The sequence below is a fragment of the Lagenorhynchus albirostris genome, chromosome 3 (genome assembly GCF_949774975.1).
Source record: "Lagenorhynchus albirostris chromosome 3, mLagAlb1.1, whole genome shotgun sequence".
Classification (NCBI taxonomy): domain Eukaryota; kingdom Metazoa; phylum Chordata; class Mammalia; order Artiodactyla; family Delphinidae; genus Lagenorhynchus; species Lagenorhynchus albirostris.
The window spans coordinates 125573835-125814270 of record NC_083097.1 but is presented as its reverse complement, the minus strand read 5'-3'; the positions used below and the strand labels follow the sequence as shown (position 1 = coordinate 125814270).

The following is a 240436-nucleotide window of genomic DNA, read 5'->3' as shown; positions in this document are numbered from 1 at the left end:
AGTTGCAGAAATAGCACCTCTAAATAGCACTCAGGTAGTCAAGAAATCTGAGCTGTATGAACCTGGGTAGGCCCCTTCCCTAGGCCTCAGTTTCTGTATCTTTAAAATGAGCCAGATAATAATTCCTTGAATTTATACAATGCATTGCTATTTGCAAAGCTCTTTTACCATCTGTTACTTCAATATAGTCTCACAATAGACAGACCAGACACTGTTATTATTTTTACAAAGGCTCAGAAAGTTTAAGTAAACTAGACTATATCTCTTTTATTTCAAACATTCTATGAGTCTGTATAAATAACCTCTACAAAAAATCAGTAGCACGATCCTATCTTCTCTTGGCTTCGGCCTTGTATTATCATTTTTCTAATACAATTTTTAAAAATCTGAACCCATCTTTTAGGGGGAATCCATTATCTTTGGTTCCTGATAGGCACTCCATTTTGTCTTCTCAGTTTTCCTTACTTGTGGCAAAACAAGCCTAGAGGAGGAACAGACACAGCCCTGGTAGTTGTGGTCTGGCCCTCATTCTACAGATATAGCAAACAAGGGGAACAAGAAACGTCGGCAGTTCTCCCCAGAGGAGAAAATGAAAGTTTTAGAAGCTGTGGACTCAGGCAAGAGGAAAGGCGATGTGGCAAAAGAATTCAGAATCACTCCTTCTACTTTGTCTACATTCTTAAAGGATCGTGCCAAATTTGAAGAAAAGGTGCGGGAGGCATCTGTGGGACCTTAGAGGAAAAGGATGAGGAATGCTCTTTATGACGACATTGATAAGATGTTTTTGCTTGGTTTCAAGAAATCCATGCCAAAAACATTCTCGTGACTGGTTCTGTCATTCGGAAAAAAGCACTAAACTTGGCCAACATGCTTGGCTATGACAATTTTCAAGCAAGTGTGGGCTGGCTGAACAGATTTCATGATCGCCATGGAATTGCTTTGAAAGCAGTCTGTAGAGAGCATAGTGACAGATTAATGAATGGTCTAGGAATAGATAAGGTTAATGAGTGGCATGCAGAGGAAATTATAAAACTAATTGCTGACTACAGCCCAGATGATATCTTTAGTGCTGATGAGACAGGAATGTTTTTCCAGTTGCTTTCCCAGCACACACTTGCTGCTAAAGGGGACCATTGTAGAGGGGGCAAGAAAGCAAGGCAGTGGTTGACAGCACTCTTTTGTTGCAATGCTTCAGGGACTGAAAAAATGAGACCATTGATTGTTGGTAGGTCAGCCAACCCACGTTGCCTCAAGAATGTCCATTCCCTCCCTTGTGACTACCGAGCCAACCAGCAGGCGTGGATGACACAGGATCTGTTTAATGAGTGGCTGATCACCTCGGTGCTTTGTGACCGCCTGGAGGGGTAGGATAGGGAGGGTGGGAGGGAGGGAGACGCAAGAGGGAAGAGATATGGGAACATATGTATATGTATAACTGATTCACTTTGTTATAAAGCAGAAACTAACACACCATTGTAAAGCAATTATACTCCAATAAAGATGTTAAAAAAAAAAAAGAGTGGCTGATGCAAGTGGACGCCAGAATGAAGCAGGCAGAACGCCGGATCCTCCTGCTGATTGACAACTGCTCCGCTCACAACGTGCTTCCACGCTTGGAAAGGATTCAGGTGGGGTGTCTGCCCTCAAAGTGTACTGCCGTCTTGCAGCCACTGAATCTTGGCATAATTCATACCACAAAAGTGCTGTATAGGAGCCACCTGCTAAAACAGATCCTCCTCAAGCTCAACAGCAGTGAAGATCAAGAAAAAGTGGACATCAAGCAGGCCATTGACATGATTGCTGTGGCATGGTGGTCAGTCAAGCAGTCCACAGTGGTGAAATGCTGGCAGAAGGCAGGCATCATCCCTGTGGAATTGACAGATTCTGAAGTAGATGCAGCAGCCAGTGAACCAGATATTGCCATTGAAAAGTTGTGGCACTCAGTGACGATTGCCACCTGTGTCCCAAATGAAGTAAATTTCTGGGACTTTGTCACTGCAGATGATGGTCTCATTATGTCTCAGGAGCTGCTGGACACAGGTCATCCAGGACATGGTGGCCGGTGAAAGTACTGATGAAGCTGGAAGTGAAGATGAGGGGGAGGCACCTCTACCACAGCAGCCAAAAGTCACCACCACAGGGCTTCCCTGGTGGCGCAGTGGTTGAGAGTCTGCCTGCCGAGGCAGGGGACACGGGTTCGTGCCCCGGTCCGCAAAGATCCCACATGCCGCAGAGCGGCTGGGCCCGTGAGCCATGGCCGCTGAGCCTGTGCATCTGGAGCCTGTGCTCCGCAACGGGATAGTGAGAGGCCCGCGTACGGCAAAAAAACAAAAACAAAAAGTCACCATCACAGAGGCCAGCTCAAGTGCACAGAAACTTAGACGGTTCCTTCCCACTTGTGTAGGTGTTCCTGATGCCATTTTTGGACAGCTAAATGGCATAGATGAATATTTAATGAGAAGAGTGACACAAACTCTTGTTGATTCCAAAATTACACAGTTCCTCTAAACAAAATAATGTAGAAATTAACTGCCTCTTTTAATTTAGAAGATGTAGTTTACAAGAATAAATATTTATTTAGCTAGGATATTGAACTTAAATTTTAAGCAATATTATTGTGACAACATTCCAGTTTTCTGAAATAATCAGGAAACTTTCTTGAATGGAATTTGGGGCCAAAGACTTTTCATTTCTAACAAGTTCCTAGGTGATGCCAATGCTGATGTGGTCCAAGGTCCATGCTTAAGAACCACTGGTCCATCTGGATTCTAGCACTTCTCTCTTTAGCTGGCCATCTGAATACTCCCAATCACTGACTGTCAAAAAAAAAGGAAAAAAAAGTATCAGCTGTTCTTACTCCAGAACTGTTAACTCCTTCCTGCTGATTTGGTAACTCCAGAACCTTCTTAGCTATTCTCTTGAATGCCCCACCAAGTACTCAGTAGGGGTGCCTCTGTCTGTGCCAAAAGACTTAACAAGAGCCATCTAGCCTATCAAAGCATCTTTTAATACTTCAGGATTATTATTAGTACGATGCTGGGGTACAGGGAAATAAAGTGCCTGAAAGAGGAGACATATACAATCTGGAAGATGTGGTAAATATCAGAGAATGCTGTTAATCACAATCATGGGAGAGAACATACATCCCAGTGCACCTCTCAAATCCAGACAAGGTGAGAGGAACATTTGTGAGAGAGATGACATGTGTGAGAGTGTTTGGATTATTTGGATAATCCACAGTGGTCCTCTCCACACCTGTGGATAATCCAGCCTCATGTCGTTAATGTTAGGGCACACTATGTTTCCCTTCACTAAAATCACTTCATAAATCACCCTTATTCCTTTGTGTTTGTTCTTCAGAGAAGTCTGCTACGGCAGAGTTGATTTAAGTTATTTAAAGCTGTATAAATTTATCATCAAATTTATCTTAAAGTTTTTCTCCTATAAAAAAGGCATGCTTGGACTTCCCTAGTGGCTCAGTGGTTAAGAATCCGCCTGCCAAAGCAGAGGACACAGGTTCGAGCCCTGGTCCAGGAAAATCCCACATGCCATGGAGCAACTAAGCCCGTGAGCCACAACTACTGAGTCCATGTGCCACAACTACTGAAGCCCGTGTGCCTAGAGCCTGTGCTCCGCAACAAGAGAAGCCACTGTAATGAGAAGCCCACGCACCACAACAAAGAGTAGCCCCGGCTCACCATAACTAGAGAATGCCCCCATGGGCAGCAACGAAGACCCAACGCAGCCAAAAATAAAAATAAATAAAATTAATTATTTTTTTTAAAAAAGGCATTCTTAATATCCTTTAAAACCCTAGTATCTATTTTCTAATGAGTCAGATAAGTGTCAGTTTCATTTTTAGAAGGTACACACAAGACCTGTTAGCGTTGTAGTGTAGTTCCCTGCCCCAGGTTAATTTTGTGGCTATTTCAGAAACCCATAGCAATTCAGTTATTCTTCTTTCTGTAGTTACTTAATTGAAACATGTATAAAACAGATTAATCACAGAAAGTACTGCTTCCACGCTGAACAAAACAAAAAACACCAAAAAACAGCAGATGTTTGAAGAGATGTGTATTTAAAGCTTATTTGGGGTATTTTTCCTTTTAACGAACTAGTATAACTTGAATTAAAAGTACTATACGTATTTTAAATTATTAACACATAGGAAAGGAAAACAGTGTCTTCTGGCTAAGTCACATGGTTCTGATAATGTAACTGCTCTCATCATCTGTGTCAGGATTACTGACAAAATTTCTAATTTCTTCCCTCATCTTTCTCCTGAAGTCCATTTTGCGCATAATCTTAGATCTCTTTCCTCTGACCAAGTGTCTGTGGTGGCTCTCAAATGCCTACAGAAATAAAAGACTATTCATCTGAGTTTTAGCCCCCTCTGGAGTTGACTGCTTGGTTGCTCAGTACAATTTAGTGTGTGTGCGGCCCCACCATGGGCCATTGTCTTCACTCCATACCCATGTCTGCTAGTGTGCCTTTGCCTGAATGCCTCACCCTGTTCTCTACCAAGCTGGACCTTACACATTCTTCAAGAACTAATTGGAGTCCTCTTTCTTCCAGCCTTTCTTGAAGACTCCAGCACCTGCTCTACCCTTCTCTCCCTCAACTCCTCAGCACTTCTGTCTCTAAACTATTCAGTTAAGCACTTAAATGTTTTGCCAATGTTCTGTGGCTCTTTAGACTGTAAGCTCCACGAGAGCAGGGACCGCTCAGCCTTTGTAACCTTAAAGGTGCCTAGCACTGTGCTGGGAACATCATAGGCACGTCAGTAAACATTTGTGTATAAATTGACACACAAGTCATGTCAAAGCCACCTTATTTTTAAAGTTGCATGAAGCATTAATTCTACTAGAAAATGACTTGGAGATAAGGTAGGGCTGTCCTCTATTTAAAAGGATTTGCAGAATTTTTCCATGAATATCATTGCTCAAATATTATTCCAGTCCAGGGTATAATCTATTCTTTGATAGTGAAGAATTCTCATCTATGGAGTTAAACCTGTTTCCTTCCACAGAAAGTCACTGCAGGATTCTCCATTTCTACAAGGCTTTAGTGTGAAAGGCTTTGTCTAAGTGCTTTGCATATAGTAATATTCAGTAAGTATGTACTCAAACTTGGTTTTTTTTTTAAAAAAAGAAATCTCACATTCTTGACTCATTTAACATATCATATGAATTATATCCAAGTAGATGGAAATCACATCCAAAAGAGAGCAAAGTCTGCAAAGTCTGGTTTATATCAGGTGAAAGTTTGCTTCTCTTGGACATAAGGGGTTTTTTGACACTTTGTTTTTTAAACTAAAAAAGGTTGATATTATCCTTTCTTGGTCTGCTGTCTTTATCAGGCCCTCTGTGGCTTCTCCCTGACTCTCTGTTCCCTCCAATCCCACTTGAGGATATAGTTTTGTCCCATTTGACCAATCTACTCTGTAAGCCAACCTTCTGGGACTAAGGACCTACCTCAATTGTGCTGTCATGAGGATAAAAAGGTATACCTGGCACAGACTAAGTGTTCTACAAATGCTGTCTGTTGTCATTACTATCCATCCTATTTGGAACCTTACCATCTAGAGGCAGGGACCTGCCTTACCACTAAAATATCTTGGGGTTCATTGTTCCAGAACCACACAGCCTGTTCCTAAGGGCTCTTTCATTAAAAAGGAAGGAAGCTAAGCCTTATTGATTGCCTATTTATGTCAAGCACTATTTCACTTATCATTTAATCTTTCCAGCAAATCATAATACCAAAGGATAGACAGGTCTCCAAATTTGCAGACCTATTAACTGTTCTGCTACTGGGGCCATAGTTGTCTTTGAAGTGGGATGTGGTAGAGCATATTCCTGCCACCAGAGGGCAGAGGTGAGCTACATAAGGGAGACAATTCAGCCAACTGAAGAAACTAGGAGCAGCCACTTGTAATTTCTCTTAGTAGAGACTGAGAAAGTAGTCGAGAAAAGAGAGAAGAGACATAGGATGTGGGACTTGTTCAAACAACTGACTTAGAAATAACTGTACCTCAAACTACCCAATTCACCCCATTATACACACCTATCCCTTCACCTGCTGATAACCACAGGCCATGTAATTGACCCTGGGCAGATAATTGATGTGCCCTACAAATGAGCCAGTGTTAGAGAAATAGCCACCCATCAAACATATCCATGCCTTCAGTAATCACTGAAATGTTGGACCTTATAAAATACCCACTGGTGGCCAGAGAGGCTCTAAGGATGAATTAAGTTCATGACCCTACCCTCAAGCAGTCCAGTAAGCAGAGGAGATAGATGAGAGGGAAAAAATAATAATAGAGTGGTAAATGCCGTTTTAGAGAATAGTCAGAGAATTTACAGGAGTAGAGACAGAGCCCAAAGGAGCCCCTGCATGAGAGAAGAGGAATTCAATAGGAAATGTTGCCAAGAGCAAGGGACACTTAATATGAAGTATCTGGAAGGAGGAGTAGGGAGTTAGGTATATGGGGTGGGGAAGCAATTCCTGGCAGAAGGAACAGCATATATAAAGGTCTGGGGTATTACAAAATGGCCCATTTGGGAACAGTTAAGGTCAGAGGTAGGTATGTCAAGCAAAGGATGTGTGGTAGGACAAGTGACTGGAGATGTAAGCAAGATCATAGTTTTTAAGGTCTTGTGGGCTAAAGCATTCATTTTGAACTTACCCTGAAAACATTGGAGAACCACTTACAAGTAGCAAACGTCAAATTATTTTTTAGAAATTGATTGATAACTAGTGTGGAGGCTGAGCTGTAGAGATACAGGTAAACTAGTTAGGCTATGGCATCATCCTGAACAGAAATGATACACACTGAGGGCACGAAAGAGATGTTGGATTTGAAAGACTCTTGCCAGGTAGATGGATTTGGTGTGTGAGTTGAAGAGGAATACTCTAGAATTTCCCAGGATTCTGGCTTGAGTAGCTAGCTCATGCCATTATCAAGATAGATAAAACAGGAGGAGTTTGGGTGTATGTTGCTTATGAAATGCCCCTGGGCATCCAGGTTGAACTGTCCAGTAACAGCTATGGAGATTTATATATAGACAGATAATGCTGGTTGGTGTTCTAGAAATGTCAGGCTGGAAATCATGTTTGGCTGCCGTTAGCATGCATATAATAAGGTAGTTGAAGCCATAAGTGCGGATGTAGTCATCTGGGGAGAGCTTACAATGCAAGGTGTTTATGATATGGGGTCCATGAACCAGCCTTTTTAATAATCACGTGTATGTATATACATGCACATGTGAATATTTCTCCAAGAAAAGCCATACTTTCATCAGTCACAACTGGATCTGAAAATTAAAACCTTAAGCAGTAGTGCTATATGAGAGACAAGGCCAAGGACATAAGCATTGAAAGGACAGATGGGATAGCACAATCCTCCAAGTTGGTTGGAGGAGATGCTAGAGAATGAGTGTGTGAGGCGCTTCAGGGGCTCTGGATCCCAGATGCTGCATGCAGACAGAGTGGGTGCACCCTCCTTCACTCTGTGGGTAAGGATGAGCTTAGAGGCAGAATGCTCAGGGTTACAGAAATACTGCAAAAGGAAGACTGAAAACTGTCCTTAAGCCTATACTCACACTCCCACTTCTACAGAGTTGAGAAGCAGAAGAAGGAGGACATTCGAGAGAGGCTCTCCGCAGGTATGGGGCGGTGGGGGGGGGGCGGGCGGGGGTGGTGCTGATTAGTCCTTACAAAGCCGTGTGCTCCAGTTAGGAGCTGCACGCCCACTTCTCTCACTTAGCTGGTATAAGATGTTAGCCTCAATGTACTGATGGGGAAAATGTGGCTCAAAATTCAGTGTTAGGACAGTAGTAAAACATAAGCCAGATTTGGGTTTTCTGATTTCAACACAGTATGGAATAGGAGTCATGCAACATAAGAACTCGAAGGGTCTTCGAGCAATCTAGTTCTCTTCCCTCTTTCACCGATGGAAAAATTAAGTCCCCAAAGGGTGAACTGACTCACTCAGGACCCCAGAGCAGAAAGGAAAGAACTGGGTTTCTTTATGCTTTAAGACTTTCTGTAAGGACAGATACTTTTGTCTGATGGGGAAAATGAATGACTGAATCACCCTCCAAATGTAAAGAGATAGTATTGTAAAGCTCACTGGTGACCTGAATGTGTTCCTTAGTTAGAAACCCTGCCCCCTTACACTTGAATAATTTATACACAGTAGTATTTTATTAGCATAACAATTTATTAGCAGACAAATGAAATGACACCTCTAGATCACAACACATATAGGATCTTATATAATAAACAATCACAAATAGATCCCAGATGAAAAGGATCTGCTATTAACCAATTCCCCCTCTCCTGCAGTAGACTGTAATCCATCAATAACTCATCCTCATCCCATAGAGGGTTAAGCAAGATTTATGTGGAATAGCATCAAGGCACTTGCTTTAATTTAAAAAGATATACATGGTATGAAACATATTCCCCAAAGTCATTAGCCTTGAATAAATTGTAAAAAAAAAAAAGGCAGTATACTTTTTTAGTGAATAAACAAGACTGAGATTTTAAGTTCATTCACCTCTCACCCTGATATTGTCTTGATTTGTATACAAAATTGCAGAGGAGACCAAAAATGGTAGCGTTTTATACAGACTGGTTTGTTCACACTAATTTTTGAGAAATCATGGCAGCATCAGAACTCAAAAAGTAACTTCCCAACTGATTTGAATTGAAAAGGCAAGAGCAGTTTCATTCCAAGTAACTTATTTTAGGGATGGGGAATGGGGTGTGGGAAAAGAACTTCCCTAAAATAAGTTTCTTAAAACTGCAGCTAAAAATCCTTTCTGGCTAAGGCTGCTTGTCTGTTTGCCAAGTGAAAACCTTCAGTTAGAAATTCTGTCATTGGTATTTTTAAGAAGATTATAATTATTTGGCCAATTTCGGAGCCATAATTCAAATCCAAGAAAGGTTATACAATGTTCCAGCATAGATTTACAAACATGGTAGCTCCCATAAAAGCATTTAGTGTCCTTCATCATTCCAGTTTTCATAATTCAATATCTCCTTCCTATTTTATATCACTAGGAGAAAAATAAAGTACATGCCAAAAACTCCACTATTTGGTATAACTGTATTTAACATGTTTACTTTAAAATTTCAGGTGCAAAACCCTTTTTTAAAAAATAGTCCTTGTCAGGATAAAAATAACCTTATAAAAATAAATTTCTCCCACTCCTACATCTAAATTCTCCATTTCTAAAGTTACTAACATTCAAAAAAAAAAAACCCTAAAATTGTATACTTACAGTATTTTACTTTAGTAATAGGCTATGATAACAAACTAGCTGGTATATTATTTTGGCCTATTGCATTATAATTTTCATTCTTGTTATTAGCACTCAAATGAATGATTCCACTCATGATTATCTAAAATCCTTACACCAAAAAAAAAAAAAAAAAAAAAAAAGCCAAATTAGTTCAGAGCCTAAAAGCCTTCTAGATCCAATTTCTTCCTTTTTGCAGTTCTTAAAGCCCAATTTCAAATAAGGCATCACTAGAACAGATAAAACAGTAGAAGAAAAAAAGAGAAACATTAAAGAACAGAAAAATTAAGCAAAGTCTAAATCCTATCGGTAGGATTCTTACCTTGTCACTGTACAATCATTCCTTGAACAGACCAGGGGCGTCCTTGTTCGCCTCAACTGCCTGCCTCCTGCTCAGACCTCAGTCCAAGCTCAGCTTAGCCCCTCCATAAAGCACCTCCAAGTGTCGCCATGTGTTACTAAAAGAGTTAGCATAGAGCCCACCTACTGGATTTAGTACTGTAGTCCCAGCCCCTGGCCCAGGGCCCTAGACTCCTGCATAGGTCCTCAGGAAGTATTGGAGGTATTGTCTACATTGATGTTATGGCTCATCTATAGCAACACATAGAGGAAAACAATTCATCAAGAACATTAATAAGGATCACAAAGCTTGAATTTATCATAATAACTTCTAGGCTCAATTTAAGTTCCCAAGAAATTCACTGTAACACTTTTCTTACTTTTATATTAAGATCCGGGCTAACACCCAGACTGTGTGATCTTAAATGACAAATTACTAAGAGAATACCCACACAGAGAATTACTGTTCTTGTTAAAATGTGGTCATTAGCATTAGAATAGCCTAATGAACTCATCTGACACCCTGACACAGTTCAAAGATCACCATTTACCATGCTGTAAATTTACCAACAAATTTTGGCTTCAGTCTACTAACATTTAAGAGCTAAGTCAGACTATCCAAATTGTGTTTTCCTTTGATCCTTCTTTAAAAAAAAAAAAAGAAAGTCAACTAGGCATCTGTCCATTTTACTACCATCAGAGGCTACAGTCACTCAGTCTAGTGCTCTGGAGTAGGTCAACCCGGGCTTTGGCCCCAACCTTGGCTACCAGCTCTTTCAGCTTTGGTGAATCTGTGCCCTCCCCTTCTGGAAGCAGAATCCAGTTCTGAGCTTGCTTTCAAACTAAGGTGAGGCTCTTAATCCTGGTCTTCCTACTGTTGTGCATGGCTAACCAGGGATTGGATCCTAGTCAACTGAGTCCCTCTCTTTTATCCCTTGTTTGGTCAGAGATAGTCTTTTCAATGGTCTATTCCCTTCATCTGTCTCTTGAATGTTACCCTTAGTCTCTCGGTGCACTGGCCCACTCCACCCCTCTGGTTGTTTTAACCATCAAGAGTGTACACATATTTCAATTAAACGACCAATTTAAGATATTCAGAATTTTGTACATTTATCAATAAGCAATGCAAATATGCTTCATTTAGACTCTAAAGTTTAGAGTAAGCATGATATCTTCGTATCATTAAAGTGTGTAAAATATCACCTAATGAATTAAAGTCCAAACCCTTGAGTAAGAAAGCAAACGAAAAATGTTAGTTTCATTGGTGAATTAGATTTTGGTTTCAGGTTTGATTCCTTTAAATACCAGCAATCAAAAAATCTGAACATGTAAGTATAGGCAGACTTCAAACTAGGCAGAGAAGGTAAGATTTAAATTCTAGTGATACCTTAAATATTTTTACAAATGGCTTTCAAAAGCAGAATCTCTTGTTTGTTTGGGTAGGTGGGAGAAGAACAAACCAGAACACAATTCAAGAATCTGCTAACTGCATAAAGTTCCAGAATTGCTTATATCCACGTTATGGACAGAAATGGCACATAAAAGACAAACCCTGTTACTCTGTTCTTTTAAGAGATTTTCCAAATTCTATGGTTTTTTTTTTTTTTTTTTTTTTTGCTGTGTTAGGGTTTGCTAAATTGTAGAGTCGTCTTGAACATGTACTCATTACTCTGTCACATGGCACTGGATATCTACAATGATCTGGATTCAAACCTGGCTTGCGGAGATACAAGAGGGGTTAGAAACAAATGACAACCAAGACACTCTGATTTTACTATTACTATTCATAAGACTGGAGAGAAACAGCAAATACTGGCTACAAACAATAAGCAAAAGACACAAATACAAACAGCAGTTAACATTTCTGAAATTCTAGACTTAAGTTCTAAAAGGATGTTAAAACTCAGAACACTATTACATTTAATCATGCTGTCAGTCACCTCAAAGACAGAAATCTAGCTCCTAAGAAATTGCTTTGTTTTAATAACAGAAAGGCATTTTTCATGTAAACTGATGGGCAGAGCTCTACCAAAAGAAAAGCAACACTTGCAGTTTATGGAGCCAACAAGAAAGATGGTTCAAAGTCTTCCACTCCAATAGATGCCCTACACATAGGCTTTGCTTCTTATAAATATTTAAACTGTTTAGAATGTAGGAGTAGGTTAAAAATGGTTTTTCACTTTTGCAATTTTTATCTTGTTTGTTTAAAATGGTGTGCTAAATGTTTCAATTTCACATCAACTAGTCCTAACTTTGGAAAACCTGTGTTTTTTTTTCCTCGCCCTTAAAAGTACAGATACAGAACTATAAGCTTTCAATGTCAGACATACTTGCTTTTCAAAAGGAAGTATTTCTGGGCCAAAACCTGTGACCAGCTATCATAAATAATACACCCACAGAACTTAGGTTGTATAAATGTGATGCTTCTAAATTCTCTTACATAATAGTTTGAGGTGGCCTAAAGAGTTAAATGCTGTCACTGTCATCAATATTTATTGTACATCAATAGGGTACATGGCAGTAAGCATTAGCTTTGTTTCACTAAAACATCTACAATTATTGATGTTCTTTTGGAAGCACTCATCACTTCTATGAATTCTTTTCCATTGGTTATAATAAATTTTTCTTGCAGAGTAAAGATGAACAGCAGCTTCTCAAATATGAGAAAGACTGTCAATTCCCAGCTGACCCTTGCTAAAATACAATGGGAAAGAAAAAAAAAATTCACTGCTAAATAAACAGTCTTAAGGGAAGCTGTCAATCATTCCTTTTTGTAATTTGTCCTGAACAGTTTGCCTCAAGCTCATTTAAAAGGCTGCATAAAATTGCTGAGTCAGCATTTTGCCTTTTATCTGGCAAACTTGTCACTCACTGGTAATCAGACATAGCAGTTTAGGACAGATTCCATGGGAAACACACTAAATGACTGAAAGTTAAAACAGAGCTTAATGGTAGAGAAATACTCAGAAACAGGGACAGATAGGGATCACAGAAGAGACAGAGGATTCTCATTATGTTGGCTGATTATGAAGAGCTCTTTTCTTACCTACTTACCCTAAACAAAAAGGCTGACTAAAAACATCAAATGTATCACCAAGAGCGTTCTGTATAATATGGGGCTGGCTGGTAGGATTTCACAAACCTACTCAGCCATCAGACTCCTGATAAGACTGTGCCCGAGAGGAATGGTGCTTTCTTATTAAAAGCCAGAGATCCGACTGCCATCTGGGGGGCAAAGACAGGGAATAGAGAATTACAAGTGAGAACAAGCTTGTCTAGGTACTACCGTTACCCCAGAAGCCTCTTGACCTGCTGTTAGGAGAGCACACACAACATTCTCTCCCTACTTCCTTTCTACTCCCTCTCCAAAGAGCCATGCCAAACAGGCTCCGGCACTTCTCATGTAAATGCCAACTTTACCCCTTTACCTCCTGGAGAAGGAACAGTCCAGATGCAAATCTCCTAAAACAAGATGGTAATTAAGTTTTGGGGCTACTTTACAGTTCAATTCAATAGATATTCATTTAATTCCAAGAATATCTCATATTTGCAAGAAAGCTTAAAAGCACAGTATTTTCTTCTTTTTGATTCTGCCTAACTAAAAGCTCTGCTGCATCCGTGTATCTACAAAGGCCATCACTTTCAAAGGAAGAATTCTGTCGAGCCAAAAGGTTAAAATTTCTAGTGTGCAACAACTTCCAGTTCCACAGTATAAAATGTTAAAAAACTTGAAATTTTAACCTCTGGGGCTAGACAGTGTTCTTCCTTCTATTTACTTTCTCAATCAATTACTGGAAAAACTCAGACCATTGGGAACATATATATCTTTCTGATTTTGAGAGTCTTCTGCAAAAGTCATTGCTTCATATACACTATAAAACAGAAGGTTTTCTTCTTCCTTTTTGCAGTACTCTCCCCGGGCCAGGGAATCCCTCACAGAGGGATTGCACTGAGCCAGCAGAACCTGGATGCCAATGGCTTCATAATCTCTGCGAACTTCTTTCAGTGTATGGATCCCTGCTGTATCTAAAAATTGTATTGCACTACAGTCAACCACTATGGTATGGAACTCTAAGGGATCATGGGAAAGTTGCACTGAAACTTCATCCCGGATTCCACTGAGAGGTGCTGTTTCCTTTTTGATCTTTCTCTTTACTGCCTTCTTCTGAGCTGCCTTTACTAAGACTGGGTTGAGAGTTTTTTTGTATAAGGAAGATTTAAAATATTCTTTGTTTATGTAGTAGAGAGGGGCTACAAAGCGGAAAATCTTGATGCCTGGCTTAGCCCGAAGGTTCTTGTAGGCAGACATGGATTCAAAGATTTCAGACTCTTCCACCACACCAAGCAATGAAGTCTTTGGCTTCTGAGTGCGGAGGATGACACAAAACAGAGAAAAACAAACCCCAACGAGCAGGCCTATTTCAGTACTTATCAGTGCAGAGGACAGCATAGTAACAAACCAGATAACTGTATCCATTCTGCTAATCCTCCACATCTCCGGCAGATCCTTAAATTTACGTAGGGCTCCCCGGAGATTCACAATAGTGATCACACCGAGGACACTTTTCTGAAGGGAATAGAATAAAGGAGCTATTACCAAGAGGACCAACAAAAGAACCAGAGCTGTCACCACACCAGAAAGCTGACTTTGACAGCCTGTGGATTCTTTAACCAATGTCTTTGCAAGAGCTGCACTAGTAGCAAAGCAGTGGAAGAAGGAAGGAATGATATTGCAAAAGCCGATGGCATACATTTCCTGATTAGCTTTGACTGTGTAGCCATGTTTCTTGGCAAACATCTCAGAAAGTGATACAGTAATAGCGAACCCAATGATAGAAATAGCTATTGCGTCTACAGCCACATTAGGAATTAAGTTCCAGTCCGGTGCTTTGGGTGGCAAAAACCCAGTGGGAATATGTCCAGCAATACTGGTATTGTATTTCTCATTTAGTTTTCCAAAATGAGAGGCTAATGTGGCTGCCACAACAACAAAGAGTTCAGTAGGAATAGGTGCCTTAAGTTTGGACTTGAGGCGCTCATTGAGTTCTTTGGTTGGCAAAAGAACCAAAAGGCACAAAAGGCTGGTGATGAGATCACAGATATTGGTCTTATGGATGTTTCTGAAGATATGTATCCAAGTAGTGATGAGTGATCCCACGCCACTACTCCGAGGAAGGCTGAGTCCAAGGAGATACTTGGCCTGAGATGTAAGAACTGTGAAGGAGGCACCAGTGACAAATCCACTCAGCAAGGCATCTGAGAGGTAGACTGAAACAAAGCCCACTTGAAAGAAGCCCATCACTACCTGGAAGGAAGGATATACAAGTGTTAAATATAAATGGAAAAGAGCTTCTAAATCCTGTATTCCCCTGGTATTTCTTTGTGTGGAGACATACCATCAGAGCACCACAGAATGTCAGAGCTAGAAAAAAAACACAATCATTTATCAATCCTCTCGTTTTACAAAGAGAGGTCTCATTTTACTGACACTCAGAGGGCTAAGCAACTTGCCCTTACTGACTAGCCCAGACAAGAGCTTAGGATTCCTACCTTCTTGCACAATGTTTCTTAAACTTGAATAAGGTTCAGATCTCTTTGAAAAAGAAAAACATTTCTCAAGGATCCATGAGAAATCATAAAAACACAAGTTGGAAAAATTCTAATTTAAAAAACATGTATTTTTCTTTAAATTACATATCATTACCGTAAAAGTAAAGTTTTAACTGATAAAACAAAAAACTAGATTCACATCAAAATAGAATCACACTTTAAAAATTATTATAGAATTCTTTAATCTAACTTCAAACTAAGAGACTATTTTCATCCAATGCATATGTGCTTATGCCATACTGCCTCCCATGTTAATTCTATATCCTCAAAGACATAACATTTTCTTTCTTTCTTTTTTCTCTTCCCAATAATTCCTCAGAATTCTATTGCACCATTCCTCATTCTTGGTGAGGCATACTAACAAAAAAGCACAAATGAACTCTGAGGAGCACAACTCTTCTGCACACCAGCCCCTTCTCCCTCTCCTTCTATCCAAGCACCTAGTAAAGTGAGCTACTCTTCCCCCTCCTACATTGGTTCCACATGTCTGTAACAGAGAAGAGGTTTAATGTTGGCACTGACTCCTGAATGCCAAAAGGCAGAGGCATGATGAAAATGGCAGATTAGTGGATTCTATGGGAGACCCAAAAGAATTTCATTTCTAATCCTTCTCCTGGCTGATAGCATGAAATAGTGGTCCCCAACTTCTTCCCTTCCCAGCAGTCCAGGAAAACTACTATCTTTAGTGACAGTCACTCATTAGAGCAGCAATTCTAGAACAAGGGGGGAAGTCATCTGTAGTTTGAAAAACTCTTGCACTCTTCCTCTCCCAACCCCCATTCTGTTGCCCTCTTCCCTGTTAGTGCTGACTCCGCCAATAACCAACCACAAATAACTTCAAGCAAATCTGATAGTTCTCGACATACAAAATTAAGAAGTTGTACTAGGTGGCCTGAGGTCCCTTTCTGGTCTGAATTTTTACCATCAAATAACTGAATTCTGGCTGACTGAAATTCATTGGTTAAGAGGCTGCCTAGGGTTGAGAAAATAGAAGCAGCCTTCTCTTACCTGTGGAGTCAAACCAGGGTTTAAATTTTGGCTCTACCTCTTCCATATCCTGAGCATTCAATAAAAGACAGCTTTAATTATTATGATTGCTAAGTTCCCTTACAGATCTGAGATTTCATGCATAGTGATTTCTTTTGCCAGAAACAACCACTTATTCCACTGTTTCTTACCTGATAAACCCCAGCCATAAAGGTTACAGTGCTGCCAACTATAATTGCATAGCAACTTTTGTCACATATCTTGCCTGATGGCTGGCTTAATAATGTGCTCTCATTTGAAACCACTCCTAAAGAAGAAGTAACATGGGCAGTGTCGTAGCCAGCTTTGTATAGCTCTCGGTCAACTACTTCACCAATCATAAGGCACAGTACTCCAAAAATGCCCACAGAAATGTGACGGGAGGTACCCAGTAGGAAATAAATGAAGCTGGCAAAAAAAGATGTGTACAGACCATAGACAGGTTCTTGGCCAGCCAGGAGAGAATAAGCAATGGATTGGGGCACCAATAAGATGCCCACAATCAAGCCAGACATCACATCTCCTAAAATGTTTTTCTTCAGATTATATTTTGGGAGCCACTGCAAAACAGGAAGGAAGCCGAAAATGATATTTCTGGCTTTGGTTGAACTGCACTGGCAACTCTTCTCTAGTTTTTTGATGACAAATTGCTTGAAGTTAGTATCCGGTTTCTCTTGAGGCTCCAAATGGATCCTAACATGAGGTCTGCATTGATCATTGGTCTCAAATTGCTGGAAGTCATTATGTGATTCCTCTTCATGCTCCAGATGGATACTAGATGGAGGACTGTATTGGTCATCTTGCTCTTTATTTTTCAAAGACATTTCTGGAGATAGATGTTTCAGCCTCCTACCCCAGAGAAAATACGAGGGTTAACTGATTAAGTAATTCTCAGTACTCACACATTTTAACAGTCCTACTTGTCATTCATGAGAGTTAAGAGGAGTTCACTTGGGGGTAGTATCTTATATTCACTTTCCTTAGTTGAGCCTCATTTGTCTTGATCCAGGAAAAAAGAATCAGACCAAGTTAAAGCAAATAAGTCACTGAGTACAGGACTTCCCAAAAGTATAAACTATCAAGGATTCTTCTCCATCTCTGCCTGGCTCCCCCTGAAATTTTTTTCTCGAGAAACAGTACTGGGGTAGCCTGTCTCCTCCTTTCTATATGCTACTAACAGTCTTATTTTCAGATTTTTCACGCCCATGAATACTGCAAAAGAGGATCTGGTCTCAAACCTTGACACCTACCTTACCTGCAAAAGTCCCTGAAACAAGGAAGATGGTGTTTTTGTTTTTGTTTTTTCAGGGGGTGGGTCCTTTTTAAGATAACCTACTAGTTGTTGAAAATAAATAGAAAGAAAATGTGAGTGACAGAGTAAAGATATGTTTTGAGAAAGAAAAAAAAAAACTAGCACAGAGTGCATTTGTGTCTTTGAACAACATGCTCTGGTTTGGTAGGAAAGAAAAGAGAGAAGCTGATAAGAGACTGCTGAAGGAAAGAAACATCAACAGCATGCAGTAGGCTGATGCGGCAAGCGTCTGATCTCTGAAAGGTTTTGTTCTATTCTACTTTGTTCTAGAATAGAGTCATATCTGCCCCAAGGGCAGGATCTATATTCATGCAAAGAAAGATTCGCTTTACTATCCTAAGTATACACTCTAAAACATAAGCTGAATAGAGGAATAATGTTGCCCAACACTTCAACTAGGAGGAGATCCAGGTGATACTGCATCTCCGGGTCCTAAACTATAAAACTACTGCCATAAGACCTACCACTAAGAACTACAGGAAAACAAAGAAGGTAAAAATAAGCAAAAAGAGAGGAGGGACAACAAAAAATAAGTCTTGTCATAAGAGTAAAAGAGAAGGAAAAAGAAACAGACCTTCAGAGGAACAGAGTGTAAACTGCCAAACACTTCACAAATCAGTGGCTTTGCGTTGGCTGTTTGCTTAGCTTAGAATGGCCATCCAACTCTCTATCAAGACCCCAATCATTTTTAAAATCCAGTTAAAATGCTCTCTCTTCTTCAAAGCACTGACCCCAGCCCAAATGAATCTGTGTCCCATAGCACTTCACGCCTCCGTTACAGTACTAATCATACTTTTGTATTAGTTAAGGAAGAGTCTCTCCAGGTCCTGGAGGAAAGGACATCTTGTTCATCATTGTAATCATCAACAATGTACGGTAACTCTGAGAGAGCAGGCTTACAAAATATTTGAATGAAGGAAATAATAAATGAATAAACAAATTTATGACTGTGGCCAATGAGAGATAAAATATATTAGACAAAGGACTCGGGTAGTTTCCTGCCTCAGAACTGACAGAAAGATAGGCCCTTGTGAGGTTCTATAAGCCTAATGTTGCCAAGATGCCATAATCCAGGACCCATGACCCATTCAAGAACACAATATTTGTAAAAGTAACCCACATTAATTTTGTTTAGGATAAAAGGGCTATAGCTGGTCATCCCACTGAACAAGAGTAAAACAGTAGTTACACTGATGGTCTTGTTAAATAGATAAGGAAGAAAAGAACAGATTTAGATGACCACTTACCCTGGGAAAGTCAATCAGATTGGTGAATACACACAGCAGCTCTTCATTCCTCAGTGCAACTGGTCTATAACTCTCTTCTCACTTCCTACTTTCAGGCCAAGCTAGTCTGAGTGCATTCCTTATGTCCTTCTATTTTGGAATAGTTCTTAGTGAGTTCTGGGCCAAAACGCTTTTCCAAACCTAAAAGAGGCATAAGAAAAAACTAACAAAATTCAAATCTCGCCCTATATGGCAGCTAGCTGGAAAGTAAAAAGATAAAAATTAGTACTAGAAAGTGCAACAGGATGATGGAAACTGTAAGAAAGAACTGAAATGTAATACTAAAAGTGAAAAACGTGGTAACAGAGATAAAGAATGCCTCTAACAGGACCATCAAACCTGACAGAGCCAAAGAGAGAATCAATGAAATTGAAGATAGGTCGATAGACATTACCCAAACTAAAACAGAAAAACAGAATTAAAAAAAAAAAAAAGAAAAACAATAATTTAAGAGAAAATCCAAGAGCTGTGGGATGTATTAAACAAACTAACTTATGCATAATTAGAATCCCAAAAAGAGAAGACAGAGAATGGGTGGAAGGAATATTTGAAGACATAATAGCCAAGAATTTTGCAAAATTAATGACAGATACCAAACTATAGATCCAAGAATCTCTGAGAATACCAAGAAGGACAAATACAAAACCAAACCAAACAACACAGCACCACACACCTACACATATCATATTCAAACTGCTGAAAACAAAAGACAAAGATAAAATTCTAAAGACAGCCAAAGGAAAAAAAAGAAAAAACACACTACATACACAGGAACAAAGATATGAATTACAGCAGACTTCTTATTGGAAACCATACAAGCCAGAAGATGGAGTGATACCTTTATCACAGAAATATAACTGTCAACCCAGAATTCCATCCCCAGAGAAAATATTTTTTGAAGGATGAAGAAGAAATAAAAACTTTCTCAGACCAACACTTAGAGAATTTATTGCCAGCAGACCAGCACTACTACACACACACACACATACACATACACACACACACACACACCAGACAAAAACTCAGGTCTACACAGTACACAACAAATAAAGTCTAAGAAATGGAACAAATGAAAACAATATTTATTTTTAACTAAAAAAATCTTTAATTGCTCTAAAAAAAATAACTGTCTAACGCAAAAATAGAAATGCATTTTTACAGCACATGCAAAATAAAATGCACAAAACAAGAGCACAAAGAATGGTAGGGGAAATTAAGAATTGTAAGGTCTTATACTATATATGAAGTAATATAATACTATTTGAAGGTAGGCTCTGATTAAAGATGTACATTGTAAACTCAAGGGTAACCAATAAATTTTTTAAGATATAAAAAATAAGCTAATTGTGGAGACAAAATAGAATCATAAAAAATCCTCAATTAACCCAAAAGAAGAATGAGACCCAAAACAGATAGAACACATTGAAAACAGCTAGCAAGATGGTAGAATTTAATCCAAACATATAAAAAAAAACACATTAAATGTGAATAGTCGGGGCTTCCCTGCTGGTGCAGTGGTTGGGAATTCGCCTGCCAATGCAGGGGACACGGGTTTGATCCCTGGGCCGGGAAGATCCCACATGCCAGGGAGCAACTAAGCCCGTGCGCCGCAACTACCGAGCCTGCGCTCTAGAGCCCGCGAGCCACAACTACTGAAGCCCGCGTGCTGCAACTACTGAAACCTACGTGCCTAGAGCCCGTGCTCCGCAACAAGAGAAGCCACCGCAATGAGACGCCTGTGCACTGCAACAAAGAGTAGCCCCTGCTCACCGCAACTAGAGAAAGCCCGTGCACAGCAACAAAAACCCAACGCAGCCAAAAATAAAATATTTTAAAAATGTGAATAGTCTAAACAGGCCAATTAAACAGATTGCCAGATAAGATTTAAAAAATAAGACCCAACTATATGCTGTCTATAAGAAACCCACATTAAATATAAAGATATAGATAGACCATAATAAAGTGAAGTGTCTTGACCAATTTAGTAATTCATTTAGCTTGTGTAAGTGACTGAGCCAGATAATAAAATCCAGATTTTAAGACTCCAAGAATAGCTCTTTTTTTGAGCATGTTACTATTCCTATCACCTACCTAATTAGCTTTCTCTAACTTCAGGTACTTCTAAACACTTTGAAATTCAGTTATCCTACACATCCCAGTTTCACCTACCTGCTACCCAAAATGACCTGGCACTGACATCTACAAACTTGTGCCCAACTCTCCTTTCTCTATACTCATGGCCATAGTCCTTTTCCATCTCCAGCTCTCAAAAAATTAGATATTCACTCACAAACAGTCCTAGAAGTGGAAATGATTTAGCCATCAGTCTGAATCCAAAAACCATCTATAGTCTTTTACTGATCCTAGTCACTCCCTAAAATTCTCCTCAAAACTACTTTTTTCCCTTTTTTCAAGGCTACTTTAAAACCCCAAACAATATAAAACTACATTAAAAATTATCTTAAACTAAATTGTAGGTATGACCTCCATATAAATTAAGCTCCTTGAGAGCAAGCTCCATTCTGTTTCATCTTTGTATCCCCTGAAGTGTCCAAGTACATGCTTTCGAAAATAGAAATGAAATTATTTGCTAACCAAATAACTGAAATACAGAAAAAGTAGGATGCAAAGCAATATTTATTTTCAGGTGGAAATATCTACTCTGGAACAAATTTTTCAAGTATCCCTTTTTGCACAAAAATCCTCTCATTCCCCCAAGCCTGTTACTGCTTTCAATTACAGTACTCACCAACTGCTTCATGAAAAATGAAGTTACAGTGTTTATCCTTGAAATACAGTCTATAGCCAGACTCCCATTTTCAGAAAGTTGGAATACATACTACATATTCCATGAAATTCAGTAAAATAGGATTCTCCTGTATCATCTAGGGTAGTTTCTCCCTTTATCAACATTGGTAATTGAGAGTGAAGAAGAGAAAGGTTCAAGAAGAAAACACTTGAACCTTCCACATTACGTTGCAGGAACTGGAGGAAAAAATCAACAAAACATTTGAAAAATACATTTACATATTCATATATTAAAGTATAATGGCAGTTCAGGCAACACAAAAAGGAAAAACATTTCTGTACTTCCTTCTTTAATTAGGCACATGCAGTGTGACTACTTAGAAAGCTGTCTTATCCTGGTGACTAAACAGCAGCACTGGCACTGTTTCCCGTGTGAATTACTGAGAGTCTAAGAGAACTGAACTAAAAGTGAGGGATATCCCTTCTATGTAAGCCTGACAGCGGTCAGCCAACTTCTTTTGGAAATTTTGCAGATATAAGAGAAACAATGTCTACTTTTGGTAAGTAATTACAGCATATAATTTTAACCAATAGTGCATATGAAACAGTTTTGCAATTTGTGAAACTGAAATGCCTTTTTGGAAGGCAACAGTGTTCAGAGATTGGTAAAGTCTGCCTCTGAAACATAACGATTCCATATTCATGCTCTGCTCTGTGTATGTATGCCACAACCCACTGCTAAATAAAACTGAAGCTGCCAACTACTAGGATCAGAGCATCTAAGCAGGGAAGAAATCTGCAAGAGACAGAGCAGTTTAGAAAGCCTTCCAGGGAACAACATATCTCACCTGGGATCTGAAGTCTGGGTCGGAGATGAAAGAATGAGGGAAGGACTTGGAAAACGGATGAGGGAAAAGAAAACACAACTAGCTGTAAAGCAATTATACCCCAATAAAGATGTTAAAAAAAAAAAACACAACTAGCAATAGTTCTGGGGTTGGAGGGAAAGAATGAGAAATAGTATGATATGTTTAGAGCACCAGATGCATATGGGAGATCAATGAGAGAGAAAGTGGCAAAGGTACCTAGGGGAGATTCTGGAAGGCTTTTATGCCAGGTTAAGAAAGGCAGACTTTCACCTGCAGACAGTGCATAGGCGCTGAAGGTTTTCGAGAAAATCACTTACTGTATCACTCATTTGACAATAATTATCATATTACATCTTCTGGTCTGTTATGCTATTCAATTCTTTTTCAAGCAAGCAAGTAATATTTTCCTTTTTTGCCCTTTATGAATAAAAATTAGTTTAAGATTTTTTTTTATTTTTATAAATTTATTTATTTTTATTTATTTATTTTTGGCTGCATTGGGTCTTCGTTGCTGCACGCGGGCTTTCTCTAGTTGCGGCGAGCGGGGGCTACACTTCATTGAGGTGCGCGGGTTTCTCTCACTGTAGTAACTTCTCTTGCTGTGGAGCACAGGCTCTAGGTGCGCAGGCTTCAGTAGTTGCGGCTCGTGGGCTCTAAAGTGCAAGCTCAGTAGTTGTGGTGCACGGGCTTAGTTGCTCTGCGGCATGTGGGATCTTCCCGGAACAGGGATCGAACCTGTATCCCCTGCATTGGCAGGTGGATTCTTAACCACTGCGCCACCAGGGAAGTCCCTAAGATTATTTTAGAAAAAAAAAAACTAAACCATAAACTGGTAAAACCAAGACAGAGTCTCCATTTACACTGTTCCATCTGATCCTCCAACTCACTGTTGTCAGACAAGTTCAGGGAAGATAACAGCATTGTAAGGCCCCGGGAAGCTAAGGATGAGCAAAGCCTTCTGTATCCATCTCCATCCCACTTACAGGTGCTTGCAACCAGCACAGCTGGAGCCCAGGCCACTGTTCCTTTGCCCTAGACTAGGAAGTTAATACTGTGAGAGGACTGCCCCCCGCCAGAAATGAAAATTCAGACCCATCTTTGTTCTGTGAAGTGCCAACAAGCCTTCCAAGGATGGATTGGTTAACTTTCTATGTGAGCTCCTAGAGACTGGGTACTGGCCTGCTTATTACTGTAAGCTAACCACGGTGCTAGACACAATGCATCAGAACCTAGACTACAAATCTAGCAGTCAATATTTCTTTTCCTTATCCCCACCCGACTCCCACATACAGTCCATCAGTAAGTCCTGTCTTCTCTACCTTGAGTAATATATCCATCCTCTCCCCACTGCCCAGAGTATCTGGAATCCAATCACTTCTCACTACCCTCCACCATCAGATCTCACATGGGCTACTCCAATAGCTTATAACATCTGAACCCTGCCCACCTCTCCACCCTCATTTCCTACTGGCCTTCTTGCTGTTCCTGGAACATGGCAAGTTGATTCCCTTCTTAGGGTCTTTGCACTTGCTCAAGTTCTCTGCCTGGAACAATCATACCCTCAGATCTCTGCAGGCCTTTTCTCAACCTTCATGCCTCAGCTTATATATCCTCTCCATACAATGGGCTTCCTTGACCATCCCAAATAAAATAATACTGCCACTCCATCATTCCCTAAACCCTCATCTAGCTTTATTTTCTTCACAGCATTTTCATAGAGACTTTTGAAAATTATATTATGTATTTAAACTTTTTAAAAACTATTATTTATAGTCTTTCTCATATCTACTGTATCCCCAGTACCAAGAACAATGCTTAGCACATAGTAGGAGATCAGTAAATTCTTACGAAAATGAATAAGAAACCCAGTTTCTACCCACAATCAGTGGGTTAAGACAGATTTATAAACAGATAAACTATAACATTCTAAGTGCCATAACAGAGGTTTGGCATACTCTGAGAGAGCAGGGAATAGGCTGTAGGCCAATGTGTGGAAGTTGCAAAGTAAGAAAAGAAAGGAAACTCAGGCAAGTGAAGGGTCCCAGGAAAACCCAAGACCCAGGAAGAAGTCACCTAGATTGCCAGATTCCTGGGGTGAAACTGCATGAGGTAAGACTGGAGTGAGGGACTTCCCTGGTGGCGCAGTAGTTAAGAATCCACCTGCCAATGCAGGGGACACGGATTCAATCCCTGGTCTGGGAAGATCCCACTTGCTGTGGAGCAGCTAAGCCTGTGCACCACAACTACTGAGCCTGCACCCTAGAGCCCGTGTGCTGCAACTACTGAGCCCACATGCGGCAACTACTGAGCCCGCATGCTGCAACTACTGAAGCCCGCGTGCCTAGAGCCTATGCTCCGCAGCAAGAGAAGCCACCGCAATGAGAAGCCCACTCACCGCAACAAAGATCAGCCCCCGCTCGTCGCAACTAAAGAGAGCCTGCATGCAGCAATGAAGACCCAACGCAGCCAAAAATAAAATTAAAAAAAAAAAAGACCGAGTGAAAGATCAGTTTCTTATGTAATCCCTTGTCAGCCTGGACTTCATCCTGTAAACTATGGCTGACAAAGGCATAAATTCCAAGACAGGGCAGGAATGGAGGTTTGACATTTCAGTGGTGCAATTAGACACAAGATGGTGCTTAAAGGAGATGGACACGTCTAACATGAATTCTGTTAGGTGGACCACACAAAAGGATAGTGCATGAGAATATGGAGGAGGAAATGGAAAGATAAGAGGCAACAAAAAGTTTGACTTATATTTCATAGGTTTGAGATTTCTATTAGATATCCAAATGAGAATGTCCAGTAGGCAATTAGAAATGGGGATGTCAAGCATAGGAGAGATGCCAAAATTGAAAAAATAAATGGGGAGGGGAAGAGTATATAGGTCATCAGCACATAAATAGAATCTCATTTTTCTCTGAATTCCCATTGTTTAGATGCTCAATAAATGTCAGATGAATGTATGCTTTATCTTCCCAACTAGATTAAAAATTATTCAAGGAGATATTTTATGCTTTTTGTGAACTCTCACAACACCCTGCATAGAACTGGGCACCCAGGAGGCACTTAATAAGTCTTCTGTTGATGCATAGAGTGGTTTCTATTTTCAAAAGTTATGTTAACAAAAAAAATTTTTTTTTCAAAAAGAATTAACTGACTTTTGAAAGATAATTAATACATTGCGCTGGGAATGTAAAATGGTACAAACACTGTAGAAAACAGTTCGGTAGTTCCTCAAACAGTTAAACGGAATTACTATATGACCCAGCAATTACACTCTTAGGTATACCCTCAAAAGAACTGAAAACAGGGATCAAACAAATACTTGTACACAAACGTTCATAATAGTATTATTCACAATAGTCAAAAGGTGGAAACAACCCAAGTATCCATCAACAGATGAATGGAAAAAAAATTATGGTCTAAGCCACACAATGAAATATTATTTAGCCATTTGAAAGAAATGAAGTTCAGGGATTTCCCTGGTGGTCCAGTGGTTAAGACTCCATGCTCCCAATGCAGGGGGCCCGGGTTCAATCCCTGGTCAAGGAACTAGATCCCACATGCCGCAACTAAAAAAGATCCCGCATGCCACAACTAAAGACCCAACGCAGCCAAATAAATAAATAAATATTTAAAAATAAATAAATAAAAGAAATGAAGTTCTGATACTCTTCATCTACAACACTGATGAGTGAAAGAAGCCAGACACAAAAGGACAAATATTATATAATTCCACTTATATTAAATATCTAGAATAGGCAAATTTATAGAGACAGAAAATAGATTAGAGGTTACCAGGGACCGGGAGGAATGGAGAGTTATTGCCTAATTGTTATAGAGTTGCTGTTTCAAGTTTTGGGAATAGATAGCAGTGACGGTTACAAAACATTGAGAATGTACTTAATGCTACTGAACTGTACCTTTAAAAGGTTAAAATGGCCAATGTTATGTTATATATATATTTTAACATACAGAAAGCCAGGAGAGAAAGCATAGTATTGCAAGGTTCTTACGCTATACATGAAATGGTATAATATCACTTGAAGGCAAACTGTGATAGTTAAAGATGCGTACTATATTGGGACTTCCCTGGTGGTGCAGTGGTTAAGAATCCGCCTGCCAATGCAGGGGACATGGGTTCGAGCCCTGGTCGGTGAAGATCCCACATGCCACGGAGCAACTAAGCCCATGCGCTACAACTACGGAGCCTGTGAGCTACAACTACTGAGCCTGCATGCCACAACTACTGAAGTCCACGTGCCTAGAGCCTGTGTTCCGCAAGAGAAGCCACCACAATGAGAAGCCCGCGCACCACAACGAAGAGTAGCCTCTGCTCGCTGCAACTAGAGAAAGCCTGCACGCAGCAATGAATACCCAACGCAGCCACAAATAAATAAATAAATAAATATTTAAAAAGATGCATACTATAAATTCTAATGCAATCCCATTAATACGAAGAGTTATGGCTAATAAACAATGGAGATAAAATGGAATTACAGAAAATACTAAATAATCCAAAAGAAGACAGAGAAGGGGACATAAACAGCTACTATATAAAATAACCTCAATCTAAGGTTTGCGGAAAACTTGAGAAGTTTTTTTTTTTTTTGGCTGCACTGGGTCTTTGTTGCTGCGCGCAGGCTTTCTCTAGTTGCAGCGAGAAGGGGCTGCTCTCTGTGTGGTGCACAGGCTTCTCATTGCGGTGGTTTCTCTTGCTGCGGAGCACAGGCTCTAGGCGCGCGGGCTTCAGTAGTTGTGGCAGGCGGGCTCAGTAGATGTGGTACACGGGCTTAACTGCTCTGCAGCATGTGGGATCTTCCCGGACCAGGGCTCGAACCTGTGTCCCCTGCATTGGCAGGCGGATTCTTAACCACTGCACCACCAGGGAAGTCCCGAGAAGTCTTAGCATTAACCTAATATTAATGTGAACAAGTCATCTACCAAAAAAATCTCTTCTCCTAAGTGGAAAATTCCAGTTAAACTAGGCTGGAATAGGTGTGGACTATATAGTTCAGAAATAATTTTCCAGTACTCACACAGCTTATAAGCAGTAGAAACATGATGAGAATCAAGACCTGTCTGATTCAAACCTACTCTCTGACTCTGGACTGCTTATTTTGAAACTTTTCAAATATTCAGAAAAGTTGAAAGAATGATACATGGAACACTTATTCACAATCCACCCATTTAACAATATACCAATTGTTAATGTTTTGCTACATCTGCACTACTTCTGCACTCTTCATACACTCAGGTTGGTTTGTTTGGGGTTTTTTTTTCCCTCAACTATTTGAAAGTTGACGACATACTTCAGCCTTAAACACTGAATTGAACCAATGTTTTTAACCACCATCCCATGATGCCTCTTCTTCAAAAGAAGCATTCTGTAACAACATGGCATCAAACCATTTGGATACACTCTTCAAAAATCTGCAATGGCTCTCCACCTCCTACTGAAATATAGTCAAATAACTTTAGTATAGTCTTCTCTCTGTGAATGAGCCTGCAACTGCCTTTCTCTTGCTTCTTTTCATGCACCAGTGTTCCAATCACCAGTCCATGAAAATACTAATAAGCATCCCTTGCCCTTTGGGACCCTTGCTCATGTCGTTCCTTCAGTTGGGGATGTCTTTCCCTTCTATCTCCATCTATCTTGGTCCTTTTTCTAATCTTTTAAGTCCCACCTCAAATGACATAGGAGAAGGGGGCTGAAACTTCTTAGGCTATGCTTCCCCAACACATGACATATAGCTATTTAGCAGTCAAGTTTACATGTGTCTCAAACGAGAGCACCACTTTAGGGCAGACACCAAGTCATCCTCGTGTCTACATAACCCAGAACCTAACACAATGCCTCCCACTTGCTATGTATGGTTACAGATCTATGTTTATTGAAATGAACAAACAGGTGAAGTTTCAAGTTAATATAATGAAGCCAAAAAAATATTCCTTGTTTTCCAGTTATCACAAATGATTAACAATGCCCATTTATTTCTGTGATGCAAAAAGAAGAACTACCACAAGGCTTATATCAGTAGTAAAAGCACTACGATATATTTTTTCTTGTATAAAGCCCATTATAAGACAAAATAATAAAATACCCAAGAGGAAAATAGCTTAATGTAAAACCATGGTAAAATAATTAAATAGTTCCTTGCATAGTAATTCACTGCTTTCAAAAAGATTTCATCTAAATAAAAAAAACAAAAAAAGAAAGAAAAAAAGAAAAAAATTTTAATAAAATTTTAAAAAAGATTTCATCTACATCTCCCACTTGCCTCCTCAGTAAATCTGAGAATCAGAGTATGAATTCCTATTCTCCAGTATGAAAAACATCAAAGTTTAGTCACTTGCTCAACTGGTAGGACCAGATTCTCAGTCCTCATCTCCCAATTTCCAAGCTCTCTTGATCTCTTCTAAAATACCACATGACCCCCAAATTTATTTCCTTGCTAAGAGCTCTTAGGAGCTAGTTCAAAGCAATAATTTTATGGCCAAGTGCTCTCCTCATTTCTGAGCCTATTATTAAATTTAATATTTAATACAGTTCATAGTTCTACCCCCAGTACCTTGAAACATGTAGAGCACCTAATAAGGGCTTAACAAATATTTGTTGAGTGAACGGACGAATAACAGTTTAAGAGCTATGTGGTAAAGGGCTTCCCTGGCGGCGCAGGGGTTAAGAATCCACCTGCCAATGCAGGGGACACAGGTTCAATCCCTGGTCCGGGAAGATCCCACATGCTGTGGAGAAACTAAGACCGTGTGCCACAACTACTGAACCTGTGCTCTAGAACCTGCAAGCCACAACTACTGAGCCCACATGCCACAACTACTGAAGCCCACGTGCCTAGAGTCCGTGCTCCACAACAAGAGAAGCCACTGCAATGAGAAGTCCAGCACCACAGCAAAGAGTAGCCCCCACTCATTGCAACTAGAGAAAAGCCCGCACACAGCAACGAAGACCCAAGGAAGGGAGGGAGGGAGGGAGGGAGAAAGGAAGGGAGAGAAAGAAAGAAAGAATCCGCCTGTCAATGCAGGAGACATGGGTTTGAGCCCTGGTCAGGAAAGATCCCACATGCCGCAGAGCAGCTAAGTCCGTGCGCCACAACTACTGAACCTGCGCTCTAGAGCCCGCGAGCCACAACTACTGAAGCCTGTGCGCCTAGAGCCCGTGCTCCACAACGAGAGAAGCCACCGCAGTGAAAAGCCGGTGCACCGCAATGAAGAGTAGCCCCTGCTCACCGCAACTAGAGAACGCCCGCGCGCAGCAACAAAGACCCAACGCAGCCAAAAAAAAAAAAAAGAATAAATAAAATAAATAAATTTTTAAAATATATATTAAAAAAATCTTAAAAAAAAAAGAGCTATGTGGTGAAGAAAAATCAGTTACTCCTCCCCCTCCACCTCCATACACCATAACCAAGTTTGTGTCAAGAAATTAGTCTGGGGCTTCCCTGGTGGCGCAGTGGTTAAGAATCTGCCTGCCAATGCAAGGGACACAGGTTCAAGCCCTGGCCTGGGAAGATCCCACATTCCGCAGAGCAACTAAGCCCGTGTGCCACAACTACTGAGCCTGTGCTCTAGAGCCCGCAAGCCACAACTACTGAGCCCACGTGCCACAACTACTGAAGCCTGCACACCTAGAGCCCGTGCTCCGCAACAAGAGAAGCCACTGCAATGAGGAGCCTGCGCACCACAACAAAGAGTAGCCCCCGCTCACCTCAACTAGAGAAAGCCTGCGCACAGCACCAAAGACCCAACACAGCCAAAAATAAATAAATAAATAAATTTATAAAAACAAACAAACCAAAAAAAAATACTAAAAAAAAGAGAAAGCAATTAGTCTAGCAATCATCTACCTGGGGGTTTATACTCATTAAAAGTAATATCAATGCATAAAATGACCCCTAGTGAATCTAATCTAGTCGCCAAATCCCTGAATAGGTCATCTCTAGATCTTCCTCCAGGAGGCAGCAAATTATAGTACAATACAATGATATCAAACATGAAGATCTGTTAAAATGCAGATTCTCAGACAAATCCAGGGATGAGATCCAAGACTGCTCCCTGGGTGATTCTGAGTCAGTGGGCTGAGGGCCTATTTGGAGAATCACTAGGTATGTTCTGGAGTCAGACAGATCTCTATTCAGATCCCAGCTAAACTGTTCAACAGCTGTATGGCACTGACTGAAAAATTTCATTTTACTCAGCATTAATTTCTCACCTGTAAAATGGGGATAACATTACTCAACTTGCAGTGTTGTTTTAAAACTAACCCAAGTAAAGTACCTAGCACAGCGCCTGGCACATAGCATTTGCTCAGTAAATGACAGCTACCAGTCTCCGTCCCTTGAGATTACTGAAGAAAAAAAAAGGGGGCTTATTTCTTGCCAACAGCTTTGGCCCACCATTTCTTCTTCTTCTTTTTTTTTTTTTTTTTGCGGTACGCGGGCCTCTCACTGTTGTGGCCTCTCCCGTTGCGGAGCACAGGCTCCGGACGCGCAGGCTCAGCGGCCATGGCTCACGGGCCCAGCCGCTCCGCGGCATGTGGGATCATCCCGGACCGGGGCACGAACCTGCGTCCCCTGCATAGGCAGGCGGACTCTCAACCACTGCGCCACCAGGGAAGCCCCCTCCATTTCTTCTTGACTCAACTTTCAAAGACAAGAACTTCTGCTTAACCCAATACTGGATATCACATTAGTTCCAGATTTCACACAAAAAGCCTCAGGGACAAGGAGGAAAAAGGTACTAGAATGAGTGCCAGAAAGGAGTTTAAGTCCTGAATGCGTCTAACTCACCGTAATCCCCAATCTGTGCAAGGAAGGGCCCAGCCTAATAGTCTATGAGTTTGGTAAAGCTGGGTACAAGTCCTAGCTCTGCAAATGATTTGCTGTGTAATTTTCGGCAACGCTCTGTCCCTCTGTGTCCTTTCAGTGTCTCCATCTATCCAGTGAAAGAATTGCAACTTAAGTCTATGAGTCTTGAAAAACTAAAGGTCCTGATTTGTACTTAACCAGGTGTGTGGTTTTAAAAACCAAGGTAATCAAGTCCTCTCTCCTGCCCAAGCCTCAGTTCCCCCATCAGTCTAAGGTGGTGGTGGCGGCTCTTATCTCCTTGGTCCTGCTGCCAGATATCTGGGTTCGAGAAGGCGCTACGAGGACTCTGGCGGAAGAGCCGCACCGTCACCGGCGGGGAGCGGGGCACCCGGCGCGAAGTGTTGGGTGGAGGGTGGGCAGCCCTCTGCCGTCGGAGTTGGGTCGGTATCACCCGGGTTGGGGGAGTGGGGCTTTGACGCTGGCCCTGCCTCCGCCCCTGCCGACAGAGAAAATAACTCCTACGCACACCCACCTCGCACGGCCCAGCTACGACCGCCCGCGGCTACCGTTGGTGCGCGCTTCCTCCCACCACACCTGGGTCAGAGGCGAGGACGACCCCAAGAGGGGCCCGCTGACCACGGGAAGGCCGGCACCGCTGTCTCCCCCGCGTCTCGAATCCCTCCCCTCTCCTCACCTCTGGAGTCTGGGCCGCCCCGTGCGACCTGGATCCAAGGCGCGTCCTCTGCCGCTGAGGGGATAGGGTGACGCGGGCAGAGGCAGCCCACTCCCGGGCCGGCCTCCCTTTAACCCCCCAGCCCCCTTGCCCGCCCATCGCCCGGCCCCTGGAGGAGGCGGGGCCCAGGGGAGCTGCGAGAAGGAACCTGCGGGGGGGTGCAGAAGGCGACTCTAACCGCGAAAGTTCAGTATGCACAGTCACGTGGCACCGCGGAAGAACGACGCGGCTGTCAGCCAATGACGCGGCCAGGACAGGCAAGGGTGCTGCCCCCTGGCCGCTTTCCTCCTTGCGATTGGCTGCCCTGTACAGAAGGAGCCACGCGTCCCTTACGGAGATTCCTCCTGACCTTTGCACTGCGATGAATCATCTTCGAAGTAGGCAGATTGCTGGTTCTCTGCCTTAACCCCGAGGGTATTGCGAGGAATCAGTATCAAGGGAAACGCGGAAATGATCTAACGAGAGCTGTAAACTGCTCTTTGTTTGCGAGGGGTATCGTCTTCATCTTCGATTCCTTAGGACCCGCGTTCCCACCCACCCTCCTTTATTGATAGATAAATGGAGGCCCTGAATGGGAAAAGGTCTGCTAGAAAGTTAGAGGGGCTCTTGCCCCAGTGTAACTTACTTTCCACCAAAGTTCCCAATAGCCAGAGGCTCTTTTTAAGATGTAAAAGAAAAAATAAATATGAAATGCAATTCCAATCCTCGTTTAAAATCCTCAGTGGCTTTCCTTGACATTTACAGATAATATCAAATTTCTCCCTATGCCCCCGAAGCCCTGAATGCTCTGGGCCCCGGCCCATTACGCCTCACGCTCCTCACGTGGCATCTCTCCCTCCCTCAGCCCTCTCCCACCCATCCTGGCCTCCTTTGCTTGCCAAGCTTGTTCTCTTTCCGGACCTGAACACTTGTTCCAGTACCTGGTTTCTACTTGTCTCTCAGGTCTCAGGCTAAACCCCCAACCGCCCTTTCCTCAGCGACTTCCTGCTAGTCACTTCCTAGCAGGTAGTCTTGATTTAATTATCTGCCACGAGCTGGGCACTATCCGATATAGAGTATATGTTAATTTGTTCACTTTTCCTCTTGTACTGCCTGCGGAGGCCCACAGATGACGATAGGGTAGATGGGAGTGGAAGAGAACCGATGAAGGAAGCAGCATGGTTAACTTCCTTTCTTCCCTTTCCCATGAACTTCTTCACAGTCGTTTAAGGAACTCCCTTTCTTAACCTGAGATGAGCCTCAGATTCTGTCACCCACCAGATTCAGAACTTCCAAAGTCACAAGCCATATCAGAATCAGAACACTAGGGTTCTAATCCTGGTGCTGTCCCTTACTTCTGGGGACAAATCACTTAATTGATGTTCTCACCTTTCCAAGGGTAATTAATGGCCCCACACTCAGAGTCCTGGAGGGGATCAAGTAAAACAATGGGTGTTAAAGTACTTTGTCAACTCCCTATAAGCTGCAAAACAAGCAGAATGACAACAGTTGACAGTTTCTGGATATTTATCTCTGGATGCACAAAACTTCACATTTATTATATTAAGCCTCACAGAAGCTTTTGAGGAGGTGCTATATTGTGAATCTCCCTTTATAGGTGAGGAAATGAGACTCAGAGATGTTAGGTGACTTGTCCAAGTTAATAAATGACAATAGCATGATTTTAACCCAGTTACATCTGCCTGCAAAGCCCACTGTTAACCTCTACACTCCCTGTGTTAGTCAAATGTAAGAATCTATCCCCATCTTTGCATGTAACAGACACCACTAAAGACTGGCTTAATTTAATAATGGCTATCATTTTCTCTCTCTTATTCCATACATTCTGATCTACTTTGCAGATGAGGAAACTGCATCTTGGAATATTGTTACTTTACAAGGCCACTCAACCGACAAGTAGTGGATTTTGAGGTGGGACAGAGACGGGTTTTCTTACTCGTAGGTGTCAGTCATTGGTGCCTCTCTCCCTCCCAATTCAGCATCCCAGGCTGCTATTTAATGTTGTGGTCCCCCCACCTTCCCACATACATATCCCCAGGGACCTCATAGAGCTAGATTTTGGTCTGCCACTCCTACCTTACCTTCATCATGCTCCAGTTCTCTGCAGCAGGAACCTAAGGTGTGAAACAGATAGCCAAATCCCTGCTAATGGAGAGCTGGCTAAATAATAATCTGCTTTTCCTCGATAACAGTACGTCAGCTGCCAGCCAGCCAGAACCCAGAGCTCTTCACCCCTCCCAACTAAGCCTGGGCATTTTCCCTCCTGTTGGTCTCAGGGTTCACAGAGGTGACTGGCAGCTGGAGGGTTACATATTGTAGCCATTACTCTGTCCCAAACTGCTTTCCAAAGAGTAACTAATGATGTGTTAACTAGGGATGTTATGGGCCAGCAAAGAAGTCATCTCAGGTTAGAGACCACTTCAGGATTCACTTCCTCAGCACTTCCTGACTACCCACTCTTCCCAGGAAGGACAGGTCACCTCCTCTGAGACCCCATTATTGAGTGGACTGTTCCAATTTGCTATTTGGGATTCATTTCCGCTGCTATAGCTAGTTTTTAACTTAACTTGATTTTTGGGACTTCCCTGGCGGTCCAGTGGTTAAGACTCCATGCTACCAAAGAAGAGGGTGCGGGTTCGATCCCTGGTCAGGGAACTAAGATCCCATAACCCACATGCCATGTAGTATGGCCGAAAAAAAAAAAAAAAACTTGATTTTTCTTAGAAATAGGTAACATGTGCAAGTAAACAAATTCAAAATATCAAAGAGTTTACAATTAAAAGTAACTCTCCCTCCCATACTATCCATTCTTACCCGAGCATCCCTTTCTGGAGGCAAACATAGCACCAGTTTCCTGTGTTGCCTTCCGGGTTAGTCTGTACCAGCAGTTCTCAACTCTGCTGCACATCAGAATCTCTTGGGGAAGTTTTAAAAGATAAATATATTTTGGTCTCATCCCCAGATATTATGACTGAATTGGTATAGAGTGGGCTCAGGCATTGATATGTTTTAAAAGCCCTCCAGAAGATTCTAAGGTAACCTACGGCTGACAAACCAGTGATCTATGCATGTACAAGACTCCCCGAATCAATCAATCTTTCTCTCTCTCTCTCTCTCTCTCTCTCTCATATATATGCTTTTTTAAAAAAATAAAATGGGCATTCAATATATCCTATTCTATACTCTTAAAAATTAATAATATGAAACCTTAAAAATTGTTCCATCTGAGTGCATAAAGAGCTTCTTTATGACTATCTACTGCTAAGTAACAAATCACTCCAAAACTTAGTGGCTTAAAACAACAATAAGCATTTTGTTATTTCTCATGTTATAATAATCATTTTGTTATTAGAAATTTCGTAAGAGCTTTAATTAATTAAAAAAAAACCAAATAGTGCTTTGAACAATTGTAGGTATTTTTTCTCTGCCCCCTCTCCCCCAATTCCTAAAGGGGGCTTGGCCCTTCATTTTTATTTATTTTTTAATCTATTTATTTATTTATTTTTGGCTGCGTTGGGTCTTCGTTGCTGTGCAAGGGTTTTCTCTAGTTGCGGTGAGCGGGGGCTACTCTTTGTTGCGGTGCACAGGATTCTCACTGCATTGGCTTCTCTTGCTGTGGAGCACGGGCTCTAGGGGCGTGGGCTTCTGTAGTTGTGGCTTGTGGGCTCTAGAGCACAGGCTTAGTAGTTGTGGCAAATGGGCTTAGTTGCTCCGCGGCATGTGGGATCTTCCCGGACCAGGGCTCGAACCCGTGTCCCCTGCATTGGCAGATGGATTCTTAACCACTGCACCACCAGGGAAGTCCTTGGCTTGGCCCTTCTTGATCACTTGCCTCTCAGGGCTGCTCTGTGGCAGGGCAGGAAGTAACTATTCTCAGACTCAAGAAGAGATCCCCTCTTCCTTTTGGCCTTTGAGGGAAATTAGACTGAATTGTCCCAGAGAGGGAAAGAAGGAGGGCCAGGAGTCAGGAGGAAAGGAGATTGTTGAACGCTTCCCCCATGAGGGCTAGGCTTTGCAAAATCTTTGAGTGGCAAGGACCTGGGCCTCTTCCTGCCCTGGAGATGTGGGAGGGTTTGCCACATGGGTGACTGTTGGTGGCTCTGGGAGCCTGGAGCCACAGCAAGAACCTTGGAACCCTGGCAATGAGCAGGACTGTTTCAGGGGCCTCACCAGCTTGGACGAGGGGCACATCTGTGGTAGTAGGATGGATCAAATAAAGGTTACAGGGCTTTTCTCCGGCTGGACTGAGTTAGACCAACAGGTCTTCACGTGACCCTGGGGCGGGGCAGTGGTCACAGTAATTATTGAGATTGGATATCCTGCCAACACTGTGGGATGGGGGCTTGGAACATATAAAATTTGATTTGGAGAAAGAAAAGAAATGTGACTCTGACACCTGGGGTGAAGAAGTACAAGTCACCCTTGCTATAATATTTAGGTACAGAAAGTGATCTGTTAGTTGACGTTTCATGGCGATCACAAGCCCTGGCATCCCAGATTTGTTCTTTCAGGATTATGAGCTAGGTGCTGTGGGAAATGGCCATTCAAAATGGAACATGACCTTTGTGCTAAAATATTGACTTCTCAATATTTCTTTACTTAAACTCTTATATCTTTTGGATAGCCAGGACATCATCTTAAAAGATTAGTAGTTTAAGTTGTTCTTTCTGGCCATGTTTTTTGTTAAGAAGATAAGAAAATAAGCAAGTGTACAAAGATTTAACAAATGTTCATTAAGAATATCAAAAAAATAAATAAATAAAAGCAGCCTAAATAACCAACAGTTAGAAATATATTAAATAAATTATGGTTACAGCCACCCAATGGAAGTCTATGAGGCCATTAAAAATCATGTGGTAATGGAATATTTAATAGCACAGAAAGATATTTACATATATTGTTGAACAAACAAAATATATATTGCGCAACCACAGTTTTGCTTTAAAAATTATATTTATATGATTGGGAAAGAAGAATATATATCAAAATGTTTCTCTGGATGGTAACTGTTATGTGCTTCTTGTTTACCTGTATTTTCTCAATTTTCTACAACACATGATATATTACTTTATAAAAAGAAAAATAATAAAAATAGGAAAATAATTATATTTGCATTACTTCTGCTTTCTACTGAATATCACTGCTTCATACTAAGCTTACATTATCATTATTAATGACTACATTTATTGAGAACTGGCCACGAACCAAGTTCTGTACCTATACTGCCTCTAAGCCTCACAACAGTTCTATAAAATAAGTATCATTATTACCCACAATTTGAGACCAGAGATTAAGAAATTAGCCCAATGTAAAAATGTGAATTACAGGAAGAGGATTCAAACTCAGTTCAGTCTGGTGCTAAAGCCCAAGGATACCCTCCTGCCTGTTGCCTTTCTCCTTATTACTGTGGTTACAAAGTATGTATTTAGGACTTAACTTTACCCGACTTTTCAGGATTCCCCAAGCTCCTAACTGTTTTTGAATCACAGATTGCTTTCAGAATCCAGACTTTAGAAAAATGACGTAAAGGTTAAAATGCACCTAAGGAGAAACTTTTACATGGCTCATCCATCACCCAGGTGAGATCGTCAAAGTAAAACAAAGAGAACTTCACAGACTAGCCATGCTCCAGAGACAGACTCAACAGGAAACCCAAGTAGCTGAATAAATCACAAAGTCAACAGGTGGCCTGACACTTAGGAACTGACATCAACTCTAGGTCAGGGTAACAACAAATGAAATATGGGAGAGAGCCAAGGTTAAGTATAAAATGAGGGTGGAGCCCAACAAAATGAGGGTGGAGGCTGTCCCACCAGTTCTAAGGGCTAGCTGGTGGGGCCAGAGAAACTCTTCCCTTCCGTGGCTTCACAGAGGACATGGGGTTTGGCAAGACAGAGGGGAAAGTCCTCTGATCGGGAAATGGAGGCTAAATCAACATATAAAGCCAGTGAAATGTACTGAAGGGGGACACTCAATGCCCAGTGACAAGCAAATGACCCAGGCTTGCAGCACTGTGTCTCAGGCCTCCTCTCCCAGTCAGTCAATGTGTCTTCCACACCTTCTTTTATTTTTTTCTTTAACATCTTTACTGGAGTATAATTGCTTTACAATGTTGTGTTAGTTTCTGCTTTAAAACAAGGTGAATCAGCTACACATATACATATATCCCCATATCCCCTCCCTCTTGCGTCTCTCTCCCACCCTCCCTAACACACCCCTCTAGGTGGTCACAAAGCACCGAGCTGATCTCCCTGTGCTATGTGGCTGCTTCCCACTAGCTATCTATTTTGCATTTGGTAGTGTATATATGTCCATGCCACTTTCTCACTTTGTCCCAGCTTACCCTTCCCTCTCCCCGTGTCCTCAAGTCCATTCTCTACATCTGCGTCTTTATTCCTGTCCTGCCCCTAGGTTCTTCAGAACCTTTTTTTTTTTTCATTCCATATATATGTGTTAGCAAATGGTATTTGTTTTTCTCTTTCTGACTTACTTCACTCTGTATGACAGACTCTAGGTCCATCCACCTCACTACAAATAACTCAATTTTGTTTCTTTTTATGGCTGAGTAATATTCCATTGTATATATGTGCCACATCTTCTTTATCCATTCATCTGTCGATGGACACTTAGGTTGATTCCATGTCCTGGCTACTGTAAATAGAGATGCAATGAACATTGTGGTACATGTCTCTTTTTGAATTATGGTTTTCTCACTGTATATGCCCAGTAGTGGAATTGCTGGGTCATACAGTAGTTGTATTTTTAGTTTTTTTTGTTTGTTTGTTTGTTTGTTTGTTTGTTTGTTTTGCGGTACGCGGGCCTCTCACCGTTGTGGCCTCTCCCATTTCAGAGCACAGGTTCCGGACGCGCAGGCTCAGCAGCCCAGCCGCTCCGCGGCATGTGGGATTCTCCCGGACCAGGGCACGAACCTGCGTCCCCTGCATTGCCTCTCTCAACCACTGCGCCACCAGGGAAGCCCTATTTTTAGTTTTTTAAGGAACCTCCATACTGTTCTCTATAGTGACTGTATTAATTTACATTCCCACCAACAGTGCAAGAGGGTTCCCTTTTCTCCACACCCTCTCCAGCATTTATTGTTTGTAGATTTTTTGATGATGGCCATTCTGACCAGTGCGAGGTGATACCTCGTTGTGGTTTTGATTGGCATTTCTCTAATGATTAGTATATAATGGAGAAAAGACAGCCTCTTCAATAATCGGTGCTGGGAAAACTGGACAGCTACATGTAAAAGAATGAAATTAGAACACTTCTTAACACCATACACAAAAATAAACTCAAAATGGATTAAAGACCTAAATGTAAGGCCAGAAACTATCAAACTCTCAGAGGAAAACATAGGCAGAACACTCTAGGACATAAATCACAGCAAGATCCTTTTTGACCCACCTCCTAGAGAAATGGAAATAAAAACAAAAATAAACAAATGGGACCTAATGAAACTTAAAAGCTTTTGCACAGCAAAGGAAACCGTAAACAAGATGAAAAGACAACCCCAGAATGAGAGAAAATATTTGCAAACAAAGGAAATGACAAAGGATTAATCTCCAAAATATACAAGCAGCTCCTGCAGCTCAATATCAAAAAAAGAAACAACCCAATCCAAAAATGGGCAGAAGACCTAAATAGACATTTCTCCAAAGAAGATATACAGATTGCCAACAAACACATGAAAGGATGCTCAACATCACACCTTCTTCTTGCTTCTATGCCCACACCCTTCCCTCCAGTGTCTCAGTCCCCATCCTAGGCCAGTTCCTCATTCCTCTGGGAAAATTGCAAATCAACTATACGCCAGTAAAGATTATTAAAAAAAAAAATTGTAACAGCTTCCTTACTGATTGACTAGATTCATCTTCCTATTTAAATGCTGATGTTTGAATCCTCTTTGCCTTGTCCTGGGCGTACCTACCTTCTATGACAGGGATTTTGCTATCTGTAAGGTAATCCAGTTAATATTAGATAGTTATGATAACTAATAATGATTGAATGACTACTATTAAATTGAACGGTATGAAACTGCTGTCCCTGTAGGAGAAAAATAGTCAAAGAGGGGCAATTTCATATGGTTCAACTTAACATGCACTGGATGCATAGCTGTGCACTATACAATATATTATCTCATTTAATCTCCACAACCGCCATGTAAAAGAATTCTAATTTTACAGCTAAGTAAAGTGAGGTCCAGGGAAACTGAATAATTTACACACCACCTCTTAAGCACTATGGGTATTGCCTTTTTTTTTTTTTTCTTTTGGCCTCGCTCTGAGGCGATCTTAGTTCCCCAACCAGGGATCAAATGCAGGGCCCTGGCAGTGATAGCGCCAAGTCCTAACCACTGGACCACCAGTGAATTCCCGGGTGTTGCCTTCTTATAATAACTTCTGTCTCAACCTGCTGGCTTGTCTGGCTCTCTGGATCCTCCCTGAACAAGCTGGCACACTCCACCCATGACAGCCTTTCAAAGCTTCCTCCCAATTGAACATACTCAGTTCTCTCACCATTGATATTAACAGGAGTGATGAACAGTTGGGGGCCTGTGGAGACCTCTTCACCCAACACTGGGATCTGTGGTGGACACTGATACACTAACCAGACCATTCCCATTCAAGCAGGTCCTGAATTTCCAAAAAGGTGCCTTACAAAACACCTTTCCACAAATACCTCTCCTTCACCCAGCTGATTCCTTGCTGTGTCCTATTTCTTTCCTTTATTCCCCCTCTTTACCTCCAAACTCAGTCTTAAAATCACCTGTGGATTGAGCAGTTCCACTCGTGGGTATATACTCAAAAGAATTGAAAACACATGTCCACACAAAAACTTGTACACAAATGCTCATAACAGCCCCAAAGTGAAAACAGCCTAAATGCCCATCAACTAATAAATGGGTAAACAAAATGTGGTATAATCTATAAAATGGAACATGATTCAGCCATAAAAAAGAATGAAGTTCTGATACATGCTGCAGTATGGATGAACCTTGAAAACATTACGCTAAGTGAACGTAGTCAGACACAAAAGATCACATCTTGTATAATTCTATTCATATGAAATGTCCAGAAGAGGCAAATCCACAGAGAGAGAAAGTAGAGTAGCGGCCACCAGGGGATGAGAAAACAGATTAGTGGTGGCACAACATAACAAACACACCAAAGCCCACTGAATTGTACACTTTAAAAAGATGAATTTCCCAGGTGGTCCACTGGTTAGGACTCCATGCTCCCGCTGCAGAGGGTATGGGTTCGTTCCCTGGTTGGGGAACTAAGAGGCCACATGCGGTGTGACGCAGCCAAAAAAAAAAAAAAAAAGATGAATGTTTATGTAATGTGAATTCTAGCTCAATTAAAAAAGTATTTTAAAATCACCTATAATTTGAGTCACCTAACTTTTCAAAGCTTTCCAGTTTTCTTATCTGTGAAATGTAGATCTTAGAGTAGAGATTATGCTAAGTAAATAGTTCCAGCTATTCTTCCAGGAGGATCTTTTGGCAAGGCTTGTGGTCAGGAACAGAGAAGTCAGCTATTCCCGGTCAGCCCAGCCTCACTCTCAGCCCATCTGGAGTCATGCAACCAGGAGTGTTAGAGATATGTTATTCAACCCTCCTGGTTTGTTCTTAGGAAAATCAACAAAGCCTTGAGAGAGGACAGGACTTTTTTCAAGGTCATAGAATGAGTCAGTGGTATTGTTGGGTCTACAATCCTGTTTTCTTTTTTCTAGTAGAACATGTTCTGTAGGTCTGGACTACAGAAAGCACTTTCTCCTACCCATACCGGTAGCCCCTGCTTCCAATGAAAGAAGCTTCAAATTTCTTCCACTGACATCTGAAATCAGGCCCATTGAACAGGCATGTTAGGAGGTGACCTGCTACAAATACCAGCTTATCTGTACCTACCCAATAATTAGGACTGAAGTTTTTTTAGCAGGTTTGACTGTCTCATTCTGGCATATTGAAAAATGAGGTAAAAGTAGATTTCCTGCAAAACAGTTGCTTATATTCCCAGCCAGAACTAAGCCTGGTGGGCATATTATGGGAAAGGACCTGGGCTGGGCTTTTTTGGAGTTTTTTTTAAAAGGGGTAAAGCTTTATCCCTATCCTCAAAGAGGTTGAGTTTGGTGAGAGTACAAATATGTAGAAATAACACAGCCTAGAATGTAGAAACTCCCATTGAAATGGAAGCAAACCAATAGTTTGGGGTTCTAAGTAAGAAAAGTCTAACTGGAACATCAAAGAAGCCATGGAAGGAATGGAATTTGGACTGGGTAGTAAGGGACAGGCTGAGGGCACAGAAAGAATGAAGGGGCAAAAGCCAGAGGGAATGAGAAACACTAGGGTGGAGCTTAGAGTATGTGTAGAGAAACTGTGCAAAACAAAGTAAGAAGGAATATTGGGGCCAAATTTTGGAGTGCTCTTAATGCCAGGATTAAGAAAGAGGGCTCAATCTTTGAGGGGTGGGGTAGCGGTAAGAACAGCTTCATGCACTCTGATACAGCCTTGGAGAGCAAAATTTGAATTATTTGTCCAAACACTAAGACAGCTGCAAGCTCTTTGGGCCTGGGATTTCACTTCTAGATGTTTTCACTAAGAAATATAAATGTTCATTACAGCATTATTTACAATACTAGAAAATTAGAAACAACATAAATATCTAACTGTGGAGCAGTGCTTTTCAACAGGAGTGATTTGACCCCCAGGGGACAATTAGAAACATCTGGAGACAGTTTTGATTGCCACGACTTGAGGGGAGGTGGTACTGGCATCTAGTGGGTAGAGGCCGGGGTGCTATACTACAATGTACAGGACAGCTTCCCACAACATAGAATTACTGAGCCCAAAATGTCACTATGGGGACTTCCCTGGTGGCGCAGTGGTGAAGAATCCACCTGCCAATGCAGGGGACACGGGTTCGAGTCCTGGTCCAGGAAGATCCCACATGCCGCAGAGCAAGTAAGCCCGTGGGCCACAACTGCTGACCCATGTGCCACAACTACTGAAGCCCACGTGCCTAGAGCCAGTGTTCCGCAACAAGAGAAGTCACCACAATGAGAAGCCCGTGCACTGCAATGAAGAGTAGCCCCCGCTCACCGCAACTAGAGAAAGCCTGCACGCAGCAACGAAGACCCAACGCAGCCAAAAATAAATAAATAAAATAAATAAATTTATTTTTAAAAATTGTCACTATGCCAAAGTTGAGAATATATATATATATATATATATATATATATATATATATTCTCCAGGAAAATATTTTAAAATATACAAAGAATACTGGTAATGGTAATATCTGGGATTATGTTTGATTTCAATTTTTTCCTTTGTGACTTCCTGTATTTTCAAAATTTTAATCAAGAATATACAGCCAGGGATCTCCAGACAATTGGCTCACGTGGTTATAGAGGTCAAGAAGTCCCATAGTCTTCTGTTGGCAAGCTGGAGAGCCAGGAAAGCTGGTAGTATAATTCAGTCTGAGTCCAAGCGCTGAAGGTTTAAGTCCTGGTCTGAATCCAAGAACCAGGAGTGCCATGTCCAAGGGCAGGAGAAGATGGATGTCCCAGCTCAAGCACAGGGCCAATTCACCCTTCCCCCACCTTTTTGTTCTATTCAGTCTCTTGGTGGGTTGGGGGATGCCCACCTACGGTGGTAAGTGTGAAATTCATTACCTTGTCTACTGACTGAAATGCTAATCTCTTCTGGAAACACCCTCAATGACAAACCCAGAAGTAATGTTTTACCAGCTATCTGGGCATCCCTTAGCCCAGTTGACACATAAAATGAACCATCACAAACATAATTTAAAAAACATTACTAAGGGGCTTCCCTGGTGGCGCAGTGGTTGAGAGTCCACCTGCCGATGCAGGGGACGTGGGTTCGTGCCCCGGTCCAGGAAGATCCCACATGCTGCGGAGCAGCTGGGCCCGTGAGCCATTGCTGCTGAGCCTGCGCGTCTGGAGCCTGTGCTCCGCAGCGGGAGAGGCCACAACAGTGAGAGGCCCGCGTACCGCAAAAAAAGAAAAAACCAACAAAAAAAACATTACTAAGCATCAAGAATTATGCCAGGCAGCCTTGCAAAGCCTCGGGAATCATCCCTGAGAGGTGCCTGCCCTCACTGGAGCTCACAGTATAGATGAGAAGACATATAATAAACAAGGAAACAAAAAACAAGCAAAATACATTTTAATAGTAATAAGGGAAATAAATGGATGACATGACAGGCAGCAATTGGGGAGGGGGTGGTTGAGATAAGACAACATCGGGTGACTAGCACGAGCTGAGATCTTGATGCTGAGGAGCTGGCGAGCTGGGGAAGTGCTTTCCAGACAGAGGGCTCACGTTAGTTATGGTGGGTGTGTTTGGAAAAGTTGCTGCCGTGGTCCGCCAGACGAAGGAGTCACCTGCGTACACAGTGCTGAATGGGCACAGTATATTTATTACACTCTACAATAAAGGAAGTAATCTACTTTCCACTGTTCATTTACACAGTTCAAAGTGCCAGCCACAGTCTACGATCCTACATTCCGCAGTGTTTACAACAGAGACATGCCAGGCTTTCACATATATATCCATGGTAACTAAAGTGTATCTCATTCAGGAAGAAAGTGCTCTTCTCTTCCTGCCCTAGTGGGTTCGGAGAGACACTCCAATGGGGATTCTGGTATTTTGAGATTCACTGGAGCTGATAACATCCATACTATTGTGTGCATTTCTGACTGACAACCCAAGAAGGTACAGATTGTAGCCAGAAAAAAGCACCTTAAAATGTCAAAAGAAAGATCGGGGGTTGAAGGAAAATAGATTAGAAAGTTAAGCCTCTATGGAAAGGAGAGAAATGAAAATGTTAACTAAAGGTTACCTCTGAGTGGCAGGATTATGGGTGACTTTAACGGACTTCTTTGTGTATTTTCTACAGTAAACATGTATTTTGTAGTAGAAGAAAAAACTATGAAAGGTGTTGTTTTTATTTTTAATTTTTTTAATTTTTTATTTTTTAAGGGGAACTTTGTTTTTTATTTATTTAGTTAGTTACTTAGTTGGCTAGTTATGGCTGTGTTGGGTCTTCACTGCTGTGCGAGCTTTCTCTAGTTGTGGCGAGCGGGGGCTACTCTTCATTGCGGTGCACGGGCTACTTACTCATTGTGGTGGCTTCTCTTGTTGCAGAGCACGGGCTCTAGGCACACGGGCTTCAGTAGCTGTGGCACGAGGGCTCAGTAGTTGTGGCTCACGGGCTTAGCTGCTCCATGGCATGTGGGATCTTCCCAGACCAGAGCTCAAACCCGTGTCCCCTGCATTGGCAGGCAGAATCTTAACCACTGCCCCACCAGGGAAGCCCGAAAGGTGTTGTTTTTATAAAGGTCCTTCAGATTCTGAAATCAGAGAATTGTTGAAATCTAAAACTGGGAGAGGCTATGATGTGGAGATTGTGAAATCAGGGCCCATAATGTACCCAAGGGAAGCAGGCTGAGTGGTGAGCATTCAGGGTGAAGCCCGGTACTGGGGAGGCCCTGGGAAGGGGCTGCAGAAGAGTGGGGCCAGAGGACAGGAGGTGGGTAGGCAGTCCCTCTCAGCTCTAGCCATTCCTGCCACGGAGGAATTGACTCTCCAAGAGAAGCCAAACGGATCTCTTAAACAGTAAATGTAGGCTTCCATGTCGAATGTTGAAGAAAAATACCATACGGGGCAGAGAAAGCATGTCTATAACACGCTGATGTCTTGTGCTGCCAGTTTGCAGCCTCTGTTTCAGTGCTTTCTTTTAGTTGAGCCCACCTCCTGCCCTGTGCAGAAACCTCTTCTGTTAGAAGACCAAGGTGAAAAGAAAGCTCTCACCTTCTCCCATCTGGGGCCCAGAAGCATATGGAACACCCTGATCCTCATAATCCTTGTTCTGAGGAAATATTAATGATTTAATCTCCCAAGCTCACTCTCTCTCCTCTGCAGCCACACCAGTGAGATTCACAGATAAGACCCAGAGAAACCTGGGTTGGAGCAGAACGCATCCTGACTCAGTTTTGTCACAAAAAAAGAGGCCAGCCTCAGCCCCCTCCACAGAAGTAGGCAGTAGAATTCCCAGCCATGGGCGAGGTGACGGCAGAGGAGGTGGAGAAGTTCCTGGACTCCAATGTCGGCTTTGCCAAAAAGTACTACAACCTCCGCTATCGGGCCAAGGTCATCTCGGACCTCCTGGGGCCCAGGGAGGCAGCCGTGGACTTCAGCAACTACCACTCGCTGAGCAGCGTGGAGGAGAGTGAAATCATCTTCGACCTCCTGCGGGACTTTCAGGAGAATTTGCAGGCCGAGAAATGCATCTTCAACGTCATGAAGAAGCTGTGTTTCCTCCTGCAGGCAGACCGCATGAGCCTGTTCATGTACAGGGCCCGAAATGGCATTGCGGAGCTGGCCACCCGGCTCTTCAATGTCCACAAGGATGCTGTCCTCGAGGAGTGCCTGGTGGTGCCCGACTCAGAGATCGTGTTCCCCCTGGACATGGGAGTGGTGGGCCACGTCGCACTCTCTAAAAAGATCGTGAACGTCCCCAACACAGAGGAGGTAACCTCTTCCCCATGAGAGGGAGGGCAGGGAGGCATTATTCCATGGGGTTCCTCCTCTTGCAGGGAGGCAAGTGGGATGGGGAGCTGCTAGCCAACAAGACTGGGCTGGTGACAACTTGGCGCTTTTCTTTCTTTTTTTTACTTGTTTACTGATAACTGTCTATTTTGAAAAAAATAATCAAATTTAGAAGAGTTCAAAAATAGTACCAAGAACTGTATATCTTTCATCCAAATTCACCAACTGTTCACAACTTACCACATTTGCTTTATGTCTCCATTTTTTCCCGACCCATTCGGGAGTCAACATATCCTTTTAATCACAGGTACTTGGCTGTGTATTTCCAGAACAAGGACATTTCTTATATATCCAAAGCACAATGATCAAATTCAGGAAATGTGACACTGATACAATACTATTATCTAATAAACAGTCCATATTCAGTTTTTGCCAATCATCTCAATGATACCCACATAGCACTGTCTCTTTAGTCTCCTCCAATCTGAAACAGTTTCTTGATCTATCTTTGTTTTCCATGATGCTTATGTTTTTGAAGGGTGCGGGCCGACTATTCTGTAGAAATGTCCCTCCATTTGGGCTTGTCTGAAGTGTCTTCATGTTTAGATTCAGGCTATGCATTTCTGGCAGGCATATCATAGAGGGGATGTTGTGTTTTTCTTCATGCTTTGCATCGAGGGACATAGGATGGCAGTCTGTCTCATCACGGAAACGTCAAATTGACCACTTGGTTAAGCACTTGGCTCTGTCTTCTAAGAGTCCAGTGTTCCGTGGGATTCTCCTGGCAGCTCTGACAAAGACTTCTTTGATCACCTAGAGCAAATCACTTAATGCAGTTCTCCCCATAGCCCTCTGCCAAGGTCAATTCCTACTCATCCTTCAGATCTCAGCTTAAAGTTCACTTCCTCAGGGAGACCCTCCCAGGTCCCTTTTCCTTCCTAAAACCATCTATCACAATAAACCGTGGAGGCCAGGGACCATGCCTGCCTTATTCTTCACTTTATCCCAGGACCCAGCAAATGTCTGGGACAAAGCAGATGCTCAGTAAACACTTGGCAAAAAGACTCACACTCAAGTAATTATGCAATAATCCCTTTAACACCTGGGCCTTTGTGGGAAATGGTTTTCTCTGAAGCACACTGGGCTGGACCATGGGGTTCATCTCTCCTTGGCCCTCCAGGGGTAAGGGTAAAGGTTCTGCACCCAGGGGGCTTCCCTGAGGACTCATCCAACTGGATTGGAGTCTGTTTTCCCTTCGATTCTCTCTAGACTTTAACTGTAGCCAACATGGGTTGTCACAGTCTTATAACTGATTATCCCTGTTTTACAGATGATGAAACTGAAATCCAGAAAAGTTAAGTAACTTTTTCTCCGAGTCACAGAGATAGAAAGTGGCAGAGCAGGGATTTGAATTCAGGCACTCTGGCTGGTGCCCTCACCCTTCACTGCTCTGCTGTTCTACACCTCCTCCTTATCTAAAACACGAGGGCGTTAAACGAAGTGCAGTTTACAACAGGTCATTTCAAATTGCATGGCAGAAAGTTAAGATGTTAAGCTTTGAGGTCAGATCTGGGTGTGTATCAAGACTCAGTCACTTTCTAAGAACATGGCCTTGGCAAATTGTTTAGCCTGTTTGGGCTCACTTCCTAATTTATAAAATGGAGGGAGATACCTAGTTTCTCTAAGTGCTGTTGTAGGATCAAATGAGGGAATTATTTCTCATCTAGCAAAGTTCTTGGCACACAGTAATGGCTTTTACTGGCAGCTCGTCCTCCTTGTTAATATTATTACTATTTTGTTGTTGCTGTTAAGGGTCTATTTACTCTAAGGGATGAATGCTCTACCAGGTCTGTGTGGGATTTGGAGAAGAATCCAGTCCTGCCCTTCTGGAGCTTTCAGTTTAGATTCTATTTGTGGGGAAAACAGAGAACAGAGGTGCTGAAAGCTTCTATGGACCCTGGTGTTGAGGGATTGAGGATTTACGAAGGTTCTCTAATTCTAAAATAGCCCTAAGAGTTTGCTGAGCCCTGCGTAAGGAACAGCCTTGCTGTTTCCTGTTCAGCCCTGAAGTTCACTTTGGACGTGATGGCTGTGCTTCCCCAGAAGATTTCTGGACATGCAGCCTCCTTGGTGGGTGCCCTCAGGCTTGGAATGAAGTCAGTCCAGGTCAGCAAGCCTGTGTCCTCCACACATGCATGTGTTCTTCCTTGAGATATCATACTTTATTTGGGCCTTTGGATAGAAACTGGGAGTTGGATGGAGAAGGGGCAGGAACATGGTGTAGACTGGGGTCTGGGTCATCCCTGAACCACCAACAAGTGATACTCTTAGCCTTTAGCTCCACCCCCACCCCCCAAAACCTGGGACATGCTTATAATCACTGAATTTTAAAAATGTGAAACCATGAACGGAGTTTCCCAGGGTTGGAATGTGGCTCCCATGCCCTAGCACATTCCTACTTTTCCTTGGGATCTCCTCAGGGAGACTTGTCGTTAAGGCTGCCAGATAAAATATAATATGCCCAGTTAAATTTGAATTTTAGATAAGCAAAGAGTACTATTTCAGTATGTGTTTTGTGCCGTCTCAAACTGCCAATAATCAATGTTGTGGTTGGACCAGGCCTTGTGGTTCTTATGATGAATGCAAGATACCCTTCAGCACTAACCATCAGGAAACTGAAAAAATAAAGGTTTATTACTTACAAGACCTGGAAATTACATAGCACACCTGGGGCCACACAGGGAGGTCTCAGGTAGAGTGGGGTCCAGCCTAGGGTTTTTTGGGGGTTTTTTTGCAGTACGCGGGCCTCTCACTGTTGTGGCCTCTCCCGTTGCGGAGCACAGGCTCCAGATGCGCAGGCTCAGCGGCCATGGCTCACGGGCCCAGCCGCTCCGCGGCATGTGGGATCTTCCCAGACCGGGGCACGAACCCGTGTCCCCTGCATCGGCAGGCGGACTCTCAACCACTGCACCACCAGGGAAGCCTAGGGTTTTTATGGCGGTCGAGGGTAGGGGCATAGGCTTCCACAGGTTCACTTTTTATTAGTTAATTTAAAACATAAGAGCAGAAATTTAAATCATGGTAAGAGAAATTAGAAAACAAAAAGTGGCCCCAAATGATCAGTTATCGAGATCAACCAAGATCTTCAAATCAAAGGAGCCTCAGTGGGAGGAGGTGGCCTGGCTCTTTATCTCGCGTGTGGCTGACAGCAGCGTGTGTTTATTTGAGATAGCCAAATAGCCATCTTTGAGGTGGATGTCTCAGCAATCAAAGCCTAAGTCATGCACTTAAATTACAAAAGTGAAAACAAACAAAAAAACTACAAAAAGTGTCAAGCTCACACTACCGTACACCCTCTGCAATATTTACGATATACTAAAAAATTACTTACCTGAAATTCAAATTGAATTAGTCATCCTGTGTTTATCCGCTAAATCTGGCAACCCTACTTGCCATTCAGTATTTGTTTGTGTATTTATTCTTTACCCTTTCTCCTTAGGAAAGCCCACAGGCCTGTTTGTTCCTGTGTGTCTTATTTACCACTGGTCCCCAGACCTAGTCCAGTGCCTGGGACAGAGTGGGTACTCATTACAGTTTATTGAGTGAATGAATAAACGATGGCCCTGTCCCAGTGGGCTGTGATATTGTGATTTATAAAAAGAAATATTTATTTGGTCTTTGTCCTGGTTCCTGGCACAGAACTGATCCTTGTAATTTCCTGAGTGATAGAACCACCTGACACCGAGCTCCTAAATCCCTTGGAATTTCCTAGGTGGTCAGTGGTCTTTTGTTCTAATGTGGGGACTCTTGGTGGGCTCCTGGATGGGGGCCGGTCATGAGAAAGATAAAGGCGTGATTAGACACTTGGAACTTTTAGCCCATCCCCTATTCTCTTAAGAGGGGAGAGGGGCTGGAAATGGAGTTAATAATCTATCATGCCTTTGTGATGAAAGTGTCATAAACATCCGTAAAAGTACAGGGTTCACAGAGCTTCTGGATTGGTGAACACATGCATGTGCTGGGAGGGTGGCGCATACCCCAACTCCAGGGGGACAGAAGCTCCTGCACACACGACCCTTCTGGATCTCACCTTATGTATCTCTTCATCGGACTGTTCACCTGTACCCTTATTATACAATAAACCTGTAAATGCAAATACTTCCCTGAGATCTACGAGCTGTTCTAGCAAGTTATCAAACCCAAGGAGGAACCTGGATTTATAGTCAGTCAGGCAGAAGTATAGATGGCAACCTGTGACTTGTATTTGGTATCTGAAGTGGGGGCAGTCTTCTGAGACTGAACCCTGTCACTGGTAGGTTCTGGTTCTCCAGGTGAACAGTGTCAGAACTGAACTGAATTGTTGGATACACAACTAGTGTCAGAGAATTGGCCAGTGTGGAAAAAAACACCTACGCATCTATTTTGAGAAGTGTTGTGAGCGTGGCAGTAGTGTGAGAGTAAAGGAGATCAATGAGCTTTTTCTAGACACGTGACAAATCCCACTTCTGAAGACTGAACCTGAAAACACTGCCATTTCCAGAGAATCTTACATCTGTTGTCTTGCGCTCCTTCCCTCACTATGACACCTGGAACCCAGCATGCCAGGCCGGAAAGAAACCTCGAGGAGGAACTGGTCCAACACTCCAATTTTACCAAAAGGAAAACTGAGGCTCAGAGAGGTTTCGGCTACTGACAGTTTACTGACTGGCTCATGAAGCCACTCAGAGAACAAGTCCCTCCCTCCTGGGGCCCCAGGACATCACCCATCTGGTGGGGGCCTCCTTCACACTATGGTTTGAATTGTGAGTGCATGTTTTACATGATGTCCCACTGTACAGTGATAACCATTGATAACTCACCTTTCTTACTGATCTTGGCATATCCAATGCCTCTCACAGAGCCAGTGCTCAGTAAATATAAGTAAATGAATGAATCAATCCAGGAGTGAATCAATCAGTGTATCAATGAATAAATTAATGAATGAATGCAGTGGCTGTGCCATTTACCAGCAGGAGAATAATTGTCTATAAAAACAGGGAAGGAGAGAACTCTGTGTGACAGGGCAGATGTGAGAGTTAATGAATTGTCTGGCTCTGGGCCAAGTACATCATTATTATCCAATAAATAGATGTCATCATGGGATGCAACAGAGCTTGGCACTGCGAATGTTTGAAAAGAGGAACTGGGGTTTCCAGGAATGAGAAGCAGTCTTGCATTACATTGGAATAAAATCTAAGCTCTTTACAGTGGCCTCCAAGGCCCTGTCAGATAAGGCCTCTGCCCATCTCTCTGACTTCCTTACCCTCCAATCTCCCTCACTACACTGGTCTTCTTCCTGTTTTTCAGATCAGCCAACTCACTGCCCTCTCCTGGCCTTTGCATTCTCTGTGTTCTCTGCTTGGAATGCATTTCACCTGCCTGGCTCCTCTGAGCCTTCAGCTCTCCGCTTACCTCTTGGAGAAGCGTCCCTACCCACCATGACTGACCAAAGCAGCTTCAATCTGCCACCACTTCCATCACTGTCTATAGCATCATCCAGTTTCTCTCCTTCAAAGCAGCTGTTTACTTGCTTTTTGTCTGCCCACCCCATTTAATGGAAGCTTCACTAGGGAACATCCACCCCTCTTGTTCACTGCCTAACCTGAGGGTCTAGAACAGTGCCTAGCATACAATAGAAGGCACTCTGTTAATGCTAACTGAATGAATGAACAACTTTGGGCTTTCCTTAGCTTGACTTCTGATTCCTGGGCTTTAAAATAAACAGTTTGAGCTAAATTGTTTCTAAGGCCCCTCCGTCTCTGATAAGCTGAGGTTCTATGACACGGTTGTTTAGAACACTGTATATGCTGAAAATATAAGGATGACGATGACTATGCAAACACCAGTCAGTTGGCAGCTGTACTATTTGTGAGAAAGTTCCAGGGCCGAGAACTCAGTGCGAGAGAAGGTACTGGTGGATTTAGTAGTATCTGCCTCAGAGGAGGGTAAGGCCCAAGTACTGTTTTCCTTGACGGAAGTGAATATTGCAAGACTGAACTGACTTCATGAAGTGAATCTGAGCATGCCCCACTCAGGCCTGTGTTTAGGGATTCATCAGTGTCCTTAGAGAGCGACGTGGAAAACCCCTGTGGCTAATGCCTCTTTAGAGATTTTGCTTAATCCGTGAACACTAATTCAAGTAGAGCACTACAGGCTTCTCTTAATTCCTTTACCCTTCACCTGGTTTGAGACAGCTTCCTTGACAATAGTGCCTGTTTACTTAACCCTGCTCCAACGGGAAGAAATTAGCAGATGCAGAGCACCACACTCTGAACTTCTACATTGTGGAAAAAATACTGCACACCCGGTTCTAGCAAAGCTCTGTGAATTGGCTCTATGAAATACATTCGCCTTCTCAGAACAGCACGAACTGTACATGTCTGGGCTGGCTTGTGTCCAAGCAATGCTGACCGTTAGGAAACCTCACAGTGCTACCAGGAAACAGAAAGGTGGATTCTTTGGGATTTAAGACAATTCGGGTTCTGTCTCTCCTTTCTGACCACCTGGACTGCAACGCCCTGTACTGGCCTCCATGTTTGCCTTCAGGGTGAGGTATGGGGGGTGTGTGCTCCTCTGTACTTCCACTGCTTTGAGCCAACACTTATGTCCTGCGTTACTAGTACTGATTTATCTGTGTGCTGGCCTGAATCTTAGTCTTCTCTGTATCCCTAGCGCTTAGCCTAAGGCCTGACACAAAGTGGGACTTCCATTAAGATTTGTGAAATGGGGGACTTCCTGGGTGGCTCAGTGGTTAAGAATCTTCCAGCCAATGCAGGGGACATGAGTTCAAGCCCTGGTCCGGGAAGATTCCACATGCCGCGGAGCAACTAAGCCCGTGTGCCACAACTACTGAGCCTGCGCTCTAGAGCCCGCGAGCCACAACTACTGAGCCCACGTGTTACAACTACTGAGCCCACGAGCCACAACTACCAAGCCACCGCAATGAGAAGCCCGCGCATCACAACAAAGAGTAGCCCCCCCTCACAACTAGAGAAAGCCCGCGTGCAGCTACGAAGACCCAATGCAGCCAAAAAAAGAAAAAAAAAAAAAAGATTTGTGAAACGGGGATATCCATTGGACTGGCTGTGTGGTGCTAGAACTCGATTGGGAAAAAAGCTGAAAGTAACAAACTATTTGGTTCAATGACCTAGACCCAGGTCTGCCCTTATCCAGCCTTCCCTGAAAGGCAGCAGAGCTGAGGGCAGGTTCTGGAATCACACACACAAACAAGTAGTAAGTAACGTTAACTTTCCTGAGTTTCAGTTTCCCCTGCTGTAAGATGGACTAATGGTCCCATCTCACAGGTTATCGGGAGGAATAAAGTGAGCTGATGTGGGCAAAGCGCCACACACAATACCTGCTGGCTACTGTGATTATTACACTCACTAAGGTTTTTCCATGCTCAAGTTTCTACTTTGGGCTAAGCTGCCATCACCTCAAGAGAGCCTTCTCGAAACCTTCCTCCACAGATAAAGTCAACCCTCCACCCCCATCCTCGGGAAACAACCCCTGCTCACATTGTCTCCACAGCCCTTAGTGGGTCGTATTTCAGACTTTCTTCTACTGGATTTCGGAGGCTTCCAGGGCAGAAATCATCTCTAATTGCCTTCCCCCGCTGAAGCGGAGTAGATGGAAATGTCTTCATGCTTTTGTCAACAAGAGAATGGGGAGCCCCCTTACCCTACCCCTACCATGGGCACCTGGGGCTCTGTGTTGTTTTACTGTCTTTGCTCTTCATCTGCCCACTCAGGCCTGTCTCTGTCTTCCTTCAGGATGAGCATTTCTGTGACTTCGTGGACACCCTCACAGAGTATCAGACCAAGAATATCTTGGCTTCTCCCATAATGAATGGGAAGGACGTGGTGGCCATAATCATGGCTGTGAATAAAGTGGACGGGCCCCACTTCACCAAGAGAGATGAAGAGGTAAGAATACTTTAGAAATTGCTGGGGTGGCCATGCTAGCACATTCTCCCAGCTCACAAATACTCTGAACCTTGCTATTCGGCCTGGCCTCGGTTTCCCCATCTGTAACACAAAGAAGTTTGTAGTCTGATGCTCTGTGAGGAAGGCAGGGCAGGATAATCATTAAGATGTTGGACTTTGGAGCCAAAAACGTAGGGAAAATTGTTCTGGTTCTGCTAATATCTGTTTGACTTGGGCATGTTGCATAAATTTCTCTGAACCTCAGTTTTCTTATTTGTAAAATGGAGATGATTTTTTAGTATCTCTTATATAGAGTATCTATAGTATCTCTTGAGGTAGTTGTGACGACCAAGTAAGATAACATACATAAGTGACTTATCACGGGGCCTGCGAACTCAATAAATAGTAGCAATATTTCATGCATACACCCCTATTAACGTAGACATTCTACATTCTGTGAGTTTTTCCCTCTTATAATGCATCATTTTATGAGTCAGCTTCCATGATCCATCTGCTCAAACTGTCTCAGATAAAGCTTTGAAAATGTTCAGACTTATTTGCTGATGGTGGAAGTGGCCACAGGAGGAATTTCTCCTTCTCATCTGTTTCCCCTCATGCTGTTTGATTTTCAGATTCTTCTCAAGTACCTCAATTTTGCAAATATAATCATGAAGGTGTTCCACCTGAGTTACTTGCACAACTGTGAGACTCGGCGCGGCCAGGTAAAGGGCTTGGCTCATTGGAATGGACTGGATGTGTCCTTTTCCTGAAGCATTGATATGCTCAACTGGAAAGGCAGTGATAATAAAAGGGCCTGGGAACCATCATACTGTCTCTGCTCAGCACCTCTGGGGTTCATGAGGTAGTAGGTGTTTGTAAAGCTGTATCCCAGGTACATGTAAAAGTATGAGATTAGATCACTCCCTAACACCATACACAAAAATAAGCTCAAAATGGATTAAAGACCTAAACGTAAGGCCAGAAACTATCAAACTCTTAGAGGAAAACATAGGCAGGACACTCTATGACATAAATCACAGCAAGATCCTTTCTGACCCACCTCCTAGAGAAATGGAATAAAAACAAAAATAAACAAATGGGACCTAATAAAACTTCAAAGCTTTTGCACAGCAAAGGAAACCATAAACAAGACCAAAAGACAACCCTCAGAATGGGAGAAAATATTTGCAAATGAAGCAACTGACAAAGGATTAATCTCCAAAATTTATAAGCAGCTCATGCAGCTCAATAACAAAAAAACAAACAAACCAATCCAAAAAAGGGCAGAAGACCTAAATAGACATTTCTCCAAAGAAGATATACAGACTGCCAACAAACACATGAAAGAATTCTCAACATCACTAATCATTAGAGAAATGCAAATCAAAACTACAATGAGGTATCACCTCACACCAGTCAGAATGGCCCTCATCAAAAAACCTACAAACAATAAATGCTGGAGAGGGTGTGGAGAAAAGGGAACTCTCTTGCACTGTTGGTGGGAATGTAAATTGATACAGCCACTGTGGAGAACAGTATGGAGGTTCCTTAAAATACTACAAATAGAACTACCATATGACCCAGCAATCCCACTACTGGGCATATACCCTGAGAAAACCATAATTCAAAAAGAGTCATGTACCAAAATGTTCATTGCAGCTCTATTTACAATAGCCTGGAGATGGAAACAACCTAAGTGTCCATCATCGGAAAAGACACAGACCTACTAGAGAATGGACTTGAGGATATGGGGAGGGGGAAGGGCAAGCTGTGACAAAGCGAGAGAGAGGCATGACATATATACACTACCAAACGTAAAGTAGATAGCTAGTGGGAAGCAGCCGCATAGCACAGGGAGATCAGCTCGGTGCTTTGTGATCACCTGGAGGGGTGGGATAGGGAGGGTGGGAGGGAGGGAGACGCAAGAGGGAAGAGATATGGGAACATATGTATATATATCACTGGTTCATTTTGTTGTAAAGCAGAAACTAACACACCATTGTAAAGCAATTATACTCCAATAAAGATGTGAAAAAAAAAAAAAAAAGCTGTATCCCAGACTGATTGCATGAACAAGCTTTCAAGTCAGGCAGCTTGGATTTGAATCCCTGCTAAGCCATTTACTAGCTCTAAGAGCGAATCACTTAACCTCTCCGAGCTTCAGTCTCCCCATTTGAAAAATGGGGAAAATTATGGGATAATGTATGTAGGGCACTTGTGCTCAGCCAATGTTTGTTATTATCATTCTTATTAACAGCCTAGGAGATAAAAGAAATGGGAAGAGTTGGACCCAGTAGAAGCTGCCCAGTTATTCACCTCTCTGAACCTCAGTTTCTCCATCTATAAAATGGGGACAATTATTGTATCTCTTGGTTATTGTGAGCTGCTGCTCTGTGCCTCAGAAACACTGACTATGTTTTTGTATTTTTTCAGATACTACTGTGGTCTGGGAGCAAAGTCTTTGAAGAACTTACGGACATTGAGAGGCAGTTCCACAAAGCCCTGTACACAGTCCGAGCCTTCCTCAACTGTGACAGATACTCCGTGGGGCTCTTGGACATGACCAAGCAGAAGGTGAGAAGACTTCAGGGGCAGACATTTCCAAGAACAGGTTAAATATATACCAGGTGGAGCCCAGACTTCTATCACAAATTCAGTGCTCAGGGAAGAGTCTGGGAGGATGTGGATGGTTGTGAAAAGGTTTTCATAGGTCTTTTACACTGAGAAGAGGACTACCAACCTTTAAAGAGGAAAAGTCATTCTAGGGCACAGGGGCGTAAAAATAACCTGTATCTTCCCTAGTCTGTTGGAAAAAAATGAGTATGTGAGAAGAAGGCGTGATGAGGTGGTGAAGGTAGGTGATAAAGAAGTTTCCATGCAGGATGAAAGTCCAGAAAGAAGAAAGTTGCCAACTTCAGGAATTCTCAGAAAATGCACTCAAAGGTGGGCAGAAACCTTTCCTATGGTGTATGGAGCCCATGGCTCATCCAGGCAATTGAAGTGGATGCTTATGCTTAGATCTGGTCCCTCAGAATGCTCTGGGGTCACGTTGGCTAAGGCGGAAGAGACTCAACTGGCCCCCAGTCATGTTCTTCAGCTAGCTTTTCCCAAACCAACTCTCCCATTGCTCTTTCTCTACCTGTCTCTGCCTCCTGGAGCTAATCATTTGCCTTGGAACAGAGTTCCAGAGTTACCTGGATATGTGATTTCCTCTCCCAAAGTCCCAAGATAGCTGTCGGTTTCATTTTGCATGCTTTATCATGCTGCGTGTGGTACACAGCCCAGTGGAGACCCTCTAAGTATTTGGTCGAATGAATAAATGAATTGCAGAATCCGGGGTTGGAAAAGACCTTAGATCTAGTCCAGAGGTTCCCAAATGTGACAGTAAATTAGAATCTTCTGAAGAACTGTTTAAAAATTGCTGGGCTAATCATCAAAAAGTCTACAAATAATAAATACTGGAGAGGGTCTCAAGAAAAGGGAACCCTCCTACACCATTGGTGGGAATGTAAATTGGTACAGCCACTATGGAGAAGAGTACAGAGGTTCCTCAGAAAACTAAAAATAAAATTACCATATGATCCAGCAATCCCACTCCTGGGCATATATCCGGACAAAACTATAATTCAAAAAGATATATGTACCCCTATGTTCATAGCAGCAGTATTCGTAATCAAGACATGAAAGCAACCTAAGTGTCCATCGACAGAAGAATGGATAAAGAAGATGTGGTACATATATACAATGGAATATTACTAAGCCATAAAAAAGAATGTAATAATGCCATTTGCAGCAACATGGATGGACCTAGAGATTATTATGCTAAGTGAAGTAAGTCAGACAAAGACAAATATCATATATCACTTATATGTGGAATCTAAAAAAAAATGACACAAATGAACTTATTTATGAAACAGAAACAGACTCACAGACTTCAAAAACAAACTTATGGGGCTTCCCTGGTGGTGCAGTGGTTGAGACTTTGCCTGCCAATGCAGGGGACACGGGTTCGAGCCCTGGTCTGGGAAGATCCCACGTGCCACAGAGCAACTGGGCCCGTGAGCCACAATTACTGAGCCTGCGCATCTGGAGCCTGTGCTCCGCAACGAGAGGCCGTGATAGTGAGAGGCCAGCGCACCGCGATGAAGAGTGGCCCCCGCTTGCCACAACTAGAGAAAGCCCTCGCACAGAAACGAAGACCCAACACAGCCATAAATAAATAAATAAATAAATTTAAAAACAACAAAAAAACAAACTTATGGTTACCAAAGGGGAAATGTGGAGAGGAGGGATAAATTAGGAGTTTGGAATTAACATATATACACTACTATATATAAAATAGATAATCAACAAGGACCTGTAGCACAGGGAAATCTACTCAATATTCTGTAATAACCTATATGGGTAAAGAATCTGAAAAAGAATGGATATATGTATATATATAATGGAATCACTTAGCCATATACCTGAAATTAATACAACATTGTAAATCAACTATACTCCAATAGAAAATAAAAATTAAATTAAAAAAAGAAATAGAAAATCTAACTAGACGTATAACAAATAAAGAGATCGAGTTAGTAATTTAAAAAAACTTCCTACAAAGAAAAGCCCACAGCCACATATTTTCACGGATGAATTCCACCAAATATTCAAAGAAAAATTAATGCCAATCCTTCACAAACTCTTACAAAAATAAAAGAGGATAGAACATTTCCCTACTCATTCTATGAGGCCAGTATTACCCTGACACCAAAGATATCACAAGAAAAAACCCTACAGACCAAAAACCCTACAGAATACAGATGCAAAAAATCTTCAACAAAGTACTAGCAAAGTAAAACCCTGGTCACGTATAAAAACCATGGTCAATTGATTTTCAACAAGGGTGGCGAGACCGTTCAAAGGGGAAAGAATAGTCCTTTTAACAAATGGTGCTGGAATAACTGGATATCCACATGCTAAAGAATGAATTTGGGGTCCTACTTCACATCATATACAAAAATTAACTCAAAATGGAGCACAAACCTTAAACTATAAAATCTCTTAGAAGAAAACACAGATGTAAAATCTTTGTGGCCTTGGATTAGGCAACAGTTTCTTCGATATGACATCAAAAGCACTAGTAACCAAAGGAAAACCAGATAAATTGGGCTCCATCAAAATCTAAAACATTTGTGCTTGAAAGGACACTAATGAAGAAAGTGAAAAGACAATCCATAGAATAGGAGAAAATATTTGCAAATCGTATGTCTGATAAAGTCTAGTATGTAGAATATAAAAAGAACTCTTAAAATTAGGAGTATGGACAGACTTAGAGAACGAACTTATGGTTACCAAGGGGGAAGGGTGGGGAGAAGGGATAGTTAGGGAGTTTGAAATAGACGTGTACACACTGCTGTCTTTAAAATGGATAACCAGGTAGGTCTCTGCCGGGGACATGGGGAAAGTGAGGGGCCTGCGGGCCTGGGTGCACCAGGCTACCGTGAGGTCCACAGCGGAGGCCACGCCCAGCCCCAGGCCCCCCCCATGGGAGGCAGCCCCTCTGCAGGCCTCGGCTGGTGGAGTCGGGGGGACGGAGTGGCATGAATGCCAATGTCTTTGCTGGGACCACGAAAGACCCCAGTGCCTTGGTGCTGAAGATGGGCATGGACGCAAGGGGCATCACCTCCATCAGGAGAGGTGCCGAGGCCAAGGCTGTTTTGCCCAAGAAGGAGAAGCTGAAGCTGAGGTGTAAGAGGTGGCTGTAGAGGGATGCAGTTTCAATCCCTGGTCTGGGAACTAATCCCACATGCAGCGGGGCAACTAAGCCTACGCGCTGCAAATACTGAGCCTGCGTGCTCGGTGCCACAACCAGAGAGAAGCCCGCACACCACAACGAAGAGCCCACGTGCCTCAAGGAAGAGCCAGCGCAGCCAAAATAAAATTTTTAAAAATAAAATAAAATAAAATGGATAACCAACAAGGACCTACTGTATAGCACAGGGAACTCTGCTCAACGTTATGTGGCAGCCTGGCTGAGTCACTCTGCTGTGCACCTGAAACCATCACAACATTGTTAACCGGCTATAATATAAAATAAAAAGTTAAAAAAAATTAGGAGTATGGGATTAACAGATACGAATTACTATACGTAAAATAGATAAGCAACAAGGATTTACTGTATAGCACAGGGAACTATACTCAATATCTTGTGATAACCTATAATGGAAAATATATATATATATAACAATCACTTTGCTGCACACCTGAAACTAACACAAAATTGTAAATCCACTATACTTCAATATTTTTTTAAGTTTGATGCTTTGCTCATGAAGGGAAAAAATAAAAAACTTCCTACAACTCAACAATAAAAAGATAACCCAATTAAAAAAAATAAAGTAAAATGAAATAAATAAACATTGCTGGGTTACACGACAGTCTGCCTTTTTTACATAATGTTCTGTGAACATAATTTTTATCAGTACATGTGGATTCTTTTTTATCAGTACATGTGGATTCTTTTAAGACAACATACATACACATAACATACACACAGAAAAGAGCGCTAATTACAGGAGAATAGTTCGATGAATTACCACAGAATGAACATCCCACTTAACTACCACCAAGATGAAGAAATAGAACATAACTGGCTCCTTTCTTACCCCTTTCCAGTAACTCCCACCCCTTCCTCCCTAAAGGTAACCACTATCTGACCTTTAAAGCCATGTGAGTTTTGCCTATCTTTGAAGTTCATATAAATGGAATCATATAAATACATACTCTTTTGCGTCTGGCTTCTTTTGATCAACCTTTGGGTTGTAAGATTCATTCTGATTGCTCCTCATAGCATTAGTTCATTAATTTTCATTCTTGTGGAATATTCCATTATATGAATAATCTGCAAAGTATTTATTTATTCTACTGTTGATGGACATTTGCATTTCCAGGTGTGGGATTTTATGAATATTGCTATTATGAACACTCTAGTACATATTTTTTGGTACACAGTTGGACCCATTTCCCATTTCAGTTAGGTATTTACCTGGGAGTAGAAATTCTGGGTAATAGCTTTTTTTTTTTTTTTTTGCGGTGCGCGGGCCTCTCACTGCTGTGGCCTCTCCCTTTGCGGAGCACAGGCTCCGGATGTGCAGGCTCAGCGGCCACGGCTCATGGGCCCAGCCGCTCCGCGGCATGTGGGATCTTCCTGGACCAGGGCATGAACCCGCGTCCCCTGCATCAGCAGGCGGACTCTCAACCACTGCGCCACCAGGGAAGCCCTTTTTTTTTTTAATATTCATTTATTCATGGCCACGTCGGGTCTTAGTTGCAGCATGCAGGATCTTTCCTTGTGGTGCACTGGCTTCTCTCTAGTTGTGGTGCATGGGTTCGGTAGTTTGTGACGCACAGGCTCTCTAGTTGAGGTGTGCGGTCTCAGTAGCTGTGGCACACGGGCTTAGTTACCCCGTGGCATGGGGGATCTCAGTTCCCTGACCAGGGATCGAACCTGCGTCCCCTGCATTGGAAGGCAGATTGTCAACCACTGGACCACCAGGGAAGTCCCTAGCTTTTTTTTTAATTGAAGTACAGTTGATGTACAATATTATATAAGTTACTGGTGTACAATATAGTGATTCACAATTGTTAAAGGTAAGAATTACCTTTAGTATTACTCTTCTGGGTAATAGTTTTGATATTGCCAATCTGATTTTCAAAATTATTGGACCATTTTACCCTCCCACCAGCAATGTAGGGGGCGTCCTCACTAATACTTGGTATTGCCATCTTACTAATTTAGCCATTTTGGTGGGTGTGTAGTGTTATCTCTTTGGGTATTAACATGTGTCACATAATGACCAGGAAGCTTTATGTTTATTGACCATTTGGATATCTTTTGTGAAGTGCCTGTTCAAGTCTTTTCCCCATGTTTTTCATTCTATTGTATGTTTTTGTCTTACTTATTTGTCAGAGTTCTTAACAAATTCTGGATATGGGTCCTCTGTTGAATGCAACATTGCAAATATCTTCTCTCATACTGTGCTCTCATTATCTTATGTTTTGATAAATGTAAGTTTTAAATTATAATGTAGCCCAATTTATCAATCTTTTCCTTTATGGTTATTGGTTTTTATGCCCTATTTAAGAAATCTTTCCTGGCCCCAAGGCGATAAAGATATTCACCTATGTTAACTTTCACATACAGCTCTACAATCTACCTGACATTTCTAAAATGTATAGCATGAAGTAGTGTCAATATTAATTTTTCCCATACAGATATCCAATTGACCAGTACTTTAAAAGACCATCCTTCTCCCATACTGTTCTACTGAAAAGACCATCTTTCTCTATCATACCTCTATCATCAATCAAGTGTCCATATATTGGGTCTGTTTCTGGACTATTTTGTTCCCTTGGTATATTTATCTATTCTTTTGCAATACCATACTGTGTTAATTATAGTACCTCTATAAAATATCTTGATATGCAGTGGTAAAAGACCTCTAAGTTTGTCATTATATACTAGAGTTTTTCATCATGTTTTATGTCTCTTACACTCCTTTCTGTATTTCCTGCCCTTTTATATTTTTGTTTTTTAGTTTGAATATTTCTTCTGATCTATCCATGAATCTTCAGTTGTGTCTAATTGGCTGTTAAAACTATCCATTGAGTTCTTAATTTCAGGTATTTTTCAATTTTAGAATTTCCATTTCATCTTTCTTGAGGTTTCCAGTGCTCTTCTAAAATTCTCTATTCTGTATTTGATTTCTTGGACATAATCAGTTATTTTAGAGTCTGGGTCTGAGAGCTATAATATCTGTAGATATATTCTATGGCTGTCTTTCTATAGTCTGTTTTATCTCTTGATTTTCAGTTAATCCTTATCTTGTACATGACTATTTATTTTTGTTTGAACATTAGAGACATGTATAAAACATTTTAGAGATGATTTGAAACTCTGGGCAATGTTATGTTCCTCCAAAGGGGATTTATGTTACTTCTGGCTAGCGGTTGAGATAAAGGCAGAGCACCTGAATCCAATCAGGGATTGAGCTGATTTGAAGCTGGTCTTCAGTTTTTGCAAGGGATGTTCTGTTTCTGATTCACTTTTACTCCTAGGGTATAAACCTTTAAGAAGGGCCAGCTGAAACCTGGGTTGATTTCAAGGGTTCCTCCTCCTTGGCAGGCCCTGAATTCCAGTTTTATCCTACTAGCCCAGTAAGTCTGTGCAGCTTCCCAGCTGCTCCACAGCATCTTTGGTATCAGCAAGGCAATCAAGAGGAAAAGCTGAATCAGACATTAGGCTCACATCTCTGGGCTTCCCTTCTCTGTGGGATCTTGGCCCATCAAGTCCTTGCTGCCTTGCTAGCTCTATGATTCCTTCAAACAAATGTTTATATACACATATGCACACATACACATATACAGTCCAGATTTCATAATAATTCTCAGTTGGAGGACTGGTCTGAAACAAACTGGCCACCATTAATAGGAGTAGAAATCCTCTTTCTTTGTTCTTTAGTCCACATAGATTTACCTCATTCTTCTAAATAGTATGGATATACCATAATTAATTTATCCTTTCCCCTATTTCTGGGCGTTTAAATCATTTCTAAATAGTCTTGCAATTAAAGACAATGCTATAATGAACAACCTTGGAGTTAAATTCCTGCACACTTGACAGAGACTATCTATAGGACAAAGCTGTGGAAGTACATTACTAAGAAAAAATTTTTATTTTGCTTTCCCAAAATTTTCCCTCTAAAGGCTAAATCATTTTATACTCACACTCGCACTGCATGAGAATTCCATTTCTCCAAACTCCTGCCAATTCTGTATATCATAAATCTTTTTATTTTTCCTACTTAAATGGGCAAAAAATGTTATTGGTTTTTTTCTAATTGTTTTTTCACTGATTACCAAGTGAGGGTAAATACATTTATATGTTTATTTGTGAGTTAACTTTTTTTCTTCTATATATTGCCCAGATCTTTCTGGGCAATATATGCCCATTTTTCCACCTTTAAAATTGAATTCTTTGTCTATTTCTTATTAAAATATAGAAGTGCTTTATCCATGATATAGACTATATCTCTGTCACGTAGGCTGCAACCATATTTTCCCTTTCTATGGATTACATTTTAACTTTGTTTATGACATCTTTCATCATACAGAAGATTTAAATTTTCTTTTATGGTTTCTGCGTTCTGAATTTTGTTTAAAAAAGACTTCCTCAACCTTAATATTATAGTCTGAAATAATCTGATGTGTTTTGATTAATATATCTTCATCTTTCACTCATCTTTTGAAATTATCAATATGTTATGGTATAAGGTAGGGATAAATTTTGTGCCCCCCTCATAATTCCCCATTTAAAGAACAGTCTACCCTTTCTCCACTGTTTTGAAATGCCACCATTTTGATATGCCGTTTTACCATATAACAGATTTCCATATGCCCATGGGTTTATTATTCTGACTTTTGCCTTTAAAATAGCTCCCTAAGTGATTCTGGTGCAGTTGGGCCATATACTGATTTTAGGGAACCTCTGGTACTAGTCCAACTGTCCATTTGATTCTTGTAAATTCTTGAATCAAGTATTTTGCCAAATATGGCTAAATCCAGCAATAAGTACTTTTATACTCCTTCAGGAAGTAGCAAATGAATTCGTACAAATGGATGGTTCTTTTTTTTAATCAAAAGAATTTCTGAGTGGTTAAATTCAAAAGAAATTTGGAGGTGCAAACTGATCACCATTTTAAGGTGTTCAGTTTGAACCTTAAAGGATCTGAACACAGCTCTGAGCTGCAGTGTTCTGCCCTCTGTTTCTTTTGAACTCCCCCTCAAAAGGGAAAGTTACATTTAAGCAAGAATATCCTGACTTAGTCATCCCCAATAGATGGAACAATCTAGCAATGAGAAGTGGGCTGGGCTGCCTATAATCACTCTAAGAACCTAGGCTTCTCCACCTCCCCCGACACCACCCCACCCCAGGTAGCTAAGCTCTCACCTGAAGTATTGACATTATGAAAAAAGTCAATAAAGGTCACTGAATTGTACACTTAAACTGGGTGGATCGTATGGTATATGAATTATATCTCAAAAAAGCTGTTTAGAAATAAAAAAGAGAGAGAGAGATTGAGACAGAGGAAGGCAAGCATAAACATGCCCCATATTCCACCCAACCCTTTGTTGATAACATCTGCTTCTCCTTGGGACAATCTTCAGAATCACTCAGTTTGACTTTGACAGTGTCAGCCCCATGTCCTTCTTCTGGTCTCCTCTAACATTTGTGTTCTCCTTTTATTACTGTTTTGGTTCTTACCCCATCTACCTTACTAAAGTTACTTGAGGGCTTAATTCTCTCCTCCATGACATAGCAGATTCCTCCAGGGCATAAACTGTGCCTTGTCCATCTCTCTCTATCTAACAGCAAACATGTTGTGGAGCTTAGGTAAGTCTCCAGTTCACATTTTCACCCAGAATTAAATTGCTTCGTGTTGTTGGTAGTCAAGAGAAGAGCCCAACTGGGCAGAAGGGTGAGGATGTGAAATCTGAATTTCATGTGGAGTCCCTTCTGCTTGCCCCCTGGATGATATTAGAACAAACCACCATGACAAACATGTTCAAACAAGAGAGAGAGGTCAAGAAGCATCCTGGCCACAATAACCCAGAGCTAATGGATCATGGTCCCTAAATACCAGCAGATAAATGAACAGAGAGGCACTGGAGGACAGAGGCCTCCTCCGCCAGGCCCAGATTTGACCCAACACAAGCTGTGCAGCTGTGTGTGTGGTAGGAAAACCAGCGGAGAAATAGCAAGGGAGCGCCTGCATGGCTTCCCAGTTTCTTCTCCTGGGGCTGTGTGACCATGCAGAGCCTTTGCCAACGCTCTTCTCTCCTCTCTCTGCCCCTGTCTTTGCTAGTTGTCTTACAGGTGTCATCCTCTCCTATTGGAGCCCAGATATGGGTCTATCCATCCATATTTGGCACCATTGTTTGTCCTTTCTTTCTTATCTGGAAAAAAATTTTTTTCCCTATTACAAAAGCCATAAATTTTATTAGGGAATAATTGCTAAATAAAGTATAATCTCATTCCAATCCCCCAGAGAAAACCAGTTGTTAAGGCTTTGTTGTGAATACTTTGACAGCATTTTCTATATAAACACTGGGGTCACATGATTTATCTATTTTTGTCACCTCACATTTTTTACTCATCAGTGTATCATGGACATCTTTTTAATCAATACCTACACAACAGTAACATCACTGTTACTAGACGTACCATAATTGATTTAATAAGTCCCCTCCTATTGGACACTTAGGTTTTTTCTGATTTTTCACTGCTATAAATGATACTGCAAGAAACATCGTTGCAGCTGTTTGCTCACATGTTTAGCATGTATTAATACTTAAGGTAAATTTCTTAGCCATAGAGTTCCCATTTTCCCTCTCATGTCCCACAGCACAGGGTGTATGAGGGTGCTCCAACCTAACTCCCACTTCTTGGTTATTGATTAGATAGATCCAGTTCTTTTTTTTTTTTTTTAATTTTTTATTTATTTTTTGGCTGTGTTAGATCTTTGTTGCTGCGTGCAGGCCTTCTCTAGTTGCAGCGAGTGGGGGCTACTCTTTGCTGCAGTGCGTTGGCTTCTCATCGCAGTGGCTTCTCTTGTTGTGGAGCACGGGCTGTAGGCGCATGGGCTTCAGTAGTTGTGGCTCGCGGGCTCTAGAGCGCAGGCTCAGTAGTTCTGGTGCAGGGGCTTAGTTGCTCCACGGCATGTGGGATCTTCCCAGACCAGGGATCGAACCCGTGTCCCCTGCATTGGCAGGCGGATTCTTAACCACTGCACCACCAGGGAAGTCCCTAGACAGATCCAGTTCTGATGATATTGATACATCTCAAAGCACAGACATGACTGACATTCTCCAACTCTAGTGAATCTTGTAGCCCTTCCAACCTTTGGTTTCACTGAGCTCTGCCCATCTTCCAGATTTCAGTGATAGATGACTCATACAGGTAGTCTTCTTTTCTTAATCTTTTTCTGATCTACTTTCAAGACACATAATTATTGTTTTTCTCATTCCTAGGAATTTTTTGACGTGTGGCCAGTCCTGATGGGTGAGGCTCCACCCTACTCTGGTCCCAGGACTCCAGATGGAAGGGTAGGTCTCTCTCTAGCCCGTCCAATATGATCAAATGTTTAATGAAATGCAAACGAGTAAGGCACTGTAGGCCCTGCTGAAGTGTCTTTACCACTTCAGTATTTATCTTCTCTGGGTTGGGTTGTCTCCCTTGAAATTATGATAACTCCTCACAATTGCTCAAGCCCTGTAATTTGCAAGGTATTTTAATATCTCACTGGAGTTTCACAATAACCCGGTGGCACTGACAAAGGAGGAATAAATATTCTCATTCCATAGATGAGGAAAGAACTCCAGAAAGATCAAGCAACCTGCTCAAGGATCCACCCAGCAGGAAAACTGTAGACAATTAAAGCTACAAATAACCTTAAAATCTAATCTAAAATGTACAAATTGATAGCCAGAAGGTCAATCCCAGCCAATAGGTAAATGTGTTTGGCTACATACGTTTTTTTAGTTTTTCTTTGCTTTCACTTTAAAACAGTTTTGAATTTGCAACTTAGCACTTAAAAATCAAGGTATTTCTGATAAACATCTAGATTCTCAGTTTCTTTTCAAAAGGTGGCAGATCAGTCAAAACTGGACCCACAGTCCTGCAGGGTAAATTTGATTGGAGCTGAGTAGCGGCCGCCTCCTTGCAACGTGTGGCCTGAACTCTCTAGTTTGCACAGTGCCCCCGACTCCCTCTTGTACACCCCTGGCCTCCTCCTCTCATTTATGTTTCTATCAGGTCTCTCTTGGCACTTCAGTTTGTGACCTCTGGTTTCCTACTATTGCTACATTTTAAAGATGAGGCACAAACACTTTAGAGAAGCTGAAATGAAATGTGTGGGGATGTAAAGATGCAGCAGGGTAAACAGACCCGGCACTCAAATGGCCTATAGAACCTGTAGAATGACAGAATGACTTTAGCTGAGGCCACATACAATAGGTAAGCAGCAGAGTCGTGTCCTGAATTGAGTTTTAGTCCAGCGTGCTTTCCACAAAACCTTCCAGCCTGTCTGAAATGGTATGTCAATTTCTGCTAGGAGGCCTGATTCCCCCCAGCCAACACTAACCCTACCCAAAATAAAGATAAAGGACAGCGTGTGTATGTGTCTGTCCGTGTGTGTGTGTGTGTGTGTGTGTGTGTGTGTGTGACAGACTTTATTTAATCTTAATTCAAAGTCTAGGGATTTAGAATTAACACCCTGGCCTGTGAGCTTCGTATACACACCAGAAAAGATTTCAACGTTGGAATCTAAACTGTCTGTTCTGCTTTACCCAAAATGACCTTTATAACCTGGCACTGTCCAGTTTCAAACTACTCTTTTGCCCACACAATTTCATGATTTCATTTGGGAAGACTGAGTCTTCAAGGCTGACATCATGTGCTGCTGTCAGAAAACTATTTGGGGACGTTTTTCCTTTTTAAGTACAGCTTTTTGTGTTGGCATAGCTGAGATGTTACTACAGAGCTTTTCATCTAATTCACATATGAGCTGGACTTGTTCCTAAAATTTAGAATTCTAGGAACTATATAGAATAGAGATCACCATAGCTTTCAGACACCACCAACTTCAATTAATTTCAGTTTCCCGGGCTGCTTTAATATTCAGCTCTCTGAGTTGAGCCCTGAGGTCAGAGGTCATCTCCAATTCCAGGACAGCCACAGAACTATCAGGCTCTAACTTATCCTTTTGCCTACTAACATCACTCTCACACTTTATCTGCCACATCCACATTAGAAATACAATCTTCATCTGGATTTTGACCAACTAACCTCCCCAAATCTTGGTTCTGAAGTTCCCCCAATGCAACTACACCTCACTTCATCTCCTCTTAAAAATAAAGCGTTCTGTGTGTTTTTTAATTATGAAAAAGGCTAAGTAGACTTCATGGAAAAAAAAAATAGCACTTCTTTTAAAACTGGTATATTTCCATGCATGATGATTTGGCTCTCGCTGTATGTGTCTCTTTCAAAGACCCTGTGTTACAGCGTCAGCTGCTTAGGTGCAAGGTGACAAAGGCATTCATTGATGGCTTGGTTTTGACTTTCCGAAGGCTGGTGAATTCCTACGTGAATATGGCCTTGAAAGCAACTTGGCTGAGCTACAGTGTGTGGAAAAAGTTCTGTTTACCTAAAGCACACTGAACTTTTTGTTGCTTTCTGTGAAAGCAAAATTGATTCTCCTGTGGGTTTGAAAGAAAAAAAGTCCATTTCTCACCTTTCTAAAAGAATCTCATGGAGACCCCTGGGTAGGGCAGTTTACCAGGCCCGGGGAGCCAGCAGCTTCCCTGGGAGAGCAGTGAACAGCCCAGGCCCAAGGACAGATGGCCCTGAAGCAAGAAGGCCATCTCCCCCTCCCAGAAGGAAACAGCTCTACCAAAGTCCCAGCAGATAACAGGGCCACTTTTGATTTCTAGAACCGCCCACAGGATATGACCTCACTGTTTTAAAATGTTCTTACCGCAATGTATTTATATTTATTGAAAAAGTAATACGTGAGCACAGAGAACAGCTCACACCATACAAAAGAGCACAGCACAGAAATCCAGCCTGCCCTGAGGCAGCCACTGTGCCACTGTGAGCGGTCTACCTTTCCCAAATGTCCATGGACATTCCTGGGTGTGTGTGTGTGTGTGTGTGTATATACATACACACACACACACACACACACACACACATTCCACCACCACCACCCTTGACAAGTGTGATGATTCTATTTTGTGCCTTACTTTTCCCACTTAAGTATATTTTGTCATCTTTCCCTATCAGCACAGATACAGCTATTCGCTCTGGAGACATGCAAAGTATCCACTATGCGCAGGAACTCAGTGTGCTTAACCATCTCCAAGTGATAGATATCAGCTATCTCCAGACTTTTTAAAGCAGTCTGGTTGAGAGCCCTAGATGGGGAAAACAATGCTGTTACCTACATTTGGGAATATATCGATAGGATTTATTAGCATATGTAGAATTACTGGGTCAAAGAATATGTGCATTTTAATCTATGAGAGACTGTCTATGCTAACTCTCCAACCATAGTCTCAGAATCATAGCTGGAAGGAGCTTTAGGGATTCCCTAATTCAGTTTTTTAAATTCCCAGATTATCTTTAGAACCCAAGGCTCCCACAGTGGCTGCCTGGGCCAGGGGTGAATGGGGGCAGAGGAGGACAGGACAGGGAGTGAGGGAAAACCAGGAGAGATGCAGGATCTCCATGTATCCAACTCTGCTTCCATTAGGGCGGCATTACTTGCCTCTGCTTTATAGGATTAGGGCCCATGCTTTGTTAGGGAAAAGGGTTCTGCTACTTGACACCAACAACAAACAAACACCACCGATTTTACAGCTGGGGAAACTGAGGCCCAGAAAGGACACATAGTGGAACCAAGACCACAGCCTGAGTCTTTGCACTTTAGCTCTATCCCTAACTCCATTTCATCGTGCTGTGGGGTTCACCTGGTCTTCCCTTGGATGCTTCCTACTGCAGGGAGCTCATACCTACCCTGGAGCAGCCGATGCCATGGGAGCCGCTCTAGAAGGGTTCAATCACTGTAGCTGCTTCCAAGGGTGGGCGTTGAGGAGCAGAGCCTCTCTCTCCCTCGTGAGCCTGAAGAAGGTCACGACTGCCCGTCAACTAGACACCCTTGACTAGGTGAGGAATTTCCCTTTGTGGAGGTTCTGAGTCAAGAGGCCTTGATGGGGCCCAGGTATCAACATTTAAATCTCTAGGGCAATATTTCTCAAAATAACCTGTAGTAGAGGAACAATTTTTTTTTAATTTCCAATTTATCTTGGACTGATACTTTTCAAGATATGATAAAAATCTACTATGCAAAAAGTAAAAATTTTAAAAGACATACAAAACTTGTCTTTTTAAAATTATCAGTTTCAACAGACCTAACCTAACTCAGTCAAATTGCTGTAAAAGTTTCTAAACACTGACTGTCAATTTCTGTTTTTATCTCATCATGGAATAGTAACAAATAGTTTGCAGCCTGGTACCAGTCCAGGGACCACACTTTGAGTAGCCCCCTTTCTAGGTGAGAGTGCTACAGAGAGGAAAACACTATTTTAAGCTGTTAACCTTAAGTGACAGTAGAAAGAGCTCTGAGCACAGGAGTCAGGGGCCAAGGTTCTGGTCCCGGCTTACTGTCTTACTATAAATGAGTCCTTTCCTCTCTCTCGGTCTCAGTTTTCCTATTTGTAAAATGATTATTACTAACCTGCCCATCACGTTCCAATAAGGTAATGGATTTTTCGCTGGAGAGCTAGGGAAAAGGAACCGCCTGCCAGTATCCAACCCTATGTTAGGAAGTCATGGAATTGAACAAGTCTAATTTAAGACAATAGGGGTTTTAATGGTGTAAGGAGGCGGGAGGGACGGAAGAGGTGGAATGTGAGTTGGGAAGCATGAGGGATGATTGGGAAGGCAAGTCTGCAAGAGCTGACGCAGCAAAAAGCAGCTGAGTGGAGGAGTGAAGGAGAAAGGGGGCTGTGACCATGGAGCTGACCCCACATGGAAGATGGCTGGGTTGATGATGATGCTAAATGGGACAGAAGCCTCCTTCCACCTCCCTCTCTCACTAGACTCCACCAGCAATCCTTCTCTCTTTTTCCTTGTATTGAACCCCCGATTCCCTTGGAATCCTATGTCTCTTCCCAGCCCCAGATCCCAGCCCCTGCCTGGCCACTGTGGGCTGGTTCCAAGGAGGAGCACACTGAACCCTGAGAGTCAGCTGAGGACAGTGAGCTCCAGGGGCACTGGGACACGCCCTTAGAAGGTCAGGCTGGTGCTTCTGGAAAACCACAGGGCACAGGGTAAAGAACAAAGCCTTTCTCAAGAACACACTCCTGCTGAAGCACTGTCTCTATCTCTTTTGCCTAGGAAATCAACTTTTACAAGGTCATTGACTACATCCTGCATGGCAAAGAAGACATCAAAGTCATCCCGTAAGTCTCTTCTCAAAACATGTAGAATTGCAGGCACATTATCAGTGTCCAGAAGATACTCAATCCAAGATTGACACTAACCAAACCCAAGAAGGCCACACACTCTGTTCGAGGCAGGGAGAGCAGTAAGGAGGCAATGTGGAAGGGTGGAAAGACCATGCAGTTTGGAAAATGAGGCTGGATTCTGACTCAGCTGCTGTGAGTTCAAGTCCCAAGTCCAGTGTCAATAAGTGGCCTGGGGACTTCCCTGGTGGTGCAGTGGTTAAGAATCCGCCTGCCAGTACAGGGGACATGGGTTTCAGCCCTGGTCTGGGAAGATCCCACATGCCACGGAGCAACTAAGCCCGTGCGCCACAACTACTGAGCCTGTGCCCTAGAGCCCACGAGTCACACAATTGAGTCCACATGCCAACAACTGCTGAAGCCTGCATGCCTAGAACCCGTGCTCCGCAGCAAGAGAAGCCACACAATGAGAAGGCTGCGCACCGCAGTGAAGAGCAGCCCCTGCTCATAGCAACAACAGAAAGCCTGAACACACCAACGAAGACCCAAAGCAGCCAAAAATAAATAAATAAATTTATTAAAAAGTAAATAAATAAGTGGCCGGTTTGGGCCTCTCTATAGAAGGAGGCCATGGTGTCCGATCGCGGCTTTTCAATGATTTTCTATGGAGGCACATCTGGGGCCTAATGCAGAGGGTGAGGCAAAGGCAGGAAGTTGGCAAAGAAAGTGACTCAGCCCCCAAGGAAAGCTTATTCTCTCTCTCTTTTTTTAAAAAATATTTTTTTATTTATTTAGGCTGCCGCAGGTCTTAGCTGTGCCACGCAGGATCTTTAGCTGCAGCATTCGAACTCTTAGTTGAGGCATGCATGCGAATCTAGTTCCCTGACCAGGGATTGAACCCGGGGCCCCTGCATGGGGAGCACATAGTCTTACCCACTGGACCACCAAAGAAGTCCCAGAAAGCTTAGTCTCTAATGTCTTCTTATATGACCTAGGAGGATAATGAAAAGGCAAGAACTCCCAGAGGGTGAGGCCTCCGACCTGCCTGCAGGTGGTGGAGGCTCAAAGGCCATTTTAAGATTTCAACAGTCAAGAACGTTTTTAGTATCAGCTTGTACTTTTTGATCAGTAGAGCACTCTCCAAAACTTAGCTGCCTTGTTACCTATGTGAATCCTCTGTGGGTACCAAGAGCCACCCCACAGTTTTGTCTGAGGCTTGGCTCTCTTTCCCAACTGAACTGCAGACTCCGTGAGGCTGTGATCAGACTCTGTGGGAGAGCCTCACCTTTGGTCTCTTTTCTGGTCCAAATGAAGGGATTTATAGCAGGTCACCTTAATCCTTAAACAGTGGTTGTGAGAGGCCACAACTGTTGCCAAACAATTTTGATAATCCTGTCACTCAGATCACTCAGTTCTCTGGTTCATCTTTTACTGGTTGGGTATAAGAGACTGCTTCAGGTTCCTGAGTTTCTGGGTTCTCTCTGTTCAGTCCTGTTTGCATGAAGACTGAGTCTTTCCTAAACTCGTCTCTTTCTTTTTCTTTTTTTTTCCTTGTCAGCTGCATACTCTGCCACCATTCTGTTTTCTAACCACTTCTCTAGAGGTGCCAGTTTATCAAACTCATTGTCTGTATGCTGAGTCATCACAGATCACAGTTCTCCCCAGTGTCTCACCACTCCTCACCAAGTATCACACCCTTCTAGCCTCTGATAACATCCACCTTGCTGCCTTCTACAGTGTGGCTGTATCCACATTGAATTTAATATAAGTTCTTAGAAGTAACTTAAAGAGATTATACTATGATGCAGCACGGAAACAAAAAGTGCCTTTGAATGGCACAAAAAGCCAGGAAAAAGGTATGAAATATGATAAAAATCTATACCTAAATGCTAAAAGAGCTCTGTTGATATTCATAGAGTAATAATTATAAGTTCAAAAAGTACTGCATTACAGATTAATTGGCAGACTATTATCTTTCTCAGTTGCATATAAGAAACGGTTCTTGGGAATTCCCTGGCCATCCAGTGGTTACGACTCCACGCTTCCACTGTAGGGGGCATTGGTTCCATCCCTGGTAGGGGAGCTAAGATCCTGCAGTCACATAGCACGGCCAAAAAAAAAAAGAAAGAAAAAAACAACCAGTTCTTGTAAGAACTGATGAGTTCTGAGATATACGTAAAGAAATACCATATATCCTATTTACAAGAGAGCTATCTAAAAGATAAGAATGCAGATAGAATGAAAGTAAAAGAATGAACAAAAGATATGCCTTGCAAATGATAATCAAAAGAAAACTGATGTAACTATGTGACTATCAGATAAAAATAGGTCTCAAGGTGCATTATTAGAGGGACTTCCCTGGTGGCGCAATGGTTAGGAATCCACCTGCTAGTACAGGGAACACAGGTTCGAACCCTGGTTGGGGAAGATCCCACATGCCGCGGAGCAATTAAGCCTGTGTGCACAAATACTGAACCTGTGCTCTAGAGCCCACGGGCCACAACTACTGAAGCCCGTGTGCCTAGAGCCCGTGCTCCACAACAAGAGAAGCCACCGCAATGAGAAGCCCACACACTGCAAGAAGAGTAACCCCTGCTCACCACAACTAGAGAAAGCCCGCACGCAGCAACGAAGACCCATAATCTATGGGTAAAAGAAGAAATCAATGGAAATTATGACATATTCTGAAAGAATGAAAATATTACATATCAAAACCAGTGTGATGCAGAAATCATGCTTAAGGTGAAAATTTACAGTCTTAAATATTCATATGAGAAAAGAATACAATATAAAGTAATAAACTCTGTACCCACTTGTATCAGTCGGGGTCCTAGCAGATAATAGGCGTCACATTCAAATTAGGGTAATTCAAGGAGGCTTTACTTATAAAGGGATGAATTATAGAGGTGTGGGTGGAATGAAGGAAACTGAAAGAGAATATGCTAGTAGTGAGGTTGTTGTAAGCATTCCTGGGCCCATAGGAAATTTCTAGAACCTGGACAGAGAAAGTGTCATGTAGAGCAGGGCATCTTGAGAGAAGTGTTGCCTTTCAGTCAAGAGACGCAGCAAACCCAGAGCAACCCTGCCAGGGGAACCCAGGGAAATAAATAGCCTGACCTAACTGTTCTACCTGCCTCTGGTTTTGGCCAGGTCTCCTCATTGGGCTAAATTCAATCAGAAGCTGGAAGGCCAGGCACCCTATTGATGGAGTCCACACAGACCGGCCTCCTGGGACACGGAGGAGCAGGTTGGAGAGCGGATCTGGAGGGTAGACAGAAGCTATCCATCACATCGTCTCAAGAAACTAACAGCAAACAAGCAAATAAATAAACCCTCTCCAAAAGAATAAAGATAAGCCCAGAAATTAATGAAATATTAACAGAATAATGAACAAATGCCAAAAGCTGGTTTCTTGGAGAGATTAACAAAATTGATGAATTTCTGGCAAGACTGAGCAAGAAAAATAGAAAATCAAATGAGCTGTATCAGGAAGGAAAAGGGGGATAACCACAAAGACACAGAAATTAACAAGATAGTAAGAGGATATTATGCCCCAAATATTTTAAAGCTAGATGAAAGAGGCAAATTCCTGCAAAAATAAAACCTACGAAATATAAATCACAAAGAAATAGAATACCACAATAGTCTTATAACAATAAAATACATTAAAACCTTCCCACAAAGACATTCCAGGCCCAGATGCCTTCAGGAGTGAGTTCTACTAAATATTTAAGGAAGAAATAATGCAATTCTCATACAAATTATCCAGGAGACTAGAAAAAGAAGTGGCTAGCATAAACTTGACACCAAAACTCAACAAAGACTGTATGAAAAAAGAAAATTCAGACCAAGCTCACTTGTGAACATAGATGCAAATATGCCAAATAAAATTTTAGCAAATAATAACTAAAAAGGATTATACATCATGACCCAATTGGGTATATTCCAGGAATGCAGGGTTAACATTAGAAAAATGAATAAATACAATCTGCCACGTTAAGAGAAACATGACATAATTATCTCCATAGAGGAGAACTTCCTTAATCTTCTAAAAGCAATTTTTCTTTTAATGTCTGAAAATACTAAGTATTGACAGAGACGTGGAGTAAAGGAAGCTCTAATATACTGCTGATGGAAGTATTAATTGGCATGATCACTTTAGAAAACAGTTTGGTCTTACCTCGTAAAGTTGAAGACATGCACATCTTATGACCCAGGATTTCTACTCCTAGAACTAGCACATGGAATTGAATGCACATATACACCAGAGTGCTGGAAGCAGCAATGCTCATATTAGCCTTGCACTGAGGGAGATGTCCATCAACAGTTGAATGCATAAATTATATGCAACCTTACCAGGGAAAACGGTTGAAGTCAATCAAACAAATGAATTACAGCAACATGAAAACGAAGTCCAATGAAATAATGCATGCACATTGATTCTACCTAAAACAGGTGAAACAGGCTACAGGAAAACAGGCCACAGAAAAGCAAGAATCATAACATTGGGACAATGGTTACGGTTGGGGTTTGGGAGAAGGTTGCGAGTGGCGGGGGATCAGGTCAGGGATTTCCAAGGTACCGACAAGGTTGTTCTTTCTTGTTTTTTTTTTTTTTAATAAATTTATTTATTTATTCTTGGCTGCACTGGGTTTTTGTTGCTGCACACGGGCTTTTCTCTAGTTGTGGCGAGCGGGGGCTACTCCTCCTTGCTGTGCGTGGGCTTCTCATTGCGGTGGCTTCTCTTGTTGCGGAGCATGGGCTCTAGGTGCGTGGGCTTCAGTAGTTGCAGCACACGGACTCAGTAGTTGTGGCACATGGGCTTAGTTGCTCCGCGGCATGTGGGATCTTCCTGGACCAGGGCTTAAATCTGTGTCCCCTGCATTGGCAGGCGGATTCTTAACCGCCGCGCCACCAGGGAAGTGCCAGGTATAATTTCATAGGAGTTCACTTTCAAACAACTGATGAAGTTTTTAATGCATTTTTCCATGTGTGTATATATTTTTTGCAATAAACAAGTAAAAATAATACCCAAAATTGTGATATTGCTGCGTGGGATAAATTAGTATGTAAAGCACCTAGCTTAGTGCTTGGTATGTGGTAGGAGCTCATCCTAGATGGGTTTCCCTCACTCTACATGATATTAAGCTAACTCTCTGTATGTAAGTACTAAATGGAGGGAAATGACGGATCTGTTTTTGCTCAGCAGCCAATAACAATCTGTTGGATGAATTTTGTCTCTTTTATTAGGGAGTCAAACTCAGTGTGAAATTAATAAAACTGATTTATCGTTTTTTTCTCAGTGTCTACATTTGGACATTAAGATGCTTAGCTAAGATTTGGGGCTTGGTCTGGTATAGTAAGTGGGTGCCTGGAGCCACCAGAGAGAAGAGGGAGGGTAAGATCCAGTTTCAAGTTTTTAGTCCAACTGTCCCTACATCAGAAGTTACCACTGGGGGATTCCCTGGTGGCTCAGTGGTTGCGAATCCGCCTGCCAGTGCAGGGGACACGGGTTCGAGCCCTGGTCTGAGAAGATCCCACATGCCGCAGAGCAGCTGGGCCCATGTGCCACAACTACTGAGCCTGCACTCTGGAGCCCGTGAGCCATAACTACTGAAGCCTGTGCGCCTAGAGCCTGTGCTCCGCAGCAGGAGAAGCCATCGCACTGAGAGACCCTTGCACCGCAGCGGGGAGTGGCCCCCCTTGCCGCAACTAGAGAAAGCCCATGCACAGCGACAAAGACCCAATGCAGCCAATTAATTAATTAATTAATTAATTAATTTAAAAAATCTATTTAAAAAAAAAGAAGTTACCACTGTCATTGGCCTTTACAGGAATCCACCTCCGGACCATTGGGCTTTAGTGAGCGGCCTTCCCACTTACGTTGCCCAAAATGGCCTGGTAAGTAATACAACTTTGAAGGGGGAGAGTTTTGAATCAGGTGGAAAGGTGAAGGGATTTCAGATCAAGAGAGTGGGAAAAACGATGGGAAGTGTGTATCTCTAAAAGCCCGGTTCTCCCATTTCTCAATTCACTCGATGGTTGGTCCAAGGGGATGTGCAGAGAATTGACATTTGAAGAAATATGAAATACACAGAGAAAGAACCCTCAGATGGAAAGGTGCACAGTCTCAGTGACAACTAAAGATACTTACGCAAATGTCAGGGATAAAGTCACAAGTGGCTGGTCCACCAGGCTCACCACAGAACAAGTCCCAGCCTCTCATCCCAGAGACTTAGTTGCCACTCCCAACACCCCCCCAACCCCGTCCCTGCCACATTTCCAGCCACACAGCAGAGCTCAAATGCTCTATCTCCCCCCATGCCCTACCCGCTTGGGGTGCAGGGTAGAGTGACAGTATCCCCTACCCTAGAGAGAAGGGTCATAGCTGCACATCACCCCAATATTTGAGCCTGCTTCTCTCTGTATGCTTCCCCAGGCACACACACTACACAGTGCTGTTCATGTATCAGGGTGTTTATTTATTGGGCATTTTCTATGTGCCAGGTGCTGTGGTTGGCTCTGGGGATACAATGATAGATGAATCAAATAGTTTCTGTTCTGAAGCTCATCATCAAATGGGAGATATCTTTATGAACAGATACTTAGACTATAATGTGATAAGGCCAGATAGAGACGTACATGGTACATTCTATGAACACAAAGTAGGAAGCATCTAAACCAGCTTTACTTGCCAGAGTGTTTTGGTCTGAGTTTTAAAATAAATAGGGGTTAGGCAGGTGGGGCAGGAAAGGGGATTGCAGGTGGAGGAAGCAACATGGGCAAACAACTAGGGCTTGGAGGTTTGAAGCGACACAGAGTGTGCAGTTCCGTGTTGCTGGAGTATTAGGTTTGAGACAGGAAGATGGCAAGAGATGAGGCTTGAGAGGGAGGGAGGGGCCAGATCACAGTAGCCTTGGACGCCAGGTCAAGAGGGTGGAAACTTAATCTACAGGCGATGGGTTTTTAAGCAAGAGGTTGGCACAATGAATTTTCATTTTAGAAAGGAAACTCTGAACGCTCCCTAGAAAATAGATCTGAAGGGACTAAGACTGGAAGCAGAGCGAAAAGTGTGTTCTTATAAACAAGAGATGAAGAACATCTCAACAAAGGCAAAGGCAGTAAAGAACACTAACTGTCTTCATTGCTAACAGCCATGGAGTGCTTATGATGAGCCAGGCAGTGAATACATTTGCTCATTCAATACTTATGACTCAGACAGAGACGAGGTGGAGAGAGGGAGATCAGGGCTCAGATCTAAGACTGAAAGGGCTTTGTGATTGGTTGTGAGCAGAGAGGGAGGGAGAGAAGGACCAAAGCCAATTTCAGGCTTCTAGATTGGACAGATAATGCTGCCACCAGGCTTGGATGTAAGATGCTGAGATCACTTTCAGACAAGGTGCAACAGAGACTTTTTTCAGAAGCAAGTGTCCAGCAAGCAGCTAAAGAGATGACTCTGATGCTGTGGAGCAAGAGGACGGATGGAGATAGAGATTTGTGTCAACAAAAGGTAGAGATCTGTACTGACTACACTACAGACCCTATGATAGTATATCTGGTCCTTGACCACTTTGCTCCTAGGAGCAAATGGTACTTGAAACCATGAGTGCGGATGAAGTCACCAGGGAGAGTGAGGGAGACTCGGGGTAGAATACTAGAGGATGCCAGCATTTAAAGATTGGGTGGAGGAAGAAGAGTGTGTGAAGGAGAATCAGAAGAAAGGTTCAGAGGTGTCTGGAGGCCCAGGAGAGGGTAGTGTCATGGAAACCAAAAAAGTAGAAAGTTTCAACAAAGAGAGAGAATAACAAATGCAGCAAAAGTGATCCAGTGAGATAAGAACCAAAAACTCCCATTGGGCTTGGCAGTTAGGAGGTCATTGATGGCCCTGATGAGAGCAGTCTTGGTGGCAAGGTGGAGGAAGAAACCAGCAGGTGGTCTGCTGAGGTGTGGATGGGTAATGAGAAGGTAGAAAATGCAAGAGAAGGAGGAGAAAACCTGATGGTCACTACAAAGACCACATTGGGCCAAGGGAGGATTTTGTTTTCAAGGTTGGGAGAGAACCAAGCATGCCCATGGACTGAAGCTAAAGAGCCCTCAGAGAGGTTAGAAATCAGGAGAGAACAATAGCAACTGATGGAATTGGCCCAAGGAGAAGCCAGAGGCGTGGTACAGTGGGTGGGTAGTCTTGAACAGGAGCAGGGACAGCTCATCCTCTCAGACAACAGAATGGTCTGATCTACTGGGATAGGCAGGGTCAAAGCAAGCTCACATGGTACCTTTTTGAGAACTAGAAAAAGGTGTACCTTCTTGATGGATGAAAAGAGAAAGGCTAGGGCCATTGTTCTGAAACTCAAGAACAGGCTGGATTTCAACTCCCAGTCACCCCCTCAGTCAGATGCCTTTGTGCAGTGCACATGCTACGCAACTGTATACAGTGGCCCCATAGGCAGGACTCTGGAGGGATCAGATAAGTGTTATCTGCATGATAGGGTAAACTGGTCCAGTTTTCAGGAGAGGAACCTTGCAATATAAATACAACCAGAGCTACAGCACCTCTTACTTCTTCATTTGCTGTGAAGTTTACAGCACAAGGAAAAACTCCTTCCTGACAAAACAAATATAATTGATTCAAAGATGTTTAGAGTGGTATTATTTACATTAATTAAAAAAACTGGACATAACCAAATACTCAACAAAAGGGGGCAAGAAAATGGGACACCTTACTATAAAACTACAGTCATCAAAACAGTATGGTACTGGCACAAAGAACAGGAGAGAAAGCCCAGAAATACGCCCATACATCATCATACATCACTGTTGTATGATCAATTAATCTACAACAAAGGAGGCAAGAATATACAATGGAGAAAAGAAAGTCTCTTCAATAAGTGGTGCTGGGAAAACTGGACAGCTACATCTAAAAGAATGAAATTAAAACATTCTCTAAAACCATATACAGAAATAAACTCTAAATGGTTTAAAGACCTAAATGTAAGATCAGACACTATCAAACTCCTAGAGGAAAACATAGGCAGAACACTCTCTGACATAAATCGCAGCAAGATCTTTTTGGATCCACCCCCTAGAGAAATGAAAACAAAAATAAACAAATGGGACCTCATTAAACTTAAAAGCTTTTGCACAGGTAAGATAACCATAAACAAAACGAGAAGACAACACACAGAATGGGAGAAAATATTTGCAAACGAAGCGACCAACAAGGGATTAATCTCCAAAATTTACAAAGAGCTCATGCAGCTCTATATCAAAAAAAAAAGACAACACAATCAAATAAATAGGCAGAAGATCTAAATAGACATCTCTCCAAAGAAGACATACAGATGGCCAAAAAGCACATGAAAAGATGTTCAATATCACTAATTATTAGAGAAATGTAAATCAAAATTACGATGAGGTATCACCTCACTCTGGTCAGAATGGCCATCATCAAAAAAAAAATGATACAAATGAACTTATAAACAAAACAGAAACAGACTCACAGACTTAGAAAACAAACTTATGGTTACCAAAGGGGAAAGGTGCGGGGGGTAGGGATAAATTAGGAGGTTGGGATTAATATAGATACACTACAATATATAAAATAGACAATCAACAAGGACCTACTGTATAGCACAGGGAACTCTACTCAATGCTCTGTAATAACCTATATGGGAAAAGAATCTGAAGAAGAATAGGTATATGGATATGTATAACAAAAAAATAAATAAAAGGTGAATGAGATATGAAAAAAGCTAACATTAAAAAGAAGAAAATGGGACACTATACAGCTATTAATAACAACAAATTGTAGCCTTAACTTTTTCAAAGCTTGGAAATGACTCAGAAGTGAAGCAAATGGTAAGAAGCCATGTTTATAAGGCAGTTTTCCTGTTTGGTAGCCTCAGTTAATAATTCAAAACCATCTTAATCATGTCTACCTGATGAAAAGAATGTGAATGCCTTGGATAAGGACGTGATATTTCTGAAAATATCATGCCCATTGCCCTCAATGGGTACTCTATCAAGTCTAATCATAACTCCATTATTCCTCTTCATGGCTTTCAGATTTGCAACATCATGAATGCACCTGCAGAGGACTTTTTTGCATTCCAGGTAAGTTATTTTTTATTTACTCTCTCAGTCATATGATATTTTTCCCCCCAAAGAGGATTCAAATACATTAGAATCCATCTACTTTATTGGGAAGCAGTCTCAACAAAGCAAAAATGTGAGTGCAAAAAAGTCATGTGCCCATGGAAGTGGGGAGAGAGCTAATTTGGTAAATCCAAGGTCCCATTTGGTTTCAAGGTTTACACCCTTTGCTTTCTGGCCTCAGGACCTTTGCTTATGCTGTTCTCTCCCTTACTACCATCTCTTGTCCAAATCCCCTTTGCCCTTCAATGATAACCCCAAATGCTATGAAACTTCTATGAAGTTTTATTCTGCTTCCCCTGGCTGAGTATCATTTCTGTCTCCTTAGGATTATCATGGAATGTTGTTTAGTATTCCATTTGATTTTGTTTGTTTGTATTTTTAAAAAATGTTTGCAGAGGGCACGCTCTGGGCCAGGCATGGGCACAATGCTACACCAGCTACAGAGGTGGACCAGACAGGCATGGTCTTTGTCTTCAGGGAGCTCATGATCATATGGGGAAAGAGGCATGTGGAGTGCTGATCAGGACAATAGCAGAGGGACAGAGGAGGGACTCTCCCAAGGGGGGCTTGACTTCATCTGGGAAGAGTCAAGGAACGTGTCCCTGAGAAATTATGTTTGGGCAGTAAAGAAAGGAGAGAGGATTGCAGGAAAGAGAGGGCTTGTTGGAAGGAACCAGAGTAGACCAATGAGACTAAGGGGAGACTGGCAGGATGAAACTCTAGAGAGGTAGACACAGGCCAGGTCACACAGGGCCTGGAAGGCCACGCCAAGGAGTTTGGCTTTCTTACTCTATTTCCCTTACATCATCTTTCATGATCCTTCCTTGTCTTTTAGATTAATTCCTCTTGGCAAAATATAGGCTTCCTTTGGTCAAAGGTCGGGGCTTACCTTTCTTAACATGTGCAGCTCTGGGTGCCCTGTCAATATTTCTTGAGTTTAGCATGCTAGGTGTATGAAAACCAAATAATGAGCAGTCAGGAAATAATTAAGAAGGAAATAAAAATGGCTCATAGCAAAATTAGTGGGTTTTTTTTTTTTTTTTTTTTTTACTCCTTAAATAACATTATGAAAGACCTTAGAGAGAATATCCTTCCAAGGTTAAAATCGTATGCCTTGTGTTGTGATGTTGACCACATCAGTGTGACAAGGCAAATTGTTGCTGAGAGTTGCTAATCTGATTATAACCACAACAGAACTTGATCTTTACCCAAGTCATCTGATTAACTGTAGTTTACTCACTTTAATAAATAAAGTCTAATCTCGTTTTTAGATTCCAGTCTTCTGTCTCCAACTCTTCCTCCACAAAGTAGCCTGAGTGATTTTTAAAAGAAAAACATAAGTTGCATCAAGTAACTTTGCTCCTTAAAAATGTTTAATACTAAAAAAAAAAAAATGTTTAATGCTTTCCCATTTCACTTTTATTCACTTCCAATAAAATCTGCTTCTTTATCATGGCCTTCAGAGAGGCTGACATAGAAAAGGTTAGGGAGAGAGCTGGGAACTTGAATTCAAGTTTCCTGACTGACAGCTCTATGCTCTTTGGACTGTATTCTACATCCCTCTGAAGTCATTCTCCTACCAGGTGCTGAGTTCAAGTGCTACTTAAATAATAATAATTATCATCTCGCCCCCTTTAAAATCTTGGAACTTTCGAGCTAGAAGACTCTCCAACTCCAGGAAGCCTTCCTTGACTTCCTTCCCTCCTCTGGCTCCCAAAGTACCTTGCAGAACTTCCCACATGCAGTGTGATTGCCTGTTTACCTTCCAGATGTGAGCAACCTGAGGACAACACCTCTGCCTTATTTTTCTTGGTTCTCCCATCTTCTAGCTCAGGTTCTTGTACATTGTAAAATACTTGACAAATCTTCAATGAATCAGTGGAAAAAAGGCTAGAAATTGTCTAGTTATCCCCATTTTATAAATGATGAAAGTGAGGCTCAGAGAGATGGGAAATGACTCACAAATGGTACCTTATGATTGACCAAGATATTTCACTTCTATTTTCTCAATTGTTCCATGAGTACATACTCTTACTACCAACCCCATCTATAAATGAGAAAATTGAGGCTCACAGAGATAAAATGACATGCCAAAAGGAACACAGAAAGGCAGGTCGGGAGGCAAAAGGTACAGGTTATATCCAGTTTACTAGTTCAAAGTCACAAGCATCACCAACATGGCCCCTTTTAAGCCAGTCCCCTGCAATTAGCTCCTGTATCTGAAAGGGAAACACTACCTCCCTGGTCTGTTTGTTTGCATCATTAGATCCCCAATACACAACTCGTTGCCTGGCACATGATGGCCCTGACATGTTGGGGATGAAAACAGTATAGCTTTCTGGCTTACGGCGCTCCCACCAGATGGGCAACCTGCTCATGGCATTTGGCGACTAAAATCACGCAAAGCCCAACAAGGTCTAACCTCTTGCCACCCCCTCAGCCAATCAGGGTCATAATGCAGCATGAAGTCCATTACAGATGCCTCTGCAGCCTGGTACCTGAAGCAAACTTACTCTGGCTCTTCTCTTGCAGAAAGAGCCTCTGGATGAGTCCGGATGGACGATTAAAAATGTCCTTTCTATGCCAATTGTGAACAAGAAGGAAGAAATTGTTGGGGTGGCCACGTTTTACAATCGCAAAGATGGGAAACCCTTTGATGAAATGGATGAGACCCTCATGGAGGTACGGTTTTTGAGGAGGCCCCTAGACGTGGTATTCAGAGTCGGCTCACCAACGAACTTGGCTCCCAGAGCCGCATGGTGGGGCCCTTGTGTGCTGCTGCCCCAGCTCAGGAGGGGTGGGAGCTCACCTTGTAGACGCTTTCCTGAATCAACATTTATTCTCTTTGCTCTCCCTTCTGCACTGCAGCAGTTGTCAGAGAAATCTATATTCCCTTTTTTAAAAATTAATAAACTTTACCTTTTAGAGAAGCTTTAGGTTCCCAGCGAAATTGAGCAGAAAGTACAGAGAGTTCACTTATATCCCATGTCCCCACATACACACAACACATTCCGTTTTTGTGAAATGATTAGACATCAGGATGGCGTTTCACGTGTGTTAGAGCTTTACTCAAAGTGCATTCCCATCCATTATTTCATCTAATCCTAACAACATCTCTTTGAGGAGGGCAGCACACAGCTAATCAAACCCATTTTGTAGCTGAGCAAATGGAGGTTTACAGAGTCTTGCCCTAAGTTACAGAGGCAGGATCAAACCTGGATGTTCTGCCTCTGATTCTTCCTTTCCTTCCTTTCAGTCTTTGACTCAATTCCTGGGCTGGTCTGTCTTAAATCCTGACACTTATGAGTCAATGAACAAACTTGAAAACAGGAAGGATATTTTCCAAGACATGGTGAAATATCATGTGAAGTGTGACAATGAAGAAATCCAGAAAATCTTGGTGAGTAGTGTTTTCTTCCTGTTTCTACTCTAGAAATGGCTGCTATGGGGACAGCTGTCCCTTGCAGGGTTACCTCAGTCTTAGAACCAGACCTTGGATTAACAGCTCTAGAAACTCCATTTTTCTCTGTGCTCAGGGCTAACATGGTACTAGAGATGGAGTCACCAACCACAGTCCCTACTCTGAGAGGAAGCTCGATCTGAGAGACCAATGGACAATGGTCAGTTGCTCAGAGCATCCCTCCATGAGGTCAGCTCACTTAGAAGACTCAATCTTTCTGAGCAAAGAAATAGTTCAGAAGGGGGTTAGATGTTTGTAGGAAGCCCTCACATAGTTTCATCACTGTATAGTATATAAGGTAATTTCACACTTATGATGCTTACAATAGCCCAGTAAGGTGGGCAGGGAAAGGATTTGGTTTTTTTGGCCGTGCCACATGGCATGTGGGATTGTAGTTCCCTGACCAGGGATCGAACCCACGCCCCCTGCATTGGAAGCTCGGAGTCTTAACCACTGGACCGCCAGGGAAGTCCCAGGGTAAGAATTTTTACTCCCATTGTAGAGATGAAGAAATTGAGCCCCAGAAGGGGGAAGTAATTTGTCCCCAAATCCCCAAAGCTCGTTAAATAGGTCTCATTTAACATTCAGGATAATGAGCAAATTATCACTGTGCTGAAAGGGCTGCCTTGGGAGATAGTGAGCACCCCATCATGAGAGGTATCTAAGCATAGGCTGAGTGATCATATATCAGGGAAGCTATAGGGGAAAATCCCACCTGGGTGGGAAATTGGATGACAGGCTTTCAAAGATATGTGAGAATCAGTGATCCACCATTCCTGGGATTTTGGTCTCAAAGAGATCAAGATTTTAGAAGTAAACAGAATTAGCCAAACGGCATTGGATATGATGCCCAGCTGAGTTCCCAAGACTTTGGTTTATACACTGCACAAGTTGAAACAACATAAACCAATGTTTTCAGAGGGCATTTCTTAAGCTGGGAAGATACAACAAATTTGATCATTTTGATCCCAATAGCTGATAAAGCCAAAGGAGAAAACAGCCAGTATGGATGAACTGACCCATGGTTTGCTTGTCTCAGTCCATAATTTTAAGCCAAATGATGGATACGGAAACCCTATGGAGGCGTAGCTTCAGTGAACCAGTTAAAAGTTAATAGACTATACTCTAGATCAAGAAATCCGAAACCAGTTATTGGGTCCAGGTTCCCCCCTCCTGTAGCACATGGGGAAACAGGCCCAGAGAGGGAAGGAACTTGTCTCAAGTCACACAGTAAGTGAGAGGAAGAGCCAGGACCATGAGCAAGGACTCCAGACCCCCAGTCAGCGATAATAACAATATCAACAACAGCATTACTTAATTTTAGCACTTACTGTGTGATTTACTCGGTGAAATACTCGGTGATTTACATGCATTATTTAATTTAGTTGCATATATGTTTTTGGAAATGACTTTGCATAAGGGAATTTCCCTGGCAGTCCAGTGGTTAGGACTCTGCGCTTCCATTGCAAGGGGCATCGGTTCGATCCCTGGTCTGGGAGCTAAGAATCCACGTTTAAAAAAAAAAAAAAAAAAGACTTTGCATCATCTAATTTTAACTTGCCAGTTAAGTACTTTTATTATCCCCATTTTACAAATGAGGAAATGGGAGATCCAAGCCAGTAACTGGCAGAGCTCGAATATGCACGAACGGCTCCATGGCTCCAAAGCCCATGACCTTGAATTTACTTGTCAATAAATGTTGAATGACAGCCTCTCTGAGTTGGTAGCTCTGTTGCAAGAACTTTGGTGGAAGAAGAAAAAAGGAAATGCAAAAGTAGAGATACATTTAGACCTTAGATGTAGTAAACTAATTCTTTTCTCTGCTATTTCGGGCCCCGGCAGAAAACCAGAGAAGTGTATGGGAAGGAGCCGTGGGAATGCGAGGAAGAAGAACTGGCTGAGATCCTGGTGAGCTGGGCAGCAGCGCTGGCCCTGACCGGTTACAAGCGCAGGGTGTGCCCCAAGCATGGGCGGGAGTGTCTCTGCCAAGCATGACCCTTGCCACCCTGCTCTGATCCTTCCGGCGGACTCGGGATAGGGACAGGGCTTGGGTGGGGGGGATAGGAGAGGGACCCAGGAACTCTTCATGTGTCCCAGTCACTTGACTCCATGTTTCACACAGCAAGAACAGCTGCCAGATGCAGAGAAATATGAAATTAATAAATTCCACTTCAGCGACCTGCCCCTGACGGAACTGGAGCTGGTGAAATGTGGAATACAGATGTACTATGAGCTCAGAGTGGTGGATAAATTTCACATTCCTCAGGAGGTAAGGTCGAAACAAACGTTTGATTTCCCTTTTTCTTTTCCCTGTTTCTTTTTTGCTTGCTTTAAAAAAAAAAAACCTCAATCTGTAAACTGCCTTAAAAAGAGTGTACCCTCAGCTTTTAGGATTTAAAGCATTAGTCACATCGCACAGATGCGTCATTTATCAGAAAACAGACACATGGTTCCTCTGAACTGTGGTGTCTCTCAAGGTGGGTATTGAGGCACTGAGTTCTGAAGACTATGGATAAATGGGACGCCAAAAGAGGTCCTACAGTCAAACAGAGTGGGAAAAGTGGGTTAAATCCATTTAAACAGGACTTTTTCCCCTGCAGAATTCCTTAGGTGTGCTGTGCATCTAGGGGGACGGGGATGGACAAAAAGGTGGGGGTGGGGGATATATCGCGTGCAGAATTTCCCAGACTTCTTTGATTAAAGCAGCTGTTCTAAATGTGTTGCCCCAAGGCACATCAGCATCACCTGAAAACGGATCAACACGGGCGCATGGGCACGCGCGCCCCCCCATCCCCCCCCACCACACACCCACACTCCTAGCTGTAAGGAATCAGAAACTGTTTTCACAAGGCCTCCCCACAGCCCGGAGCGATTCAGACGTGCACTCAAGTCTGAGAACCACTGATGTAAAGACCCCTTTGATTTTTCTCCCGTACAGTTCCTTTAAGCTTCTCCCAGGGCCTTGTTTCATAACCACGTCCACTGTCATAGTACCTAGCAGTCTGCAGAGTGCTCTCACAGCCTTATTGCCTCTATTGCTAGTTCCCACACGTGGTCCAGGGCGGGGGCTGGAGCATCTGGGGTTCAGCAGGCAGCATCCCCACCACCATCACCCCCGAGCCTTGGCGCAATGCTGCTTCCTCACTGATGTGCATGTGTTCGCAGGTTCTGGTGCGGTTCATGTATTCCCTGAGTAAGGGCTACCGCAGGATCACCTACCACAACTGGCGGCACGGCTTCAACGTGGGGCAGACCATGTTCTCCTTGCTGGTGGTACGACGGTGGCGGCATCTGGGCGGCTTGGTGGGTGGGACCGCGGGCGGCTGCGAGCTCCCGCCACACTGGGACGACTTCGTGCAGCTCCCCTAGCAGCAGCAGCATCATTCTTCTACTTACTGCTTTTTTTAAAAAAATGCAAAAAGAGTACATGCTTAGCATAACTGAATTCCAAGAAGAGAGAAGTATATAAAATAAAAAGTAAAAGAAAGCTACATTCTTCTCCCACCCCCAAGCCGGTATTTGGAGAAAACCATGACACAACTCCTTCAAGATTTTCTTCTAAGAAGCATCGAGACATATTTGTTAACACACACATACACAAAGTTTATTTTGTTCATAACCAATTAAATATTATTATTCTGTAACATGCTTTTTTCATTTGAAAATATATAAATATATCGATCATATTCTTTAAATATATTTTTATTGTGGTAAAATATACATAACCTAAAATTTACCATTTTAACCATTTCTAGGTGTACAATTCAGTGGCATTAAGTATGTTCACAATATTGTGCAACCATCACCACTCTCCAACTCTCGAAATTTTCCAACTTCCCAAATAGACACCCTGTCCCCATTAAACAACAATATTAATGCAGCTCCCCATTTCCCCTGTCCCCAGGCTCTGGCGACCACCATTCTACTTTTTCAGTCTCTATGAATTTGATTATAGGTATCTCACATGAGTAGAATCACACAGTATTTGTCCTTTTGTGTCTGACTTATTCCACTGAATGTTTTTTTTTTAATTTTTTATTTATTTTTTTATATCTTTATTGGAGCATAACTGCCCCACAATGGTGTGTTAGTTCCTGCATCACAACAAAGCGAATCAGCCATACATACACACAAGCCCGCATATCTCCACCCTCTTGCGTCTCCCTCCCTCCCACCCTCCCTATCCCACCCCTCCAGGCGGTCACAAAGCACCGAGCTGATCTCCCTGTGCTATGCGGCTGCTTCCCACTAGCTATCTATTTTACGTTTGGTAGTGTATACATGTCCATGCCACTCTCTCGCCTTGTCACAGCTCACCCTTCCCCCTCCCCATATCCTCAAGTCCGTTCTCCAGTAGGTCTGTGTCTTTATTCCTGTCTTACCCCTAGGTTCTTCATGACATTTTTTTCCTTAAATTCCATATATATGTGTTAGCATACGGTATTTGTCTTTCTCTATCTGACTTACTCCACTCTGTATGACAGACTCTAGGTCCATCCACCTTATTACAAATAGCTCAATTTTGTTTCTTTTTATGGCTGAGTAATATTCCATTGTATATATGTACCACATCTTCTTTATCCATTCATCTGATAATGGACACTTAGGTTGTTTCCATCTCCTGGCTATTGTAAATAGAGCTGCAATGAATATTTTGGTACATGACTCTTTCTGAATTATGGTTTTCTCAGGGTATATGCCCAGTAGTGGGATTGCTGGGTCATATGGTAGTTCTATTTGTAGTTTTTTAAGGGACCTCCATACTGTTCTCCATAGTGGCTGTACCAATTCACACTGCAAGAGTGTTCCCTTTTCTCCACACCCTCTCCAGCAATTACTGTTTCTAGATTTTTTGATGATGGCCATTCTGACTGGTGTGAGATGATATCTCACTGTAGTTTTGATTTGCATTTCTCTAATGATTAATGATGTCGAGCATTCTTTCATGTGTTTGTTGGCAGTCTGTATATCTTCTTTGGAGAAATGTCTATTTAGGTCTTCTGCCCATTTTTGGATTGGGTTGTTTTTTTGTTATTAAGCTGCACAAGCTGCTTATAAATTTTGGAGATTAATCCTTTGTCAGTTGCTTCATTTGCAAATATTTTCTCCCATTCTGAGGGTTGTCGTTTGGTCTTGTTTATGGTTTCCTTTGCTGTGCAAAAGCTTTGAAGTTTCATTAGGTCCCATTTCCTTATTTTTGTTTTTATTTCCATTTCTCTAGGAGGTGGGTCAAAAAGGATCTTGCTGTGATTTATGTTCTGTCTATGTTTTCCTCTAAGAGTTTGATAGTTTCTGGCCTTACATTTAGGTCTTTAATCCATTTTGAGCTTATTTTTGTGTATGGCGTTAGGGAGTGATCTAATCTCATACTTTTACATGTACCTGTCCAGTTTTCCCAGCACCACTTATTGAAGAGGCTGTCCTTTCTCCACTGTACGTTTCTGCCTCCTTTATCAAAGATAAGGTGACCATATGTGCGTGGGTTTATCTCTGGGCTTTCTGTCCTGTTCTATTGATCTATCTTTCTGTTTTTGTGCCAGTACCATACTGTCTTGATTACTGTAGCTTTGTAGTATAGTCTGAAGTCAGGGAGCCTGATTCCTCCAGCTCCATTTTTCGTTCTCAAGATTGCTTTGGCTATTTGGGGTCTTTTGTGTTTCCATACAAATTGTGAAATTTTTTGTTCTAGTTCTGTGAAAAATGCCAGTGGTAGTTTGATAGGGATTGCATTGAATCTGTAGATTGCTTTGGGTAGTAGAGTCATTTTCACAATGTTGATTCTTCCAATCGAAGAACATGGTATATCTCTCCATCTATTTTTATCATCTTTAATTTCTTTCATCAGTGTCTTATAATTTTCTGCATACAGGTCTTTTGTCTCCTTAGGTAGGTTTATTCCTAGATATTTTATTCTTTTTGTTGCAATGGTAAATGGGAGTGCTTTCTTGATTTCACTTTCAGATTTTTCATCATTAGTGTATAGGAATGCCAGAGATTTCTGTGCATTAATTTTGTATCCTGTTACTTTACCAAATTCATTGATTAGCTCTAGTAGTTTTCTGGTAGCATCTTTAGGATTCTCTATGTATAGTATCATGTCATCTGCAAACAGTGACAGCTTTACTTCTTCTTTTCTGATTTGGATTCCTTTTATTTCCTTTTCTTCTCTGATTGCTATGGCTAAAACTTCCAAAACTATGTTGAATAAGAGTGGTAAGAGTGGGCAACCTTGTCTTGTTCCTGATCTTAGTGGAAATGCTTTCAGTTTTTCACCATTGAGGATGATGTTGGCTGCGGGTTTGTCATATATGGCCTTTATTATATTGAGGAAAGTTCCCTCTATGCCTACTTTCTGCAGGGTTTTTATCATAAATGGGTGTTGAATTTTATTGAAAGCTTTCTCTGCATCTATTGAGATGATCATATGGTTTTTCTCCTTCAATTTGTTAATATGGTATATCACGTTGATTGATTTGCGTATATTGAAGAATCCTTGCATTCCTTGAATAAACCCCACTTGATCATGGTGTCTGATCCTTTTAATGTGCTGTTGGATTCTGTTTGCTAGTACTTTGTTGAGGATTTTTGCATCTATGTTCATCAGTGATATTGGCCTGTAGTTTTCTTTCTTTGTGACATCCTTGTCTGGTTTTGGTATCAAGGTGATGGTGGTCTCGTAGAATGAGTTTGGCAGTGTTCCTCCCTCTGCTATATTTTGGAAGAGTCTGAGAAGGATAGGAGTTAGCTCTTCTCTAAATGTTTGATAGAATTCGCCTGGGAAGCCTCCACTGAATGTTTTTAAGGCCTATCCAGGATCTAATTTTATGGCTTCAGAGTACTCTGCCTTGTTCAAGTAGACCATAATTTCTTTACCCAGCTCCCCTATTGTTGGACATGGGGGCTGTTTTCGATCTTTCACTATTACACACAGTGCTACTGTGTCCTTGGATGGACATACCTATGTGTATGTGTCAGTCTTTTTGTCTCAGAGGGTTTGCAGTTTCTATATTTCATTTAAAAGTGTTTTCCCATCCAGGTTATGACACACTTCTCTGCCCTTGCCCAGGCTCCTCAACCTCATTCCTTTCCCTTGTGGCCGGAATGGTCAGGGCAGAGTAAGCTCTAGGGCCAGGAGGCAGGAATTCTGGCTAGGCTGTCATTGAGGGTGAAAAACACACCCCTTAAACTTGATTTATTTCTTAGAGTCACAGAGTCAGCATCACCTCCCCAGGGCTCTTTTCACCCTTGACTCCAACAACCTGCACAAACAAGGAGTTAAGTACTTGCAAGAGGCTCAGGGAAAAATTCTTCTGGGCTGTGCTTGAATCGGTAGACCAGGCTTGGAAGGTTCGCTTTACCAGTCTGGTCATGTTCAAAAACACTCTAAATCCTAAAACTCGAGGGCTGTCAGTTTCTCAACAATCATCCAGTCTGATGCCCTCCACCTTGAGTGTGCACAATGAGATACTGAGGCCCAGAGGGAGATGCGACCAGCTAAGTAAGGTCACTCAGGAGTAAGGTGACGCACCAGCCCCATTTGCCTGGGACTGTCCCAGTTCTAGCACAGAAAGTCCCACATCCCAGAAAACCCCTGAGTCCCGGCAAACATCTGGTCACCCTGGGGCGCCATGGGTCAAGCCAAGATCAGACCTATGTTTCCAAGCTCCAGGCCCTCCCCCTCACACCTGAGTTCTCAGCCTTGCTTCCAACCCCCACAAGAAAGGAGTGAGTGCTATCTCTGACTGCTCTTCCAGACTGGAAAGCTGAAGCAATACTTCACAGACCTGGAGGCCCTGGCCATGGTCACCGCCGCCTTCTGCCATGACATTGACCACAGAGGCACCAACAATCTCTACCAAATGAAGTGAGTCAGTGCTTACTGGCCCTCCTCTCTACCTCCTGCCTCCAGGATTGATTACCTAGATCTGAATGGGTCTCAGATAGACTCGCTTGCCAAGGAAAAGTCCCGCAGTCCACAGCTTCCCACTTCTTCCTGCCCTTTGGATCTGGGTAAACTCCTGTGATAGACAGAATAATGACCCTCAAATATGTCCACACCCCAATGCCTGGAGCCTGGGAATATGTTGCCTTACATTCAAAAAAAAACTTCATGCCTGTGAGTTAAGGATGTTGAAATATAGGGATTATCTTGGGTTATCCAAGTGGGCCCCACATAGTCAGAAGGGTCCTTATAAGAGGGAGGTGGTGGGGATGTCAGAGAGGACAGAAGATGCTACACTGTTGGCTTGGAAGATGGAGGATGGGCCACAAGCCAAGGAATGTAGGGGGCCTCTAGAAGCTAGAAAAGGCAAGGAAACAGATTTTCCACTACAGCCTCCAGAAGGGAAGCAGCTCTGCAGACCCATTTTAGACTTTGAACTCCAGAGCTGTAAGATAATAAAATTTTATTGTTTTAAGCCATTCAGTTTGTGGTAATGTGTCAGAGCAACAACAGGAAACTAATATATTAAACTTCTTCACTCTTCTCCTTCCCTTCCTACCTGTTGAATTAATTCAAGCCAAGATGTTAGTAACTGAGAATGGTTCATTTATTCACCTTGGGTTTACAATGCTCCTAACACCAGTGTGGTAGGCCCTAGGCTAGGCAAAGGAGGTACCAGGGTGAGCAAACCAGACACAGTCCCTGTCCTCACAGAGTTTATAATCTAGATAGTCTCTGAAGCAGAGTCCTTGAACCATGTTCTGGGGGACCCTCGTGACCACCTTGTGGGCTGGGCAGAGCAGGGACGAGTGTGATACCCATATTATAAATGAGGAAACTGAGGCTCTTCCCAGGGCCCACAGCCTGTAAGTCATTAACAAGCCCTAGAACCTGCTTCTCTGAGTCTTCTCAGTTCTTTCCTGCTGCTGCAAGGTTAGAGATTGTGTTTACATTTTACCTCGTGGGAAGCTAAGTACTGATCTCAGTGCTTGGCGCATAAAAAGGGCTCAACAAATATTTATTGAATAAAGACATGAATAAATATATTGCTTGTGGGAATTCAGTGGCTTCCCCTAAGGATCAGGTATGGAGGATCTGGGGCTTTGTGATGTTCAAAGTACGGCCCAGTGCCAATGTCCATGGATTGGCACTGGGCCAATAAGTTTCTAAAAGTGCACGTGGCACTGTGTTTGTGTCTTTTTCTGGAGATAAGGGTCCACACTTCTAGGGAGTGCACAACCTCAAAGAGGCCCAGAGTCAATTGTGGAGAAAACTAAAGCCTGAGGGTCAGGACACCTGCTATCTAGTCCTATTTCCCACTGTCCTACTGTGTGGAAAATTCCTTCTTATTCCTGAACTTCAACCTCTCTGCCTGCAGAACTAGGAGGTGACAGGAATGGATGATGTTTTTAGCCTTCACCGCAGCCATTTCATACTGATCCTCTCTCTCTCTCTGTGTCTCTCTTTCTCTCCCATTCAGATCCCAGAACCCACTGGCCAAGCTCCATGGGTCCTCCATCTTGGAAAGACACCACTTGGAGTTTGGCAAAACATTGCTGAGAGATGAGGTAGGATGAGGACCCTCTAAACTGGCTATGGGGCCTGAGAAGGAGCGCCCATCTCACAAGAAGCCTGAGTGCGGCCAGGCATTGGCCTGGGCTGCCTCTCCCATCACCTGGGGCGGCCATCAGTAGTTGAGCAACCTTACTGCCAGCATCACTTCCTATATCTCTCCTATGGTTTTCTCTTTAGAGCTTGAATATCTTTCAAAACCTCAATCGCAGGCAGCATGAGCATGCAATCCACATGATGGACATCGCGATCATTGCTACAGACCTCGCCTTGTATTTCAAGTTGGTGTTTCTTCTTCATTTTAAGAATAACAATGATTAGGGAATTCCCTGGCAATCCAGTTGTTAAGACTGCCATGGGCCCGGGTTCCATCCCTGGTCGGGGAACTAAGATCCCACAAGCCACCCAGTGTGGCCAAAAAAAAGAATAGCAATGATTATAATGATAATGAACACCACAGTTCTAATTGATTTAGTATATGCTCTGTGCCAGGCACCATACTTTTGCTATGGACACATCAACTCTCACTACAGCTCTATGAGTTAGATATTTTTACCCCCATTATACAGATGGGGAAACTGAGATCCGGGGGAAGATTAGCTAAGATCAGATAACAAATCCATGGTAGAGTCTGAGTTAGAACCTAGGTCTTCACTCCCAGGCATTGGTTCTTTTCACCTTTTTTTTTCTTTTTTTTAATTATGTTGTTTTAATTAGCCTCTGTCTGAAACAGCCAACACTAGAAGGCCAGGGGTTGCCTTATTCTAAGATGTGCTCCTTTAACAAACTGGTGTGTTTTGTAGGAAGAGGACGATGTTCCAAAAGATCGTGGATCAGTCTAAGACATATGAGACTCAACAGGAGTGGACGCAGTACATGATGCTGGATCAGACACGGAAGGAAATCGTTATGTGAGTTGAGACAGGGCTCAAACCCTGATCCCCTTAAGCCCAGGGTCATAAGGCAAAATTCTGCACTGACAGGCCTTGCTGCCTTCAAGAGAGCCCTGGGACACTTTCCATTATGGAGGCCTCTGACATATGAAGCTAAGAAGTTATGCCAAAACAGCATTGCAGAAATTATATGTTTCATCTTTACTCTAACACAAAAATACGAGAAAGTATACTATCATTTTACTTCTTTGTATACAAAAAGTACACTATTTGAAGTATTTCTATCCTAAAATGCAGAATTTTTGTGGTAAAGTGATGTAACTTTAAAGTTTTTGATAAAACATAGAGCATTATACCAATTATGGTTTGAGTGACAGCTAAATGTCACTCAAAATCTGTAGGCTTAATTTCTTGAGTGTTCTTTTATGCATGGCAATGGCCTGCAAAACAGCTGTGCAATTCACAAATTAGTTCCATGAGTTGTGTGATATTTAGTGCATTGCTGGCACGAGGTCTAGTAATGGGATGCAACTTTAAGTTTTCTGGTGAATGTCTTCTTTTAGTTTCTCTCAGTGTGCTTCCATGATTCACTTCAATTGATGATGGGGTGAGAAGTGTACATCTGAGGCTTTTCTTGAATATGTGGCCCAAGCCAATGGCTCCCCTGGCTCCCCTGTGACAGGTCCTGGGTGTTGATGTCAAAGGAAACAAGTCCTGGCCCAGTACCCAAAGAGGTGTTGTTAGTTTATCCCCAGATGCTTCTGTGGAGATGAGGTTTAATTAAGTCACAAATGTTACAAGTCCCTGCAACAGAGAAGGGGCAGCTGCTGGGACAGGCTCAGGGAAGACTAGGCAAGTGGCCAGTCTTTCCCTCAGCTCTGAAGTTGTCCAAGCAGGCCTCCCCAAAGGTTCTCCCATCCTGGGGAGCAGGGCGATCTGCACCACTGAACAAGGAGGCACACACTGGCTACAGCTGCTCCCGGGCAGACCAGGAGCTGCCCTGCTGGACATTTCAAAATGGTGCTGCAGAAGAACTGAGTGACTGGAAAGAACACCAAGTTCTTGGACAGGGGGTCTTATTATTAGAAAAGCTATCTATTCTCCCTATTTAGGTATTCATTTAAAGTGATTCCAAGGAAAATATCGATTTTATTTTGGGGAGAATTAGGAAGCCAATCCCAAAATCCTTATGAGAAATAAGTACGCAAAACAAGCCAAAAAATTCTGAAAGAGAAAGGAAATAATAGAGACCAGCAGAACTGAAGGCAGTTCAGTCCTAGGCATGAGAAGGACAGGTCAATGAACAGACTCAAAAGACAATGCCTATGCTAAAAGTGGATTTTCTGCCAGTGAACGGGATAATTTCATAAATGGTGTTGGGACAATGAGGTGGTCTGATTGTTTTTTTCCAAGACCAGCAAGCAATTCTTCAGTTCTCAGTGAGCACTGACTGCTTGTCCTACAAATTTCACTCAATTCTCACACTATCAACCCGGAGATAGTGTCAGACCCCACTTACTAAGGGCTCAGCCCCACGAGACTGGCTTCCTTTCAGACACCAATGGCAAGTCCATGTTGCCTGTGCTTCTGATTGACTAGCTATAAATTGGATGCTCCCATGACCACCTCCTTGGGTTCAATTAGTTTGTTAGAGTGGGTCACAGAACTCAGAGAAATGTTTACTTACATTACCAGTTTATTATAAAGGTTATTATAAAGAATACAGAAGAACGGCCAAACAGGTACATAGGGTAAGGCCAGAAGGGCCCTGAAAGCAGGGGCTTCCATCCCCATGGAACTGGGGTGTATTCACCAACCCTGAACCTTATTAAATCTCATTGTTCAAGAGTTTTTATAAAACTTAATCTGCAGCTCCTCCCAACCCTTTCCAAGAGGCCAGCAGGTGGAGGTGAAAGTCCCATCCCTCTATTCACTTGGTCTTTCTGGTGACCAGCCCTACCCGAACCCACCTAGGGACCCTATCCTAAGTCGCCCTATATCACCTCATTAGCGTAAATCTAAAGGGGGGCTTCTTGGGAAGGATAAGACACTCCTATCACTCAGGAAATTTCAAGAGTTTTAGGAGCTCTGTGTGAGGAACCAGGGACAAAAACCAAATATATTTCATATTCTACCACAGAGGTAAATCCCTATTTCACTCTTATAGCAAATAAATTCTAGATGAATCAAGGATTTTAAAATAATGAGAAAACAAACTAAAAATATGGAGAGAGGAAGAAAGCACGGGACAATTAAAAAGAGTAAGCTTTTCTAAGTGTGACATAAAATTCAAGACATGTATAGATCGATACATTTGACTACATAAAAATTAGAGATTTCTGCACAACACACACAAGAACACATAGCTAAAGTCAGAATGCAAATGATACACTGGGGGGAAATATGTGCAACACTTCTGACAGAAAAAGAGCTAATTTCCTTAGTAGTGTTAATACAATTCAAGAAAAAGCCTAATCCCACAGAAAAAAGAGCAAACGGCATGAATAGATATAACCCAGAAAAGGAATTACAGTGGGATGTAAACATATGAATAGATGATGACCTTACCCATTGTGAGAGAAATGCAAAATAAAAGTACCTCGAGATATAATTGTTCATCCCTCTTACTGGCAAAGATTAAATGTTTGCTAATTAAATGTTTGCCCAACACATGGTGTTGGGCAGAGTGAGGGGCAACAGGCAATCCTATTCACTGTGGTGGGAATGTAAATAGGTGCAGATTTTGTTTTGTTTGTGTGTGTGTGTGTGTGTGTGTGTGTGTGTGTGTGTGTGTGTGTGTTTTAAAGTTTGCTTATCTTTGATCTTAGTTTCCCGACCAGGGATTGAACCCGGGCCATGGCAATGAGAGCGCTGAGTCCCAACCACTGGACCACCAGGGAACTCCCCAGTAGGGACAGTTTTACGGAGGGCAATGCCTATCAAAATTGTAACCGGCCATACTCTTTGACCCAGCCATCCCACGTCTAGGATTTACCCTCCAGATTTTCTCCCACATGTGCTTCAAGGAGTATGCACAAAGTTATTCATTGCAGCATTATTCGTAATCACAAAAAATATTGAAAAAACCTTAAATAACCATCATGGGGCACCAGGTTAAATACATTATGGTATTTTCACACAACGCAATGTCATGCAGACTTTACAAAGAAATGATATTAAGGGTTTCAAAAAATTTTGAAAAGCCAGAGGCAGGACTTCTTCAATCACTGTAAAGCCAAGGTAGTCTTGAGCGGCAGTCTTCACTGAACACACATACCCCTCCCAAAGCCTTGCAAGACAAATATAGGCTTGGATAGCCGCAAGGGAATCAGTGTTCTCTCTCTTCACATTATCTTCTGGAGAAAGCACAGTAGGTGAGGCATGGTCAGTTCCTCACTTTTCTCCCATGTTACAAAATAAAGGCAAACTCACCCTTTTTTGAAGTCTATGGTGCAAAGACCTCTGGGGCATCATACAGAGGGACAATAAATACTGGTGTCCTCAAAGCTTCTTTTAATCGTGGGATTATAAACCCAAGGGAGGGCTTCTGATAGATAAATTTGGAAGAATTTAAAGAATGGAATGACATTGTGACAAAACTCCTTCCATTCCCAGGGTTTCTAATTATTGCATCTAATCAGTCTTGCAATAAGAAGTATTCATTCATTAACTGATTTTTTTTTCTTTTTGGCCGCACCACACGACTTGCGAGATCTTATCCCCAACCTGGGATTGAACCCGTGCCCTCAGCAGTGAAAGCGCAGAGTCCTAACCACTGAACCGCCAGGGAATTCCCAATTTGTTAACTGATTTTTAAAAAATAGTCCCATCCTATCTCATCAATAGATGAATTTCCAAAAATATTTGAGTGTTTAATAATTTCTAAAAATAGGTAATATATTTTATTGTATTGGTTAAGCGTGTAATAATAATAACTCAATCCAAAAGAAAAGTTTTCAACACTTGGAGACCTATGGTCAAAGACAGCATTGTTTAGTTATATAATTTCAACTAATGGACATATTTGGTTGCAAATAAGTATGAAAGGGTAATCAATACATTTCATATATATATGTTTTTGAATGTCTGTGATATGTATACAGTTATACACATATATACATACATACATACACACACACACAAAAAAAAAACATTAGGATAAAAATCTGTGGGGGAAGTCAACTGGAAATACAAGTTTATGAAGTAAAGGAAGAATGCAAAATTCCAGAATTTTTTTTTAATTGAAGTATATAGTTGATGTACAATATTAATGTTACAGGTGTACAATATGGTGGTTCACAATTTTTAAAGGTTATACTCCATTTATAGTTATTATAAATTATTGGCTATATTCCCTGTGTTGTACAAGATATCCTACAGCTTATTTTTCACATAGTAGTTTGCACCTCTTAATTCCCTACCTTTATATCGCCTCTCCCCACTTCCCTCTTCCTACTGGTAACCACTATATCTCCAGCTTGTTCTTCATATCTGTGAGTCTGCTTCTTTTTTTATCACATTCACTAGTTCGTTGTTTTTTTTAGATTCCACATTTAAGTGACATCATACAATATTTCCCTTTCTCTGACTGATTTCACTTAGCATAATACTGTCCAAGTCCATCTATGTTGCTGCACATGGCAAAATTTCTTCATTTTATGGCTGAGTAATATTCCCTTGTATATACATACCACATCTTCTTTATCCATTCATCTGTCGACAGACACTTAGGTTGCTTCAATACCTTGGCAATTGTAAATAATGCTGCTATGAACATTGGGGTGCATGTATCTTTTCAAATTACTGTTTTTGTTTTTTTTGAATATATACCCAGTAGTGGAATTGCTGGGTCATATGGTAGTTCTATTTTTAGTTTTTGAGAAACTTTCATACTGTTTTCCACAGTGGCTGCACCAATTTACATTCCCACCAGCAGTGTACGAGAGTTCCCTTTTCTCCACACCCTCACCAACGTTTATTATTTGTGTTTCGTTTTGTTTTGTTTTTTTATGATAGCCATTCTGACAGGTGTGAGGTGAAATCTCATTGTGGTTTTGACTTGCAGTTCCCTGATGATTAGCAATGTTGAGCATCTTTCCATGTGCCTATTGGCCATCTGCATTTCCTCTTGGGAAAAATGTCTATTCAGTTCTTCTGCCCTTTTTTTTTTTTTTTTTTCCGTGGCACGCGGGCCTCTCACTGCTGTGGCCTCTCCCGCTGCGGAGCACAGGCTCCGAACGCGCAGGCTCAGCGGCCATGGCTCACGGGCCCAGCTGCTCCACGGCATGTGGGATCCTCCCAGACCTGGGCACGAACCCGTGTCCCCTGCATCGGCAGGCGGACTCTCAACCACTGCGCCACCAGGGAAGCCCATTCTGCCCATTTTTTAATCAGGATATTTTGTTTTGTTTTGTTTAGGTTGTTTATTTTTTTGATGTTGAATTGTATGAACTGTTTTACATTTTTGGATATTAACCCCTTATTGGTCATATCAATTGCAAATATTTTCTCCCATTCTATAGGTTTTCTTTTTGGTTTGTCAACGGTTTCCTTTGCTGTGAAAAAGCTTTTAAGTTTAATTAGGTCCCATTTGTTTATTTATTTATTTTTAATATACTTTTTTAAAATTTTATTTATTTATTTTTGGCTGCATTGGATCTTCGCTGCTGTGCGGGGGCCCACTCCAGCTGCGGAGAGTGGGGGCCACTCCTTGCCACAATGCCTGGGCCTCTCACTGAGGTGGCCTCTCCCGTTGCAGAGCACGGGCTCCAGAGCGCAGGCTCAGTAGCTGTGGCACATGGGCTCAGCAACTGTGGCTCACGGGCTCCAGAGCGCACACTCAGCAGCTGTGGAGCTCAGGCCCAGCTGCTCCCGGCATGTGGGATCCTCCCGGACCAGGGCTCGAACCCGCGTCCCCTCCATTGGCAGGCAGATTCCCAACCACTGCGCCACCAGGAAGCCCCATTTGTTTATTTTTTGCTTTTATTTCCTTTGCTTTAGAAGACCAATCCAAATATATATATATATATATATATATATATATATATATAGCTACAATTTATGTCAAAGAGTGTTCTGCCTATACTTTCCTCTAGAAGTTTTATGGTTTCTGATCCTACATTTCAGTCTTTAAAATTCCAGACTCTTAAAGAAAAGCTTGTCTCTTTGTTTTTAAATGGGTGATGTGCTGATGGTTGATATGAAAATGCTATGCTATTTAGATTCCTTTATACTTAAAGAATGATGTAATCATTTTAATAGCAAGATGTCAACTTAAAAATGTACAAGAAGGTAAACATTCTTCAGAATTCTTCAGCTAGGCACTCAGTGAAAAATGTTGAAGATCTATAAAGCAGGGTTCTCAATCTTAACACTATTGACATTTGGGGACAACAACTCTTTGTTATAGGGGCTATTCTGTGCATTTTAAGATTTCACTTAGTAGATGAAATCCCTGGTTTCTGCTCACTAGAAGCCAGTAGCAGCCCCTGGTTTCTGCTCACTAGATACCAGTAGCAGCCCCTCCTCCCCAGTTGTGACAAGCAAAAATATCTCCAGGCATTGCCAAATATCCCTGGGGGGCAAAAACTGCACCTGGTTGAAAACCACTGCTGTAAAGCAGTCTTGGATTTGGTCCATCGATTAGGAGATTAGACACATAATTAGAGCTGCTTCATACCTGGGTACATTGTACCTGTTACACACTTGTGCTTCAGCACCAGACAGTCTGGGTTCAAGTCTCAGCTCTCTCACTTTTTGTTGTTTGACCTTGAGTAGTTTACTTCACCTCTCCGTGCCTCAGTTTTCTCATCTGCTGAAAAGGATACTGGTAGTACCTACCTTATGGATTATGACAGGGGCTGAGCTGAGACACGTGGAATGCTGTGCAGCGTTGCTCACGGCAGGTACGGTGTTAGGCTCTTCCTGTGGTATAAATAGACATATATATTTGGCCTTTGTCCCTATTTCCCGACACTGAGCTCTAAAACCCTTGATAGCAGTAAGAGTCACAGGCTTGGCAGGAGTGTCTTTTGTTCTAATGAAGCAACTCTTGGTGGGACCCCAGAGGGCTTCAGGGTAGGGGCTGATCACCAGAAAGATGAAGGTTTGATTAGAAGCTTGGAACTTTCAGCCCCAGCCCAACCTCTGGGGAGGGGAAAGGACTGGAGACTAAATTAGTTACCAACGGCCAGTGATTTAATAAATCATGCTTCTGTAGTAAAAATGCCATTAAAAACCTCTAAACAACAGAGTTCAAAGAGCTACTAGGTCAGTGAACACATTTACATGCTGGGAGGGTGACATGTCTGAAAAGGGCATGGAAGCTCTGTAGGCACCCCCGGCCCCATACCTTCTCCTATGCACCTCTTCCACTTGGCTATTCCTGAGTTATATCCTGTATAATAAGAGTTTTCTGAAGTTTTATGAGCTGTCCTAGCAAATTTTTGAATCTGGGGCCTGTGGGAACCCCCTGACTCTGTAGTCAAGTCAGAAGTGTGGGTAACCTGGGAACCTGATACTTGCAGCTGACTTCTGAGGTGAGGGTAGCCTTGTGGGACTAAGCCCTCAAACCTGTGACGTCTGACGCTAGTGTCAGAAGTGAATTGTATTGGGACTTCCCTGGTGGTCCAGTGTCTAAGACTCCGTGCTCCCAATGCAGGGGGCCCAGGTTCGATCCCTGGTCAGAGAACTAGATCCCACATGCCGCAACTAAGAGTTCGCATGCCGCAGCTAAAAGATCCCACGTGCTGCAACTAAGACCCAGAGCAGCCAAATAAATTAAAAAAAAAAAAAAAGAAGTGAATTGTATTGAATGGAATTGAATCGAATCAGAGGACACCTAGTTGGCGACAGAATTGGTTGTTGTGAGGAAAAAACCCAACACCCCCCTCCCGTGCTCTGATTATCTTGGAGTCCTCACCTCAATCCTTGAGGCATTTTAAGCCGATTGACTTTCGTGAGTCTCCTGCATTGCTATCTCTTGGGTCACCCCACTTTAGTGTGTTTACTGTAGGACCAAGATGTTACAGTACCTCCAGAATCGGGGTGTGACTTTCACTCGTCATTAAACCCTTTACGTCTCCACCCAATTGCAGGTCTCACGCTGGATAGTCTGACCAAACCATGCACTGGAAGGTTTCTGTGCATGGATTAGAGATCCTCTAGTGGTAGAATGTGAGGCCTGACACCTGCCACGAGCTTAGATGGCGATTACATTTTGAAATGGTTGGGGGAAAAAAAAATCAAAAGAATAATATTTCCTAACAAATAAAAATGATAAGAAGTCAAATTTTAGTACCCGTAAATAAAATGGTATTCTTGTATGGAGGGCCACACTATGACTTTTGTGGGTCACAGGCACTTTTGCCTTCATGGCTTCTTCCTCCATTTAAATATGTAAATAAAAATCATATTTTATGACTGTGTTGGGATAAAGACAAATATAATCCAGGCTGAAGTCATTCATTATTCATAAATTTACTATTACTATATTCTTTTTTTAAAAGAAATTAAGATTTAAATATTTTCATGGGCCCCTAAAAGTATCCTGAACCCTAGGCACTGCCTAAGAGATAAGTGACCCTGTCTTTTTTTTTTTTACTGAGCAGCCCGTCCTCCCCTCCCCCATCCATCCTTCCATCCATTCATCGATCTAGGAATGAATATTAAGAATTTAGAAACAGCCCCTTGCCCTCTGACATGGCCCACACTCTGTCTGTGGACTGTTTCTCCCAGGGCCACTCTCACCTTTTGAGATGGACCGCATTCCATCTACGGAATGTGTACCTCTCTAAATAAATCCACTTCTTATCTATTACTTTCTTTTCCACTGAATTCTTTCTGCCACGAGACATAAAGAACCTGAGCTTCAGTAAGTCTTGACACCAGGAACTAAGGGCCCCACCCAGGCGAAGGATGGAATGATGATGTGGACCCTCCTGGCTTCAACTAAAGCTTGGTCTCTGTCTACCTTTGCCCCGATTCTATGCTGCATTCTCCTCTGCTTAAGTCTTCTCATGTACCCTGAGTTTACACATGCACCCTTAGTTTAAAACTTCCCCAGTTTTGCAGTTGGGGGAGACACTACTTTGGGAAAAGATCCCTGGTGTTCTCCTTACTTGCTGCAAGTAATAAATCCTTCCTTCTCCCCCACAGCCCCCCTCCAAAAAAAGAATTTAGAAACACTGTTTGTGCTTGAATCCAAAAGGCGACCACTGTGCTAAACACATACTTCTAATATACATCCGCAAATAATGAAACAGTGGCCAAGATTCTCAAAATCCTTAATCACTCTCCTCAAGCAGCTGTGGTCAAGCAGCAATTAAGGGCCACTTTAAACCCAATGAGCTCATCAAGGCTCCAACCTCAGCTGCTCTCTGACGTTAGGCACTCACAGTGTTCAAGAGAGTGGAGCTTTGGGGAAGGATTGGACGGAAAGTATGAAAACCACGAAGACACCGAAAACACTGCAAACCAAAACTCATAAATCCCCGACAATGTGGGGCTAATGGATTAAGAGTTGTTTCAGTGGTAATGCCTCCAGGGCGGCACTCCTACATCCTAAATCCTCAGAATCTATCTGGGGCCTGGCATGCAGTAAGCACTCAGCAAAGTGTGCTTGGTGAGTGAACAACCTCCAACCCCTCTCTCAAGCCCTGGGCCACGCAGCTCAGGCCGCACCGGTCACCTACCCAGTCACCTTTCCGGAGACTGGATGCCAGGCGCCAACTGACCTTGTCTTGACTTATCTATGGCTGCTTTCGCATCGCGATGATGAAACTGAGTAGCTGCTATCGAGCCTACATGCTCTGCAAAACCTAAAATATTTACTATCTGGCCCTTTACAGAAAAAGTTCGCCAGCTCCTGGTTTAGTGTTTTACAAATGAAAACAGTGAGGCCCAGAGAGACAAAGTGACTTACCTAGTGTCACACGGGCATTCGTGGAACATCAAGGACTGGAATCCAAGTCAACCCACCCCTCTCCCGGACACCCACAGATTTCTCAGGCTCCCGTCAAACTTTCCCCGCGGGCTACAGCCTCCAGTCCAGGTGTAATTCCAAGGAGAATCTGAATGCCTCTCAAGGGTGGCTGGGATGCTTTCAGGGGTCAGCCAAGGGTCAGGGAGAAGCACCGCTGAGCATCCCAGCTTTGGGGAAGTAACGTTTGCTTTGGGCCAGGTGAGCGGGAGCCCATCCTGGTGATTGTGATGAAGGTAGTAACGATGAAGATGAGGACCATGGGGCACTTATAAAATCATCTTATGTGACGGTCACAGTAACCCCTAGGACAGATAAATTGCATTGAACCCTGTGAAATTGCTGACTTACGACAGTTTTTGACCCACAAAATCAGAATTTCATATGATCCAACCTAATATGCTTATCTCATTTCACCAAAGAACAGAGAAAGACTCAAAGACATTAAGTCACTTGCCCTAGATATGGCAAGTAAGGACAAGAGTGAGAATCTAACTGCTCTAATTCCAAAGCCTTGTACAGAGTTTTATACTGTTCTCCCATTCAACTCCACCCCCTCCTCTCGCTGACTCTCACCTACCTTGGGGCTAAGGTTCAAATTTCTCAGCAAGTCTTCATGACTTACTCTCACTCTCTTCTGCATAATAACCCTGTTGTCCTTTACTCTCTTTCATCCTAAAATCTTCCTCTTCCTCACTTTGCATGTCTAATCTATCCCCAAACCCTGTTGAGTTTACTTCTTAAATGCCTTGTCTATCTGGACACTTCCTTTTATTGCCACGTCCATCTCTTGTCTGGATCCTGAAATGGCTTCCAAACTGGGCTCCCGGCTGGCATTCCTGTGCCCTCCGTACCGAAGCCATTATGTTCTCTGTAAAATGCAAATGTGACCCCTTCCACTCTTCAGTGGCTTTTCCCGCTGCTCTTAGCATAAAGATGTCCCCTCACCGCAGCCTGGGTTCTGTGGGTCTGCCCTGCTCATCTCTTGGGTCCCCTCTCACCCCCTCTGCCACCTGCTCCCTGAGCTCTTCCTCCCTTCCAGCTCTTTGAGTGTGCCAGGCTTCCTTCCACCAGGGCCTTTGCACTAGATGTTCTCTCTGCCTAGAATGTGTTTTCCCACTGCCTTTGTCACCAAGTTCACTGCTATACTTCCAGCAGATATCAGCTCCAGGGCCACTTCCTCAGGGAAGCCCTCCCTGACCTCCCAGACTTAGGTCAGTTTCTCTTGTTACATTATCTCCTAGAATAGGACTCCTTTCCTTCAGAGTATCCAGTTGTTTACACATTTACACATATTTGTGAGATACATGTGTGACTCCCCAACACCAGCTCTCTGAGAGCAGGGGTGCTGTGAACCAGCCCCTGCCTGACATCTGGCATGCATACACGTACAAGGATGGATAGATGAATGCTCCTACGGTCACCTGCTGGATGGCCCTCTGCCCTGTGGCTCCTGGAGAGCTCCTATGCACCCCTCAGGGCCCCGCCTCACTGTCACCTCTCCGAAGGCCCCTGCACCAGGCTAGTTGCTCTTACCTTTGGATTTTTATTTCTTTTTTTTTTTTTTTTGAGGTACGCGGGCCTCTCACCGCCGCGGCGCCTCCCGTTGCAGAGCACAGGCTCCGGACACGCAGGCCCAGCGGCCATGGCCCACGGGCCCAGCCGCTCCGAGGCATGTGGGATCCTCCCGGACAAGGGCATGAACCTGTGTCCCCTACATCGGCAGGCGGACTCTCAACCACTGCGCCACCAGGGAAGCCCATGGATTTTTATTTCTTTGCACCTTGTACTTCTACCATCCATCCCACTTAGCATATTGTGATAACAGTTTTTGTGTTTTTCTTCCCCTCTATGTTCCTTAAGTGACTATGAGCTCCCTTCAGGCCTCTCTGGATCCCTAATGCATAGCATAGCATCTTGGCCTCGGAACACCTAAGGCAGTGGTGCTGAAGTGAATGTAATGCCTTGTCTTTAGAGCACGAGGCTTTGGATTGGCTTTTCTTGTGTCCAGGTGTGTCCCCCACGTCCCCTTCCCCACCACATCCCACGAACGTACCAAATCTCTATCTCTAAAACACTTAGTTGTTTCCTTAATTGCTGGGAGTGATTTTCACATGATTTCTCCAGCCAAGGAAAGTAAACCTCCAGTGCTCTCCTGAAGCCACACCTGTGGGCTTAAAATGTAGACACTGATGGGTAGCAGGGAACCGGTGACTCCTGGATTCACAGCCAAACATTCATTTGCTTAATGTGTGTGATGGTAAACATAGCGTCTACAACACAACATGAAGCATTAGGCATGTGTTCTGAAGTTATTACGAAGTATAAAGGGGTTTCTAAGAGATGTATGCATTCCTGAAAACTTACTTACTTAAAGATTTCTATGAGTTTTTGAGGGTTTACTTAATCAAAGATAGTTAAGGGCTTCCCTGGTGGCGCAGTGGTTGAGAGTCCGCCTGCCGATACAGGGGACATGGGTTCATGCCCTGGTCTGGGATAGATCCCACATGCCGTGGAGCGGCTGGGCCCGTGAGCCATGGCCGCTGAGCCTGCGCGTCCGGAGCCTGTGCTCTGCAGCGGGAGAGGCCACAACAGTGAGAGGCCCGCGTACCGCAAAAAAAAAAAAAGGAGATAGTTAAACCTGTTAATATTTCATAACTCCTCAGGCCTCCCAGACCAGCTTATGTAACCTATGCCAGATACAGCTGGTAAATTGTAAAATCATCAAGCCACTAGTTAGGTTCAGAGCCCCAACCTTCTCCGACTATTCCCTTCCCAGCCCATGCCCATCATCTCACCAAGTCGGGTTGGCTCTACCACGTGAAGTTGACCCCATGCTCTTCCAGCCCGTGGGTATTGCTACAGGTCAGGCCCTCCTGCCATCCTGCCTGCATTGCTGCAGCGTCTTCCTTCCTTCCTTCCTTCCTTCCTTCCTTCTTCCCTCCCTTTCCTGTCTGCTCCATCCTACAGGTGCTGCCAAGCAGCTCTGATGAGGTCATGACCTGGCCTTGAACCTTCAAAAGCTCTTTCTGCTTATTGGATACACCTACACTTAATTCCAGCATGGAATTAAGGCCCATAGTACATGGCCCCGGCATTCCCATCCCAGATGCTCATGCCACTACACCCCGACTCTGAAATACATTCTCAAATTGGCCCCTTTCTCCAATTATTTTCCCATGTCCCCTCCCTTCTGTCTTATATTGTACCTGCCTATGTAATAATACCTGTCTTACCTTCCTATTATTGTGAAACTCCTTTAAGAATTTATCCTTTAGAGACTTCCCTGGTGGCACAGTGGTTAAGAATCCACCTTCCAGTGGTTAAGAATCACCTGCCAATGCAGGGGACATGGGTTCGAGCCCTGGTCCGGGAAGATCCCACATGCCACAGAGCGACTAAGCCCGTGTGCCACAAATACTGAGCCTGTGCTCTAGAGCCCGCGAGCCACAACTACTGAGGCCATGTGCCATAACTACTGAAGCCCGTGTGCCTAGAGCCTGTGCTCTGCAACAAGTGAAGCCACCACAATGAGAAGCCTGTGCACCGCAACAAAGAGTAGCCCCTGCTCACCGCAACTAGAGAAAGCCCGTGCACAGCAACAAAGACCCAACACAGCCATAAATAAATAAATAAATAATAAAATAAATTTATTAAAAAGAAAAAGAATCCACCTGCCAATGCAGGGGACAGTTTCGAGCCCTGGTCTGGGAAGATCACACATGCCACAGAGCGACTAAGCCTGTGTGCCCCATCTACTGAACCTGTGCTCTAGAGCCCACAAACCACAACTACTGAGCCTGCGTGCCACAACTACTGAAGCCCGTGTGCCTAGAGCCCATGCTCTGCTACAAGAGAAGCCATCGCAATGAGAAGCGCGCACACCACAACGAAGAGTAGCTCCTGCTTGCCACAACTAGAGAAAGCCTGCACGCAGCAACGAAGACCCCATGCAGCCAAAAAAAAAAAAAAAAAGAAATCAAAATATTAAATAAAAAAGAGTTTATCTTTTAACACTTTCTTTCTTTCCTCAATCCCTTCCTCTACTTCTTAACGTAAGGCTTCCTCACAATGACCAGGGTCGCCCTTCTCCCTGCATCATGTATTACTCAATGGGGCAAAAAGCGGTTCTTGGGAGAGGAGTAAAACATCTTAGACATTACAATGGTCTGTGGCCCTCCAAACAGATATACGGTATGTCTGTGCTATTAAAATTTCATGGTACAGCGATTATAGGAAAAATGTCTAATAAAAAAGCTCTTTGACAGTGGAGCAGGGAGGATGATGAGAAAAAGGTTGAGAAACATTGTTCTATATTAGACAGGAGAGAAGGAACTTCGAGGATGTGATGGGATTTAAATGAAATTGATGTCTATAAAATGCCTAGAACAGTGTGTGGCACATAATAGAAACCTAATATATGTTCCTGATCATCGCCAGTGTTTATTATGCACATACTATATCCAGGCACCATGCTAAGATTTTTCACACATTATCTCATTTAATCTTGTACCCACTCCATGAGGGACGTACCATTATTATTACAGATGGGAAACTGAGGCATAGAGAAGTTGGTTTAATTGCTCAATGTCAAACTCCTGGTAACTGACAGAGGCAGGATTTAAACCTCTATTTGATTTCAAAACCTGACCTTCAGATGCAATGGGGAAGTGACCCCTCTTCTCACCATGGGATGAGGTCACCTACTAGTAGGGGCAGAGGAAGGAGAGATAGATGGAATTAACCAGATATACAGCCATGACTGGCTCCGGACTGATGGATGGCGTGCTTGTGTGCAGGGCCATGATGATGACCGCCTGTGATCTCTCAGCCATCACCAAGCCTTGGGAGGTGCAGAGCAAGGTATGCACTCCTCCTGACCCGAGAGAAGGAGCATCCCAGTACTGGTGACAGCAGCTAATGTGGCTTGGATTCTCCAGCTCCTGAGGCAGCCCACCTTTGCTCCATCCTCCTCTCCCAAGACATGGCAATCACCTGAGGACCTCTCCCAGGATGACATAAAGTGGGGTGGCAGGGCAGGAGTGGGGTTTATGTCTTTGCTGAGCTGGAAACCCACGTGGGATGCGAGCAGGGGTAGGAGGATTGGGGCTGGGGCTTGACTCCATGGCGGGTGTCTGCCTGTTGCAGGTGGCGCTACTGGTTGCTGCCGAATTCTGGGAACAAGGTGACCTGGAGCGCACGGTGCTGCAACAGAATCCCATTGTGAGTAGAGAAGGGACTTCAGCCTGATACTGGGCATGTGATCTCATCCTGGTGGAGAGCAGTGACCTCGCCGTGATGGACAGATGTGCCTCCTCACCCTTGACACAGGGATGTGTGACCTTACCACAGAGATGACCTTTCCTTAATGCAGTGGTTCTCAAAGTATGGCCCCTGCAGACCACCATCAACCTCGTTACTTGGGAACATATTACAGATGCAAATCCACAGACCCACCCTGGACCTGCCTGAACAGAAACTCTGGGGGTGGGCCAGCAATGTGCTCTCTCCTAAAGTTTGAGGACCCTGCTTTAAGCTATGTGTCCTTAGCACACTCAGCTAAGTAGAGATTGACAAGTGGACGCCAAAACTTAGATTTCCCTTTCAGTTCCGACAGTCTAGGAATCCACCTCCCCTGGCTCTGTTCTAACACCACAGACCATGCAAGGGGATGACCTGGTCAAGCTGAGAACCTACCGACATTGAAAGTAAACTTGGCTGGAACTGTCAGCCGGCCCCCCACCAGACACAGGGAGACCAGTTAGAGGGTTTTTGTTTTGCAAGAATGTTTCATTGGTAGGGTGGGTCCCCTTGCTGCATCAGGCCAGGAGGAGCCCAGTGCAGTTAACTCTTTCTCCCCCCGCTGACAGCCCATGATGGACAGAAACAAGGCGGACGAACTCCCCAAGCTTCAGGTCGGCTTCATTGACTTCGTTTGCACCTTTGTCTACAAGGTAAGTCCTTTGCTTTCAAAGGCCCAACAAGGTGTCTTTGATGAGCCCGGGATTCCCAAATGACATCAGGAATAAAAAACCCTGGCAAGTGACGAGTGATACTTTACAAAGTGCTTCTCACCTCCGATGGCATTTGGTCCTCAGGACAGCCCCGTAGGAGCTTGTGTGACTGCATACCCAGGCCAGAGCCCGGAGCTTCGTATATCCTAGTTGCTCAATAAATAGTTGCGGGACAAATGACATATCGTGTTTTCAGGCAGAGAAATGGGGAGCATAGCAGATACATGCCTTCCTAACTTCCCCAGCTTGTGGGAATATGACAGGTCACAGTTACTCAATTGCCAAAAGATAATCTGGAACTTCTCTTTGAGTTTTGGCTCAAAGTTAGTCCCTCTCTTGAGAAACCCACCACGCCCCAATCCATGTTATCTGTGCCACACACCCCCCTCTCATTTGTTATTTTTATTTTGGCCATGTTACATGAGGAGACAGAGGTCAGAGAGGAGAAATCACAGGGCCAGGTTCCTGGAGTCAGCTAGAGACAGCATCAGGGCCGGGACGCCTGACCCCTAGTCTAGGGCTCTTTCTGCTGCATAAGCTGCAGCCCTTCTGCTCCCAGAGGGCGCACAAGTGCACCTCTGATAAAACGCAGACTAACTGGGGTCCTCTGAGCAACAGGGCAGCATAGTTGACGCTCTCCACGACCATCAGTAATATATGAAACAACAAAGACTGGGCTAAGTGCTTTACGTGCATTTTCACAGCAACCCTATGAGGTGCTGTCCTGATTTCATGGTGTCCTGCCCAAGGTCACACAGCTGGTGGCAGAATCTAGATCTGAACCCAGGCAGCTCTGAGCACAGCTGGCTCTGGCTGAACTCCACAGTAGACCCTGGATTTGCCATCCTTACCTTGTGCAAATCTCCACCAATCTGCATCTCCGTTTCTTCATCTAAAAATCTAGGAGTAATGAGTCTCATTTTCCCACCTCGCAGGAGTTTCTGAGGATCAAAGGAGATAAAGCACTTCATAAACTGTCACGTGCTGTGCTCAAAGGCATTATTTTTATTCTTAGAGCTAAGAGACCTTAAGAATCCTCTTCCTATCCCGATTTCACTCAGCAAATATTGACTGTCTTTGTGCCCCAGACCCTGTACTAGGCCAAGGCCACCCCAATGAATGAGCAGAGATGTCCCTGCCCTCTCCAGCTCACAGCTCCGGGGGCACATTGGCAAAGCGAGTCATTACAGTGAAATGAGCTGTAGGAAGAGAAGGTTTGGGGAGCTGCTAATAGAGGACCTGACTTACCTTGGGGATCAGAAGAGGCTTCCCCGAGGAAGTGATGTCTAAGTGGAGGCCTCAAGGGAAAAGAAGGGATAAGTTAGAGTGTTCCAGCAAAGGCAAGAGCTGGTATGAAGCCCACAGAAACTGACAGATTTGCAATGTCCGGAGGGTTCAAGTTGGTGAAGGGGGAGAGCACTGGGTCTGGAGAGCTTGAAAGCCTTGTGAAGAAGCTTGTGCTTCATCCTGAAAACCAGGGAGTGCCACAGGAGGGTTTCAAGCGGGAGAGGCATGGGACCTTGTGGCCAGAAGCCCTGCAGTGTCGTCACACACACCGCTGGGGACGGAAGCTGCAACGCGCCCGCCCGGGCAGCTCATTCCAGTGCAGACACGACCCACTGTGCTCCACCTGGAACCCGGACCCCAGGGCTCGACTCCTGCGCCAGAGGCTCTGTCTCTCTCTTCCAGGAATTCTCCCGGTTCCACGAGGAGATCACTCCCATGCTGGATGGGATCACCAACAACCGCAAGGAGTGGAAGGTGCTCGCTGACGAGTATGAAGCCAAGATGAAGATGCTGGAGGAGGAGAAGCAGAAAGGGCAGGCAGCCAACCAAGGTTTGTGGAAGGGGGAGGACGGAGAGCCCCTACGCCACACACACCGAGCTCTCATGGCGTGCCTGGCGGGGCCGCAAAGCCTCACACACGTGGACCTATTCGGGCCTCCCCACGACCTAGCTGTCCCCATTCTACGTATGAGAGCACTGAGGCCCGCAGAGGTGAAGTGTCATGGCCAAGTCACACCGTGAGCAGTAGCAGAGCCTGGTTCCCAAGACTGAGGCTCCCAGCAAGGATTCCCTGACTGCCCCCAACCAGTGTAGGACAGATTCCAATAATGAAGTGGTAGACATAGGGCCTCTGAAAGCCCTTGAGTTTGCAACTCTTGGTCCAAACCAGGTCAAAGGGAAAGCCCGCCACAGCCTCCTCTCATCTGGTGTGTTCTCTTTCTTGTCTGATTGCAGCAGCCGCCGCAGGAAATCAGCCTGGGGGAAAACCAGGCTCAGGTGGAGGCGCGCCTGCATCCAAGTCCTGCTGTGTCCAGTAGCGCAAGCGGGGATCCACGCCCAGACCGGCCCCACCCTTCACTGGAGGAGGGTACCCAAGCCAGTGGGAAACCACGCACCTGCTTGACAAGTCAGAGTTATAGGGTTTGAAGACTGAAGAAGAATTTAGTTTACATCTTCCCTAGTGGCTTTTAAGGCTCTTTTTGGCTGTGAGCACTTTTTATTGAGCTACAACCAACATTTTGCCTTTCATAGACTCAGTTAAACATTAGCACCAGACTCACCTGCTTACCTAGAATCATTTCTGTTCTTATACTTTCATTTTATAGTACACAAATTTGCAATCATCCTCAGACGTAGAGAACTGCACAATGCATCTCCACCTACCCATCACCCAGATTCTAATATCGAGTTTTGCCACATTTGCTTCGTCTGTCCTTTTATATTTTTTTCATTTTTTTCTTAGCTGAAATATTGAAAAGCAAATTCCAGACATATCGTTTACTCCTCCATTATACATCTTTAAAGACATATGGGCGTTTTCTAACATAACCACATCCTTATCACATGCAACACACGAACCCCTAATATCCAGCTGTGGCAGATGCTGTGATGGGCTGCACAGACCCTTTACTGAAGACTTGTGTTCCCAGCAGTGATGAGCGCTGTCAGCAGACAGCCCTTGGCGTCAGCCCCTTCGGGGATTACCTCATCCGCAGGGAGACAGTTGCCCAGGGGTGGTGGCCTGCACCCAGTGACTGATCCATGCCAGGTGTTAAGGCCTGGCCATCTTGGCCCAACACAGGACAACTCCGCAGCAATAGCACACACAATCCAAGACGGAAAGTCTTGGAAGATGCCACTCTTCACTGCTCTCACTGGGAGTAAGTGAGCAAAGGAAAATGTTTCAAGTTCACCCAAATACGGCACACAATTCCAGTTTTCCATATCCTCCGACCAGAAACCGTTTCATAGTCGTCAGTTGGTGAGTGTCGTTGTCTGAAACCAAAATGTCAAAATCTCTTTTAGCACATATATTTAGTGTGCTTGTGTGAAAAAGCGGATATACCAAAACGAGGGAGTCCTCGTTCACAAGGTGGTACCTATAGCTTCATAAGAGTCATACCAGCAAGAAGCCAGAATGGAACAATGTTATGTGAGGCGAGTCTGAATGGTTCATCATGATCCACAAAAAAGTGCAATGAAGAAAGGACTAGTGAGCTCGGAGAGTTTTGGAGTGAGGGGCACACCTGGACTGGGGTCTTCTCTGAGAGATGACGCTGCAGCTAGAATCCTTTTCCCAGTTAGTAGCCAGCGCGACCCTCAACGAGCACGTCGTAGGACCAATAAAGAAAGACACACCTGGGCAGGGCTGTGGGTGGTATTTTCTTTTTAATCTCCATAGTGTATTTGTTAAGTTTATTTATAAGCAGATCACTTCACTATTTACAGTACATGAGCATAGAGATTCTACAGTTTTTGTGATGTAAACAATTAACTCCACAGTGGGAGTTTGAGAAAAGAAGCCAGTTCTGAAGTATTTACAGACGTTAAAATAGAACTTTATACTCACGGAATAATAATACATACAGCAATTTGGTTAAATTATCTAGGAAACTATAGAATCTGACAATGTACAAATACAGGAAAACAGTGTCTCATTTAGAAGGTAAGACAGATAAACCACACCAGAAATAAAATGGGGACAATGCCAACCATAATAATTAAAAGCAAAGAAGTTCTCTTCCTTTGCCCTCAGGGATAATGTATTTATATAAATAAGGACACAACCCAACAAAATGGAAAAAATATATAAAAAATCCTCTACCAATTAAAAAAAATAGCAAAACTAAAAACTTGATTCTCAATCATCAGCAGTGTCCTTTAAAAAATTAAATTTTAGCTTTCTATTATAAATAACAAAGCAGATGTGTCCCTCTGTGTAGGTGAAATTCTTGCACCTTTCTCAAGAAATGCATCAATGTAGTTCCATACATACACACAAACACAGGCGTGCACACATGCATACACACACACACACACACACACACACACAACCTTGAGCTCACACACCCCAGGCTGTAGTTACCTTGTTGAGCTTCCTAATAAATAATGCCCCCTACAGTAGTACCCCTGGGGATGCCCAAACCTCACAAGGTTAGCCATTCCCTGGTTTGACCCTGTCACAGAGCCAGGGAAAGCCCTGGCTTCCTATTGCTCAGAATTCTCTAGGCTGCATGGTCACACTAAGAGAAAAGGATTTGAGTCCAATATTTGGAAATGCTGGAAGGGACCATAGGGACCACCTTGCCCAGTCGATTAAGGCTAGCTACAGACACTGTTTCTTTAGAAACCTGGGGTTGGGGAGAGGAATCTTGTGTTGGTTTCAACATTAGCAGCTGCCTCTGGAAGAAGCAGATGCTCCAAACCAATGCTAATCCCGTGGCACAAGTAGGTGAAGGGGGTGGGTGTGAATTTCCGGAGCAGACTGCCCTGGGCCAGACTTCTGGATGGCCACCTTCCCCAGAAACCATTTGGAAATCCAAGTGGTCCACTTCCCTGGTCCACTGACCACTCTGACCGCACACCCCTTGAGATTTCCAACCTCTTTCCATTGGAATCAGAACATTCCTCCAGAAACAAAGTTGGGAGTAGTTTATGACTTTTTATTCCTAACACAAAAACATTTGACAAGATTTTTAAATACAAAACCAAACAAACAAAAAAAATCTATTTGGCTATTCGGTGGACCATACCAAAGGCCATGGCCAGGCCCCCCACAGAATCCTCACACTCAACCTCTTTGCTTGTCCCAAGGGTCCAGTGGGTGGCACAGAGCAGAGGTTCACTTAACAAGGTCAGCAGCTGTGCTGCCAGTATTGCAGTTACAGTAAACCCCTCCTGGGCACCTGGGCACAGGGTCCACTCCTGTCTCTGCTGCCAACAGGATAGCTAGTGTATTACTTCTCAGTCTGCATGGCTGCTGCTGGGGCTTCTGACTGGTGTTACACTGTGCTCTAAACACACAGTTTGCTCATGACCTTGCATTTCATTCCCAAAGTTGGTGTTGGACAGCAAGGTAGCCAAAAGGATTTATTTGCCTTCCATCTGGGTAGCTGGTAGATACAGTTTTTGGCCACTAGATGGCGGCTAGACGTTGATAAGGCAAAGTGCTGAGGTGGAAGATGACCAGTCCCTTCAAAAGTCACCCACGAGCAAGGCTGGCAAAGTGAAAAAGGAGGCTTGGAGGATCCTTTGACAAAATGTACAGCAGAGAGGGGGTTCTGGCTATAAAACGTGTCTTTGAGACACTGTTGCACAGCCCAGGGAACGACCACCTACAAAACCCTATTTTCCGAACCCCCCAGTTCGGGCAGTTGGATTTCTGTGCTGCTTCTGAACGTGCAAGGCATTCTGATGAAATGGAGTACCTAAACATCTGTCCCCCGATCTTGAAGCCTCAGTCACCGCTGCTATAATGAAACAAAAAACAAAAGTTGCCCTAAACATATGCAGCGTGATCCACGCCTCCTGTTGCCCCATATGTTTTACAATCATTTGAAAGAAATGTGTGAAAAGTGCCTAAGTTAAGCTGTTTTGGAAAAACAAGTGTATTGCTAGTATTGTCTGTGAGCAATAGAGAAACAGCCAAGTGGTCACGACATTCGGACTGAAAGCTGCTCGGCGGCGAGGACAATGACGAGGCTCATGTGAGACTCGACGTCGCCACCTAGCCAAGCTGGGGTTTACTTCTCACCACCCCACCAGAAACTATGGCTTAGATCTGTCCTGGGGAGCTGGCCTCCTCACATAAGGTAACTCGGCCAGGACCATGTGGGTCTGAATCCACCGCGGGTTGGTTACCTTGCAGAGAACTCTCACCCTGAATGTGAGCTGGGCAGTCAGAGAATGGAATTGGTTTTGTGGGTTAGTGTTGGATTCCCGAGGCTCCAGGATGGGAATCTGAGTCTATCAGAGGTGAAAGGGACTTACTTTAGTGCTCATTCCATCCAATATTCCCATTTGTAAATGAGGAAACAGTGGCCCAAGACCACATAGCAAGCAAGAAACTCTGGGTTTCTCACTTTGAGATGGCTTATAGATAAACGATTTGCTCTGCAAACCCATTTCAATCAGCTGTGTTTTCTTTTTTTCTTTTTTCTTTTTTTTTTTTTACAGAAATAGGTACCGAGATTGAAAAGCACCACTCCATTTTTAGGACCTCCAACAAAGAGGCCAGCAAAGGGCTGGCCCTAGAATGGGCTCTCCGGTGGCTGATGTCTAGGAAGGCATCTCTGCTCCCTCCTCCCTCACCAGCCCCTTTCCTGATCCCCTGTTCCAATCCCTAGGAGAATGCCTCACACAGCCCAAGGAGATCCATATTCGCCAGTGCAGAAACACGGAGCCAGGCTGAGTGCTGTGGTTTTCTCAAAGTGCTTTTATTGGTTCCATGCAAAGGTAGCCTCTGCCTACTTTCCTGGACATTCTACAGCCGGCTCTCAGGGGCCCTCCACCTCACGTCTGTTTTGGGCCAAGGGCATCGCTATGCATGAGGGTTTCCCAGCTCCCAAGCTCTCCCTCCATTTACCCCGTACCCCTGGACCCGGCAGACAGCCCTGGAGCCCATCTATATGTGCAAATGTCTCAGGGACTTGGGGAACAGCTTAAACATATTGCACGTAAGCACAAACCGGTTTCCTTCTGCCCCCATGGGAAGGATCCCTCTTCTTTGGCCATTGAAACCATTAGGTTCACTTTATTTGCTACTACTGTACATTCAATTTCTTTCCTTGGTCATATCTGAGGACAACTGCTAAATCTCAAATGGTAAGAAAATACTGCGGTTTTGATGTCAGTGAGTCAGATCAACAAATCCTTTGGGGTTGATTCTGCTTCACAGCTGGGATGTCCCATCTCTCAAGCTGCAGGCTCAGCTGTCATTTCAACTGAACCTAAGGCCTGGGATAGGGTTCCAAGCCATCCCTGCAGAAGGGCTGCACTGTCATGCCTTCCCTGCCCCCTCAGTACGTATATTGCATACACCTAGAAGAAATCGCTCTCCAAACATCAACAAGCACAGGCTTTAGGCGAGAACGATTTCTGATTGCATGTCTTCCCACATCAGGACCTGGGTACCGAGTCTTTGCAGCTTAGAGCGTTCTTCCCTTCCTCTTCCCGCCCTGGAACCCCTGAAGCCCTGCCTCTCTGCTGGGCACATTTGACACGCAAAGCTGTGAGAACTCACAGCAGATGCAGACACCTGACTGGCGCTTTGGGTCTCAAAGCAGTGTTCTGGTTGGGGGGCAAGGTATGATGGGGGGAAGGGGGTCACCGCCGTAGCTGCACTCCATCCACTCATATTCTTTACCTCTTTGATGCATTTTCCTTCGGTAACCAGAGCCCCCAGGAGTGAGGATTCTGATTCAGCCCGTACCGACTGAGGAAGGAGATGGAAGAATTCCACTTAGCGTTTAGATCGGACATATTTGGAAAACACCAGCACGGCACAGAGATGGACAGTACAACCTGCCTTGCGTGGGTGGCTACCAACACAGTCTACTGTAAGCTTTTATGGCAATCACATGTAAACATGATCAAGAGCAAATACTAGGACAGAGCTACAATGAGATGGTTGCCAATGGCAGCTGCTCCCTCTGGGTTACTCCTTAATTTGGTGGGAAAGAGACCAAGGTTGACTAGTTGTCTGGAGAGACCTTGGAGTCTCCTTGGTAAATGATACAGAGCACCGAATGAGTCTTCCGGATGGAGGTTGTCTGCAGGGTTGGTCAGTTTTAGAACTTGCAGCCTTTTATGTACGGGATGGAGAGAAGAAACTTCCTGATGCCTTTGGGAGGCACCCTCTCCCATCAGCGGGACCCAGCCCCCACCTTAGGCATATCACGTCCCAGTACTACACTCAAGAGCCAATGTCTAACTACCTTCAAGTGCCTTGTATTAATCTGAAGTGAAAGGGCAGCTTCAGCTGACCCAGAAGAGGGGACACATTTGTCCTTCACTAAAAGCCTGCATTTCTTTACCCTAAGGTACCACCTTCTCATGGTAGAATCTCTAGGCTAGTGCAGTCAAGGAAGAAGTAAATAGGAGGGGCTTAGAGATCATCTAGTCTGACTCCTTCTGGCACACCAAGGCTTAGGGAGAGGAAGGGACTCTGACTTATCAAAGTCACAAAGATAGTTTTTGACAGAGCCAGGACTGAACCCAGTTCTCCAGACTCTGAATGCAGAGTTCCTTCCTACTTTTTCCACAGGATGAAATCTCAGTTTACTCCTTGGTGCAAATCAGGACTTAGGGGAGGCATTGGGTGGATTTTAATTCTATTCCATTCCGTTCTATTCCATAACCATTTATTGTGTGCCTACTGTATGCCAGGCAGTGAACAGCTATCAAAGGAATTTAGAATGTGCAGGTCCATGCTGTGGAAAGTCCCCTTTTGGTCCATCCTCCTAAACCCTGCCTTCCCCAAACATGTTCCTGCCCACTATTCCACTTGGCCCCCACCCCGAAATGGGATTGTGTCGGAGTAATATTGGGAGTCCTGTGCCAAGGAAGGGCTTTAGGGGAATTTTCTCTCATAGATCAGGGATGGGCCAGCATGAAACCCACCACCATATAGTTCTGTATAACAGAAACCATTCAAAGATTAGACCAGAAGGTTAAACAGGTTAAACTCTGATCAGTTAGTAATGGCTGCTCAGAACTGTGTTGAGGATTCTAATAGCATGACCAAGCTCAGAGAACATGAGTACTGTGGTTGATTAGTTATATCTGCTACTGGCCGAGGACATGGGAGTAGTGGCCCATGTGCCACTATGTATTTGCTAGATACCACCTTAGGAGAAGCTAAGACTATCAGACCTGGCAAGGACCTTAGAGATCAGCTTGCCTAATTCTCCCCCTCAGCCCATTACACAGAAAAGACAATTGGGGCCCAGAGAGGTGAAGTGACTTGATACACAGGAACTCAAATTCCCTGTTCCTCTAACGCCTGTCTCCTCCAACCTTCTCTGCCAGCTTGGAGTATGCTCACCTCTCAGGAGAGGTTCGTCGGCCCAGTTAACCTACTGAGGTATTTTATAATCTTAAAAACAAACAAACAGGGCTTCCCTGGTGGCGCAGTGGTTGAGGGTCCGCCTGCCGATGCAGGGGACACGGGTTCGTGCCCCGGTCCGGGAAGATCCCACATGCCGCGGAGCAGCTGGGCCCGTGAGCCGTGGCTGCTGAGCCTGCGCGTCCGGAGCCTGTGCTCCGCAACGGGAGAGGCCACAACAGTGAGAGGCCTGCGTACTGCAAAAACAAACAAACAAACAAAGCAAAACCCCATAACTACCAATTCCCAAAGAAATAGGCCCGGCATTAATAATAGATTAAATCACCTCGTTTAGTTAAATGAGTCAAGTTCAAACTTTTTTTAAGCAGCAGACCTTTTTTCTTTTAAACACAAAAATTTCCCAAGGAACCCTGATGTGTGAAAGAGACCAAGTTGGAGCCGCTCTGTCTGAAGCAGAAGCAATGCACTCTTACCCTTCCTGGCCATGCTCTCCCTCACAAACGGCCCCCAAGGCACCTGCAGAACATCCAAGCTGGACATGGCTCTGACATCACTGAAGAACACAAATTTTAAAGTAAAGCCCAATGAACGTTTTCTAAGTCGGAGAGGAGCTTGGAGATTGTCTTGTCCATCCCCATCCCTCATGTCTCCCTCCTGCTCCCCTTGCCCCATGCCACCAAAACAACTTTACAGGTGAAGAAAAGGGAAGTCAAGCTGAAGGAGGATGGGCTGGCCCAAAAAGGATGAATGACCGCTCCCAGGTTGCCTCTCTGTGTCACCCCAGGTGCATCACTGAAGCTGTGATGGCATGTCCACAGGTATAAGCAAACCACAGGACCCCTTGGATCAAGACTGGTACCAGAGCCTAAACTTGCCCCATGCTGGTGAGACAGCCATTGACTTACCCCCACAAAAGAAGCCTGGAAGCGTCTAGCTTGTTGTCCTTTTTAGCTGAACCCACCTCTACCAGTCCTTGCAACTTTGCCTCTTTATCCTAGGATAGGCCCGGGCTGGGCCGTTCCTCTGTAGTCTCACTGGTTGTGGGACCCTGGGCAAGTCATTTCGCCTCTTGGGGCACTGCCTGGAAAACGGGAATAACGCAGCTCACCCCACCTTCCTTCCAAGGTCCGCAAGGATCTGAGCACTCATGGCCAGGCACAAATTCTAAGCATGAGCTGGACACCAGATGAGGGCTCTGATTGTAAATGGACCCAAACTTGCTCAATGAGAGACAAGGCAGCGCTCAGCAGAAGAGGCCCAGAAACCTCTCTCCATTCCTCCCAGTTGTGGCTGCATGCCACACCTCCCCGGTGACCAGGCTTCCGGCCACCCAGCACCTCTGGGGCATTCTGGCAAAGGGAGCAGTGCAGCTCAGTGGCAAACACCTCACAACAGTGCATAGTTAAAAAATCAAGGAAGCAATACAATAATCCCAGGCACAGTACATCTGAGCCATAAATACATTAAGGATATACTTTTTTTTCTTCAATTAAAAATGAGTTTATAATCCTGATTCTATTCACAAGTAACGATTTCATCATCACACACTACAGACAAGAAATGGTATGGTGAACACAGCTGCACGTCTACGAGGGGACGTCGGTCGGGGAGGAAGGGGAGGCGGGTGACGGACTCAGCGTCTGGAACGCACGCAGGACAACCCGTCAGAAGCGAGGACGCTAATGTGGCAGTGGAACGTCAACACCATGGAAACTCACAGACAGAAGCAGCTTTGTTCAATGTAAACATTGATTTTTTTGTTTGTTTTAAAAGGACAGCAGTTCCAAGCCTCTCTCTCTCTCTCTCTCTCTCTCTCTCTCTCACACACTCGCTCTCTCTCCTTCTCATATACTTAATTTCTTTGAAAACGTAAACATATTGGAAGGGCCTTGTCTGAGGTATTGAGGTATTCCTCGAAGGTTAAGGCTGTTATCAGTGCAGGCTCTGCTGGGCCTCCTTCAGTAAGCTGTCAAAATCCATGGCTTCGTACTTGGTTTTCACTGACGCAGGCAGGGCCTCTTCTGAATTAGAATCTGGGTGGGGGTGGAGGAGGCAGTGAGAGGGGAAGGCGGCAAGCAGCTCAGAAAGGCTAGCGGACCAGAAAATCTGCCGCCAGGGTCAGCACCACAGAGTGGATGCGCCCGAGGCCTCAGAGAGCACCGGGCGGCGGGCAGCAGCACTGCCCTCCTGCTGGAACACCTCTGCCATGTGAGCAGTGTCTCAGGGCCTCGGTTGCCCTGGTTGTAGGATGGGGAGGCCTGAAGCAGAGTCCCCCAGAGCTCCTTTCCAGCTCCAAAAGCCTCTAATTCTGCTTCCCTTAACAGTTTCTTGCCCATTAGGAAACCAGTGAGGAGGTCACGTAAGGCAGCCAACGAAACTATGAATCCCTCAGCACATGGCCAGGGAACTGGGTCCCCACGGGGAACGTGCAGTCAGGAGCGCTGCCTGGCCGGGAGCCTCCGGGGTCTCCTGACACTCAGCCCTGCACTCCGGAGGCTGCACCAGACTCTCCCCTATAAAGAACTCTCTCCTAAATGGTACTTTGTCCTTCTTCACTGACTTGTCCCCAGATGACAATAGTTTCACTGCGGCCCATTAATGGACAAGGCTGCTGCCTGTCGGGGCCGCCGTGGATGCCCCTCAAGGGGGCAGGTCAGCTACTGGCCCCGTGAGGTCAAAGAGACGGTAGCCATGGTTCTGCCAGGTGGCTGTGAACACGAGATTGGACCTTCCAAGAGGCCACGAGAGGCTTCGTCTCTTTGGTAGCAGTCCTGGCACAGGACAAGATGCACCAGAGGCCAGCCTCCGGGCCAGGTGGCTGCCAAGTTATACTCACCAGCACAGGGGAGTCTGGGTGTGGCAGCCGGGTCCAGAGTGGGCTTTAGGTTTCAATAAAGGAGGTCACTGCCCCTGACGTTTTGGGTCTGACTGGGATGTGCAGGGCCTACATACTCACCGTAGTCAGTGTAGCGGGGCCAGCAGAAGTGCCGGAGCCCCCCGTAGCTCAGCTGGAAGGAGGGCTCGCTGCGTTTCCGCAGGGTAGCGCCGTTCCTCAGAGAGAGGGCGGCGTGCTCAGAACACCGGTAGGTGATGAAGCCGTACTTCTCGCTTCTGGGGAGAGAGGACAAGGGGAGCGCGTCACCGGGCCAGCTCGGTCGACATCGTCAGACCACCCGCCACTAGGTGAGGAGCGGAAAGCCACGATGACTCCGTAACTGTCTCGCATGGCCCCTCGATAGACACGACGACAGTCACGGGGCTGACCTCCACAATGGAGTCAAAGTAAGAGCAGGCAATCTACTGCATGTTGGCCCAGGGCTGGCCACCACCCATCGCCCCACACGCTCTTCAGACCCCCCTGTGATGGGGGGCTGTTGTCACCTCCCCCCTCTGGAGTGAGGAAACAGGCTCTGAGTTCAGAATTTGCCCAAAGACGGGTGGCAGAGCAGGGAAGTAAACTCAGGCTTCCCGCCACGAAGGCTGATCCTTTCCACACTCCCCTCTACTTCCCTCAGGATTCCCATTTTCTAGGATTTGCCACACCTATGCCCCCATCCTCCCAGGCCCGCACCCTTCAAAGGCAGCCTCAGCCAGCCCTTCCTTGGCTGCTAACTTGGCCTTCACCTTCCCTGAGATCGATGGTACTCTGTACACATCTCATCCTTCATGGGAGACGTGTCGTGCCTGCCTGCTCAGCCTCTGCTCCCTGTCCTCTGACAACAGCGCCCTGTGCTCAGCTGGGCTCAGGGCGCCAGGGTAAGTCACACAACGGTGGCCCTCCTTGGCCACAGTGATCTGTTCAAGGATGAACCCGTCAGCCAAAGCAGAACCCCAAAGACTCCATCCCACGTCTTTGCTGGAACCGTGAGGGAGACAGACTCCTGCTTCCCCGAGTAGGAGACAAACTTAGAGCTGGAGGCAGCCACTTCCTCCTGGAAGCTACCAGGAGGGAAGCCTGCCTGAGAAGGATGCCGAGGTGAGGGGGACCTAAAGTCAGTTCTACCTGACTCCTCAGTTCCACAAACAACAAGAGAACGAACCCCGACCTACCCATCTGCCAGACAGACTCCTCACGGACAGAGACCACGTGGACCCTCCTACTACTCAGCACAGGCCTAGTGACAGCAGATGCCTTGTAAACACTCAGCTGTATCCCATTTCCTGACACCTCTCTGAACCAGGCCAAAGTTGGGACCCTTCTGATTCTTTAAATGTCTGAGACTCATGCGTGCTTTTTAAATCTTAACAAATTGACCCTTCTCCTTAGAGATTAATTTGATTGCTTTGTCTTTACAGGTTATCTTCATTTGACATCCTGAAGACTGCACAGAACTTAAAACAGTTCTATTTGTGTAATGACTTTTTAAAAAAATTGTGATAAAAACACATAACATAAAATTTACCATCTTGAAGTGTTCGGTTCAGTTGTGTTAAGTTTGTGTGATGGACCTCCAGACTTTTTCATCTTGCAAAACAAACTCTGTACCCATTAAACAACAACTCCCTATACCCCCTCCTCCCAGGCCCTGGCCACCACCATTCTACCTTCTGTTTCTATGAATTTGACTACTTTAGATCCCTCACGTAAGTGGAATCACACGATATGTGTCTTTTTGTGACTGGCTTATTTCTCTTAGCATAACGTCCTCAAGGTTCATCTATGCTGTAGCATGTGACAGGACTGATGCCCATCCTTTTTTTAAGACTGACTAATATTCCATTGCATGCATATACATTTTGTTTATCCATTCATCTGTCAACGGACACTTGGGTTGTTTTCACCTCTTGGCTATTGTGAATAATGGTGCTATGAACAGGGATGTGCAAATCTCTCTTCAAGATCTTCCTTTCAATTCTTTTGATTATATACCCAGAAGAGGAATTGCTGGATAAAATGGTTACTCTATGTTTAAGTTTTTAAGGAATCTCCATACCGTTTTCCACAGGGGCTGCACCTTTTATATTCCCACCCATAGTGCGCAAGGTTCTAATTTCTCCACGTCCTCACCAACGCTTGTTATTTTCTGTAGCCACCCTAAGGGATGTGAGATGTGTAATGATTCTTATGCAGAAACTATTTTCTCACTGAAGTTTTTAAAAATTATTATTAAATTAGAATTTTAAAAACGTAATAACTTCGTTTGCAAGTATAATGGGAGATACTTTAGAATTATTTCAAAACCGACAAAGCTTTGACATCTAAGTTGTACATTTATACGCAACCTATTCTTGCAGATCCCCTGACAGATGAAACACTGCTTCCCCAGGTGAGTGAGACACCTGGGCCACGGCTGCAGAGGAACAGAGGGATGGAGCAGCGTGGGGCTTGCAGCGAAGGAAGACTGCAATGCAAGCACGCCTTCAGCCACCAGGAGCTTTTTTTTTTTTTTTTTTTTTTTGCGGTACGCGGGCCTCTGCTGCTGCGGAGCACAGTCTCCGGACGCGCAGTCTCAGCGGCCATGGCTCACGGGCCCAGCCGCTCCGCGGCATGTGGGATCTTCCCGGACCGGGGCACGAACCTGTGTCCCCTGTATCGGCAGGCGGACTCTCAACCACTGCGCCACCAGGGAAGCCCCACCAGGAGCTTTTTGCAGCCCTGTACCAGGGTCTAGGATGGAAAACCAGAAGCTGACACATGGGCTGCAGATCTGGCTCTGCCACTAGGTAGCTGTTCAGTTAACTTGTCTGAGCTCCCCAGAAAGGAGAGCAATAGAAAGAGTAAGACTGCATACGTCACAGGCAAGTTGGAACGTTAAGTAAAAGAATGCATGGAGGGCTTCCCTGGTGGCGCAGTGGTTGAGAGTCCGCCTACTGATGCAGGGGACACGGGTTCGTGCCCTGGTCTGGGAAGATCCCACATGCCCCAGAGCGGCTGGGCCCGTGAGCCACGGCCACTGAGCCTGTGTGTCCGGAGCCTGCGCGTCCGGAGCCTGTGCTCCGCAACGGGAGAGGCCACAACAGTGAGAGGCCCGCGTAACGCAAAAAAAAAAAAAAAAGAATGTATGGAAATTGGCTTGCACTTTAGCAAATTATCAGTACATGTTCCCTGCTATTACTGGGTTACATGACGGTTACCGGTCCTTCCTTCCCCTGCGCTGGCAGTAGATTTGTTCTGCAAATCTTCTCAGGCATCTTTTATGCTTCCAGACCTGAACTGGAACCTCTGTGCCCTCCACTCCCCTCCTCTGCGAGAGCCTGACTCACCTCTTGCTTCTCGTGAGCACCTGGCACTCCACAATCTCTCCAAACACCTCGAAGCGCCTCTTCAGTTCACGGGAGCTCATGTCACTGGAGAGATTTCGAACGTACACCACGCGGCCTTCACCCTGCCCGAGGGGGACACAGAGGGGACACAGCCGTCATCATTGCCTGGCTTCCTGGAGCCCCTTGGTGGCAGGCTCCCATGGAGTCCTCGTCCCCAGTCCACATCACCTGGCTAAGCGAGTGACACCAGCTGGGGCTGGAGTCAGAGAGGACAATGACGGTCGCTATCCCAGAGGACCTGCCTTGTGAGAGGAGGGGGCTGTTTAGCATCGGATGGGGAAGTGGCCCCAAAGGAAGCAGCTGTTTACTTGAAGGGAATGAGCAGAGACTGGGCGCAGATGGGAGAGGGAGCCGTCACTATGGATGTAACTGCACAGTGAGTAACTTCTGTATTTGTTTTGAGTCTGACTTTTTCTGGTAGTGGGGGAGGTCCGAGGATGGTAATGGACGAGCAAAGGGGGCCAGGTCGCTATGGGTTAGAGTGGGCTGGGAAAAAAGCAATGGGGCAGGGGCATAGGGCCTGGAGCCAGCATCATCTTTGGTTTCGCCAGGGTACTGTGTAGACACTGTGACCAAGAGGTGACCTTCAGGTGAGCTTGGTGCCAGGCCCCTAGAACTGCCCAGCAGGGGGAGGGGAGAGGGGAAGCCCAGCTGGAACCTCCCCTCCTCCTCTACCGTCTGTGATTGGAAGTTAAAGCCACAGCTATCGGAAGAGTGGCTTTGATTTGCTGGAGAAACTCCAGCTGTGCTCCTGTGGGCAAAATCACCAGGTTCTGGTTTAGATGGGCTTTCTCCGGAACAGGTTAAGGCCTGTGGTTCTCCAGCCATCCCCTTCTGCGCCACTGAGGGCAGGGAGGAAAGCAAGGGCCCGCAGTCCACAGCAGGGCGCTGCTGTACGGTCACGGGAACTGTGCACGTTCCCTAGGATGGCCTAGGTTCAGCTGCGCGTAGCAATGTCCTCTCCCAGCCTCCTCCAGCACCTTGAATTCACAAGGCTCTTTCCTGCCTCTGCCCCACTGTCCTCCAGAATCTTTGCTTCATTGGCTCCTTTCATCTCTTGGGGCCCAGCTCCTTGAAGATGCCCCTCCTAGACGACCGTATAAATACATCAGCCCCACACAGTCAAAACACGACTGTTTCAGACATTTTAGTCATGACGTGATTAACTTCATAGTGCACCTCCCAATCTGTAATTACAGTGTTTATTGATTTGTTTATGAGTCTGTTGTCTCTCTCTCCCTTCTGGCCCAACCATGGGAAGTGGGGACCTTGTCTGTCTCGTTCACTCTTGCCATCCAGCACCTAGAACAGGGCATGTCACAACTGCTGAATGGTCACACATGGTTTCCAGGAAGACGCTCCACAGGGTTTTAAGTACCTGCTTCGAGACAGCTGCATGCGTACCTCTGGGGTATGCATACCTCATGTGTTCCCTTCCCTGAAGCACCATGCTGGGGGGGAGGTGGACAATCCAGTGAGAGTCTGTCTGTCTGTTCGTGCTTCTGTCTTACTTTCCCTTCCCTCCTTTCTAAGTGATACGGAGGAGATGAGTCCAGCTCCTCGCCGCAGCTTCCTGATGAATGTTCCCTACGGGGTGCTTTGCAGTGGGTCCACCAGGCACAGCCTGGCCTGTGAACTAACTCTGGGAGAAGATTAAGGAGATGGATCAGGAGGAAGGGACAGTCTCTCTTGGTTCCTTAGCCCCGATCGCACCGTGGGACCCTGTGTACAGATGAGTAAACTGAGGCTCAGGGAAGCTGGGGAGCAACTGACGGTCACACCGAAGTGGAAGCAAGGCCAGCTCTGCTCCCCCATCACCGCCTGTCCCCCGGGCCCTGTCAAGCCTCTGACGCTGAGCCCTACGTGCTCACCAACTGCACGCCTCCCAGCCAGCCCTTGGCTGCATTTTGCACGGTGCCACCTTTGATGCCCTTTGGTGACCCCTGTGCTTTTTTAAATGAGAGAAATATAACTACCTCCTGCAGGCCACAGATGACCTCAAAGGGCTTCAGGTCTACGAAGCCCTAGCACTTCCTGATGCCCCTGCTCATCCCCATTCACTCTGGGCTCTGGGGCCCCATTTCACTTACAATGGCCTTTTCCCGCTGCTTCCTGGTGTGCCGGACACTTGGCGTTCTGTCTGAACACGACCCTCTGCTCTCACATCTGTCAGTGAACAAGCAAAGCAGAGGCACTCACTCTCGGCAGGAACCACAGGGGGACGGGAGAAGGACTTGCTCAGGAGGCAAGGGGTGCTTCCTCCGCTTCTTTCGGACTCGTTCGTGAGGGCAGAACTATGAGAAGGCCCTCCTGAGGGAGCCCGGCTTTCCCCCTCAGCGGTGACCGCCCGGGTTCGCCTGCGGGTCTGAACACGTGACCGACACATACCTTCTGCCAGCTTCTGGGACGAGATCACTGAGAACCACCACTTTGCTAATCATAACCCTTGTGACCCTTTCTATGCCAACGGGGGCGGAAAGGCCCTCTCGCTTCATTATGGTATTTGACCTGAAGGAAAAAAACCATCCTCTGAGGTCTCATGTTTCCCCACTTTCCAGATGAAAACCCTGAGGCTCAGGTTCAGTAGGAAATTCGCGCAAAGCTAGAAAGTAAGGAAGCCAGAGCTAGTGGGAGGCCTGCTGATTCCAGACCCGCTGCTCTCCCTCCAGTGGTTGGAGCCTGGCCAAGCAGCAGCCCCAGCAGCCATCACAGCCCCCGGGCCCCGGGGGTCAGGGGACCAGTCAGCCCAGATGCACAGCCCGAGAGGCTCCCGGATGCCGCACGCCTGCGCCCTCTTGACTGTCTGCACACTGCCCTCTCCTCCTGAGGGCCAGGCTGCTAGAGTGGAAGCAGCAAGGCGTGTGGGGCATGGGTGAGTCCCAACTCTGCCACACGCTGCCTGCGTCCTTGGGAATAAAGCAGAGGATGAGAGCAGGGGCTCTGGAGTCAGACAGCGTTCCAACGCTGACTTTACCACCTCCCTGCTGGTGACCTTGGGCTGGCTACTGCAGCCACCTCAGCTCCAGTTCTTCACCTGTAAACTAGGGAGAATCAATTGTATTTGCCTCCTAGGCCATTTGGGAGGATCAAATCAGAACATGCCCATAAATGCTTAGCCCAGGAACAGCTCAATACTTGCTGGCTATATTTTTCTATTGAACGTTTTTGAGCCTCAGCTTCCTCATCTATAAAATGGGGATAAGAGGCAGACGCACCCTCCAAGTGCATCTGTGAAGCTCACATAGGGTAAAAGAAAGGGATGTGACTTGCAAACTTTAAAGTACTACACAATAATAGTATCATCATCCATTTGCAATGGAATTGGCGGCCTCCCCCCATGAAGAACTGAGAGTGACTGGAAGGTGCTCTAGGGCTTGTTAAACCAGCTCAAAGTGCTTCCTGTTGACTGTTGTTTGGTAGCAGAAGCACAGGTAAAGAAATGCTGGTCTGGAGAAGACTGATGACTAGTTTTTCATGTTTACCAGCCACCAAGCTCTGCCAGGCAGCTGAGCAGGAACCAAGTTAACCAATTAACTTTCTCGAGTGGCAGAGAAAGCCAGCCCTGAACCTGGCCCAAAAGGGAGAAGAGGAAAAGGAGAATCCATGGGGGTTTCGAGAGAGGCCCCCAACTCTTTGCAGACAAGCCCATGGGTACAGGCCCTGAACAGCTCAGGAGGGGAAGGAGGCCGAGAAACTCCAGCTCCTGCCTTGGGGGATGCGCTTCAACAGGACAAGAACCGTAGCAGCTTCTGAGCAGATGCTGCAGAGGAAACTGCCTAATGAGAACACAGGTGGGCTAGCTCACAGCCACCCCTGCAGAAAGGAGAACGGAGCTGGAAGGAGGGCTCAGAGAGGTCTGACGGAAGATGGCTCTGACTGATCGTCCTGGCTTATTACGTAGAAGGGCTTTTAGAGAAATTGCTCAAAATAAGCTCATTTCGAGTGACAGATAGTTCAGGGCTTCAGCACGTTAGTGTCTGGGGAGTCCACAAATCCCCTAAAATTGAATGCTCAGTTAGACGTCTATGCTCATTCTAATGGGGAAAGGAGGCTTTACTTTTAATCAGATTTTCAGTTAAGAGCTACTGGTATAGATAAGGAAATATAATGCAGAATTTTCCTAAGAAAAGGTATCTTTCTATTACCTGAATCCTGCTTCTCAGAGCATGGCACTCTGGCAACGTCATCATTCCCTGGGAACTTGTTACAAATGCAAATTCTCCACCTCCACCCCCAGACCTTCAAAACCAGACATTCAGGAGGTGGGGCCCTGCCATCTGAGTGGTAACAAGGCCTCCTGGTGACTCTGCACTGCTCCGGACCCAAGAGCACCATCTGGTGGTCACTCAGGTGCATCTCGGGCAGAGGGTTTGGGACCTGCACCCACCCTCCTCAGGCCTCCCCCAGGAAGAGCCAGGTCCTGCTGTGAGCAGGGAGAGAAGCAATCTACCTCCACCAAAATATGCCAAACTTCTATTCTTTCTGCCCAGCCCCCCACGGAATTCTGGACCAGCTCCTTCTACAGTCCGGTTCAGTGAGCAAAGATGGTACGAGCAAACAGGCTCATGACACATCATCCCTGTGCGAAGGTAAAAGAGCTCCCACGGGGGCGGCTGACTGCCGGAAGACACTGTGCAACTCAGCAGCACGGAGAAATGGGAATAAACCTTATCACTGCTTTAAATCCCGGTATTTTTTTTTTTGAACATAGATTAGAATTATGCTGATCTTTCTTTCACATGTAAACATCACATAGGTATTACACTGTGTGGGTATATTGACCCTTGAACAACATGGATGTGAGCTCTGTGGATCCCCTTACACTGGGATTTTTTCAACAGTAAATACGACAGTACTACACTGTCGGCAGTTGTTGAATCTGCAGATACGAAAGAACCTCGGATAAGCAGCGCCGGCTATAAATTACACGGGATTTTTGACTGTAGGGAGGATTGGTGCCCCTAACCCTCGCCTTGTTCAAGGGTTAACTGTATATGTTTACACAAAAACCTAACCATTTTACAAATATAGAAACAGAAACAGATGAATGAGGGGCAAGTTCATTTGGATATCAGGCCACAATAGGCCAGAAAGTGAGTTTTCTTCCTCCTCCGAGGCCAGGAGATTTGGGCCACTCCTGACTGCCACACAGCAGGCTTTGCCTGGATACAGGACTTGCCCACAACTCCCCAAGGAGTCCACCTCCAGGGCCTCCGACCAGGACACTGACCACACAGGGAGACGCAGCCCCAGTTTCAGGGCTCCTCTCTCCCCTGACACCCTGAAACTGGGGGGTCCTCAGGGGTCCACCACCCATCCTGAGGCCACCCGTCTATCCATACCTGAAGGTCCTTCGCGTGGCTGGTGACCGGGAGCGGCAGGACGAGGAGCCAGAGCTGGAGCGGCTGCGGGAACAGAGCTGCCGGCTGGCCTTGCTTGGTGGGCTCTGGTAGGGGCAGTGGTCAGAGCGAGGGGGACTGACCCCTGAGTCCTCTTCATCATCCTCCTCCTCGTCGTCCTCCTCTAGGAGGAAGTTGCTCTCGCCACTGCTGCTGCTGCTGTCCTCAAAGACGGTGTCGTATTCGGGGCTCTTGCAGGAGGCCAGGTCTTCATCCTCCAAGGCTGTCTCCAGGAGGCCAAAGTGCTTGGTGAGGCTGGCGCGGATCTCGTGGTCTCTCAGCAGCGTACTGTCCTTGGTGGGGCCGCCGACATCACAGCTCCCGTCTTCCTCCCTGCCAGAGGCCTGTGCCTCAGCCCGCGGGGCCCCTTGCTGGGGCCAGTCCTCAAGGTGGACCCCAGATGGCTCCCAGGACCTCAGCACCTTCCTCTGCAGGGCGCCGTCTGGCTTGAGCACCTGGCAGTAGTCGTGGTCTCCAAAGGAACAGGAGAAGGGGCGCTTCTGGCCAGCCTGGGAGGCTGGCTGGGCTGCGGCATGCCGCAGGTGGGACAGGAGCTCGCTCCGCTCTGGGTGCTTCTTCGGCAGCTTGCGGGCAGCCTCTGCGGCGGCCCCGAGCTGGGGAACCTCCGGGGTGGGAGCTATGTCTTTGCCTGGGCTGTGCTTGATGTCTGGCTTGAAGGGGTCTTCCTCTGTGGGCTTGTACGGAGGCGTGGTGGGCGGAGTGAGTCCTACCCAAGCAAGAGGAAACACATGTGAGGCAGACACAGATCACTTCTCCAAGGAACACTGAAACCCTAGTTTGGGATGGCGGGGAAGTAGCATATACGGCGCCACTCCCCAGAGCCAATGGATGGCAGGCATCACTAATCGATTACCGCACTGCGGACCGAGCCTGGACGTAGCCTGGGACTCCTCACACAGTCCATCAGTAATTTTTCAGAGCTGGCGTGTGATGAAAGCCCTTTGCCATCCCTTCTGTAGTCTGGCAACGGTAGCCAAAGCCTCCAGATCATCCAAGATCTCTCTTCCTGCTCCATATCCAATCATTCCACGAGCCCTCCCACTGGTCGTTCCAAATGCCTCTTAAGTCTCCCAGGGTGCAGAGGGGGCAGGTACCATAGGTAACATCTCCCACCTGGATTTGACCACCACAGTGACCTCAGTGGTCCTGCAACTGACCTTGGACTCCATCGTCCCCCGGGCATCAGCCAGAGAGCTCTTCCTTTCTGGTGCTCCCGAAGCCCACAGGATCTAGACGAACCCCTTCGGCCTGGCATTCCTCTCAGCCTTTGGTGGTTGTGTTTGCCTGACCCCCCAGTTCTGCCACAGAGCAACACCGGGTGGCCAGTCTCCTCTGATGCACCTATAACTGCCGCTCCTCTGTGCCTCTGCTCATGTCAATTCTGTGGCCGGGGATACCCTTCCCTTTTTTTTTTTTTTTTTTTTTTGTCTCTCCAACTTCTATGCATCCTGCAAGCCTAGCTCAAATACTTGCTGCTCTGGGTACTTTGTGAATCTTCTCAGGCCACATCCTGCCCCTCCCCACTCTTCCCCTTCCTCTGTGCTCCCAGAGCTCTTGCACGGTCTTTGGAACAAGCGCATATCAAACAGTACTTGTCATGGTGTGAGTCTGTCGCCCACATAAGACTGTGGGCTCCTTCAGGGGAAGACACGTGTCTCTTTTCATGTCAGATCATGTGCCAACTGTTGGCAGCTAAACAGCTGAACCTGAGCCCTGACTCTCCTTATAACGCCCTCAATGTGTAGCTCAAGACCCGGCGTAGCCTGTGCAGCGGTGGCAAGGAAGGCTTGATGGGGTACTCCCTAACTGCCCGAGGGGCTGCGTCCCCAAGGGCACCCCACCAGCTGAGCCCCCGGCTCACCTGCTGTGCCACAGAGCTCCACTGTCAAGGTCTGCTCGAAGCTCTTCTTGCCAAAAGGAGGGTCGCCAGTGGGGCTGGGGAGCACAGGAAGGAGAGAAGTCAGTCAGCAGCAGGCTCCACCTCCCCGAGCATGGCAGGAAGGCAAGGGGACATTGTGCCAGACCCTGGTTCTGCTGCCCACGAAAGCGATGCCTGGGGAGAATTTTCAGGGGAACTCTCTCCTGGTTGTTGGAGGAAATCAAAGCTGTACAGCTCTTTCAAGGAGACATGGGAGAGACTTGAGGGAGGTGGAGACAGGACAAGCATTGTCAGCCTCCTTATTTTATGATGGAACACCTGAGGCCCAGAGAGGAGAAGACACTTGCCCAAAGCCACACAGCACTGTCAACTTTTCCCCATGAAATTCTCCATCTTTCCCCTGGGCCTGCTTCTAAAAACAAACTCCCTTTCAAGGGAGCCCAGATCCTAAGAGTCCCATATGGCAATGAGGGCAGGGGTGTGGGGACAAGGACCAGGCTCAGGGGCCGATGAACCACCCTACACCCAACCAGATAAGGTCTCCTGGAGTCATAAACCAACAATTTCTAAAAATCTACCTTTGCGACAAGGCCAGCATGAGGCACCTGGGAGAGTCTGAAAAGAAGACAAAAAAGAAAAAAATAAAGATTTTTCCCAACATGGCATGGCTAGCAGATGTTTCCCTCTGAACTTCATCGGTACCAAGCACAGCTTCTTTCAGGCGTGTGACCCAAAAGCCTCTGCCACTTTTAGGGACTGGCAGGAACAACTCAAATCCACCTTCATTCCCCCAGACTCAGCAACATTAACAGCTGGCAGATCTACTGATTCTGCAGAGTTGATGGGAACCAGGGCGACCCCTTCTGGCCAATCAGTGTAGCACAATGGTGAAGCGTTCCAGCTTCCAAGGCTAGTAGTGGCTGTGGGCTCTGCCCCAGAGAGATGCAGGACTAACTCGCTGAACCGACCATTAGCTATCTCTGTGCCTTTGTTTCTGTGTCTTAAAATGGGAATTATAACAGCACCCACCACACGGGCTTCCTATGAGGATCAATGGGGATAATCCGCGTCAAGTCTTAGACCAAGCCTGGCATAGCGAGTGCATAACAGATAACTGCTGTATTATTATCCCCACTATTGTTACCATTTAAAATGCCACTTCACTGTGGAGCTGAATTTATAGACTCACACCCTCCATCACATTGCTACCCAGGGAGTCTTCTTTAGAGCATTTATCACAATTTGTCATCACTTTTCCTTTCTTGCCCACTTTTTGACTGCCTGTCTCCCCCACTGAAACCCAAGCCCCAAGAAGGCAGGCATCTTGCTGCTCGTTCATTAAGGACACCTGGCCCATGCATGATGAGAAACTCAGAGATGGGTAGGAGGTTCCTGAAGATCTGCCCAACGAGCCTACTGCACAGGAAGGGAAGCTGAGAGACAGAGAGGGAGAGGGATTTGCCCAACCCAGGGCTCCTGGCTCCCGGGCAGTAGGGTCTGCCACACCCTGGCCCTGCCCCCTCTCTCGGACCACCAACTCCGACTACCTCCAGAAGAGAGCTGCGGACAACTGGGGTCCTCGTCGGTGTCCCCACACCCGCTCTCACAGGGGCTCTCCAGAGCTGGGATCTGGGGTCCCCGTCGGGGCTGCTGGTCTTGGCCACTGTCCTCGTCCGCGGGGCTGCCCAGCTCCCCCTCCACGTGGTAGGCCTCAGGGGCCAGGCGCAGCGAGGGCAGAGCCCCTTGGGGCTCCGCGGGGACCATGGGCTCATCGGTGAACGTCAGCCAGGGGCCCAGCTCCGGGTTCAGTCTCCTGGAGCGCCGCACGGGGCACACAGAGCTCTCCTGCTTCCTCCCCAGCTTGGTCCCTGGCAGGCCCCGGCCCGGCCTTTTCCGGCCCCACTCCTCTTCCTCTTTTTCTTCTTCTTCCTCCTCCTCTTCCTCATCTTCCTCCTCAGGCTGCAGCCTGGCCAACCGGCTGATGTGCCCTTTCACCCCCAGCCGCAGCGGGCGCAGGCTGGGTCTGGGCCCCGAGCTCTGGGGTGAAGCCGCGACCCGCACCTCCTCCACGGGGGAGGGGTGGCCCGCAGAGGCCTGGCTGTCTTTGGGCCTGGGCCGGGCCCGGGGTGTGAGGGAGGCGTAGACAGGCGTGGCCAGGCGGTAGGGTTTGCTGACATCACAGAGGATATCCTGAGCCAGAAGTTCCCTCAGGATGGAGAACTCAGCCCAGGTGGCTTTGGAAGGGTGCTGGCACCGAGGCCGGGGTCTGACCTGCTGGGCGGGGCTGCTGCAGGGCTGGGGGTCTGGCTCTGGGGCCTGTGCGGGCAGCTTCCTCTGGGGAAGGCAGTAGGTGTGCATGTAGCGAATAAGCTGCACCATGGCCTGCATGTCCTCCTGGGACACCTGGGCGCCGGGGTCTGCCCTGCCCGGTGCTGGGGAGTCCCAGGGAGAGGCTGGAGCCGGCTGGGGACTCGGGCAGTCCTCACCCGCCTCCTCATCCTCCTTGGCAGGGACCCAGGGACTCAGGGGTGGTGGTGGCTGGAGGACCCTATCAGGGGAGCGAGCTTTAGCCCGGGGGCAGGACGGCACCGAGGTGAGGTGCTTATGCAGCTCTGTGCAACTCCGGGTCTGAGACTGCATCATGGGGGCCTTCCTGTCTTGGGCGCTGTCCATCTGGAGAGGAAAAGAGGCCAGAGTGAGGAAGGAGACCCACACTGCTTCTCCCCGCTGCCCACCCCTGCAGCCACTGGCCAGGCCCAGCATGTCTCACCTGGATCGTCAGAATTGCCAGGTTTCACCACTTCATCCCCAGCTTCCAGCACAGAGCCTGGCACTTAGCAGTGCTCAGGGGATGAGGAATGAAGGAATGGCCAGCCTTCTAACAGGTCTCCTAACTATGGATTTCGCCTTTTCTAGATTTACTGCCAAAGCCCTGCTCTGACTACCCCACTCTCCTGCGCGGAGCCTTCAGAGAGAGTGCCAGGAAGTACATTAGTGGTTGCCTGGGGCTGGGCGTGGGAACAGGGATTAACTGTAAACAGGGACACTGGGGATCTTCCTGGGATGATGGAAACGTTCTAAAACTGGATTGTGGTCGTGGCTGCACGACTCTGTAAATTTACTAAAAATCACTGAATCATACTTTTAAAACAGGTGCCTTTTATGGTATATAAGTGGCACCTCCATAAAGCTGTTAAAAAAAGAAAAAGAAAAAGAACAATTCAGTATCTTCCCAGTACCCGTGGGGTAAAGGGGAGGCCCCCTGGCCAGGGGTGCTCTGCAATGTAGCCCCACCCGACCGCTGTCTCCAGCCTTATCTGCCCCCACTGGTCCACACAGGGCCTTTGCTCCCAGTGCAAATGTCTCTTTGCTGGGGCCAGACTGGCTGTCAAGGGTGTCTCACGCCCCTGGTGTGCCCCCTAGCACTCCAGAGGGCAGGCTGGCTCAGGAAGGAGCTTAGCTGCTGCCCTGTTGACAGAATGGAACATGAGGGATGGACCTCTGTTTTGGGAGGTCAGCCAGGACAAGTAGGGAGGGGGCACAGGGACAGGGTCCACCCCCCAGGGGAGCCCAGGCAGGGGACAGACTCCTACAGAGCCACTGTCTGAGAAAGATGCCATCCTGATTCTGCCCCAAGGGGTGGGACTGTCCGCAGCAGTCCCCTGCAGCAGTGTCTGGGGACAAGAGGGGAGGGCTGGGTGCAGGCTTTGAGTAACAGGAACGCTGGGAAATTACCTCTGAAACCTCTCCTTGGAAGTCTCAGAAGATGGAGCCCAAGGAGGAAAAGGGACTTGCTTCCCTCCTGGGTGCTCAAGATAGAGCTTTCAGCTCTCCAATGGCTCCCCACAAAGAGGAATCCAAACTCCTTATGGCCTCCATGGTGCCAGTGAGGACCTTATGTTTCCTTCCGTCACTGCATTAGCATAAGCTTCCTGAGGGCAGGCCACATCCTCCTCGTCCCTGCTCTAACCCAACAACCAACACAGTGCCTGGAACACTGAGGTACAGTTGACTCTTGAACAATGTGGGGGTTGCCGGGGGTAGAACAGCCACGCAGTGGGAAATTCACATATGACTTCTAGTCAGCCCTCAGCAGCCACGGTTCCTCTGCATCTGCGGATTCAACCAACTGCGGATCCTGCAGTACTGTAGTATTTACTACTGAAAAAAAGTGCAAGTGGTCCCATACAGTTCAAACCCACGTTGTTCAAGGGTCAACTGCACACGAACAAGCCCAAGGCTCTTTCTAGAACCCCAGACTGGCCTGGGTCTCAAGCAGTGCCCAGCATATCAGCGACAAGGGTTGTGTGATGAGCAAAGAGGGAAGCTGGAAGTGGACTGAACTTGATGGCCTCTAACAAGAGCGGAAAGGTGCACACCGCCCTCCCCAGAGACCCCCAGAGGCCTGGGTGGGTCTGGGGGCATGTGCAGAATATACCTTGACCCAAGGCCGCTGACTTCTAGACCTGAGGCCTGCCTGGCGCCAGGCGGTCCCTTCCTTCTGGCTGTCAGAGGTCGAGGCTGGGTAGGACGTGGTGAGAAGGAGTTTCTGCAGCTGTGGGAGGAACAGAGAGGAGAGGAGCCGGGGCTGAGCTGCAGCCAGAGACAGGGGAAGTGCACCTCAGGGAGAAGCCTGGCCCAGAGCCAGCCCCTCAGGACCAACCACACCCTGACCCCAACATCACAGGGCCACGGTGGAACACAGGAAGGGCACTTAATGACCTAGAATATGTTCCCAATATATTAAGTACAGAAAGCAGGTTGTCTAACAATCCCAAACCCATACAGGCATCCCAATAAAATGTAAGTCCTTTTGAGAGTTCATAACCTAAGAGGAATATCTGTGATCTTGAGAAACCCAGACAGATGTTGGGTGATGTCTACTCATCTTACTGTTGAAATATGATGCACACACTTGATTGGGACATTCTGCATATACTCATAGTACACATACACCACTTTCTGTGACCTTTCATGAGGTGGGATTCAATCATACAAGAATATATATATACACATCACTTCCAACCCAGCCAGCTGTTTTCACACAAGTGGAAGCTGCTTAAGCTTGTCTGGCTTTTCTAAATTTTCTATAAAAGTTGCTGAGCTTCTGTACCCGGAGGAAAAGTGCTCAGTGTATCCCAGCCAAGAAAGCAGGGAGCTGAGGACGCCTGGGGGTTTCGCCAGGGATCCCACCACAGCCAAGCTTGAGAACAAGTCAAGAAACATGATGGGCTTTTGCTACAGCATCAAGTGTTTCCTCAAGGGACCTGACCCCCAGGAGGATTGCCAAAGGCCTGGGGACCAAAGTAAAGGCCACTCGCCACTCCCCTAGGAGCTGGATGAGCCACACCACCCTACCTCGACCCCAGACAAACACACACATCTGTGATTCTCTGGCGTGGACAGGAAAAGATTCTTAGACCAGAGGCAAGGGACCTGGTTCTGATTCAGTTCAATCCCAGCTCACTGTGAGACCTTGGGCGAGTCCTTTCCCTCTCCCCGCCTTGAGGAAGAGGAAAAGGACTGGGAGAAACCAGCCTTGGTTTCTCCAAGGTAGGGGGTATGTGTGTGGGGGGGGGTGTCTGTGTGTGTGTGTCTGTGTCTGTGTGTGTATAAAACAGGGGCAGGTAGACTAAATGATTGGGTCTTTTTTGACTCAGGGGTCCCTCTAAGAATATGAGAGAAGCTACTGACCTCAGAAAAACATATATGTAGAGGTCCACGGGTCCCCATTAGTCCAGAGGTAGACTTTCTGGACCATGTCTCCAGGTTAAGAACCGGGTGTCTGTATAAATTCTCAGGGCCTTTCTAGAACTCTGTTGGTATGCGGGGAGTCTCAATGGTGAATCTGTTTCCTGTGTGCCTAGCCCAGTGCCTGAAACAAAAGTGCCGTCTAAGGCATGAGAGGGAACAACCGGTGACCAGCAAGGGTCACTCTCTACCTCTTCCAGGGTGGTCCCGCTCCAGAGTCCCATACAGAATTCCTCTTGTTCCATGACCACCACCACCAGTTGTGCTGGGACTATCCCTCAGATTGCACTTTTTGAGACACTTCTTTGTACCAGGCACTGTTCTAAGTTCTTTATATGTATAAATCTGCTGGACTCCTCCCAACCGCCTTTGAGATAAGCACTATTACTAACCCCACCTTACAGACCAGGAAGCTGGGTCAGAGAGAGGCTAGGTGCCTAAGGGACACATAAGCATTCATTGGTGGGGCTGGGAATCAAACCCAGGAGGTCTGATTCTAGTCTGAAAGGAAGCACAACACTTATCAGCAGAAGCCACAATGTGGGACCGAACATATGCTTGTATCCGGCACACATAAGTGCTTACTAAATATTTCACACTGCTTTGGGGAACTTGCAGGCAGCGGGCAAGAGGGCAAGGGGTCCTGGACCAGGAGTCAGAGTACCTGAGCTCTGGTCCTTGCTGGCGCACCAACTTGCTGTGTGACCCTGGGAGAGGCCCTCCCCTCGCTGGGCCTCAATTTCCCCAGAGTCGCACTTTACGGTCACCAAGGGCCTGTCCGGCTCTAACTCTTCACGACCAAAGACCCCTTCCACCTCCACCAGGCTCCGATTTTCCAGCTAAGTCTCGCCAACCCCTAGGAGCTACAGTGTCAAGGTGAGGAGCCCAAGACAGATGAGCTGTTCTTCACAAGCCAGGACAGCTGGCTTTCTGGCACCCTAAGCCCGAGTCAAGGGCAACTGCCTTCAGCAACTTCTGAGGTCCGGAACCCTTTGGAATCTGAAAAAGCTGAGACCTTCTCCCTAGAAACCTGCAATGCCATGTGTACGTTTCTACATTCCACGGACACTCAGGTAGCAGTTAACTTTTGCTGGTGGAAGTACGAACCGGTCCAACCTCTTTGGAGGGCCAACTGGAAGTATTTGTCTAAACTGAAAAACCACATAGCCTACGACCAAGGAATTCCTTTTCTAGGAATGTATCCACTTACAAATGGCCAAGGCCAGTAACAGGACACAGACTGAAGCAATGGAACAATAAAGGAGCTGAAACAATGTACGTATCTGCCAACCAGGGAGTTGGTTGAAGAAGTATGGTACATCCTTATGAAGGAACACTATGCAGCCAACAAAAAGGATGGTACATCCTTATGAAGGAACACTATGCAGCCAACAAAAAGGATAAAACAGAGATACCTCTGCTCATTTGAAAGAGTTCCCAAGACACACAATTCACTTGAGAAAAGCAAGGTGCAGGGCAGTATATAATGGAGGCTTCCTTTTGTAGTTAAAAAGAAAAGTGGAAGAGGAAAGTCACACAACAGATCAGTAACCATGGTTACTTCTAAGATAGGAAAAAACAATTATGAGATGGGTAAGGAGGTTGTGCTTTTAACTATCCATACTTCCTGCTTGAATTTTTACTGTGTGTGTAAGCATAATCTTTAGGAAAATGTTTACATTTAATTTCAAGGGTTTAACACACACTTAGTGTCAATCCATGAAATCCCAAAGGGCCTACAGTGTTGCAGGCGAAGCCCAGGGAGGCCTCCCATGGCCGGTCCAGGCTGCTGCCCTGAACCTTTGCCAGTGATGCACGGAGACCCCTGCAGGGGCTGGAGCTGGTTTTCCAGCACCCACCACCTCTACCACCAGACACCACATCTCAAGCCACCACCATCATTTCAGTTGGAAACAGATTCTCACCAGCGAGAGCTCATCCACTTCAGGGGCTGAGGCTGGGGCCCTCTCCAGGGAGGGGCTTGGGGGCGCAGATGAGGGGACAGGCGAAGCAGAAGCGCAGGAGGGTGCGTCTCCGTCATCCAGGGCTGGGAAGGCGGCCAGATGCACAACATCTTCGGGGATGTCATCCAGGGTTTTGGTGAGTGCTGCCAGGAGGGCCTCATTCTCACTGTCGATTATCTGCAGTAAGCAGAGAGACAGAGAGGGGGCACGGTTAGTCAACGCCTTGGGCTCAGCGACTTTGTGTAGAAATCTGCTCTGTACACACAGCTGCACTACCATCACCCTCCCGCCAAATCCACTCAGATCCTCTCAGTTTGCTGGGACGGCAGATGCCCGAGAAATGTGCTATGGACTCCAAGAATGAAAGAAGTTTACGAGAAGGCAGCAGGTGGAAATGGAAAGGGGCCTGGCCTAGGAGCCCCAGTCTGGACTCTGCTGCTCATCAGCATGTGACCCCAGGCCCAGGGCTGTCCACGTGAGGGACGCCCGTCCCCTCCCCTAAGGACAGCCGCTTCACACCACGGCCTCCTGTGTCCAAACCCCTGGACAGGGCCCTGAGGCTGCTCTATGCCAACGGTAGCCCCAGGTCAGTCTCTCTGACCCTGGGGCCCAGGCAGGTGGTAGAAAGGCTGGAAGCTTCAAGGTTCAACCGTGACAGTAAAAGCAGAGCAATAGGGAAACAGCTACCATCCCCTGTGGGTTCCGGGGGCTTGCTGCCTCCTTCACGCATGGAGGGGCAGTCAGTGCAGCGGCTAGGAGCCTGGGCTCTGGAACTGGGACTGAATCCCAGATCTCACATTTATCAGCTGTAACCTACTTCATAAGGTTATTGTCAAGGGCTGAGTTAACATATGTAAGATGCTTAGAAAACAGTGCCTGGCACCTAACAAGCACTCATTACTACTACTACCACCACCACTACTACTACCACGACCACTACCACTACCACTATCACCACTACCACTACTACTACCACTACTACCACTACCACTACCACCACTACTACTACTACTACTACTACTACTACTACTACTACTACTACTATGATTCATACTATGATGATGATGATGATGAAGATGGGGATGGTAATGTTGGTTGTGGTGGTGGTGGTGATGACGGTGATGTTGGTGGTGGCGATGGTGGTGGTGGTGATGGTGGTGGTGGTGATGGTGGTGGTGGTGGTGATGTTGATGGTGGTGGTGATGGTAATGGTGGTTAGCGGTAGTGGTGGTGGTGATGGTGGTGGTGGTGGGAATGATGGTGATGGTGGTGATGGTGGTGATGGTGGTGGTGGTGGTGGTGATGATGGTGATGGTGGTGGGGATGATGATGGGGATGGTGGGGATGATGATGGGGATGATGGTGATGATGATGGTGGTGGTAGTGATGATGGTGATGGTGGTGGGGATGATGATGGGGATGGTGGGGGGGATGATGGTGATGTTGGTGGTGGTGGTGGTGGTGGTGGTGATGGTGGTGGTGATGATGATAATGATGGTGGCAGTGGGCAATTCCTCCCCTCCTCTTCCCCCCCCCACCCCCGCTTCTCCCAGCACATATGTACTGAATGGCTACTCTGTGCCTGGTGTTGTCTGGGCACTGGTGACACAGCATCCCAAGACTGATACAGCCCCTGTCCTCATGGAGTTTACCCTCCAGTGGAGAAAAGAATTAAACAAGGAAACAAAATCAGATCATTTCAGAGAGTGAGACAGCCTGGGAAAAAAAATAAAAGGAAGCTGTGATGGAGAATAAGAAGGTGGTGAAGATTCATAGGCTATTTACAGTGGTCAGAGAAGGCTGTTTTAAGCAGCTAATACTGAAACTTAGGCTTGAAAGATGAGAAGGAACCAGCCAGGCAAAGAGCTGAGGAAAGAAGATTCCAGGCAGAGAGAAAACCTAGGGCCAAGGCCAGGAACAAAGAATTTGGCTAACGAGAGGAATAGAGAGGCTTTGTAAATACTGCCTCAGGTAAACCCCACAATAACCTCTGCGGGGAAGTATACTATTCCCATCACCATTTTGCATTTGAGGAAACTGAGACTCATAGAGGCTGACCGATGTGTCCTGGGTACGTTGCATTCATCCACACAGCAAATCCAGGGCAGAGGCAGGGCCTACACTGAGCACAGCACACACACATGAACCAAGAAGCTTCCTTCCCCGATGTCTCAGACATAACACGAGGGTCAGCGTGCGCACTCCCAGCCCCCCGGCCCTGGGGCACAGAGATCGCACTGCTATCAGGTGAGGCACCGAGCGCCTCGTTCAGTAACCCCCGGCTGCTGGGCCTGTTCTGGCAGGAGGCAGTTCTGTCACATGATGCCTTCCCCAGCACTCTTTCCCATCCCAGGTCAGGATGTTTATCCTTTCTTCAGGAAGTTCATTCGAAATACGCCTGTCGTGACGGCCTTTTGGCTGCATGAAATCTGTTCCAGGCCCTGCAGCCGGAGCAGCAGCTGAGTAATTCGAAGGGGGGACATGGGGAGAAGAGAAAAAATGTGTTTGTGATTTTGGAACAGAGCTAAGAATAAAAGAAAAGGTCAAGAGGTTTTGGCTGAGCCTGACCTGGGCCCTGGGGATGGGAGTCCAAGGGCAGATCCAGGCCCAAGAACTCTGGTTCGGGAATGCAATCGGGCTCAAGTGGCAGCCTCTCATCCCCATCCTCAGGCCAGAATCCCAACCCTGTGTTCCCAGAGCAATCTGCCCAGCCTGATGGGGAGTTAAGATCTTGGGAGCTGGGGCTCAAGGACCACTCTTGGGGCTGACCGTGGCAGCAGCTCTGCCACTGACAGGGTGATCCTGGGCAAGTCATTTCCCTCTTCTAAGCCTTGCTGATTTCTGGTCAACGGGAAGACAGGATCCCTGGTTGGCTTCCCTCCAAAGGCTACTTGGAAGGCCAGTTTGGAGGCAGTGACACAAGGGTTCTGTGCAATGTTCCTGGGTCTAGCTCAGTGCCTGGGGCATGGGAGGCTCCAGGCAGATTTGCTGAATGGAAGAATGAGTGAACCAAACAATGAACTCTGACCACTGGGGAGAGACTGAGATTAGTGTCTCAAAAAACAGATTCTAGAGGGAAGTTATTCAGAAATGATGTCATCAGCACTGGATGGAATAAGGGTTCCCTCTTTCACAGGGAGAGAAGCGTGGCCCAGAGATATCCTGAATTATCACAACTATCAGAGCTGGAAGGGCCTTCAGGGATCACGTAGTGACCAGGGATGTCAAACATGCAGTCTGCTGCTACTGTCCCCATCCCTCCCCCCCACCCTGCCCTTCCACCTTTCTGACCACAACCCTCCAGGCAACACTGCCGATATGTCTCAGTTGGAACTCATGAGGAAGCCTATTTGCCATTCTTTTGGGGTTGGGGGGAATGAAGGTCCAGGAAAGAGACATGCCAAGGTCACACAGCAAGTCAGGAGGGGCTGGGGAGGATGGTCAAGGACTTACTAGGTGCCGGGCATGGTGCTGGAAGGAATGCCAGATGGCAGAGACCCCAAGGAGCCCCAACAGGTTGAGTAAAAACAAAATGACTGACAGAAGGTCTCCCCGCTCTCTCCTCAGCCCTCCCTGGGCTGCTCCAGCTCTGGAACAGCCAGACAGGGCTGGGGGTCCTGACCCTGTCTGGGAAGAAAGTCCACTCGTGCTCTCAGCATCGTGCCATCAGCACCCTAGGATAATACATCACAGGGAGCCGCCCCTCTCCTCTTCCGGCCCGTTAGCTCAGCTCTCCCGGCTCCAAAGTGCAAATTAATGGAGAGTTAATCAGCTGAGGAAGGGATATTAATAGACTTGCTCCACCCCCAACCTTCCTGAGCTCTCTTAGGCTGAAGGAAAAGGAACCTGCAAGAAACCTGAGGGAGAACGCTTCATTCTGGGTGCCTAGAGGAGCTTGAAGGAAGGACACAGGACAGAATTTAGGCTGTCGGGGCCAGAAGAACACTCAGAAATCATCTGCCGTTCCAGGGCTTAACTGGGGTGCAGGAGACCCCGGAAATCAGCTTCCCTTCCTTTTTTCTGGGGGTGGGTCCACAGATGTCATCAGGGTCTAACGGGACCCAGTGACTCTCTCCCTACAACAGAGTAAGAATCACTGATCTGATCCATGCTCGTTCCTCATTTCTCACCTGGGGAAACTTAGGCCCAACAGTGAGGAGCTACTAGCCCAAGGCCACGTAGCACACGGTGATAGAACCAAACACCTGCTTCCTCCAAAAATACTTACTAAGTTTAGCCCATTGTGACCCTGGCCCTAGGACTCTGGGCACACAGAAACGGAAGGCACTGTCCCTGCCCCCAAGCAGTTGTCAACTCTTGTAAGGGTAGCTGTTCTCCACTCTGTCTGTTTCCATAGTGATGGTACCACCTGACTTGTGAGAACACGGCTCTGACACAAGGCAGCATGGCTCTATGACTGCCACTGGTCAGATAAGGACGCTGTCCCAGTTAGTGGCAGAGGGGGTATTAGAACCTCTGGTCCCTGTATCCCAGCTCAAGGACTCTGGAATGGGTCGTGTCTGGTCCTTGGCAGGAAGGAAACTATTACAATCAGTTTCTTCATTCAACACATATGATTGAGTCTTTTCAATGCACAAGGGCCCCACAGAAGAACAAAACTCTGTTTGTCCTCAAGGAGCTCGAAGCCTGAAGGTCACAGGCATGCACGTACACAGGATGGGAGCTCAGAGAGGAAGTCACTGACCACCTGCCTTAGGAGGGGCTAACATGACAGCTGGGTGTCAAAGGATTTATTCATATGATAAATATTTTTTAAGCCCCAAGGAAGTGCCGGGCTCCATGCAGAGCCCTGGGGATATAACAGTGCACAACGCTGTATCAGCCCCCAAGCTCAGGGGGTTTATGATGGGGGAGGGGGGCAGGGAGGAATCAGGCACTAATCACATAATCACCGCAGAGGCGCACAGAGGCACACCGGTGTGTATGGGTGGAGCAGAGGTGGAGTGCGGGCCATGAAGGGGAGAGGGGCTGGGTGGGCAGAGTTCTGCCTCATTAACCATCTGTGAAGATTCTCCTGCCTTCCTTGCTGTGCTAAGAGCCCAAGGGCCATACCAAGGCTGACTTGTGTCTGAGACCATTTCATGCACATAGTAGGACCTTGGCAGGAGCTTACTAGTGGGTCTGGCCAGTCTCTGAGTAGGTGAGGCCTGTACAGTCTAGGTGGGGATGGTCTCCCCGCAGCATCTAAACCCCTCTCACTCATCAGCTCTCTATAACCTAAAAGCATTTCCTGGAAGTTGGCCCCCTCTGAGGGAGGAGGGAGCACAGCGTAGTTAACCCCATTGTTGTGAGAAAGAATGGACATCCTGGGAAAGAGCCAGAATTACAGCCCAGCCCTGCTGATCGTCATAGGGTTGGCAAAGAGGTTATACAACAGCGAGGGGTTTGGGGTCCTGTGTTAGAGTCTACACTCTGACCCTTCCTAACTGTATGGCCTTGGGCAAGTTACTTAACCTCTCTGAGCGTCACTTTCTTCACCTGTAAAATGGGTTACTAATAGTTTTTCTACGGACAGGTTAGAATAATCTCGGGAAAAATCCAACTCCTTAACATGGCCCGGAAGAGCCTGCATGATCTGGCCCCTCCTAGCCCACCTCCACCCCCCAACTACTTCCTGGCACCTTCCCCTTAGCTACTGCTCCAGCCCTTCGGTTCCCAACACAGCGAGCTTTCCTGCTTCCTAGCTCTGTGATCATCACTCGTCATGTGGCTCCTCCTCCTCCTTCAGCCGAAGCATCTGTCCTCGGAAAGGCCTTTCCTGACCACCCAGCCTTTAGATGCTCTTCTCATCCCAGGTTTATTCCTACTGTGCCCATGTCACAAGTGACCACTGTTGGTTTATGTATTACCTGATCTAGGGTCAGTCTTCCCTCTAGACCATAGAGTCCACTGTTGAACACAGTGTCTGACACATACAGGGAGCTCCATAAACATTTCTAGAAGGAATGATACAATCTGTCAGGAGTACTATTTGAGATGGTGCTCTTGGCACACTGACTTGGCACATGGTATGTTATTATTGTTGTTGTTGCTATTGCTATTATCATATTGCCAGACATCATCATCCTCATCATCCTGCCAGACAGACACAGGGAGCTATGGCTTCTTCCTCCAATCTTTATAGGGGAGCATATTTCAAGGAAAGAATAATGAGTCCAAATGTACCCATCACCCAGCTTCAACGTGGCCAATCATATTTCACTTATTACCCTCCATGCCGTGCACCCACACCCACAAACGCAAATGCATGTAGGGATTGCTTTATTCTGATGCAAATCCCAGACATCACATTACCCCATGTTCGAGGCCTTCTTAAAGGAAATGTGCCTCCAAAGCTGAGAAAAGAGGCAGATGCATAGATATGCGCTGCGGTTCTTGGCACTGCCTCTTTTTAAAGAACCTCTAGGCTCCAATTGAAAAATGGAGATAACTATACTCCTGTGTGTGAGTTGTTAAGAAAATTAAGCGAGTTAATATACACAAACAGGGACAGTCCTTCCCATTATGGCGTCAGCATGGTTATAAAGCTCTGGCTCAGGAGACAGGCAAACTGGGTTTAAATCTAGTTCAGCTACCGACAAGGTAAATCACCCTAGGCCCGTGACTAAACTTCTTCAAGCCTCAGTTTCCTCATCTGTAAAATGGGGGAATCATCTCACCTGCTTCACAGGGTGGGAATGAGAGTTCACTGTGACCATACAGGGAAGGGAGGCCTTGGAACCCGCTCTGGCTCACAGAGGGCCTCGGTTCTGACTGGGGGCATAGAGAGAGCAGCTCTTCCGAGCCCTCACTTCCCAGGGGCGATAACACAGCCTGGCAAGGGGGCAAGAGCTGCCCAAGATCAAGTGTAGACCCGGGACAAGAGACAGGGTCCCAAGAGCTTTGGTGGATGAGACTTCTTTGCATGAGCAAGTGTAGAAGAAGATGGCTCGGGGCAGAGCCGGGCTTTTAGGGGGAGAGAGAGGCAGCGAGGTTCCAGAGGGCATACCTGGAAGAGCTCCGGATCGTCGGGGCTGTACTGGCTGGGTTCGGTCTCGGAGTTCTCCGGGCGCCACTGCAGCTCCTCAAAGCAGGTGGCCGAGTCGAAGTCGCTGGCGTCCAGCTGGGAGAGGTCTAGCTCCGGAAAGTCAGCGCAGAGTTGCTCCTCCCCAGATCCCCCGCCCTGAGGAGACAGGAAGGAAGGAGGCGGGTCAGAGCTGAGTTTGGTTAGACCCCAGCAGGGACCCTCTTACTCAGGATGCTGCCAGTCTGAACCTGTGGCTGCCTTTGTCCGAGGCCTGATTTTGCCAAGCAACCAAGAAATGTAAAGCAGCATCCTCTTGCAACTGTCGAACCTACCATGAGCTAAGTCAGGCCCTGGCAGTACAAATCCCCCTTCCTGCTGCTCCGTCCCCACCTCCTCTGCACTCCTATACACCCCTCAAAGCCCTGCCCGCATAGCACCTCTATTCTCTTACCAGAAATATTTTGTTGAAAACTTTATTACAACCTATAAATAGAGATCTATTCCTTTATACAACTGCTTCCACCTGAAAGGGGATTTGCGGAAGGCAACAACCCCTCTATATGAATAATGAAACAACAAAAAGCAATAACAACAAGAGATGACATCATTGAATGATTGCTGTGTTTTGGAAGAACACCCACCCATGTTCCCAGGAATATTTGTAATGTCTAAAGTGTGGAAGACCGCCCATCAGTAGACAATAGGTAAGTAAAGCTATAACCACCTATATCATAAAACAGTGCTGTTGAAAAGAATGAGGCCGTTATGCATGTTCTCCATGGCATGTTAAATAAAATACTAAACTGCAGAATATCAGCAAGTAAGATATTACCCTACATGTGTAAAGAGAATGGGACAGACTCAAGCTACACATTTCTCACGATAATACATATGAGAATACTGTGCCAGTACACAGGAAAAGGTCTAGAAGGCCATAAACCCACCTGCCAGTGGTGGGTGGGGTGGGAGGGAGTCATGGAGAACCTGGTAACAGTACCGACCGAACTGATGCTTCTCAGAGGGTGGTCCCAGGATCGGCAGGGGCAGAACCACCTGGGGACCTATAAGAAATAATGCAGATTCTCAGGCCTAACCCCAGACCTGTGGACTCAGAAGGTAGTCACCTTCTCACCCTGGTCTCCCAAGTTTAACAGTTACCAACAGAAGGGCTGCCTTGCAGATGCAGAAACAGCCTGAGTGGGGAGGCTAACACAGAAACAGGACACCACAGGCACTGGGGTCTGGCAGACCTGAATCATAATCCCCATTCGCCAGCTGTGATGCCTTAGGCAAGTCCCTTCACCTCTCTGAAGCTCAACTGTCTCATCTGTAAAATGGAACAACAACTGTCTCATACAGTTAATATTAAAGGAGGCAGTGCCGTAGCCTGGCTTGGTAAGTTGCTCAATAAATGGTAGCGAGCAGTAATGACAACAAATTTTTAAAAATAATAAGAACAACAGAGTTTCATGGCAGGCAGAGGAGGGTGGAACCTCTTTAGAGAACAGAGACAGGCTTGTGTGACACTTAAGAGAAATAGGTTTTATCCAGACCTTTTCCTTAATTGTTCCCACTTACTAGGCCTCATAAATTATGAATAAGTGTATATTATTAGCTCAACTTGACACAGGAAAAAGGCTTTTATCCGAATTTGGGTCAAATGTCTTAATTGGCATTTTGCAAGAATCCTGCACACACAGGCAGCACCGGGGCTGGGTTCTCCCAAGCGGTCAGTCCCTGCTCTCAGGCCAGGCAGCACGGTGCCCAGAGAGTATGTCTCCAGGGACATCCCTGACCACGCCTGCCCTCCATCTGCCCGGTCTTTCTCCAATCCACTTGTGTTCAACATCCATGAATATTAAGTCCTGCGTCACTCCAGTGAGGATTCTCAGCCCCCTCCTGGGGCTGCGAATCTTCCCCTGCCCAGTTGGACTATGGGGGTACAGTGGTCTTGCCTGTTCTAGACAGATGATTGGTTTGTTTCTAGTTTTTGGCTGTGATGAACAAGCCTACAATACGTGTGTACAAGCCTTTGTGTGGACCTATGTTTTTATTTCTCTTGGGTGAATCTCTAGGAGTGGAATTGCTGGGTCATATGGTAAGCGTATGTGTGACTTGATTAAAAACTACAAAATTGGGCTTCCCTGGTGGCGCAGTGGTTGAGAGTCCGCCTGCCGATGCAGGGGACACAGGTTCGTGCCCCGGTCCGGGAAGATCCCACATGCCGTGGAGCGGCTGGGCCCGTGAGCCATGGCCACTGAGCCTGCGCGTCCGGAGCCTGTGCTCCGCAAGGGGAGAGGCCACAACAGTGAGAGGCCCGCGTACCACAAAAAAAAAAAAAACTACAAAATTGCTCTCCAAAGTGGTGGTGCCATTGCACACTCCCACCAGCCCTATGAGTTTCTATTGTTCCACGCCCTCAACAGTACTTGGTGTTGTTAGTATTTAAATTTGAGGCGTGCATGATAGCGGGGGCCTACAAGCATTTATTATTAAGTGCTACTGTGAGTCAGGCACTGTGATGTATAAGACTCAGTTCTTTCCTTCATTTGTTGACATCTCAGTGGGGGAAGAAAACACATAAATATTTCATTACAGATTGTGCTAGTGCCACAAAAGAAACAAACCAGGTGCACTGATGGAGGACAAGAGAAGGAGGGGAATCTACTTAGACAGGGTGACAGAAGGCTTCCTGGAGGAGCTGACGTCTGGTTTGAGACCTGAAGGAGGAGCCAGGCAGTGGAAAATGTGGAGAAGAAGCTTCCAGGTAGAGAGGACCCAGCAAAGTCAAAGATCCAGGTGGGGACCAAGCCTAGAGAATGGGGTACTGACCAAAGGCCAGTGAGGCTGCAGCTCAGCCCTGGAGTAGGGGGAGGGAGAGGATGCCTTCAGAGAGGCGGGTGGAGGCCGGATCAGGCAGGGATTGAAGGGATTTGGGTTTTGCGCCAAGTGTGATGGGGGTGGGAAGCAGGCAGATGGGTTAGGCCGGTGTAACATCCAGGAGAGGAGCAGGTGGTGGGGCTGGGAGGACAGCACTGAGGGCCTGTGGAGCAGGAGGGAAGGCCAAAAGTAGACAGACAAGGATGCTAGGCAGCTAGGGCCTCCCTGGCCAGCAAAGCCCCAGCTATAAGCTCTCTGGGGAGCTCTCTCTATATGTTCTAGAACCAGCCCGTGCTAGTAACTCAGAGCAGCCACCTCTACAGGACTTGCTTTTTGAGTCTTGGAAACAGCTTTTAAATCAGAGTTCCAGAATCCCAGACCAGCCAGGAACCAGCAGCCCTGAGAGGTTGTCCATGCAAGTCTCTGTGGACAATTCGGGAGACCGATGCGCCTTCAAGAACTAGTTATGGATACGTGTGCCCAGTGCATGCGCGTGCAAGGAATTTAGACTCAACTTCTAGCCCTTCACAGACACAGGTTGGGCTACCTACTTCACTTTGCACTATGGAAACTGAGGCCCAAGGAGGATAATGGATTTGCTCAGGGTTATCCAATGAGTGTCCTTCCCATGAAAGCCATGCCACCTCCTTTACAAAATGCCCATCAAGTGGCCATGACTACTGCACTTAATGATTACCCAGAGCAGCTAGACATACTCAAAGTGTACCCAGGGCATAAAAATAAAGAAACCTCGGGCTTCCCTGGTGGCGCAGCGGTTGAGAGTCCGCCTGCCGATGCAGGGGACACGGGTTCGTGCCCCGGTCCAGGAGGATCCCACATGCCGCGGAGCGGCTAGACCCGTGAGCCATGGCTGCCAAGCCTGCGCGTCCGGAGCCTGTGCTCCGCAACGGGAGAGGCCACAGCAGTGAGAGGCCCGCGTACCGCAAAAAAAAAAAAAGAAAAAAAAAAGAAACCTCAGCTTCAAGGCCTTGTCAATTACGGCTGAGGCCACTCTCCAGCTAAAAACCATTAAGCATTGCATTAACAGTGATTTCTCTGGCCCTCTCCATATTTAGAGAGGCTTTTGAAGCGGTGCCTCGGGTGATCCAGCTCTCTTTTGAAAGGTCTGACTTGAGGCCTTCCTGTTCTGTACTGGGCAGCCCCAGCAGGACCCACCCATGGAATGGGGAGGTAGGGGGGTCACAGCACAGGCTAAGCCACTGCTATTACTGAGCACTTTCTATATGCCAAGGGCCACACTAAGTGTCTTATATACATCCTCTCAGCAGATTCTTATAACGACGCTACAGGGCGGGGGTCACTGTCCCCATGTTACTAATCAGGAAACTCAGAGATCCAGTCACTCGTATTAGTTTGCCAGGGCTGTCGTAAAAAAACACCACAGACAGTGTGGCTTAAACAACAGAAATATTTTTCCTCCCAGTTGTGGAGGCTAGAAGTCTGAGATCAAGATGCTGGCAGGGTTGGCTCCTTCTGAGGCCTCTCTGGTTGGCTAGTGGATGGCATCTTGTCCCTGTGTCTCTTCCCGTTGCCTTCCCTCTACATGTGCCCGTCTCTGTCCAAATTTCCCCTTAGATTAGGCCCACCCTAATGACCTCATTTTAACTTGATTGCCTCTGTAAAGACCCTATCTCCAAATAAGGTCGCATTCTGAGGTACTGGGGCTTACGATGCCAAGATACCTTTGTATGGAGGACACAATTCTACCCATAGCACCCAGGGTCCCAGCAAGGTAAAGCTGAGATTCAAAGCCCAGGTCTCCTGGCTCCCTAACAAAGCCTGTGCCATTGCCCGACATCCTGCTTCTGAACGTGAGAAGGAACGTCTAAGACCATTTATTCCCATTTATGGATGGGGAGATGGAGCTTTGGGAAAAGTCTGAGAAAGACCTAAGTCACAGGGCTAGTCTGTAGCTGAGCAGGGACAGGCCTGGGGCCACATGTGCTGCATGGCGCACCAGCCCCGCATGCACAGGCCCCTGTGGTCCCCACCACCAGTCTGCTCACACCCCTGACACGCTCGGGACACCCCTCTCTGGTTGCAGAACCTTCTGTATCCATTCCTCCAGGGACACCACACTGCTGATCTGAACGGGCTGTAGCTGCCCCAAGCCAGGGAGATAAAACGCCCCGGCAGTGGATTAATGGTGCTTCATCCAGATTCTAAGTTGCTTCACCGGAAGCCTGGCTATCTTGTCGCAGATCGATTCCCTGTTTAAGCAAGAGTGCATCTTCAGGAAAAATTGGTGGCTCCGCTTTACCGACTACAATCAGCAAATCACCCAGCTTAGTGCCTGGCCCAGAGCACATTCTCAGAGTTACTGAGTGGAAGGAGCAGGAGAGGGGGAGGGGGGGCTGCACTAACAGAACTTGGGTTCTGGGCCTGCCCGCACTCACTATGCATCCTTCAGTGGGTCACCTCCTCTCTCGGGTTCTCACTGCCCCCTCTGGAAAACGGACCATCAAACACAAAGACCCTATGGACCCCTCTTGCGCAAGCATCTGCAAGTACAATTCCGTACTGCACTTATCCAGTTTCTGTGATCCACATAGGCTTGGGGTAAGTATTTAGGTAGAATAAATAAATGAATTTACAGAGGGAGAGACAAAGACGCAGAGAGAAGGTCTGTATTGAAATGGAAGGAGGCCTAGAGAAGAAGGATAAAGGGCTAGGCCTGGCTTGGCTACTAACATTAATCATTTGTGGTCAGGAACCTAACTTTTGCCGGCTTAGTTTCTATTGACAAAATGGGGATAATAAAAAAGAATCCTATCTCACGGTGTTCTTAGAAAGATAAAACATCACAGGTCAGGAGCCTGGCACGTGTCAGACACCCCGTGAATGGTGGTCACAGATACAGCATTTATAGTAGACATTCAAGTGATGTTCACAGCTATGGTCTCACTGGTGCCTTCCCAAGATGCGGGAAGTAGGCAGTGGTCAACGTCCCCACTTGACTGATGGGAAAGCAGGACATCTCAGAGGGTCAGTGCTTCATGACCCATCTGCTCAGTCCTAAACCCGCGGATGCCCTCAATCCTATGTTCCTTCAACCTCCACCAGCCCCCATTCCAGTGTTACCATCGCTCGTGGCTTCTCTTGGCGGGCGATCTTGCCCTAACAGCCAGACCACGCTGGCTCTCTCCGGGCCTGCCCTGGAGGGGGGGAGCAGGGCTCCCACCCAGGCCTCACACACTTCTTTACTGACATCTTGGATGCCCTAAGTACTGCCCTACAAAGCATCCTTCACTGACAAGAAGTTGTATTTGATGGTCTGGGGCACGTTTTCCCTTTAAATTACTGTTAGGAATGCCCAGACTGGCCTGGGCATGAGACCTGATAGGGTGGTAGGTACCTGGCACTGGGCTCACCTTTCCCGCCTCCCTAACTTGGCGGATACCAGTAACCAAACACGGCTCTACCTCCCACTGAGCCCCAAGCCTTCGCAACCCAGAGCCTTACCAGCCGCTGCTGATTCATTAGACCCAGCCTGCTCTAGACCTATGACCCTGTACCGCTACTTGCCTTCTAGGAAGAAAGTGAAGTAAGTATTCATGATGTCCCCACAAAGCCATTTCATTATACAGATGTTTTCCTTTTTCTCCTCCTACGTCTGTTATTTGGCTGGCCTCCCACCCATTCCCCTTCCTAATGGTGGCAGCCCACTGATCTCCTTGGGGAAGTCATCCCTCCCCCGAATCCAGGCGGTCCAGGTAAGCACAGTCTGGCCAATTAAAGGGTCTCATCCAGTGACCACAGCAACTGGTTCACAGGGGTGGGTCAGAGTGAACACCAGGAATGTGCTGGAGCGTGTGGACAAGGGTGCTGAGCTGGCTGAATTTAATTCTGGAGACGCTGTGAGCCATCTTTGCTCCCACCTGGGAAAAGCCTGCCCAGCACAGGGAATGCAGAGTCCAGAAGCAAAGAGAGGGCTTCCCTGGTGGCGCAGTGGTTGAGAATCCGCCTGCCGATGCAGGGGACACGGGTTCATGCCCCGGTCCGGGAAGATCCCACGTCCGTGAACCATGGCCGCTGAGCCTGCGCGTCCGGAGCCTGTGTTCCACAACGGGAGGGGCCACAACAGTGAGAGGCCCGCGTACCGCAAAAAAAAAAAGAAGCAAAGAGAGATGTATTCCCAATAAAAATAATTCAAACACTTGGATACAGCTGTGCCTGAAGCCAGTATATTCCCTGTGCTCCACAATTATGTGAGTGAATAAGGTCCCTTTCCAGATATGTGCCTGCTGGAGTTTGTCACCTATCAATGAAAAAGTTATGACTGATTCATCTCTCTTACATCCAAAAAAAAAAAAAAAAACCTAAGCTTCCCACTGTCTTCCAAATTAGTACAAAACTCCTGAAGATGCTTCCAGGAGAACAGTAGGAAGAGTAATTGATTTTTAGACCTCAAAGAAATACTACAGCATCCTCGTAAGACTCAGGAGTCACAGACACAAAATTAAGCTCCAGGAAGAATAAGTACAAAATACAGGGGCTCTGAGCTCAGCCTAAAAGAACAAAACATCCTGAGCTTAAAGATAAATCAGACCATTGAAAGGATCTCCCACCCAAACACTCAAGGCTAAGTGTCTCAGAACATCACGGAGGCCCTTTCCACGCAGCAGCATCTGGCCCCAGGCCTGCCGAGCACAAACGCAGTGATGCTCAGCGCTTTTCAGCGGGGCCTCAAGCCCCAGCTACGCAGCTACCCGCTCAGGGCTTAGCGTAAGGTGATTTGACAGAAGGTCACCAGGCCTGGCAAGAGTGGGTCCTCCAGCCCAGAGAGCAAAATGGGTCCAGTGCTCAGAACTGGACTACAAGGCCAGGCCGGGAGGACGACCAGTTACCAGTGACCTTGGGAAGGCAGCTCTTCTTGGGAGGCAAGGCAACAGGATGGAGGAAGTGGGGTTCCTGATATTTCTAAGTGCCAATCGGCCCTGGGATATCCACCTCAGGACGTGAGGGAGGACTCAACGTGGAGCCTGTCAAAGTCTTCATCATTTTGGGCAGTTTTCTGTTACTTGCCGCCAAACCTAATCCTTACCAGGCCCTCTCAGGCCTTTGGTACAACAGACACTCCCCTAAGTAACCGCCCGGGTTAACCAACACTCTTCATCCCCTCCTGTAACAACACACATTACTAAGGCCCAAGGCGCCCCGGAGTCTCAGAGACAAACCTCCAGGTCAGGCACACATCTGTCTCCAGCAGCATTGCTTGTTCAATGTCATTTGTGTTTCTTCCCAAACCCATTTGTTACTATAATTACAAAGTTTTGTTTTGTTTTGTTTTGTTTGGGGGGGGGGGCTCACGCCACCTGCAGCATCCTAGCTTCCCAACCAGAGATTGAACCCGTGCCCCCTGCAGAGTCCTAACCACTGGACCACCAGGGAATTCCAATAATTACCAACTCTAAAGAAATGGTTCATCAACAGAAAATATGAGTATAAAAGAAGAGAACGCGACGGCAACTAAGTTGAAGGCTGTGGAAGGACTCAATAAAGTTGAGCTGTTTTTTTAAAAAAAAAACATACAAAAACCCTGCTGTCAAATTATGTGTGGGTGAGCTAACAGTGAAAGATTAGGGAGGCACTGGCAAGAATCTGAAGGATTCTGCACTTAGATTGCTTGAGTCTAAATTCTTAATCCAACTGAGTGAATTCCCAATCTGGAAATAGGAGCCCTGGCAGCGTGGGTGTGGACCAGGCAGGAGAGAGCGCTTGGGATTTCAGCGTCGGCAGCACAAGCAGTCCTAGAGCAAAAGACTGGCAATAATGAATGTGCATGCCATATGGCTTCATTAAACAACAACGTTAGGTATTACATTTTATGATTTCGTACTCTCGCTGACTTTTTCCGAGGAATTCCCCTCTCCAGCCCTCCACCCACCCCACCAACCCCCAGCTGTAGTTCCTGCTCGTCATCAGATAAGGTGGCTATTGGACATGGATTGCAGCTTGCATCGTATAGGAAATAAATCCTTACAGTGGACTCCCAGAAGACAGAACTGGGGCTTTTGGCAATGGAAGAGCCTGTGGAAATACTTCTAGAGATGACTCTCTTATTTTGCAGATAAGGACACTGAGGCAGACAGTCTCCTGGGACAGGTGTTATCTTGGGCATCTCCTTTCCTCCTCCCTGTTGCCTGCAAGCAGCCCCTTATCCAACAGAGATCCCTAAGGTCTCTCAGAGCTGTGCCTGGGCCAGGTTACCTGGGGTGGAGCAGCTCCTGGCTGTCTTGGTAGGTGGTGGGCACTGAGGTCTAAGAGGGCACCATTGGCGCCCCACACCCCTGCACCCCACTGTGGCTGCACAGATCCTGGCACCTGTCAGCCAACATAGGCTGCCCCTGGCCCAGGAAGGTGGTGCTTTCGTTTATTTTAAAACAGTAAAAGGGTGAAGTATATTCTGTGACACGAGTGAGCGAGAGTGAGTGAAGGTGTTTCAGGGGCAGTGTCGTCCGCATACTGTGTTCGCCTACAATTGCTGTCAATTTTATGCACTTGAATTCAAGGGCCTCTTCAATTCACAGGACAGCGGCAGGAAAAGCGCTTTGTGAACTGCGAAGCGTGTGCAGGTATCCACCTGCTGTTAAGACTGGTTAACAGTCCCTTTCCATCTCCAGGGACCAGCCTCCCTCATGGAACTGCTGTGTGGCTTGAGTTTCCACCCTGGGGCCTCTGTGCTGGCAGCTCCCTCGGCCTGGGACGCCTCCTCTATCTTTCTTCTGCGCATGGCTGGTCCTTTCTTATCAGCCCCATCCCAGATTAAATGTCCCTCTGAGGTGAGCCTTGCTGACCACTGTATCCTAAAGTGGCTGCCCATCTCGCTCCCATCACCTGCTCTAAGTCCCTCAATTAACACGTTTCACTTTCTGATATCCCCTCCCCCCTTTGCCGGTATATTTTTTTTAATTGTGGTGAAATACACATAATATAAAATTTCCATTTTAACCATTTTTAATTAGGCAATTCAGTGGCAGTAAGTATATTCACACTGTTGTGCAACCATCACCAGCGTCCCTCCCTCTTCAGAGCTCTTCCCCCTTTTTCATTTATCTACTTGCGTATTGTCACCTCACCCAGCTATGAGTTCCATGCCAGCAGAGGCGGTGTCTGTCTTTGTTCCCCACTGTTTCCCAGCGCCTAGCACAATGCCCAACATATAGTAGCTGCTCAATAAACAAAATGAGATCCATGTGGAAGTGCCCTGTAAACTGGAAAGGGTGGTACACAAGAGCAAGAGACTGCAACATGGACATTTTCTCCGTACAGTCCCAAGACAAGGTCAAATTCCCTGGCAGCCTCAGTTATTTGACAACGATTTTGAGTTTTGTCCAACTCTGTGGGGGCAAAAGCGTCGAGAGCGCCTTTTCTTTCCTGGTTCCAGGCCCCTCTGAGAGGTCAAGAATGAAGATATACGATCACACAAACCACCTGACATTGACACTCACCATTTCAACACATCAGCTCTACCCAGAGCAACATTTTATTAGTCGCTGAAGGGCAGGCACAAAAATAGACTGCAGGGATCAAATGCCACCCTCTACAGTGGTTGAAAGGCCCTGGCATATGACGACTTGAGGCCTGGGGACCCTGGGAGGGGGGTCCTCTGTCACGGGAGTGCACAGACATTGGAAGCTAGAATCAGGGCTGGGATTAGGCTGAGGAGGGTACCAGCCTTGGGCACCAAAAAATTCAGCAATCAGGACAGATCATATTTAATGCAATATTGTGAAAACAATCAAAATTAATGCCCCCTAAAAATCCATGATGAGCAACATATCAAAATTCTAAATAAAGACAAGGTCAGTGATACTGATTTTTCCTTTTGCTTCAGGTGACTACTTGGCTCTGCACGGCACTCTTCCCTCCTTTATTTAAAGATGTGGTGTGTTCAAAATGGATACTTTGGCACTGACTATTAACTATTACAACATATATAAATGTTGCATTAAAATATGAGTTATCTTGATGACTGAGCTTGTTGGCATCTCCTTAAATTTTGTGTCTGAACCGAATGTCTCCTTTGCCTCACCCTAATCCCCACCTGGGTGGAATGAGGGTGAAAGAGTTACTGTATGTTCAGGTGACTGAAATGAGATCAGATCCTGTCCTACACCCCTTCTCCCTGGGGCCTCAGTTTCCACATCTCTACAATGGAGCACACACAACCCTAGGGTAGCTGTGGAACTGTCCCAGTCTTGTCCAGTGAGGCATTTGGGATGGGAAAGTAGGAAAACTCTAAAGTGCTGGCTGTATGTGAGGAACTGTTATTACATTTGTATCCAAGGTAGTAAATGGTCCATCACAATGGTAAGCAGCATTCAGCTTTGAGATGAGTTGCCACACACTTGCCTGATTTATAATGAAAGGAGTGAAGTTTGCTAAATGAATAGGTTTTACTTTAAGAAAAAAGATTAGAGCTGATTCACGGTTCTGTCAGCAAGTAGGATCTCCCCTCCCATTCCAATGCCTTTACTGAACGGGAAGGAAGGCAGAAGGCTACAGCTAGCCCTGGGAAAGCACCCATTTCACACAGCTGAATGGGGGGACCCCAACTCCCTAATGCTGCGGGATCATAACCTAACAGGCGCTTTCCTTTCCCCGTCACATTTTGTGGGATTCCCTCAAAATCAGAATATGCCCAAGGGGCAGGGCAAGAGGGACTGGCACGTGTCAGCCAACCACAGGTGTGAGATGCATGAAGAAATGCCTGGGAATGGATAGTGGTGACGTTTGTACAAAATCATGAATGTACTTAATGCCACTAAATTGTACACTTTAAAATGGCCAATTTTATGTTATGTATATTTTACCACAAAAAAATAAAAATAAATTTTAAAAGTCCCGGAGTCCTAAAATAAAGTGCCCGGCACACTCCTTCTGGAGGTGTTCTCCAGGGTCCTACAGTCTCCACGTTCTTTGGTTCTATTTATGTGTCTCTTGCTGTGGCTGGCAGGAGACACGGGGGCGGGGTGGGGGGGAGGCAGGAGCTGGGCCAGGGCTCAGCTGAGAAGCCCTTTTGCCTGTTAAACACTGTTATAAATAACGCAGAAAGAGGCAGAAAGAGGGTCCTGGCATGAGAGTGAAGGTCAGGCAGCCCCATGTGAGGAAATGTCACGCCCATCGGGCCAGCAAGGTACCGGCTCACATCTCCAGCCCCACGCTCCCCCGGGCTGACGGCAGCCGTGCCGGGGAGCCCGTGGAGCATCACGCCCACTCAGGAAGGGCAGCCCCAAGGTGGCCGGCTCCCGGGGGTTCGAGCAGAGAGGGGACCACGGGGTGGATGGAGGAGCAGAGGGTAGCTGAGAATCCCCCAGCCCAGTGGGCAGGGGCTAAAGTCAGCTTCCCAAGAACCCAGGCGAGGGCTCAGCCACCAGCACACCAGCCTCGGCTTGTCAGCCAGTACACACAACCCGCCGAGGGAGAGATGACTCAGCAACGCTCAACCCACAACTGCCCCCACTGGGGCCGCTGCACAGCGTGGGAGCTGGGAGGGGCCTCACGGCCCATCTGGTCCTGTGGTTCCCATGCTGGGCTCCCTGGGGAACCCCCTGCACGCTCTCCACCCCCGCAGCCCACCAGCACCCTGGGCTTTGAAGTGGGAGGGGTTATGAGGGAGTTCATTAATTAGGTTTTCCATTTTTATTAACTAAACACCATACAGTGGCAACCCATCCTACTCATATTTAACCTGAGTGAATTCAACATTATAAGCCTGGCAAAAACCAAATTTCTGTTTCTTTCTTACATGTTAGAAATACGACGACATTCTATTTTGCACAGAATTCTATATTTTCCCATACCCACACACTCTTACCTATTGTTCATACACGCTATTTCATCAGCAATTTAAGGGCTCTACGGACTTCATTTGAATCCTCAGAGGAAGAAGCCACTTCCCAAGTAAGTGGTATCCACCACTCAGAGCCCAGCAATGTGGGTATTTCCCCATTTTACAGATGAAGAAGCTGAGACGCAGGGAGGTAACGTGATGTTGCTAAGCAGAATATGAATGTTTGAGAGTCTTTATGGGCTCAGGAAGCCCAGGTAACAAGTTGCTGTGTAGACCACAGAAGAGAGAGCCGAAGCTGGGTCTCGCCCACCATCCCCAGGATGCTGGAGGCGTAGCTGAGACTAGGGGCCGTCGCTCACTCCCCTGCTTACAAGCCTTGACTTGTCACTGCCCTTGACAAAACCCCAAAGTCCTCACCGGGCCTGTGAGGCCTGGCGGGGCCTGGCGGGGCCTGGCGCGGCCTGGGCCTGCCGCCTCTCCCACCATTTCCTGGGCCCTCCCGTCCTCCCGACGCTGCAGACACAGCAGCCTTCTTCTCCTGGAACAAAACTCTCTCGGCTTGGGGTCTCCACCTGGGACACTTCCTGCCTGGTCCTAGGCCACTTATCCAGCACTGGGTCTCAGTGAGAGAGGCCTTCCCCAACACTCAACCCCCTGAACACTATGGGTTATGTCCCCATGTGTTATCCACAGCATGAACCCAGGGACTGTCTGTCTCCCCTCCAGAATACCAGCTGCAAGACAGCAGTGGTCCAGACTTGTCCTCTGTTGAATCCCAGTGCCTGGAACAGTGTCTGGCACAGAGTGGGTGCTCACTAAATCTTTGTGGGATGCGTGGAGGTGGGCCGGGGGAGTAGAGCTCCGGTTTCCCAGGTCAGTTTAGGCATCTCTGCCTCACACTGCTGTGAGGCTTGCAAGGTCTCCCTCTCACGCACCCGCCTTTCCTGGGGGGGGCGGGGGGGGCGGGGGCGGGGGCGGGGGTGTGTCCTTCTGCATCCATTTATTCCCTTAAGGAAATAAATTTCACAGTGGTCAGATGATGAGAAACCCAGACCCATGGGCTCCCAGATGAAGCTGGTGGGAAACAGATTCTCTCTGGCCCCAGCAGGCCCTCGCTGGTCATGTGGTCAGTGAGGGCCCACTCACTCACGCCCCCCATGCCTGAGGCACTGGCTCCCTCCAGCCACAGTGAACCTGCCTCATGTAGAAGTATGTTCACTGGACATGTAAAGCGAATTTGTGTCAAACAAATCATACCTTTCCAATCCCTTCTTCTTAAGTAACAGGGAGGTGGCCCACAGAGTGATATTGCCACTGGCTCCCCAACCAAAGCCAGGGCCCTAACAGTGGAATAACGGGCATCTGAGCTAGGAAATGGACACCATCTGACGATGCTTGGGTATCACCCCCGCTTGCAGAGAAACAGGCAGGAAGTGGGGAGCTCTCCAAGAGAGAACAGTGAGATCTTTCAGGGAGTGAAGGTCCCATCACCCCTGCACGTAAGTGCCACCTGAACCGACATCTCTGACCTACTAGGTTCCTTCCACCCTGCCAGGATTAGGAATCCTGGGGCTCATAAAAATCTTTTATGCCTGTAAACTAGACCTTCTCCCATTTGATCCTCACAACTGGGCAGAGGTTAAGCCATGTTTCTGATGGGGGAGCTGAGGTTCATAGAGGGGAAGTAACTTGCCTAAAGTCACTAAGCAAGTTAAAGAGAGGAACAGGACTAAATCTCCCAGACCTCTGACTCAGTTGAAGCAAAAATATCACTGATTAGGAGGCACAACCTTGAACTCTCTGCACGATTGGCAGTGGGGAACTTGGACAAGTCCCTCTACTTCTCTGAGCCTCAGTTTCCCTATATTCCCAAACTGGGCAGGCTTGGAGACCATGGTCAGTCAGCTGGGGCTTCAGGACATGCAGGGTCAGCCTGTGACATCCTGGGCATGGTGCCCCATCCATCAGCCGTCCCTAACAAGGGGGAAAGATGGTGGAGACGGAGATGATGATCACCGAGGGACACGTCGCATGGTGTGTGTCTGCAGTGGTGTCATGGGAGGACATGTGGGAGATCTGCTAGCCCCTCACTCTGCCACTCAGAGAGCGGTCCACAGACCAGCCGCATCAGCCGGGCCTGGAGCTTGTTCCATTCTGCAGAATCTCAGGCTGAATCCTCCTGAATCAGAATCTGCCCTTTAATCAGATCCCTAGGTGATTCGTAGGCACATTAAAGTTTGGGGAACAAAAAATTTTAAATCAGAAGACCAATTGTAACATGTGAGCTTTGGTTCAGCACCTAGATGCTTCAAGCCCCAGCATCTGCATCTGTAGAGTAAAGATAATAATGTGTACACTTCACGGGACTGCTGTGAGCATTACGTAAGATCACACATGCCAACAGTCCAGCCCAGTGCCCGGCAGGTAACAGCTGCCCAGATTGCTAGTTTCTTTCCTTCCTGAAAGGCCAGAAGGAGGAAGGCCTCTGCTTCCATTCCAAGTCCTGCCTGTACATCTGGGAGGCAAGGAAAAGACCCCCATGGGGCAGCAACAGATGGGGATGGGGTGGGAAAAGGGAAAGGAGGATAGCAAAGGAAATAAAGAAGCAAAATAGAGACAAGCAGCAGAGACCATCTGAATCCCCAAGAGGCAGATGAACATGTGAAACCCAGAGACACAGCCGTTTCAGCTCATGTCAGAAGCCAAAGGGCTGAGGATGGAGGAGCAAGGGCCACTGGACTGTGTCCCCACAGGTCACACACTGCCTTTCCAGCCCAGCTCTGAAACAGTTCTTGTGGCCAGGGTGGACAGAGCGCCAAGGGTCACTGGAGCAACCAGACAGAAGCTGGGGGCTCAGGCTGAGCCCTGAGAAGGGTCAAACTTGGCTGGAGGACACCAATCCAAGGGACTGTCAACCCGGAGGAGCTGGACAATGGGGGGCTGAGCTGTGTGATTTAACCTCTCTGGGCCTCAGTAAAATGGGAGATAGTAATAATAGCCTTAGGGTTCTTAACGAGGATTTAATGAGAAGAGCTTGCATTGTGTCTGGTGCAAAGTAAGTGCTCAAAAGATAACGGTCATTCCTGAGATGATTACACAGGAGACCTGAAGCAACTGCTGGAATAGAAGCAGCCCTCTGGGCTTCTCGAACTTCCTCTACACTCAATCACTGCGTTAACCCCTTCAAGCTCAGACTGACCCAGTCCACAACACCATCAACTCAAAACTTATCGGCAGCCACGGCTTCCTGCTTTCACCCCAGCCCCCTCCAGGCTGCTGGACACAGCACAGCCGTAGCCAAGTTCTCAAGATGTAGATCTGACACTACTGGACCCTGTTTAAAATCCTGCTTGCCCCCAATTCCTCCCAGATAAAGAGCAAAACCCTTCAGGAGGCCTGTAATGTTCTGCGTGATCTGGCTTCTGTCTACCTATCCAGAATCATTTCTTAGCATTTACCCACCGTCTCCCCAACTTTAAGCCCCACTGGCCTTCTCTCCACCCCTGGCACTTGCCAGGATCTCTTCCCCCATAGGACCTTTGCATGCGCTGTTCCCTCTGCCTGGAACATCATCCCACACATAGATCCTTTGTCCAGTTATCTCGTACCATACCCTTCACTCTTTACCTCCTCGAGCTTTCCTTGAGCCATGCAGACCACACAAGGAGCCTGGTTGTACCTTCTGTAGGTCCTGAGCCTTCCTTCAGAGCTTATCACAGTTGGTAATTTATTTGCATGGGCATGTATTAGTGCTCACCAATGTATCCCTGGCACCTGGCACATAGTAAGTGCTTAATAAACAAGGAGAGTAAGTGAATAACCTCATTCTCTGGCAACCATCTCACCCCCCTATCCAAGTCCCACCTTCCCTCTCACCTCATCCCCTAGGCCCTAACTCTCTATATTACACACAGGACAAACCCCAGTGCTCCCTGATCCTCAACCTCCATCCCTGACTTGCAGGACTGGTGCCAGAGATCCAAACGTTTCTAGATCTGATTTTCTTGAAAGCAGCTTTGGGCTATGGCCAGGGGAGGCGTGCGCTGCTGGCCTCGGCAGTAAACACTGATGAAGCTGTCTGGACCAGCTGAGCTGAGATCAGGAAATGCCAAGATTTAAAAGCATCCGGAACCCATTTATTTATTGTTGTTCTTGCACTTCCAGGCTATTTTAAGCTTCAGATCAATCAGATCCTCTCTCCAAATATCGCTCCAGAATCAGCCAACATGCACCTGGCCCTACCTGTCAGGGCCCCATCTGACACACGACCTCAATGACAGCAAAAACAGGCAGCTGTTCTTGTTTACTGGGTGCCCCTGTGAGTGGTAAGTGAAAGTCGCAAACAGTCTCAAAGGGAGGTAGTATTAGCTCCATTGGGAAGATGGGGAAATTGAAACTCAGAGAGGTGAAGAAAGTGGCCCAGGGCCACACAGCTAGTAAATGCCGGAACTGGGATTCGACCCCAGATCTTCCAAATCCAAAGGTCAGCCTGGGCTCCTAACTGCTCAGCAAGACTGCTTCCCTCATTCCCCTGCCAAAGCTCTTCCTACATACTGTGGGGCTTCTCATCTTGCCCCTGCCCTTTCAGCCACCTGCAAGGACCATCAGTGTTCTTAAGCTATGAGTCAGAGCCACCCGCCCCCATGTGCATTGCTATGGGAAGGTCGCCAAGCTGGGCTGTTAAAAGGGGAAGGTAACGTTACATCATCATGTTTGTATTTTTTTTGAAATGATGGATGGATGGAAAGATGGAGAGATGGTTCGTATATTCATAGATTATTGCTAGAAGGACACAAATGAAAGTATCAAGGGTTTGGGGGAGCAAAGAATAAGGAGTTGATTGGGGATAAGGGGTGTCAGAGAATATTTACTTCTATTTTATGTCCTTCTTAAGGTTTTTATTTTTCTTTAGTCATGCTTCAACCAATCCTTCAAAGGCCAATTCAGAGGCCGCCTCCCCCACGGAGCCTACCCTGATTGCCTCCACCTGTCCCTCCTCTGCATCCCTACCACATTCTGCCTGCATCTCTCAGGGCCCTTAGGCCACTGAGCCTGCGTACTCAGTGTGCACATACCCACAGGAGTCCCCAGCCAGGCAGGAGCTCCAGGGCCTGGATCAGTGTCATGAGCTTCTGGGGTCTCCCCCAACACTGAGCCTCTGCTGAGGCGGGGGAGTGGAGAGGCCTGGTGAATGAATGACTATTTTGCTTTCTATCTTGGTCCACGGCCTCCTGAAGCCAAGGAAGTTGGAAACTCTAAAATGGAGCTTGGGGGTGGGAAAGAGAAGAGGAAAGCAGAGAATCAGAGGGTAAATTCAGCTCCCGGAAACCTGCCCAGCGCGCATCCCTGGGAAATGACTCAAGCACAGCTTATGCCAGCAGACAGTCCATCTGGGCCCTGAGGTCACCAAACCTCATCAAGGTCCTGCTTATTAAATATAGAGGCACATGAAATAAAGCCACCAATCTGGAGCTGGGGCTCTGAGGAAGGGACAGAGACAGTGATGAGAGGCAGGGAATCTGTCCCCCATTCCCCACCCCTGACTGATCACCCAGGAAGCTCTGGGCTGTGGCTGAGGCTGGACCCCTAGGTCAGACTTGGCTCTTCACCTTGACAGGAGCTTTGGTGATGGTCCCACCTCACCTCCCACACAGCAAGGGGGTTCTCTGCCCTCCTCAGCACCCACCCCTGCCTGAGGACCAAGGAGAACTTGGTAACCTTTGGCCCATGATAATCACAAGCTTTGTTGAGCCTCTATTTTGCGCTATACACTTTACAACCATCTCATTGATCCTGTCCAACCAAACTGACGGGCGGATACTGTCCAGTCCGTTTTACAGATGAGGAAACTGAGTCCCAGGGATATAAGTAATGTGCCTGAGATCACACTGCCAAGTTAAGTGATACTGGAACTAGACCAAGGCTGCAGCAGGGGAAGAACCAGAACCAGAACTCCACCGGCTGGAGCGATGGGACCACAGCCACCCAGTGACGAGAGGCCTCAGTTTTCTCATTTTCTCAGGGGCTGTCAGGCTACATGGCAGCATAAGAATCACTGAGCTAAGGCCATGCTTCCCTGTCTCTGATCACATACCCACTGGGGGCGCAGCGGTGGGCTGAGAAATGCATAGGCAGGCATGGTGCCTCTTCTCAGAACTCTATTTCCCTCTTAAGACCTGGCATAATAGAAAGTTAAATCATTTCACTGGTAAGGGAAACGTTCTTCCAGTATAAAAAACAAGGGTATGCTAGGGACTAGAATGTAAAAGTTGCATTAATTTTTTCATATAAAATAAGAACGATTTTTGTGTCATGGATTCTGTTTAAACTGGTTGTAGGTTTAGCTGACAGGGCTACTTTGGAGGCAGCGACAGGATTGTTAAGAACTGACTGTGGGGAATAAAGATGCAGACGTAGAGAATGGACTTGAGGACACAGGAAGGGGAAAGGGTAAGCTGGGACGAAGTGAGAGAGTGGCATGGACATATATCCACTACCAAATGTAAAACAGATAGCTAGTGGGAAGCAGCTGCATAGCACAGGGAGATCAGCTCGGTGCTTTGTGACCACCTAGAGGGGTGGAATAGGGAGGGTGGGAGGGAGACGCAAGAGGGAGGGGATATGGGGATATATGTATATGTATAGCTGATTCACTTTGTTGTAAAGCAGAAACTAATACACCATTGTAAAGCAATTATACTCCAATAAAGATGTTAAAAAAAAAGAACTGACTGTGGGATCAAAAAGATCTGCATTAATTTGGGCTCAGCCACTCAAACAGCTGTGTGACCCTGGCCAAGATACTCGACCTCTCTGAGCCTTAGCTTGTAAAATGGGAATGATAAGATCATGCTTATAAAGCAGGAGTCCTTAACCTTTTTTGAGTCATGGGTCCCACTGGCAATCTAGTGAAGCCTATAAACTTCTCAGAATGTTTATGAATGCATAAAATAAAACAAAGGATTATTAAGGAAACCAACAATATCAAAATACATTTATACAATATTAAAAAGTAAATTTGTTACAGTAATATAACATGCTTCCTTATTACTATACTAAATAATAAGATCTAGTAGCAAGTGTAACAATCACCAGTAATTTCAGAGTAGTGATGAGTATAAATATTTTTAGATATCTGAAACGACTGTAATGTGATATGAAAATATCTGTGATTTCCACTGGTGACAACGTCACAGGTACCACTAATACTTTTACAGTTTGTCACCTACATTCACAATGGGAGGAAATGCTAAATTTCACTTGGAGGTTAGCAAAAATAAAGATGTAATTTTTTTTTTCCGTCCAAGTTCACAGACCTCTGAATTCTATCACCTGGGGTTTAAGCAGCACAGCTGTAAGGCAATCTACACAGTGTCTGGCATGCTCTGTAAATGTTCTTTAGGGTAGCTGGTTTGAGCTATGCCAGACTCTGCCCCCCAGACACAACAGGGCCCAAGGTTTCGCCTGCGTGCCATTAGGAGTCCTCCAGGGGAGGGTTTGAGCAGCCCTGCGCCCATCAGAGGCTCAGGGAGGGATGTGGGTTATGCAAAGCTGTTAGGTGAGTGAGGGAAGCTCTTAAATTTAATCCAGAAGCTTAGGGCTGGAAGAGGGTTAAGCCCCAGCTAGATGTGCACTCAGGCTGTCTCAGCTCAGAACAAGCCGTGTCCTTCTGCGCATTAGCTGCGTCCTCGACCACTCTGCAAAGGAGCCCTTTCAAATCCTGCCTCCTTGACATCTCCACTGTGTAGTTTATTGGCATCTCAACCTTATGTCCAAATGGAATTCTATTTGCACGCAAGCCAGTTTCTCTTCAGTTTTCCCAATGTCAATAAACGGCAAACCTTCACCCAGCTGCTCAGAAGAAAACTTGGGTTTCCTCTTGCCCTCACCCCCACATTCAATCCATCAGCCAGTCCTGTCCACTCCCTCTCCAAAATACAGTACTCTTCTCTCCATCTCTGCTGTCACCACACTAGCCCATACTATCACCACCTCCTACCTAGACTTTTACAGTGCTGCCTAACAGGACTCCACTTCCATACTTGCCCAGCCCACCCCAAGTTCATCCTCCACAAAGTAGCCCAAATAATCTTCAAAAACTGTACATCAGATCATGTCACTCACTCCGTACTCAAAACACTCCAAAGATTCTCCTACTGCACTTAGAATGAAATCCAAACATCCATGGCTTAGAAGGCCCTTACCTATGTTGCCAGCATCCTCTCTGGCTACTTCCTGCCTTGCTCACCATGCCCCCAGGGCATCCTGGCATTCTTTACATCAGAGCTCAAACTAGTCGCTGCCCCAGGGCCTTTGCACAAGCCATGTTTTGCATGGCTGGCTCCTTCCTGACACTTAAACCAAATGCCGTCTCTTCAGAGGCCTTCCCCGACCACTCACTATCAAGTGGCCATCCTTCCCCACCCTGGCACACTCTGCATCACATGGCTGCATCTAACTTCTTCATGACCCACATCACTGTCTGAAATAAACATCATCATTCTGTTAATGTGTTTGTCATCTGTCCAGCCCCACTTGAATGGAAGCTCCTGATTGCTGGGGACTAGTCTGTGTTCCTTCCTACTCTATGTTGGCACATAGTAGGCACTCTTCAGATTTTGCTGAGCGAGCTTATTTTGTATGCGAAAATGGGCTGGGCTCTGGACAGGCATTTGACATGCAATCCTCACAGCTGCTATTCTTTCCCTTTTACAGAAGAGGCAACTGAGGAGGCCCAGTGAGGTTCCCCAGCTGGTTGAGTACTGTCTAACCCCAAAGCCAGATTCTTTATCACTGCAACGTACTCTTTTAAAAAAATGACCCCTTCACCCACCCCCATCCTCTCCAAAAGTCATCCCCAAAGAGAAGACAAGGAAAGATGCAGAGGCACAGGGCTGAAGCGATGGCATCCCAGGCCTCATGATGCCGTGACCTCATCCCGCTCAGAGGCTGTTCCCCTGCTGGACCGCTCTGCCCACGGAAGCTAGCTGGCAGGGATGTGGCGTCCACACCTGGACTCACATTTACCTGCAGCACCCTGGAAACTCCCCATGGCTCCTTTCTCCTCAACTGCCTTTTCTGGGCCTCTAATCTCCAGATCAGGTTTCCAGAGCTGGGGAGTGTCCTCTGCTTAGGAAATTCTCCAGTCAACACTGGGGGGAAGGGGGAGACCTACCTGAGAGGCTGGAGATCTGGAAGCCAGAACCACAGAACCCCAGATAGGAAAAGACCTTGACAGCCATTCAGTCCAACCCTCCTCCTTATGCTTTAACCAAGCAATAGCTGCAAGTACCTCGTGGGATAGGTTCCCTTTTAGCTCCATTTCACAGATGAGGAAACTTGAGGCCCAGAGAGGTTTGCTAACTTCCCTTGGAGACACCCAGCTAAATAAGTCATTGAGCTGGGATGGGAACCCAGAAAATCTGACTCCCTAAGCCGGGACATTTAACCTCCGTGCTAGAATAAGAACAAAACCCTTTTTGTTTCAGAGCCCTGCCAAGGGAGGCACAGGTGCCAGAATGACAAAACAACAGAGTGAAAACAACAGAGTGAAAGTTAGAGCCAGATAGACCTGGCTCTAACTCTCCTATTTTCCAGGGGAGGAAACTGAGGTTCAGAGCGGGAAAGTCTCTGACTGCCCCTCTGATTACATCAAGCTGCCCCCTGGTGAACTACGCGTGGCCCCGACACCAGGCAGGGTGCACAGGCCGCACGCATGGGGGCGGGGGGGGGGTGCAGTGACCCCTACGAAGGACCCACTCCAGGAGCGAAGGACCCACTCCAGGAGCCCGCTCCCCTGGAGCCCGCATTCCAATCTGGTTACAGCAGGAAGGGCAGGTGCTCGGCAGACAATGCTCCATCCTCCATCCGTGGCGGGCAGGAGGCAGCTGCTGTGCGGGAGCTTGCCTTAAACAGAACTCCCTGTTTCCATTTTAGCCCTGTTGCCATGGGATGGGTCTGGCTGGGACAACAGCCTCCTTATATAGGGCAAAGCAGAAATCCTTGCCCCCCTTCTCCTAACACAAAGGCAATGGACACAAAAAAAGACAAAATAAGCAACTGCTCTTTAGAGGCAAACACATCTCTTTGCCATTTTACTGCTCAGAGAATTTTGCTTGTGTGTGTGTGTGTGTGTGTGTGTGCGCGCGCGCGCGCGCACGCACATGCACGCGTGAGCACGCATGCAAGCCACAAAACAGCAAATCGGAACAAAGTGCTCTGGCCCGGGTTTGACACTGACAGCTGCCACCATATGCTTCCAAGGAAGTCCCCTTGCCTCCCCAGGCCTCAGTTTCCCCATATGGATATGCAAGAGTCAGACTAGACAGTGTCTAACATCCTCTTGCCCTTAACATTTTAGAATTCTATGAAATCCAGATGATCTGAAAACTTTTCTATTCATTAAAGCACCGATACATGAGGGACTACACCATCAGCCAGTCTGTCTGGAAATCCTTCCCCAAGAGACTCCACTCCTCCTGGTGTTGCTCTAACACAGTCTGATTTTTTCTTTTTTCTTTTCTGTTTTTTTTGGGGGGTGGGGGGCTGCACTGTGCGGCATGCAGGATCCTAGTTCCCCGGCCAGGGATCAAACCCGTGCCCCCTGCAGTGGAAGCGAGGAGTCTTAACCACTGGACCACCAGGGAAGTGCCCAGGCTGAATCTTAACCCTTCCTTGATAGCTCAAATCATCAGGGGTTGGCCACGTTTTTCTGTAAAGGGCCAGATAGTAAATATTTTAGATTTTTGATCTATACAGTGAACTACTCAGCCCTGGAGTTGTAGTATAAAGCCACAGACGTGTGAACAAGTAGGCATGGCTGGCTTCCAATAAAACTTTATTTTCAAAAACAGGCAGTGATTGGATGTGGCGCTCAGGGCCTTAGTGTGCTGACCCCTGGGACCATCATCTTCACCATCACCCCCTCCACGTGGTCCTTTGCTCTGACACAGTGTTGCCCCTCCCCGCATGGCTCTAGTGTCTTCAGAGCTGCTGGTCTCTGCCCTTCGCAGTCATTGCCTCTTGGCAGTTGGGTGCTTGGCTGACACGTCTTCCTGCTGTGAGTCTGCTGTCTTCAAGAAGTTCCACCCCTCTCTGCTTAGGTACTACTTATAATCTGCAGTGGACTGGTCAACCAGGTCTCAAAGCTGAAGGCTCTAACTGAGACAAGAATCAGCGGGCTCTGAAGGAGACTTGTTTGGGGAACAGCAGTGCCTGGTCCCTGTGATAATGATTTTGGCTACCAAAGGCTCTGCAATAGACTCCAGACTGTGTAGGCTGCTGGACGATGTGTCTGAAGGTATGAGGAAACCGGGGTGTGATGTGTCCTCCCCACAAACATCTGTTGCATGGGTATCAAGTGAGGCAGTTCAAGGGCATTCTTTTAAACAATGGGCTACTTACACTATTATTAACAGCGCAGTGGGATTTTTGGAAGACAGAGGATGCTCGAATGAACCAACTTCCTTCCATCTTTCCCCTGGACTTGTTGATAGAACCACTTGTCCCTTCTGACAGGAAAGCATCTCCTATGAGTCAGGGGCTCCTCCTGGCAGGCAGAAACCACTCCCCTGCCCAAGAAGAGCTTCCCCACCTTCTCCACCCAGTTCTTAGGGAAGCAAAGAGGAAAGAGCAGACAACAGCAGCCGCCCCCGCAGGCTTTCTGCGGGGGTGGGGGAGTCACCCAACCAGCAACCCCAACTGCAAGGGCAGAGAGGCCCCGAGGGATGGAGGACACACCCACCACCAAACCAAGTGACCTGGGCTCTGATTGGAAGTCTGCGGTCACTGCTGGTTTATTTGCATGTCTCTGAAGGTCAAGGAGAAGACACATGAGCATCTTTATTGGGTTCCCAAGGGCAGATCCAAGATACCAATGGGTGAAAGTCAGTTTTTCCCATACAAGTAAGAATGAAGGCAGCGATTTCTTCTTTGCTGGCATTTCCACAGAGGCCAGCAGTGCAAACTGCAGAGGGGACTCAAGCACCCAAGAATGCAGATGCTTTAATTAATCAATATGACTAGGTACCACGTCTGTGCTCCATTCTGGTTCTTCTCCTTCATCAGCAGATTCTTTAAGCCTCACATCAATTCTTGAGGTAGAAATTAATGGTCCATTTTGCAGATGGAAAAGCTCAGTCACAAAGGCTGTTACAGAGAGGCAAAAGCAGTGCAGCCAGCCAGGATTCGACCCCAGCTCTCTAGCGGCAGTGTCTCCATAAAATCACATTCCTTAAATGACACTCAGACTCCGAGTCCCATCCCTACTCCATCCCCAAAGTGGGATGAATTCGTTCTGGGAGGTGGTCTTGGCCTTCTCTTTAACCCTTCCCTCTGGGGAGCTGCTGTGAAGAGTGAAGGGGTGGGGACCCCACGTCTTAGAGGTCCCAAGAAGGTAGAATTCTGCCTCCCCCTGTACCCATCCCATCCCTGAAGGATCAGAAATCTCCCTCAGGAGAACTGGAAGGACTCTCCATGCCAGACCTATTTGCTAATTCCCACTTTACAGCCTCCTGCCCTGACCCTCCCCACCCTTTACTCCAAACACCCTGAATGGTCCTACCTCAGCACCTTTGTATATGGTGCTCTATCTTCCACCACTCCACCCGCCCCCCCACTTCCCTAGTACGGTCTCTCTGTTCTCTTCAAAACCCTGCCCTCCCAAGTCTTGCTGGAGGACACCATCTGCCCAGCTCATGTCCCTCTGTGGCTTTAGCATCACTTCCCCGTGGGGAGGCTTTGAATACAAGGCCAGGGGATTATGATGTGTGTCCTGGGGTCACCTGGGGCCAGCAGGCGCTCATTCATCCCATGTTTGTTGAATGAGTGAAACTTTTATAGATGTACCCTTTTATATTTAAACAGAAAAACCACAAGGCACTGGGATAAGGTCCCTCATTATTTTAATCTGTAAAAGGCTGTAAAACGGGGGAAGGGGACTGCCAGACACCAGGCCAATGAGAGTAGCTCTCCTAGTCTCCTCTACTCTTTGGGCCTTCGGTTAAGAGCAACTGCAGAGGGGAAGAAAGTCCTACAGTGGAAAACTAAAACTCCCTTCTAGCTCTAATATTCGCTAATTACCATTCATTCTGCAGAAATTGACTTTTGCTATAAAAGACTTGCCTCTCCAGGCAATGAAATCACAGAATCTCAGCACCAGGAGATCTGCACTGGGTCGGCTCACCGGCGCCAATCCAAGCAGGCAGTCTCTGGAGCCCCTTGCACACCAACAGGGATGGGGAGCTCACGAAGAAGCAGAGGGTCATCTCTAGAAACTTTTAAGCGAGAGTTTTGCGGGGGGGTCTTGCAGGGTCTTTCACCTCCCCCAAGAGTTGAAGGTGGGGTGGCTGAGAAAGGGGAGTTAAGGAGAAACTTAATAGAATCAAAGGATATTCTAAAGTAGGACTCAGGGGCTTCCCTGGTGGCGCAGTGGTTGAGAGTCCGCCTGCCGATGCAGGGGACACGGGTTCGTGCCCCGGTCCGGGAAGATCCCACATGCCGCGGAGCGGCTAGGCCCGTGAGCCATGGCCGCTGAGCCTGCGTGTCCGGAGCCTGTGCTCTGCAATGGGAGAGGCCACAACAGTGAGAGGCCCGCGTACCGCAAAAAAAAAATAAAAAAATAAAGTAGGACTCAGTATTTCTCAAGGTGGTTCTCTGACCACCTGCTGCAGAATCTCCTGGGGAAGCTTGTAAAAATGCAAGTTTCCTGGGCCTTACCCCAGAGGCCCTGAATCTATCTCTGGGGGAGACCCAGGAATCTACATTTTAAACAAGCTTCCAAGTGATGAAGCAATCATTACTGTCTACTGTCCAGATTCCTGCCCCAGCCTAGGAATCTGTATATGTCACGCATTGCCCATGGATTGCCAGGTCCCACTGCACAGGTGGGGTCACTGAGACCAACTCCCAACAGAAGGGAATGCACTCAGAATGACTGACGGGAAAGCAAATCCTCTGTAAGCTTTGTCACTCACTTCTTTATTTCATCAGGTCCAAAAACAAGGGCACTTGTATACTTCCAGATGCCTCATCCTAGAATCAGAATCTCTTCCGGTCGTGCTCTTTTTATTATAACTTCTAAGCCTCAAAGGCCCCCAGGAAATGCAGGCTGCAGATCAGCTCACCCTGGATTTGGCTGGATGGGGGCTGCGGCAGGATGGACGGGGAGTACAGCTGCCGGCTGAGCGAATGTATCGGGAAGAGCTGGCGGAGACATGCAGGGGTGAGAAAAGAGGCACCCCCAGAGGGGTTATTGAGTCCAAAGTCTGGGGGCTGAGGGTGTGGGCGGTAGCTTTTACCTGAGAGGGGAGAATTTGCTCAGAGCTGACCAGGGCATCATAATAAATGATGCTGCAGAAAAAAAGTCCTGGTGCTCTGCCCCGTCCTGAGAGGGGCAACCCATGCCCACCATTTCAGGTCCCTTTAACCTCTACACCGCTCCCTCCACCATCACCCATACTGAGTATTTAATATATTACCAAGCACAGCTCTTACATTATCTCATTTACTCCCTACACTAATCCTACACAGTAGGTATGACTACCACCCCTATTTACAGGTGAGGAAACTGAAGGTCAGAGAGGTTAGGTAACTTGCTCAAGGTCACCCAGCTAGGAAGTGGTAGAGCCAGGAGATGAACCCAGGCAGTATGACCGGAGATCAGGGGTAGACTCTTAGCTTCCCCCTTCTTAACCCCCAAGAGGTCTTAGAAAGGTGTCACTGAGCCGTGAAGGGTTCACACATAGACCATAGCAACCTCCATGGGTCTCAATGAGAGAGTAGACATGTGAGGCATTTCCTAGCAAGGAAAGAATTAGAGGTACTGCTTTAGGGAATCCCTTTCAGGTGCGCTGCACTTTACAGTTTACAGTGAGAAGCATCATAATGCATAATCAAGGGATTCAAAGCAGTGACATTATAACTAGGCTGCCTGGGTCTGAACCCTACTCCCAGAGTTATGTGATCTTGAGCATGTGACAATGTCTGCACCTAAATATCATTTCATATAAAATGAGGATAACAATAGAAGCTACTTCACCGAGTTATTTTGAGGATTTAATGAGGATATAAGTAAAGCACTTAGAACAGTACCTGGCCATAAAAAGTGTCATTTAACTGCTTGCTGTTATAATAAGTATGATAAAATGATCTCACATTTATTACTTCATTTGATCCTCATAACAGCCCTGCTTGGTCCACAGGACTGGATCATTTGTCCCAGTCTGCAGATGAGAAAAGCAAGGGAAAAAAACAGGGAAAATGAATTCCACAAGGACACACAGCCAGCATAAGTCTCAATGTACCTCCTAGGCAAGTCCCCATTTTGCCTTTGCTTCTCTTTTGAGACCTGAAGTTGCCTCCATTTGTTCTGTTGACTCATATCTAAAGTGAGAAAGCTAAAAAAAAGAAGGACAGGAATGTCTACCACACAACAAACATGCCACCACTTTCAGTGCCTTTGCCCATGGCAGACACTGCTAATCAATCATAGGCCTCTTTCCTACTGAGCCTGAGCATAGATTTGGACTCTCCAACACAGTACTCGTGACAGTCCTTACCAACTGATCACAGATGGTAGCTGATCAAAACCTTTCATTGTGCAGATAGAACCTTCTATTCAAACTCGGATTATATCCAAACTTAATTATGATTGGGAGACAGGGGTACCCACAGCCTAGCCACATTACTACATACGTCAAGCTCCCTGCAGATCCTTCTCATAGATTATAGTGTCCCTGTGAGTAGAATGTGGTCACAACAGCATCCATCTTTCCCTACATCCAAGAAACTGCTCGACAAGGATGCCTTGCTTACAGCTGACCCTACAGCCTCACCATCATGACTGGCAATCATGTCAGCCATTGGGGGAGGCATTCGACATGAGCAGGTCTCCTCTGTGTGGTTATGGACACTAGTGAAAGGTATGGTAGGTAATTACTTACTAATCCTATTTTAAAATCCCAACCTGGAGGATGATTTGGTTTTTAATGTAAAGTGGAGCGATTCAACGGGCACAAGGGTTTTTATCCCTCCACCATCTCTCTGGAGAACAATACATTCCAATGTTGGATCTCATGGGTCAGTGACACTGAACCTACATACACACTCTTGCTCCAGAGGTGGGCCCATGACCCAGTCCTGGGCAGTCAGAGAGCCACACTCCCAGACATCATTACTGGCTCAGGGCTGAAAAGATATCCCCCAATCTAGACAATGAGAGTCAGTCCCAGGATGTCAGCTGGTGCTATTGGAAAAGAAATGCTCTCCTCTGATTGCAGTTGCTAAGCTGATCCGTGAGAGGCCTTGTGGCCATTTTTTCAATTGACCGGGAAGAACCTGTATGAGAATGGAGCCCCAGTAAAGGAAAGCTGAGTTGAGAGATGGTGCTCTTGGATCAAACTGAACCTGAACCCCACATTTCCAGTTATGGGACCCAATAAATTCCTTTTTGGGGGGTGACTTTGAGTCAGCTCTCTTTCATTTATAACCACAACAATCCTAACAGTTGAATACTCACATTCTGATGTGAGTAGAAAAGATCTCCAGCGGGCACACGACCCCTGCAGCTTCTCTCACCCATGCCACAGCTGATAAACTGGGCAGGCATAGAGGAGCGAGCCTGTGTTCTCTAACATGCATGTTGGGGTAAAATTTTAAAAGTTTGAGAATCACTGAGCTTAACTCTGTGGTTTTCTACTGATGTCTCTTTTCTACTCTAGGTACCTAATAAAATTGATAAGGCTTGAGCCAAGGGAGTTAATGGTCTGCTTCTGAGGCCTGGAAGGCAATTTTGCTTCTATTGGCAGAGGACCTCTCTTCATTCGTTTGTTCATTCATTCCTTTATTTATTTCACCGACATTTACTACTGTTTGATGGTCTCCACTCTGAATTCTCCTCCAACCCTCCTGCTACCTAAGACATTCCTCCCCTGACGGTCTCAAATTCCAGCCTCTGCAGTCTGCAGCATGCATGCCGCTGGGGTTAGACATAAGGCCACCCTGTGACAGGGTGTCCAGGAAGACTTGGCTGCTGCCACTGGGGCATCTTCCCATCAACAGTGGTTGTCAGGGGACTTCCCTGGTGGTCCAGTGGCTAAGACTCCGTGCTCCCAATGCAGGAGGCCCAGGTTCAATTCCTGGTCAGAGATGCCGCAACTAAGAGTCTGCATGCCGCAACTAAAGATCCCGCACATGGCAACGAAGATCCTGCATGCAGCAACTAAGACCTGGTGCAACCAAATAAATATTTTTTTTAAGAAAAGAATGGGTGTCGGGCTTGGTCCTTGGCTTGCCTTTGCTCTAAGCCTAGCCCAGCCCAGCCCAGTCCCTTGGGTAGCTAACCTCGTAGATGTGAGGGGACAGTCAGCAAATGATTGTATACTCTGGCCTCATTTAATGCCAACCTGAGTTGGGGCACTACAAGCCCCCGACAGTCACAACGCTAACCACAGCAGGCTCCACAGACACATCTGAACCACTTGTGTGACACCATCAGGAGACCAAAAGGTCTTTACGCTGTGTGTGAAAAGGGAGACTGGGATCTCAGGAGAGGCAGAGTAGAGGGCAAGACGAAATGCACAGCGGTCTTTCTATAAATACTTGGCACTAAAAGTTAAGGGGAGGAAAAAAGAACTTTTCTTAATGATCAAAATTTGTGAGTCATTTGAACTGCCACGTTCCATCATCAGGTTGTAAACTAAAAAGGAGGGGCCCCTGTTTATTGTGTGCTTACTAAGTGTCAGGCAGTGCACTGTCTCATTTGAGACGGCAGAAAGGAGTATCTCCACCTCCTTCACAACGAAGAAACCAAAGTTCAGAAAGATCACCTGCCCAGCAAGTGATGAAAGCCAAGATTCAAATCTGGGTCAGTATGGCTGCAAAGTCCATGCTATTAGCCTCTTTGTCTTTTTCCTGTCCTACCTTTAGAACTGGAATGGCCCTCAGATGAGGGAGTCTGGTCCAATCCCCATTGTACAGATGGGAGACTGAGGCCCCAAAGGAAGAGGCCTGCCTGGGACCTAAGGGTCTTGCTACCCTGGGTGGGGCTTCTCTCTAGGCTCCTGAACCCTGAACACCAGTATGGAGAAAACCTGTCGCCCTGAGAGTACATACACTTTCTTCTTTCCCAAACTGTCATTTCAGTGCTAACCTGAGCCATGCTTCTAGGGATATAGCAGTGATAGAAAGATGGGGTCCCCACCATCCAGTCAGATGGTGCCCCAGATCAGTGCCCAGGCAATTAGAACACAAAGAGAAGGAACTGAGAAAAGTTCAGCTGGCTGGAGTGAGGGGCAGGGGCCCCAGGAGGGATGATGGGGAAGCATCCTGAAGGACTTCTAGGCCATGATGGGGAGGTTGGCCTTTGCCCCATGATCATGGGGCTCCACTGAGAGGATTTCTGCAGGACAGTGACAAGATAGCTCTGTGTTCTGGCTGCCACGTGGAGATGCGGACAAAAATGGCAGCAGGAGGCCCAACTGGGTGGCTGTCCCATAGGCCAGCGTGACAAAGTGGCTGCTAAGTGAAAGGAAGTAAAATGAAGAGAAGCGAATGGGTTGGACTGATTGTTTGCCAGCAGGGCAAAATGGGGTAGATGGGCTGACTAGTCATGACAAATTCCCACTATAATCCTGCTGGTGGCTGTGCATCTCAGTGGAAATTACCTCATGGACTTCTGGGGTGTTGAGTGTGGCAGGAGGGAAAGAGATGTGTCCCAAGGTTGAGGAAGGCCTGAGTGGGCCATCAGTGTCTCTCTCTCTCTCTCTCTCTCTCTCTCTCTCTCTCTCTAATTCCCATGTGACACTGATACTGTGTCCTAGGAGTTGCGATGCCCATCCCAGAATCTCTGCCCTAAGCACCTTGACCTTCTTTCCACCCTGCGAGCTTGGAACCACTGGCCAGGACAGCCCCACCAGCTGCCTCCACACTAGGTCTTTCTTCCCTTCCTCTTTTCTGCCCCCCTCCCCACCTCTGTCCCAGCCAGCACTTGGCAGCCCCCCAGAGGCCTGCTGGGAATCAGGAGGGAATGTTGAGCATCTGGCCAGAGCCCAGGCCAGCTCTGTGGGTTCACATTAGGGCACCTGCTAATGTGCAGGACTCTAGGGCACGCCGTCCCGTGATTGGTTGGTGAGGCCAGGCATCAGGGCCATCCCAGCACCCAGGGCCGCATGACCCCAAATCCCAGCTATAAATAGATGAGAACCTGTCAGCCCTCCTGCCCATACCCAGCCTCCCCTCCCTCTTGGCGAAGAATGAAAGGGCGCCTTGAAAAGGTGCAGAGGCCCAAATACCCAGCTCAGCTGCTCTGGACCCAGATCTTCTGCTGATCTCAGGGAAAATACTCCATCCTCTAGAAATCCAGGGATCTGTCAAGCTCAGTCCCCACTCAGCCCACATCTTGCTTCCATCCTCAATAACAATCCTGGTGTAGTTACTGCTTCCAGCCCCCAGATTTCTGAGTCATTTGGGTCACACTTTAATATGCTGCTACCAACAAGGCATTCATTAGGAAGTCACTGCCTGGGGAGAAGGGTGCATGCGTGCACCAGTCTTTGCAGCAATGTTTATTTTTTAAAGCTTCTTTACGGCTTTGAGGATATGAGACCAACACTCGTCCCTTACCTTACACAAAAGGAATGGGCCTTACCCAAGGTCACATAGTAAACGGACAGCAGAGCAGGGACAGGACTCCCAGGCCAGAGCTCACCACAGCCCCAAGGTGATCACGAGCCTCCCTCGCAGCCCAACACCACTCGGGATTTTGCTTACGCCGTGCCAATGGCCTGGAGTGCCCTTCTTGCTTCTCTCTTCTCTCCCCTCCGTCTTGGACTCGGCCCACTACCACCTCCACCAAGAGGCTTTCCCAGACATTTAATTTAGTCCACAGCTGTCCTGGCCCCCACTCCCCACCAATGCAAACACTTCCCTTAATGCATTTACTGAGTCACTTGCTTGGCACTGACCAAGAATGGCATTAGTAATTATTTTCCTTTGTTTAGGGGTAGCTAAGAGTCTATCTCACAAGCCAGATACACGTTAGTAGCAGCTATCATCGTGTGGGTAAGGATCTGCAGGAAAGAGTACGGTGACTGATTAGTGATGTCTGCCCCGGCCATACAAAATGTCAGCACTCGCGCCAGCTTTGGCCATACCTGCTTTAGGATCTACTCTTCACTCTGCTGCCCCCAAAGACTCAATTCTTTAAGGCAGAAGCTCACTATATAGATCAGTCAGCTTGAGCTATGAGAACAGGGATTCTCCACTCCCTGCCCACCACCAAACGTCAGCACGGTGGTAAGCAGACAACGCAGAGGGGGGGAAAAAGCTGATAATTATCCCTTGCTCACGTCTGTGGCTGTACCACACAAAGGACTCCACAGCCATCACCTCAGCTAACCTGGACAACAAGGCTGAGAGGCAGACAGGTATTCTCTCTCCTTTTCACATAAGGAAACTGAGGCACACGGAGGTTAAGTGACTGTCTCTGGATCACACTGCGGGTGTCGGACCTGAACCCAGGTCGTAGAATGGCAGCCATCTAGAACCAGCAAGCCCTAAAAAGGAAAGAAATTGGGTCGTTTGTAGGACATGGATGGACCTAGAGACTGTCATACAGAGTGAAGTAAGTGAGAAAGAGCAAAACAAGTATTGTATATTAATGCATATATGTGGAATCTAGAAAAATGGTACAGATGAACCGGTTTGCAGGGTAGAAATAGAGACACAGATGTAGAGAACAAACGTATGGACACCAAGGGGGGAAAGCGGCAGGGGTGGTGGTTGATGGTGTGATGAACTGGGAGATTGGGATTGACATATATACACTAATATGTATGAAATGGATGACTAATAAGAACCTGCTGTATAAAATAAATAAATAAAATAAAATTCAAAAAAGAAAGAAAGAAAAAAAACTCAACTGCTAAATAAAATTAAAAAAAAGAAAAGAATCATCACAGCCAACCTGCCAGGTATCCATCCCACTTGCCCTCTCATACCTCCCATGATGGGAAATGCCCTACCATCCAAGGAAGGCCAGCTCATTCCATCTGGGACAGTTCTGGGCATTTGGAAAGCTCCTTCCTTGCCTGAGCTGGAACCTCTTCTTATGACCCCCATTCTCCATTGCCACCCCTCTCCATGTCAAATATTTGCGAGAGGCTCACGCCCTCCCCGAACCTTGTTTCCTCTGGTTGCACACTTTACAGCTCCTGCCATTTGGAACAACACTTGGTTTCGAGTTATCTTGCCTTTTGTTCCTCTTTCTCTGAGAGCACATCTGTTTGCCTACTTTGTTGAAAGAACCATCTCCTCCCTAGTTCTAGGAGCCAGACTTCTACTAATATAGCCAAGCATTCAGAAGTATCCATAATTTTTTGAGATTCATCATGCTTCATACTCTACACCGCCCTCCCCCACAAATATCCCTCCTCTGCCACCATTCTGCAAAACTAGAAAAAACTAGAATAATAGGGAATTCCCTGGTGGCTCAGTGGTTAAGAATCCGCCTGCCAATGCAGGGGCCACAGGTTCGATCCCTGGTCTGGGAAGATCCCACATGCTGCAGAGCAGCTAAGCCCGTGTGCCACAACTATGAGCCTGCGCTCTAGAGCCCGCGAGCCACAACTACTGAGCCCGCGTGCCACAACTACTGAGCACGCACGCCTAGAGCCTGTGCTCCACAGCAAGAGAAGCCACCACAATGAGAAGCCCACGCACCACAATGAAGAGTAGCCCCCGCTCGCCGCAACTACAGAAAGCCCACGCGCAGCAACAAAGACCCAACGCAGCCAAAAATAAATAGATAAAATAAATAAATTTATTAAAGAAACAAAGAAACAAACAAACTAGGGCTTCCCTGGTGGCCCGGTGGTTAAGAATCTGCCTGCCAATGCAGGGGACACGGGTTCAAGCCCTGGTCCAGGAAGATCCCACATGCCGCGGAGCAACTAAGCCCGTGCGCCACAACTACTGAGCCTGCGCTCTGGAGCCCATGAGCCACAACTACTGAGCCCGCGTGCCACAGCTACTGAAGCCTGTGTGCCTAGAGCCCGTGCTCCGCAACAAGAGAAGCCACCGCAATGAGAAGCCCAGGCACTGCAACGAAGAGTAGCCCCCTCTCACCGCAAATAGAGAAAGCCTGCACGCAGCAGCAAAGACCCAACGCAGCCAAAATAAATAAATAAATAAATAAATTTAAAACCAAACAAACACACAAACTAGAATAATAGACTGTCAGAGCAAGAAGGACCTCAGAGACTCCGAGGTCAGACCTCTCACCACACAGATGAGGGAGAAGGGCCCTGTCTCAGGTTCGATGGCGAGACGGTGGAGAGCCAGACCAGAACCCAGACATCCTCCTCCCACTCTTGGACTCTGCCTACCAAACACTGGGTAATGTTTGACTTGAAATCCTACACCCAATTCAAGGTCAGGCGAGCCAACCTGGGTCTCACAGAGGACTGTTGAGAGAGGTCAGGTTGGGAGTCTGCACCCGACAGGCCTAGGGCCACACTCAGCTCCCACTGCTCTCCATATGGGCTCATCCCCGTGTTAGAACCTGTGCTGGGGGCTTCGCCTCTCTGGGTGTGTGGGCTTCGCCTCTCTGGGTGTGTGGGCTGACCACGTCCTAACCCCACACGGCTCTGCACCCCACTCCTGCCCACCCCCAAACTCTGCAGCAGTAACAGGCCTGGGAGTTCATCACAGGCTCCACTCCCTCCACCCTGCCCAGGACGAAGGCCGTTTCAGCCAGTTCTCCTTTCAGCTTTGGGTGCAGGGCAATAGTCACCCACTTGCTGCCAGCCAGAGGGTGTTGGCAAATGCCAAGTGAAACGGGAGAGCTCCCACGTGGAAGGGCTGGGAGCGGGCTCCATGTACTCCTTTATCAAACATCACTGAGCACCGAGCGGCCCTGGAGCCAAGATACTGGGACACAGCACCACGGGGCTCAGTGCATGCCCTGACCTTGCCACCTCTGGGACCTGCCTCACATCTCCCTTCCCTGTTCCCACCACACCACCCTCCTCTCAGTAACCCTCCAGGCTTTCAAATGCTCTTTCTTGCCTGGAGGTCTCAAAAGTCAATCCTGGAACAAGCCTTTCCTGATGCCCATCCTCCCCACCATTATTTCCTCTTTCTGCACCCATCACTGTTCCACAGTTTGTCACCAATGTCTCCTGATTTGTTTCCTTGTTTCTGTGTTTCTAGAGAGCTCCATGGATGCAGCGGCCTGTCAGTCTTACATTGTTGTATCCTCAGTGTCCAGTATACAGTAGATGCTCAATAAAAACCTGAAGGCATGAATGTTGTGCAGTGCCCGAGGTGGTCCAGCAACACTCTGGTGGCAGAAGAGGCAGCCCCTCCCCAGGCATGGGAATGATTGTTGTTTTCCGGTTACTGATCACTTATGATGCACCAGGAACTTACATGCATCCTGCGGAATTCTTACAACCCTCAGCCCCCACCTAAAAGATGGGGAGACTCAAGTTCAGAAAGGCTTAGTGATTTCTGATGTGCACCCAAGACGCAGCAGAGACAGGATTCAAAATTCAGGACCCTTCCATGGACTGCCCTCAGATTTGGGGCCTGGCTGGGATCAGATGGTGACAGGGCCTCTCCTGGACTTCATCTAGTAGTTAAGAGAAATCCGGAAGAGCCTTCTGAGGAAGGGCCAGCCTGGACCCTTCAATCTGTGACATTCAAACACTGGGTCTTGTTGCGAGTGATTTCTTGGGCACCTGCTCCCTAAAAGACTGGTCTGCGAGTAAACTCCTTGTCAAACGCAGACAATGGGCACCAGTCACCTCCCGGTGAGAAGTTTCTAGAACCTTCTGGATAATCTCTTTCCATGGAATTCTGGAAACTTGGGCATGGTTCTGAGGTCACACTTCCCTTTTTACTAACACGGAAACTGAGTGCCAGCTCTTGCCTGAAATCCCCCAGCCATAGCCAGGCAGTTACAGATCCCGGATGCCTGGCCTGGGGTGTTGCAGGGAAACCTGGGGGCATGAAGGGCTGTGACTTGCAGGAGGAGTGAACAAGAAGGTCCCAAGGTCCCTCAGCTTCTGTGAGGTCCCAAGAAGCTGAGCCAGGGCCAAGGGTGGGAGCTGAGATGGCAGCTCATTTATCCTACGGAAGTGCTTGTGACAATCAGAGCTGCCCAAAGATGGTCACAGGCAGCCTTGTGAGATCACGAGGGCTCTGTGACCTGGTGTGTACAAACACAGGCTGCCTGGTGGGACAGCGGGGGATGCAAGCACGAGATGGTGGGCGGGGTCTTAACGAGATAGCCTTGCAGCCTTCTTGACCCAGAAAGCCTGGGAGCTCTGCTCTGGGCCTCTTCTCGCCACGTCCAGGGTCTCTCTGGCCACTGGAGGAATCAGGGAGCCTCACAGACCTCATCCCCCCCTGCCGAGTTGCAGGCTGGGGCTAAGAGATAGACTAAAGTCTTCCTGCTGGGAACGTGGGCCTCCTCCCCCTTTTTGGTTCGGGGGCTGCCCCCCTTATGCCACGCTCTATGATGTGCACAGGCATCCGCGGAGACCCAGGTGATGCTGGTCCATGCGTGTGAGCAACTGGACACTCTGTGTGTGTGTGTATTTTAAGAAGAGAGCTTTAAATCTCTATTTCCAAGTGCTCCTCTCTTGGGGAGCTACAGCTCTGGGAGGAGGATGGGGCAGTGCGGCCCTCGTGGGGAGAGAGGACCAAAGAAGGCAAGAAGTTAGGATGCAGGGAGAGGGGGCAGGCCACGGGCAGTTTCCAAGGAGACCCAGGCTGTAAAAGGAGTGAAGATGCCTCCGTGATCCATGAGAGACAAGGCAGACACTTAACTCTTCCCTCCAAGCAGGGGAGGGCAGCGTGGGAGGGTAGTGGAATTTCCCAACACATTCCTGGGCAGGGATCCCAGCAAGCCCCCTCCCACTCCTGGCTGTCAGCACAGCTCCGGCCAGGCCTTACTACTGAGCGGGGCTGGCAACGGCCCAGGAGGCGGTGGGCTTTTGGAAGGATAGCAGAGCTTGGGGGCGAGGGAAACAAGGCTCTGGAGACAAAGAACGGCCTTAGATCCTGGCTGTGCCAACCTGGGAGGTCTTGGCATGTGCTTCGGGACTTTCCTCAGAAGTTTCCGCATCTGTAAAGTGGGCAGACTATGTGTGAGAGAGAGAGATGGCTGAGAAAATTACTCTAAAGCCCTGGCACATACTTGCTTGACTAATAGTAGATGCAGCAAACCACAAAACTGCCTCGGCAATAAATACAACAGCAAAAATGCATTCAGACTGAGTTCCAGCCCTGGGCTTCCTGCTTCACTGACATGAGTTTTGTCACCTTTTCTGAGCCTTAGGACCTACACCTGCAAAATGGAAATAATAACTTCCCTCTAGCAAACTAAAAAGTGAAGTACACCGGGACATGGTTGTCCCTACCGTGCAAGAGCTGGGCGGAGGGGAGGATTAGGACTCAGCGGCAGGAACGAGGCGGGAGCGTGAGAGCGTGAGCATGTGCATGTGTGTGTGTGTACAGAGTACAAGCAGCCTGGAGAGACTCACCCTGTCCGCTGCCAAAGAGAAAAGGTTACCGGGCTATTTCCATCGTCCCCTGAGAACCACACACAGTCCTATTCAAACCTGTCTGAAGCCACAGAGCCAGCAAGTAGCCAAAGAGGGATATGAACTCAGGTCTAATTGCTGAGGCCACGGTCCCTCTGTTACTCTACAGTGCTGGCCCCTGGGTGGGTCATTCCCAGGGCCCTGGATGAATTCACTGCAGCTCAGTTGCAGCTGGTACCAACGGCCTGCCCGAGTCTCCCCAGGCCAGCATCCACCTCATTCATGATCTCAAGACCCCTCGGTCTATGGATACCAACCACGGGGGGAACCACTGCCAGGGGCATTTGGGAGTTCCAGGTTGGCACAATGATTCAACTCAGGGGCCTGGGAAGCTATACGTTCTGCATAATGAAAGCTGTCCAGCCTAAAAAGTTTTTGGTACCCCTTTAGGGAAACACACAGGCAAAATTTCCATAGCACAGATGGGGAAACTAAGGCCCGCAGAGGAAAAGGAATTTGCCCACGGTCACACAATAAACTAGCAATGGAAATGAGTCTGTAGTTCAGCTCTTCCTACTTCCAGTGCAGTGGTCTTTCATCACCTTCATCACCTACACTCTGCTGTCTTTTCTAGGATATCTGTTAGAGTTAGAACAGAGTGCAGAGAGGGTCCAAAGGAAATATCCTTGAATGAGGATGCTAATAACAATGATGGAGGAAAAGGGGTGGGGTCCTGGCTTGGCAGGGAAGAAAGGAGGTGGTGGAAAGAGGCCTGGGTAGCCAGTGCTCTCTCGATGCCAACCACTAGGGGGCAATGTTGGCCTCAGACAGCTTGGTTGTGTTGCAAGATGTTTACAGGAGTCCAGAGAGCGGAAATGTGGACAACTCTCTTAACTGATTTCTGTCTCACTTGATTTACTTCCCATATAGACCAGCCAGTGCACCTAATGCCACAATTCCCTTCAGTGCTACCTGTGGAGGGAGATACAGGGGGAAAAGGGAAATGGAAGAAGGAGGTCCAAAGGCAGATGCAGATCAGATAAGCCAGAGATCCAGAGCCCGGAGGACTTCCTAGCTTCCATCCAGGGACAGAGGAAGAGGAGTGGGTATCACTAGCTAAAGGCTTCAACGCAAGACATGCCCAGCTGCAGACTCAGCATCCCTTTCTAGACCTCTTAGAGAATGTTCATCTCAAGTACCAGCTCCAGCTGATTGGAGGACTGCCTGAAGCACTGTTCCACAAAGGATTCTGAGGCCTGTCCAGGTTCATGGGGAAAAGTGTGGCGATTGATTAGTTCTGTCCACCATGGGCGCCGAAAGGAGAGTTTCAGCTCCTGTGCCATCTCAGTCATGACCTTTCTTCCTTCCAGGAAGCCTCGCTCTATTGCATCTTCCAAGCATCCTGGGCAGTGGACAGGGTGAAAACGATTGAGCCCCTTTGAAGGGAAGGAAACTGAAAAGTCAAAGCGCCAGCAAAACGGTCCCAGTGATGCAATAAGTCAGTGATGAAAATGGGAAGGAGAACCTGGGCAGGGGGCTCCATCTCCCCTCTTATTACTGCTGTGCTTTCTGGGGACCCACAGAAGTGCATTCTCTGATGCCTCTGCCCCCACGGGACTGTAGTGAGGGCTTCTGCAGTGAAACTGAAAACGGGTGAAAGTTCAGCCACGTGAGGCTGTCCAGAGGGTGTTGGGGCATTCACGGCAGGGAGCTGCCCTGCCTCACCCCTACACACCCTTCACACACCCCTCAGCTGCCCGTAAACACACCCCACCAAGGAGGAAAGGGGAGGCCGGTCCAGGTGAGGTTGTGTAACCAGTTCCATCCATCTGTGTCTGCCTGACAGCTGCCAGCACCGGCTTTGGCTCTCCCTGCTCTGACTGGAGGAACGTGGCACTCAGCTGGGTCATGGCCTGAGTCTCAGACGAGCCCACCTAGACCCTGGAAAATGCTGAGGTGGAGCAACCACCCCCAAAGGCCATGCTGGACAATGGGAAGAACATTGGACTTGGAGTCCAGAGTCTCAGATTGAGGCCTCAGCTCTGCCACTCACCCGCTCTGGGGCCTTGGCCAAGTCCCCACCCCTACCCCCGGGTCTCAGTTTCCTCTCTGTTCGATGGGGATGCATGGCCTCCAAATGCCAGCCTGTGGACCAGAGGCATCAGAGCCACCCAAGCACAGGGCCAAATCGCAGCCCCAGACCCAAGCAAATGCCTGGGCATGGGGCCTGGAACCTACACTGTGAAGCAGTTTCCCACAGGACTCTGAGATCTCGAGACAGAACTCAACCCCTGGGCAAAAGGCCATCACCTGCCAAACCAGCAGCCTCCTCTCAATGACTCCCTTGAGCGGGTCCTAAACCATCTCAGCCATTTTCTGAGCAGGCCGACAGGGCCTAGCGACAAAGGGGAGTGCCCAGGACCAGCACAGGGCAGAGGCAGGAGGTGGGAGGCGGCTCAGACCCTGCCCGGCAGCAGGATCACACGTGGGGTAGGACGCAGCCATGCTCATCCCTGAACACCTGGCACCCCGAGAAGAGCCTGGCTCACGAAGGGTGTGGGCTGCATGCTGAATGAATGGACAAATGTCAAAGCTGGGAGTCTGAGAAATCATCCAACCCCATCTCAATGCTCAGATGTGATAACTGTGGTCAGGCGGGTCATCACAGGACCAACCCCAGAAAGATGACAGTAGCAGCAAATCTTTATGGAGTCCTTACTCGGTGCCAGGCCCACGGCTAAGTGCGCTACCCGTAAACTTTACAACCCCCAGGAGTATGTGATATATTTAGCTCCATTTTGCAGGTGAGGAAAAGGGGGGCTGGTGTACACAATTAGTAAGCTGCAGCACTATGGGGATCTTTCACCAGAGGGGGGCAGGGGGCTCCCCCAGGCTCTCTGCTTCATGGATGCTGCGAGGTGCCAACCCCAGACATCCCGCTGGGGCTAAGATGCCCGTACCATTCTGGCCTCTGCCCAAAGGGTGTTCAAGTCAGAGCTGAAAGAGGGACCCAGGACAAGCGCCTCATTCGCTCTCCTGACTGGTGCTAAAATGGCCCTGAGGCACACCCTGCAGACACCTCCTTTCTGATTGACGGGATGTTGCAGTGTGGCCCACGCAGGGCTGGATGGGATCCTGGGGACAGAACAAGCTGGGACCCGTCTGCAGTCACCCGGGCCTGGAGTCACCATCAAGCCAGACAGTTGGGTCTCTTCCTTCAGAAGTTCACGATCAGCTTCTTCCGCAAAAGGCCTGTCCACTCTCCCCTACCCGCTTCCACCTCACTCCGGTCTCCAGCTTACAGCCACCCTGCCCGGCCCACCTCAGGCCACTTCCCTGGCTGCTGGGCCTCCAGCCACCATATCTCTTAGCTTCATAACACCCTCCCAGTGTGTAATTACACACTGATGTGGATACTTGATTGGTGTCTGTCTCCCTCCCACGAAGGCAGGGACGCTGTCTTATTCGCCTGCTTGCCCAAGTGCTGGCAAATTTTGGGCCCTCAATAAATGCTTATCAAGAAAAAAGGAAATCCGGGGGGAGGCAAAATGCAAAGCTGAGAGTGAGTGGTCCCGGTGGCAAGGGGTAACAGAACCCCAAATGGGCAGAAATCAATCAGGGTTGGGGCAGATGGAAGAGAGGGAGTCAATCAGGGAAGGTTTCCTGGAAGAGGAGTTAGGCTTCAAAGCATGAGTAGGAGTTCGGCAATCATTTCAAGAGAGTGGACCCTCACGAGGCAGAGGTGGGGCTGCCCTCCGTTGGAGGATTCCGGGAGGGGGTCAGGCTGAGAGACAAACTCTGAGAGTAGATGCTGCCTCACCCCACCCTGCCCACCAGCCAGAGAAGGAGTGGAGGTGCCTTCCCTCCTGTGGGCAGCAATGGTTGAGAAAGGTCAACTGCCAGGTTCATACACACGCCAGGCCCCACAAAACACTCAGCATCCCCGCCCACAGGATACAAGCGTGTGCAGGGCTGCCTCAGTTATTTAAGCTTTGGCGAGGTGTTTCCTCTGGAGGCTGTTTTGATGAATAAAAGGCGCGGAGGTCTGCACAAGCCATCACCACAGCAATCCCTGTACCCCAACTACTATCACAGCCTGTGTGGGTCCCCCCAAACACCAAGCACTGCATCCAGGAGAAAGCACCATCCTGCAACCACTAGAGCCAGGGCCAAACCCTTAAACACCAGATACAGTCGTGTTATGTTGACACATCATACCAAACCTTAACCTCACCTTCACCCAGTCCCAAGCACTGGTGCACCCAACGCAACCACAACGCCACCACCTCCGTCACCAGCAGTTACAGAAAACACCAGGAACGCCACAGCGATACCACGCGACCCCACAGCTGAATCCACTACACCAAGCACCGTAATGATGCATCCTTAGCGCAAACCCCACGTCCCATGACAGCCGGCAGGACACAAACACCATCACACCCTAACCCATCAGCGCCACGGCACAACCATGTCCCTGCAGAACACACTCGCAGCCACACGTCACAACTGCCAGCCCAACAAGCTCACGGCAAAGGCCTTCACCGCCAGAGCTGCTAAAACACACCCAGACCCAACATCCAGCATTGCCTTTGCGCCTGCCCATCCAAGGGTCCCGGGGCAACCCCGATCCAGAGCAGATGGGGCGGGCCCGTTGGAGAGTCCTCACGGCCCGCCTGATCTGGCTCTAGACGCCACCGGCGCCTGCCCCACACTGTACAAGGTCCACCCTGCACATACACCCCGGCCATGGCTGACCAGCAGCTGCACAACAGTGGTTTCCCATCCCAGCACGCCTCTCGGCCCCTTTGGGACCTGCCTTGTCCACCCCACTCCACCCACCCCAATGCGCTCAGTCACGTTCTCCAGATACACGCTCCCATCAGTCGCCCTGCCTGAATTCTCAGAGGAGGTCCTAGGAGACCAGAAGGGTTGTAGTTTTTAAAAGCTCCCAGAGGCTCTGACACTGAATCCAACCCAAGAATCCCTGCGGGAGAGGCTGACACCAGGGCCTGGGGGAGAGAAACGTTCAACCCTCCTTGCCTTTGAGGTGATATCCAGCCCTCGAGAGGCTTGGTATGGCTGGGGAAAAGGAGGCCTGAGGTCCGCAGTGGCAGCCCCACTCACTGGAAAGGAGACCTTGGGGGAGACCTCAGTCTCCCTGTCTGCAGAATGGGGACAGCCTTCCTGTCTTTGCCCCTGGTCCCTGCTAAGCACATGCTCCTCAGTACCCCTTGCAGGGCCAAGCCTCCTGCAAAAAAGCTGGCAGGACACTGGCTATAGCCCTGGGGCCTTAGAGCCATAGTATTAGAACGTATTATTCAGCTACGGCTGCCATAATAAAATACCACTGGGTGGCTTAAACAACAGAATTAATTTTCTCACAGTTCTGGGGGCTAGAAGTCCAAGATCAAGGCACCAGTCAGGTTGGTTTCTGGTGAAACCTTTCCCTTGGGCTTACAGATGGCCGCCTTCTCATTGTGTCTTCACGTGGCCTTTTCTCTGAGTGTGGAGAGAGATCTCTGGTGTATCTTCCTCTTTTTATAAGGACACCAGTCCTATAGGATGAGGGCCCACCTTTATGACCTCAGTTAACCTTAATTACCTCCTTATAGGCCTTATCTCCAGTACAGTCCCATTGGGATTTAGGGCTTCAACATATGAATTTTCAGAGGAATGCAATTTAGTCCATAACAGGAGGACAGGCTCAGTATAGTGTCCATGGGCTTGGCAGTCTGGCAGACCTGGGTTAGAAAACTTAACCTTCTGAGCCTGTTTCCTATCTATAAATGTGGGATGATGACACCTAAATCACAGTGCTGAGGATTAAAATGAGAACGTAAAGCAGATGAAAGCTGGAGCCAGCTTGGAGAGACATCCCACTGGTAACGTGAAATTGGGCTTGGCTGGGAAATTACATCACTGGCAAACCCTAAAAATTAAGGCCCCCATCCACACCCCAGAGCCCCCTGTTACACGTTTACCAGGACACCACTGAACGTAAGACAGAGTAAGTACAGAACTTTCTACTCAGTGCTGTCAGATAGGCAGACCGAAAGAACAAGGAGAAAGGAATATCACTTGCTATTATCTTGCTATGCAAAACTAGCAGAGGGAAGGAAAACACTTCTCTTGCTATATAATTTATGTGCAGCATAATAGGTGTTTCCCGTTACTCTATGCTTTTGTTTTGATTCTTCTCCACTCCCCAAATCTGACCTCATAGATCCAAGACCACACCCTGCTAGTTCCCACCTCCATGCCTTTGCCCACCCGCCTGCCTGCAGCACCCCCATAGTGTCCCCAGTAGCCCAGCAGACCTGGGCAATCAGGGCCCCTGCGCTGGGCTTTGCATCTCAGAGAGCTTGATTCTGGCCCTCCTCCAGCAGTGCCCTCCCCACCTGGAAACAGCAGCCCCCCTCTGGACCCCCAAATGCCCTGCCTAAATGGCCCTGAGCCTGCTTACAGGGCCCATGCAGGCCTCTCCCCTGGATCCATCGTCCACAGGATGACTGCACGGCATGTGTACACTCCGAGGCCCAGGGGTTACTGAGCAGTGGCTCTCTGCAGTCCCCTGGTAGATGGAGCTTAGACGTGCTGCTGGGGGCATCCACATGTGTGTGCACGCGGGCTGGGGGGGTCTCCATTTGTACTCTTGTCCTAGCCTCAACAAACCAGCCATCCAATTTCTTTAAGCTTCTAGAACAAGAAATTTGTCAGCGTTGATGATGATGATGATGAGGATCCTTCAAAGCCCAGAGTCCTCACCTCTTCCATCAACCATAAACCATACCCAGCCCTGCCCCTGGAATAATTCTGTATCACATTTAGTCTTGTAAGTCCTTAAGACTGCTTTGGTGTCACTCAAGGCGTCTCATGCTGTTCCAATAAACCTTGGTATTTCCATAATATTCTCTGTTTTCGTTCTTAACACAACCCTTGGGGGAAAAGGAACATGCTACTATTTCCACCTAACAGATGAAGACTTAGAGCTATTTAGTTACTTGCCCAAGGTCACATAGCCAATAACTGCCCTGAGGTAAAAAGTCTTGACTTTGCATGGGTGCCCAGGTCCTCCCCTAATTGGATGATCAACTTTCCCCCGACCCACGACCCCCCGTACGCGGGCCTCTCACGGCTGTGGCCTCTCCCGTTGCAGAGCATAGGCTCCGGCCGCACAGGCCCAGCAGCCATGGCTCACGAGCCCAGCGGCTCCGTGGCATGTGGGATCTTCCCGCACCGGGGCACAAACCCATGTCCCCTGCATCGGCAGGTGGACTCTCAACCACTGTGCCACCAGGGAAGCCCAGATGATCAACTTTTTTAAGGGCAGGGATAGTGTCTTATATTTCTTTGGACCTTGAGGAGCTAACGGGCAATAGAAATATGGTTCCTAGAACGGTAACAATTGGGTCTCCCTTTTTTTTGTAACTTTACTCATAAGAAACTGAACAGAATTTGACAGCTAGAGAAGGCAACTTCAGGACTTCCGAGTTCCTCCCCAATAGGAAGCCAGACCCAGCAAGAAGGCAGGGGGTTCCTGCAACCCTGAGGAGGCTAATGTGCAGCTGAGGGGGGACAGCTGAGCTATCACAGAGCTGAGGGGGCTCTGGAGATGGAGTTATGTCCCCCAAAGATGTCCATGTCCTAATCCCCTAAACCTGTGACTAGGTTATCTTACATGGGATTTTGCAGATGTAATTAAGTTAAGGATCTTGAGATGGGGAGATTATCCTGGATTATCTGGGTGGGTTCCATGTAATTACAGGGTGTTTATGAGGGAGGCAGGAGAGTCAAAGAAGGGGACGTGAGGATAGAAGTAGAGTAGAGGTCAGAGCAATGTGACCAAAAGCCAAGGAATGTGGACAGCCTCTAGAAGTTGAAAAAGGCAAGAAAACAGATTCTGTCCTAGACTCTGCAGGAAGGAATGCAGCCCTGCCATTGATGTAAGTCCAGTGAGACCCATTTTGGACCTCTGACCTGCAGAACTGTGAAATAATAGATTTGTGTTGTTTTAAGCCACTGAATTTGTAGTAATTTGTTACAGCAGCAATAGGAAGCTAATACAACTCCTGTTCAATGTATAAGTGAAGAAACTGAAGCCCAGAGAGAAGAGAATGGCCAGCAGTCCCTCGACTATGGGGACAGGCCCAAGGAGAGGCAGCGCTCATGGTGCCCTTGATGGGCTTCTGGTCCCAGTGAGAACCACCTCTCCTGCAGCTTATCATTTAGCCATCTTGATTATCATTTGCAAGGAAGAAACATAATACGTTATATAGAATAATATAGACAAATGCTAGAAAGTTCCAGGGGAGCAGAGTTCATCTCAATGAAAGGAATACCTGAGCTGTCAGATGTAAAAAGGGAATGGGATACCCACAGTGGGAACGAATGTCCTGTCCCTGGAGGTGACAGCTCAGTGGGTACAGCATTTTCAGGGATGCTAACAGAAGCCTTCTTACTTTGGAAGGTTAGACCAAAGGATATCCACGAATTCATTACTTGAGAGGGTCCTAGATTTCTAGAATTCCTCTACATTGAGTCTCTAGATTCCCCTGCAGTTCCAAGATCTCACTCTACCCTTTAATAAAGCCTGAGACCCCATGCTTGTAAGATGTCTAAACGTCATCTCTCCACACATCCTCAAGGCTTCCTGGTGTCTCCGTGGAATCAGAGGGAAAAGCAGGGAGAAAACTTCCCCTGGGAGCCCTGAATTTCTAAACAATTATTTAAGTACCAAGGAATCTTTCTAGCCAGCCTCACTCAGACCACATCTCCTGGATCAGGGGGAAAGGCTGGAGGCACAGGAATGCATTTGTGGGCTCTTGTACGACCATCCCCTCAGGTCCCAGAGCCCACCTCTGTGAACTTTACACCCTAACCCACTGCCTTCCCTCCCAGCCAAGCCAGCGTGGGAAATGGGCTGAGATGTCTAACTTTACAGAAAAGAGGACTGTTGTTTCCTAGCGCAGGCAGACTTCCTCCCCTGGCGCGGGTGGACATCCTTGCCGGGGAACAGGGTGTTGCCAGGACAGTTTTCCACCAGCTCAGTGCAGGGACCCTGTCCTCATCTCCACGCCAGCGCCACCAGCCAAACTGACTTGGAAAGGAACATGCTGGTTTTGCTTCCTCCTCACACCGCTGCCACTCCCCACCCCAGGCTGGTTCCACACTCAGGTTCTCAAGTGCAAGCAGGCACCCTGCTTCTCTCTCAGAGCCATTCAGAGAACATCCACCTTCTCCAAAGAGGCCGCCACCTGACTCTGTGGGGGAAGGGGGGGTGGGAAGCGGGAGAACAGATAATTCCATTGTCTCACATTTGCCTTCAGCGGGATCCAGTGAAACCCTGATGGGTGCTACCATGCTCTGTAAAGGACACAGGCAGGACTTAGGGCATAAACCCAGGCCCCAGGGTGACGCACTGCTTCTTCAGGCCAGCTGCAGGCAGAAGCCAAGAGTTCAGCCTATTAAACTCTCTGGGATCCAGAGACAGGATAGCTGTTTGGCCTGGCCTTGGTTGAGAGGCAATAAGAAGGTTAATACTTCTGGGTATTTATCTGAAGGAAACAAAGGCACTAACTCAAAAAGATAATCTGCACTGCCATGTTCAGTGCAGCACTATTCATAATAGCCAAGACATGGAAACAACCTAAGTGTCCACTGACAGATGAATGGATAAAGAAGATGTGATATATATTTTATATATATATTTATAAATATATATAAATATAGATTATATATTTTTATCTATTTATATATATATAATTTTATATATATACGTATTTATATATATATATAAAATTCAGTCATAAAAGCAGGAACTCCTGCCATTTGTAGCAACATGAATGGACCTTCAGGGCAATATGCTAAGTGAAATAAGTCAGACAGAAAAAGATAAATACCATAGGATCTCATTTATACACAGAATCTAAAAAAACCAAACTCATAGATACAGAGAACTGATTGGTGGTTACCAGAGGCTGGGGGCTGTGGAATCAGTGAAGATGGCTAAAGGTAAAAACTTCAGTTATCAAATAAGTCCTAGGGATATAATTCATGGTGTGGTAACTATAGTTAATAATACTGTATTGCACATTTGAAATTTTTAAAATTTTTTTGAAAAAAAAAGGTTAAGATCGCACACAAGCTTTGGAATCAGACTGCCTGTTAAACTCCAGCTCTGCTGTGTGAGGTGAGGTGTGTGTTGTCAAGCAAGTTAGCTACTTTGGAGCCTCAGTTTCCCCTTTTGAAATATGGCACTAACAAAATTGATCTGAGGAACGGACTACAAAGGAGGTATGCAAAGTGCTAATCAACTTGCCTGGCCTATTAAGAAAGAGCTTAACAAGTGATACTTTTAAATACATAGATTTGTGAATCATTAAGGCTCTACCAAGTCTGGTATCCTGTAGTTAACCTGGTAAAGATACCTTAGCTTGTCTTTCCTGGTTACCCTGTAACCACATGACATTAGATTTTCTGGTCGATCTCCTTTCAGACCACCCCATTCAAGACAAAAATAAAATATGATGATAAATAAAAAACAAAACAAAAGCAAAAAAAAAAAGCCCTGAACCTGCAATTTGGGTGATCTGCCACAAGGTGGAAGACTTCTCGATGGCAACGTCTCTTATAAGGCCCAAGTTTGCCTGAGGATTCAGAGGTAATACCTCTGCTCACGTGACAGATTAGCAATCAATAAGTTTCTACATGTATTCATTTTTTTAAAAGCTCTTTATTAAAATAGCAGCCTTAAATAAATTGAGCAATATCTGCTAGGTACTGTCAAGTGCTTAACCTCATGTAACCCTAAAAACAATCCCACAGAAGCTAGCATTATTATCCCCGTTTTTTGGCAATAAGGAACTGAAGGCTCAAAGAGGTGCTGTGGCATGCCCAAGGCCACACAGCCTGTACCTCTTAAAGGCAAGAAGACTTCAGGTAAGAAAGATCACCTCTCTCCTCTTTCCATCCTATAGTTCTGCCCTCAGCTCCAAATGATTCCAGTCCCAAGTGCCCGAGGCAGACAGTAAAGACTTACCAACAAGACCAGCTGACTGCCCCAGGGCCTCCCAGAAGGGAAGCAGCACTAGCCAGGCTGGCCTCTAATGCCTGTCCCTCCCTAATCTAAAGGAGGTATTTCCTTCATTTAATAAACAAAGATGAAGGAGAGAGCTCTTCCTTTCCTTTCATAGGATTAGTCTGCCTTAAAAAGAAAGTTCTGAATTATCTCAGGGTACCCCCTTAATACTTCCCTACCTCTTAAACAGAGACTTCAGTTGGTTTCCTTCCAGCAAATCCTAGGGGGGGATTCCCTTTCTTGCTTTTTTTTTTTTTTTTTGCAGTACGTGGGCCTCTCACTGTTGTGGCCTCTCCCATTGCGGAGCACAGGCTCCAGACGCACAGACTCAGCGGCCATGGCTCACCGGCCTAGCTGCTCCGCGGCATGTGGGATCCTCCGGGACCGGGGCATGAACCCATGTCCCCTGCATCGGCAGGCGGGCTCTCAACCACTGCGCCATCAGGGAAGCCCCCTTTCTTGCATTTTGACCATCAATAACTCTAGTTCCATTCATTAATAAGCACCTTCCACTTGCATTTTCACATTTCTCTCTCCCCCAGCACCCCGATGAAGTTGACATTCCGGTGACAGAAGGGACAGCAAGCAATACATGCATACTGATGAATCAGACATCATCCCGATGGTCACCAGACTTGACTCTGACCAGCAGACCCACCTGGGAGGGGCACCTCCATCTTTTCCCACCACTTGTATACTGGCAGCCCCGGTCCACCACCCTGACTGAGCCTGTCTCACCCTCCAGGCCCTGAGACAGCCGAGGCCTAACTGAGCCCATCACTGGACAGGCCCTAGGCAGCTCTTCCAGCCTCCATGTGTCACAGATCAGCAAGGCATGCAGCACTGTCCCTCTTGTTTTCTGAGTCACAGAGCTAGAAGCAACCTAAACGAGAGTCCAGCCCCATGTCTTTGGGCTTCAGCTCCAAGCTCGTTCTGCTCCATCAGCCTGGAAGAGGTCAAAGCTCAGGTCCTGGAGAAAAGCCCTATGTAGCTCCAGCCCCGCTGGGTCCCTCCTTCACTGCACCATTCTTGGGAGAAAGCCTGTTCCAGGAGGGAAGTAGGGGGCACGAGTGTTTGGGGCCTATGCTCTGCCCTAAGGGGAGCCCATCGTCAGGGCTCAGCCTGGGTCAGTCATTGGTCATTAGAGTGCTATGCTTCCCATGCCAGCTGCCTGATCTTACCATATCTTTGTAACCCCTCCTACTAGTTTCTACCTAATATCTTTCTTTAAATCCACTCATTTTTCTCCTCCGATTTATCCTTATCAATAAGTTATATGTAATAGCTACATTTTCTCAAACGTGCATTGAAGTAAATACTTAGCTACTTAAATGAAATAACCTGATTTACTTGCTGTCCCAAATCGCCAAGCAGACCACCCACGAGCCCCTCTGACCTCTGAGTTCACTCATTCACACACTGACCTTATCCCAGCCACTCCGTTCCTCCCCTGGAAAATTCTGAAACAGTGGCATCTGAGCTCTTTTCAACCCAGCACCTGGTCTCCTGCCTTGGTCTGGCAATTTCACTGGCCAAGGATCATGTCATCTTTGTACTGGAGCCTGTCTTTATTTTTTTTAATGTACATTATTTTATGTACCACTAAGAAAAAACCCTGCCAATTAAACTGTAACACCAGGACTTCCCTGGTGGTCCAGTAGTTGAGAATCCGCCTGCCAATGCAGGAGACACAGGTTCGAGCCCTGGTCCAGGAAGATCCCACGTGCCACGGAGCAACTAAGCCCGTGCGCCACAACTACTGAGCCTGCGCTCTGGAGCCTGAAAGCCACAACGACTGAGCCCACGAGCCTAGAGCCCGTGCTCCACAAGAGAAGCCACCGCAATGAGAAGCCCACACACCACAACAAAGAGTAGCCCCCGCTTGCTGCAACTAGAGAAAGCCCGCGCGCAGCAACGAAGACCCAACACAGCCAAAAATAAAGCAATAATAATAAAAATAAATTATTTAAAAAAATACAGTAACACCATTCTTTCTTTTTTTTTTACAAGATCAATATACAAAAATCAATTTATTCCTACAGACTAGCAATGAACAATATGGAAATGAAATTAAGAAAAAACTCCATTTAAAATAGCATCACTCGCAAAAAAAAAAAAAAAAAATAGCATCACAAAGAACAAATTTAACCAAAGAAGTGTAAGATTTTTACACTGAAAACATTGAAAGAAATCAAGAAAATGTAAATAAATGCAAAAACATTCTGTATTCACGCCTTGTAAAACAATATTGTTGACATGGCAATATTCCTTGTTTTAGTTTTCATGTTGCTGCTATAAAAATTTACTTCAGCTTCAGTAGCTTAAAACAACACAGATACATTCTCCTATAGTCTGGAGGTCGTAAGTCCCCCAGAGAACACCAAGAACATAGGTCTTACGGGCTAAAATCAGTATGTTGGCAGAGATGGCTCCTCTGGATGGAGCCCGTCTTGAGAGCACCATGAATTCACAGGTTCCATATCTTTGACCAATTCCCACCACCCCTCTCCAGTCCCCATGTTTGATCCAGCCTCCTCGGTGGGGCTGGAGGACATCACACCCTGAGCCTCCATCCCTCTGGGTCCTCCTCGCTCATCTCCCCAACCCCACACACCCCGCCAGCCCTGCCTCCGGCTGAGCGCCCACCACTTCCACTCCTGGCTCCGAGCGCTTCTTCCCGCCCCAGGCTCCCTGCCTACCTACCAGGAATTGTGAGGTGAAGGGGCGCTTCTCTGGATCTCAGTTTCTCTGTCTGTACATGAAAGAGGAAAGACTCAAATAGAAGTTTTTATCTGGGGCCTGCGCCTGGCTTTCAGAGTCTATGAAATCATGCGCACACATTTCTGTTTTGACATTCTTAAGTAATACAAGTCCACACTATCTTCAAAGTCCCAGATGAGGGCTCTGACCCTGTTTTGGTCAGAGCCCCAGGAGGACATGGTCTCTGAAGGCCTTCGGGCTCTCACTCTCACACTCTGAATCCTCCAGGCGTACACACTCCCCCTTGTCACACCCATGGCCCACTGTGCAACGGACCTCAGTAAAGACCTAAAACACATTCTCTTTTCCATGCTTCGTGATCAACAGCCCCTGACAACAAGAAAAAAGAAAGAGAAACACACCAAGTGTTTGATGCCTTTTATTCAACTTCAGAACCAAAGAAAGTTACAACTTTTATAGGAAAAAAAGAGAAAAGTTCAAGAGTCACCCCAGGACCTGGGGCCAAGGCGAAGCCCTCACTCCACTGTGGCTCCCCCAGGAATCCAGACTGAGAATTGCAGGACCAGGGCCAAAGGCTAGAGGGAGAGAGGCTGCAAGGCCAGGGAAGGGGAGAGGGAGGGAGCAGGGGCCAGTTCATCTCTCTAAAGGGACTGGAGGGGGCTTGAGGGAGAGCCCACAGGGAGAGCCAGAGGATGGAAGTCAGAGATTCAGCTCAACACCCACATGTCCCCAACACTGTCCCCCCAACAAAACTGGGGGCCCCCGGTGACAGCGAGGGCCCTGTCCTGCATGCACAAGCAGCAGCTGGGAAATCCAAGCCCTGTCCAGGAGGGGATGGCCTCTAAAATCTCTTCTATTCTTGAGACTCTTGGAATTCTTCCTCAGACAAAAGAGAAGGCTGGGGCCTGGGAAAGCGAGAGAGCCGTCTAGAGAGGGGCCTGAGTGGGTGAGTCAGGCTGGGATCAGCAGAAAGGCATGTGAAGGCCACTGTGGGGACTTCCTGACCTAAGTCACCCCATCTGCTCTTCTGCTTGTCACTGCCCTTGCGCTTTATACCCATCACCTCACAAGTCCTCGAAGGAACCCAGGAGGGACGAGGGTCTGGCCAGAGAACACGATGGGGAGTAGACAGAGCTAAGGAGGGAACAGCAAGGCTGAGACAGAAATCCTGGCTGGGCGAGCAAACAAGAGCGCTCAGGGTGACAGGCACTGAGCTGAGCTCTTTAAACACGCATTATCTTGTTTTACCCTCACAGTCCCGTGATGAGGTGGTACTGCTGGCATCCGCGGGTCCACGGGAGAACACGTGCTCCCTCCCTCTGGACGAGGAGACCGAGGACAGTGGGGACCCACCGCCTGTCAAGTTAATAAGCCACAGAAGCAGCCCCTCCAGGGCCCACAAAACCAAAACAGCGCAGTGGAGTGTGAGAAGGGGCCTGACGCCGAGCCAGCATCAGTCACCGAACAAAACCCCCAGACGCCTCATGCTGTTTTAATAACTAGAGCAGCAGGAAATACCTGCCCCCCAGTTCAGGGCAAGAGCCTTTCTTTTATCTTTACTTCAGGGCTGGGCAGGCTCTCCCAGAACGCTCAACGGGACAGGGTGTGCACCGGGGGATCAGGTCAAATGGGATTTTGCTACACCTGAGGGCAAATTCCAGAAATGACTCTGCTCCTTCGCCTCTACCTGGGGCAGCCAGACACAGCGGGCCTCAGTGGCTTTCTTATTTGAGTGGCAGGTGCATGAGAATGTTAGTAGGGCAGTGTCTGTCATATGTGCATGGCGTTTGGGCTCCACATACATTTCTCTCCACAATGTACAAGCAATGCCAATCCCAAGTGTGTCCCAGGCTTCTACACACCTGCTACCACAGCCATGAGGGACGATGGCAATGGAGAAGCTGGTGATGATAACCACGTGACTGCTAGAGACACATTATGTCTGTTTATTCTCATTTTATTCTTGCGCCCTTTTTAAACGGGGTAGTAGGCTCAGAAAAGCCAAGCAACTTGCCCGAAGTTACACAGCTTGTTAAATGGCAGAATCCTCAGACCCGGCACTCCAGTACATATGAGTCAAAAGCCCTGCCTTTAGCTATCATTCAATGCCAAGGCCCTGCCCCTGGCTTCAGGGGCACTGCAGCAGGGGGAGCCCAACCTCAAGTCCCACCCCAGCAATTCCGCCCAGGGCCCTCTGGCATCAGCACACTGGGCTGGCTCATCAGCCTCGACCTTCCAACAGTTTGCTGGTCGATGTGGTCTGCCTGCTGACAGCTGTGTGCACAGCGCTGAGCATGGGTGTGTGCTGAACGAATGAATCAGTGGATGTCCCTGCTGCGTCCTTGGCTCTTGCCGAATCTCTTGCATTATATGTGCAAGACCCGCACCCCTTCTTTGTCTGTCCCCCACAGCTCCTTGCACATAACAGCTGTTCCACTGCACTGGGTGAAAGAATCTAACATGGAAAATGTGGTAGGAAATCTCTGGGTCCAAATCCCAGCTCTGCCACTAACACACTGCCTAACGTGGGCCACCAGCTCAGTCTCTCTGAGCTTCAATATCCAGGGCAGGTGTAAGACCCCCAGCTCGGGGAGTCCTTGGAGGCCAAACCCTTCACCAACGCCCAAGGAGCAGCCCTGCAGCTGGCCCTCGCTGCTGCTGCTGGAAGCATGCCTGGTGACGGATGTGGGTCATTCTTAACCAAATGCACTTCCTCTGGTTTGTGAGGACAAAGCGAGGGGTGACAGCCCCCTCTCTGAACCGGCCCAGGGAGCAGCCCAGCAGCCCAACTTTTTCCTTTACATGCTGCTGAAGTTCAACTCCGGTCAGCAGCCACTTAAGGCAAGTGACTTAAGTCTCAGAGTCTCCAGCTCCCGGCCACTGAATCAGGAATGGTGGTTTCCCCTCCCTTACCTCCTGCTCCGTGGTGGCAGCTATGGGTATGGCATTCTTCAAGCACTAAGCCCATCTGCTCGTTCACCCTGCACATCCACTCCAAGAGGCAGGTACAAGAGGCGAACGGGAGTCAATTACCTGCCTGAGGTCATGAGTAAAGCATAACTGGCTCTCCTCAACAAACCGCAAAATAGAATCTCTAGCTCCATCCATGAGGAGCATTACCCTGCTGGCATCAAAACAGTGAGTTGAAAAAGTGAAGGCCAGGGAAAAGACCTTCTATAAAGCTTAATAAAGATTAATGAGGCCTTAATAAAGATATATCATCCAATATAATGCTAAGTGAAAAAGTCACAAAGACAATATGATCTGATCTTTTTTTCATGGAAATATGTTTATGGGAAGAAAAAAAGAGAAGCATTCATGGTGGTCACTTCTAGACAGTGAAATTATGGGTGGTTTTTATTTCCTTTTGGAAGATGTATCTATTTCTTTAATTTTCTTCAACAAAGATTTAATTCTTTTGTAATTAAAATTTTAATACATTTTTGTCTTATACTTCAAAACAAAGCAGAAATTACTCTTATGTGAACCAGAGGAATTGTGGATGTACAAACTTAATGTTCAAATCTTTAATTAGTTATAGCTGCTTTAAACTGGAAGTAAAATGTGAAAAAGAATTCTAAATATTTATAATTATTTAAATATTTGTTGAATTAAAATAAAAAGCAAGAGATGACCCCACGGAAGAGACACAGCATACCTTGGAGCCTTGAAGGAAGGCTCAAGCACATGGACAGAACTGGTCTGTAGACGTCTTTGAATCCCAGAGGCAATGAGCTCCCAGACAGGACCCCTGCTCCCACAAGGTGGCACCTGGCCCAGCACATGATCACACGGGAGATCCCACCTGGATTCAGATCCCCGAGCCAGCTCCAGGTACTTGTCTTCTGAGGTCCATCTCACAACAGTAACTGACAGCTTCAATGACAAATACAATCCTAACCATGGTACACGCAACGCACGGGTCTACTTCGTCCTCTTGCCAGAGGACTCTATGCTTGAAGACAGTGGGGACAGTCTGTCCTGTTGCACCTGTGCCCCTAGCACCCAACAAAGAGCCTGGCATACACTATGGCTCAGTAAGCATTTGTTGAATAAATGGGTAAGTGAAAGGATGTATGATGGATGAGGTGAATGAGTGAATGGATGAATAAGTGAATTCTGACCTAGAACAAGGTAGAGGCTGGCTTTGTCCCAACGGCAGGGTTAGCCAGCCAGAATCCACTCCACAGTGGGACATGACTTGGCTGAGTGTATAACCTTACCAACGTGAGCTGTAGCCTCACAGGGCCATCACACGGTAGACCCGTCCCCAAGACCAGCTGGCCCTGGCCACAGACATTACTATGTGTGGGAGGCTGGGGGCAAGGGTTATGGTATAAAGCGGGTGGAAGGAGAAAAGTTTTCCACCCCCCAGGCTGTTGCTAGGAGAGATGAATCAAGACCAGAAAAATGCCCCAAGCTGCCCACCTGGTCTTTTTCTAGAACGCAAACTCCTGGGGCAACAAGACTCCCTCCTAGGGCAGCGGGGTCCATGGGAGTCCAAGGCCTCCACATTAATCTGTGTCACTCCAGCTCTGTGACCTGCAGATCCCTCTGGCTGGGCCTCCCTTCCTCCTCCTGCCCTAGCCCCCTAGACTAGCCTTGCTGGTTTCTCTGCACTGTGACCCTGCCCTGGGCCCAGCTATTCCAATTCTAAGAAGCCCCCACTTATTAAGCAACCCAATTAGCCTCACTGACCTCGACTCCAGCTCTCCGAGCAGCCGGGCGTTAAGTCGCAGATCCAAGTGTGGAAATTGACTTTGCGTCGAGGGTGCCTGAGGACACTGACACCATTTGATGGAGAGCCAGTGAGGAAGCCCTCATCTGTTAGGGACAGCCTGCCAGAGCTACTCTGAATTAGAGAAGGCCTCAATTCTGGAACTTACAAAGGCTCTGTGCATTTTACTCATTTCAAAGAAATACCGTAGCTTAAGTGATGGTCTAAAATATATCTATATGCTCAGCTCTCCCCGGCGGATCCCCTCAGGCGGGGCCTGCTCTGATTTATAACTATCACATCACCTGCTCTGAAAAGTTGCTCAAACACCAGTTCTCTATGCAGCCTCCCCTGGGATCCTGGCTGCACAAGTGGTGGGTGTATCTTGTGAAGAGTGACAAACCCAGCTGCTGGAGGCCTTTGCCCTTGCTGTTCCCCACTACCTAAAACAACTCCTCCCCAAAAGGTTGCTTCCTTTTTTGATTTCTCAGGCCTCCGTAGGAATATCATCTCAGAGGGGGTACCTTCCGGACCACCCTCTCTGGTGCAGCTCACGACCCCCATCACAAGACCCCATCACGAGTGGGTGTCATTTATTCTCTTCTGAGGGTTTATCCCGGGCTGAAATCATGTTTATTTTCTGCTTCCCTAGGTCAGTTCCCCACGGTCAGGACTGGGTCTAAGCTCACGGCTGCATCCCCTCATCCAGGCACAGGAAATGGACATTAAATATAGGTGGAGTGAGACGTAAACTCCCTGAGGCCGACAGAACAATGAATGATCCAGGGAGACCCAGGCCCAGGGGTCAGGAAGCCAGATCCCACGTCAGTGGGACGTCAGACAAGGCACTGGGCCTTAGGGCTGCGGCTTCAGTCAAGGAAGCTCTGATCCCCTCCACTCACAGGTCACCAGATAAGCCAACCCCCTCGTGGGGGGAGGGGGAAGGAAGGCTGACTCAAATTCTCTGATGTTATAGAAAAAGGACGTCTCACGGGAAGTGATCTACAGAGTCTATAGGAGTGGGCAAAATCCCCGAATCCCCTCAGAATGCAGGTCTTAGGGGTTCTAGGCCAAGCAGAATCCACGTCAGGACCCGACTATGGCCAGACTACGCAGCCCTTACTGTGACCAAGACAACAATAAACTAGGAGGTAAGCTTCCCAAGGCCAGGGACCCTGCTTATTTCTGCTGAATCCCAAAGCCTGCACCAGTGCCGGCACATAATAAGCACGTCAGTAAGTTGGTTTTTTTTGGTTTTTGGGGGGTTTTTTTGCGGTACGCGGGCCTCTCACTGTTGTGGCCTCTCCCGTTGCGGAGCACAGGCTCTGGACGCGCAGGCTCAGCGGCCACAGCTCACGGGTCCAGCCGCTCTGCAGCATGTGGGAATCTTCCCAGACCAGGGCACAAACCCGTGTCCCCTGCATCGGCAGGCGGACTCTCAACCACTGCGCCACCAGGGAAGCCCCAGTAAGTATTTTTTAAATAACTTATTATTCGGTGCCTCCTACACAGTAAGCATTTTATATACAAAGTCCATTGATTCTTCAAATCCACCCTACGTAGCCAGGACCCCTATTACTTCCTCAGAGACGTAAAGTAAGATGGCTAACCAGCAAGCGAGGGCAGAGCAAAGCGTTGAACCCAAAAAGATGTCAGACGCCAGACCCCAGCTCCCTGACTACCGGGCCGCCACACCTGCAAAGCCAAACAGTAATAATGACACCATCTACCAAGCCAGACAGGCAGGGCTCTACCACTGTGGTCTCAGTAATCCTTTCAACAGCCCTCTACGCTACACAGAGAAGGCAATCATGGCCCCAAAGGTTGAAGTCACCTAGTGTGGTGTCTTCTCAGCTAACGCCTGGCAGAACTGGGATTCCAACCTAGATACCTCTCAGCTCTGAACCACAGGCTCTTGGGGTTCAGCCACAGAGCATTCCCCTGAAAGGGAGAGGCTGCCGTGGGAATTAGAATAATTTACTATAAAAATCAGGATGCTCTCGAAGAAACGGCTCATAACCTGTAGCTCCTACTGTAGCAAGACAACTCAGGACCCCGTTCCCCATCAGACCAGCCTCTGGTGCAGGACTCTGGCAGGTCTACTCTCTCTGGGCCTCACTTTCCCCACCTATTTAACCCCTATTTAACCAGATGACACGGCTCTCAAGTTTTAAGAATCTAAAATCTTTTCACGCATCTGAAACTAAGTAAATATTAATGTGGTATTATGTTTGTACAGCTTTCTACAGTTTATAAAACACTTTTTACATTGATTATCTCATCTATCCAACAACCCTGCTGCTGAACTAACGTCCTCACCTTATAGAGTGGGAAAGAGTGACTTAAGCCGCTTAGTCAAGTCACACAGCAGGTAGGTGTCAGAACCAGGATGTGAATCCTCACTCTAGTCCACTGGGCTTTCTCCTTCAGCTGGGGTGCCAGAGAGGAGGGTGGAGCCCAAGAAGGTCCCAGGGTACTGTAAGGGAAAGTGGGGGGAAAACAAGCACACCCATATAGAAGAAGTATCAGCAACACAATAGGCAGTTCATTGGAAAGGAAACACAAGTGACTCTTAACCATGAGAGAAAGACTGCAAATTAAAACTTCAAAGAGACACCAGATTAACAAAGGTCAAAAAAGTTTAATACCATGGTGTTGGTGGACAAGCATTTCCTATTCACTTCTGTGGGAAGGCAAAACTGATGTAATTTCATGAAGGGGAATGTGGTAACATTCATCGAAATTTCAAATGCGTACACCCTTTAACTGGGCAATTCCACTTGGCAGTATTTATCCTACAAATCCATTCACACATGTGCAAAATGACGCTCATACAAAAATATTCACTACAGACTAGTAGCAGCACTAAATTAGGAAGAGCCTAAATGTCCAATAGAAAACTGGTTAAGAAAACTACAGTCAAGCCAAAACATGAAGCAGATCTTTCTTTATATACTGATATGAAATCATCTTTAAGATATAATATTAAGTGGAAAAAAAGCAAGTTGCAGGGCAATAATCTTAGCTGGCTACCATTTGAGCAAAAACTTGAGGCAAAAGTTAGACCATATATATGGTGGTTGCACAATTTTTCTCTGGAAGAACATTTTAGAAATTGGTAGCCGGGCTGCTGTGGGGATAGGAGCCCAAGACTTCCATGTGTAACTTTTACAATTTTTCAAGGAGGATCACGTATTACATTTTCAAAATAAATACAAAAGCAAGTCTATTGTCTCTTTCCCATCGAACAATGCTGTATGTTGAAACCAGCATGAAAATTAACTTGCTAGGTAGCTGGATCTTCCCAGGGCCTGTTCCACATGACCCCCACCAAATCTCTTCCCCTTGGGCCGGCTCCGATAGCAGCCTCAATCACAAGGTGGATCAGTTAACACTTTAAATGGGCTGACTGAGTAAAAGATTCTAAATCAGGAAGTCTGGGTTTAAATACGTTCTCTACCAGCACGGGTGTTTATCTTGCTCTGCACATATTAACAAACGTATATCTAAAAAGATGTGATGCACAGTGTGTGGAATAAAAGCCAAACCTCTGGGGTGATTAAATTCTGGGGCATAATGGTGATCAGTCATGTGAAATACTTGGAGATGATCAGATATTGTCCAAACTTGATAGGGTCTGAGTTAAAACAGTAGTGGTCACTGAAGTGGGCCCAGGCTGGTCAAGTAATAACACTGCCTTATCTCTGTTTGTGACTCTAAAACTTGCAATTAGCTTTGGAATCCATGACACGTGCTTTGTCACGGCAATGCAGGGATTGATCCCATTTTATGAAGAAGGAGAGAGGTCACATGGTGGGCAGCATTTAAACCAGGACTTCAGTTGAAGTTCTCTGTTTCGCAAGGTCACGGGCAGAAATCAGTCCATAAAGGACCAGAAAGTAGAAGTGTGCCCAAAGAGGGAAGTTTGGCTGGAGGTGGAACAGGCCAAAAAAAGCACTGCTTTTGACTGGTTGTTTCTGGGTGTGGGATTTTTTTTTTTTCCTTTTGCCTATTTATAGTCCCTTAAATTTCAATAAGTTAACACCTGATACTTTTACATTAATAACAAGAAAATACAATGTATATAAAACAGAGAATGATATATTCAGTTGAAAGGCATTTAAATACACCAAATTGCTAAGAGTGGTTGTTTCTTGAGGGTAAGAGATTACAGGATGGAGGTAACCTCACTTTCTGTGACAAGTTCGCTCCTAACGTTGGAAATGTTTTAATATTTTAAAATTTTTATTAAAAATGTTTTAAATATTAATTTAAAAACAGATACATTTGTTGAAAAACCGATGAAAATATAAAGTGAAGAAAAAATTTTAAGGCAATAAGTATTTCTCCAAAACACCTTGGGATTAACGGTGAATTATGGAGCAATTAGACAAATGTCTGAGTTACAGAGATATAAAATTTCTGTTTTAAATTCCATCATTTTTAGCTTCCTCTATTACCCAACAAAACCGCTTTTCAATTAACTTGTTCTGTAAGGCTCAGAGCAGAGCCTCCCCTGGATGCAGGCAGATGTCATCTCCCAGGCTGAAGCAGGGCCAGGCTGCCTGCGCGCACCCACCAAGCGCACATGGACCTGCCTGTCAGTCCCTCCGTCACCTAATCCACCCGGCTGCAAAATGCAAAAGAATCCGGCAGCTGGTGAGGGCTGGAGGGAGTTGGGTAGCTCTGGTGTTGAATTGCCTGTTGGCCACATGGTACGGTAAGTGTGGTCGTTTTTTTTCCACTTGCTGTGAGCTTTCTTTAAATAATTGCAGACCTCGTGGTTGAGCCAGCAGGATCTAAGCGTGAAAGGCACCAGAGACCAGGGCCCAAGAATGGCCATCCTGAGCCTCACAGAGCACCCAGAGCCAAGTGCGCAGAACCCCGGGGTACCTCAGAATTCACTGACACCTTCCCTCCCTTCTTAAAATATTTTTTAACGAAAACAGAGAGGAAAGCTAAAAGACAGTTTTACAAATAAAAGAATGATTCAAGATAGATAAAACAGTACTGTGGAAAAAAAGGAAGAAATCAATTTTAGATATAATCAGTGGAGGATTTTGAATAATTTGCTCCTTTAAAAAAATCTGGTCCAAAGTTCCTGATTTTCACCCAATCTTTCCACCCCCATGAGTGACTTATCCAAATGTTCCGTGATTCACTGGGGAGGTTGGAAATTGGGGATTCTCTTGCCTGGAGTTCCTCCTCCACCTTCTCCTCTTTCCAAACCCACACGTTTAAGGCACATGATCCCATGACAAATTTCTTCCAACTTGCAGTTCAAAGAAAAGTCAGCACCTGTCACCAGCAAAGGGGACACAACCAGGGGAGTTAAGGACCTGCCACTGGCTTTGCCCGCTGGATGGAGGGAAATCACGTTGCCCATCTGAGATGTGACCATCTCCCAGCTCCAGGCGTCTCCAGTAACCAACCTTCTCCCCCTCTATCCAGTACCTGGCAGTTCTGCCTCAAACAGAATTTACAAAACAAGACAGCCCCTGCGACAGAAAAAGGATAAATCACAGCACGGCAGAGATGGCGAAACTCAAGCCCAGAGAGGGGGTCAGACTTGTCCAGGGTTACACAGCAAAGAGGGACAGGCAGGACCTGAACCGAGGCCTTCTTCCAGACCACCAGGTACAACACTCTCACCGTGGCACTCTGATCTCCAGGGCAGCTACAAAATTCTCTAAACAAGATTTTCTCTTCCCTACCTCAAACTTAGAGGAATCGATGGAAATTACACTTTTGGGGGGGAGTTGCAGCTATTGCAAAATCACACAGTGGAAGGCTGCTGCAACTCCATAAAGACTGGGGATCATTGCTCCAAGGAGAATTGGAGATAATCTTGGGAACTCAGTCTAGACGAGGCACAGACATCAAAGGGCCCTAGACAAGGGCCCTTTCAAACACCATCCCTTCTGCACCTTGCAGACTTGGGGGCCACAAATCCCACATTCCTCTCAAGTACCTGCAACAAGGACTTTATTGGGTAAGACATTTCCATATCTCTGGGCCTCAGATTCTTTGTGTGTAAAACGGAAATGAAAATCGTCAAAATCGAGGTTGTGAAATCTGGATGTGAAATGCTATGAGAATTGCACAGTGATATGCTAAAAGGGATAATAGTTGAGATGAGACGAGTAATACTAATTATTATTATGGCAATAATTATCACTATCATCATTAAATTCACTGAAGGCTTCCTCTGTAAAGCTACTAGCCTTCTCCTTGTCCATCAAGTACCCAGTGGTTGGGCGAGGTCCCGCCTCACCATGACGGAGACTGCTGCTTCATTGGGCGAAAGGACCTCGGTCAGGGCTGCAGGTGAGAAGCTGTGCCCCAGCCTTGTGCCTCCACTCCACACCTGGGGCTGCACAGACCACTCATTCCATCCTGCCTATGAGGCTCGGGGAAAACCTAGTCACCTCCCCACCCAAGACCTCCCCACTCCTTCAGAGCAGCCTCCTGCTAGTTTCTAGGGCTGGAAATCTTGGTGCTCCTACTTGTGATTCTTCTAGACACTTAGTTCATCCTGTATGTTCTTCCCCCTCACAGGAGTCATCCAGCCAGCTCAAACCCTCCACTGATGGGGAAGGAGCTCATGTTTGCCCCCCCGCACCTCTGTCACTCACTGCTCATTCACCAGCCACAGGACGTGCTGGGCCTTATGACAGGCTGGCCTCTCCCTAAGATGCCCTTCCCCACCGAGTCAGCCAGTTCATCCCTCAATACTACTCTTTCTGCTACACGAGCTGCCTGGATACTCCCTCTGCCCCGGTCACCCTCACGGCCACCTGCGGATCTGATTTTCCCAAGATGGGAAGCAGGGCTTGCTCAAATCTGCAATCCTAGCTTCCTGCACAGAGGGAGTGATTGCTGCATGGATAGGGAAAGGAAGAGGTATCAACTGATAATCCATGATTCTGTACCTCATGAGGTCCACCAGTTTTTGTCACCCATCTGTCATCAAACCAACCAGTCACTGATGGTCACTGTTAAGAAGAATAACCACCCCCAGGCACGGCACTAAGTTCTTCAGACATTATATCATTTCAACCACTCATTGATATACTTACTATTATCCCATTTCACAGGTGAGGAAACTGAGGCCCGGGCACATTAAGTAACATGCCCTAAGCCACTCAGCTGCTAAATGACAGATTCTGGACTCAGACCCCAATTCAGAGCTCTAGTCATAACCACTATTCTAGCTGCCTTCCACTGACCCTCAAAATCCAGACCCCAGGCTGAGTCCCTCACTGGAACCAGCTGATTCTGTTCCACCTCTGCTTGTCCCAAAACTGAATCCTTGAAAATGAACTGTGCGGTCACCTGAACAAAGTATTTCTTCTCATTCTGGAGTGGATTCTACATCTCCCTCCTTCCCTCTTATGCCTTTGACCTCATCCTCTAGCCCCCTCTGCTCTCCCCAGGACTTGATCTACTAATCTGGGCCTACTTTGTCTCTAGGGAGAGAAGCTTCCGGTAAGATACCATCATTGTCCTCTAGGCTCGCCTGCTGCAGTGCCTGGCCTGAGAGCACCCCCAGAGGTGGGAGATTGCCACATTCCTGCTGGGGGCTGGTTCACAAAGTGCAAGCCAGGCAGCCACTCCCTTGGCCACCAGGACAAAGAGTAAGTGCTGGAGGCCTGGGTGCTGCTGGGCAGGTGCCCGTGGTGACACCCACAAGATAGGGAGGAGCTGCTGCCCAACCCTAGGGAGCAAGTAGTGTGAGGTCACTGGGGCACTGAGGCATGACTCCTTGGGGGCAGGGCACTGCCGGGGGGCCTCTGGGGGCCTGTGCCTGCCTTGGTCAGCAGAGGAGCTAATCCCCCAGCCCACACTCACCCTCTGAGCCTCACGTCCCTCATCTGAAGATTGGGGCTCTATCTCCTGGGGTTGTTGAGAGAGTTAAGTGAACTCAGCACAGTGGCCAGTACAGATTAAGGCCTCAACAAAAATTGAATTCATTCATTCAAGAAATATTCAGTGAATGCCAACTATGCATCAGGCTCTAGGCTAGCTTCTGGGGGTACAGTGGGAACCAGACAGGCAATGTCCAGTCCTGGTGGAGCTTCCTTTCCCATAGGGGCAATAGGCAATCAATGAGGTACAAATTAATAAATAAAGTATCTGGCGGTGCTTTGTGACCGCCTGGAGGGGTGGGATAGGGAGGGTGGGATGGAGGGAGACGCAAGAAGGAAGAGATATGGGAACATATGTATAACTGATTCACTTTGTTATGAAGCAGAAACTAACACACCATTGTAAAGCAATTATATTCCAATAAAGATGTAAAAAAAAAAAGAAAAAAGTATCTGGGATACTTAAATGCCTTCAAGAGACAAGAACATGGTACTGTGACAGAAAGTGGACAGAGCAGGGGGATCGGGGAAGGCTTCTCTGAGGAGGAATGTCTCAGCAGATCTGGAGGAGGTGAGGGGGCAGCAAGCCATGGTTATGCCTGGGAAGAGCATTCCCGGCAGAGGGAACAGCATGTGCAAAGGCCTCACTACACTAGCTGGAAGAATACTCCTATTATCACTGGAGCCAAACCCTGTCCTCTCCACAGAAGCAGCAAATATAGCTGGGAGGACAACTCACTGAGCATCAGAAGAAGTGGGTTCTAGCTCTAAACCACCAATATGGCCTGGCATGACAACCTGCACCTGTTGATCTTTAAGGGTCTGTAGCTAACCTGCATTCCCTTGGGCTCCCTCCTTTCTTCCTCTTCCAACCCACCCCCCTCTTAAAGTCATCACGATCCCACCTCCTGAGTTGCCCTAGAAGTGTGTGTGTGTGTGTGTGTGTGTGTGTGTGTGTGTGTGTGTGTGTGTGTGTGTGTGTGTGTGTCTGTCTGTCTGTCTGTCTGAGGCTTGAGGACAGACAGAGGGATGAAGACAAATATCTGAAAACTGATTCACTGCCGGATCCTGTCAAATCACCCTCTGGGGCTCCACTTCCCGCTCTGTAAAATGGGAAATCTGCTCTCCTCTTGCCTATGACACGATATTGATGTGAAGATCAAATAGAAATGCCAGATAAGGAAGCCACCCTGCTTTACACAGGCATCATATAGGGGCCTTCTATCTGCTTCTCCATCATTTGTATCCTGTGCTCTGGACTAAGGCAGGAAGGACAGAGAAGGGAGGCAAAAACAGAGTTAATTCCAGACACTCTACAAATAGTATCTGATTGTTCAGGCCCAAGACAGGGGTGCTATGACAGGGAGCTTTCTAAAAACATAGATGCTTAAGGGCTTGCTCTCAAAGATCCTCATTCAGTAAGTCTGGGATGGCTTCAGACGTATAATTATTATTTTTTTTAAAACTACACTGATGATTCTGATATGCACTCATGGCTGAGAACTACTGATTAGTTCTACCAACTCTGGCAGGTAGAAGCTATTATTATTCCCATCTGGGAGCTGGCTAACTAGAGCACAGAGCGGCTAACTCCTTGGGTCACACAGCTAATAGTCATAAAGCTAAGATCTAAACCAGACAGTCTGCTCTCATTCATCACGAGTTTACACAGTTTCTTGAAGCCACGCAGCGTTTGTCACAGGCTCTTTCTACTACTCCATGCAGCCTTGGAAACCCAAAAGATAACATCTCACCAGAGGAGACTGCACCAACTTTCAAAGAAACTTTTACGGCTCGACTAACTCCTTCTTCATCTGGCATTATCGAGAAATAATGTGTGCTCACAATAAGCAGGGTTTATATCAATAGAGAACTTTGAAACTTTTCCTGCTTTTGACAGACTTCCTATTTTACACGGTAACACCAAAATACATTTCACTTTCTTACTCCCTTGAACAGAGAACACCGATCAGAATATACCTTTCCTCAGAGATGACACGCTGTCTCTACCATGCATTAGAGCTTTGTACTTTTGTACAGTAATGTATTCAGAACAAGGGGCCTGGGCTTCCCTGGTGGCGCAGTGGTTAAGAATTCACCTGCCAATGCAGGGGACATGGGTTCGAGCCCTGGTGCGGGAAGATCCTACATGCTGTGGAGCAACTAAGCCCGTGCGCCAGAACTACTGAGCCCGCGAGCCACAACTAGAGCCCGTGTGCCACAACTACTGAAGCTCGCACACCTAGAGCCTGTGCTCTGCAACAAGAGAAGCCACCACAATGAGAAGCCCGCGCACCGCAACGAAGAGTAGCCCCCGCTCGCCACAACTAGAGAGAGCCCGCGCACGACGAAGACCCAACGCAGCCAAAAATAAAAATAAATTTATATTTAAAAAATCATTAAATTACCCATAAATAGTGGTAATTTAAAAAAAAAAAGAACAAGGGGCCTCCTCGCCCCTTCACTAAAAGGCCCCAAGTGGTTTTCAGTGCTGAGTCCACGTGTTTCTGTCTCTGGTGGAACCAAACGCTTGCACGGACACATGCTAACAAAACGGGTTTGCTGTTTCTAATGTCCTGAGGCATGGACAAGACTGCCAAGCTTGTAAGAATTGTGTGTAAAGGAAGAGTGAATTGGCCCTAGGCAGGAAGGGTAAGGAGTGATCTTCTGTGGAACAGACTGAGTCTTGAGGGGATCCTGAGCAAGGAATGATGCATATGGCTTAGAGTTAATCCTTTGGGGCTGGAGAGTACAGTCCTTGGTCCCTGAGTGATCCCTCCCCCACTTTACCTCCCTGGATTCCCTCCCCACTTGCTTCCTCCATAGTGGAGGCTAGCTTGCCCAGTCCCTCTGGAAAAAGCAGCTGGGCAATGAACATGAGGCCCAGTGTAAGGTGTTGGTTTCAATCTCCCTGGAAGGCGTAGGGACATTTGACCAAATCCCTCCCTGTAGATACGCGAGAGACTCCTGAAGCTTTGAGTTGGGCCAGAGCAACGCCCTGTAACAGACTGGATTCCTAACCTGTGGTTTAACATTCCACAAAGACCTGCCCACTGGAGGTGCGTTCTGATAGGGGTTTCTGGAGGCTCCAAAAAAATGTTTGCCTTTGATTCCTTTGTATGCAAGGCTTATCTTGGAGATGACGGCAGTGGGGCCCTTGTGGGGACCAGTACAATCACCACACACACCCCTCACCCACACATTCTAGCTCCAAGCACAGAGAAGGAGCTTCTGGGGCCAGGCAAATGACTGGTGACTTTCCTGAAAGATCAAACAGCATTTGTTCATTCATTTAGTCATTCAACAAATATGTATTGGGGGCCTACAGTGTGCCAGCCACTGTTCAGGCACTGGGGGATTTGATGCTGAACCAGCCTGACAAGACCCCTCTCCTTACGGAGCTCTGGTCCTGACTGGTTACAGAAGAGAGAACGGTAGAGAATAAACACATACACAAAGGTTATCACAGGCTGGGACCAGAGTTTTGCATTTAACAAGCTCCAGGGAAGGCCAGGGAAGGCCAGGGATGGGGGTGAACCTGGCACATGGTGGGCCCAGAATAAATAGGTATCTACTCCCCATACAAATCTTCCCCCAAAGCAAATTCTCTTCTGCCACCCCCTACCACCATCTCAGTTATAGGGATGCCATTCTGAGCCCCCTGTACTCTGTCACTTCTCTCCCACATCCACTCACTTCCTTTGAGCCCCCCGGTTGAGGGCAAGTTTAGATGCCTTCTTCCTGCTGTCCATCACCCCCATTCCAGTCCTTTCTATATGCTCAGCCAGATTAGTCACACTGCAGTGGTTAAGACCATGTGCTCTGAAGCCAGGCAGACCTAGGCTCAAATCCCAGCCTTTCCACTACTTGTCTGGGTGATTGGGGGTGAGTCACTGAACTTCTTATACCCTTAGTTTTCTGGTTTGTCATAGGACCAACCTCACCAGGTAGCTGAGACTCCTTTACCTGACAATGTACCTGAAGGTCCTAGCTTAGTACTTGGCACATAGTAAGTGGTCATTAAATGTTACCTATTTCTTATGGTTACTGTTATAAATAATACTACTAACAAAAACCTTTGCTGACTTCTCACCAGGACATTCAAAGCTCTCCCTTACAGCCAGTTTCCCTGTGTGTTTTGTTTTGGAGTGGCTGAGTGGCAGATATAAACGAATCAGGGTGACAGAATACAGAGTGAAGGCAGGACATGCAAATATATGCCATAGACTGTGTCACAGAGCAAAAAGGGGGCACTTCTCAGAGAAGGATTAGGGGAGGCAGCACTCAAGCTGGCCTTAAAGGATGCTGTTGGAGATTGAAAGGAGCAACAGATACCTCATGGTAGGGGCCCTAGTGGTTACCAGGTATAGGGAAGGAACTGCAGAACAGTGCCAGCACCTCAAACTGGGGAGTCAGCCTCAGTCTACCCAACTGTAAGATGGGGGTAACAGGGCGGACCACTTCATGGGGTTCCTCTGAGATTAAATGCTGTTGCTTGAAAGGGTTAGCAGTTGTTAACTGTTCTCATCACTGTCACGGTTGAAGGATATGGTTGAAGAGGAGGGCAGCCTAGGAACACCTAACATCAGGATCCACGTTAAAAATAATATATTGTTCTACTCTTGTGGCAATGGGTACAGTGTTGCATGATCAATACTACCGGATGAGTGAACGGACGGACGGATGGATGGATGGATGGAATGATGGATAAATGGGTAGGCATCTGAGGCCCCGAATGCCATACCAAGGAGCTTGATTCTGCAGGTCATTGAGGGTGGGCCTGCAGATGTTTTGAGCAGGGGCTGCTGGGGCCTGGGGTTACTAGCAGCATGGAGGCTGGGCCATCCTCAGTGCCCAAGAAGCAGGTCAGGGCCTTCCCCAGTGTCCTGGGTACCACAGTTCTCTGAGAGGAGCCTGAGACCAGAAATAAAGGCTCAAGCAGCCACGTTGCCAAGGCTGTTTGCCATGGCAACATCAGGGAGCCACTCGTGGGCCGGCTGCTGCAACTGCTCAGGGCTTGGTTTCTAACGTCTCCTCGCTCTCCCTCTGCTAAATGACTCTGTTCTGCCAGGCAAGCACAAGGAAAAAACACGGCGGCAGAGCTGCCGGGGAGCATCCATCTCAGCCAAGCAGGGCTCTCCCGGCTGAGTTCCCAGAGAGTGGGTCCCAGACAGCTGAGTCCCTGCTATGCAGAGCCAGCCCTGGCCAAGCAGATAGCAGCCAGGGGTCCTGTCCTGCCTCTGCTGGGTGATCTGAAGGCTTTCCCTGGTCTGCTCCCTGTCTGTTCCTTTACTTCAAGGTAAGGGCATTGAGCAAGATGGTCTCTAAGGCACTCCCAACTCCCTGAAAGCTCAAGTTTACCTTGGTGTATTTACATAATTACCATTGTCATCTTCACAGAGGCTACCAATTTATTGGGTGCTTGCTATATGTCAGGCAATGTGGCAGGCATATTTATCTTCTGCAGTTATCCTAAGAACATACTATAATTATCCCCAATTTTCCATGAGGCAACTGGGGTCAGAGAGGTTAAGACACTTGCTCAAGGTCACACAGCTAGTAAATGGTAGAATGCTGATTTAAACCCTTGGAAGTTAAGCTCCAAAGCCCAGAGTTCTTAATCACTACCTGATATTTCCTCTCCTCTCTTCAAGCAGCATCTAACTGGATTCGCTTTCCTAAAAGTCACGTTGGAACACCTGGCTAAGGCTGGATGGGATTCCTCTTCAGTCCCCCCAGAAGTACAGGGGAAAGGAAATTATAATACTAGAAACCTCAGGGCTAAGACAGGATCAAGGACCAAGAGTTCAGTGGGAAGATAAGTAGCAAGATCTGAATTATGGGCTGCCCTGGTGGCGCAGTGGTTGAGAGTCCACCTGCCGATGCTGGGGACATGGGTTCGTGTCCCGGTCCGGGAAGATCCCAAATACCGCGGAGCGGCTAGTTCCGTGAGCCACGGCCGCTGAGCCTGCACGTCCGGAGCCTGTGCTCCGCAACGGGAGAGGCCACAACAGTGAGAGGCCCGCGAACCGCAAAAAAAAAGAAAAAAGAAGATCTGAATTATATTTGCCTGTTTTTATTATTAACAATGGCTCCCATTTATTGGGCATTTCGAAACACTTTATGGGCATCATCTTTAGGAAAGTAGCCTTTCCTAAAACCCCTTAAGGTATCTGCTACTATCAGTCCTATTTCCTAGATAAAAATGCTGAGGCACAAAGAAATTTTGTGCCAAAGGCCACAGGGCTTGCCCCAAGCATAGTACCATCCTAGGATTCAAAGCCCTCTCAGCCACTGAAACAAATAATTAGAGAAAACATTTGTTTTCTTTCCTAAAAGACTGAGCAGTAATTACAGGCCTTTGGAGATAATTAATCAATGACTTTGCCAATGACTTGTAAAAGTCTCTCTGGTCTCCTTACTCTAGACCTGAGCTGCAACTCAGGCTCTTCCCTAAGGAAAGAGCAGAGCGGGGAGCCCAGGAGTCTTGCTGCCACCATGGCCTAGCTATGTAACTCCAGGACAGGCCCCTCCTCTCAGCTCTGTCAACTCCTAACCCTGCAGCCCTGTCTCCCTCAAAGGATGGTCCTCGGCATCTAATGAGAAAACCAAGGTCAACTGCAAGGGAAGTGGGTGAGGCCCCTGGGGTTTAGGAACAGCGAGAGCAGGAGGAACATGCAGCCTGCCCAGGGTGGTGGTGGACTGCACCCCAGGGTCCTACAGCCACCACAAAGGCCAGCCACCCTGGGCAGCAGTGTCTCTCCAAGGACTATCACCCTGTCCCTCTCTGAGAGCCAAGACCCACCCTCCCCTCAAGTGCTGATACTGGAAAAGAACTCGTCAGAGAGTCAGAGACCTGAGCTTCCTCCAGCAAGATGGCTTCTTCTCCTGTGCCCCAGTGTCCCTTCTTCTGAGAAAGGCAGGGGTAGGTCTGATGCACTCTAAGATCCCTCCCAAGCTGAGGAGAGGGAGCTGCTTAAGGACCAACGTTCAAATCCCAGGTTAGACACTCACTAGCTCCAAGACCCTGAATGACTTAACCCCTGTGTCTCAAGTTCATCACTTACAAAACGGGAGAAACAGAAGCCACCTCACCATTACTGGAAGAAACCCATGCAACAGTACTCAAGTCTCTTCACAGATACACACTGAAACAGCCATAGATGACATGTGTTCTGTGGGTGGATGAACAAGAGTGGCCCCTGGTCCAAAATGGCTGAATCTGAGTGTCAGGGGCATGGAGATTCCCTATTCCCTTCCCACCACTGGCTTCTGCTGTGTATGTTCGACATTTTCCATCGTAAAATGTTTAAAATACAAAGTTCTTTGCAGAGAACCTGACACCTAATCATACAGAACATTCTTCTGCTCAAAAACTCATCTGCTTCATGGGTAACCACAATGCTAGACCAGGATAAAAATTATTTTTTCTTGCCCTCCCTGAGCTGTCATCCTAGTTGTAGGGTTAAACGCATACATGCAGGCAGGGACTTCCCGGGCGGTTCAGTGGTTAAAACTCTCCGAGTTCCCACTGCAGGGGGCACGAGTTTGATCCTGGTCAGGGAACTAAGATCACGCATGCCAAGCAGCCCAAAAAACAAAAAGCACGCAGGCACCAGTAGATAGTGAGTGGCACCCTCCACCTCAGTGGAAGAGGCAGTACAGTGTGCTTCACAGGCCTTCCAGAGCGGTCAGGTGTGACCTGGGGCTTGAATTGCAGGGAAGCTATGAAGACATTAAAATGGTGGGGATGGAGGCCTGGAGAGGAGCTTTCAGGTCATTCCACAAGCGTTTTATTAGTCTGTCTCTTCTCAGGAACACATGCTCTGAAGAGGCTCATAGTCTAGCTCATTTGTTCACTCACTGAGTATTCTGAACTGTGTTCCAGGCACTTGTCTATTCATTGTGGGAAAAAATGGTCAATGAAGTGAACAAAAATGCTTGCCCTCATAGAGCTTAACAATCTGGAGTGATTTCCTAAACACTTAACAAGACCTACGTTAGAAGAGATGCATCTACTATTGGGTGCTTCTATGCCAGGCATTGTGTGGGGTGCTTTAAATCCATTTTGTCCTTTGATTCTCATTGACTCCTCAAAACAGCTTTATCAGGGAAGTACTATTTATCATTACCTTTACACATGAGGAAATGTAAGTTTGGAGAAGTCACGTGACCCACCAAAGGTCTCACGGCTAGTAAATCACAGAACCAGGACTCAAACCCAGCCAGGCTTCAGAGTGCACCCTGCCACACGTGGGATGGAGTAGTGGTACCTGGAGGTGAGAAGGCGTCACCAAAATGATGGCATGGGAGCTGAATCTTGCAGGATAAATAATGGAAATAGTGGAAATGGAGACAGAGGAGACAGAAAACAGCTGCGTGAGCCAACGTTTCCTGGAAGAAGATTCATGACATAGCCAGGGGCGGACCAGGATCCCAAAGGGAAAGCAGACAACTCAGGATGAACTCAGGGGCCTAACTCTCCAACTTCAAGAACCTGAAGGTTCTTGAAATTGGAGAGTTCTTGCACATGAAGCTAAACTTTGGCCTTTAAGTTAAAAGTACTGGGGAGCCATGGGTGATGTGTGAGCAAGGGAGTGACATCAGACATGTACTCTAGGAGGACCGATCTGCCGTCAAGGCTGAGGACAAGTAGGAGAGGAAAAAGTCTGGCGTGGCAAAGATCCGTTTGGTAGTAAATGCAGGAATCCAGTTGTCAGTGGACAAGGACCTAGACCAGAGTCGGAGAGAGGAACAGAAAGGTCAGTCCAATCCAACTGATTCCTCATCAGCTGAGTGTCCACAGGGTGTATGTGAGACATTCAACTATGTTGGAAGAGGAGCGACAGTAAACAACACTGCTCATTCTCTTCTAAATGACTGTATTTGGGTTCCCTCCACCCTTATATCACAAGAACTATGCTTCCCTTTCCTACAAAGAAAAGACTGCCTGGGAGGGAGTTAGTTCCATCCTTGCTCTTACCCTTCTAAAGTGTTTCAGAGAGAGAAAGATTCCAAGTTTTGTGAACAGCAGTTGGATGTTCATTTTATATACATTCGATTATTTAATTCCCAAACCTGAGAGTTGGGGCCTAATATCCCCATTTCATAGACTGAGGAACAGAGGCCTAGAGAAGCAGAGGGACTTATGAGTTCTGCCTTCTTTCTCTACAGTTGGCCTTCATTTGCTCAAGGTGCTATGAACAGAACAGAACTATGAACAGAAACAGAGTAGCCCCTGTCTTCATGGAACTTGGAGTCAAGAGGTCTAGGGACCTTGCCCACTGAGCCTGGCTCTTCCACTTCCTCCAAGGTAATGTAGGTAGAGCATCTTCATCAAGTCAGTGAGTTTTCTGAAACTGTAAATGCCTCATCTGTAAAATGGGAATAATAGCACCTACACTTTGTAGAATCTTTATGAGAATGAAATGTAATAATGCAAACAGAAGGCTCAGCAGAGCACACAGCACATGGCGAATGCTCCATAAATTGCATTGATGATGCACCATCGTCCTAGGAGATAGCCATTAACACTGCAGTGCTCGTATCAGGGACTCACTTCTAAGCCCAAATCCAAGCTCCCATTTGCAAGGCTGCTTCTGACTCAAACCAGTATTCCTTCTATTGTTCCAGAGACAGAAAAAAAAGGGTGACTCACCTTTTTTTGGCAATGATGAAGCTTCTGGCTGGCCTGCACCAGCTGGGGAGAGGAGGACCCTAGGGGGAAGGGGAAATATAAGCCCCCAGGGCCCAGTTGCTGGGCCATTGCCTTTCCTGGGTTTCACAGGCATCCTGATCATTAGCACCAGCCAGGAAGCCCCAGTGAAAGTGAACCCTGGGCCTCTGGTAAACAAATCCAGCAAACGAGTCCCCTTCTGGGCTCAGGTGAAAAAGTTACTCCCCAGGGTCTCACACAGGTTTAGAGTAGGTAAAGGCACCCAGCGAAGGATTCACTTCAACCTGCTCCTATAGATGGCCAGAACCCTGACTTGGAAAAGAAGTTAACCCTGGCTTCAGGGGCTGTGGAGGCAGCAATATTCCAGACTTAGCAAGTCAACATTAGTGAACCCATTTTCCCCAATTCTCCATGTGGCATGAGCCCCTTCTGGTGCTCGGATCCAGTCTTAGAACAATGAAGAGATAGAATACCAATCAAAAAATGGGCCAAGTTCACCAACACAACATTTCACAGAACAGAACCACAAATGGCCCATAATCATATGGGGAAAAGGTTCAGCATCACAAGTCATCAAAGAAATGCACATTAAAACAATAAGGTGACAAAATTTATTGATGAACAGACTGGTAAAAATGAAAAACAATTAAAATACCAAGAGTTACCGGAGTATGAGGAACCAGGCATTCCCACACAATGCTGGTGTGAAATTAGCACAATCTTTCTAGAAGGCAATCCAGAAATGTGTTTACTAAACGCCTGCATAGTTCCTTTGACAGAGTAATTTCATTTCTAGGAATTCAAATGAAGAAAAGGCATATGCAAAGATATTCATTTCAGCATGGCTTACAGGAGCAAAAAAAAAAAAAAATTATAAACTACTTAAATGACTAACAATAAAGGATTGATTAAATGCATTATGGTTCAACCCTTAATATTATATAACCATTAAGATATTAAGTAGAATACTTGTTGATGTGGAAAGACAGTGACAGCATATTGTTTGGAGGACAAAAAAAAAGCAAGCTACAACAGTGAGATTCCAAGTTACAATTAGTAAGTAAAGAATGACTCCATTTTTGTACAAAAGATACAATCCATAGGAATCAACAGGAAAAAGTCGGAAAACATATAAAAATTAAGAGTGATTAGATTTGGGTAAGATTACATATTTTCCATTTTTTTCCTTATGCATGCCAGTATTTCCCAACAATTCTATAATTAAATATTTTTAAATGATAACAGGTTAGACTTAATTATTTAAAGTTCCTGCCAACTCTGGGGTGGTGGTGGTGGGATGAATTGGGAGATTGGGATTGATATATATATACACTAATATGCATAAAATAGATAAGTAATAAGAACCTGCTGTATAAAAAGTAAATAAAATTCAAAGAATTTTTTTAAATAAATAAATGAAAATAAAGTTCCTGCCAACTCTGACATTTTGGGCACCTATGCTTGATGCCCCAAGTGACTTCGAACAACCCAGATTTAGTGTGGGCTTACTGTGTGGCCTTTGGAGCCTAAGTCATTGCCCACAGCTGCAGCCCTCTGCATTCCTCTCTTCCATACTCTGCCCGGCTGTCTCCCCAGCCAGCCTGAGTGCTTCCCTTGTCTGTAATTCCTGTGCCTAGCCAAGAGCCGAGCAAAGGAGCTCAGCATGGTGACAGGTGCCACGGGGCACAAAGAGATGAAAGGCACAACTCTAGTTCCAGAATCTTACTGGGACGGAACGCACACACAAAGCGCTTGGTTGTATAACACAGACTAAGAAAACCAGAGGCTAGAGAAAGCAGGGCAAGCCGGGTTGGGGAGGCCTGCTAGAGCTGAGGGCCATGCAGGAATGGTGGGTGAGGGCACTGCAGGCAAGGGGCACAGCCTGAACAACGGGAAGCCAACCCAAAGTCCTTTGGGAACATGCCCCAAACCTTTCCAAAAAACTTTCACAATCCTTGGTCTGCCGAATCTCTGAACTTTGCCCTGAATGGGTAAAAGTTAAGTCTCCTAAACAGGAGCCCTCCCTCTATCTAACCCTGGGTTAGCCACCAAAGACAAGTCTTTGGGATAGAGCCGATAAATTACTTTTACTCACTCTCCCCACCTCTTCCAAAGGGGGAGGGGAGGAGGGGAGGGTCTGGGGGGAGGAGAGGAAGTTGCAGGAACAACAGACATCTCACATGCAAACAGTGCTCACCGCAAGCAACCGAGGGCCTTCTCTTGCGGCGCCACCAACCCCATTTGACAGATGGAGGAAAGGAGGCTCAGAGAGTTAAAATGGCTTGCTCCAGGGTCACCCAGCCAGAGAGTGGGGAAGGCGACTCCACTCAGGCCTTCTGACTCCAAGTCCAGTGCTATTTCGAGGTAACACACAGGACCTGGAGTCAGGAGCCCTGGATGGCTCTGTCACCCACTGGCTGCGTGGTCCTGTACCAGCCGCTCAGCCCTCACAGCCTCTATCCCCAACTGTAAAATGAGGAGGCACGCGATGACCCGCCCAGGTCCTCTTCCGGCTGGCTCTATGAGCCTTCTAGGGGCGGCTGCAAAGCTCCCCCTATCAATTACATTGCCCAAGTTGGGCCGGCAAAGATCACCAGAAGAGCTTCAGCCTATCACGTGGTTAAATAAAAAAAGCAAAACGTCCCGGATTAACTTTCACTGCACTGCTTCTGCTGATACCTGATTACCCAATTTTCAAGTTTCCTTAGGTGAAATATCCCTGCTGGGTACGCACTCCGGACGGCTAAAAGGGCAAAAAATTATTGGTGAGCCAAAGAACACAGAAGATGGAGTTAAACCCAAAACGGACAAGTTCTTGCTATGGGTCTCTGAACAAGTCTCTGGCAATTTCAGGCCTCCTTCATTCGCGTCTTAGGGAAAGGTTTGGAGTCAGCCCCAGACAAGTAAGAGGGCCGAGGGCAGAACTTTCCTAGCGGCAACTCGATCCACCCCGCATCCAGTCCCCCTGGCCCCAGGCTGTCGGCTGGGGGGCCGGGGGCGCCGTGGTGGTGCCAGGGCTGGGATCGGCCTTCGGAGCAGACATGGGAGCGGGGCGAGTGACTGCGCCCGGTGACCGCCGCGGGAGCTACACTGCAGTTTCGTCAGAGGTAAAGGTACGCGCCCGGCGCGCGCGGCGTGTGCACACAAACACACACACCCGCGCGCGCAGACCGTTCATCACACTCTTCCCCCGGCCTGGAGAAGCGCGATCACACGCCACCAGCCTCTTCGGCCCCTGCCCGGAACCCACCCAAGCGGGCCCGCCACCGACCACGAGGCCCCGCGGCTCCCTGACGCATGAACGTCCGCAGCGGGCGAGGACCGGCCTTCTCCTGCGCGTGGCGGGCTTCCTCTCGGCGACACCCCGCCACGCCGCTCGGTTCCAGCAGCCAGCCAGGACTCGCCACCCAAGGTCCGCCAGAGCTGAACGTCTCGTCTGCTGCGTCCCCTCCAAGTCGCATCTCAAGGCAAGAAGTCAGCTAGCAAGCCTCTCCCCGCCCACCCGGTCCCATGACAGCTGCTGCCGCCCAAAGACAGGCAGATATAACAAGAAGCAAAGTTTCCCTCTCTCCCCTCCCACATCCCGCCCCCCCCGACTTCCCCCTCCCTTCCAGTGTTATGCAAAACAAGCCGGCAACGGCGCTCCGACTCCAGGTACCAAACCAGCCCTAGCGAGCCGCGCCCGGGAGCGCCCAGCGGCCCCTCTCGGAGCACAGGCATGCGCCCGCATCCGGGGTCTCATTCTCGGCTCCGCCGCATCCCCAGCCGCCCTGCTACCGGCAGCGGGGCGGCCGTAGAAAAAGCCCTAACTATGGGGCCAAACTTTATGATTGCAACAGGCATGGGGTGGGGAAAACTAGGGAAGGGGTGGGGGGCGCGCACGCCTTGTGCTGGCATTTTCAGTGCAGCTTATCCCAGCAGCAACCCCCCCCCGCCCCTGTCTCCAAGTCACCAGCTTCCTCGCCCCCCCTCCAACTCCCGGCACACCAGGGCACCCTCTCCTGTCACGCGCGTGTCTCCGGTGGGGCTCCCAGGCGCCGCCAGAGCCCGGGACGCCGCCTCGCCTTCCCTTCCCCCAGCATCGCCGAGCGCGCACCGGGGCCGCGCGCCGCAGGGGGACCCAGGCATCCCCAGACAGTCCTCCGCCCCCATCCTGCCGTGCTTTTCCCCCCGGGGGCTCCGCCGGTTAGCGAAACCAGGAAGGTTCTATCCCCGCCCGCATGTCCACGTGCCCCGCAGACCCCTATGGCTTCAGCGGGCAACTGGCAGGAAACTCCGCGCTGCTGGCGCTTTGGGGGAGCCTTGGCGGGGGAGGGGGGCAGCAGCAGAACGCGGGGTATTCGAGACTGGAGAATCAGGGGACTCCGGGGACCGGGGCAAGCGCCTGTGCCCGGGCCACAAGTCCACGTGAAAGTACGGCAGCAAGTGCCGGGAGCCTGAGGGCGCGCCTCCCGCACCCAGAGCCAGCGTAAGGGTCCCCCACACCTTGGCGCGGCTCAACCTCCCCAAGGAAGCGCAGAACCCCCCAGCTCTGCGGGCGTGGGGGCCGGACTCCAAGCAACGAAGGCTAGACCCTCCCCAGCGGCCGTAGCGCCCCCAACGCTCCGGCACGCGCGGGAGGACCTCCAGCTCCCAGTCCCCATAACGAAGCGCATCGCAGGGTGCACGGAAGGGGGGCTCTGCAGCCTGGAACCCCCGATCCCCCCAACACGCCCACCGCTGCCTCCCGGCCTCCGCGGCTGCGGCGGCAGCCCCCGCAGCTCAGCAGCCCTGGCTCTGGGCCCGTGGCCCCTGCTGGCCGTACCTGCGTGTCGGCGAGATAGTTGAGGAAGAAGGAAGAGAGCTCTTCGTCCAGCAGCGCGCCGCAGTCGTTCCCCGCCATCTTCCAGCCGCGGCTGCAGCGTGCGGCGGAGTCAGCGCCGAGCCGGCCGGGGGGGAGGGAGCGAGCGAGCGAGGAAGGGAGGCGGGAGGAGGGAGAGAGGCCGGCGGGAGGAGGAGGGCGGAGCTCGGGCCCCGGCTGCCGCAGGGCAGCTGGCTGCGGGGGCGGGGCCGCGCGGTGCCCGCTCGAGCAGGGGGTCGCGCCCCCACTTTCCTGCGCAAAGTCTGGCGCCGCGATCCTCGCCCGCTGCCCCCTGCCCGGGAGGAAAGCGCCCGTAGCCTGGTGACGGTGCCCAAGCCGACAGTCCGATGCCTGCGCAGCAATGCGGGCAGCCCACCGCTCCTGCCAGAGCGAATCACGTTGCGTTAGCACTGGGCGGGTCCTTCGAGACAACCTGCTTCGGCACAGCTGGGGAAACTGAGGCCTGGGAAGGTGGAGGACCTCGTTTGAAGCCACAGTGCAGTTCAGTGCAGGAAGACAAAGCCCAGGTCTGGCTGCCCTGGAGGCTTGAGTTTGTCATGCCGGGCTGCAGGCCAGAGAGGGAGGGATACCATAGGTCAAAGGTGGAGAAATCCGGGAAGGCTCCTCAGAGGGAGTGGCTTTTTAAAAATTCTTTTCCTTAGAAGATACGTTGACCCATATTCCAAATGTAACCCTCTTTCTCTCTTAAGTATCCCCTCACTCCCTAATTCCCCCCAACCCCCAAAAAAAACCCCAAAACTTCAATGACTTCTCTTACCATGGCCCACAATGTCTTCAAATGGCCAGCCTCCTGCATGCTTCCCCAGGCCCACTGGCCTCCTCCCAGTTTCTTGGGTGAACCATCTCACAACAGGGTGCTGTCCCCTGCCAGCGGATGTTCATCTAGTAAACCACGTCTTCACCGCATCCTTCCTTGCTGCCCCTCAGACTGTCAACCCATTCCCTCTCCCCCTACTCCCACCGTCCTGGGCTCCCTTAGTTCTGCAGGCCTTTAAAACACTGGTTAACAGTTGTCATTTTACATTAGTTTCAGTGAAGATTTGATCTTGGAATCTCTTCCTACTAGACTCTTAAGACCCATGGAAGCAGGGCCTGAATCTGCTTTGGCACATGCTATGTCTCCAGTGCCTGGCATATAGTAGGTTCTTAATAAATAATGTGTTAACTAAAAATCACAGAGGATTTTGATCCCCCATTACTACCACCACACATTGTGTAGATAAGGAAACTGCCCAGAGTCAAGGGTGCACATGGAGTGAGTGCCAGAGCCAGAACCAGGACTCGGGTCTCCTGACGCTAACCTTGAACTCTCATCATCATGCCCTGCTGTTTGCCAGGCAGGAGATGAGGGCACCGCCTGGGTAAAGGCAGGAAGGCGGGAAGATTTAGCCCTGTTTTATTGGGCCCTCCTGCCTCCTTCTCTCCTCCCACCCTGAACTCACAAGGGCTGACCCACCCTGCCTGCCCTACCTGGGCTCCCTCCCAGCCAGAGGAGGAAACAGGGAGGGTCCACAGTACACCTGCTCAGACTTGAACACCAGGGCAAGAGCTTCCTTCTTCTCCAGCCTGAGGTTCCCAGAACTGCAGGGCATGATTTCACTCTTTGGGCTTTAGACCAGTGAGCTTTTAAGGGACAATGAATCCCAAGAGAAAGCCTAGGACTTCCGCGGCGGTCCAGTGGTTACGACTCTACTCTTCCAATGCAACAGACGCGGGTTCGATCCCTGGTCAGGGAACGAAGATCCCACATGGCACGCAGCCAAAAAAAAACAAAAAAACGAGAGAGAAATCCTATGTGTAACCTTGGAGCACTAACCTGGTAGTCAGTAGTCCCAGGTTCTGGTCCAGCCCACCACATCTCATTCCAATATTGGGCAACTCAGGGAGTTAAGAACATGGGCCCTCTAGTCAGATTGCCTGGTTTTGAACGTCTGCAAGTCATTTGGTCTCAGGCCTTGGTTTCCTCATCTACACAAATGGGGATCATAGAATTACTTACTTCAGGACTTCCCTGGTGGTACAGTGGTTAAGAATCCGCCTGCCACAAAAAAAAAAAGAATCTACCTGCGAATGCAGGGGACACGGGTTCAAGCCCTGGTCGGGGAAGATCCCACATGCCGCAGAGCAACTAGGCCTGTGTGCCACAACTACTGAGCCTGCGCTCTAGAGCCCACGAGCCACAACTACTGAGCCCGTGTGCCACAACTGCTAAAGCCCGCACGCCTAGAGCCCATGCTCCACAACAAGAGGAGCCAACGCAATGAGAAGCACCGCAACGAAGAGTAGCCCCTGCTCACCACAACTAGAGAAAGCCCGCACACAGCAACAAAGACCCAATGCAGCCATAAATAAATAAATAAATACTTTTTTAAAAAAAAGAATTACTTCATAGGGATGTTATGATGATCAAGGAGATGACATATGGAAAGTGTTTGGCACAGTACCTGACTTCATGGGGAAAATGATAACCTCTCTGGTTTTCTGTTTCCTCATCTGTAAAAATGGGGATAAAATATTTGTCTCTCGGAGGCCCTGGCCAATGTTACTTTCCTTTCCTCCAGCGCTTACAGGTTGCTGGCTACCTTGAACTCCAATAGGTCTGGATTTGAATCCTGGTGCTCACTAACTCTGTGCCCTTGGTTGTTTACTTAACCTCTCTGAGCCTCAGTTTCCTCCAGGTAGGGATCTTGTGAGGATTGAATGAAACAATGTGTGTAAAATAAATTGCCTAGCCCTGCACCTGGCAAAGAGGAAGTGCTAATTCTCACGCTCATCATCGTCACCACCATCACCAGTGTCATCAGCATTAGCACTAAGGATGTGAGCTCTCCTAAGGCCCCGCTTTTCTGCTGTTGCGCATAGACATCAGAGTCAGAGCCCCACAGGACTCTGTTTCCAAGAAGTGTCCCTACCAGATCCAGCCTGGCCTCTGATTGGTGTTGTGCCCCTTATAACCCAGGGACCATTCTTGGAGGGTCCCCAAGGCCAGCCATCTCTAGCCTTGGCCTGGCAGAGCTGCAGTGCCAGACAGGGCCTCCCAGGGAAGCCCTCAACGCTCGCCCAATGGCTTTTGTCTTTAAAACCCTGATGTTGATAGAAAAGCCACAAATTGCCCAGCTTCAGGGCGTTTCTTACTAACCCCTGTGTCCTCAGAACGGGCTTCTGGCTGGCAAGAAACTCAGGTGAAAAGGCACCTCACCTGAGATATCCAGCTTCTTTTACAAAAACACCTTATCCCAGGAATTCCTTTATCAAGGGCCAACCACAGAGTCAACCTCATCACCTTCTCTGATCCTTAAAAGCCCTCAAGAAACCTAACAGGCTAGATGATCTTGTGCAGTTAGCTTCACGTATCTGAGGCTGCTTCCCTACCTGTAAAAACAAAAGGGTCCGGCTAAACCAACCTCTACTGAACACTCCAGCCCAGATATCCTGGCAGTTTATAGGTATCAACCTAAACTTAACAGCTTTTCTGTACTGTGCATGTGCCAGACACCTGAGTTTATATCATGTCAGATTGTCTTCAGCAACCCTGAGTAGTCGGCAGTGTGATATCCATTTTATGACTGAGGAAACAAAAAAGCTTAAAAGGGGTTAAAGTGATTAGCCCAAGACCAAGCAGTTAGAGACACAGCTGAGATCTGAAGCCAGATCTGTGCATGGTCTAAGCCACATATGCTTGAAAGGGATTGAGGAAAACCTCATACCAGCAACCCCTCCCGGGAAGCTGGAATGGTGGCACATTTCCTATTTTATGACTTTCAGGTGAAGGGCAATAATCATGCCAAACTTGGACTTCAAGTGCCTCAACTCCTATCTCCTCTGCCTTTTATTGGCCTTGCCTCTCCCGAGATTAGTGAAAGTTTGCCCTGCCCATACCCTGGGCAAAGCCCAGACCGCCCCAGGCTCCATGGAAACGGCTACAGCAAAGTGAACCTATTTGACTTGAATATTTTAGTCACTACCAACAAATCCTCAAAAGTAAAAAACATCAGTGTTTTCTATCTTCTGATAATAGGAGAATGCTTTACTCAGATATTACAGCCATGATTCTCAAACTCTGGAGTCATGTCAGTCACCTGGGCCCCGTCAGCAGAGATTACAATTCAATAGGTCTATGGTAGGCCCAGGCATCTGCATTTCATAGGCTCCCCTAAATGACTCTGCTGCAGGAAACTACCCATCATTCAATAGATGTTTAATGAGCACCTACTATGTGCCAGCCAGTGTGATCAGTGAACACAACAGCTGCCACCCCTGCCCACATTCTATTCAAGACAACTGCTTAGTGAATTTTTGTCGAGTGAATGGGGGAGATAGGACATGGGTCTTGGTAATCACTGAGGTTTCCTGCCAGCTGCCCATAACTCTGATTCTCTGACCCAGACCAGGGAGTCAGACACACACCTATTTCCCACCTATTTCTCCAGTCCCAGGAGGCAAGGACTCAAGCCAAGAGGAACTAAAAAGTTACCTGGTTTATATTGTTAATTTAGAAAGCCAGCTCCATCTTCTATTGAATTGTAGAACTTGAGAACCGTGGAGGGGCAGTGGAGGGTATGTTATCTACCAGCTTCGCTGTACAGGTAGAAGAATGTGGCGGAGGTCATACAACCCTTCAGGGGCAGAGCCAGGACTAGTAGCCAGAGCTCCAGATTGGGTAGTGCTCAGGTGTCTTCACAGGACAAACTTCTCAGGGCTGAGACTGTGGAAGACATCATCCAGTTGCATCAGTCAAGGGTCTCAGAACTGGGGACAGGGGTTTCTGGCCCTTGAAAGTCCATCATAAGCAAGGCACTTGTTTGTGTTGCCCTCTTCTTCCTGTAGGGCTAACTTATAAACTCACCAATACCTTTGGGAGATACTTACCAGATCACTTTCTCTTTGACACACTACAAATGATGAAAGGGTTTCCAAATCAGCCAGTGAGGGCAGTAAACAGCTGTGAAGTCAGCTATGACTGTTTTGCAGTTTTGAAAGGACAGATTTTCATTCACCCTCTTCTGCCTTGTTAATGACTGTGCACAAGTATGGGAATCATGAAGCGGGGTAGGAAGAGAAACACCTGCTTTTTCCCCATCTGCCCACAGATCAAAATGATCCCAGACATGTGTGACAGATAAATGGGCCCTCCTTATGCCCATTTGACAGATGGAGAAACAAAGGCCCAGAGATGTGAATTATTCTTTTTTTTTTACAGAGATGTAAATTCTACCAGGTTATTATATATATATATAAATATCTACCTATATATCTATATCTATCTATACATAGATCAACCTATCTGTCCCACCTGACCTAGAATTTTGTGTGGATCAAGTTCACTTACAAAGGACTTTGAATTTTACATTCACAATCCTAAATCATCAGTAATGCTCCTTTGGAAATTTATCCTAAGGGTCTGATTCAAAAGCTGGGACCACTACAGCATGATGTTTATGTGGATAGATAAATAGATAGATAGATTCAACAAATATTTTTAGAACCTGCTGGGTGCTACAGACCTGTGCTACAGGCCCACAAATGGTAACCATAATACAATCTTTGCTCTTGCGTAACTCACAGCTCTGATCTCCACAACATGCAGGGGAAAGACTAGTCAACCTGCAGCTTGCTAGGGAGGGTGTAATAAGTTCCTTAATGGAGGAAGTTGCGGGGCTGAAAACTGGGTGGGGCTGGGAGAAGAGTCCAGGGGAGAGGCGGGATCTGAGCCAAGACAATGAAAGTAGTAGGAGGGATATGGAAGAGTGGGTGGACTGAAGCCATATTTTAGAGGAGGGATCAATAGTCTTTGGCCATAGGTAAGAAATGGTGGGGGAATTACAGGGAATGGTCAGGACACCCAGGTTCTGGCTTCACTGGATGATTGGTCTTAGAAGAGAGGCAGCTCAGAAGGAAGTCTCCTAAGGAGTATTTTCAGATGACTGTGGGATGTTCAAGGGGAGACATACAAGGGGGGCACATTGATGCCAAGCAAAAAATTGGAAAGAACCTGAACATCTAGTAAGACAGTTCAATTCCACACCTAGTTACAGACAGTAGACAAAAGCTCACACATGTGTGCAGAGAACTGTGTCCAAGGATGTTCAATGCAGTATTGTTAATTATGGTAAAAATAAAGGTTACAGGAAAAATGAACTGTAGGGTGAGATCACACAATGGAATATTAGATACTTGTGAAAGTCAATAACAGCTGCATGAATCCACAAAGATAAATCACAAAAGCAATAAGTGAGATCAACAAGCAGCCTAAGGATACACACAGTATTATGCCACTTACGCAATATTTTAAAATATGCAAAATAACACTCCATAACGCTGGTCAATGCATGTATATGAAGTAAAAGCATAAACACGGGACAGCAAAGACACAGATCATTTTAGGAAAGGAGAGGAGAGAGGGATCCAGGGCTGGCTTCGTGGTGTGTGAAGCGTGCACCTCATGCGTGCAGTCACACTGGCCCTGGTCATGCTCTGCTGTTGCCATCTTGAAATTCATAATGATTTTTGAATAAGGGTTCCCACATTTCATTTTGCACCAGACCCTGCAAGTTATGTAGTTTGTCCTGGCGGGATTAGAGTACATTGTACGTGAGAGAGCTCCAATTGTACCTGTGATTTTTTTTTTTTTAATCTCAAAAAAAATTTTTTTTAATTCATTTAGGTATTTATTTTTGGCTGTGTTGGGTCTTCGTTGCTGCACGCGGGCTTTTTCTAGTTGTGGAGAGTGGGGGGCTATTCTTTGCTGCGGTGTGCAGGCTTCTCATTGCAGTGGCTTCTCTTGCTGCTGAGCATGGGCTCTAGGCGTGTGGGCTTCAGTAGTTGTGGTGCACAGGCTTAGTTGCTCCGCCGCATGTGGGATCTTCCCGGACCAGGGCTCGAACCCATGTCCCCTGCATTGGCAGGTGGATTCTCAACCACTGCGCTACCAGGGAAGCCCTCGAAAATGTTTTTAAAGTATCAGTATTTGTTAAATCTATGTAGTGTATTGTTCCCTGTGCTTTTTTGTACGTTTGAAATATTTTATAATACAAAAACAATGAAGATGTAGTTATATAAATAGTGGTTTATTTACTTGAAATACACTGCAGAAGGTAGAAATCTATATGGAAAATGTACAGGAAAACATGTATAACATTAAGTGAAACAGAATTATAAAAATGTTTGTAAAGTGATTATAGCTATATGCATAAATGTACATGTAAAGTGTGTATGTTAGAGTGACATAAGGAGTGTAAACAAATGAAACGTGATTAGGATGGCAGAAATAATTTCTTTTAATATTTTCATTTGTGTTGTTACAATTTTGTTTTTACAATCAATGAAATAAAATGTAACTTGCTGTCGAGCTCCTCTGATAAACTATGTTGCTGAGTGCTGTGTTATTTAAGTAACAAATATGCATTGTAGCAGGGATATTTCAGAGACTCAAGATCTCAACATAAAGGAGTAGCTATGATGGAACTTTTGGGAAGCCTCCCTAAAATGAGGCCTGAACTGGAAGTCAGGTTGGAGTCCCACTCTGGCACTGAACTCACATTTGGACAAATCTCTTCTCCAACCTAACACTCAAATTCCCAGTCTGCACACCAGTGGGCTTGGACTGGATCAACCACCCCAAACATACCTTGGATGGGTGTCTCCCCGAGACCTCTGCCTTGACGGTGAGATGCTCTGATTCCGTATCCCCTTTGCAGGGGAGATCATCCGGTCCATATGTATTTTGGCAGCAGAGACGGTTGAAGTAAGGATACTGAGAGGAGAATCCAGGTCAGTAGGCGACCCCAGGAGTATTTTACATGGGGTGAAATCTCCTTGGCTCCTGGAGCAGCCAGAATGGCAGAATCCCAGGGAAAGGGCATGGCCTTACCAGCAGGGCAAGGCATAGAGGGCACAGCATGGCATCATGGGCACAGCATCACGGGAGCCGCAGAGCATCCTGGGTACAGCATGATGGGTGCAACCCTGCTCTCTTCAGCTTCCCTGAGAAAACTGACAGACAACTCAAAAGAAGAAAAATTGGTTGAAAGGGAATATTCCACCTTTTGTCAGAGTTATTTTATTATTTTTTCATTATAAATTATTTTAACTTACAAATGACATAATTATTTTATCCTTGTATATTAAAAAAAATAAACAATACAAATAAAGGACAAGGTTCTGTCACCAACCCACCCAACACCACTCCCTCCCCACAGGTGCCCACTGTTTGTATTTCATGAATGGCCTTCCAGAAAAGAAAAGAAAAAAAAAAGGGTATTTTTCTTTGTTTTATATACTCATTATAAGACCTAGAAACCCTCAAAGTTTCATTGAGACTTTTAAACAAAAACAGAATCCTACTATAATAATTACTATTTTGTAATTTCCTTCTCAATGTGTCTTGGAGGTCTTTCCATATCAGTACATATAGATCTACCTATTCCTTCAAATTGATGCATGGCTTTCCCCATGGTGAGTGTGCCATGGACTTGATTTGTAACTGTTGGTCCATCATGTTTCTAGACTTATGTTCTCCAGGTTATATGGTCCTGTTTATATCACTAAAGAATATGCAAATTTGGGGTTAGAAAATAATGACAATGGATGCATTCCTTTATTCATTCAATCAACAGAAGGCTGTGGAATGCTTACTTTGAGTATACCCTTCATCTTTTAATACACAATCAAGCCAGATATGCATAGTTTAGAAAATAACATCAGTCAAGTTGCTACATTGTTTGAAATTCATTCATCATTCCTTCATGAGCAAACTACTTTGTGCCACGTATTCTGCTAAACTTTGTGGGACTATACAGTATTAGTTGTGATTGCTTTGGTTGCAAATAACAAAAAACCCTACTTAAACTGCCTTTAACAGGTAATGTATTGGCTTCCATAATTAACACATTTAAAGGAGGAATGTTGCCAGGAAGATGTGGAAGTTCATTTCTCAGCTCTCTTTTCCTCTGTGTCAGCTTCATTCTAAGACAGGTTCTCTCCTGGTGATGGCAAGGTGGTATGCTCCAGGCCCAAACCCAATCGTCTTAGCAAGTCCAGCAAAGGAACTGTCCCAGTTGTCCAGCAAAAGACTAGGATTCACTCTGATTATATCAGTTTGGCTCAAATGCCCATCACTAAGCCAATCCCTGCTCTGATTGGTCAGTACTGGGTTACATGCCCACCTCTGAATCCAGGAGTCAAGCTGTTTCATGCAACTCCCCCAACGCCCAAACCAAGGTTTCTTAACAAGACACCATTAATTTGAGTGGAAAATAATTACATCCTTTTTACTAACTTCAAACTGAAATTTAGCGTTTCCTTCTATTATGAATAGTAGCAAACAAAGCACAGCGGTATTAAAAGTTCTTATAACTTTGGCACCAATAGAAATCACATATATTTCATATCATATCACAGAATATCATTTGTGTTTATCACTATTTTGAAATTACAGTAGCTATTAGACCAACTAGATCTTGTGTGTTAATAAAAAATATATATTGGGCTTCCCTGGTGGCGCAGTGGTTGAGAGTCCGCCTGCCGATGCAGGGGACACAGGTTCGTGCCCCGGTCTGGGAAGATCCCACATGCCGTGGAGCGGCCGGGCCTGTAAGCCATGGCCGCTGGGCCTGCGTGTCTGGAGCCTGTGCTCTGCAATGGGAGAGGCCACAACAGTGAGAGGCCCGCGTACCGCAAAAAAAAAAAAAAATATATATATATATATATACACATATATATATATTATTATATCAAAATTTCTTTTTCTTACCATTTGATAACTATTTCAATATAATTGACTTCTTTTAAATCATTTGTAGTTGATATTAAGCATTTAAAAACATCAATCTGAGGAGGGGTCCATAGGCTTCTACAGACTGTCAAGGGGTCCATAGCACACAAAAAAGGTCTAGATATAGTATGGGGGAGGGGTGTCTCCCTAAAAGGAAATCAGGTGCCTTTGCCAGAGAAAAGATGAAAAGGTGCTGAGTAGGCAGAAACAACTGATGTCCACACCAAAGGGATACAGAGATGAATCAGATGTGAGCCTGCCTCTAAGCCAGTTAGACAAGGTGTCGGCACTTCCACCGCAGGGAGCACAGGTTCCATCCCTGGTTGGGGAACTAACATCCCCCATACCACAAGGCCAAAAACAAGAAAAAGCAGTACACCTAAGGACTTAACCACAGAATTAAATATCATAATGAAAAGAGGTGTATAAAGATGTCGCTCATTCTCGAAGGATTCCCATCATCAAAAACAATGAAAGACAATGGTGATATATGAAATTAAATGTAAGCATAGAAGTTAGTGGGACCATTTTTTTAAAATATGCAATGATAATTCTTAAGAATATTTTGTTCCATAAACCAGGATTAGTAATACTTCTCTGTGACACTCTCCAACCCTTTTAAAATTATCTTGAGGACCATTTAAGACAAAGATGTGAAAGTATTTTAAAACCCTCTAGTAGAATAATTACTGTTGGGACTCTTTACAGTATATAGAGCATGGTCCTACTCCTGAGCTCCATTCCACTCCTTGTGATGAGTAATCTCCTGCCTCAGGGCCTTTGCACTTGCTGTTCCCTTAACCAGGAGTGCTCTTCCCTCAGCTCCCCTTGTGTTTTGTTCTCATTCTTCAGCCCTTAGCCCAAATCTCACCTTGTCAGGGAGGCCCTCCCTGACTATCTGATCTAAATTAAATCTCTGAAATTATCTTGCTTGTTTACTTATAAGACAAGCAAGGCAGGAGAGCGGGAATAGTGTCTTGTTACCCACAGTGTCCCCCAGAATCTAGGACAGTTCCTCCCACATGGAAGGATGCTATTAAATGAGGAGTGATCGACATCTCTGTGAAATTGGTAGCCAGGCCTGTGGTACGGAGGAGGAAGCTGAGGCTCAGGGAGGAGAAATGACTTATTCAAGTTTCTGTGGCAGGTATGGTAAGCACA

General features: G+C 46.7%; 3 protein-coding genes across 9 annotated transcripts; 1 reads left to right on the top strand and 2 right to left on the bottom strand.

The window, feature by feature from the left end:
- Positions 1-8203: 8203 nt before the first annotated feature.
- On the bottom strand, positions 8204-32056 carry SLC26A2 (solute carrier family 26 member 2). Of its 2 annotated transcripts, none has more exons than XM_060143972.1 (3): positions 32021-32056; positions 16436-17132; positions 8204-14952 (listed from the first exon to the last, which is right to left on the bottom strand). In XM_060143972.1, the coding sequence occupies exons 2-3, from the start codon at positions 17105-17107 to the stop codon at positions 13432-13434; spliced, it is 2193 nt and encodes a 730-aa protein (XP_059999955.1). In that variant the 5' UTR covers positions 17108-17132; positions 32021-32056; the 3' UTR covers positions 8204-13431. The 2 variants fall into 2 exon arrangements, with proteins under 2 accessions (XP_059999955.1, XP_059999954.1); XM_060143971.1 differs by lacking the exon at positions 32021-32056 and adding an exon at positions 18843-18965.
- Positions 32057-46142: 14086 nt separating this feature from the next.
- On the top strand, positions 46143-115006 carry PDE6A (phosphodiesterase 6A). 2 transcript variants are annotated; one of them, XM_060146472.1, is made up of 22 exons: positions 46143-46616; positions 54446-54598; positions 55231-55320; positions 57032-57172; positions 67673-67747; positions 72600-72664; positions 78502-78568; positions 82733-82780; positions 85355-85504; positions 86079-86222; positions 88125-88190; positions 88405-88551; positions 89448-89555; positions 94037-94146; positions 95705-95792; positions 95977-96077; positions 96600-96707; positions 111468-111531; positions 111817-111891; positions 112539-112622; positions 114372-114519; positions 114927-115006. In XM_060146472.1, the coding sequence occupies exons 1-22, from the start codon at positions 46143-46145 to the stop codon at positions 115004-115006; spliced, it is 2586 nt and encodes an 861-aa protein (XP_060002455.1). The 2 variants fall into 2 exon arrangements, with proteins under 2 accessions (XP_060002455.1, XP_060002456.1); XM_060146473.1 differs by lacking the exons at positions 54446-54598; positions 55231-55320.
- A 1332-nt stretch (positions 115007-116338) lies between these two features.
- PPARGC1B (PPARG coactivator 1 beta) lies at positions 116339-229759 on the bottom strand. Of its 5 annotated transcripts, none has more exons than XM_060143946.1 (13): positions 229447-229756; positions 151284-151400; positions 150322-150495; positions 143274-143489; positions 140036-140152; positions 137145-138270; positions 136176-136212; positions 135580-135653; positions 133641-134424; positions 130389-130464; positions 128239-128360; positions 124991-125145; positions 116339-118438 (listed from the first exon to the last, which is right to left on the bottom strand). In XM_060143946.1, the coding sequence occupies exons 1-13, from the start codon at positions 229522-229524 to the stop codon at positions 118314-118316; spliced, it is 3201 nt and encodes a 1066-aa protein (XP_059999929.1). In that variant the 5' UTR covers positions 229525-229756; the 3' UTR covers positions 116339-118313. The 5 variants fall into 5 exon arrangements, 4 of the variants coding, with proteins under 4 accessions (XP_059999929.1, XP_059999931.1, XP_059999930.1 ...); XM_060143947.1 differs by having other exon boundaries at positions 118296-124067; positions 229447-229754; XM_060143948.1 differs by lacking the exon at positions 151284-151400 and having other exon boundaries at positions 229447-229755.
- Positions 229760-240436: the final 10677 nt, after the last annotated feature.

What these genes read in the sequence shown, in the direction of transcription:
- SLC26A2 (XM_060143972.1), bottom strand. Translation starts at nt 17,107, where the DNA reads ATGTCTTTGAAAAATAAAGAGCAAGATGACCAATACAGTCCTCCATCT. An exon ending in TTATGGCTGGGGTTTATCAG is followed by an intron (nt 14,953 to 16,435) that starts GTAAGAAACAGT and finishes CCTTCCTTCCAG; the next exon opens with GTAGTGATGGGCTTCTTTCA.
- PDE6A (XM_060146472.1), top strand. Translation starts at nt 46,143, where the DNA reads ATGGGCGAGGTGACGGCAGAGGAGGTGGAGAAGTTCCTGGACTCCAAT. An exon ending in CCAGGACTCCAGATGGAAGG is followed by an intron (nt 67,748 to 72,599) that starts GTAGGTCTCTCT and finishes TCTTTTGCCTAG; the next exon opens with GAAATCAACTTTTACAAGGT. An exon ending in ACGTTGCCCAAAATGGCCTG is followed by an intron (nt 78,569 to 82,732) that starts GTAAGTAATACA and finishes CATGGCTTTCAG; the next exon opens with ATTTGCAACATCATGAATGC.
- PPARGC1B (XM_060143946.1), bottom strand. Translation starts at nt 229,524, where the DNA reads ATGGCGGGGAACGACTGCGGCGCGCTGCTGGACGAAGAGCTCTCTTCC. An exon ending in ACTATCTCGCCGACACGCAG is followed by an intron (nt 151,401 to 229,446) that starts GTACGGCCAGCA and finishes TATTTCTTATAG; the next exon opens with GTCCCCAGGTGGTTCTGCCC. An exon ending in GTCAGCGGCCTTGGGTCAAG is followed by an intron (nt 138,271 to 140,035) that starts GTATATTCTGCA and finishes TTTCCTCTCCAG; the next exon opens with ATGGACAGCGCCCAAGACAG.